This window comes from Bos mutus, chromosome X (genome assembly GCF_027580195.1).
Source record: "Bos mutus isolate GX-2022 chromosome X, NWIPB_WYAK_1.1, whole genome shotgun sequence".
Lineage (NCBI taxonomy): Eukaryota > Metazoa > Chordata > Mammalia > Artiodactyla > Bovidae > Bos > Bos mutus.
The window spans coordinates 70714863-70969083 of record NC_091646.1 but is presented as its reverse complement, the minus strand read 5'-3'; the positions used below and the strand labels follow the sequence as shown (position 1 = coordinate 70969083).

The 254221-nt window shown below is 37.8% G+C and overlaps 2 protein-coding genes and 4 non-coding genes across 6 annotated transcripts; 3 read left to right on the top strand and 3 right to left on the bottom strand.

The window, feature by feature from the left end:
* Positions 1–15072: 15072 nt before the first annotated feature.
* On the bottom strand, positions 15073–218937 carry TEX11 (testis expressed 11). Its single transcript, XM_070365322.1, has 30 exons — positions 218823–218937; positions 217645–217702; positions 201060–201181; positions 193869–193953; positions 189048–189127; positions 170269–170349; positions 170068–170187; positions 161814–161894; positions 147014–147099; positions 136646–136700; positions 132736–132831; positions 128221–128302; positions 125261–125339; positions 116792–116943; positions 113871–113956; positions 112149–112286; positions 99935–100037; positions 88800–88924; positions 82938–83023; positions 80162–80218; positions 77591–77631; positions 75845–75931; positions 74430–74500; positions 72000–72116; positions 66070–66142; positions 47651–47800; positions 45921–46029; positions 44847–44967; positions 16340–16504; positions 15073–15301 (listed from the first exon to the last, which is right to left on the bottom strand). The coding sequence occupies exons 2-30, from the start codon at positions 217679–217681 to the stop codon at positions 15230–15232; spliced, it is 2757 nt and encodes a 918-aa protein (XP_070221423.1). The 5' UTR covers positions 217682–217702; positions 218823–218937; the 3' UTR covers positions 15073–15229.
* On the top strand, positions 46466–46545 carry LOC138986560 (small nucleolar RNA U2-19). The gene has a single exon (XR_011463373.1). It is a non-coding gene; the product is annotated as a small nucleolar RNA U2-19 (small nucleolar RNA).
* On the top strand, positions 46688–46757 carry LOC138986559 (small nucleolar RNA U2-30). The gene has a single exon (XR_011463372.1). It is a non-coding gene; the product is annotated as a small nucleolar RNA U2-30 (small nucleolar RNA).
* Positions 72597–72727, top strand: LOC138986569 (small nucleolar RNA SNORA11). Its single transcript, XR_011463382.1, has one exon. It is a non-coding gene; the product is annotated as a small nucleolar RNA SNORA11 (small nucleolar RNA).
* TRNAC-ACA (transfer RNA cysteine (anticodon ACA)) lies at positions 182877–182948 on the bottom strand. The gene has a single exon. It is a non-coding gene; the product is annotated as a tRNA-Cys (tRNA).
* Positions 218938–228391: 9454 nt separating the features above from the next.
* SLC7A3 (solute carrier family 7 member 3) lies at positions 228392–233808 on the bottom strand. Its single transcript, XM_005900835.2, is given in 14 exon segments — positions 228392–228734; positions 228867–228975; positions 229306–229472; positions 229612–229778; positions 230018–230120; positions 230212–230351; positions 230779–231001; positions 231127–231191; positions 231193–231237; positions 231433–231610; positions 231793–231849; positions 231852–231950; positions 232285–232688; positions 233698–233808. Coding segments are annotated over 13 exon segments (1854 nt in total). The 5' UTR covers positions 232655–232688; positions 233698–233808; the 3' UTR covers positions 228392–228603.
* Positions 233809–254221: the final 20413 nt, after the last annotated feature.

Sequence of the window (254221 nt, the reverse complement as noted above, 5' to 3'; positions counted from 1 at the left end):
CACGTCCTTTGGGGCAAAATGCCAAAGGTACACAAGACAGGAGGTGTCTACTGCAGCACAGATATTTGTTAGAGAAAGCAGGAGCCAAGGGAGCAGCAGAAATCTGAGTAATAAATATGGTAAGCAAACCCAGCTACCAGAAAGTGTTACTGTGCAGGGGAACCAAGGGTGAGATGGGACCAGGTTGCAGAGCAGGGTGTCAGTCATTCTGGCAGCCCTCTGCTGAGAGGAGGAGCACTTGGAGCAGGTGTCTGTGACTTGGCTGATGTCCCTGCAGCTCGCGTGCAGAAGCCTGAGGTCGTCCTGCTATGATTCAAGTCTAGAGCGATGACTGAGTGTGTGGGGGCTGAACTGCAGTGGGGATGACTCCGTAGCTGTTTGGGGCACGTGGCAGTTTGCAGGGTGCTTCTTTTCACACATTCTCTCATTCACCAGAAGGCAGCCTGACAAAAAGAAGTCCCCAAAGCACTCTGTGGGGTTTTAAGGAAATCTGGCTCCTAAGTGCAAAGGGTACAGAGAGCTGGCCTCTGATCCTGCTGTGCTGAGACTCTGGCTCCACAGCTGCTGTCCCTCCTGGAGGCGGTGCGGCAGGAGAGAATGCAGCCCCGGCAGGAAGATGCTGAGCAAGTTGAAAAGAGCAGAGGTGGACACCCTGACCCTGATCTCTACCACCACCATCTCCACAGGGAGGCAACACTGCCTTCTCTCCCAGGCTTTGCTGCTGACAACACAGCCAGTCACACCCTGGCTTCTTCGTTTAACAGACCTTAAAACATTCCTAGGATGATCTCATGATTACATAAATTACAGATACAAATGACCAACTTTATCTTAAGGTGAAAGTGGTTCAAGAAATTAGCTAATGAAAGCAAAATCTTTACCCAAAACAAGTGTGGAAGTTAATGCTCAAAGATGAAGCTAATACGTCAGATACAGAGGAAGGTGGGGGCTGAGCTGCAGGACTGGGCAGAGACTAGAGGGAGTGTATCCTGAGTGGGTCAAAGTCAAGCAAAAAAGGAGGGGACTGAAAAGGGACACTGGGCTCCTTGAGCACAAATGCTAAAGGACAATGGAGCCCTCTCCACAGGGACAGTGCTTGCCTGGTGCCAGCCACTGGAGGTCCATGGTGTCAGACTGGCTGCTGAGAGAGCCTAGGCTTTCTCAAGGTAACCCCAGGAGCAAGTGCCCATAGGAGATGCTCGCCTGGGTGCCTGGTGCGCTTGCCTCAGTTGCTCCCTTGTTTTGTCCTTTATCTGTGTTCCCACCTAGGATTTTGTGACCTCGATGCCACTAATCCTCTTATTCAATCAGTTCTGTGGCACCTCTACGACTTCTATTCCAGGTAACACCGTGAAGCTAAAATTCTAATTTCCTCAAAAAGTCTCTCATCTTCATCACTTCCCAGAAATAGCAGAACTGATGTGCCCCCTCCCCATCCCCCCACCCCACGTGTCTTGATTCTTGTGGAACCATTGTGGTCTTGATAGCAAGAGTTGTCACAGAAGATACTCTGTTCAGCAGTGAAGCCCTCACTAGATTTTTATCTGCAGCATTGGGTTGATACCCACTGGTTTTTTACATGTTAGACCTAATGGAGTCCCTCTGCGTCCTGTCCATCCTGGCACTCTCAGAAGCATCTTGTAGTACATGTCAGAGGACTGGAAAGTGGGTGGTTTGAGAAGAAAGATTCAGACCTGCCTGCTGGTAGTGAAGAGCAAGTGCAAGAGGATGCTCTCCTGGGACTGGCCTTCCTGTTGCCACAACCATCCTCCCTTCAAGCTTGGAGGGAAGAGATTTGATGAGGTCCAAACCTGTGGTGAATGCTGTTTTCTGTTTTGTGGAGAACTTCCGTTCTGGAGTCCCTGCTACTTCTCTGATCTTGCTCTGTCAATTAGGACTCCTTTTCATTGCCAACTGCTTCCTCTTCTTGAGCTCCCTTTCTTTTCACTCTGCTGTCTTCTCACCAGGAACTGAACAATCTCCAATTCTGCTCCCTCTTACCATTCATTGGTTCAGTGCAAGTTTATCAGGTAACCAAAAACTCTCAGGTTCAGCTAGGACCTCCCAAAAATGATTTTCAAAGACTCCTGTCTCAGCATCACAGAAAGATAAACATCTTTCTGTGCACCCCCTATTCCATTCCTCCCTGGAGCATTTTGGCTTCCAGTAAGACTCCTTTACTCTTCTCCCCCATCCTAAATGCCAGCATTTTCCTAGTCACCTAGGCTCAAAATCTAATTTCTCTCCTTTGGTTATCATATCCAATCTCCTACTGAAAATTGATTTTTTTTAAGGTGTCCATTCAATTTAGTGCTTTGTTTTCATTATCACTGCCACTACCCTCACAATAAGAAGAGCGATGACCAGCGAGCTCCTCATGAGAGGCCTTGTGCTTGGTGCTGGAAATACAATGGCAAATCAAAGGAAGACAGTCCCTGCCCTCAAGGGGCTTCTAGTCTAGTGGGGAGAGGGCAACAAACAAGTAACTAAGTATATAATTACATGTTATACTAAATGCTGTGAAAGAACTAAATAGGATGTGGCAATAGAGAGGAGACGATGTCCAGGGAAGGCTTCTCTGAGAAGGTGACATTCAGGTTAGAGCTATAAGTTCAGCAGGGCCAGCTTGGTGACAGGAGTCTGGGTTGTGGGGGAGGAATATACTGAACACCTTCCGCAGGCCCTGATCTGCTTTTCCATATTACTTTATGTTTCTCTATAAACCAGTCTAGACTTACCTTTTAACCTGTGAGCAAAGCCTCTGTCTGGAATGTTTCCAGTCCTGGTCTCTATGGAACCCTTCAACTTGCAGCTTCAGTGGCATTTTTCATGGTAATGCCACTGGTCTTTACAGAAGACCTTCCCCCTCCCTTCCTTTGCACCACTTTAGCAGTTTATACGAACATGTTCTTCCTTGTCCATAATGTACTTCTTCAACTAGACAGAAAGGTGCTAGAAAGCTGGGATTGCATCTGATGTATCTTTGTATCCCTCACAGCAGCTAATACATGCTAGATGCTCAATAAATGTTTGGTGAATGAACTCCCCCCTTTCTGGGCCTCACTGTCTTAACCTAAAACAGGAGGAAGTTGCACCAATGAGCTCTACAGCCACTCCCAGCTCTAAGGTCATTGACGATGATAAAGTAGAATTCTATGCAGAATCCCTCACAAAAAGACAGTTCATGCCTTTTGTGGATTTGCAGTTGGAAAAAACCAATGAACAGTGATGCAGATGATGTGAGAGGCTTAAATACAGCTGCCAAAGAACACAGCCCAAGAGCACATTAGGTTTATACATGATCAAACATAACATGCTTTTTGCCTGCTGGAAAGGAGGGAGGAAAAGGATCCATAGGCGTGTGGACTAGGATGTGGGAAATTTCCTTTTTCCAGCTGGGTAGAAGTGTAGGATCCCAGGACAGCTTGAAAAATAGAAAACTGATAGAAGAAGGTGCCGATTCTGATTACTTACCCTCAAAGAAATTGTGCTAGGAAAATACGGAAATAGAGGTGTCAAACATGCCACTAGACGCCCTCCTAAGGAGAGTGTAGGTGCCACATGGTGACAAATAGTAGCTCCTGGTGGTGTTTCTCTAGAGTGAGGGCTGTCAGCTATGAGACTCCAACCAGGAAGTGCTTCCTGGTTCTGAGGCCCTGCAGGCAGTGATGCCCCAGGTTGGGCTTTTAGAGCAGTTGCTGGCTTTGTGTTTGTTAAATGCGTGCTTTTCAACTTTCAGCTCTTGAAGCATTAAAAAGATTCCCACACCAAAAAAGGTTCCCTTACCTTTGACCTATCAGAGAGGTTGAAGTTTCTTAGGCCAAATGAGGGGAAAACTCCAAGTAAATAAACTCAAAATATAAAGGTAAAAAAGATCCTAAAAAAGTCAAGGGGGAACCCACCCCCTTGCTGTTAAGTAGAGGAGACAAAAAAGGCCCTCCCTCTCTGGGGTCTACTAGAGTTCACCCCACCATTTTCAGAGAATAACAGACTATAATAGAGAAGGTAAAGGGGAATAAAAAACACAGTCAAGACTCTAATGAGCGGAAGATTGCGAAACAACAGAAAAGAAGGTAAAAACCCCACCTCACTCTGGCTGCTGTATTAAAGATAGGAAGCCTTTCCTGGAGCTGGGAAATTCAGATCTTGTGGAGAAATAGAATGACAAGAGGGTGTCAAGAGTTAGTGGGTGCAGGGAAACACGTGACCCTGCTAGAGAGCAAGAGCCAAATAATTACAAACCTTCAGAAGGACTTATTGTAATAGGTGTCAGGCATTGCTCTACCAGCTTTGCATGTATTTACTTATTTACAACAACTCTATAAACTGTTGTTATGGAAGCTTTATAAGCAAGAAACAGGTCCAAAGTGAGGTTAAGCACCTCACCCAAAGTCGTACAGCTAGTGAGTGGGAGAGCAAGGATTTTAACTTGGGTGGTTTGGTTCTGTGTTTTGCTGCTTTGCTGTGCTGCCTCATCTATTTCTTACTACTTCCCACCTTGGTATTATTCTTTGCAGTCTGGCTTTTGCCCTCACTACTCCACTGAAACTGCTCTCACAAGTCATGAATTCCAAACCAACAGATTTTATACTTTTACAGAGGTATACAAAGCGCTCTACCATATTTCACAATGTTGAAACATTCTCCCCACCAAGACCTGAAATCTTTGCATCATGTCTATGTCTAATAGTCCTCACATCCACCATCATTGTTTTTACTGCTATTATCCCAATTCGATTCTTCATTATTTCATCCCTTCAACAAACACAATTCCCTGTGTCAGGCCCTGGGGATACAACAGTGAGCAAAACAGATAAGTCTGCCCTTATAGAGCTCACTGTGGAGGAGACAGGCATCAGTCATAGAAATAGATATTTACAAACATAAGTGCTATTCATGAAGAGTGTGGGGCCTTATAAAAGGGTGAAATAGAGACGTTATAATGATTTACAAATTAGGCTTCCTCTAGCCATCTAGTCAAGGCTACGGTTTTCCTATAGTCATGTATGGATGTGAGAGTTGGACTATAAAGAAAGCTGAGCGCCGAAGAATGGATGCTTTTGAACTGTGGTGTTGGAGAAGACTCTTGAGAGTCCCTTGGACTGCAAGGAGATCCAACCAGTCCATTCTAAAGGAGATCAATCCTGGGATTTCTTTGGAAGGACTGATGCTGAAGCGAAGCGCCAATATTTTCGCCACCTGACGCAAATAACTGACTCACTGGAAAAGACCCTGATGCTGGGAAAGATGGAGGGTAGGAGGAGAAGGGGACGGACGACAGAGGATGAGATGGTTGGATGGCATCACCAACTCGATGGACATGAGTTTGGGTAAACGGGAGTTGGTGATGGACAGGGAGGCCTGGCGTGCTGCAGTCCATGGGGTCGCAAAGAGTCAGATATGACTGAGCGACTGAACTGAACTGAGACTCTCCCTTCCAATCCACTTCATGCACTGTTGCCCTGATGTTCCCACAGTCTGTCTCTGACCATACAACTCCCCAGCTCAAATTCTTCCATGGCTTAGAGAATCAAGTTCAAATGCCTTAGTCAGGTGTTGGAGATCCTCCACAATCTGCTTCCAACCTATATTTCCAAGTTTTCCCCCAATATTTACCTTAAGCACTCTATACTGCACATAAAAGGACCCACCATTTCTACTACCGGAAGACTATGCCTTTGCCATGCTGGGGTTTTGTTGTTGTTGTTTTGTTTTGCCTGAAATACTCTTCCCCTTGTCCCTTATGTCCAAATCCAGTTCAACCTTCACAAAATATTTCCTGATCCCCTCCTTTGGTAATCTCAACACACTTCCCCTACTTTTATATTAGTCACATTCTAGCTTTAATATTATAATCATTATAATACATTAATTGTAAGCCTAACCAGTTCACTGAGGGTGGATCTGGGTCTAAACCACAATTACTCAGTGATGGACAGATGAATGAATGGTTGATGGTTTCTGGGTTGACAATGTGGAGGGGGCCAGAAGTATGCTGACATAGTATGAATATTTTCTCTGATCATGTATTTTCATTGCAGTTTAGCAGAGAGCCATGGTAAAGCTATCAAACAAATGCCCATTTCCACCTTCTTTCACCTCTTAACAGGTGGACATCTGATAGAAATGAACGGCCCCACCAAAGGAGACATAGAAACCATCCCCAATGACTATTGTGACCGGAAAATTCAATGACATGATCAATCAAGTGTTTTTTCCCTTACAAAAGAAAACTGATACTTTAGAAAAGAAAATATGAATGGTGAAATAGCTGCCTATAGAGATGGAATTGCAGAATAGGATTTCTTTGTCTGGACTACAGTTTAAAATATTGGATTGCTGGGCTCTTGGCTAGGGACAGAGTTCTCTATGATAACTGGGAAAAATGTGTTTACCCAAAGCCTTGCTGATCTGATAAAGAGAACTTTAAATTGAAAATGGAGGGGAAAGGAGGAAAATGACCTGATAATATAAAATCAATTACTATGATATCAGTTATGACAACAAGAACAGCAATGGAAGAGCTGCCTGTTCAGTCTTGGGAGAATACATCTGGGAAAAGTCGTAAGCAGAATTTATTGCTTAAGCTGTTTGTGTATCAATGCACAGCACATACACTGGGCTGAACCACATGAAATTGCCAATATTCTACTGCTTTGACTTACAAAAATGGCAACTTCATATGGCTCAACCTAGTATTACGAGGTAATATTGAAATTTTACCTCAAGGCAATAAATACCAACTAAAAGATGTCATTAAGACTTGGTGGAATGAAACACAACTAGAATTTGGTATCAGGAGCACACTGTAAAGAAAGACTCCCTTGAGAATGGGAGATGGCATTGTGCTGTGTGCTTCAGTTCAGTTCAGTTCAGTTCAGTTGCTCAGTCCTATCTGACTCTTTGCGACCCCATGAACCGTAGCACACCAGGCATAGACATCCACAAACGTGGGGACAGAGTCCTCTACAGAGTTTTGGTGAAGTTGAAAGGAGAAAGGAGCTGGAGTAATAGTGTAAGCATGTCACACAGCACTTTACAAAATGGGAGAAATGGCTGATGTATTCCTGACACAGATCACAAACATGGCATTGGGCAAGATTTAGCAGCAATGAGGTACTTTGTCCAGGACTTCTATTGTTTCATTTGCTTCAAAGCAGAACATTTTGAAATATTTTACTTGTCTTGCTGACAATATTTCTCCTCAGAAAGTAAATCCACAAGCAAACTGTTTGCTCTCCATGACCTAATTCTGACCAATAACAAACAACTGATTAGTGAAGTGGAAACGAAGAGTAACCATAATAGCTCTGGATTTTTGACAGCATAAGGCTGGACATAGTAAGGTATTTTGCTCTCGAATTTAAGAAGGCAGACTTCAGATGGTTCAGAGAAAAGGCAGCATGAAGGCAAAGAAAGAGCAAGGGTCCAACACATCTAGTTTTCAATCATGGCTTTGCCATTTCCCTGCTGTGTGACCTTGATTAAGTGACTTAAACTCTCTGAGCCTGTTGCCCACAGAATGACAGGGAATGACAGGGAAGGAGGGAGAAAGAAAGGAAAGAAGGAAGGAACAGCAACAATAGAATGGCACCACCTCCTTCCCAGGGGTGACAACAATTAGATGGGATGGCACACATGAAGGGCTCCGTGCTTAGTAGGGATATATTCACTGTTAGTTTTCCTGCACTTTCTACTCAAATGCCCTTCCAAAAGGGTTTTAAAGCTCTTAGAAGCTAAATTCTGACCTTATAATTGTGTAGTATTTTAATGAAGTAAAAATAAAAGTATGGAAAGAAAATGATGTAAATGAAGGAGTTCTTTGATGATGAAACATTTAAAAGGTGGAGAGAGGGCATCTGACCAAAGATGAATATAAAATAGTAACATGGAGCTGTCAAAATTATATCAGGGAGGCCTGACCCCAAATGAGCTAATGCTAGGAGTAAGATAAAGAGGCTTGTTTTCAGTTTGTTTGCATCAAGAAGCAAATCAAGGAGGATATGAAGGCTGCAAGTTGGGGCAGAATGGTATGTTTTAATTAGTTTTTAAAATTTTAAATGTAATATAAACACGTGTAAAAAGAATTCCAGTAGTACCACAGGGTAAAAAATGAAATGGTGTAATGTTGACAGACAGCCTCTTTAACTTCTCCTTTGCTCTAGTCTTCTCCACCATACAAACTCTGTCCATTAGACTGGAAAGGGTCAAGCAGACATTGGTAAAGAGGGAACTGAGGATCATAGTAAATAAGAAAATTGTAGGAAAGCATGAGTGCTTTAAATGATTTTGAGTCTCCTGGCTGAGACAGGTTGTATTTCAGGATGTTGAAAGAACCTGTAGATGAGATCATTGCACTGCTGTTTGTAACCATGGAGAACAAGAAAAATGTTGGCAGCCTCAGTTAAGTTCAGTTGCTCAGTCGTGTCCGACTCTTTGCGACCCCATGAATCGCAGCACGCCAGGCCTCCCTGTCCATCACCATCTCCCAGAGTTCACTCAAACTCATGTCCATCGAGTCAGTGATGCCATACAACCATCTAATCCTCTGTCGTCCCCTTTTCCTCCTGCCCCTAATCCCTCCCAGCATCAGGGTCTTTTCAAATGAGTCAACTCTTCACATGAGGTGGCCAAAGTATTGGAGTTTCAGCCTCAGCATCAGTCCTTCCAATGAACACCCAGGACTGTCTCCTTGAGGATGGACTGGTTGGATCTCCTTGCAGTCCAAGGGACTCTCAAGAGTCTTCTCCAACACCACAGTTCAAAAGCATCAATTCTTCGGCACTCAGCTTTCTTCACAGTCCAACTCTCACATCCATACATGACTACTGGAAAAACCATAGCCTTGACTAGATGGACCTTTGTTGACAAAGTAATGTCTCTGCTTCTCAATATGCTATCTAGGTTGGTCATAACTTTCCTTCCAAGAAGTAAGCATTTTTTAATTTCATGGCTGCAATCACCATCTGCAGAAGCCCCATTTTGGAGCCCAGAAAAATAAACTCAGCCACTGTTTCCCCATCTATTTCCCATGAAGTGATAGGACCAGATGCCATGATCTTAGTTTTCTGAATGTTGAGCTTTAAGCCAACTTTTTCACTCTCCTCTTTCACTTTCATCAAGAGGCTTTTTAGTTCCTCTTCACTTTCTGCCATAAGGGTGGTGTCATCTGCATATCTGAGGTTATTGATATTTCTCCTGGGAATCTTAGAGAAGGACAAATACTCCTTTTTATTTTATTTTTTATTTTAATTATAAGTTTACTTTAATTGGAGGCAGATTCATGTTGATTTATGGCAAAACCAATACAATATTGTAAAGTAATTAGCCTCCAAATACTCCTTTTTAAAGGGAGGATGGTAGGTTTCATAAGCTTTAGATAGGCAAATTTCATCTTAATCCCAGGCAAGTTTCTATGTTATGGGAAAGGATGGTTTGCATGAGACCTGGAAGGGAAGTAGTGACCACAAAGGGTTTATAAAACTCTACCTAAGAAGAGTACAAGACAAAGCTCATTTTCTTTTCTGAAACAAGGTGAGCATCTATAAATGGGTAAAGCTGGGGAATATTGTAGACATAGTGTATCTAGATCCAGCAAGGCACTGACAGCCACTCATGTGTGACTTTTTCCTTATGAAAAAGTTGGGAAAATGTATATAGTACAATTATGGAATGAGTGATCATCCCAAAGTCTGCTAGTTAATGGATCAAAGTTTAGTTTATTTATATACTAATTTATCTGTCACCTCCACTTGGATGTAAGCTCCTCAAAGGAGAGACCTTGTCCTCTAATTTATTCATGACTTCATCCCCAGTACCTATAACCATGTCCAATACATAGTAGAAAGTGTTCAGAAAGTGTTTGTTGCATGAATGAACAAACTTGTGGGTAGGACTGCAAGGCCTGCCACCAAGCTTTGTCTCAGCCCTTCCTTATTAAGTACATCTTTTCACCTACTTGGATGACGACATAAGGTGGTATACTGATGAAATGTGCAGATAATGTGGGTCTGAGAGGGATAACACTGTAACAAAGATAGAAATTTTAAAAAGAACAACTGGTGAGAGCAGTTTAATAGTGATAAATGCACTTAGACTGAAAGTACAAGCTGCTGCTGCTGCTAAGTTGCTTCAGTCATGTCCAACTCTGTGTGACCCCAGAGACAGCAGCCCATCAGGCTCCCCTGTCCCTGGGATTCTCCAGGCAAGAACACTAGAGTGGGTTGCCATTTCCACCTCCAATGCATGAAAGTGAAAAGTGAAAGTGAAGTTGCTCTGTTGTGTCCGACTCTTAGCGACCCCATGGACTGCAGCCCACCAGGCTCCTCCGTTCATGGGATTTTCCAGCAAGAGTACTGGAGTGGGGTGCCATTGCCTTCTCCAAGTACAAGCTGAGACATCAATTAACAGCAGGATATATGAAAAAAAAAAAGACTTAGTTTTCATTCATTAACAAATATACTTATTGAAAGTGCCAGGCACTGTGCTAGACACTGGGATATACACACTGTCTGCCCTTCTGCAGCTTAAAGACTATTGAGGGAGACAGATGTTAATCAAATTAGTCCACAAGGAAATATGTTATCTACAAACTATGAAGAATAAAACAGAGCACTAAGACAGCATATGACAAGAGAACCTGACCTGGTTGAGAAAGGTTTCTTTGAGGAACTGACACTTGAGCTGACTTCTCGAAAACTAAATAGGAAAAAAACCAAGGTGAACACTGGAGAGAGTAAACAAGAAGTCTCGTGAGTCAACGCTATGAAACGCCTGCTTAAATGTGCTTCCTTGCCCTTCCCTTTGGTGGGGGGCTCGGCAAGGGACTCCTTCCCTGGGCCGGGAGCTTGGCTGATGGCTAGCGTTTGCCAGGGCTTTTTGGCTGAAGGGGCGGCCCTCATGGTCAGTATGGTGGCATTAGGACTGAGGCCTGACTGGGAGATTGTTCTCAAACAGGGAGACTGAGCAAATAAGTGAATAGTTGATGTTAATAGGAGTCAGGTTTCTCAATGTTGGCAGAGATAGCTGCAAATATGGAAAAGTAGGAAGGCTAGAATAAACCGTCTGGTGTTGGATTGAAAATGCAAGTATCAGTATGAACTCAGTATCAGTATGAAGTTTTATATATACATATATTCACCAGGTGGCGCTAGTGGTAAAGAACCCACCTGCCAATGCAGGCAACATAAGAGACTCAGGTTAGATCCCTGGTTCAGGAAGATCCCCTGGAGGAGGGTACAGAAACCCACTCCAGTATTCTTGCCTGGGGAATCCCATGGACAGAGGAGCCTGGTGGGCTACGGTCCATAAGGTTGCAAAGAGTTGGACACAACTGAAGAGACTTAGCAAAACACACATTTATCTGTAGGTATGTATTCACCACACATTTATTTCCTAATTCTGTCCACTGAGAGGCTGTAGAAACAATTGCACCCTAGTACACCTAGCACTCAGATCTTGGATAATAACTATCATTCTCCATTAAAAGGAATACGGGATCCTTGGAGAAATAACTGATTCCAGTGCAGGAGCAGGGAAAGTACAAGACGAGCCTGAAACATCTTATTTTGTCACAGAGTAAGAAATTGTTTAGTCAATGATGGGGACATGTCAAAAGGACATAGGAGGCAGTTTTGAGTAGCAAAATAGTGGTAATAGTGTATTATAACATTGAATAAGATAGGAATCCATTCACTTCAGTCCAGTTCAGTTGCTGAGTCGTGTCCGACTCTTCGTGACCCCATGAATCACAGCATGCCAGGCCTCCCTGTCCATCACCAACTCCCAGAGTTCACCCAAACCCATGTCCATAGAGTCGGTGATGCCATCCAGCCATCTTATCCTCTGTCATCCCCTTCTCCTCCTGCCCCCAATCTTTCCCAGCATCAGGGTCTTTTCAAATGAGTCAGCTCTTCGCATCAGGTGGCCAAAGTTTAGTCTATACTAAAATATATTTTAAAAATATGAATAAATAAGGGGAAAATACTCTTCTTTACACATGCCAACTAATAAATGAAGAGGGAATAATAGAAATTTTTAAAAAATCAACATTTAGTAACCATCACCGTAAAAATGGATTTAGGCAAGAGTCATCAGTGGATGCTAAAACTAGTGAGAGTTTAATGAGGAACGGGATATTTGATCTTAAAGTATCTTCCACAAGATAATTACTTATGAATTATTAATATGGTAGACATTGTCTTAACTATACCCATCAATGAAACAAACTGACATTGTGTGTCTGTTTGTATGATGCACCAAGAACACATCACTTCTGTGGTGTGCTTACAAAAATGTATAAATTAATCATTAGGAAACATCAGCTACACTGAAGTGGAGGTTCATGTTACAAAGTAATTAGCCTACATTCTTCAAAAGTGTCAAGGTCATGAAAGATCAGGAAAGACTGAGAAACTTTGGTTTGCAGATGAGAGACATGACATCTAAAAGCAACTTATGATCCTGAACTTATAAAGGACTTTATTAAGACAATCAATGCAACTTGAAAGGAGTCTGTGGATTAGGTGGTAGAATTGTATCATTATGAATTTTCTAATATTGATTGTTGTACCATGGTCATTTGGGAGAATAGTATTCTTGTTTTTAGGAAATATGCAATGTGGCAAAGGGGTAATGGAGTGAGAAGTCTGCAAATCTTGAATGATTCAGAAAGAAAAGCAGAGAATGGTAAGGCAATGTGCTAAAATATTAACAAATGGGGACTTGGGTAAAGGGTATGTAGTAACTTGCACGTTTTCTGAGTATGAAACTATTTCAAAATCATACAAACCAACTGGGGAAAAAAGTCAGTGTCATCTCACACGCTAGTAAAGTCATGCTCAAAATTCTCCAAGCCAGACTTCAACAATACGTGAACCGTGAACTTCCAGATGTTCAAGCTGCTTTTAGAAAAGGCAGAGGAACCAGAAATCAAATTGCCAACATCCACTGGATCATCAAAAAAGCAAGATTTCCAGAAAAACATCTATTTCTGCTTTATTGACTATGCCAAAGCTTTTGACAGTGTGGATCACAATAAACTGTGGAACATTCTTCAAGAGATGGGAATACCAGACCACCTGACCTGCCTCTTGAGAAACCTATATGCAGGTCAGGAAGCAACAGTTAGAACTGGACATGGAACAGACCGGTTCCAAATAGGAAAAAGAGTAGGTCAAGGCTGTATATTGTCACCCTGCTTATTTAACTTATATGCAGAGTACATCATGAGAAGCGCTGGGCTGAAAGAAGCACCAGCTGGAATCAAGATTGCCAGGAGAAATATCAATAACCTCAGATATGCAGATGACACCGCCCTTATGGCAGAAAGTGAGAAAGTGAAGTCGCTCAATTGTGTCCGACTCTTTGTGACCCCGTGGACAGAAGCCTACCAGGCTCCGCGGTCCATGGGATTTTCTAGGCAAGAATACTGGAGTGGGCTGCCATTTCCTTCTCCAGGGGATCTTCCCAACCCAGGGATCGAACCCAGCTCTCCTGCATTGCAGACAGACGCTTTACTGTCTGAGCCACTAGAAAAGCCCGTGGCAGAAAGTGAAGAGGAACTAAAAAGCCTGTTGATGAAAGTGAAAGAGAGTGAAAAAGTTGGCTTAAAGCTCAACATTCAGAAAACTAAGATCATGGCATCTGGTCCCATCACTTCATGGGAAATAGATGGGGGAACAGTGGCTGACTTTTTCTGGGCTCCAAAATGGGGCTTCTGCAGATGGTGATGGAGCCATGAAATTAAAAGATGCTTACTTCTTGGAAGGAAAGTTATGACCAACCTAGATAGCATATTGAAAAGCAGAGATATTACTTTGCCAACAAAGGTCCGTCTAGTCAAGGCTATGGTTTTCCAGTGGTCATGTATGGATGAGAGAGTTGGACTGTGAAGAAAGCCGAGTGCTGAAGAATTGATGCTTTTGAACTGTGGTGTTGGAGACGACTTTTGAGAGTCCCTTGGACTGCAAGGAGATCCAACCAGTCCATTCTCAAGGAGACCAGTCCTGGGTGTTCATTGGAAGGACTGATGCTGAGGCTGAAACTCCAGTACTTTGGCCACCTCATGCGAAGCGCTGACTCATTGGAAAAGACCCTGATGCTGGGAGGGATTGGGGGCAGGAGAAGGGGCGACAGAGGATGAGATAGCTGGATGGCATCACCGACTCGATGGACATGAGTTTGAGTGAACTCCGGGAGTTGGTGATGGACAGGGAGGCCTGGAGTGCTGCGATTCATGGGGTTGCAGAGAGTCGGACATGACTGAGTGACTGAACTGAACTGAACTGAACGCAACTCTAGCCAGAATGAGGTTGCTGAACTCTGTGTGGGTCAGACCTCACTGGAACGTGGGCTTTGACTCTGGGAAAGGTGAGGTAACTACATCATATGAGAACAAGTGAGGGAGTCTGAGGATATATAACCAGAAGAAAAAAGCCAGGATGATGGAGAGAGGGAGCAAACTTGGTATGAGACAAATTTCTGTTCAGTATGAGGAAGTGTAGTTTACCAATTAGCAAAAAAAAAAAAAGGTGGACTGCATTGTCTCAAGATTGTGTCAGGATATGTTCTGATAGAGCCTGGACAACCAAGTCTCAAGAATGTCATAGATTTCATGAAATCTGATCAATGCTGGGCCCACAGACCACTAAGGTCCATCTGATGAAGAGTCTATGGTTCTGTTATGTTCAGGTATTGGGAATTAGAGCACTTCTCGAATAAAATGCAATCTGTACATGGGGCATGAATCATCTTGCTCTCACATGGGCTATTTGAATAATTGCTCCATTGTGTCTGACTCTTTGCAACCCCATGGACTATAGCCCTCCAGGCTCCTCTGTCTATGGAATTCTCCAGGCAAGAATACTGGAGTGGGTTACCATTTCCTCCTCCAGGGGATCTTCTCAGCCCAGGGACTGAACCTGGGTCTCCTGCATTGCAGGCAGATTCTTTACGGTCTGAGCCACCAGGAAAGCCCAATATATTATGTATATATGTTTCTTAGCACTTTGGAAAAATCATTTGTCCCTCAGAAATGAGCTGGTCACAATAGTAAAAGTCAAAATGCTTTTATTTTTGGAAATTTCACTTAACAAGAAAACAGGGCAGGGGAAAACAGAAGCACAACAGCAAGCCTGGTAAGAATTTAAGCATTCAACATCTTAGAACCGTGTACACATCTTCAAGTTGCTGTCAGCTTGCCAGTGTATATATCTTGTTTCAGCAGTTCTCACTCTTCATTAAAAGCTGAGCGCTTGTTTTTTTCTAATGCTTCCACAAGCTCACCGTACAGAATATTCACCTGGGAAAGAGAACAGCAAATAGATTTCTTGAGAGAAAGGGAAATGTGGGAAAGCTTCCCAGACCCATGTTGATGGCATGAGAATCTAACCTTTACCTTCTGAGACCTGAAGCACCACTCTGGGGAGAACATACAGTGCTCTCTTGGGGAAAAGGGATCCTGTGACACTAGGTTTAATTTTACTAGCAGCTATTGAGAGTCCCTTGGACTGCAAGGAGATCCAACCAGTCCATTCTGAAGGAGATCAGCCCTGGGATTTCTTTGGAAGGGATGATGCTAAAGCTGAAACTCCAGTACTTTGGCCACCTCATGCGAAGAGTTGACTCATTGGAAAAGACTCTGATGCTGGGAGGGATTGGGGGCAGGAGGAGAAGGGGACGACAAAGGATGAGATGGCTGGATGGCATCACTGACTCGATGGACGTTGAGTCTCAGTGAACTCCGGGAGTTGGTGATGGACAGGGAGGCCTGGCGTGCTGCAATTCATGGGGTCGCAAAGAGTCGGACACGACTGACTGACTGATCTGATCTGATTATAAAAGATAAGGTACTTAAAACATAAAATATCCTTTGCTCTTATTTGATACAAAAACTTTCTCTCCATCAAGCCTCTCCTGGTGAGGTAGGGGCCCAGAAATAATTCTGCTCAAAATAATTCCTGCAGAAAATGTCTTTTTAAATATTCACTGTTTGCAGAGAGGTCTTCCCTATGTGCACTGGCACTGACAGTGATACATCTTTCCTGAGCTCACTCCTGGCATTTTTCTTAGATTCCACTTGCTATTCCTAAATTTGCCTTGTTTGCCATTCTTCCTAGTTTTCACTAATTAAGAATTTCACTAATTACTGGCTTTCAGTAATTAAGAAATTACTGTTTATAGTCCCATAACTCTTACAGTTCATGGAACTACCAAGAGGAACAATGGTCAAGATCCTTTCCTAGTCAACAAAGGTAGGGTTGTGTCTTTACTGAGAGCTAGATAGAACCTCTCTATCCCCTGAGTCATGCCATCCACCCCTAACCTTCTCCTTCCTCACCTGAGTTTCATAGGTGCTCTTGAGGGAGCCAAGGTAGTCAAGGAGACGCAGTGCCAGGCCGCACCATTTTTCAGTAGATACATACATGCGTTCACTGTAAAGAAATATGCCAATATTCCAGGACTTGATCATCAGACAGAGAACCTCCATTTCTGGGTAGCCTTCCTAAAATCCAAGAACAAGAAGTTTACAGGTATTACTGTCACAATCACTGTAGCACTGATTCTATCAGAGCTGCATCCCATTATTATTAAACAATGGGTGCTCTGCCAACACTGAAGAAGAAACCCACAGCTTCTGTGAGCAATCCTGTGCTCCGGAAGAGGAGGAGAAGAGCACCTTTAAGTTCTGTCAGCTGTAGCATGTTCCATAGCAAGACCTCATGAAGTGACATATAAACTAAAAAAGCAGTGAAGCCCTCTGTCTCTGAGTGCAGCAGTGTCTCTCAGTGCAGCCCTCTGCACTGAGTTCTGTTTTTTCTGAAGCAGGAGAAAAACCTGTATCCTGTTTGGAGCTTCCCTTGTTGCTGTCCTCAGTCAATTATCTCCCTAATACCTATCTCTAATTTTCAGAGAAGCTTGTCAACAGTTTTACTGAGTCTGCAGTTTTATTGAATCTCTTAATTTTCTTGACCTGCATCAGTCCTGTGTTTGAAACAGAGCTTGTATTAATCTTTATTTTTTTGTATATATCGATAGAGATTTATTTTAAGGAACTGCCTCACACAATATAGGGTTTGGCAAGTTTGAAATCTGTAGAGCAGGCTAGCAGGCTATAAATTCATGTAGTTGTGATCTTGAGTCTGAAATCTGTATAAATTCATCATGTATAAATCAACATCATGTATAAATTCATGATGTTGTGATCTTGAGTCTGAAACCTGTAGGGCAGGCCAGTAGGCTTGAAACCCAGGCAGAATTTCTGTTACAATCTTGAGGCAGAAATCCTTCTCCAGGAAACCTCAGTTTTCGATTTGAAGGTAAAAACTGATTACGGAGGGTAATCTGTTTTACTTGAAGTCAACTTATTGTAATTTAAAAATACTAATCTTTGTGTTGACAGTATCTACCTAGCTATGAATGCAGGACACATTTCTTTTTAAATTTTTTCTTTCATTTTATTTTTTAAATTAAATACGTGTGTATGATAGATAATGCATGTATAGGAGACTTGGAAAATACAGAACAAAGTTACATAGAGTTCTACTATATATTACACTTATTAAGTAGATAAATTCAGATTTTTAGTTGGAGTTTCAATATCAAACTCTCAAAAATTAATAGAACGAATAGACAGAAAAGTAGAAGGATGCAGCAGACTCGAAAAGCACTATGAACCAACTCAACATAATTAAGATTTACACAATTTTCAAAAAACAGTAGGATGCAAATTCTATTCAAGTTCCCAAAGACTATAAAACAGGAGACAGTAGGACATATCCAGGGACATAAAACAAGGTGCAAAAATTTCACGGTCGAAAGGTTTTGAAATCATACACAGTCTTTAACCACCATGGAATTATGTTAGAAATCAGTATCAAAAGACATTTGAAAATAACCCACATATGCAATGTGACATGTACCAAGAGAGACCTTTGAACCTAGCCACTGAAAGCCTCAATAAAGTTAAAAGAGTGAAAAAACACAGGGTGACTTCAGAGAAGAAAATATTTAAATAAGAAATTAATATCAAATGAGAGATTAATATCAAAGATACTTAAAAAAACCCATATATTTGGGAATTAAATGTCCACTTTTAAATGATGGATGTATCTAAGAAGCTGTAACAAGGAAAATTAGAAAGTATCTGCAACAGAATAAAAATGAAAAGAGAATTTATCAGAATTTATTGAATGCAGCTGAAGTTGCTCAATGTAAGTAACTAAATACAATGTGGAATCTTGAATAATTTATGAGAACAAAAAATGGACACTAGCATAAAATTTTGTGAAATTTGAACAAAATCTGTAATTTAGTTAATAATATTGCAGCACATGTTAAATTTTCCATTTTTTAAAACATAGTATTTCTTTATATTCTCAGAATTGGATTATTTTAATAGAAGTTTCAAGCCTCATTCAAATTTTTTAAATCACTAAGATAATAAGCTTTCTAGATTTTTAGCAGTAATAGTATATGCCAGAATAAATGGAATTGTATTTAAGTTTTGAGTGAATATAAATTAGAAATCTAGCATTCTACTCATACTTAGTCAAACAAGTGGAATCAAAATGTCAAATTTCTTAGCTAGGAAAAATTCATAATTTTTCTAAAATATATACATATCATAAATTATAAATATGCATATACATATATACACAAAACCTTTTCTACTACACTTGATAAAGGCTTGAGAAAGAACAACAAAAAGAAATTGGAAAATATAAACTAAATGAAATAGAAAAAGTGAAACAAACTACATAAAAATAAAAGATCATCATATAGTTCAGTTGTTTTTAAACAAGGCTGCTCATCAGAATCACATCTGGAGCTTTGGAGGAAAAAACAGTATCTGTATTTTTCAAAAAATCCCAAGAGAATTCTAATGTGCATCTGGATTTAAAAAGTAATTACATAAACTGATACAGCCACTATGGAAGACAGTATAGAGAATGCTTAAAAAACTAGGACTAAAACTACTACTATATGACCCAACAATCCCACTATTGGGCATATACCCTGAGAAAACCATAAATGAAAAAGATACATGTGCCCCAATGTTTACCGTAGCACTATTTACAATAGCTAGGACATGGAAGCAACCTAGATGCCTGTTGACAGATGAACGGATAAAGAAGCTGTGGTACATGTACAAAATGGGGTATTACTCAGCTATAAAAAGGAATGCATTTGAGGTGGATGAACCTAGAGTGTGAAGAACCTAGTGAGTGAAGTTAAGTCAAAAAGAAAAACAAATATCATATATTAATGTATACATATGGAATCTAGAAAGATGGTACTGATGAACCTATTTGGAGCAGCAATAGAGATGCAGACATAGAGAACAGGCTTATGGACACCAGGGGTGGGGAAGGAGAGGGTGGGACGAATGGAGAGAGTAGCATAGAAACATATACACTACCATATGTAAAATAGATAGCCAGTGGGAATTTGCTGTATGACTCAGGGAGCTCAAACTGTGGCTCTGTAACAACCTAGAGGGATGGGATGGGGTGGGAGGTGAGAGGGAGGTTCAAGAGGGAGGGGACACACATATACCTATGGCTGATTCATGTTGATGTATGGCAGAAACCAACATAATATTGTAAAGCAATTATCATTCAATTAAAAATAAATGAAAAAAATTTAAAAAGTGATTACAGGTTTTTCTATTAAGTGGTAGTTTTAGCGATATAGAATTCTGTTATTTTCTGTCGACCAATCGTGATACAAAGGTATTAAATAAGTAATAGTTACATAATCACAATAGTAAAAGATGTTTATCTGTTTTCACAATCCGTAGCCAGACAAAAAATAAAATATAATTATAATCACAAGCCATAATGGAAACAAGATTAACCTAACAATACAAAATAATTACATACAATTTAGGGGGTTAAAAGCAGACTGAGGTGGTAAGTGGAGGTGTGTACAAGCACATGGTTTCATCTAGCCAGCAACTCTATGTCTTTGGGTTGGTGCATTTAATCCATTTATATTTAAGGTAATTATCAATATGTATGATCCTAGTACCATTTTCTTAATTGTTTTGGGTTTATTTTTTGTAGATCTTTTCTCCTTATCTTGGGTTTTCTGGTGCTGAATTCTCTTTTAACTTTTGCTTGTCTGGAAAGCTTTTGATTTCTCCATAAAATATGAATGAGAGTCTCACTGGGTAGAGTATTCTTGGTTGTAGGTTCCTCTCTTTCATCACTTTAAATACATCATGCCATTCTCTTCTGGCTTGTAGAATTTCTGTTGAGAAATCAGCTGATAATCTTATGGGAGTTCCTTTGTATGCTAGTAGTCATTTTCCCTTTTTGCTTTTAATATCTTATCTTTGTCTTTAACTTTTGTCAGTTTGATTACTATGTGTCTCGGTGCGTTCTGCCTTGGGTTTATTCTGTCTGGGACACTCTATGATTCCTGGACTTAGCTGACTATTTCCTTTTCCATGTTAGGGAATTTTTCAGCTATTTCTTTTCAAATATTTTCTCAGGTCCTTTCTCTCTCTCTTCTCCTTCCGGGACACCTGTAATGCAAATATTGGTGTGTTTAATGTTGTCCCAGAGATCTCTGAGGCTATCTTCATTTCTATTCATTCTTTTTTCTATATTCTGCTTTGTGGCAGTGAGTGAATTCCACCATTCTGTCTTCCACGTCACTTATCCATTCTGCTGCCTCAGCTGTTCTGCTATTGATTCCTTCTAGTGTATTGTCCATCTCTGTTTATTTGTTCTTTAGTTCTTGTAGGTCTTTGGTAAATATTTCTTGCACCTTCTCAATTCTTTTTCGGAGATTCTGGATCATCTTCACTGTCATTATTCTGAATTCTTTTTCAGGAAGGTTGTCTATATCCACTTCATTGAGTTGTTTTATCTTGTCCCTTCATCTGGGACATAACTTTCTGCTTTTTCATCATTACTTTCTGTAATGTGGTTTTTGTTGTAGGCTCTGTGGGACTCTCCTCCTTTCTTCTGTCTGTCTTCTGATGGAGAAGGCTAAGAGGCTTGTGCAAGCTTCCTGATGGGAGGGAGTGGTGGTGGGAAAAACTGAGTCTTGCTCTGGTGGGCAGGATCATGTTCAGTTCAGTTGCTCAGTCACGTCCAATTCTTTTTGACCCCATGGACTGCAGTACGCCAGGCTTCCCTGTCCATCACCAACTCATGGAGTTTACTCAAACTCATGTCCATGGAGTCAGTGATGCCATCCAACCATCTCATCCTCTGCTGTCCCCTTCTCCTCCTGCCTTCAATCTTTCCCAGCATCAGGGTCTTTTCCAATGAGTTGGCTCTTCACATCAGGTGGCCAAAGTACTGAAGTTTCAGCTTCAGCATCAGTCCTCCCAATGAATATTCAGGACTGATTTCCTTTAGAATGAACTGGTTGGATCTCCTTGCAATCCAAAGGACTCTCAAGAGTCTTCTCCAACACCACAGTTCAAAAGCATCAATTCTTCAGCGCTCAGCTTTCTTTATAGTCCAACTCTCACATCCATACATGACCACTGGAAAAACCAAAGCTTTGACTAGACGGACTTCTGTTGGCAAAGTAATGTCTCTGCTTTTTAATAAGCTGTCTAGGTTGGTCATAACTTTCCTTCCATGGAGCAAGCGTCTTTTAATTTCCTGGCTGCAGTCACCATCTGCAGTGATTTTGGAGCCCAAGAAAAGAAGTCTGTCATGGTTTCCATTATTTCTCCATCTATTTGCTATGAAGTGATGGGACCAGATGCCACGATCTTTGTTTCTTGAATGTTGAGTCTTAACATTCACTTTAACTTTTTTACTCTCTTCTTTCACTTTCACCAAGAGGCTCTTTAGTTCCTCTTCGCTTTCTGCCATAAGGGTGGTTTCATCTGTGTATCTTTCACTTTTATCAAGAAGCTCTATGTTATTATTGTTCTCCAGTTTGTGGATCACTTACCTGGCAGGTATGGGATTTGATTTTACTGTGATTGTGCCCTTCCTACTGTCTCGTTGCAGCTTCTCCTTTGTCTTTGGATGTGGGGTATATTTTTTGGTAGGTTCCAGGGTCCTACTGTTGATGGTTGCTCAACACCTAGTTGAAATTTTGGTGCTCTTGTAGGAGGAGATGAACACATGTCCTTCTCCTCTGCCATCTTTAACCAATTTCCCCTTTGTCTCTTAACATGGTTGATCACAGATTTTGCAATAGCAAAAAGGATTAGTCTAAGGAGCTACTTTCACAATTCTCGTATAGGAGATGGACCACAAAGGGACCACTTGTGTGCTCATTTCATATTAAAACTGTTCATCTACACAAGAAGTTTTGAGCCCTTGAAAGGGGACATATGATAGAAGACCTGAGCAGCAGTTTCTTGAGAGTGTCAATGACATTATCTAAGCTGTACTTTCACTCGTGTGGATTTATAAAAAATTACTATGCATAAAACACTATGAGAATGAGGGTGCTAAGAGGGAGAAGACAAAGCTTTTATCCTGAAGACACATAATCCCTCCAGGGAGACACTGTATAAAGTTATCCATGTATACAGAGGATCACACCAGTTACATGATTAAGGAGTAGTCAGAATGACACAGGCATGAGATGCTTCAGCTCAGTCAAAGGAACGAGCATTGGGCTGCCAGTCAGAGGTCTAATTTTTCTGCTTGAAATGCCACCACTCCCACCCAGTCCTTATCCACCTGATAAAGTTCTACTTTTTCTTCCAATTAACAAGCAAAGTTATTCCTTTCTCTGTTCCCACAGCAAGCTTTACATTCCTCTAATACAACTTATATCACATTGTTTTTAAACTGTGCATTATGTATCTCCTCTACCAGGTTGAGCTCCTTGAGTATAGGAACTTTTCTTGTTCATCTTTGTATCCTCAGGGTCCAACACTGTGCCAGGCACATAATAAGGGCACAATACATATTTGCTAAGTGAATGAATGAACAAATCAATCAACATCCAGTCAAATGCTACCTCCTCTTAGGCTTTCCCTAAGACTCTCCACAATGAATACATATGCACCACTTTGTTTCTATGACACTTTGTTCACAGCACTACAGCAGCACTTACAAGCTGTACTGTCTGTCTTCTCCACTAGGCTGTGCTGTGTGCTTTGTTTAGTCACTCAGTCATGGCCAACTCTTTGCGACCCCATGGACTGTAGCCCACTATGCTCCTCTGTCCATGGGGATTCTCCAGGCAAAAATACTGGAGTGGGTTGCCATGCCCTCCTCTCAGGGGATCTTCCAAACCCACTAGGCTGGGAGTTCCTTAAAGACAGAATGTCATCTACCTTTGAATATTTACAACCTGACACATGACCATGTTGTGATTTTTAACTGATTAACTGAACAATGACTAAACAAATAGACATGATCTTAGGGTAGATGCACAGGTGATCTAGCTATAGAGAGGTTATATGAAATGTCCAGAATAGGCAAATCCAGAGAGACAGCAGATTGGTAGCTGCCAGGGGCTGAGGGAGGGGGGAATTGGGAGTGACTGCTAATAGTTATGGGATTTCTTTTCAGGGTGATGAAAGATGTTCTGGATTTAGATACTAATGATATTTGCAGGATTTTGTGTATATACTAAAAACCACTGAATTGCAGACTTTAAAATTGTGAATTTTATGATAAATGAATTGTATCTCAACTTAAAAAAATATATACAGAGAAAGAGATGGGCATTTCATGTGGGCAGAACTGAGTCAATAGACTCAGACTGTGTTTGAGTCTGAGGGGGACTAATGGTCATTTGGCCCAAGCAGACAATTGATGTAGGGTAATTAGTAGGAAATAGGACTGGAAATGTAGGATGGGGCTACCTAAGCACTTCCTAGATGCTTTTCCTTAAAACATTAGTGTCATGAAAAATGTTAACAGATGGTGTATAAAAATAGAGTTCTTTAGTCAAATACATTTTGGAAGTACTACATTCTATATATAACCTCTTGGAGCGTTATAATGAACATTAGTTCGTTAAAAGTTTTAGGAAGTTTTACAGTAATGAAGAAACTATGTTAACTTTGTTTAATCCAGAGTATGTACATCATTTACTAACATATTGTGGAAGTTAGTTTGTACAACATTGGGCTGGAGTGTTAAAGGTTTTTCATAACAGGCTACAGATTTTGAAATTTATTCTGCTGGCAATGAAAAGTCACTGAAACCTTCTGAGAAGGAAAGTTACATGATAAAAGTGGAGTTTTAATAAGACTGAAATGATAACGGTATTTAGAACAGACCTGAGTGTGAGAAAACAAATACAGTGAGACTAAATGGACTTGTAAGAGACAAAGTATGACGTGATGAGGGTCAGAACTAGAATAGTGACAATGGAAATGGAAAAATGTAAGAAAAGTTCTAAAGGAAGAATCAGTATAACTTGGATTGATATGGGGAATGGAAGACAGGTCAATTAAAAATGGCTTAAAGTATATAGTTTGAGTGGCTGAGAGAATGCTGATACCACTAAAAGAAGAAATTGGAATAAAATGTTTCTGGGGATAAGGCATCAAGATAATGTTAAGTTCTAATTTAATCATGTTGAGACTGAGGCAACTTTGGAGATACTCAGGCTGTTGCAGATATGGACTGGAACTCAGGTTGGAGAATATCAACCCATTTAAACGACAGATTATAGAATATGGAGAAGGAAAGAGTAGAGAATATTAGAAATGTTCATAGTTGGGTGGTAAGAGGAAAAAGATAACACAGAAGAGCGATGAGAAAATAAAGGACAGAAGAAAAGACAATTTCAGTAAGGGAGGCAGTGGTTTATGAAGGCCAGGGTAAAGAAAAAGGTCTTCAAATTTGTCTAGGGAGATAGCAACTGGTGGCCTTGTATAGTGTGGTTAGCAGTACAGACAGTGATGGAAAGAGTGACTCAAGATGAGGACAGACAGGTAGGCAGGCCCTTGTAGGTCATGTTCAGGATTTTGGTTTTTAAGAGCAATGGGAAATTACTGAAGGAGATTAAGCAAGGTCATATGTATTTGAAAATTTAAAAGATCACTCTGGTTGCTAGATGGAGAGATGAAGAAAGCAAGAGATGCTAGGAGACCAGCTAAAAGTTTCCTGTAGTAGCCGAGTAAGAGATGATAACCTGAACTAGGTTGGTGATGGTGGAAGATGAGAAAAAATGAATGGACACGATATTTAGGAGGTAGAATTGACAGGACTTAGTAATAGAAACGGGAGTGAGGGAGGAGTTGAGGATAACTCCTAGATGTCTAGCTTGGATAACTACAAGAATGACAGTGCCATTCAACGAGTTAGGGAACTCAAAGAGTTTTATTTTCATTTGCACTAACTACCCTCCTGTTCAGCACTGCTCAGGTGAACCATTAATCTTCAACAAAGAAATGCATCTATGCAGCTACTCACCCCGATGCAACACAGGCTTGCCTATGGTAATATACAAACCAACTCCAGCAAATAGAGGTGTTTGCACTTACGACTTTCTCGCGCTCATATCTGAAGCCAGTTTTCTCTGTCCTTAAGATCTTAATAAATATAGCGATCATACATATCTCTAACAAAATTGCAGATGTTCTGGAACACAAATGCCATCTTTTCAAGTTCTCTTCAGGGGTCCTGAAGTATATCAGCTTTACTGAGATACAATTCACATACCATACCATTTACCTATTTTGAAGTGTACAATTCAATAGCTCTCAGTATACTCACAGAATTCTGCCACCACTACCACAATCAATTTTAGAATATTTTCATCCCCCTAAAAGGAAACAACCGTGCCCATTAGCAGTCAATACCCATCTCCCCCCCAGTCCCTGGGTAACCACTAATCTAATTTCTGTCTTTTATAAATTGGACCATTCTGGACATTTCAGATAAATGTCCTAAGTCATCTTTCATTTAGCACAATGTTTTCAAGGTCCATGTTGTAGCATGTATCAACACTTCATTTTTTTAATGGCCATATGACATTTTGTTTATCCATTCATCAGTTGGTAGACATTTAGGTTGCTCCCATTTTTGGCTATTATGAATAATGCTGCTATGAACATTTCTATATATGTCTTTGTTTAGCATTTGTTTTAATTTTTTATGGGTATATACCTTGAACTGAAATTACTGGGTTATGTGGTAACTCCATGTTTAACCTTCTAAAGAACTTAGCCAGACTGTTTTCCAAAGCAGCTGCACTACTGTAGAGTAACACAGTGTATGAGATCACCAATTTCTCCACATCCTTGTCAATACTTATTATTATATGTCTTTTTGATTATACCCATCTTAGTGGGTTATCAAGTGGTAGATCACTTTTTTTTTGATCACTGTGTTCTGATGTGCCTATCTCTGATGACTAATGATGTCAAGAATCTTTTGTATGCTTACTGGTCATGTGAATATGTTCTTTGGAGAACTGTCTATACACATCCTTTGTCCATTAAAAAATTTGTTTTTATATTATCAAGTTGTAAGAGCTCTTTCTATATTCTAAGCACAAGTCCTTTAACAAATGTATCATTTCCCAACATTTACTGCCCTTCTGTGGGTTGCCTTTTCACTTCCTTGATGGTCCTTTGCAGAAAAATTTTAATTTTGCTATTATCTAATTTATTGATTTTTAAAATTTTATTGCTTGTGCTCTTGGTGTCAAGCAATAAAACTGGACATGGAACAACAGACTGGTTCCAAATTGAGAAAGGAGTATCTCAAGGCTGTATATTGTCACCCTGCTTATTTAACTTATATGCAGAGTACATCACGTGAAATGCCGGGCTGGATGAAGCACAAGCTGGAATCAAGATTGCAGGGAGAAATATCAATAACCTCAGATATGCAGATGACACCACCCTTATGGCAGAAGTGAAGAAGAACTAAAGAGCCTCTTGATGAAAGTGAAAGAGGAGAGTGAAACAGCTGGCTTAAAACTCAGCATTCAAAAACTAAGATCATGGCATCCAGTCCCATCACTTCGTGGCAAATAGATGGGAAAACAACAGAAACAGTGAGAGACTTTATTTTCTTGGGCTCCAAAATCAGTGTAGATGGTGATTGAAGCCATGAAATTAAAAGATGCTTGCTCATTGGAAGAAAAGCTATGACTAACCTAGACAGCATATTAAAATGCAGAGACATTACTTTGCCAACAAAGGTCCATATAGTCAAAGCCATGGTTTTTCCAGTATTCATGTATGGATGTAAGAGCTGGACCATAAAGAAGGCTGAATACTGAAGAATACTTTTGAACTGTGGTGTTGGAGAAGACTCTTGAAAGTCCCCTGGACTGCAAGAAGATCACATCAGTCAATCTTAAATATTCATTGGAAGGACTGATGCTGAAGCTGAAGCTCCAATATTTTGGCCACCTGATGTGAAGAGCCAACTCATTGGGAAAGACCCTGATGCTGAGAAAGACTGAAGGCAGGAGGAGAAGGGGACGACAGAGGATGAGACATGAGTTTGTGCAAGCTCCAGGAGATGGTAAAGCACATGCTACCATGTGGACTGGCATGCTACAGTCCATGAGTTCACAAAGAGTCAGATATGACTGAGCGACTGAACAACAATAATGACAAAGGAGGCATAATATATAATGGAGAAAAGGAGTCTTTAGCAAGTGGTGTTGGAAAAGCTGGACAGCTACATGTAAATCAATAAAATTAGAACACTCCCTCATACTATATACAAAAATAAACTCAACATGGTTTAAAGACCTAAATATAAGACCTGACACCAAAAAACTCCTAGAAGTTAACATACGCAAAACATTACCTGACATAAATCACAGCAATGTTTTCTTTGGTCAGTCTTCCAAGGCAAACAAAATAAAAACAAATTATAAGGAAAACATCAATAAAACAAAAAGACAACCTACAGAATGACAGAAATTATTTGCAAATAATTCAACAAACAATGGTTTAATATCTGAAATATAAAAAGTTTATATAATTCAGTATCAAAAAGCTCAATAGAAATTGTCAGAAACCTTAAATAGACACATCTCCAAAGAAGATGTACAGACAGCCAATAGGCACATGAAAAGATGCTCGAGATCATTAATTACTAGAGAAATGCAAATCGAAACCACAATGAGTTATCATCAGTCAGAATGGCCATCATCAAGAAATCTACAAATAATAAATTCTGGAAAGGGTGTGGAGAAAAGGAGACCTTCCTACACTGTTGATGAGGATGTAAACTGGTGGCACCACTATGGAAAACAGTATGGAGTTTCCTTAAAAAACTAAAAAGAGAGTTATCATATGATCCAGCAATATCACTCCTAGGCATATATCTGGAAAAGATGAAAACTCTATTTTGAAAAGATACATACACCCCAATGTTCATAAACAACATTATTTACAATAGTCAAAACAAGGAAACAACTCAAGTGCCCATCAATATACAACTGGCTTAAGAAGATGTGGAATATATACATCCAAAGGAATATTAGCTATAAAAAAATGAAATAATGCAATTTGCTGCAACATGGATGGACCTAGTGAATATCATACTAAGCGAAGTAAGTAAGAGAGAGAAATACAAATATTATATGTGGAAGGTAAAAAATAAAACAAATGAATCTACATACAAAACAGAAACAAACTCATAGAGAAAACAAACTTGGGGTTACCACAGAGGGAGGAAAGGAGGGATAGATAAATTAGGAGTACTGGATTAATGGATACAGACTACTATAGGTAAAATAAATAAGTACCAAGGTGCTACTGTATAGTGCAGGGAACAATATTCAATATCTTATAATATCTGAAATTAACACAATATTTTAAGTCAACTAAACTTTAATGTAAAAAAAAGAGACTGAAGGGAGAGGTTCAAAAAGGAAAACCATGAACACAATTCTTCTTATGAACACAACAAATTTACAGCTATATTTGGAATGATTTTCCTTTGAAAAAGACCTGAAAACTAGATGGACAGCACCTTCCCAAACAAAAGATAAAGGAGACACTTTGAAACAGGTAGGAGAGGCAGAGACATGGTCTTGCCTGGGATTCCACTCTAGGAGCAGTGTACCCACAGTTGTGAGGGATACCAAAATATGGAATTTTCCCTTGAGGAGTGAAGAGATTGAACCCCAGAACAGGCACCCCAACCCCTGGATCCAGCAACAGAAAGACAAGATCCCAAAATGTCTGGTTTTAAAAATCAATGGGGATTAAGAGTTCCAGGAGAATTGAAGAACTATAGGGAATGAAGAACCTGCATTTAAATGGTTCATAGACAATCCCATTCACACTGAGATCCAGAGGAAAAGCAACAGTTTGAAAAGCACCTAAAGTAAGGGAGACCTACTTACTGATCTTACAGCAGCTACTGGGGAGGCAGAAACTTCCTAGACTTTCTCTAGGGACAGAAGCATATCCTAAACTGCTGGTGACTAAGCTGGTAGATGACATTTTTTGTGTCCACTCTCTAGCCTGGTTACACAATTGTACATGCTCTGCACACCCTACACAACAACCTGGCTGGGTGAGCACCCTGAGCACTTGCCTACCTCACACAACAGCTGTACTATACATGGACTGGGTGAGAACACCGCCCCCCACCCTCCTGAGTGAAGCAGCTGCAATGCAATGAGATCAGGCAGTTATCCTGTGCTTTCCACCTGCACAGCAATCTTACCACAGCTGGGCCAGGGGAGCACCCTGAGCCCAGCCCTGATATAACAACTGTTCTTCAACCAGGTCAGCATGCACCCCATCTTCAACCTTCCACGCAACAGCTGTGCTACAACTGAGGGCATAAGCACACACACTTTGCCTCACTCTCCCCATTAGCAGCTGTGGCCCCACAAAAACCCACATAAGGGACATCTCTTTAGTGCTTGGCTCTGAGTCCAGGGAAGAATGTGTTTCCAGGCTCCATAGATCATCTATTACACATGAACTCTCATTCAAGACCAGGAGAGGTCGCTATTTTGCCTAATATATGTAGATAAGCATAGCATCTTGCCTGGAAAATCCCACAGATGGGGAAGCCTGGTAGGCTACAGTCCATAGGGTTGCAAAGAGTCAGACACGACTGAGCAATTTCACTTCATTTCACTTCACTTAAAGCACAGAGTCAGACAAAATGAGGATATAAAAGAAAATGTTCCAAGCCAAAGACCAAATCCCCAGAAAAAGATTTTAATGAAAAGTACATAAACAATCTACCTTATAAAGTGTTTAAAATAATGGTTAAAAAGATGCTCACCAAACTCAGGAGAATAATAGAGAAGAAAATATTACTATAAGAAAGAACCAAACAGAAGTTATAACTGAGCTAAAAATGCATTTCAGGGATTTAACAGCAAATTAGTGAGCTGGAAAATAAAGTAATGGAAATCACTTAGAGCAACAAAATGAAAAAAGAATTTAAAAAGTGAATTTTAAAAAAAGTAAAGATATTTTAAGGGACCTCTTGGATAAACATCAAGAATATTATTAGTCACATTAAAGGGGTCCCAGAAGGAGAAGAGAGAGAAGAAGGGCCAGAAAAATTACTTGAAGAAATAATGGTTGAAAACAACCCCCATCTAGGAGAGGAAACAGACATCTAGGTCCAGAAAACCCAGAGAGTTACAAATAAGATGAACCCAAAGAAAACCACACCAAGATACAGTATAATTAAAATGGTAAAAGTTAAGGATAAAGAGAGAATCTTATAAGCAGCAAGAGAAAAAACAACTTATTACATTCAAGGGAAACCACATAAGACTATTAGCAGATATTTCAGCAGATAATTTGCAAGTCAGAAGGGAGTGGCAAGACATATTGAAAGTGCTGAAAGGAAAAAATTTTCAACCATGAATTTTCTACCCAGTAAGGTTATCACTCAGAATTGAGGGAGTGATTAAGAGATTTCCAGATAAGCAAAAGCTTCAACTCTTTTAGGAATTCATCACTAAGCATGCCTCACAAGACATGTTAAAGGAATTTCTCTAAGCTAAAAAAGGCAGTAACTGATAAAAAGGAAACATATAAAAGTAATACTCTCACTGGAAAAAGGTAAATGTATAGTAAAAGTAGTAGATCAATCACTTATGAAGAAAATATGAAGGTTAAAAGACAAAAGCAGTAAAATTAACTATAATTACAATATTAGTTAAGGGATACATAAAATGAAAATACATAAATGGTGCCATCAAAAATATAAAACTTGTAAAGGATGGAGCAAAAATGTAAGCTTTGGAATGAGTTTAATGTTAATTTACTAACAACTTATAAGAAACCGGTATATACACAGACTGTTATATGTGAACCTCATGGTAACCACAAAGAAAAAAATTATAGGAAACACTCAAAAGAAACATTAAAGAAAGCCACTAAAGCACAAGGGAAGAGAGAAAGAGAAGAAAAAGGGACAGAAAGAAACTACAAAAAGAAATAGGAAATAATTAACAAAATAGCAGTAAATACATACCTATCAATAATTACTTTAAAGGTAAGTATGAAACACTCATAATCAAAAGACACAGAGTGGCTGAATGGATTGAAAAACAGGAACTATACATGCTATCTACAAGCGATTTACTTCAGAACTAAGGACAGACCCAGGCAGTGTGAAGGGATGGAAAAAGATATTCCATGCAAAAGAAACCAAAGAAAGGTGGTGTAGCTATACTCAAATGAGACAAAACAAACTTCAAAATAAAAACTATAATAAAAGAAAAAGAAGGGCACTACATAATGATAAAGAGGTCAGTTCAGAAAGATACAAAGCACCTTATAAGTATATGTGCACCTAAAATATGTAAATCAAATATTAATGAACCTAAAGGGAGAAACTGAAAACAACCCAATAATAGTAGGGGATTTTAACACCTCACTTACAGCAAGGGATGGATCATCCAGACAGAGAAGCAATGAGAAAATATTGGCCTTAATGACACATTAGTCCAATGGACTTAACAGACATATACAGAACACTCCATCCAAAAGCAGCAGAATAGTCTTCTCGTGCACATGCAACATTCTCCAGGATAGATCACATATTAGGCCATAAAACAAGTCTCAATAAATTTAAGAAGACTGTAATCATATCAAGTAGTCTATTCTGACCATGTTGCTGCCGCTGGTGCTGTTAAGTCACTTCAGTCATGTCTGACTGTGCGACCGAATAGATGGCAGCCCACTGGGCTCCTCTGTCCCTGGGATTTTCAAGGCAAGAATACTGGAGTGGGTTGCCATTTCCTTCTCCAATGCATGCATGCACGCTAAGTCGCTTCAATCGTGTCTGACTCTGTGTGACCACATGGACAGCAGCCCGCCAGGCTCTACTGTCCATGGAATTCTCTAGGCAAGAACAGTGGAATGGGTTGCCATTTCCTTCTCCATTCTGACCATAAGACCATAAAAAACTCAAGATCAATTACAAGAAGAAAACCAGAAAAACCACACAGATGTGGATATAAAACAACATGCTACTGAAAACCAACTGGCCTTAGAAGAAATCAAAAGAGAACTCAAAATATACCCCAAAAAATAAAAATAAAACATAAATATTATGTACCAAAATCTATGGGATAGAGCAAAAGTTGTTCCATAAACAAACTAAATTTACATGTAAAGAAACCAGAGAAGAAAGAACAAATGAAACCCAAAATTAGTGGAAGGAAGAAAATAATAAAGATCAGAGCAGAAATAAATGAAGTAAACACTAAAAAGATTATAGAAAAGATCAACACAGCCAAGAGCTGGTTCTTTGAGAAGACAAACAAACTTGAGGAGCCTTTAGTTTAGACTAACCAAGAAAAAAGAGAGGACTCAAATAGATAAAATCAGAAATGAAAGAGTAAATGTTATAATTGATACTACATAAATACAAAGGATCATAAGAGAATAATATGAACAATTATAAGTCAACAAATTGGGCAACCCAGAAGTAATGGGCCAATTCTAGAAGCATACAACCTACCAAGATTGAATCATGAATAAATAGAAAACTGAATAGATCAATTACTAGTAAAGGAGATTAGATCAGTAATAAAACACCTCCCAACAAACAAAAGTTCAGGATGGAATGGCTTCCCTGGTAAATGCTTCCAAAAATTAAAGATTTACTACCCATCCTTCTAAAACTCTTCCAAAAAATTAAAGAAGAGGGAACATTTTCTAACACATTTTATGAGGCCAGCATTACCCTGATACTGAAAGCAAACAAGAATACCACAAGCAAAGAAAATTACAAGCCAATATTGTTGATCAACACAGATGCAAAAATTCTCAATGAAACAGTAGCAAACCCAAGTTAACAATTCATTAAAAGAATCATACACCATGGTTCAGTGGGATTTATTCCAGGGATGCAAAGATGGTTCAACATCTGCAAATCAATCAATATGATATACCATATAACAAAATGAAGGAATAAAAATTACATCATCTCAGTAGACACAAAAAAAGCATTTGATCAAATTCAACATCCACTTATGATGAAAGCTCAAAAAAGTGGGTAGCAAGGGAATGTGCCTCAACATAATAAAAGCTGTATATGACAAAACCATGATCTTAGTTTTCTGAATACTGAATTTTAAGCCAACTTTTTCACTCTCCTCTTTCACTTTCATCAAGAGGCTCTTTAGTTCTTCTTCACTTTCTGCCATAAGGGTGGTGTCATCTGCATCTCTGAGGTTATTGATATTTCTCCCAGCAATTTTGATTCCAGCTTGTGCTTCATCCAGCCCAGCATTTCTCATGATGTACTTTCCATATAAGTTAAATAAGCAGGGTGACAATATCCAGCCTTGACATACTCCTTTCCTTATTTGGAGCCAGTGTGTTGTTCCATGTCCAGTTCTAACTGTTGCTTCTTGACCTGCATACAGAATTTCTCAGGAGGCAGGTCGGGTGGTCTGCTATTCCCATCTCTTGAAGAATCTTCCACAGTTTATTGTGATCCACACAGTCAAAGGCTTTGGCATAATCAATAAAGCCAAAATAGATGTTTTTCTGGAACTTTTTTGCTTTTCCGATGATCCAGCGGATGTTGATTTGATCTCTGGTTCCTCTGCCTTTTCTAAAACCAGCTTGAACATCTGGAAGTTCACGGTTCACGTATTGTTGAAGCCTGGCTTGGAGAATTTTGAGCATTACTTTGCTAGCGTGTGAGATGAGTGCAATTGTGTGGTAGTTTCAGCATTCTTTGGCATTGCTTTTCTTAGGGACTGGAATGAAACTGACCTTTTCCAGTCCTGTGGCCACTGCTGAGTTTTTCAAATTTGCTGACATATTGAGTGCAGCACTTTCACAGCATCATCTTTTAGGATTTGAAATAGCTCAACTGGAATTCTATCACCTCCACTAGCTTTGTTCGTAGTGATGCTTCCTAAGGCCCACTTGACTTTACATTCTAGGATGTCTGGCTCTAGGTGAGTGATCACACCATTGTGATTATCTAGGTCGTGAAGATCTTTTTTGTACAGTTCTTCTGTGTATTCTTGCCACCTCTTCTTACTATCCTCTGCTTCTGTTAGGTCCATACCACTTCTGTCCTTTATTGAGCCCATTAAAATCACTGAAAATGGTGATTTGCAGCCATGAAATTAAAAGACACTTACTCTTTGGAAGGAAAGTTATGACCAACCTAGATAGCATATTAAAAACCAGAGACATTACCTTGTCAACAAAGGTCCGTCTAGTCAAGGCTATGGTTTTTCCAGTAGTCATGTATGGATGTGAGAGTTGGACCTTAAAGAAAGCTGAGCACCAAAGAATTGATGCTTTTGAACTGTGGTGTTGGAGTCCCCTGGACTACAAGGAGATCTAACCAGTCCATCCTAAAGGAGATCAGTACTGGGTGTTCACTGGAAGGACTGATGCTAAAGCTGAAACTCCAATACTTTGGCCACCTGATGAGAAGAGCTGACTCATTTGAAAAGACCCTGATGCTGGGAAAGATTGAAGGTAGGAGGAGAAGGGGATGACAGAGGATGAGATGGTTGGATGGTATCACCGACTCAATGGACATGAGTTTGAGTAAGCTCCTGGAGTTGGTGATGGACAGGGAGGCCTGGTGTGCTGCAGTCCATGGGGTCGCAAAGAGTCAGACACGACTGAGCATCTGAACTGAACTGATGACAAAACCACAGCTAACATCATACTCAATAGCAAAAAGCTAAAAGCTTTTCCTTTAAGATCAGAAACAAGACAAGGATGTCCACTCTCACCTCTTTGATACAACATAGTTTTGGATGTCTTATTCAGAGCAACTAAGCAAGAAAAAGAAATAAAATTCATCCAAATCAGAAAGAAAAAAGTAAAACCCATGATTTGCAGATGACATGACACTGTACATATAGAAAACCCTAAAGATTGCATCAAAAAACTGTTGGAACTAATAAATGAAATCAGTAAAGTTACAGGATAAAAAATTAATATATAGAAATCTGTGGTATTTCTATACACTAATAATAAACTATCAGAAAGAGAAATTAAGAAAAAAATCCTATATACAATTGCATTAAAAAGAGTAAGATACCTAAAAATAAATTTAACCAAGAAGTGAAAGAACTGTACCCTGAAAAGTATAAGATCCTGATGAAAGAAACTGAAGATAAGCAAATCCATGCTCATAGATTGGAAGAATTAATATTGTTAAAATATCCATAGCACCCAAGCAATCTTAAGATTCAATGCAGTCCCTATCAAAATTCTAATGGCATATTTCACACAACTGGAAAAAATTTTAAAATTTGTTTGGAACCACAAAACAATCCTGAATAGCCAAAACAATCTTGAGAAAGAAGAACAAAGCTGGAGGTATATCACTTCCTGATTTCAAAGTATACAATAAAGTGATAATAATTAAATAGTATGGTCCTGGAACAAAAAGACACACAGATCAATGCAACAGATTTGACAGCCCAGTAATAATTCACTCATATAGATAATTTGGGCTTCCCTCACAGTTCAGTCGGTAAAGAATCTGAGAGAGTCATTTCCTAGGCAGGTTGTGAAGAAATGTAGGGGTCCCCAACGAGAGAGGGGTCTGGAATTCTCAAGGAGGAAGAAAGGACAAACTTTTCTTTCTTCTACATTCCTTAGGATTATGTATCCTGCCTGAGGACACTCTCTGGATTAAACCTGGCTAATCCTGTTATTTTAAAATGTAAATTATGGGAGTAGGCCTGGTCTTTACAAGGATTATATAACAGTAATGTATCCTGCCTGAGGACAGTCTCTGGATTAAACCTTCTGGCTAATTCTGTTATCTTAAAATGTAAATTATGGGAGGAGGTCTGGTGAGGCCTTTACCACCTTCAGACATTCTTTGGATTCATTGGAGAGTATATAACTCCATTGCTAACACTAAGCAAGCAGGTACTCTTTCTCCCCCCTTCTGATGTCTATGTCAGAAGCTTTCTCTATCTCCTTTATACTTTAATAAAACTTTATTACACAAAAGCTCTGAGCGATCAAGTCTCGTCTCTGGCCCCAGACTGAATTCTCCTCCTCCGGAGGCCAAGAATCCCAGCGTCTTTGTGTGGTTCAACAACTTTTCAAATCTACCTGCAATGCAGGAGACCCGGGTTCGATTCCTGGGTTGCGAAGATCCCTTGGAGAAGGAAATGGCAATCCACTCCAGCATTCTTGCCTGGAAAATCCCATGGACAGAGGAGCTTGGCAGGTTACAGTCCATGGGGTCGCAAGAGTCAGACACGACTTAGTGACTAAACCACCAAACCACCATAGACAATTAATTTACAACAAAGGAGCAAAGAATGGAGAAAGGGCAGTCTTTTAAATAAGTGGCGTTGAGAATACTGGACAGCCACATGCAACAGAGTGAAACTATGATACCACCCTATGGCAGAAAGTGAAGAGGAGCTAAAGAGCCTCTTGATGAAAGTGAAAGAGGAAAGTGAAAAGGTTGGCTTAAAGCTCAACATCCAGAAAACTAAGATCACGGCATCTGGTCCCATCACTTCATGGGAAGTAGATGGGGAAACAGTGGAAACACTGTCAGACTTTATTTTTTTGGACTCCAAAATGACTGCAAATGGTGATTGCAACCATGAAATTAAAAGACGCTTACTCCTTGGAAGGAAAGTTATGACCAATGTAAATAGCATATTGAAAAGCAGAGACATTACTTTGCCAACAAAGGTCCGTCTAGTCAAGGCTATGGTTTTTCCAGTAGTCATGTATGGATGTGAGAGTTGGACTGTGAAGAAAGCTGAGTGCTGAAGAATTGATGCTTTTGAACTGTGGCATTGGAGAAGACTCTTGAGAGTCCCTTGGACTGCAAGGAGATCCAACCAGTCCATCCTAAAGGAGACCAGTCCTGGGTGTTCATTGGAAGGACTGATGCTGAAGCTGAAACTCCAATAGTTTGGCCACCTCATGCGAAGAGCTGACTCGTTGGAAAAGACTCTGATGCTGGGAGGGATTGGGGGCAGAAGGAGAAGGGGACGACAGAGGATGAGATGGTTGGATGGCATCACCGACTCAATGGACATGAGTTTGAGTAAACTCCGGGAGTTGGTGAGGGAGGCCTGGCATGTTGTGATTCATGGGGTCTCAAAGAGTCGGACACGACTGAGTGGACTGAACTGAACTGAGACACTATCTTACACCATACACAAAAATGAACTCAAAATGGATTAAAGACTTGAATGTAAGACCTGAAACCATAAAAGTCCTAGAAGAAAGCATAGGCATTAAACTCACTGGTCTTAGTGATGTTTTTGTGGATCAGTCTTCAAAGACAAGGAAAACAAAAGACAAACAAATGGGACTACATCAACCTAAAAAGCTTCTTCACAGTAAAGGAAATCATCATCAAAACACAAAAGCAACCTACTGAATTGGGGAAGATATTTATAAATCATATACCTGATAAAGGGTTAATATCCAAACTATATAAACAACTCATACACCTCAAAAAACACACAACAACAATTGATTTAAAAATGGGCAGAGGAAACGAAACAAAACAGAAAAATGGGCAGAGGACCTGAGTAGACATTTTTCTAAAGGATACATACAGATGCCCAAGAGGCACAGAAAATGATGCTCAACATCATCATTAGAGAAGTGAAAGTCAAAATCACAATGAGATACTACCTCATATCTATTAAAATGGCTATTATCAAAAAGACAACAAGTGTTGGAGGGCACATGGAGAAAAGACAATCTTTGGGCACTGTTGGCTGGAATGTGCAGTTATTATGGAAAACAGTGTGGAGATTATTTTAAAACTTTAGAATAGGTCTACCATGTTATCCAACTATTCCACTTTGGGAATTTATCCCAAGAATATGAAACAATAATTAAAAATGATATTAATATATGTGCCCCATGTTCATTGCAGCATTTATTATTTTTTATGGCTGAGTAGCATTCCACATGTAGACACAATGTAATGCTATTCAGCCATAAAAAATAATACATCTTGCCATTTGTGATAATATGCATTGAGAATATTATGTTAAATGAGTCTTAAGGAAAAAATATGCTATGATTTCACTCATATGTAGAATCTAAAAAATAAAAACAAAACAAATTCATAGATATAGAGATTATACTGGTGGTTATTCACTCATATGTAGAATCTAAAAAATAAAAACAAAACAAATTCATAGATATAGGGATTATACTGGTGGTTACCAGAGGGGAAGAGCACTGGGAATTGGGCAAAAGGAGTCAATTGTATGGTGATAAATGGTAACTATGCTTTTTGGGGTAAACACTTTGTAGTATATGCCAATGTTGAATTATAATGTTGTATACCTGAAACTTTTAATAAAAAAGGGAACATTAAAAAAGAGAGATTGGCAAAGTAGATGAAAGAAACAAGTTGTTTATATGCTATCTACAAAAAATTTACTTCAAATAGGAAGGCTGAAAGTAAAAGGATGGAAATAGGTATATTATGTAAACATTAATCAAAGGATAGAAAGAGCTGCAATATTAATATTAGTCATTATAGATTTCAGAGAAAAGAAAATTACTCATGATATAGAGGGACATTATACAATGATAAAAGGTGAAATCCACAAAGAAGACATAGCAATAATAAATGTGTATGAATCCAATAACAGAGTCACAAAATACATGAAGCAAAAACCAGTAAGCATGAGAAGAGCTAGGCAACTTCACACTTTAAGTCAAATATTTCAACATGTCTACTCAACAAATAATAGAACAATTAGCCAGAAAATAAGGAAACATATACAAGAACTTGGTGACACCATTAACCAGAGAGATCTAATCAACATTTATAGAATACTCTTCCCAACAACAGCAGAATACGCATTCTTTTCAAGTGCCCATGGAACATTTGGTAAGTTAGATCATATCCAGGGCCATAAAAAAATCTCAAACATTTTAAATAACTGAAATTATACAAGTTGTGTTCTCTGACCACAGTGGAACAAAACTAGAATTTAATAACAGAAAGATAATAGGAAAATCTGTAAACACTTAGAAACTAAACAATACATTTCAAAGTAATCTATGGATTAAAGAGGAAGTCTCAAGGGAAATTAAAAAAATACACTGAGTTAAATGAAAATGAAAATACAACATAGCAAAATTTGTGGGCTACAGCTAAAGTAGTACAGTAAGGGAAATTTACAGCACTAAAAGCATATATTAGAAAAGAAGAAAAATCTCAAATTAATTTATGTTCCCATCTCAAGAAGCTAGAAAAGAAGCGCAAACTAAATGCAAAGCAAGTAGAAGGAAATAAATAATAAAGATAAGAGCATAAATTAATGAGACTGAAAACACAAAGTAGAGAAAAATCATTGGAGGAGATGGTGCTTTGATAAGGTGAATAAAATTTACTAACTCTAGGCAAGAATGACAGAGAAAAAAGGGAAGATTTAAATTATAAACATCAGAAACAAAACAGTAGATACCACTACAGACACTGCACGCATCAAAATAATAATAAAGGAATAATAATGCAAAGAAGTCTATACACCTAAATTTGACAACTTAGAAGAAACAGGTCACTTCACTGAAAAATATAAATTACCATAAATCATCCAATATAAAATAGATAATGTGAACAGCTCTATAATTATTAAGGAAATGGAATTTGTAGTTTTAAAACTCTTGGAAAGATCTCTAGCTAAACTGCAGAGTTCTACCAAACATTTAGAAAAGACTGACACAGATTCTACACAATCTTTTCCAAAAATATTAAATTTTATGAATCTAGTATTATTCTGATATCAAAACCAAAGACTGTACAGGTAAAAACTACCAAACAATATCCCTCATGAATATAGGGAAAAAAAAACTTAACAATATGCTGGCAAACAGAATTTAGTAATATATAAAAAGAATTTACACTATGACCATGTGGGGTTTATTCCAACAATGCAAGGCTGGTTTAATATTTGAAATCAGTCAATATAACCCCTCATATTAACAGTTTAAAGAAGAAAAATCACATGCTCATATCAATTGGTAAATGAAAAGCATGTGACAAAATTCTGTACTCATTCATGAAACTCAGAAAAAAAGGAATAAGGGAGAACTTTCTTAACTTGATCAAGAGCCTCTACAAAAATCCTATGGCTAACATTATACTTAATGATGAATATCCACTTTCATCACTCTTACTAACATGGTGCTGAAAGTTCTAGTCTGTGCAATAAGGCAAGAAAGGGAAAGAGAAGGCATATTGATCGGAAAGTAAGAAATAAAACCATCCCTATCTGAAGATTAGATGGTTGTTTACACAGAAAATCCTGAAGAATCTTCAAATAAATTGTATTTCTTCATACTAGAAATTAATACATGGACACCATTTACAATCACTCAAAAAAAAAAAAAAAAAAAACAAAAAACCAACACACAACCCCCACAACACTTAGATGTAAATCTAACAACACATATATGGGATTTGTATGTTGAAAATTATATAATGCTGATGAAAGAAATAAAGAATCTAAATAAATGAAGAGACATATCCTGTTCATGGGTTGGAAGATTCAATATAATAAAGGCATCAACTCTTTTTAAAAACTGACATATAATTTAAGATGTCAATTCTTGATATATAGTGTACCAGGTTGGATGTAGCTCCCCCTCCAAATTCATATCCTTCCTGGTACCTCCATCATATGATCATATTTGGAAATAGGGTCACTACAGATGTAATTAAGTTGAGATCATACTGAAGTAGAGTGAACCCTTAATCCAGTAATGGATGTGCACTTATGAGAAAAAGAGAAAGACAGACAGATGGGGAGAATGCCATGTGGTGACAGAGACTGGAGTGATAAATCTATAAGCTAAGGAATGCCAAGGTTTGACAGCAACCACCAAAAGACAGGAAGAAGCAAAGAAGGATCCTCCCCATAGAGCCTATGGAGAGAGTACACCCTGCTAACACCTTGATTTTCAGATTTCTAGCCTCCAGAACTGTGAGAGAATAAATTTCTCCTATTATAAGTTACCCAGTTTGTGGCAATTTGTTACAGCAGTCCTAGGAATCAAATACAGTTTAATGCAATTCCTATCAAAATCCCAGGAGGAATTTTTGTTGATTTAGAGACGATTACTCTAAAATGAATATAGAAAGTCAATGGAACCAGACAGCTTATAACAATTATGCAATAGAACAATAAAGTTGGTGCAATCACTCTACTTGCTTTTAAGACATTATAGTAATCAGGACTGTATGGTACTGGCAGAAGGATTAACACATAGAGAAAATGAAGAACCCAGTAACAGACTCACATAAGTATATCCAACCGATTTTTGTCAAAAGTACAAAAGCAATTTAATGGAGGAAAGACAGCCTTGTCAACAAACGGTGCTAAGACAACTGGATATCGTAAGCGAAAATGAACCTCAACCTAAATCTCACAACTCACACAAAAATTAACTTGAAATGTATTATGAACTTAAATGTAAAACATAAAGCTTAAAAAAAGAGGAGAAAATCTTTAGGATATAGGGCTAGGCACAAAGTATACTAAATACCAACTTGAACTGAAATTCCTAGCAAGAGCAAATAAATAAATAAGATGTGTTCTGATGGAAAGAGTTCTGAAATTGAGGTCAGACAGTTCTAATTCTTTCATTCACTAGTCGTACAAACTTAGGCAAATTGGTAACTTGACATTTTTGAATCTTAAAAATTCTCTCATTTGTAAATCAAGGATAATACGTATTGCCTGCTTCATAGAATTACTGAGGGTGGGGTGGTCAAATGAAATAATGGATGTAAGAATGCACTGTAAAATGTAAAACATGATACTGTGGGCCTGAGGTTTTATGTTTGTGCAACAGCCATTTTGCCACTGTATGGACATACTTGATAAAGGTTATCTGCTTAATAAATAATGAATGAGTGACTGGTCGTCAGAAAAGTCAAACAAGGGCAAATTTTTTTCCTAAGCATTTAAAACAAAAGGGGTGCACACCACATTCAATCAAACAGTAAAAACCAACATATACTATATAAGGAGATAGAGGGTTATTAAATATATGCATAAAAAGCTAACTATTCCATCACGTTTTAGAGAATTAACAATTATGGTGGGAGACTGGTCAAAAAAGTACAAAAATATTAACCTAACAGGCAATTCAAGAGTCAGAGAGATGGAACAGTAATACATTAGACAGAATAAAAGTGGCAAAAACAAAATGCTCAGAGCAGTTCTGACCTTATATAGAGACTATGGAAATTGATCAATTTGAATTTATAGTAAATTTAATTTTAGTTTGTATTCGTTACTATGGCAAACACATCTGAAGGTCCAGATGAGGCTCATGGCTTAGAAATTAAATTATTTCTTCTTCCAAAAGGAAGTTAAGATGAGGAAAAAAAAAAGATGTATGTATCTCCAAAATGTTCAATGCTGAAGTTTTTTTTTAAACTTAAATTCACACTGGCCATAATTACATAGTTCCAAAATTCTGGGTTTCTGCAAGACGATGCTAGTTTGTACCAGGTTGTCACCCTGCTATATTATTCCACCATCTGTTGTGGTTTGCAGACATTTGTATATGAAGAAGCAGTTGGGCAAGTCAGGATCCTTGGATATTAACATGGACTCAAATAATGACTTTTTGTGTGACTTTAAGCAGGCCATTTAACCTTCTTAATATTTTATAGCTCCCTTACAATACCAATACTACCTTACATGTATATGAGCTGCTAAAGTTCACAACACATATTATTATTTCAGTTGATCCTTAGAACCTCAGTGTAGGAGTAAGAGAAAGTATTATTTCCATTTTACATGAGAAAACTAAAGTCAAACAGCAGAGGAAGAATAACCTTGTGCAAAAACAAACAAATAAGAAACCATTTAGACCCTTACCTCATACACCATAAACAAAAATTAACTCAAAATGAATCACAGACCAACATGTATGAAATAAGGGTATAAAAGCTACAAGAAAAAAATAGAAGAAAATCTTTGTAATTTTGGAATAGGCAAAGACTTCTTATCATGACTAAAAACATGACCCATAAAAGAAAAGATGACAAATTGGGCTTCATCAAAATTCAGAACATTTGCTTTTTAAATAATGCCACTAAAAAAAATGAAAAGACAAGCCAGAGACTGGGAGATAATATTTGATAAAGGATTTGTATCTAGAATACATAAAGAACTCTTAAAACTCACTGAGAATCCAATTTTAAAAATGGGAAAATAATTGAATAGGTATCTTTCCAAAGAACAAATGGTCAATAAGCACATGAAAAAAAGATCAACAGTGTTAGCTACCAAGGAAGTTCAAATAAAAACCACAATGCGCTACCATTACATACCCAGTAGGATGGCTATAATAAAAGAATATGGACAATAAGAAGCACTGATAAGGATGTAAAGAAATTAGAACTCTCATACACTGCTGATAGGAACATAAAATTGATCAACAACTTTGGGAAACAGATTGCAATTCCTCAAAAAGTTAAATACAGAGCATTACCATATAACCCATTAATTCACATACTCTAGAGAATTGAAAACCCTTGAAAACAAAGACTTATCCACAAATGTTCATAGTAGCATTATTTATTATAGCCATAAAGTGGAAACAAAGTATTTATCAACTAGTGAACAAAATGTGGCATACTGATTCAACAGAATAGTATTCTATTTATTCAGCAATAAAAAGGCCATTCCTTTACATTACTGATACATGCTACAGCATGGGTGAACCTCAAAAACAGTAAGCTAAATTGAAAGAAGCCAGACACAAGAGGTCACAAGTATGATTTCATTTATATGAAGTATCTAAAAAGAGAAAATCTATAGAGATAAAAAGTAGATCAGTGGTTCCTTGGATCTGAAAATGGAAGCAGGGATTAACTGCAAACAGGCAATGGGAAACTTTGTGGGTAATGGAAATACTCTTAAAACTGGAGTATGGTGACAGCTGCATAACCATAAATTTACTAAAAATCACGGAATTATACACAAACAATGAGTGAATTTTATGGTATGTAAATTACATCTTAATAAAGCTAATTTGAAAATTACTGAATTAAACCTGCACTGAAGAGAAAATCAGCAGAGGAGGGACTAAAATACAGGTCGTCTTCAGTGTTCCTTCCACTCTATTACCTATCTCAGAAGTGGCAGAGTAACAACAAACTTTTCCAAAGAGTTAGTATGATCACAAGGAAATAACAATTCTACCAGATTTGAAAATGCAAAATAATTAAAAATGCCAGATGGTACACTTTGACTTATTCCATAGTACACTTGTATTAGAAATTTTCTACTTTTAACTATTAATATTTACTTTTCACAAACCCAGGGAAATTTTATAGTTATGTAACCACATTTTAAAGTGAATTTATTCACCATAAAACTCATATCAAAAAGCATTATTCTATGTAATTTCTAACACACAAGAAAACTCAATTCTTTAAAATTAGCTTAAAGTTTAATATTGTTTGACTTACGGTTTGGCTAATAAAGATCAGAGCATCTTCAAAATTGCCCCAAATTTCTTCCATGGGACAGAGTTCTGTATTCGGCACCCCATCTGGCACTAAGAGGTTAACCAAGCTGTGCATACATTGGCTGAAAATCAAAAAGAGAAAACTCATCCCATAAGGAAAGAAATCATTGACTTCATGGCTGAGACAAGTAAAATCTGGACCTCATCCCAGACCAAGAGCTTCAAAACACGTCTGTTCTTCCTTCAATTTTATCTGGCCTCCAAGCTCAATGACAGATTTTTGAAGATATAAAAGGGGCTGACCAATCCTTCATTTTATTATGCCTATGGCTGTCTTTCAGTTTTTTTTTTAGTTTCCTGAACTAAGGAGTTGTGTCTGTTTACTATATTTTATGAGCTGGTTTAATCTACATGCACTTTAAAGCATCTCATTACATTCTCAAATGGGGAAAGGGAATTGGATTTAAACTGGGAATAATTCCAGGAGAACTGTCTCTCATGTCTCAGAAAAGGAAGACTGTTATGAAGTTTTCCAGAGAAAAATCACACAATATCTATTTTCCCCGCATATTGGGAATAGAGAACATAAAATCTCCAATAAATATTATTTTATATTATGTACAGCACTTATTGGTCCTTAAAAGAAAGGTGCTTAGAAAAAAATATGAGGCAAATGTGCCAAAATGTTAGTGTCCGTTAAATTTGAGCAGTGGATACATTGGTGCTTGTTATATTAATCTTTGTACTTTTCTGTACAATCGGCATATTTAGTACTAAAAGAAAGGTACCAACACTTAATCAATAATTTTATTATATATAAAGACTCACAAAAGTAACTTTCTCCTTCTTTTTCTCCTTTGGGACAACCAGATTCCTTCACCTTTGCCTCAGTCTGTAACACAACTCTAAATGTGGAGCTGTTCTGCGGGCTGAGGACTTTTTAGTCCAGGAGTTACAAGAGTACCCCAATCATCTTTTGCACCAGTTGAGTATGATTGATAACAAATGGGACACTAATTATAGCACTTTTGGCTATCAAAAAGCTAGGATTCCATGTTGAATTATATTTACCAACCTGTATCTCACAACATCAATTGATTCCTTCCTTTTGTAGAAAAACAAAGCCTTTTTCAAGGCCTTCAGAGCAATAGAAGGATAGCATGCAGGCATTTCCATGGCCAATGCTATAAGAAGGAAAGCAAAAAGATTGTGAACATCATAATTTCATCCACTGAGTTTTCATCCTAGGTTACAACTTGTTTTCTCTAATGAAACTAACCGGAAACAAATACAAAAACAAACATGAAATTCCAAAAATGAATTTCATAATATGATGAACCCGTGGTGGCTTTCAGAGATAGTTTCTACTTTCTGGGCAGAGTAACATGGTAGGATCACTAGGTTATATATATATATATGTATTTCCCCCCCGCCCCCCAGTAAACATCAACAGAGAACCTACTGTTTCTGTGACTCAGCACACAGTTATATAGGCGAAATAATAATCTTATGAACCAAAGTGAAGGAGGGGCACATGAAGAAAAAACAGAAAGCAGATCAGTAAAAAGGTACTAATCAAAAACACATTTATATTCTCCACGATCTGCTTTTACTGAAGTGGATCAATAATGAAAGTAGTCAAATCTGAACATCAGAAAACCTCTTAGTTTACCAGATGCATGGTCTTTATAGTTCCAAAAAGCAAAAGAAAAATGTTTTTAAAACATTAAGGTGGGCATGTGTGTGTGCATCTGTAAAGGTGACAGTGGATAATTGAGAACTTACTGGTGGGTGAATGAGAGTGGACTGAGGGTGTGTATATATGAAATGCTGATCCGTTCTGAGCAATGATGAAAAGGTTTTACTATAGACCTTTATAACTATGAAAATTTCTACACTTGATCTGAGCTCAGAATTAATGGAAAAAAAAAACACCTAGATTTTTACTACAATATACTGTTTCTATCTAATATTAAAAACAGGAAACCCTTGGCATAAGAATACATATCAAAGATAAAACTCTCAAAACTTCTAGATGCATTTACCAGGCTTCTAGAATTGGAGTTCCATTATACAAGGAGCAGTGGTCACCATCACATAGCTATAAGGTATACACCACCAGCTCCATGCTCCTAGAAATTCTGTCTTGGCAAGACAAGGAAAGGCAAATGTGACTCTTGTACATTTGGGGCTATCCAATACCTTTACTAGCCATATACAGGCTCCTGAGGAGGGTGAAAGATATAAAGGGAAGATAATTAGGCCATGTCTTGCAGTATATCCCCACAGAGGCTGAGTCCCCAAATACCACTTATAGCCCAACGAAAAATTTGAGGTTGGCAATTATGTTAAAAATACCACCAATATTTCTCTGTACACTTTAATAAATAAGATTATATCACCTTTGATTAGTGAAGCAGGTGATTATCTATTTCTAGCTAGCTGAGCAAAACTTTCTTAAGTTTGAGCTACTATCCCTATTGTGTAGTTACATTATTTGATTCTACACAAAATAAATATAAGTACCCATTATGAGCAATGCACATGGTTAGGGTTTATAAGTACAACAAATGTAAGTAATTATTATTCATGATTCTAAGGAGCTTATAATTTCATATAAAGAATAAGATAAACACAAATAATTGTAATACAGAATAGTTCAAGAATGCTATTAGAGAAGGAGAACAAAGTTCTATGGGGGTACATTGCTTCCCACCTGGATGAAAGAGAGGAGAGAGAGAAGAAAGAAAAATGTAGTATGATTTAAATGGGTACCAGCCTTCCAAAAACAAATTTAGCTCTTACCTGCAATTGTTTCAAATGCTTTACTTTCCAAAGTAGGTAGTTCCCACACTGGTTCCAGGAAGTGGTCCAGTAATGGGTCATTCAGTTTGGCTCTCACTTCAAACTCATACAGAATAAGCAACGTCTCGCATGGATCTCTTGAGAAGTCCCCTAAGAAAGAGGCAAAAACACAACATTCTCTGTGATTACATTTCATTATTCTCTGCTATTCTACTCTCTTCTGGGGAGATTTTCCTATTGAGGAAAATTAATTCTACTTACAATTTGAGGTTACCTCAGCTCCTTTAGATATATCTTTTACATTTGTAAATCTATAAACTTACCAATACTTTCACACCCTGAAATGCATTCGCTAAAGTTGTCTACATTTCCTGAAATTATTGCCATGATATTTCTAAATAGCCTGGAAAACTCCTGCTGCTATCTAATTCAAATATAATGTTTGCCTGCCTTACTTTAATGACTGAGTTAACCAGAAGGTCCAGTGAAATATAAAACAACTGTAGTTTTATTTTCAACTAAGTAAGGGAAAGTTTCCAAACTGTTTCACTTAGTCAGTCAGTAATATTTATTTCTTGGTTATTACCATGGGCAGAATCTTGTATCAGGTGGCATATATCATACTATGTAAGTTGGTTTCCAATCACCCTTATTAGACTGAACATTTTCAAAAGTTTTGAGGTATAGCATATATACAATAAACAAGTATATTAATCTTAAAAGTGTGAATTTTAAATCTTAAAACAGTGAATTTTTATGTCTGTTAAAACCCATATAACCACTACCCAAATCACGATAAAGAACACTTCCAACACTCGTGCTCCTTTCCAGTTAATACCACCTTGCAGAGTTAACAACTATTTTGACTTCTATCACTACTGATTGTTATTTTTATTACTGAACATCAGTGACAGCATGTAGAACTATAACCATCTTTTGAATATTGACCTGTATCCTGTGACTTGCTTAATTCAATACTAGTTCCTATAACTCTTTTGGTAGATTCTTTGGACTTTCTATAAAGAGAATTATGTGTCCTCTGCAAATACATACAGTTTTATTTTATCTTTTTCACTCTACACATCTTTTCTCACTCTTTTGCTTGCCTTATTGCGTTGGTTAGAACCACCAGGATGATGATGACCAGGAGTAGTGAGACTAGATATTCTTGACTTGTTTACGTCCTTCAGTTCAATCGCTCGGTCGTGTCCGGCTCTTTGCGACCCCATGAATCGCAGCGCCAGGCCTCCCTGTCCATCACCAACTCCCGGAGTTCACTCAGACTCACGTCCATCAAGTCAGTGATGCCATCCAGCCATCTCATCCTCTGTTGTCCCCTTCTCCTCCTGCCCCCAATCCCTCCCAGCATCAGTCTTTTCCAATGACTCAACTCTTCGCATGAGGTGGCCAAAGTACTGGAGTTTCAGCTTTGGCATCATTCCTTCCAAAGCAATCCCAGGGCTGATCTCCTTCAGAATGGACTGGTTGGATCTCCTTGCAGTCCAGGGACTCTCAAGAGTCTTCTCCAACACCACACTTCAAAAGCATCAATTCTTCGGCACTCAGCTTTCTTCACAGTCCAACTCTCACATCCATACATGACCACTGGAAAAACCATCGCCTTGACTAGACGGACCTTTGTTGGCAAAGTAACGTCTCTGCTTTTCAATATGCTATCTAGGTTGGTCATAACATTCCTTCCAAGAAGTAAGTGTCTTTTAATTTCATGGCCGCAGTCACCATCTGCAGTCATTTTGGAGCCCAAAAAAATAAAGTCTGACACTGCTTCCACCGTTCCCCCATCTACTTCCCATGAAGTGATGGGACTGGATGCCATGATCTTCGTTTTCTGAATGTTGAATTTCTGAACATTTTCTGAATGTTTACGTCATTAGAGGGAAAGTATTCAGTCTTTCATCATTAAAATGACATTAGCTGTAGGTTTTATTTTTTATGGATGGCTTTTATCAGGTTAAGGAACTTCCCTACTATTCCTGTTTAGTTGAGAGTTTCTATAATAAATGGATATTGAATCTTATCACTTAATCTGTTGATATGGTGAATTAACTGAGTTTATAATGTTGAAACCAGGACAAATCTCACTTGGTTAAAATCTGTTAGACTTTGAATTCAATGGGTTATCTGTTTCTTCTTGTGGGAGTTTTGGTAGTTTGACTTTCAAAGGAATTTGTGAGTCTCATCTAACCCTTCAAATTAATGGGCATAAATTTGTTCAGAATATCCCCTTGTTATCTTTTTGTAATGTCTGTAGGATCTGCAGTGATGTCTACACTATCATTCTTGGCATTGTTAATTTGTGTCTTGATCTGCCTGGTTAGAGGTTTCTCAATTGCATTGACAAACAGCAACAACAAAACAGCTTTTGTTTTCATCAATTTTATCAATTGTTTCCGGTTTTAAATCTTATTGACGTCTGCTCATATTATTCCTTTCATTCTGCTTAATTTGGTTCAATTTGATCATTTTTCCCTGGTTTTTTAAGGTGAAGGCTTAGATTATTTAAGATCTTTTTCTAATTGAGGCATTTAATTTTACAAACTTTTGTCTAAACACTACTTTAGCTGTACCTCCAAATTTTTATATGCTGTGTTTTCATTTACTTCCTTTCAAACTATTTCTAACTTCCTCTATGAATTTATCTTTGATCCATTTGATTATTTAAAAGGACATTAAAAAAAACCTGAAGAAACAGAATCACAGACTTAGAGAATAAACTTATGATTGCCAGGGGGAAGGATGGGGGGAAGGGATAGGGGGTTTGTAATGGCCAGGTACACACTGTTATATATTATATGAGTGAAGTAAGAAAAAGAAAGACAAATATCATATAGTAATGTATACACATGGAATCTAGAAAGATGGTACTGATGAACCTATCATCAAGGCAGCAATGGAGACACAGACAGAGAGAACAGATCTGTGGATATGGGGGTGGGGTGGGGAAATGGAATGAATTGAGAGAGTAGCCCCTGGAAATTTACTGTATGATGCAGGGAGCTCAAATCAGGTGCTCTGTAATAACCTAGAGGGGTGGGATGGAGACTTAAGTGGGAGGGGACATATGGCTACCTATGGCTGATTCATATTGATGTTTGGCAGAAACCAACACAATACTGCAAAGCATTGATCCTCCAATTAAAATTAAATAATTTTTTTAAAAAGAAAAAACTGAAAAAATAAAATGGATAACCAACAAGGACCTACTGTATAGCACAGGGAACTCTGCTCAATGTTATGTAGAAGCCTGGATGGAAGAGAGTTTGCGGGAGAATGGATATATATATATGCATGGCTGAGTCCCTTTGCTACCCACCTGAAACTATCACAACACTGTTAATTGGCTATATTCCAATACAAAATAAAAAGTTTAATAAAAAAGATATAAAAGTGAAGCATAGTTGATTTACAATATTGTTAGTTTTAGGTGTACAACAGAGTGATTCAGTATTTTTACAGGCTACATTCAATTTTAAGTTATTACAAAACAATGGCTATATTTCACTGTGCTGTACAATACATCCTTGCTGCTTGTCTGTTTTATTATTATTTTTTTTACTTTACAATATTGTATTGGTTTTGCCTTACATCAACATGCATCCACCAGTAGTTTGTACATGTTAATTCCATACTCCTGTATTGCCCCCTCCCCCTTCACTTTCCCTATGGGTAACCATTAGTTTGTTCTCTATATCTGTGAGTCCATTTCTGTTGTTATGTACATTGGTTTGTTTACTTTTTTTAGATTCCACATATAAGGGATAACAGAGTATTTGTCTTCTTCTGTCTGACTTATTTCACTAGTGTAATATTCTCTAGGTCCATCCACGTTACAAATGCAGATTTCATTCTTTTTAATGGCTGAATAATATTCCATTGTGGGCTCAGTGGTGAAGAATCCACCTGCCAATGCAGGAGACATAGGTTTGATCCCTGGTTTGGGAAGATCCCCTGAAGAGGGAAATGGCAACCCACTCCAGTATTCTTGCCTGGGAAATCCAATGGACAGAGGAGCCTGGCGGGCTATAGTCCACGTGGGTCACAAAAGATTCAGACATGACTTAGTAACTAAACAATAGCAACATTCCATTGTGTGTATATATACACACATACACACACATTTATGCACACCACATCTTCTTTATCCATTCATCTGTTCACAGGTTGCTTCCCTACCTTGGTTATTCTAAATAATCCTGTTATGAACGTTGGGGTGCATGTATCTTTTTGAATTTTTTTTTTCCAGATACATACACAGGAAGGAATTACATGGTAGTATGGTAGTTCTATTTTTAGTTTTTTGAGGAATTTCAATTTACATTCCCACCAACAGTGTACAAGGGTTCCCTTTTCTCCACATCTTCACCAATGTTTGTTATTTGAGGTCTTTTTGAGGCCAGCCATTCTGACAGGTATCAGATGGTATCTCACTGTGGTCTTGATTTGCATTTCTCCAATGATTAGTGGTATTAAGCATCTTTTCATGTGCCTGTTAGACATCTGTATGTCTTCTTTGGAAAAATGTCTGTTTAGGACTTCTGCCCATTTTTAATTGAGATTTTTTTTTTATACTGAGTGTATGAGCTGTGTATATATTTTAGATATTAACATCTTATTGATCATATCCTTTGCAAGTATTTTCTCCCATTTCATAGTTTGTCTCTTCGTTTTGTCAATGGTTTCCTTTGCAGTGCAAAAGTTTTTATGATTAACTACACCCCATTTATTTGTTTTTGCCTTTATTTCTTTTGCCTTAGGAGACAGATTTGAAAAATATTTCTATAATTTATGTCACAGAGTGTTCTGCCTATGTTCTCTTCTAGGAGTTTTATGGTTTTAGGTCTTACATTTAGGCCTTTAATCCATTTTTAGTTTATTTTTGTATTTGGTGTGCAGAAATGTTCTAATCTCATTGTTTTACATGTGGCTGTACAGTTTTCCCAGCATCACTTATTGAAGAGACTGTCTTTTCTCCATTGTATATTCTTAACTCCTTTGTCATAGATGAACTGACCAGAGGTGTATGGGTTACCTTCTGGGTTCTCTATTCTGTTCCATTGATCTGTGTGTCCGTTGTTTTGGCAGTGCCATATTGTTTAGATTACTGTAGCTTTGAGCATAGTCTGAAGTCAGGGAGCATGATACCCCCCGTTTTGTCCTTTTTTCTCAAGATTGCTTTGGCAGTTCAGGGTCTCTTGTGGTTCCATATAAATTTTAGGATTATTTATTCAAGTTCTGTGAAAAATGTCATGAGTATTTTGATAAGAATTGCCTCAAATCTGTAGATCACTTTGGGTGTATGGACATTTGAACAATATTAATTATCCCAATCCAAGAACAGGAAAAAATCTTTCCATTTCTTTGTATAATTTTAAAATTGCTTCATCAATGTTTTATAGTTTTCAGAGTAACCTAGGTATTTTATTCTTTTCATGTGATTTTATTCAGGATTGTTTTCTTGCTTTATCTTTCTGATAGTTCATAATTAGTGTATAGAAAAGTAACAGATTTCCGTATATTAGTTTTATATCCTGCAACTTTACTGAAGTCATTTATCAGTCCTAACAGTTTTTTTGGTGAAGAATTTAGGGTTTCTTCTATACAGTATAATCTCATCTGCAAGTAGTGAGTTTTACTTCTTCCCTTCTAATTTGGATGTTTTTTTTTTCTCTTTTTCTGGTCTGATCGCAGTGGCTAGAACTTCCAATGCTACATTAAACAGAAGTAGTGAGAAAGGGCATCCTTGTCTTGTACCTGGTCTTACAAAAAAGACTTCCATTATTTCCTTGTTGAGTATGAGTGAGTTTATCATAAATGGCCTTAATTATGTTGATACATGTTCCCTTTATATCATAATACCATAATGAAGAGCCTGCGTATCACAGTGAAAGATCCTGCATGCCATAATGAAGATCCTGTGTTCTACAACTAATACTGGAGGCAGTCAAATAAATAAATATTAAAAAATAAAGTATCTTATCTGATATTAATACAGGCATTCCAGTTTTCTTTTGATTAATGTTTGCATAGTGTTTGCATAGAAGTATGTTATTTCATTTCCAAATATATATTTGGAAATAAAAATATAAACCATACATATATTTTATATTATAGATTTATCATTTAATTCCATTATGGTAAGAGAAAATACTTTTTATATTTTAATATTTTTAACCCTTTTCTGGTTTGTTTAGGTTTAGAATGTGGTATATGTTCAATGATCCACATGCATCTGAAAATAAATGTGTATTCTGGTGTAGAGCATTCTATGTCAATTAGATCAAGTTGACTGATAGTATTACTTATGTCTTCTACACCCTTGTTGAGTATCTATTGACTTATTATACTGATTACTGATTATACTGGAGTCTCCAACCACAGGGTGGATTTCTCTAGTCTTCCTTTCAGTTCTATCAGCTTTTGCTTCATGTATTTTCAAGTTCTGTCATTAGGTAAATTACACATTTAGGATAGTTATGTTGTCATGCTTAATTGATCACTTTTTCATTATATCCCTCCTTATCCCTAGTGATATTCCTTGTTTTAAAGCATCTTTTCTGGGGATTTCCCTGATGGTCCAGTGGTTAAGAATCTGCCTTCCAATGCAGGGGATGCAGGTTCAATCCCTGGTCAGGGAACTAACAGCCCACATGTAGTAGGGCAACTAAGTCCATGTGGCACAACTACTGAGCCAGTGCACAACCAGAGAAGCCTGCATGCCATAATGAAGAGCCTGCGTATCACAATGAAAGATTCTGCGTGCCATAATGAAGATCCTGTGTTCTGCAACTAATACTGGAGGCAGTCAAACAAATAAATATTAAAAAAAAAAGTGTCTTATATGATATTAATATAGGCATTCCAGTTTCCTTTTGATTAATGTTTGCATAGTGTATCATTTTCAGTTCCTTTTATTTTTAACTTATCTATATATTCATATTTAAGTGAGTTTCTTATAGACAGCATGCAGTTGATGTTGATTTTTTAGCCAATCTTATATTCTTTTTTTCTTTTCTTGATCTTTTAATTGGTGTATTTAGATCACAAGTGATCAAACTACAGTCTGTGGGCTGGCCATTTGTTTGGCAATAAAGTTTTATGGGAATAGAGTCATGTCCATTTGTTTAAATATTATCTGTGTCTATTTTCCTGCCTGTAATGGCAGAGTTGAGTAGCTGTGTCTGAGACCCTATGGCCTGCTGGCCTAAAATATTTATTAATATTATTGGCCCTTTAAGAAAAGTGCCTTGACCTCTGATTTATACTATTTATATTTAATGCAATTATTGACATAGTTGGATATTCTTGAACTTCATTAAAATTAATTTTTTTGTTGTTGTGTTAGTTTTCAGTTGTGTCTGACTTTGCAACCCCATGGACTATAGCCTGCCAGGCTCCTCTGTCCATGGAATTCTCCAGGCAAGAATACTGGGGTGGGTTGTCATGCCCTCCACCAGGGGATCTTACCAACATCTTACCTACGTCTCCTACATTGCAGGTAGATTCTTTATCAACTGAGCCACCAGGGAAGCCCAAAATTAATTATACTTAGAACAGTTAGAAAATCAAGAAAAATACTATAAACTTCAAGATATTTAGTTCACTTAAAATGTTAAACTGATATTACATTGAGTTAATAAATGGATAATAGATACCAAGATAACTTTTCAGTAAAACCAAATACTTTCATTACTAAGCATAGTTTTAAGTTTATATACTATTGTTTCTTATTTTTAATATGCTATAGAGAGGCAATATCTTTGGGTTAAAGAATGTGTTCATTTTTCCTCTTTAAAAGGGATGAAGGTAGTCAGAGAAAGTTGTGCTGTGTGTTCATGAACTCTGCTAGTCTGCTACACTACTAGTGAGTGAGAGATGGGTCTCAATTACACCTAAGTTTTCTCTTTGAAATAAAAATTATTTTGGTTAAAAGTACAATTAAAACAAGTGGTTGAGATTATATTATGAGCAATAGCGTCAAATGGATATATGCCTTTGTTTTTAAAGGAAAATGCAGTTTACTCCCAAATCAGTGGTTCTCAAACTTTCTGTTCTCAGGACCCCCATGTACTCTGAAAAACTTATCAAAGAGATTTTTCATATGCAGGTTATAACTATTGATATTTACCATTTTAGAAATTAAAACAAAATTTAAATATATTTCCTGATTGAATTAATTTGAGATGAAGTCACTGTGTGTTAATGTCAATTAAAAAGTAATTGTATTTTGAAAGTGAATGAGAAGAGGGAGGTGGGAGGGACGTTCAAGTGGGAGGGGACATGGGTAAACCTATGGCTGATTCATGTTGATGTTTGGTAGAAACCAACATAATACTGTAAAGCAATTATCCATAAACAAAATTTTAAAAAATGAATGAGAAGATTGTTTCACAGTTTTGAAAAGCTCCTTAATGCCTGACTTAACAGAAATAGCTAGATTCTGTATTTTCTTCTGCATCCAATCTTATTACAGTATCACACATCATGTAGCCTCTGAAAAACTGTCTTAGTCTTTTCATAAAGCTAGTTTTGACAGGCAGATCCCCTAAAAGGTTGTCAGTTTGTTCAAGAATATAAAAGAGCATAATGAAGGACAAATCTGGAAAGTAAATTTCATTTGCCCTAGTTTAAACCTGAGTCTAAAATAAAGCTCTGTAATGTATTAAAATGGAGCAAAGTTATCTTGATTTTTTTTGATGGGCTTGCTTCCTTAGTTTACTAAATGATGGTTTCACTTATACTACAAAAGTCTATTCTTTGCCTTGTACGTAATCTACCTAGATAGCAGATTTTGTGTTTTACCAGAATAATTTTTTGATCTTTATTATCTTTGTGATGTCGTTATTTTTGATCATTTAATGACAAAAAGATTAAGAAAAAAGTTTTCTAATTTATTGAAGAGCTAAAGTTCTTTAGAATTGTGTTATTTTCTACACTTATTTGTAAATGTGTTATTGTCATTTTGCTTAGATGGGTAACCAAGTACTGTTTCTCAGGCACCCACAATTGTATTTTAATCAAGTGCCCAACTGCCTCTAACAACTCTTAGTTCTGCCCTGAAAAGTCACATCCCAAATATAGAAAATATAAAACAATGTTTTCAGGATATCTTCTAAACTAAAATTATCTTTGAGATTCCCAAAAGGGCCCCTGGAAAACTGCAAAAATTCATCCTTTCTCCTCATAAAGAGAGGAAATGTAAGAAGTAATTAGGTTTGTTTGATGGGTTACTATTGCTAAGAGTTGCATGAGAAGAGTTTCAAAATCAGAAGAGATGCTTAGCCTTCTCTACGTTAAATTTTTATAGGTAAAATATTAATATAAAAATTTCAGAAATTTTACTCTTTATGGGCAGTTCCTGGAGATTTCTGACTGTCTTCTCTGTTCCTAGTATATTTTTACCTTCAGATAAACATAAATCATACATTTTATGAATAATTTTCAAAAATGGATAGAATATGTAGATAGGGGATCAACAAGGAAATAAGAGGATGCCAACAACACTATAAACCAATTAGAACTAACAGACGTTATATATAATACTCTATCCGACAACAGAAGAAAACACTTTATGCTCAAGTGCTAATGGAATATTCTCCAGTAGAGACCATATATCTGGCTACAAAATAAGTCTCAATAAATTTAATAAGACTAAAATCCCATAGAGTATATTCTCTGACCATAATGGAATGAAGCTAGAAATCCATAACAGAAAGAAAACTGGAAAAGTCACAAGTATGTGGAAATTAAACAACAAGCATTGGGCCAAAAGAAAAAACAATCACAAGAGAACTTAGAAAAATACCTAGAGATGGTTGGTAACAAAAACAAAACATAATGAAATTTATGGGATGTAGTAAAAACAGTACTGAAAGGAAGACTTGTAACTATAAACATCCATAAAGGAAGAAAAATTTTAAAGCAATACCACAACTTTAAACCATGAGGAAGTAGAAAAAAGAGCAAAACAAATTCAAAGCTACTAGAGAAGTGAAATAATAAAGAGCAGAGAAAAATGAATTGGAGGATAGAAAAATAGAGAAAATCAATGAAACCAACAATTTGAAGAGATTTTAAAAATTGACAAAATTTTAGCTACACTGACAATAAGAGAAGTTCATTATTATAATCACATCCTAGTAATTCAAAGAGAGGCTTCAAAAAAGAGGGGACATTATAACTGACTTTACAGAAATAAAAAGGATTACAAGAGATTACTATGAACTATTGTATGCCAACAAATTATAGATTTCCTAGATGAAACAACAAATTCTTTTCTTTAATTTTTCCCTTAGTTTTAACCTAATGTCCTTTTTCTTTTTAAAAAATTTATTTTTAACTGGAGGATAACTGCTTTACAATTTACAATGTGTCCGTTTCTGCCATACAACAACATGAATCAGCCAAAAGTATACCTATATTCCCTCCCTCTTGAACCTCCTTCCCACCCCTCACCCCATCCCACCCCTCTAGGTTGTCACAGAGCACCAGGCTAAGCTCCCTGTGTTATACAGCAACTTTCCACTAGCTATCTTTTTTATATACAGTAATGTATATGTTCCAATGATACTCTCTCAATTCGTCCAAAGCGCTATATTTTCCCCACTGTGTCCACAAGTCTGTTCTCTATGTCGGCATCTCTATCCCTGCCTTGCAAATAGGTTCATCAGTACCATTTTGCTAAATTTCATATACATGCATTAATGTATGATATTTTTCTCTGACTTATCTTGTATAACAGGCACTAGGTTCACCCACCTCACCAGAACTGACTCAAATTCGTTCCTTTTTATGGCTGACTAATATAAAGAAGGGTGAGTGCTGAAGAATTGACGCTTTTGAACTGTGGTGTTGGAGAAGACTCTTGAGAGAGTCCCTTGGAGATTCCAACCAGTCCATCTTAAAGGAGATCAGTCCTGGGTGTTCATTGGAGGAACTGATGTTGAAGCTGAAACTCCAATACTTTGGCTACCTGATGAGAAGAGTTGACTCATTTGAAAAGACCCAAATGCTGGGAAAGATTGAGGGCAGGAGGAGAAGGGGACAACAGAGGATGAGATGGTTGGATGGCATCACTGAATCGATGGACACGGGTTTGGGTGGACTCCGGGTGTTAGTGATGGACAGGGAGGCCTGGCGTGCTGTGGGTCATGGGGTCGCAAAGAGTCGGACATGACAGAGCAACTGAATTGAACTGAATATTCCTTGTCCCCTTCATGGATCACAGCCCCGTCATGGTGAAAGAGCTTGTGTAACTCAATGAAGCTATGAGCCATTCCCTGCAGGACTACCCAAGATAGATGGGTCATAGTGAAGAGTTCTGATAAAACATGGTCTACTGGAGGAGGAAATAACAACCCACTCCAGTGTTCTTGCCTAGAGAACCCCATGAACAGTATGAAAAGGCAAAAGGATATGACACTGGAAGATGAGCTGCCCAGGTCAGAAGGTGTCCAATGAGGTACTGGGGAAGAGTGGAGGGAAATTACTAATAGCTCCAGAAAGAATGAAGTGGCTGGGCCAAAGCACAAACAATGTTCAGTGTCCGGTGTCTGGTGGTGAAGGTAAAGTCTGATGCTGTAAAGCACAATATTGTATAGGAACCTGGAATGTTCGGTTCATGAATCAAGGTAAATTGGACATGGTCAAGCAGGAGATGGCAAGATTGAACATCAACATCTTAGGAATCAGTGAACTAAAATGGATGAGAATGGGAGAATTTAATTCAGATGATCATTATATCTACACTGTAGGCAAGAATCCCTCAGAAGAAATGGAGTAGCCCTCATAGTCAACAAAAGAGTCCAAAATGCAGTACTGGGTGCAATCTCAAAAATGACAGAATGATCTTTATTCGTTTCCAAGGCAAACCATTCAATATCACAGTAATCCAAGTCTATGCCTCAAACACTAATGCTGAAGAAGCTGAGTAGTTCTATGATGACCTTCTAGAACTAATGCCAAAAAAAGATGTCCTTTTCATCATAGGGGATTAGAATGCAAAAGGAGGAAATAAAGAGATACCTGGAATAACAGGCAAGTTTGGCCTTGAAGTACAAAATGAAGCAGGGCAAAGGCTAACAGAGTTTTGCTGAGAGAACACACTAGTCACAGCAAACACCCTCTTCCAACAACACAAGAGATGACTCTACATATGGACATCACCAGATGGTCAATACCGAAATGAGATTGATTATGTTCTTCGTAAGTCAAAGATGGAGAAGCTCTATACAGTCAGCAAAAATAAGACCTGGAGCTGACTATGGCTCAGATTATGAACTCTTTATTGCAAAATTCAGGCTAAATTGAAGAAAGTAAGGGAAACCACTAGGCTGTTCAGATATGACCTAAATCAAATCCTTAATGATTATACAATGGGGATGATGAATAGATTCAAGGGATTAGATCTGGTAGGCAGAGTGCCTGCAGAACTATAGATGGAGGTTCAAAAACATTGTACAGGTGGCAGTGACCAAAAACATTCCAAAGAAAAAGAAATGCAACTAGGCAAAGTAGCTTTCTGAGAAGGCTTTACAAATAGCTGAGGAAAGAAGAGAAGAGAAAGGCAAGGGGAGCCAGACATCCTGGAGTATGAAGTCAAGTGGGCCTTAGGAAGCATCACTATGAAAAAAGCTAGTGGAAGTTATGGAATTCCAGCTATTTCAAATCCTAAAAGATGATGTTGTTAAGTGATGCACTCAATATGCCAGCAAATTTGGAAAACTCAGCAGTGGCCACAGGACTGGAAAAGGTTGGTTTTCATTCCAATCCCAAAGAAGGGCAATGCCAAAGAATGTTCACACTACTGTACAATTGCACTCATTTCACATGCTAGCAATGTTATGCTCAAAATCCTTCAAGCTAGGCTTCAACAGTATGTGAAGAGAGAACTTACAGATGTATATACAAGCTGGGTTTCAAAGAGGCAGAGGAACCAGAGATCAAATTGCCAATGTTCATTAGATCATGGAGAAGGCACGGGAATTCCAGAAAAACATCTACTTCTGCTTCATTGACTATGCTAAAGCCTTTGACTGTGTGAATCACAACAAATTGTGGAGAATTCTAAAAGACATGGGAATACCAGACTACCTTACCTGTCTCCTGAGAAACCTGTATGTGGGTCAAGAAGCAACAGTTAGAACCGGACATGGAACAACTGATTGGTTCAAAATTGTTAAAGGAGTATGACAAGGCTGTATATTGTCACCTTGCTTATTTAACTTCTATGCAGAGTACATCATGCAAAATGCCAGGCTGGATGAATCACAAGCTGGAATTAAGACTGCTGGAGGAAATATCAACAACCTCAGATATGCAGATGATACTATTCTAATAGCAGAAAGTGTAAAGCAACTGAAGAGCCTTTTGATGAAGGTGAAAGTGAGTCAAAAAGCTGGCTTAAAACTCAACATTCAAAAAACTAAGATCATGACATCTGGTCCCATCTCTTCATGGCAAATAGAAGGAGAAAAAGTCTAAGCAGTGACAAATTTTATTTTCTTGGGCTCTAAAATCACTGTGGATGGTGACTGTAACCATGAAATTAAAAGACATTTGTTCTTTGGAAGGAGAGCTATGACAAACCTAGATAGTATATTAAAAAGTAGTGACATCACTTTGCCAACAAAGGTCCGTATAGTCAAAGCTAGGGTTTTTCCAGTAGTCATGTATGGATGTGAAAGCTGGACCATAAAAAGGGCTGGGTGCAGAAGAACTGATGCTTTTGAATTGTGGTGCTGAAGAATACTCTTGAGAGCCCACTGGACTGTAAGGAGATCAAACCACTCAATTCTAAAGTGAACCTGAATATTCATTATAAGGTCTGTTGCTGAAGCTGAAGCTCCAATTCCCTGGTTACCTAATCGAAGAGCCGACTCACTGGAAAAGACCCCCAGGAAAGACTGAAGGTGAAAGAAGAAGGAGGCAACAGAAGATGAGATGATTAGATGGCATCACTGACTCATTGACATGAATTTGATCAAACTCCAGGAGACAATGAAGGACAGGGGAGCCTGGTGTGCTGTATGCTGTGGTCCATGGGGATGCAGAGTAGAACACTACTGAACAACTGAACAACCACAACAAATAATCCATCATCCTTGGAGCTATACCTAGTGGTCTTTGGCATATAATTCTTTTCATATATTGCTGGATTTTTTCCAGCTTCATTGAGATGTATTTGACATATAACATTATGTATATTTAAGGTGTACAATGACATGGTTTTATACATGTATATACTGTGAAATGATTACCAAAATAAGGCTAGTTAACATATCCATTACTTCATATAGTTGCCATTTGTGTTTGTGTGTGTGAGGGGTGAGAACATTTAAGATTTACTCTCTTGCCAACTTTCAAGTATACAATTCAGTATTGTTAACTACAGTCACGATGGTGTACATTAGGTCTCTCAAAACTTATTCATTCTATATCTAGAAGTTTGTACCCTGTGACCACCATCACATGTTCCCCCATGCCCCTGGCTCCTGGCAACCAACAATCTACTCTCTGTTTCTATGAGATTTTTTTTTTCTAAGATTCCACATATAAGTTAGGTCTAACAGTATTTGTGTTTTTCTGTCTTATTTCACTCAGCATAATGTCCTCCAGGTATTCATCCATGTTGTTACAAATGGCAGGATTTCTTTCTTTTATAAGGCCAAATAGTTAATTGTGTGTGTGTGCATACATATACATATATATACATATATACATACATATATATGTATGTCATATTTTCTTCATTCATTCATCCTTCAATTAATACTTAGACTATTTCCATGTCTTGACTATTGTGAGACATGAACACGGGGATGCAGATACCTCTCTGCAATAGTGATTTCATTTCCTTTAGATATATACTCAGTACTGAGGTTTTTGAAGATGGTTGCTCTATTTTTGCTTTTTTGAGGAACGTGTACATTGTTTTCCATAGTGGCTGTACCAATTTACATTCCCATCAACAGTGCAAAAGAATTCCCTTTTCTCCACATCTCCCTTGTCTTTTCAATAATAGCTATTCTTTTAAATAGTTTTAGGTTCACAGCAAAATTGAGTGGAAAGTATAGAGCATTCCCATATATACCCTATCCCCCACTGCACACAACTTCCTCCACTATTAACATCCTGCACCATAGTGGTACATTTGTTACAATCAGTGAATCTACATTGACACATCACTTTTACCCAAATTCCATGTTACATTAGGATTCACTCTTGGCATTGTACATTCTATGGATTTTGACAAATGTATAACAACATGTATATACCACTGTAGTATCATACAGAATAGTTTCACTGCCCTAAAAGTTTATTGTGTTTTATCTATTTATTCCTCCCTCCTCAATTCATGCTGACAACCAAAGATCTTTTTATTGTCTTCATAGTTTTGTCTTTTTTGTAATGTCATATAGTTGGAATCATATAGTATGTGGCCTTTACAGATTGGCTTCTTTCACTTAGTAATATGCATTTAAGTTACCTTCATGTCTTTTCATAGTTTAATAGCTCGTTTCTTCTTAGTTCTGGACAATATTTTATTGTTTGGACATTCCACAGTTTATTTGACTATTCACCTACTGAATGGTATCTTGGTCGCTTCCAAGTTTTAGCAATTGTGACTAAAGTTGCTATAAACATCCATGTGCAGGTCTTTTCATGGACATAAGTTTTCAATTTATTTGCATAAATAACAGGGAGCACCGCTGCTGGATTGTATAGCAAGAGTATGTTTAGTTTTGTAAGACACTGCCAAGCTGTTCTTCAAAGTGGCTATACCATGTTGCATTCCTGTCAGCAATGAATGAGAATTCCTATTCTTTCACATATTCACCAGCATTTGGTGTTGTCAGTGTTTTGAATTTTTGTCATTCTAATAAGTGGGTAGTGGTATCTCATTGTTTACATTTGTAAGTCTCTAAAGACATAGATAGATATAGCTATATAAAGAGAATCTAGCTGTGTTCCTAGAATGAAGAAACTGATTTTCAGTAGACAGCTAGCATTCTGACATACTTTTTAAATAAAAGGCACTAAAGGTATAAATTTCACTCTGAGCACTACTTTAGTAATTTAGATTCTGTTATGAGGTATTCTAAGCATCATTTTCTAGATATTTCATATTGCTGCTGCTGTTGTTTAGTCGCTAAGCCAAGTCCAACTCTTTTGCAACTCAGTGGACTGTAGCCTGCCAGGCTCCTCTATCCATGGAATTTTCCAGGCAAGAATACTGGAGTGGGGCTGCCATTTCCTTCTCCAGGGGATCTTCCTGATACAGGGATCAAATCCAAGTCTCCTGCATTGGCAGGCAGAGTCTTTACCACTGAGCCAGCAGGGAAGCCCAGATATTCCATAGTTACTTTTGTTTTTTAAAATGTCCAAGTGGTAAAGCATTCTGTTTCCTAATTCCATTATTAACTTCTAGTTTTACTGCATTGTGAAGCATTGTGGTCAGATAATGCTATTTGTTTTATTTTTAGAATTTATTCAGGTTTTTTTTTTTTTCATTCAGGTTTTTCTTGTGATCAATTCTATCAATGTTCAAAGGGCACATGAAAAGAAAATGAGTTTTCTATTATCAGGCTGCTGCTGCTGCTGCCAAGTCGCTTCAGTCGTGTCCGACTCTGTGCGACTCCACAGACGGCAGCCAACCAGGCTCTGCCGTTCCTGGGATTCTCCAGGCAAGAACACTGGAGTGGGTTGCCATTTCCTTCTCCAATGCATGAAAGTGAAAAATGAAAGTGAAGTCGCTCAGTCGTGTCTGACTCTTAGCGACCCCATAGACTGTAGCCTACCAGGCTCCTCCATCCATGGGATTTTCCAGGCAAGAGTACTGGAGTATAAAGTATTTTTTCAGGCTATCTGGTATATTTCTATTAAATCTTCCATACTGAGTATGTTATTTAGGTATTTTCTCTCCTTTCTTTTTATTGTTTTTATTCTTCTAAATGCCTGCCATAGATTGAGATAGGTGAATTAAATTTTATATGTTTATGTTCTTTCTTATAATTCCTATAGTTTGATATAAACATTCATCAAAGGTATCATGAATATACACATAAAATGACAGCCCAATAATTTTTAAATATAAGGAAACCAAATTCACCATTTTTTAAAATAATACACAATGACCAAATGGATTATTCCAGAAATCCAATGATGACTTAATTTTAGGAAATGTATTATTATAATTTAATATATTAATACTTCAAAAGAGAAAAACCATGTAATGATCTCTAGAGAAGCTTAAAAGACACGTAATTTGGGACTTCCCCGGTGGCACAGTGGATTAGAATCCACCTGCCTATGTAGAGCACACAAGTTCAGTACCTGGTCCAGGAAGATTCGAAATGCCACAGAGCAGTTAAGCCTGTGCCTCACAACTACTGAGCCTGAGCTCTAGAGCCCATGGACACCAACTATTAAGCCTGAGTGCTGAAGCCCATGCACCCTAAAGCCTGCATACTACAATTACTGAGCCTATGTGTTGGTTACAACAACTGAAACCTGCACACCTACAGCCTGTGCTCCGCATCAAGAGAAGCCACTGAAACAAGAGCCTGTGTACTGTAACAAAGAGTAGCCTCCGCTCATCACAACTAGAGAAAGCCCGTGCAAAGCAATAAAGAGCCAGCATAGCCAAAGTAAATAAATAAATTAATAAAAAATAAAAGGCATGAAATTCAATTCAGTATGTATATATTTTTAAAAAATTCTAACTAAAACAGGAATAGATGGATACAATATAATAAAGTCTATATAATAATACCATCCTTAATTAGGATACCATAGCAAGCTACTATATAGCTTCTAATGGTTTACTACTACACAGGTTATTTCATTACAAAATGTTAACAGTATCTGATATTATCATTGTGGTTTGGAAGATTCTGTATCCTACATTTAGTCAAAGTCAAAATTTGTTTAAATTAGATATCAAGTCCAGTGACTTAAGAGCAATAAAGTCATATTGAACAATGATGGTACTATTTTTATACTCAACACTACAATGAAAATCAAGATAAAATATATTCTTGGGACTTCCCCTGGTAGTCCAGTGGCTAAAACTCTTTGCTCCCAACGCGGGGGCCCAGGTTTGATCTCTTGTCAGGGAACTAGATCCCACATGCCACAACTGAAGATCCTGCATGCTGCAACTAATACTCAACACAGCCAAGTAAATAAATATTTTAAAAAATATTCTTACTCTAAGTAGTGTGTCAAAGATTTAAAATACAAAATACAAACATAGAGTGGGGAAAAGCTAGTTCTTAAAGGATCATTTGGCTGGTTATCAAGTATTTCAGTGGCACAAATTTCTGTTGATAAAAGACTAGGTTATTCAGATCCGAAACCCCCTTTATAACCATGTTACCATACTCCCAGTCCCACTGTACCTGTTGTTTTCAGGACATTCCAGATGTCTCTGCATTTACGGATCAGATCAAGTGCACGATTTAGGAAGCAGTTCTGTTTGGTAAGAAAGTAATGAGAAAATTAGTCTCAACCAAACAAAACTTTAAGCAAATAAAAATCATATCATTAACAGCAGTAAAAAATTAAACTAGAAAAATCGAAGTATAAACTGAATATTTTTGGATTTATATATAAATATTAGCCTCTATTTTTTTTCTCTTTCCTTTTCTCCCCCTAGTTTTATTGAGGTACAATTGATATAACAGCACTGTTTAAGATGCATAGCATAATCACTTAACTTATAGGAAATTGAGGATTAAACAGAAAATCTTGAGTAGTATCAATTTTAATAATCTAGGACAGAAGAAAATTGCTTCCAGAATGGTGATATGAGGAGATCTATGGATCTTCTCCCCAGCAAAACTACTATAACTGGTGAAAATGATAAAACATAATCATGTAAAGTCTCAGAAAATTGCCCTAAGGGCATATATTAATAGCCAATGGGGAAACATCTATTCCAGGAAATCTTCTAAAGTCTCAGTAAGAACAGTGAGTACCTGTAGCTGTTGAGCCATGATCTGGCCAACACCCCTCCCCAGTTCAGTATGATGTAAATGTACTTTAGGTGGGTATAACCAAGAGGATAGGGCTCACTATACCCTCAGCTTCCAGGCTAGGGATGACCTTAAGGGGCATGTTGCCAGGACTTCTCATTCCCCTCCCCAAGACCTGTATTGCATGAATATGTGCTGTGCTTAGTTGCTCAGTCATGTGTGACTCTTTGAGACCCTATGGACTGTAGCCTGCCAGGCTCCTCTGTTATGGGGACTCTCCAGGCAAGAATACTAGAATGAGTAGCCTATCCCTTCTCCAGGGGAACTTTCTGACCCCGGAATTGAACCAGGGTCTCCTACATTGCAGTTGGATTCTTTACCAGCTGAGCTACCAGGGAAGCCCGAGTTCTATTATAAACAAGCACAATTAAGAAGCCTGGCACTCTTTTCTTCTACCCAGTCCCTCCAAGCACTGCAGTTGAAAATACTGGGTCACAATGGCCCTCACCTCAGCTTCCTTATAAGAGAGTTTCCATGCTCATAGAGGCAAGTTAAGAATGTTAGGGACTATGACTTTTGCTAGATCCTGATTTACAGAGCTGTATTGTCATTCTGATACAAATGGGTCATGGTCCCTGCCTCTAGCTCCAAAGCAGTGTATAGAGTTTCTGCTCAGGAGGAGAGGAAGGTCATCAGAAGAGTGAGCTCTGCAGTCACCCTAAAGAGACTGACTTTTATTGAAATAGAGCTTGGGGAAGTTCAAGGCTAAAGACACTATAAAAAAAAAAAAGTGAAGATTTTGGTGTGGGCAGTTAAGAGGAAGCTGGTAACTCAGTGATAATGACAAGCCAAACAGTAGAATACAAGTTTACAGAGAGAACTAAGGGGAAGAGAAAGCTAAGATTCACCCCTTCAAAGGGGCCTTACATTAATTGGATCAGACTGTGGAGCAATTTATACCAGAGTATTTTCAAACGTGCATGCGTGCATGCACACATGCACGTACATGTGCGCATGCACACATGCACGTACATGTGCGTGCGTGCACACACACACACACACACACACACACCAGTCACCTAGTAATTCATCAAGCCTTACACCTGTGTATGATACCAACAGAAGACCACTCAGAAGCTTAACGGAGAAGGCAGTGGCACCCCACTCTAGTACTCTTGCCTGGAAAATCCCATGGACGCAGGAGCCTGGTAGGCTGCAGTCCATGGGGTCGCTAAGAGTCAGGCACAACTGAGCCACTTCACTTTCACTCTTCACTTTCATGCACTGGAGAAGGAAATGGCAACCCACTCCATTGTTCTTGCCTTGAGAATCCCAGGGACAGGGGAGCCTGGTGGGCTGCTGTCTATGGGGTCGCACAGAGTTGGACACGACTGAAGCAACTTAGCAGCAGCAGCAGCAGCAGCAGAAGCTTAACAGGGTGATCATGGAAAGAGATACTCAAAAATAACCCTGCTAAAACTACTTTCATTCCTTTCCAGAGGAGGGGTCATGGTGACTGCAAAGGCAAAGACTGCGATCTCTGAGGAATAACATTAGATGCTCTATACTATTATACAGCTACAGAAATAAGACTGCACTGAACTAGCCCAGACAAGTCACTAATCAAACAAACAAGCACATATTAACAAGTCCCAGAGAGGGGGAATCAGTACCCAAAGATGTTCCAAAATATTATGCAAAATGTTCAGTTTTCAACAAAGAATTATAAAATATGCAAAGAAACAAGAAAGTATGACCCATACACAGGAATAAAGTAGGCAACAGGAACTGACTTTTGAAAGGTCCAATATTGGAAATTAGCAGACACAGGTTTCAAAGCAGCTGTTTCAAATATGTTAAAACAATTAAAGGAAACCACACTTAAAAAAGGAAGGCAAGATGACAATGTCAGGAAATGTAGAATATTGATTAAAAAGGCAGTGGGATAATATATTCAATGTGATGAAAGAAAACAGGCAACCAAGAATCTAATACCCAGCAAAATTATCTCTCAGAACTGAAAGAAAAATAAAGAAATTCCCAGATTAAAAAAAGTTGCATCTTTTTGCTAGCAGAACCATTTATAAAAATGCTAAGAGAAGTTCTTCAGGCTGAGAGCATGTGACATCAATAGCAATTTGAATACAAATGAAAAAACAAAGTGCACTGATAATATATTTTTCTTATTTTAAAATACTGTGTAAAACTATGTATAGTTTATTTTTATACCTAAAAGATATACACAGACCATTTCATCAACCCAAGAACAAATTAGATTCTTTCTCAAGCACACATGGCACTTTATCCAGGACAGACCATATGTTAGACCACAACACAAACTTCAAATACATTTAAAATAACTTGAAGTCAGACAAAGTATGTACTCTGTCTACAGTGGAACAAGATTAGTTCTTCTACAGGAATTAAGGCCTCTATCCAGGTGGAGGATGATAACCTTAGGCTGAGGACAAGCATGTGGACCCCAGACTGGTTGGAACCAGAAGGCTAATATCAAACTGAGACGATGACCATTCTATTACCTCACCACCAGCCAATCAGAGAAGAGCTACATACTCTGCAGTGCCACTTCCCCAAATGTTGCCTAAAAAAACTTCCCTGAAACCCACTGGGGAGTTCAGGTCTTCTGAGCACGAGCCACTCATTCTTCTTGCATGGCCTTGTAATAAGCCTTTCTCTGCTCCAAACCCTGACATTTCAGTTTGTTTGGAATGAATTTCAGTTTGACAACACCCTTACTTATAAAGAAGCCAAAACGATTGTTTTGGTTTTGCTCTGAGGCTTGTAGATTTTTTTCCATCTTCTTTTACTATGGAAAAGTTTCTAAAAAGAGGTCCCTTTACTACTCAGAACAAGGGCTTTATATCCTTTATCTCTAGTAACTAGCAGAGTACTTGGTACTCACATGTTTTTTTGAGTTGAACTCAACAATGGAAAAGAAAGGAAAGAAAATATGTTGACAGAGATCTATTGATAGCTTGTTTCAGATGTGAAGAATCACATAAAAGAACATATTAACAGAAGGAACAGAATTAAGCAGCAAGAAGGATTTTGGACCAATTGGAAAGAAAAGAAGCTGGCAAGTATGGAAAATTAGGAAGTTTTCTTTGGCTAGGTAAGAGAAAAAAACCAGAGAGATCCAGAAGTTAAAATCATACAAACATGCTAGAAGTCCAATTTGGTGACAAATTTCCTAGCTTGAAAGAAGGAAGGAAAGAACTAAAGACAAATGAGTGAATACTCTGGTATACGGGAAAGTGAGATACTGATGTTGCTATCTCCTTAAAAGGTGTAAAGTTTAAGCTGAGAGTGGGATTCAGGCAAAAGTAGGTATTTTGTTTTCTTGTTGTTAAAACTGAGTTAATGTGGATCACAATAAGCTGTGGAAAATTCTGAAAGAGATGGGAATACCAGACCACCTGACCTGCCTCTTGAGAAACCTGTATGCAGGTCAGGAAGCAACAGTTAGAACTGGACATGGAACAACAGACTGGTTCCAAATAGGAAAAGGAGTACGTCAAGGCTGTATATTGTCACCCTGCTTGCTGGGAACCCTGGCATGCTGCAGTCCATGGGGTCACAAAGAGTGACTGAACTGAACTGAATGATAAAATATTCAAGAATGTGGGTCAAAGAAAGCAAATGCAATTGAGTGACAATAAATAGTTCAGTTCAGTTAGTCATGTCCGACTCTTTGTGACCCCATGGACTGCAGCATGCCAAGCTTCCCTGTCCATCACCAACTCCCTGAGCTTGCCCAAACCCATGTCCACCGAGTTGGTGATGCCATCCAACCATCTCATCCTCTGTCGTCCTCTTCTCCTGCTTTCAATCTTTCTCAGCATCAGGGTTAGAGTTTCAGCTTCAGCATCAGTCCTTCCAATGGATATTCAGCACTGATTTCCTGTAGGATTGACTGGTGGGATCCCCTTGCTCTCCAAGGGACTCTCAAAAGAGTTTTCTCCAACACCACAGTTCAAAAGCATCAATTCTTTGGTGCTCAGCTTTCTTTACAGTCCAACTCTCACATCCATACATGACTACTGGAAAATCCATAGCTTGGACTAGATGGACCTTTGTTGGCAAAGTAATGTCTCTGCTTTTTAAAATGCTATCTAGGTTGATCATAGCTTTTCTTCCAAGGAGCAAGCATCTTTTAATTTCATGACCGCAGTCACCATCTGCAGTGATTTTGGAGCCCAAGAAAATAAAGTCTGTCACTGTTTCCATTGTTTCCCTATCTACCTGTCATGAAGTGATGGGACTGGATGCCATGATCTTAGTTTTTTGAATGTTGAGTTTTAAGCCAACTTTTTCACTCTCTTTTTTCACTTTCATCAAGAGGCTGTTTAGTTCTTCACTTTCTGCCATAAGGGTGGTGTCATCTGTGTATCTGAAGTTAAGTTGCCTCAGTCGTGTGTGACTCTTTGCAATCCCATGGACTGTAGCCTACCAGGCTCTTCTGCCCATGGAATTTTCCAGGCAAGAGTACTGGAGTGGGTTGACATTTCCTTCTCCAGGGGATCTTCCCAACGCAGGGATCGAACCCAGATCTCCCTCACTGCAGGCAGCTGAGGTTACTGATACCTCTCCCTGCAATCTTGATTCTAGCTTGTGCTTCATCCAGCCCAGCATTTCGCATGATGTACTCTGTATATAAATGAAATATCAGGGTGACAATATACAGCTTGATGTACTCCTTTCCCAATTTGGAACCAGTCTGTGACAATAAACAAGTCAGCTAAATAATTCCAGATGGCTAACAAAACTGTGGAAGTGGAACTTCCCTGGTGGTCCAGTGGTTAAGAATTTGCCCTGCAATGCAGGGGGTGTGGTTTGATCCCTCCTTGGGGAACTGAGTTCCCAAATGCTGAAGAGCAACTAAGTCCGTGTGCCATAACTACTGAAGTGCATGCCACACCTAGAGAGTCCATGCACCTCAACGAAAGATCCTGTATGTTGCAGCTAAGACCCAACACAGCCAAATGGGAAAAAAAATGCTGTGGAAGTAAATGTGTTTCCTTAGAGAATGTGTGAAAGGAAACAGAAGTAGAACAACCTATGGACCACTTGTGATCACAGTGAGATGATGAAGATAAAGAATATTTAAAAGCAGATTCACAAAGAGCGGTCCATGGCAAGGGACATTTTAAAAGAAGAGGCTAAGCCAAATATTACCTTTCCTTAGAAAGGAATTACAAATCTTTGAAATCAAGATATCGCCAGAATGGAGGAAAAAATTCTAAAAAGAGAATCAAAAAGAATTGCATGAAGGAAGGCAAACATACCAAACAGCACACTGAATGCTTGCATTTTCTTTGAAGGTTGCACGTTACCTGTTCAAAAGCTGTTGAAGCTTTTCTCCCTTGCTGTAGATCAATTGCAGCTGCCATGAGTAGACATGTTTTCTGTGCAATCAGAATTACTTGATCAGAAGGACAAAACAGGGACATCTGATAAGAAATAACCAGAACATCAATGAATAGGGAGAATTCTGCCAGGTGAACACAAACAATCAGAATGAAAATCAGCAACATCCTGTCTGAATGACAAAATTCAGCTGGAAAACCACATCTCACCTTAACGATGATATCGGCTATAACACTGATTTATGGTTTTAATTTTATATTACTTTCTATTTTTAGCACTTTTTGAGAGATTAAAAAGCTTCATTTCTTCAGAATTTTCCTCTTTCCCAGTGACAAGTACTGTCATTTGGCCCTGTATCTTTATCTAGTGATTTACTTCTTGGCTTATGTTGTAATTTCTAAGTGATTTTTCCCCTGGCAAATAGATTTTCCCTTTGCATTGAATAGAGCTGAAATTAGTACCTATATTGTTCATGGCTGAAAGAGACAATGTCAAATCTTGACAGGCATTAGGATAACTTCATCATTAAACCTTGTACTCTAGCTTTAGAAAAAAACTCCCATGGGGTGTGCTTAGAGTAGGGGGCCTGAAGAAATGAGTCCTCTGTTTATAACACACCCAACAGGAATCTGGGTTCATTGTGACAAGGGGCACAAAACTTGTGGCCTTTCTATGAACAAATACCCAAACACATGTCTCTCTGTAGCTCCACATGGTTGCTGGTAGGACCAGTGGGGCTCAATACTGGAAGAAAACCTACAGTATTTAATAGAGAAGTTTGCCACCTAGAGCTGGTGAGGTACACACATGAGTGGACCATGGGTGATCTTATAAAGACTTTGAACCTCTCTTTCCAAGGAAAGAAAAAGAAAAAATAGATTGCAACAGCATGCCATTCTGGAAAACATAAAACTATGGAGACCATAAAAAGATCAACAGTTGCCAGGAGTTTGGGGGGAGAGGGGAGATGAATACACAGGGTACAGAAGTTTTATGAGCAGTGAAATACTGTGTATCACATTATAATGATGGATATATGTCATTGTACTTTTGTCTAAACCCACAGAATATGCAACACTACTCTCACTTATTAAAGCAAACCCTATGGTGAACTGTGGACTTTGGTAATTATGATGTGTCAATGCATTTCGTTCTTGGTTTTTTTAAAAAAGGTACCACTTAGTTAATAATGGCTATGCATGTGTGGGAAGGGGATATATGGGAAATTTCTGTACCTGTCAATTTTGTTGTAAACCTAAAACTGGTCTAAAAAGTCAAAAAAAAAAAAAAGAATTAACACTCAGGGTAGACATTTTTGGCAAAACTTTTGTTTCCCTTTCATGTGTGTATACATATTACACACAAGATTAACAAAGTTTGTAGGCCACTCTAGCCAAGTTATGCTGGCAAATAAAAGCACAAATTAACCTCAAAAAATAACCTCCCAGCATTGTACTACAATAAAATTCTAGGCTACTTAGGATTCTAACATGGAATTCTACTAGTGCTATCATAAATGTCAAAACTAAAACTGATTTACCTCATTAAAATGGCAATTATACTTAAATTTTCAAACATTATTTCTTATGCTCCCCAAATATTTAGTGATCATAATCATCACCATCACTTAACTAAATAGCATTTCAAGATACTCAATCTCTACATCTCAGGTAACTCATATATAAGGTGAAGGAGTTGTGCTAGATTACCTATATAGTCTTTTCCAGTTCTAAAACAACTGATCTATGTCAACATAACAGATTTCATACTCCTGAATGTGTATGAGGGATATTCTTTACCACCTCCCCTTTCATCCTCTCATCAATGCTTGTTCCTTTGCCTGTCATTTAACCTCTACCTTGCAGGCTAATGACTATTTTTAAGTGCTTATAATTGCAAAACAAACTCAAATCCTTATACATAGAGCTTGCTCTCAGAAAAGTTATAAAGCAGATCTAAACTTCTTAGCATCCTTTTAACCTCCTGTTGTCCCCAAATACCTATTCTATATTCCTACAGACTTATATCCAGAACCGTTCCTAATGTTTTGGTAATTTACAACTTCTTAGAGTATTTCCTTCTAAAAATAGTTAGATTTTTATATAGGACTTTGAGAGACTGAAATTCCTTCAAAGATAAAAGAGTAAGTCTCTTATGGTAGAACTTTACACTCCAGGATGGTTGTTTGTGATACTGTGGTATGGGGAGATCTACCTCATGTTCTCATATTATATCCTCTAGGGAGCAAATTCTCCTTAGGTCATTCCTGCTTAAACGTATATTAAGAGTTCCTAGATTAAAAGCCAATCTCACTCTATACTTAGTCCTTGACTATAGCCATAGGGTCATATCCTTGTTGTGGTTCATACATGAGATACCTGTTAGAAGAGACTTACCTTGTAAGAAAGTACAAAAAATTCTCTCATTGACAGTGGATCTTTCTCACATTGCACGGCCAAGTTCCAAGCTGAACATTAACATAAAATAACATAATTATGAAAATTCACTGTTTATTCTGTACCATTATAATCTCCACAGATTTATAATCTCCACATCCTTAATATTAACATACTAATGTGGGGTTTCTCAAGGGTTAAAAAAAGCTAACTTTAGGTTTTTAGAGAAATTTTTTCCAGGTAAACTTAGAGACTTCTATTACTTCCAATCTTTAATTCTAGGACAATGACTAATGGCAATAGTGTTGAATTTTTTTTTAAATCAGGGATATACAATAAATTCTTAGTTGACACGAATCCATCTAAAAAATGAGTATCACATTGAAAGAAAGTTAAAATTAAGCAAAGATCAGGTATATTAGACTCAACGTTCAGGAAAACTGATGGAAAGATTCACATCTTTCATAGACCTGTGGACATCCCCATTAGGCAACATTCAGCATGATCTTTATCTTGAAAAATCAAAATTAAAATTCAGTGAAACAGGTATTGAGAAATAACTTTTTGAACTTCTAAAACATCAAAGTCATTAAATCTTTCTGTAATTTAAATGTTTTCTATTTTCCATTATACACATAAGTTTCCCAGAAACCAGATTGTTGTATTTATTCCCTTTTCTCCTAGAGACCCAGTAAACCCCATAAAGCAGAAAAAGGTTCATGAAGAACCAGTTAACCTTATAACACTGATGCTTAATTGCTCTTGCTTACTTATCACTGGAGTGTAAATTTTATAAATAGAATCTGCATAAAGTAAATTGCATAACTCATAACCGTATAATGTGATGAATTTTCATAAAGTATATAATATCCATGTAACCAATCCAGATCAAAGATCTTTATCATTACCAGAAACCCAGAAGCAATCCCACCTACCCTCTTCAAGTACTACTCCCTTCAAGGGTAACCACTATCCTGAGTTCTAAGACTGTAAATTAGTTTGCTGGCTTTTTGTTTCTTACTATATATAAATGGATCCATGCAGTATATACATAACATCTGGCTTCTTTTGCTCAACATTCATTTTGTTGTGATTCATTCATATTGTTGCATATAGTTTATTTTTCAGGATTCACATTTAGAGATAAATTGGGCATTCTAGAACAAGTTTAGGAACATAACCTTGGAGACCTGCAGTTCTAATTCATTATTTTATTCTTAGATTCATTTCAATAGAAAATGAAGAAAACTAACAGTGAGTGCATGGTATGTCCCAGGTTCCCCATTTTTTATAGTAAAACTGAGATTAAGCAAGTTATCCTTTTACCCATAGCTATAAATTTAAGAGCTAGAATTTGAATCTGTCTGATTCTATCACCCCACAATGTTTCGCTTAGCCACACAATTTCCTTTTACCTGTTTTTCGAAACCAATGAGCTTCGTTAATCTTAGAGGCTAAAGTCCAGGTTTCTCCTTCAAATAACTGAGTAAGGTTCAGGAGTGCTGCATCAAACAAGAAAATCTGATATTGAGGTCTTTTACTTTATACTCTAACAAAGTTGTTAATCCTGCTTTAAAAACAGTCAGACATGAGCCTGGATTTAGAAAGTCCTTTTTCAGTGTGTGTGCATGAGTGCATACCAAAATAATTAAAATGACAAAAAGCATTACCAAGCTCTTATAAACTGTTAATTCAAACTCTGGAGAACAAACACATCTTTGGAGAGATTTTTAATTAGAGCAATCATTCACTACCTGAGGTAGAAAGATATGATTTATGTGTAAGGAAAAAAATAGAAATAATCATTTAAAATACTGAAATGGAGATTGAGGATTGGAAAGATACTGATAGGTTAGCATAATATTTATTTACTGAACTCCTAAGCAAGCAAAGTACAGAACCAAAATCTGTTGTGATCATCAGAAAACATTTATTACATACTCTTGTGCCCTTCTGAGAGAGAATGCCAACAGTAAACATTCCTCTTTTGAAAAGCTGTGGTTTCTAAACTGCTTTGTTACATTTAACAACCTGTTGACAGATATTTGAGGTGTAGAAGTGAACTACTGCAATAAATGGGATAGAATTCCTAGGATATGGAGTTTTTGGTGTATTTTAGACTTAAGAAAATTGGTACATTGTTGTTATTTAGTCGCTAAGTCATACCCAACTCTTTTGTGACCCCATGGACCGTAGCCCACCAGGCTCCTCTGTCCATGGGATTTCCTAGCCAAGAATACTGGAGTGGGTTGCCATTTCCTTCTCTGAGGGATATTCCTGACCCAGGGATTGAACCCACATCTCCTGCACTGCAGGCAGATTCTTTACCACTGAGCCACCAGGCATGGGCAGTAGAAATCAGAAGACCTATTAGGCAAAAGCAACACCAAGAAAGAAAGCATGGAGTTGGAAAAAGGAATTCAATGGAGCTAGGAAGTTAGCTGAATGAAGTGGGCAGGCAGGAATTATTGGTATACAGAGGAGATGACATAGACTTGGATAGATGGATAGTGACTATAGTGAAGTCGCTCAGTCGTGTCCGACTCTTTGTGACCCTGTGGACTATAGCCTACCAGGCTCCTCTGTCCATGGGATTTTCCAGGCAATAGTCCTGGAGTGGATTGCCATTTCCTTCTCCAGGGGATCTTCCTGACCCAGGGATTGAACCCGGGTCTACCGCATTGTAGACAGACGCTTTACCGTCTGAGCCACCAGGGAAGTCCAGATAGATCGATGGACAGCCTCAAAATAACAGAGTAAGCAATCTGAATTTGATGCAGAGATCATGAAAATTAGTGGGGTTCAGAGTGTTTTTGTTTTGATCCTTTTTTACCTGTTCATTTTCTAGGTTAGAATCAAGTGGAAACAGAGATGGAAGGCAGGTAGGGAGGGAGGAAGGAAAAAACAGAAATGTCTTTTTAAAAACTGTAATAAAAACAGAGCTGAAATCACATTTGGAGATGAATGCTAGTGACAGCAAACTTTTCTCTGCTTGTGAATAAAGAAACTAGATATACTGCTGTGACAAATGTTAGTAAAAACATGAAGCTTAACTCAAACATGAAGCCTGAGGCAGTGTGCTCAATATACTTGGAGAATTTATATATTGATAGAGGATAGAGGCAAGATGAATGAGTGAAAATAATCAAGGAGATATTTACCTGTATTGAAGTAAGCCAAAATTCTATCCATTTCTTGCCTTCTAAAAAGTAAAGAAAAGAGTATTTTCCTGCTGTTCCAAAGCTTTACTTCAGAAAAGTATCAAAAAGAGACTCTATTTGTACCTGAGAGCTTCTCAAAGAAAATGCAAAATTGTGAAGTTTGTTGCTCAAGGTGCAAATCTATCATTTTACACTGTTTTTCCCCATTATAGGATACTGTTCCTCAGCCCCAATGTCCTCGTATTTTTTTCTCTCTTCCCCCTCTACACCTAAGCAAAGGATTTCAATGACTGATAAAGTTTTATATTACAGGGTCGTAGAATTTGAGAGCAGGTACTGATCTCTGTGATTTTCAACTTTTTTTTTTGAAGAGGGGAAACCAGAACCTGTGTTTCAGATAAAATTTTATAAAACTCTAATATACAAGAAGAGAGAGAAGTGTAGCTGCTCTGGTTGAACCATTCGTGGGCTAGTAGATGTTCTTTATTTTTTTGGATGTTCTTTATTACTGTATTTACATGAAAACAATAAAGGCATATTTAAAAAATATTCTGTAATTTAAGTTTGTCCTTAATTCAAACAAGATGCCTTTCTTTTTCCCTATCTTCAAATTAGTTTTAATGAGTGGGATTTGACTGCATTGCAATTACATGGAGTATGAAGCACCCTTTAAGTCCAATATAAGATCTTCTTATAAAGAACTGATATTTAATCATTTAAACAAATTGAGTGACTATTACATATCTGATACTGTCCTAGGTTTCAGAGATACAAAGATCAATATAAATAGCCCTTTTTAGCCTTCAAGAAGCTTTTATGTTCTATTAGCTATCAAGGTTTAGTCTCTGAGTTTCCTATTTTATTCTTTAACTTTTCATTGTTGAAAATTTCAAAGAAGTTTACATGTGTTAACAGATGAATGAACCCCCAGGTATCCATGGCTTAGCTTCAATAATTATTAATTCATCATCAATCTTATTTCAATGATACTTCCACCTAGCTATATTATTTTGAAGCAAATTCCAGACATCACATAATTTCATCCATAAATATTTTAGGGTGTGTCTATAAGATAAAAGGATTCTTTAAAAATCATAACTATATTACCATTATATGCTTTAAAGATAATACTTTAAAATTTTTTTTTAAATTATTTATTTGGCTGTGCTGGGTCTTAGTTGTAGCATGTGGGATCTTTTAGTTGTGGCATGTAGGATTTAGTTTCCTGACCAGTGATCAAACCAGGACCCCTGCATTAGAAGTGTGGAGTCTTAGCCAAGTACCACCAGGGAAGTTCCAATAATTTCTTAATATCATCAAATATTTGATCATTATTCAAATTCCAATTATCTCAATACTTTTTTTTTTTTTAGTTTAAGTGCCCTTCAAATGGATTCATAGAACCTGTAAAGAAGAGGCAAAACTTAACCATACATGTATGGGTAGAATTTGTATTATAAAAAAAGTTATGTCATCAATATAATATTACCTCAGTTATAGACGGTTCCCAATGAATTTAGCTGAAAAAATACTATACCTCCAGGTACAAACATACAAAGCAAAAATGAAGTAGTGGTACACTATTATAGACTTTTTGTTCAAGCAGAGACAATAGAGATGAGTGATATTTCTCTGAAAGTCATCCCTACTCAAGATCTTGAATAGTTTTCTTTTAAATTATTAGGAGTAAATGAATTTTGTGAATGAAAAATGGCTGACCTAATTCTTCCACAAATTGTTAAGTTCTTGATATCATATGCCACAGAAACTGTGAGCAGAAAGATATTTGAATACTCCCAGCTGAGGTGATAGAAAATCGGAATCAACAAAAATCAGGTTATTTATGTTTCTGTGGGAAAGTAAGAGATACATCTATATGTAAGTCTCCTGTTAAAAAAGGGAAAAACAGACTTCCCTGATGGTCCATGGTTAAGAATCTGCCTGCCAAAGCAGGGGACATAAGTTTGATCCTTGGTCTGGTGAGATTCCACATGCCACAGGAGCAACTAGACCCACGTGCCACAACTACTGAGCCTGTGCTCTAGAGCCCATGAGACACAACTACTGAAGCTTATAATATAGAGTCTGTACTCTACAACAAGAGAAGCCACCGCAATGAGAAGCCCTCGCACCACAATTAGAGAGTAGCCCCCACTCACTGCAACTGGAGAAAGCCTGCATGTAGCAACGAGGACCCAGCACAGCCATAAATAAATAAATGGGAAAAACAGATGCAATATCATAATGAAATCATAGCTAATGTTACTGAGGGCATGGTAAGGGTCTGGCAATATTCTAAGTGTTTTACACTTATTTATTCATCAAGTCATCACAGTAACCTCATAGGGTAGGTACTATTATTACACCCATTCTACAGATGAGCAAACAGAGGCCCAGGCTACATATCTAATAAGTGGCAGAGCCAAAATATAAATCCAGGAAGACTAGCCCCAGAGTCTATACTGCCCTTACCCATTATACTATATATTTCTCAATATTACATTTCTAGTGGAAGTTTTTCTATTTTTTTTCTAATGGTGAATACATCATTTCTGTTGAATTATAACTTACTTGTTTTCAGATTCTGGCATTTGAGAAATTCTTGGAAGACAAAGACGAAACAAACACCTGTATGATAAAGTAATAAAAAAAAATGATGCTTAGAAAGAAATCAAGTTAGTAATCTTGATTACCCCAGGGGGTGGAAGTAAGAAAAGAGAGAGGAAAAGGAGATTAATTATTTTATTTGTAAGTCTTTGTATGTCTTAATGGTTGCAATGAAAACATACCAACTTAGTAATTTTGGAAGAGTACTTTAGTAAAATAATTTTAAAACAAAAGCATTGCTTATTAGATATTCTTAAATAGTTCCACAGTTTATATCATTGCCCCAAATCACCTGTTGGAACATTAGGCATAATGTACAAGTCTTTTATATTTTTCTTTCTATAAAGGAACCTGGAACTGGCCTTTGGGTTCCATATAAACTAGGATGAGTACTTTTTGAAGGGATCTGGCAGCATGATGACAAATGGACAAAATAAGGTATTTTGTTAAGTTTCAAACCTTAAAAATCTTTAAAAATAAAAAACACTATCAATCATCCTGGATGATTTTAGATATTTATCTGACTAAACATATGCAAGTATCTCAAGACTCCTTCTGATATTATTATATCTGTGATTCCATTTCCCTTCAGAAGAGTGGACTCAAGTACAGTTGGCCAACAGGATAATCACTACAGAACCCTTCTGGTTTCCAGTTTTTCCACTGGCATATTCTCTACCATTACCTCAGCCTCCTCTGCCTGATTATTGTATGTAAAAGTTCCCTTTTGATAAATCATTTTCCTTCATAGAAAGAGATAAAGAAAAGATCAGGTTTAACTGATATGTTCTTTTTTTTGTTTGTTTTTTTACTTTAAGCATTCTTACCAAATTTCCAATAGCATTTTTCACAGAAATAAAAGAAAAAAATCCTGAAATTCGTATGGAACCACAAAAGACCCTGAACAACCAAAGCAAGCTTGAAAAAGAAGAAGAAAGTTAGAGCCATCACATTTGTTTTCAAACTATACTACAAAGCTATAGTTATTAAAACAGCATGGTACTGGCATAAGAATAGTCACATAGACCAATGGAATAGAATAGAGAGCCCAGAAATAAACTCACCTATATATCATCAACCAATATTTGACAAGGGAGACATGAATACTTAATAGAGGAAATAAAATCTTTGTCAATAAGTGGTACTGAGAAAATTGATATCCACACACAAAAGAATGAAACTGGACCTTTATCTCTCACTACACAGAAGACATAGATCAAAATGGATTAAAGACTTAAATACAAGACTTAAAACCAATTAAAAAACAAATAAATTTTTAAAAAAGAAAAAAAAAACAACAAAAAACAAAAAAACGTAGAAGCATAAAACTCCTGGAAGAAAACACAGGGAAAAATTCCTTGATAATGACTTTTTGGATATGATACCCAAAGCACAAGCAACAAAAGCAAAAATGAATTAAAATGAGTAAGTGGGGCTAAATCACAGTAAAAATTTTGTGCATGGCAAAGGAAACTATCAAAAAAATGAAAAGGCAACTAATAGAATGGAAGAAAATATCTTCAAATAATATATATGATAAGTGGTTAATATCTAAAATATATAAGGAACTCCTACAGCTCAACTGCAAAATACAATCTTATTTTAACATGGGAAGAAGCCCTGTATAGATATTTTTCCAAAGAAGACATCCAAATGGCCAACAGGTACATGAAAAGATGCTCAACATTATAATCATCAGGGAAATGCAAGTCAAAACCACAGTGAAATATCACCTCACACCTGTTAGAATGGCTATTATCCAAAAAAAAGAGATAAGTTTTTTTATAGAAAAAAGGAAACCCTTGTGCATTGTTGACGGGAATGCCACTGTGGAAAAAGAGCATGGAGGTTCCTCAGAAATTAAAAATAAAACTGCTATACAATTCACCAACCCAACTTTGGGTTATGTATCTGAAAGAAAGGAAATCAGTGTCTTGAAGAAATATCTGCACCCCCATGTTCACTATAGCATTATTTGCAATAGCTAAGACATGGAGACAGCCTTAAGTGTCCATCAATGGAGGAATAAAAAAATGTAGTATGTGTACTTGCACACACACACACAGGAATATTATTTAACTAGATAAAAGAAAAGTCCTGTCTTTTGTGACAACATGGACAGACTTTGAAGGCATCATACTAAGTGAAATAAGTCAGACAAAGAAAGACAAGTACTGGATTATCTCCCTTATATGTGGAATCTCTAAAAAAAAAAAAGAAAGCAAGCAAGAAATAACAAAAAAAGGAAGAAATCCAAATACACAGAAACAGAGTAGAATGATGTTTGTTAGGGCCTGTGGGTGGACAAAATGGAGAGATGCTGGTCAAAGGGTATAAACTTCCAGTTACAAATTGAATACAGCCCAGAGATCTAATGTACAGCATGGTGACTGTAGTTAACCACACTGTATTATATACATGAAGGTTGCTAAGAGAGTAAATCTTAAAATGTTCTCACCACATACAGTGTAGTATTTTGTGAGGTGATGGATGTAATCTTCTTGTGCTAACCATTTCATAATATGAATGTGTATTAAATCACCAAGTTACATACCTTAAACTTACAAAATACCACCATTTGTCAGTTATATCTCAATAAAGCTGGGGGAAAAAACCCCACTTGGTATTGTAGGCATTGTTTCAGCCTGAAGCCATCAGTACTATTACGGCAAAATTTATAGACCAAGAGTAACATGTATAGAGGAAATGCTTTTACATCCACAGGATGTGGATTACTTACTTTAAAGCTGTAAGAACTTGTGGCGGCTCTTCTGAATATTTAGCTAAATTTTCCAAAGCTTTTACTGCTACGACTTGTTGGCCATTCTAAAAAGGATAAATATGATATGTTAAATTACATTTCAAAATGATACTTACAAAATACTGTCTATATTCCTGCCCATTAAGGACAAGAAAAAAAAATCTAAACTTGTCTGTTTGCATTCTCAAACTAAGAGTTGCTGCAAGATGGTAGAAGGATTACTCACTGAAAAACTTTTTACTAAACAGGTTCATATTGTCCCCAGAAAGCCACTCCTCTCTATCCACAAACACTCATAGCCTTGCCAACACTGCCTTGACTCCACTAGGACTAATCTTACTGTGCTCTTTATTCCTGTTTATCAGCAGCAACCAAAAGAACCCCAGACTCTGAGATCACCCTCATTTCCAGCACCCTAATCCACATAAGGATTTCCCAAATGGCTCAGTGGTAAAAAAAATCCACCTGCCAACGCAGGAGACACAGGATTGATCCCTGGGTCAGGATGATCCCACTCCAGTATTCTTGCCTGGGAAGTTCCATGGTGAGAGGAACCTGGTGGGCTACAGTCCATGGGGTGGCAAGAGTTGGATACAACTCTTTTTTGACTATAAACAACAAACCTTTCTAATTCACTCCTTTTATCACTCCAGCAATTCTTCCACTGCATTAAGATCACCAATACATTGACACTACTAACATTTCACCATTCCTAATCTCTTTGAAGTCCTCCTCTGTATCTAGTTTAAATTCCATGGGGATTCATTATAACCATTTCCTTCTTTCTTGATTTTCCCGCCCCTCTTTTGCTTCGTTGTGTTCATCTGGCAAAAGTATGTTGTTGTTGTTCAGTCACTAAGTCATGTCAGCAAACCCAAGCCTGGTTAAATTCAACTTTCTAGTCACTTTTGTGCCTGTATCCATGCAGCTGAAACTAGCCAGATAAAAACCTATACAACTATTTATTTTAAAATTTCATCAAATGGACCTTACTGCTACAAGGCAAGCATACCACATACCCTTGCCATTCACTTTTCTGATTTTCTGGATGATTAGTGGACATCTTGTCCTCTTTTCTCAAGTCTCCAACACCTCCTCTCCTATTCTTACTCTCGGGTGATGACCTTGTTTACCACTTCATTGAGAAAAGTGAAGCATACATGACTACTGGAAAAACCACAGCTTTGACTATATAGACCTTCATTGGAAAAGTGATGTCTCTGCTTTTTAATACACAATCTAGGTTTGTCGTAGCTTTTCTTCCAAAGAGAAAGTGTCTTTTAATTTCATGGCTGCAGTTAGCGTCCACAGTTTCTTTGGAGCCCAAGAAAATAAAATCTGTCACTATTTCTACATTTTCCCCTTCTATCCATCATGAAGTGATGGGACTGGATGCCATAATCTTATTTTTTTTGAATGCTGAGTTTTAAGCCAGCTTTTCTTCCTAGAGCCAATCCCCAAAATTACACACTTGTGTCCATTACTGTTTAATGACATTAGTCTAACAACTTTCATTTTTGTAACATTGCCAACTTTTGTTCTCTAACTGGGTCATTCCTATCAGTATATAAGCATTCTCATTCATCCCATTTCAAGCAAATAAACAAACCTCTTTATCCTACTTCTCTCACCAACTACTACCCAACTTCTTTTATTTTTCTTGCCCAACTTCCTTTCTTCCCTTTGTAGTAAACGTTTCTACAGAATTGACTATACTTATTGCATACAATTTCTTTCCTTCAATTCTCTCTTGAGCCTACTGTAATCAGGCATTTGTCCTACCTCGACCCAAACTGCTCGTCAAACTCACCAACGACCAACATATTATAAATTCCAATGGTCAATTCTCAGTCCTCATGGTATTTGACATATCAGCAACAATCAACATAATCACTCTTTCCTCCTTGAAACACAGCTGCCTTCTAAGACACCACACCATCCTTGTTTTCTCCTACCTCATAGGTTGTTCTCTTTCATTAATTACCCTTTTATTGGTTCCTCTCAGTTCAGTTCAGTCACTCAGTAGTGTCCAACTCTTTGTGACCCCATGGACTGTAGCACGCCAGGCCTCCCTGTCCATCACCAACTCCTGGAGTTTACCCAAACTCATGTCCATTGAGTCAGTGATGCCATCCAACCATCTCATCCTCTGTCATCCCCTTCTCCTCCTGCCTTCAATCTTTCTCAGCATCAGAGTCTTTTCAAATTAGTCAGTTCTTCGCATCAGGTGGCCAAAGTACTGGAGCTTCAGCTTCAACATCAGTCCTTCCAATGAATATTCAAGACTGACTTCCTTTAGGATGGACTGGTTGGATCTACCTGCAGTCCAAGGGACTCTCAAGAATCTTCTCTAATACCACAGTTCCTCTGAACAGTTACTGGTTCCTCTGCTTTTCTCCAAACCATTAATATTTGAGAGCTCCAGGCTCAGTCTCTGGTCATCTTCTCTATTTCATTTATACTCCCTTCCTTGGTGATGGTATCCCAGTCTAATAGCTTTATATATCATCTATATATTCGGAGAAGGCAATGGCACCCCACTCCAGTACTCTTGCCTGGAAAATCCCATGGATGTAGGAGCCTGCTAGGCTGCAGTCCATGCTAAGGGTCAGACACGACTGAGCAACTTTACTTTCACTTTTCACTTTCATGCATTGGAGAAGGAAATGGCAACCCACTCCAGTGTTCTTGCCTGGAGAATCCCAGGGATGGGGGAGCCTGGTGGGCTGCCATCTATGGGGTTGCACAGTCGGACATGACTGAAGTGACTTAGCAGCGGCAGCAGTAAACCTTTCTCTTCAGCCCCGACCTCTTTCAGAACTCCAGAGCTGTATCAACTGACTACTCGGATCTCCATTTGGATAGTCTAACAGACATCTCAAATGCATCATGTCCAAATTGCACTCCTAACTGTCCTCCCAACTCTGCTCTATTTGCAGCTTCTCCTAGTTCAGTTGATGGCAACTCTTTTTGATGACCCAGTCTCTTTCTCTTATACCCTTCATCTGTCAGCAAATTCTCTTATCATTTACCTCCACTGTTATCTCCCTTATCTGAGTCACCTTAATCTTTTCTCTAGATTACTTTAAAAATTTCCTATTAGGTATCCTTGCTTCCACCTTGGCTCTTCTTTTCTGGCCTAGTCTCAGTATAACACCCAAGAGTATTTCTGTTAAATAAAAGTCAAATCATGTCACGACACTCCAATGTCATTCAGAGTAAAAGTCAAAGTACTTTCACTAGTCTATAAGGATCTATATAATCCAGACTCTATTACCTCTCTGACTTGATCTCTCATTAATCCCACCCTTTATTCACTCTAGCCATACTGGCTTCCTTGCTACTCCTGGTTCCTACCTTACAGACTTTGAATTGGTGTTACCTCTGCCTGGAATACTGCTCCTCTTCACTTCCCCATCTACAGGGCTAACTCCCTGACCAATTTCAAGTCTTCGTACAATGTCATCTTCTTGATGAGACCTATCCTCATCACTCTATTTGAAAAAAATAACTCACACCCATTTCAGCCCATTCCCATCCCTGATCTGCTCTATTAAGACTGCTCTATTTTTTCTATATTGCTATCAACTTCTAACATATTATGTCATTTCTTATTTATTATGCTTATTAGTATTTTCTTTCCTCCTGCTTGAATGTTAGCTCCAAGAAGGCATATCAATGTTTTGTTTACTTATTTATACCAAGAGCCCAGAACAATGGTAGGCACATAGTAGCTACTCAATAAATATCTGCTGAATGAACGACAGTCTCATTAGCACTTGAAATGCCTTTTGCAAAGCGATTACACTAAGTGAAGACTGGATTCCATCCTTGTTCTTTTGTAGAAATATATTCAATTTCCTGGGCTTGGCTCATCCATACTTCCTTCCATCTTCTAATTCAAACTACTTTGGGTTTCTTCCCCCCGATTCTTTCTCTTCTATTACAATTATTTGCTTTTCAGAAATATAGTTCCATAATTCTTCCACCACCTTTCTTCTGCTTTCCATCAGATATAACTGTATAAACCTTCCTTTAAAAATATATTTGTTTTTGGGTTCCCCATTACAGATTTTTTTCTCATTTTCTGCACAAACACATCCTGTATCCACATCTGCCAAATATTTTTCCTCTTCCAGGAGTTTTATTATCCTATTCATTAACATCAAAACACATATCATTCAAAACTATATTCAGCTATTACTTTGAGCAAGATACTGGACTGGGTACCAGAAATACAGTCCTCAAGTGTCAGGAAGCATTTAACAGGAGGCTTCCTGTGTGCTGTTTTGGATCTGTCATGAATACTCTGTTCCTTATTAATTCCCAAATATTCAGGAATTAAGAGGGGTGGCAAACCGCTCCCAGGGCTGAGGAATGCATGCATTTCCTTCGTTAGTTTTTCCATACAATAATAAATAACTATTTACGACCCTCTTCCTTTTTATGAACCATAAGGTAAAAGTGATTATTTACAACCCTCTCTCTTTGATATAGATTGCCTTATGTTTCCTTCATAGTTTGTAAGTCTAGACTTTTGATCTTTATCTTTGCTGAACAAAGCTACCTTGTAAGACACTATATATACCCACACTATGTTGAATAAAACACCTTTGCTCCATCAGAGCTTGGGTCCCCGTGTCTTTCTCTCTCTCTCTGGCTAATTCTCTGGAGCACAGAAACTCTCATGCTCACTCTCCTGCCCAGGCTTCTAAGACCCTCTCAAGAAGGCGCACTGTGCCTTCACCCCCTGGAGAGGGCGCCCAGTGCCTTCGTGAGCAACACAAGCCCTGTGTCAAGGACTTCACTGGTTTTCTGCGTAAACCAGGGAATATCAGCCTCTCTCTCTCTTTTACTTTCTTATCATCAACTCCAGACCACCAGGTTCTGGTCCATTAAAGGATCTCAAAACTCAAGGATCTTGTAAGTCAAGTTGGACAGACAATCCATGCATTAGCAATATAAGGCAGTATATAAAATATAGACCAAATAAGCAGTATACACATTAAAAATGACTGCAATTCAGAGTAGGAGGAGAGCACTGAGAACTAGAATTGATTTGGGAAGTCTGTACAGTGGAAAAAAATCTTAAGGTAACATTTAAATAAGAACATTTCTTAAAAAATAGAATGGTGTCAATAAGACAGGGAAAAAGGAATGTGATTGGCCTGTTTGAGAAACACTGAATGTGCTTGGAGTTATAGAAGTCTTATGTGTCTGCTATTCTAGACCCTGTGCCTAAGGTAATAGTGGCTTATATCACTATGATGATGATACAGGGGAGTAATATGAGATAAAGTAGAAGAGACAACTGTGGCCAGATTGTATATTGTTGATAATATACTTGACAGTTGTTAAAATGCTTTTCCTAATCCTATGTATTACTAAGACCAGAATTTTGCCAATAAAAAAAGGAGGTACAAGTTATTATTGCTTCCAAACTAAAGTTGTTTTTTGGTTATCAACTAGAAAGGTCCATTAAGGTTCAAACTTTTTTTTTGCAAACCAAGGAGATAGACACGTCTCCAAATAAATATTTTTTTTTGCATAGTAGAGCATTTTAAATCTCAAGTTTCTATTAAAAGTTAATGTTTTGCTATGTGTATTTTCCTATTGTTTTAAGAACAAATATCTAACTTCACTTTGTTTTATTTACTTTAAATTATAAAAAGATGAAGAGAAATAAAACAATTCTACAACCAAATTTGGTGTGAAAATAATGAGGCAAAATAGATGGTAAAGAAAAACCTCTCCTGTGCCTAACTGATGATGATTCCATCATAATAGTCTCTGAAAATGGAAAAGAGGTAAAAATCTCATAAGTGGCTACATAAGAATTACCTCTAAAGCAAACTGGGCAGCCAAACAGAAAAGCATGACACCTGAAGTTCTCTTTGTAGATACATTATTCTCATTTTGCTCTTCAGTCGTTAATAAATACTCCAAACTGAAAATTGCCTGCAAAGCTGAAAAACAAGGAGACAATTAAACATGAGATACTCTTATCAAAGATAATAGCTATCTATGGTTATTATACCACAATGACTTTGGAATTCATTTTAAGAGCACTAATATCTTATTAATTTTCAAAAGTCACCTAAATAGCTAAACTGTTAAGGAAGACTTGAAAGTCAGAAAAATGCCCAACTGAGCAGTTCACCTCTTTGAATTTATTCCATGGATATACCTGCAAAAGTGAATAAAAACATACAAATATATTCACACAACAATTTTTTATAAGAGTAAAATATCCTAAATTTAATCAATAATGAATGGGATAAATATAATTTGGTACATATAATACAGAACAGAGTAAAAAAAATTATATTACATTTCATTATATGCCTTAAAGGTAGACCATGGTAAGTTAAATATATGTACTATAGACCTTAAGTAACAACTAAAATAACAAAAGAAAAAGTTATAGCTAATAAGCCAAAGAATGAGATAAACATAATGATAAAACATTGAATTAACCCAAAAGAAAGCAGAAAAAAAAAGCAGAAAAAAGAAAAATGGCAACAAAGACCAGAAAAGACAAACAGAAGACAAATAACAAGATGTTAAATTTAAACCTAGCCATATCAACAATCACGTTAAAATATAAATGGTCTAGAGGATCCATTTAAAAGACAGAGACAGACTGAATTAAAGAAAGCAACTTTTAGCTATACGCAACTAACAAAAAACATACTTTAAAAATAAAGCCAAAACTGGTTAAAAGACAATGATAGGATAATATACACTCTGGCAGAGGTTATCAAAAGAAAACCGGAGTGGTTATATTAATATCACACAAAACAGGTAAACATAAATTCAAAAGTTCTCAACAAAGTACTAGCAAACCAAATGTGACAACACACTATAAGGATCATACACCACGATCAAGTGGGATTTATCCCTGGGAGGCAAGGATTCTTAAATATATGCAAATCAATCAATGTGATACACCATATTAACAAACTGAAGAATAAAAACCATATGATCACCACAATAGATGAAGAAAAAGCTTTCATCAAAATTCAATACCAATTTATGATAAAAATTCTCCAGAAAGTGGGCATAGAGGGAACCTACCACAACATAATAAAGGGTATATACAACAAACCCACAGCAAACATTATTCTCAATAGTGAAAAACTAAAAAGATTTCCTCTAAGATCAGGAACAAGACAAAGGTGTACAATCTCACCACTATTATTCAACATAGTCACGGAAGTCCTAGATACAGCAATCAGAGAACAAACAAATAAAAGAAGTACAAACTGGAACAGAAGTAAAACGTTCACTCTTTGCAGATGACCTGATACTATACACACAAAACCCTAAATATACCACCAGAAAACTACTAGCGCAAATCAATGAATTTAGTAAAGCTGCATGATACAAAATTAACACAGAGAAATCTCTTGCATTCCTAAACACTAACAATGAAAGATCAGAAAGAGAAATTAAGGAAACAATCCCATTTACCATTGCAACAAAAAGAATAAAATAACCTAACAATAAATCTACCTAAGGAAGCAAAAGACCTGTACACAGAAAACTGTAAGATATTGCTGAAAGAAATCAAAGATGATACAAACAGATAAAAGAGATATATCATGTTCTTTGATCAGAAGAATCAATATTGTGAAAATGACTATACTACCCAAAGCAATCTACAGATTCAATGCAATCGCTATCAAATTACAACATTTTCCACAGGACTAGGTAGGAAAATTTTACAGTTTGTATGGAAACAGAAAAGACCCTGAATATCCAACGCAATCTTGAGAATGAAAACTGAAGCTGGAGAGATCAGATTCCCTGATGTCAGATTATGTTACAAAGCTACAGTCATCAAGACAGTATGGTACTGTCACAAAACAGAAATGTACAGCAATGGAACAAGACAGAAAGTCCAGAGATAAATCCATGCACTTATGGTCACCTAATCTGTGATAAAGGAAGCAAGAATATACAGTGGAGAAAAGACAGCCTCTTCAATAAGTGGTGCTGGGAAAACTGGACAGCTATGTGTAAAAGAATGAAATAGAATACTTCCTAATACCATGCACAGAAATAAACTAAAAATGGATTAAAGACCTAAATGTAAGACTAGACACTATAAACCTCTTAGAGGAAAACATAAGCAGAACACTCATTGACATAATTCACAGTAGGGTCTTTTTTGAACCACTTCCTAGAATTAAAAAAAAAAAGAACAAATAGGACCTAATTAAACTTAAAAGAACAGAACTGCACTCATCTCACTCGCTAGCAAAGTAATGCTCAAAATTCTCCAAGTCAGGCTTCCATAATATGTTAACCGTGAACTTCCAGATGTTCAAGCTGGATTTAGAAAAGGCAGAGGAACCAGAGATCAAATTGCCAACATCCACTGGATCATCAAAAAAGCAAGAGAATTCCAGAAAAATATCTATTTCTGCTTTATTGACTATGCCAAAGCCTTTGACTGTGTGGATCACAATAAACTGTGGAAAATTCTGAAAGAGATGGGAATACCAGACCACCCAACCTGCCTCTTGAGAAAGGGGAATCCTCTTGCATTGCTGGTAGGAATGCAAATTGACACAGCCACTATGGAGAACAGTATGGAGGTTCCTTAAAAAACTAAAAACTATCATATGACCCAGCAATTCCACTACTGGGCACATACCCAGAGAAAACCATAATTCAAAAGGATACATGCACCCCTGCAGCACAATTTACAACAGTCAGGACACGGAAGCAACCTAAATGTCCATCAACAGAGGAATGGATAAAGAGATTTGGTATATACAGACTATCAAATATTAGTCAGCCATAAAAAAGAATGAAATTGGGTCATTTGTAGAGATGTGGATGGACCTAGAGACTGTCATATTAGTGAAGTAATTCAGAAAAACAATTGTATATTACTGAATATATGTGGAATCTAGAAAAATTATATAGATGATCTTATTTGCAAAACAGAAGTAGAGACAGAGATGCAGAGAACAAAAAAATAAACACCAAGGTAGCAAAGTGGGGGGTTGTATGAAGTGAGAAATTGGGATTGACAGTTCAGTTCAGTCGCTCCGTCATGTCTGACTCTTTGTGACACCATGGACTACAGCACTCCAGGCCTTCCTGTCCATCACCAACTCCCAGAGTTTACTCAAACTCATGTCCATTAAGTTGGTGATGCCATCCAACTATCTCATCCTCTGTCGTCCCCTTCTCCTCCCGCCTTCACTCTTTCTCAGCAACAGGGTCTTTTCAAATGAGTCAGTTCTTTGTATCAGGTGGTCAAAGTATTGGAGTTTCAGCTTCATCATCAGTCCTTCCAATGAATATTCAAGACTGATTTACTTTAGGATGGACTGGTTGGATCTCCTTGCAGTCCAAGGGACTCTAAAGAGTCTTCTCCAACACCACAGATCAAAAGCATCGATTCTTCGGCACTCAGCTTTCTTTAAAGTCCAACTCTCACATCCATACATGACCATAGCCTTGACTAGATGGACCTTTGTTGGCAAAGTAATGTCTCTGCTTTTTAATATTCTATCTAGGTTGGTCATAACTTTTCTTCCTAGGAGCAAGCGTCTTTTACTTTCATGGCTGCAGTCAACATCTGCGGTGATTTTGGAGCCCCCCAAAATAAAGTCTGTCACTGTTTCCACTGTTTCCCCATCTATTTGCCATTAATTGATGGGACCAGATGCCATGATCTTAGTTTTCTGAATGCTGAGTTTTAAGCCAACTTTTTCACTCTCTTCTTTCACTTTCATCAAGAGGCTCTTCAGTTCTTCTTTGCTTTCTGCCATAAGGGTGGTGTCATCTACATATCTGAGGTTATTGATATTTCTCCCAGCAATCTTGCTTCCAGCTTGTGCTTCATCCAGCCCAGTGTTTCTCAAGATGTACTCTGCATAAGTTAAATAAGCAGGGTGACAATATCCAGCCTTGACATACTCCTTTCCCTATCTGGAGCCAGTCTGTTGTTCCATGTCCAGTTCTAACTGTTGCTTCCTGACCTGCATACAGATTTCTCAGGAGGCAGGTAATGTGGTCTGGTATTCCTATCTCTTTCAGAATTTTCCAGAGTTTGTTGTGGTCCACACAGTCAAAGGCTTTGGCATAGTCAATAAAGCAGAAGTAGATGTTTTTCTGTAGCTCTTTTGCTTTTTCAATGATCTAACTTGGGATTGACATACATACACTATTGATACTATGTATACAATAGATAAGCAATGAGACGCTATTGTATAGCTCAGGGAACTCTACTCAGTGCTCTGTGGTGACCTAAATGCAAAGGAAATACAAAAAGGAGGGGATATGTGTATATGTATAGCTGATTCACTTTGCAGTACAGTAGAAACTAACACAGTACTTTAAAACAACTATACTCCAATAAAAACTAATTTAAAAAATAATGGACAAAACAGATTTCAGAGCAAAGACTTAGTGCCAGAAGGTTATTTCATGATGATAAAGGAATCAATTTATTATGATGACATAACAATCCTGAATGTTTATGCACCTAGTACCAGAAGGAAAAACTTACAGAACTGCAAGGAGAAATGAACAAATCCATAATTATAGTCAAAGTTTTCAATGAAGGCTCTCAAATAATTGACAGGACAGGTAGACAGAAAATATTTATATTTAGGATATTTAGAATATTTAGAATATTTATAAATAGGATATTTAACAGTATTAATCTATCTGACCTGATTGACATTTATAGAACACTTGACCTTACATCAGCAAAATACACATTCCACTCAGGTATACAGGGAACATTTATCAAGAAAGACAATACTCTAGTCCATACAACAAGCCTTAGCATATTTAAAAGGATTCATACAAACTTATGATCATAGACTGAAACAGAAATTAAATTAATAAAAAAGTTATCTGAAAAAAATTCTCTGGAAATCTACAAACGTTTGTAAAATAAATAGCATACTTCTAAACAATCCATGGGTTTTCACTGGAGTCAAGTCACATTGAAAAATATAACTGAATTAAAATGAAAACACAATATATAAAAATTTGTGGATTGTCACTAAGGCAGCACTTAGAAGGTAATTTATAGCATTAACTGTTTATATTAGACCAGAATAAAGGTCTAAATCAATAACCTCAGCTTTCAACCTTTGGAAACTAGAAAAGAAATAGCCAATGAAACTCAAAGTAAGTAGAAGAATGGAAGTGATAAAGATCAGAAAATTAATAAATGAAACAGAAAACAGAAAAAATAGAGAAAAATTAATGAAACCAAAAGCTAGTTCTTTTAGGTCAATAAAACTGATCAGCTTACAGCCACTGACAGGAAAAGAGAGAAGATGTTAATTACAGATATCAAGAATGAGAAATATGACATCATTTTAGAATTTACAGATGTTAAAAGGATAATATGAATGACATAATGAATGATTTTAGGCCAATAATTGCAACAACTTAGATGAAACACAATTTCTTCAAAGACATAAACTACCAAAGCTCAGGAAATAATAGATAACCTGAAGAATTCTATTATCTATTAAAGAAATTGAGTTTATAATTAAAAGCCTTCTCATAAAAAAAATTCCAGCCCCAGATGACTTCACTGGTGAACTCTACCAAACATTTAACAAAAAAATAACACCAACTGAGCAACAAAAACTCTACTAGAAGATGTAAAAAGGAAGTGTATTTTCCAATTCATTCTATGCAATAAGCATTACCCTAACAGGAAAAGAAAACCAGAGGCCAATATCTGTGACCATGGACACAGCCACAAATATTCTTAAACAAACTATTAGCAAATCCAATCTAACATTATATTTAAAAAGAACACATCAAGACCAAGTGGAGCTTATTCCAGGAAGGCAGCATTGGTTCAACAGTTGGAAAATCAATATAACTGACCATACAAAAAACGTCAAAAAACTGATCATTTTGTTTGCAAATATTTTCTTCCATTCTGAGGGTTGACTTTTCATTTTGGTTATGGTTTCCTTTACTGTGCAAAAGCTTTTACGTTTGATTCGGTCCCATTTGTTAATTTTTGCTTTTATTTTCATTACTCAAGGATGTAGATTGAGAAAGATCTTGCTGTGATTTGCGTCACGGAGTGTCCTGCTTACATTTTCCTCTAATAGTTTTATAGTATCTGGCCTCATACATTTAGGTCTTTAATCCATTTTGAGTTTAGTTTTGCAGATGGTGTTAGGGAGTGTTCTAATTTCATTCTTTTATATGGAGCTGCCCAGTTTTCTCAGCATCACTTATTTAAGAGACTGTCTTTTCTCCATTGTATATTCTTGCCTCCTTTGCAACAGATTAGGTGTGTGGGTTTATCTCTGAAATTTCTATCCTGTTCCATTGATCTGTATTTGTTTTTGTGCCAGTATGGATTAATCTTTCCAAAAATACACAAACAGCTCATGAAGCTCAACGTCAAAAAACAACCCAATCAAAGAGGAGACGAAGATCTAAACAGATATTTCTTCAAAGAAGACATACAGATGGCCAAAAAGCATATGAAAAGATGCTCAACATCATTAATTATTAAAGAAATGCATATCAAAACTACAATGAGATAGCACCTCATACCAGTTAGAAGGGCCATCATCAAAAAATTTATAAACAATAAATGTTGAGAGGCTGTGGAGAAAAGGGAATCTTCCTGCAGTGTTGGTGGGAATGTAAACTAGTATAGACACTATGGAGAACAGTATGGAGGCTCCTTAAAAAATTAAAAACAGAGCTACAATATAATCCAGCAATCCCACTCCTGGGTATCTCTCCAGAGAAAACCGTAATTCAAAAAGATACATGACCATTCACTGCACCATTATTTACAATACTCAGGACATGGAAGTGACCTAAATGCCCATCTACAGAGTAATGGATAAAGAAGATGTGGTATAAATATATGACGGAATATTACTCAGCCACTAAAAAGAGTGAAATAATGCCACTTGCAGCAACACGGATGGACCTAGGGATTGTCATACTGAGTGAAGAAAGCCAGACAGGGAAAGACAAATATGATAACACCTATATATGGAATCTAAAAAAAGGGTACAAAAAATTTAAAAAGGGTACAGGTGAACTTATCTGCAAAATAACAGAGTTACAGATGTAGAAAAGAAACTTATGACTACTAGGGTGTAAGGGGAAGGAGAGACAAAAGATTGGTACTGACATATACACACTACTGTATATAAAAGCAATAACTAATAGAGACCTACTGTATAGAACAGGAAACTCTACTCAATAGTCTGAAATGGCCTATATTGGTAAAGAATCTAAGAAAGAGTCAACATATGTATATGTATAACAGACTATCTTGGTTGTACACCTGAAACTAATACAATATTGCATTAATACTTTAGTTTAATTACTATTAAAGTATACTCCAATAAAATTTTTTAACTTGATAATTTCAATAGATGTAAAAAAAATCATGACCAAATTCAACATCCATTTCTGATTAAAAACATCTAGGAAACTGGAAACAGAAGGGAACTTCCTCAATCTGATGAAAAGTATCTATGAAAAACCTATAGCTAACATCATACTTAATGATTGAAAATTGGATGGTTTCCCTCTAAAATCAGGAAAAAGTCAAGGATATCTGCTCTTTACCAATTTTACTCAACACTGTGCTAGCGATTCTAACAAGTACAATAACACATGAAAAAAACTGCACCCAGATTGGGCAGAAAGTAGTAAAATTGTCTTTATTTGTAGATAACATTACATCTACAAGGAAGCTACTGAAAGCAATAAGTGAATTTAGAAATCTTTAGGATACAAGATCAATATACAAAAATCATTTGTATTTCTACATACTAGCAATGAACAATCAAACTCCAAGATTTTTAAAAAATGCCATTTGAAATAGCATAAAATATACAGTATACTTAAGGATAAATCTGACAAAAGATGAGTAAGACTGATATGATAAAAGATAGAAAAGATCTCTGAGAGAAATTAAAGAGCTAAACAAATGGAGGTATATAACTCCATTTCACAGATTGGAAGATGTTGATTCTCTCCATACTGATGTATATCTACATTCAATGGAATCTCAATCAATATTTACTTTTGTAGAAATTGAAAAAACTGATTCTAAAATTCACAGAGATGTACAAAGACTTAACCCAAACAATTTGAATGAGAAGAATAAAGTTGGAGGACCAATACCACCTGATTTCAAATTTACTATATAGTTACATTAATCAAGACAGTGTGGGAATGGTGTAAAGATAAATAGATCGGTGGAACACAATGAAGAGTCGAGAAAGGGACCCATACACAGCTGATTTTCATTAAAGGTGCAAAGGAAATTCAGTTGGGAAAGGACAGAACTTATAAATAAATAAAATTGGAATAATTAGGTAGCCATGTGCCAATAAAGGAACTTCAATCCATACCTTAAGTCAAAAAAATGCAAAATGGATCACAGAACTAACCATAAACTTTAAACCTAAAACCACAAAATTTCTTGAAGAAAACATAGGGAAAACTTTTTGTGATTATGGATTAAGTAAAGATTTCTTAGTTACAATACCAAAAAGATCCATAAAAGAAGAAAAAATATAAATTAGACTTCATCAAACTTGTCATGAAATACACTAAGAAAATAAAAAGAAAAAATGTATAAAACACATATCTGATAAATAACTTGTATTTAAAATATATAAAGAACTCTCAAAATTCAGTAAGAATATAAAAGCTCCTTATATAAAACTGGGCAAAAGATTTGTACAAACACTCCATCAAACAAGATGTATGGATGTCAAATATTAGATATTGTGGAAATACTAATTATAACCTTATCATGATATCTCAACCTGCTAATTAGAATGACTAAATTTTCCAGTGGACAATTCCAAGTGCTTATAAGGATGCAGATCAACTGGAACTTTAACATATAGCTAGTTAGAGCATAAAACTGTAGAGCCATTTTAGAAAACAGCTTGGCAAGTTTCTAACAAACATATACTTATCACATGACCCAGCAAACATATCCCTCAATATTTACCCTAGAGAAGTGAAATCTTGTCATTGCACAAAATCTGTAAATAGATGTTTATCCCACCTTTATTCATAATCATCAACACTGGAAAATATTTGAATATCCTTCAACTGATAAATGTATAAATTGCAAATGTATAATGTATAAAATTCATTCATACTTATGAAATACTACATGAATAAAAAAAGAACAAACTATATCAGTATGAATGAGTTTCAAAGGCACACACAACAGTATGAATGAGTTTCAAATGCATTATACTAAGTGAAAGAAAAAAAGCTTCATATTATATGAATTCATTTATATGATATTCTGGAAAAGGTACAATTATAGAGAGAAATGAGATTAGTAGGAATGGCTAGAAGTAGTGGGAAGGAGAGACAACAAAGGGGCATGAAGTTAATTTTTTCTTCTATATCGTGATTATGGTGCTGGTTACATGAGTGTATGCAATTGTCAATTTGTCATGTCATACACTCATGTCGGTTACTAATATAAATAAATCTCATAAAATCCTACACTAGGCAATAATAAATTTTATTGTATGTATCTTCAGTAAGTATGTATGACTAAAAATGATCACAGATAAATGGGGAAGAAATAAAAAGACTGAGCTTATGTTATGCTTAAAAAGTAAAATAATTTTAATAGAATGTTAAAAGAAAAAGTTTAACTGGAAATCTGGTTTTGTGGGGTTATTTTTTTGCTACTTCTGCTGACAAAAGTTTCAAGTGCTTCTATACTTCAGCATAATATATCAAGAAAAATAAATGCCCAGAAGTCTCTAATAAAAACCTTAATAACAGACATTGAAAGCAATATTAACCTTGATAAAGAGCTGATTGCAATTTGTTATTCCTTAATTAATATACAGGTATACTTTACTACCCTAGAACACTTCTTTTTCAAAGAAAAAATATCTTTTTCTTAGAGTGAATAATGAAGTCCACTGCAAGTCTCCCCTGTCCCTGGGATTCTCAAGGCAAGAACACTGGAGTGGGTTGCCATTTCCTTCTCCAATGCATGAAAGTGAAAAGTGAAAGGGAAGTCGCTCAGTCGTGTCTGACTCTTCGCGACCCCATGGACTGCAGCCTACCAGGCTCCTCCATCCATGGGATTCTCCAGGCAAGAGTACTGGAGTGGGCTGCCATCACCTTCTCCAGCACATACAGTAGTATTCATAAATGGCTGCTTAACTGGATTAGTATAAATTCTGTTTGAACCCATTAACTCAAGTTTCTCAGTTTCTCTCCTTGTACCCTTAACAAAGGGCAACCAGTCTGGAGTTCACATTGCTCCAGGATTTGCTCAGTCATCCAGAGTTGAGCAGGAATAATATCACAGCATATGGAAACCGATAACCAAGTCAAGATACCCATGTGTGCAGACACCTAGCAAGGAAACTATGCTTAACTTAATAGAAAGGACAAAGCACTAATGGGATAAGGTTCATGTTAGCAATTTTAACACTGTCAACTTTGTGGAGAGAAATTCCATTTTCAGGGCCAAATATCTCACTGATAACCTCCCAGGCTAAGTGAAAACAATTAAAAGGTATCCTGGAGACTAAAGACAAATTCTTAACTGACTGAATTATAATTTCTCCCTGCCCCCAGCTTTTTAAGGTTAATTTTTAATAGGCTGTTTCAAATGACAAAGTATAAAAAAGTCTACAGTGACAAGACTTCCCCCTAATTCTTATCCGACATCTGCCTAGTTCCTATTCCTTCAGTAGGTAGACCTTTTGCTTTTATTTTTATGCAACCTTCCATAGTTTCTTGTTGTATGGTTGTATCATCTTTACATAGGGAAGCTACCATATATATATATATATACACACATATATATACATATATACACACATACACATATACATACATACATATACCCAACTCCATTGTCTTAAAGACTACTTTTTTCTTTTATGGTCAAAGATGATTATTCTTTGTGTTAATAGACAATATAACATTTATACCTCTGCCAGAGTTGCCTTCCACGATTGAAATCTTGAATATATAAAACTGAGTGAAAATGTTTCTAGGATCACGTTGTGCAGCTTTGATAACCGCATCTTTAGCCTGAAAAAAAAAAAAAAGGAATATTAGTGTGTTTTCATAAAACATATAAGGAAGATCTTACCATACTAATACTATCAATATAGTCACACTGGCTGAGGGACACTCATAATGAAAAGTCATGAACATAAGAAAAATCTTTAAAGAACTGTTCTGTCACAATGCAATAGAAATCAAGAATTCTGCTCCTGAAAACAGGGCATATTATATATGTCAAACCAACAAAACACATTTTATATGTCAAACCTACTTAAAACAAGCAAAAACATTGCATGACATTTTTTTTTAATTCCAAAAGCAACTGACTAGTAAAGCAATTACCAAGAAATATCTAAGGAAAAGTGAGGTCCCAAAGAAGTAAATGGAGATTTAAAGCCATTGAAAAAATTTATTTATTCATCTATTGGCCATGCTGTGCAGCATGCGGGATCTTAGTTCGCCAACTAGGGATCAAACCCGCATCCCTGCATTGGAAAAATGGAGTCTTAACCACTGGACCATGAGAGAAGTCCAGCGTCTTTCTTTTTCGGGTGGGCATTTGTAAACCTAGGCAAATGCTAACTTTAATTTAGCAAAACTAGCTCAGGAAAATAGACATCAAAACTCAAGGGACCATACTCTTAGGCTAAAGGTAAATCAGAAGTAAACTCACTTTTATCCACATTCTCAGGAGACTACAAAAAAAGTTACCTTGGTTCTGAGAAGAATGAAACAAAACAGGGTAGGGAGAACCAATCCCTAAGGTATAATATGAAGAGACTCTTTCATGTATCTACAGCCCCAAATCATATTATATGGGAGGCCAAAAGATATCAAGCTACGAATTTATCTTTCATTGATATCAAACAGGGAGCTGACTGTGGCACAGACCATGAATTCCTTACTGCCAAATTCAGATGTAAATTGAAGAAAGTAGGGAAAACCACTAGACAATTCAGGTATGACCTAAATCAAATCCCTTATGATTATACAGTGGAAGTGACGAATAGATTCAAAAGATTAGATGTGATAGACAGAGTGCCTGAAGAACCATGGATGGAGGTTTGTGACCATCCCCAAGGAAAACAAATGCCAAAAGGCAAAACGATTGTCTGAGGAAGCCTTACAAATAGCTGTGAATAGAAGAGAAGTGAAAGGCAAAGAAGGAAAGCTATACCCATTTGAATGCAGAGTTCCAAAGAATAGTAAGGAGAGATAAGAAAGCCTTCCTCAGGGATCAGTGCAAAGAAACAGAGGAAAACAATAGAATGGGAAAGACTAGAGATCTCTTCAAGAAAATCAGAGATACCAAGGGAACATTTCATGCAAAGATGGGCTCAATAAAGGACAGAAATGGTAGGGACCTAACAGAAGCAGAAGATATTAAGAAGAGGTGGCAAGAATACACAGAAGAACTGTACAAAAAAGATCTTCATGACCCAGATAATCATGATGTTGTGATCACCCATCTAGAGCCAGACACCCATCTAGGCCCACCTAGATGCGAAATCAAGTGGGCCTTAGGAAGCATCACTGTGAACAAAGCTAGTGGAGGTGATGTAATTCCAGTTAAGCAACTTCAAATTCTAAAAGATGATGCAAAATTCCAGTTAAGCTACTTCAAATTCTAAAAGATGTTGCTGTAAAGTGCTGCACTCAATATGCCAGCAAATATGGAAAACTCAGCAGTGCCCACAGGACTGGAAAAGGTCAGTTTTCATTCCAATCCCAAAGAAAAGCAATGCCAAAGAATGCTCAAACTACTGCACAATTGCACTCATCTCACACGCTAGTAAAGTAATGCTCAAAATTCTCCAAGCCAGGCTTCAACAGTATGTGAACCGTGAACTTCCAGATGCTCAAGCTGGTTTTAGAAAAGGCAGAGGAACCAGTGATCAAATTGCCAACATCCGTTGGATCATCAAAAAAGCAAGAGAATTACAGAAAAACATCCACTTCTGCTTTGTTGACTATGCCAAAGCCTTTGACTGTGTGGACCACAACAAACTCTGGAAAATTCTGAAAGAGATAGGAATACCAGACCACGTTACCTGCCTCCTGAGAAATCTGTATGCAGGTCAGGAAGCAACAGTTAGAACTGGACATTGAACAACAGACTGGCTCCAGATAGGGAAAGGAGTATGTCAAGGCTGGATACTGTCATCCTGCTTATTTAACTTCTATGCAGAGTACATCATGAGAAATGCTGGGCTGAAGGAAGCACAAGCTGGAATCAAGATTGCCGGGAGAAACATCAAATAACCTCAGAGATGCAGATGACACCACCCTTATGGCAGAAAGTGAAAGAACTAAAGAGCCTCTTGATGAAGGTGAAGGAGGAGAGTGAAAAAGTTGGCTTAAAACTCAGCATTCAGAAAACTAAGATCATGGCATCTGGTCCCATCAGTTAATGGCAAATAGATGGGGAAACAGTGGAAACAGTGACAGACTTTATTTTGGGGGGCTCCAAAATCACCGCAGATGTTGACTGCAGCCATGAAAGTAAAAGACGCTTGCTCCTTGGAAGAAAAGTTATGACCAACCAAGACAGAATATTAAAAAGCAGAGATATTACTTTATCAACAAATGTCTGTCTAGTCAAAGCTATGGTTTTTCCAGTAGTCATGTATGGATGTGAGAGCTGGACTGTGAAGAAAGCTGAGCACCAAAGAATTGATGCTTTTGAACTGTGGTGTTGGAGAAGACTCTTTAGAGTCCCTTGGACTGCAAGGAGATCCAACCATCCCATCCTAAAGGAGATCAGTCCTGGGTGTTCATTGGAAGCACTGATGTTGAAGCTGAAACTCCAATACTTTGGCTACCTGATGCGAAGAGCTGACTCATTTGAAAAGACCCTGATGCTGGGGAAAATTGAGGGCAGGAGGAGAAGGGGATGACAGAGGATGAGATAGTTGGATGGCATCACGGACTCAATGGACATGAGTTTTGAGCAAGTTCCAGGAAATGGTGAAGTACAGGGTAGTTTTTTGAACATTGAGTTTTCAGACTGCTTTTTCATTCTCCTCTTTCAACCTCATCAAGAGGCTCTTTAGTTCCTCTTCACTTTCGGCCATTAGGGTGGTGTAATCAGCATATCTGAGATTATTACATTTCTCCCATCAATCTTGATCCCAGCTTGAGCTTCATCCAGCCTAGCATTTCACATGAGGTACTCTGCATATAAGTTAAATAAACAGGGTGACAATACACAGCCTTGACATACTCCACTCCCAATTTTGAATGAGTCTGTTGTTTCATGTTCAGTTCTAACAGTTGCTTCTTGATCTGCATATGGGTTTCTCCAGAGGCAGGTAAGGTAGTCTGGTATTCTCATCTCTCTAAGAATTTTCCAGTTTATTGTGATCCACACAGTCAAAGGCTTTAGTGTAGTTAATGAAGGAGAAGTCCATGTTTTCCTGGAATTCCCTTGCTTTTTCTATGATCCAATGGATGTTGGCAATTTGATCTCTGATTCCTCTGCCTTTTGTAAATCCAGTTTGTACATCTTGAAGATCTCCATTCCCATACTATTGAAACCTAGCTTGAAGGATGTTGAGCATAACCTTGCTAGCATGTGAAATGAGTGCAACTATGCAGTACTTGAACATTCTTTGTACGAGGCAATACAGATTGTGTGTGTGTGTGTGCGCGCGCACGCACACGCGTGCGCACTCAGTCAATCACTCAGTAGTGTCTGACTCTTTGAGACCCTATGTACTGTAGCCCACCAGGTTCCTCGTTCATGGGACTATCCAGGCATGAATACTGGAGTGGGTTGCCACTGCCTACTCCAGGGGATCTTCCGAATTCTGGGACTGAACTTGGGTCTCTTGCATCTCCTGCATTGCAGGTAAATTCTTTACCACTGTGTCACCTGGGAAGCCTATCAGGCATAGATTAGATTTCAATAAATATTTGTTGACTTAAAACCTAAATTATAGTGTTTTTACATTATGGCTGTACCAAGAATGAGTAAACATTAATCTTTACCTCAGGGTTACTTAAGTGCTAACTTTCTTTTACATCCATACAGAAACGTTTGTGGGGAAAGCTATACCTGCTAAAGAATCACAAAATTGCTTCAAAATCACTGATAAGTTATTATTGTACAGAGGCCACAGTGCCATCTAGTGAATGTTATTCGTTTACTTCTGCTGATTACAAGCTCATTTTCACTCCTATAATGGAAAGGCATGATTTTTGGTATTTCATATAGCAAACAGAAGCAATATAAAACCAACACATGAGACATGGTTGGTTGCATTTTAGGTCTTATAAATATTCTATAAAGAGTCTCATCTTGGGGCTGTTGTAAGTCTTATGACCATACTGCGCTTTGAGATTATGCTTTAGTTTTATCAATCTATAGTGATACAATGACATTCATGTATCTAAACTGCAGATACAAGCTGAGGATGGAATTTTAGTACTGAGTTAAAGAGTACTCAATTGTGTATGACTATTAACTTATAAACTATCACCAAAAGAATCCATTATCCCTCTCTTAACAAATATTAAAGTTTTATTATGATTTGCAGTAAATTCCATTATATCAAGTTGCAATAAATTACTCCTATACTTGTAACCCCAGCTCATTTCTCCCATATAAAGTCTGTCCATTCAAGTCTATGACTTTCACAAGCCAAACACTTTAACACCTTCGAAAATAAAAAAAAATTAGGGTATTGGGCTTAAGGTGCTACAAATTTCCCAAAGACAGATTTGATGTCTATGAAACTACAGAGTTTAATATTGCCTCACAAAATGTACTGGAGATACTGAATAGATAATGGTGATTAAAAATTTACATTTCTACAAGTTAGAAAAATAAACTAAAGAAACTACCTATATTTAGCATTGTTATCTCAGAGTGATGTCACCAAATACATGAACTGATGAATCTGTAACATAACCTACTAAGAGTTCAGAAAATAGATTCTCCAACCTCTTTAACCCATTCAAATTGATTTATGATCTATGACTCAATGTTTCATGTCAAAAGAAAGGAACTGAGCTAGAGAAAGGAATAATGGGATGATTTTTAAAATAACATAACCTCATTCACTTCTGATAATCCAAGACATTCACATATTTGGTTACTTTTAATTTCCAATTATCCACAGTAGGAAGGACACAAATAGCATGAACAAATAGAATTCCTATATCAGGGAAACTGACAAGCATTTATGGAGTCTCTATGACTATTTTTTTAATATAATGAGTGTTTACTATGCAATAGGCTCTATGCTAGATATCAGACAAAATAAAGACATAGCCCTATCTTAGAGGAGGTATCAATTTAATAGGGAGCTAAGATAGGTATAGGGCTTCCCTGTGCTTCAGGGTAAAGAATCTGTCTGTAATGCAGGAGACGTGGGTTTGATCCCTGGGTCAGGAATATTTCCTGGAGGAAGAGATGGCAACCCACTCCAGTATTCTTGCCTGGGAAATTCCATGGACAGAGGAGCCTGGAAGGCTACAGTCCATGGAGTTGCAAAGAGTCAGACATGACTGAGCACACACACAAAACAGGTATACAAATAACTAGAATAGAAGACATAACATAAGTACCTAGGTAAAAACAGATGTGTAACAAAATCTTAGAGGAAGACCAAGACTCAGAAATTTCCTTAGGAAGCTAAGACTGTCATTGTAATCCAGGCTTTGAAAAAGTTATTTCAAAAGGTAGGGATATACAGAAGAGGTAATTTGCAATACAGAAGCATGGGAAAAGTTACAGAGGCAGAAAAACATGTAGTATGGTTAGGAAGCAGCAGGTACTTCAGTTGGGGACAAACACAGTACATGTGTACAGGAAATAAAATAGGATTATTTTATTTAAAGATTACGGAGGACCTTAAGTTTAAGGAATTTGGTCTTTATTTATAGTGAGCCAGTGAAAATTTTTAGCAAGATATAATAATCATTTATAAGATTATTCCAATTGTCTTAGAGGTAACGAAGGCTTGGACTAGGATAGTAAGGTAAAGATGGAAGACGAGACAGTTGGCAAAAGTAATGCAGAGGTAAAAGTGACCAGATGTGGAACATGACTAAATATAGAGGGAGAAGAAAGAGTCCATGAATGTGATATTTCAGTCTTAGATAGATGTATATACCCAAGGACAGTAAAAAGGTAGAAGTGGGCTGTGAGAAAGATCAAGGTTAGAGATATAGATGTGGGAATGGAGAGCTGAAGCTAAGAAAGCAGCTGAGGGATTACTGAGGGCATAGTGTACAACTGAAATAAAAGAATAAATTCAACAAATGTTTACTGAAAACTTATAAAACACCAAGAAAATAAATTTTAAAATGTTTACTGAAAACTTATCATGTACCCAGAATGTTCATGCAGTGTTAAGGATAAAATGGACAATGAGATAAACATAGAACCTGCCCTCATCCAACATTTGGGAAGAGACTGCTGGTAACATAAATAGAAAAGGAAGAGTCAGAGCACAGGATTAAGAGAGTATATCACACAGAGAAAACAAACTTACGGTTACCAAAGAGGAAAGAGGGTAGAGGAAGGATAGAATAGAAGTTTGGGATTAGCAAACACAAAATACTATATATAAAACAAACAACAAGGCCCTACCGTACAGTACAGGGAACTATATTCAGTATCTTATAATAAACAATAATGGAAAAGAATATGAAAATACATATGTGTGTATATATATATATCTGAATAACTTTGCTGTAAATCAGAAACTAACAACATTGTAAATCAATTATACTTCAATGAAAAAGAGTATGTTATAGAAGCCAAGGAGAAAGTTTCTAGAAGGGAAAAAGTAGTTGACAGTATTATATTCTTTTGTGCTAGAAAGACCAGAAAACAAGAAGGACTGAGAAAAAATCATTATACTTTATCATTAAAAGGTCATTAGTGGGACTTCCCTGGCAGTCCAGTGGTTAAGACTGTGCTTCCAATGCAGGGGATGCAGGTTTGATCCCTGGTCAGGGAACCAAAATCCCACATGCCACACGGTATGGTAAAAAAGTTTTTTAAAAGGTCACTAGTGATATTCAAAAGAGCAATTTATAGAATCATGGACATAAAAATCATGAAGAGGGGAGTAGATGATGAGGCCAAAAACTTGTCTTTCCCTCTACTATCCTGGTGGCTCAGATGGTAAAGCGTCTGCCTTCAATGTGGGAGACCTGGGTTTGATCCCTGGGTTGGGAAGATCCTCTGGAGAAGGAAATGTCAACCCACTCCAGTACTCTTGCCTGGAAAATCCCATGGATGGAGAAGTGTGGTAGGCTACAGTCCATGGGGCTGCAAAAAGTCGGACATGACTGAGCAACTTCACTTTCACTTTCTACTATCCTATATGTGGTGTGTCAGAGAATTCTCTCACCTCCACTTTCATATTCTATCTAGAATCTGACCACTTCTCCCCATTCACACTTCCTCCATACTGGTTCATGCCACCATAATCTCTTGCCTAGATAATTTCAGCAACATCCTACCTCTTCCCCCTGCTTCTACTCTTACACCCAGCTCAATCTGTTCAACACAGTGAGTGAGTGATTTTATTAAAATGCGAGTCAGATATTATCACTCCTCTGCCTCAAACTCCCTCACTGGTTCTCCATCTCAAGAGTTAATGACATAAATCTTTACAATAAAATACAATGTCTTTCTTACAAATCTGTTTCCCTGCTACTTCCTTGATCATATCTCCTACTTTCCCTAATATTCCCTTAGCTCCAGACACACTAATCTCTCTGCTGTTCGTCAAACACCACCCATATGCTCCTACTCCCACATCCCCCACAGCCTTTGCACTTGCTACTCCTCTGTCTGGAATGCTCTTGTTTAAGATTTTTATAGCTAGATCCCCCATTTCCTCAGGTTTCTACTCAAAAACTACCTTTTCACTGAGGCCTTCTGTAAAATTACAACCCTTCATTCCTCCTCTAAAACATTTACTAACCTTTCCTACTTAGTTTTCTCTAGCACTTATCACTGTCTAATATAACAGGGATCAGCAACCTACGGCCTTTGGGCTACATCCAGTTTACCATCTATCAAGCTAAGCTTTACTTTTTTTAAAGGTTGAAAAAATCGAAAGAAGAATACTTTATGACACAAAAAGTTATATGAAATTCAAATTTTAATGTTCCTAAATATAAAGTTTTATTAGCACAAAGTCATGTCAGTTTGTTTACATTTGGTCTACAGATGTTTTCATGGTACAACTGCAAAGTTGAGTACTTGCAAGAAAGACTGTGGCCTAGAAAACCTGAAATATTTACCATCTGGTTCTGTACAGAAAATATGTTGACCTTTTTAATATACCATAACATTTATTTTTTCATTGTCTGTGTCTCCAGTAGAATATAAACTCTGTAGGGGTAGACAGTTTTGTCTACTTTGGTCACTACTATATCCCCAGTGCCTAGAATAGTATTTAACATGTAGTAGACAGTTAATAAATATTTTTTGAATGAATGAATACTAAAAAAATATAGGCAGTAATTTTAGGTTATAAACTTTGGTAATGAAAAGAAGGACAAACTATAATTTGGGGAGGATGACAGGTTGAAGGAAAGCTTTCGGATAGAGAAGGCATAAAAATAATTGTAGTGACAGGGAAAGAAACAGTAGAGAGAAAAAGATTAAAAAACTAGCATTGAAATTTGTAGAGAAGGTCCCATGGGAAAGTTACTTCTTTCTCCGAGATAAGCGAGAAGAAAGAATGGATAAAGAGGAGAGGAGCTGATGTCAGTGGCTACAAACCCAGAAAATTAATTTTTGTTTTTTTTTTTTTTTTTTGGCTAAAACAAAGGATAAAGCTTTGGGCTTAGGGATAAAAAACATTTCACAATTACCAAGGGTTGGTGGAGAGTAAGACAGAAAGTCAACAAGAGTCCGTTTTAGTTAGTGCTTATGTGAAAACTGTGGGTTTCCCTAGTGGCTCAGATGGTAAAGAATCTGTCTGCAAAGCAAACCTGGGTTTGATCCCTTGGTTGGGAAGATCCCCTGGAGAAGGGAATGGTTACCTACTCTAGTATTCTTGCCTGGATAATTCCAGGGACCGAGGAGCCTGGTGGGCTACAGTTCATTGGGTTGCAAAGAATCAGACACGATTGAGCGACTAACACTTGGGCTTCCCAGGTGGCAGGAGTGGTAAAGAACCTGCCTGACAATGCAGGAGACATAAGAGATGTGGGTTCGATCCCTAGGCTGGGAAGATCCCCTGGAGGAGGGCATGTCAACCCACTCCAGTATTCTTGCCTGGAAAACCCCATAGACAGAGGAGCTTGGTGGGCTACAGTCAATAAGGTTGCAAAGAGTAGAACACAACTGAAGCAACTTAGCATGTGAAAACTAAGAAATTTTATCAGATTCAATAAACATGAATAAAAAAATTTCTGAACAATGCTCAAATAGATCAAGGGAAGGAGTGAAAAAATCACAAAATAAAATTAACCAGGCTAGGTGGGAATAGCAAAATAGTAAAATATGATGAACTGTGTGATTTTTTTCACCTTTCTATCTGTCTTAGTGCACAGTAGACTATTCTTATATGGAGGGTATCAAATCGGTATCTGGTAAGTTTAAGACAAGAAAAATAAAATGGAGAAATAAACTAATAGTAATCAAGTAGGCAATCTAGCCTTAAATGATATAATCACAAACCGAGTATACATATTAGAACCCACCTGGTTTCCTGCTGCCTTATTCTTCCCTTCCTCACTACTAATACCATTTGAACTCCCAATTATAGGCTCAGTCCTACACTAGGCTCTAGAACCAAAGCTAACACAAAGGAAATTTAAGAAGCATTGCTTCAAGTCTTAGAAAACTCTAATGCAAACTAGTACAGCCACTATGGAGAACAGTGTGGAGATTCCTTAAAAAACTGGAAATAGAACTGCCTTATGATCCAGCAATCCCACTGCTGGGCATACACACTGAGGAAACCAGAAGGGAAAGAGACATGTGTACCCCAATGTTCATCGCAGCACTGTTTATAATAGCCAGGACATGGAAGCAACCTAGATGTCCACCAGCAGATGAATGGATAAGAAAGCTCTGGTACATATACACAATGGAGTATTACTCAGCCATTAAAAAGAATACATTTGAATCAGTTCTAATGAGGTGGATGAAACTGGAGCCTAGTATACAGAGTGAAGTAAGCCAGAAGGAAAAACATAAATACAGTATACTAACGCATATATATGGAATTTAGAAAGATGGTAACAATAACCCTGTGTACGAGACAGCAAAAGAGACACTGATGTACAGAACAGTCTTATGGACTCTGTGGGAGAGGGAGAGGGTGGGAAGATTTGGGAGAATGACAATTGAAACATGTAAAATATCATGTAAGAAACGAGTTGCCAGTCCAGGTTCAATGCAAGATACTGGATGCTTGGGGCTAGTGCACTGGGATGACCCAGAGGGATGGTGTGGGGAGGGAGGGGGGAGGAGGGTTCAGGATGGGGAACACATGTATACCTATGGCGGATTCATTTTGATATTTGGCAAAACTAATACAATTATGTAAAGTTTAAAAATAAAATAAAATTTAAAAAAAAAAAAAAGAAAGAAAACTCTATTATCTATTCACTTTGTATTCTCTTTTAGGTAACTGCAGTCTGGCTCCCCATGCTTGAGCTCCTCTTTAGAGCCAGTCACTTTAGGTTTGGAGCTCGACCTTGCTTTTTTTAGTCTATGTACACATACGCCCAGTGATATAAAGATTTTAGTCCTGCATCTGAGTCCAAATCTCAATGATTGAAGACCTGTTCCCTGATTGATGAGCTTATGTGATACCAACTACCTATGTGCCTGACTTATGGAATCTTTCCAACTTAAACTTTCCCCACTGCCATAATCTTCTGATTTGCTCATTAGGATACCCTGATGCCAACTGCTTTACTGAGCTGAAGGCAACTTGTTCATCTTTGTAACTTCAGAGACTATTACAGTATCTCATACAATATTCTTTCCATCTTGATGAGCTGATGAGATATCCCTCCTTGGCCTGCAGATGCATCCATCTCCCAGCTCTAGGTCTCAGTACTTCTCAATCTTCCAGATTAACACAAATCATAGAAGTCACAAAAGCTTTGTGATTCTCTTCTTTATACGTCTTTAAGTAAGCAGTGGGAAATTAACTTTCTGAAATAGTTAATGGTATTCTGAGCAGAAATATAATTAATTAGGTAACAAAATCTATGTGACATCTTTTCAGGTCTTTAAATAAATAGTAGTCAACTATCTTTCTGCAACAATTAAATGTTAGCCTGTGTAGAAATACGATGAAGTAAATAAACTTTCAACTTCTCTTTCAGGACTGAATTTATACAAACTAAATGGTAAATACTCTTGTGAAAGAAAATCTGAAGTATTCATTCAGACAAATAATCCTTCAAAGTGAACAAATCTTCAAAGAAAATGTCTATAATTACATCCTTTAATCACATATTTTCCCCTAAATTTGTCATCAAAACTTAAAAAGCAACCAAAAGCTTCATACTGGGTCCATACTTGTCCATCCCGTTTCTTTGTCCTACAACAAGGCAATATAATATACTCCCTTCCCATCATGTGCATACTATTATGTAAGCAAAGGAAGAAATGTCCCAATTGCTTTGGGAAGTAGGAATGGCTCTATCCTCAAACAAGTTTTATCTATTTTACCTTCTAGAATTTTGTCCTGATAAGAAACCAATTGCTGAACTTTTTAAATAGTGGTAGAAAGGCAAGAGCTAACCCATAAAGTAAAAGAATGATATTTCATCCAAGTATTTGTTCTAACTGAGTGCCTGACCAAAAAAAGTGTTTACCTTAAAATTTATTCTGCTTCAAAGGACAATACTGCAGATGGTTAGTAGCAGATAACTCTGTTCATGAATTCCAATGATACACTACCTTTCAGAACAGAGTTAAAAATAAATAGTAAGCAATGGAATTAAGAGTCTATAAATTCTTTCTCCTATTGGGAAGTTCTACTAGTGTGTGAGTCAGGAAACTATCAATTTGACTTTGTCCTGTATGAAGGAACTCTCAGATATCCTAACCTAATAGTCAAGATATCACATTGTAATTATCTCTCTGCCACCGCCTATAACATATGCTATCTTTGAAAAAGAGATAAATTAAATGACCTTATCAAATTGTCCCAAATGCAGGTAACAAGAAGCCATGTTCCTCTGTAGCTTGGCCAAGTCCAGATCAGATTGATCAGCTGCATAAAATCTCAGAGAATAACAGTACCAGTGCAGGGCATCATCAAAATTGTGTACCTAAAATTTAATAAGAAATAACAAAATTACAGAGATATCTCTACATTTGACCCTAATTGGTCCAAGTCATCTCTAGAAACAAAAAATGGTAATGCTGAAATTTTTAGTCAACCAAAACACATCTTTAGTTGGATGCTAAGTGCATTTTATTACCAGCCTTGATGAATATAAGTCATAGTGGCAATCAATATTCTCTCTTCTTCCCTCACATCAACAAAATTAAAAGGCAACCTATGAAATTAGAGACAATACCTGCAAACTACATATTCAATCAGAATATGACCCATCAGAACAAGACCCAGTTTACCTCACAGTTAGTATCTCCCATCAGGAAGCTTCCATAAGCCTCTTATCCTTATCCCTTGGACTGCAAGGAGATCCAACCAGTCCATTCTGAAGGAGATCAGCCCTGGGATTTCTTTGGAAGGAATGATGCTAAAGCTGAAAAACTCCAGTACTTTGGCCACCTCATGCGAAGAGCTGACTCATTGGAAAAGACTCTGATGCTAGAAGGGATTGGGGGCAGGAGGAGAAGGGGACGACAGAGGATGAGATGGCTGGATGGCATCACCGACTCGATGGATGTAAGTCTGAGTGAACTCCGGGAGTTGGTGATAGAGAGGGAGGAACTAAAGAATCTCTTGACAAGGGTAAAAGAGGAGAGTGAAAAAGCTGGCTTAAAATTCAGCATTCAAAAAACTAAGATCATGGCATCTGGTCCCATCACTTCATGGCAAATAAAAGGGGAAAAAGTGGAAACATTGACAGATTTTCTTTTATTGGGCTCCAAAATCACTGTGGACAGTAATTGTAGCCATGAAATTAAAAGATGCTTGCTCCTTGGAAGAAAAAGTATGACAAATTTGGACAGCGTATTAAAAAGCAGAGACATTACTTGGCCGACAAAGGTCCATATGAGTCAAAGCTATGGTTTTTCCCGTAGTCGTGTATGGATGTGAGAGTTGGACCATAAAGAAAGCTGAGCATCAAAGAATTGATGCTTTTGAATTGTGATGCTGAAGAAGACTCTTTAGAGTCCCTTGGACTACAAGGAGATCAAACCAGTCAATCCTGAAGGAAATCAACCCTTAACAGTCATTGGAAAGACTGATGCTGAAGCTGAAGTTCCAATTTTTTGGCCCCCTGATGTAAAGAGCGGACTTATTGGAAAAGACACTGATGCTGGGAAAGATTGAAGGCAAAAGAGAAGAGCATGGCAGAGGATGAGATGGTTAGATAGCATCACCAACTGACTCAATGGACTTGAATTTGAACAAACTCTGGGAGATAGTGAAGGACAGGGAAGCCTAGTGTGCTGTAGTTCACGGGGTTGCAAGGGGTCAGACACTGACTTAAGAGACTGAACAGCAACAAACTCCCAGTGGGGATGAATCACATCTTAGCATTTTTAAATAAATTCTTGTCCACTGCCCATTAATGTTCTGTATTACATTTAATAAATAGTATATAAGCAGAAAGAGATTATTAAGTATTTGATGCTCTATGATCTTTATAGTGAACACACTGTTTTATTTGTTAGTGTGAAGAAAGAATATAAAGAATAAAAATAGATTATTCCCAAACCTCAAAACTTCTGGCAGCTTGTTTCCAAATAATGTTGTGGAAATAGCCTATTAATTCTGATGCCAGTGGTTTTCCTGTTTGGTGACCTGAAAAAAAAAAAAAAACAAGCTCTAAAAACAAGAATCAAGATCTATTACATTAAATAAAGAGCAATAACTGTATTCAGAACCTATAACCTTTACGTAATGGACAAACACAACCACATTCAGACAGGTTTTCATCATCAATTTTAGATTTTTCTAGCAAAATTGACTATATAATACAATCAGAGTTTGCTAGAATCACTGTAATTTTCCCATCAATCTGTAATAGTTTTCCAGCCCAGTTTCTTTTTAATGTGTTTTCTATGTTCCAAATTTGATCATCATCTGGTGCCTTAATGTTATTATCAGTGAACAGACAGCAATGCTAGAAATCATGAATAAGAAGTGTTTATACTATTATATACTAACTAGATCAGTTCAAGTTCACAAGAAAGGCCAATTATATCTTAAAGCCTTTGTAAAATACTTTAAGACCATGTTTACACATAAACTCTATTACTTTAAATTGTAATATGTCTGATTGTTTCTGGTCTAGACGTTTACAGGGCTCAAATACATTAGCACACACTAAAGTAAAGTTTAATCTATAGTAGAATTGTATACCTCTTCCAATTCCACCCCTTTGTCACAATCAATTTCCACAAAAGTCTTGATTAGAAAACAGAATCTCTCAGCAAAAGACACACAGATGTATAGAACAGTCTTTTGGACTCTGTGGGAGAGGGCGAGGGTGGAATGATTTGGGAGAATGGCATTGAAAAGGCATTTATATTATCATATGTGAAACGAATCGCCAGTCCAGGTTTCATGCATGAAACAGGGTGCTCGGGGGTGGTGCACTGGGATGACCCAGAGGGATGGGATGGGGAGGGAGGGAGGTTCAGGATGGGGAGCACATGTACACCCGTGGCAGATTCATGTCAATGTATGGCAAAACCACTACAATATTGTAAAGTAATTAGCCTCCAATTAAAATAAATAATTTTATATTAAAAAAAAAGTCTCTGACCCTCAACCAAGTCAGCAAAGTTTGTTCCACGATTTAGTCAAAAATAGTCACATGAAAGTAAAAAGCCCTGTAAAGTACATACCTAAAATATTATAATATGTTGAAAGTATAACTGTATAATTGGATACCATAATACAACTTTGGCTAACTGTAATCATGGAAAAGTAGTTATTCTAGATAATAAAGTTTTCTAATTACCTGGCAGTTTACTTTCATCAAACAAAATATTTTTAAGAAGTCTAAATCACTTAAGGTTCTTAAATTTTTCTAAAAATCATGTTTTAAGAATTATGTTTTTCTTTTTTAAATATATTTTTAAATGAATCATGTTTTAAAAGAAACAAAGAGAAAGAAAAATGCCCAGGAAATGAACCAATAAGAAAATCCGTTTTACCATCTGGATCTCTGATACAATGAGAGAAACCAACATGAAACACTTTCATCTCAGCCAGATGCTCCCAGAGTGGCTTCTCCAGCCTTCAGTGCTGGAAAGCTATTATCCATGAATATATCTAGTCTTTTTTAAAAAATTTATTTATTTTAAACATACTTTCTAGTTTATGAAGCATAACTATTTTTAGACTAATCAAGGTCAACAATTACAGCCATTGTATTTTATTATACTGTTAGTATACCATAATGATGACTTCAGGGATTATTGTATAGTAAAGAAATGGCAACCCACTCCAGTATTCTTGCCCGGAAAATCCCATGGATGGAAGAGCCTGGGAGGCTACAGTCCATGGGGTCACAAAGAGTCAGACATGACTTAGCAACTTCACATATTATTATACTTTTAAAAGTATTTAAAATGTTTTTATACAATTTATAAGGTTTTTCCCTCCCTTGTAATCAGGATATCTTTATATTTCCTTGTAGGTCATCCTTTCTCCCTTCATAATATACTACCATTAAAATGCTGAGGGTTGGAAAATCACATAACCAAGCTTATCAACACTGGGTCTAAAAATAATTAGATTCTTAGTGAGGATACGGAGGAAAGGTGTCATCAGTAAAATACACTTCATAGAATCTAGAGTTCAAAAGACTCAGAGATTATCTAGTCAAAAGATTTCCTTTAAAAATCAATGCCTTTGTTTTTATAAAATATGATTCATACTTATAAAATTCAAGCAATCTGGTAAACAACAGAAAAGCAACAAATCACCAAAACTTCCACCACTCAGAATAAATCCCAGTGTTAACATTAGTGACTATCGTTCCAGTAATATCTCTATATGTATAGAGTTGAAAGAACAGATTAGGGTAAGAATTTTCTAAGAAAGAGTTCACACTATCTGTGTTCTTCAGAGTATAAGGTTCTACAGAGAGGTGGGGGATTAATGGAATGCTGAGATTTGGCTCTACATCTTTGCTTTAACTACAACAACTCTAATCTGTTTTATGTGGGGCAGGGTTCACATAACATTGCATCACAAAAGGATGCTACTGCTGCTGAAAAGAAATAAAAAATTAGGACTGTAGTTCACAACCTTCATTATATAGTTGGAAAAAACCAAGACCCAGAGATATTACTGACTTGCCTGAAGGTACACAAACTAATCTGAGATCAAACTGAAACATGAAATTAGGCTTCCCATCTCACAATTTTCCACTACAGATGAGTTTTAAGCTGAGTCTATTTTTGTTGATATTTTGTTATTTTTGTTTAGTTTTCATCCTGGCTTACCACATAGGTGGAATCTGGTTAGGTGAATTGTTATAGTTAAATGATATTAGGGAGGAAAAATAGTGAGAAAAAGAAAAAAAATCTGTTGATCTGAGGATTTTCCTACTGTTCTGATATCCATCTCTGAAGGACATGCATATGAACACTTTTCTAAAACATCTGCAAAAATCCTACTGACCTATAATGATTTCTTCAACCTTCTCCTTTGCAAACAAGTCTTCCTTCCTTTGTAAAAGCATGTCAATGTGGAGTAGTTGAGCTTTACTAGTATCTTCTGATGACTGAAAATGTTCACAGATAATCTTCAGGAAATAAAATCCAACAGAGTCTCTGTTCAAGAAAACACAATTTTAAGTGGTGTGAATAAAATACCTTTTTTAAAAATTTGTTTGAGCATGACCCAAACAGGCAAGATAAAACTATATCTGAGCTTAAGTAATACCATTAAATATCTCAACAAAACTATTTGTCAATAACAGATAATTTAATTCACTTCCTATTTATCAAGCCACAAGCATTTTCTTCTTATAAATAAATACATACAGTCAGATAATCATCTCTCTACTAATATTTAATTATTCTTTTTCTCCAAAATGGATGCCAATTTATAAATAAATACTGTAACATGAGATATATCAAGTGAAGATACACGAACAGACATTAGAAATTTACTAGTCCCTTGTCATGAGAACTTTTATGATCTACTCTAGAATCAACTTTCAAATATACCATACAGCACTGTTTACTACAGTCAACATGTACATTACATTCTCAATATTCATTCATTTTATAACTGGAACTTTGTACCTTTTGATTATCTTCTCAAGTCATTATGCTATACAGCTTAAACTTACATAGTGCTGAATGTCAATTATATCTTAATAAAACTGAAAGAATGAAAAGAAATTTCCCAATTCCCTCGGTCAACAACTCCTTTAAAAAGTATGCTTCATTACACAAATAATGTAACAGTAGATAATGACTATGTTAAATGCAAAGAGTTCATGGATTGGAAGACTTAGTATCATTAAGATGGTAACACACCCAAACTGATCTGCAGATGTAATGCAATCCCTATGAACATCCCAAAGATATTTTTTGCAGAAATGGAAAACTCCATCCTAAACTCATACAGAGTATCAAGGTACCCAGAAGAGCCAAAACAATCCTGAAACAGAAGAACAAACCTGATGGACTCATACTTCATGATTCAAATTTTACTACAAAGATACAGTAATCAAAATAGTGTGGTACTGGCATAAAGATACACATACACCAATGGAATAAAACGAAGAGTTTCGAAAGAAAATCTCACATACATGGTCAAATGATTTTCAACAAGGGTGCCAAGACCATTCCATGAAGGAAAAAAAATCATTTTTTCAATAAACAGTGCTGGGACAATTCGATATCCATAAGCAAAAGAATGAAATTCTTTCTTTTCATTCTTTGATGAAATCACCTTACATCATATAAAAAAACAAACTCAAAATGGATCAAAAACCTAAACGGAAGAACTAAAATGTAAAACTTATAGAAGAAAATATAGGGGAAAACCTTTATAACACTGGATTTGACAATGATTTCTTTGATATGACACTAAAAGCACAAATAACAAAATTAAAAACAGATAAACAGGACTATGTCAAAATTTTTACATTTTGTATATCAAGGAATACAATCAAAAGGGTGAAAAGGCAACCTATGAAATGGGAGAAAATATTTGCAAAATGTACATCCGATACACTGTTAATATCCAGATATATAAACTCAACAACAACAACAAAAAAAAAAGCAACTGACTTAAAAATGGGCAAAGAGGTTGATTAGATATTTTCCCAAAGAAGGATTTCCCTGGTGGCTCAGTTGGTAAAGAGTCTGCCTGCAATATGGGAGACGATTCGAACCCTGGGTTCGATCCCTGGGTTGGGAAGATCCCCTGGAGAAGGCAATGGCAACCCACTCCAGTATTCTTGCCTGGAGAATTCCATGGACAGAGGAGCATGGTGGGCTACAGTCCATGGGGTCACAAAGAATCAGACATGACTGAGTGACTAACTTTCACTTTCAAAACAATAAAAAATCAACTGACTTTTAAAATGGGCAAAGAGGTTGAATAGACATTCTTCCCAAAAAAGATATACAAATGGAAAAAATCACATGAAAAGATACTCAATATTACTAATCCATTAGTGAAATGCAATCAAAAGCACAATGAAAAAAAAAAAAAGCACAATGATACCACCTCATACCCATTAAAATAGTTACTGTCAGAAAAACAAACAAAAAAAAATGTTGGCCAGAATATGGAAAACTTGGAAAGCTTGTGCATTGTTGGTGAGAATGTAAAATTGTATAGCTGCTATGCAAACCAGTATGGTGATTCCTCTAAAAAATTAAAAATAATTTCCATATTATCTACTAATTCTACTTTGTATAAACCCAAATAACAAAAAATAAGGTCTCAAAGAGATATTTTTACACCCAAGGGCATAGCAGTATTGTTCACAACAGCCAAAAGGTGCAAGTATTACAAGTCTCCATCAATGGATGAATGAATAAACAAAATGCAGTACATAACAGTGGAATATTATTTAGCCTTTGAAGAGCAGGAAATTCAGACACATGCTACAACACAGATGAAACTTGAGGATACTATGCTAAGTGAAATACAATAAATGGGAAAAGCACAAATAGTGTATAATTTCACTAATATGAGGTACCTACAGTAGTCAAATTCATAGAAAGTAGAATGGTGTATGCCACAGACGGCAAAGTGGAGAACAGAGACTTGTTATTTAATGGGTACAAAGCTGTAATTCTGCAAGATGAAAAGAGCTCAAGAGTTTTCTTAATGTACTTTAAACACTATGAATGTTCATTGTAACACACATAACAATTTAAGTGTACTTAACACTGATGAATTGTATACTTAAAAATAGTTAAGATGGTATGTTTTATATATTTTACCACAAAAAAGGTTTAATTTCTTTAAAAAATTAATTAAACATTTGAAATATAATGGGTTTTGAACTTTGTCTAAACCTTTCTCTGCATCTATTGAGAATATCATATGGGATTTATTTTTAAATTTAATGTCAATGTATCACATTGATTTACTTGCATATATCAAAAAATCCATGCATCCCTGGGATAAATCACACTTGATCACAGTGTATGATCCTTTCTATGTGTTTTTGTATGTAGTTTGACAGTATTTTGTTGAGGGTTTTTATGTTTATGTTCATCAGCGATACTGGCCTATAATTTTCTTTCTTGAGGATATCTTTGTCTGGTTTTGATATCAGGGTGATGGTAGCTTTGCATAGAGTAAGCTTGGGAGTGTTCCTTTCTCTACAATTTTTTGGAAAAATTTCAGATGGGTAGGTATTAACGACCCATCTGAAGGGAATGGCACCCACTTCAGTATTTTCACCTTGAGAACTCCATGAACATTATGAAAAGGCAAAGAGATAGGACACTGAAAGAGGAACTCCCCAGGTCAGTAGATGCCAATATGCTACTGGAGATCAGTGGAGAAATAACTCCAGAAAGAATGAAGGGATGGAGTTAAAGCACAAACACCACCCAGTTGTGGATGGGACTGGTGATGGAAGCAAAGTCTGATGCTGTAAAGAGCAATATTGCATAGGAACCTGGAATGTTAGGTCCATGAATCAAGGCAAAGTGGAACTGAACAAACAGGAGATGGCAACAGTGAACATCGGCATTCTAGGAATCAGCAAACTAAGATGGACTGGAATGGGTGAATTAAATTCAGATGACCATTATATCTATATAGTAGATATATCTATATATCTATATCTATATAGTAGATATAATGGTCATCTGAATTTAATTTACCCATTCCATTCTATGGGCAAGAATCCCTTCGAAGAAATGGAGTAGCCATCATAGTCAACAAAAGAGCCCAAAATGCAGTACTTGGATGCAATCTAAAAAATGACAAAATAATCCCTGTTCATTTCCAAGACAAACCATTCAATATCAAGGTAATCCAAGTCTATACCCCAACCAGTAACGCTGAAGAAGTGGAAGTTGAACGGTTCTATGAAGACCTACAAGACCTTCTAGAACATGCAAAAAATATGTCCTTTTCATTATAGGCCAGCAAAAACAAAACCAGGAGCTGACTGTGGCTCAGATCACAAACTCCTTATTGCCAAACTGGAGCAAGCAGGGAAAACCACTAGACCATTCAGGCATGACCTATATCAAATCCCTTATGACTATACAGTGGAAGTGAGAAATAGATTTAAGGGACTAGATCTGATAGACAGAGTACCTGATGAACTATGGATGGAGGTTTGTGACATTGTACAGAGGCAGGGATCAAGACCATCCCCATGGAAAAGAAATGCAAAAAAGCAAAATGGCTGTGTGAGGAGGCCCTACAAATAGCTGTGAAAAGAAGAGAAGTGAAAAGCAAAGAAGAAAAAGAAGGATATTCCCATTTGAATGCATAGTTCCAAAGAATAGCAAGGAGAGATAAGAAAGCCTTCCTCAGCAATCAATGCAAAGAAATAGAGGAAAACAACAGAATGGGAAAGACTAGAGATCTCATCAAGAAAATTAGAGATGCCAAGGTAACATTTCATACAAAGATGGGCTCGATAAAGGACAGAAATGGTACAGACCTAACAGAAGAAAGAGATATTAAGAAGAGGTGGCAGGAATACACAGAAGAACTGTACAAAAAAGATCTTCATGACCCAGATAATCACAATGGTGTGATCACTCACCTAGAGCCAGATATCATGGAATGTGAAGTCAAGTGGGCTTAGAAAGCATCACTATGAACAAAGGTAGTGGAGGTGATGGAATTCCAGCTGAGCTATTTCAAATCCTGAAAGATGATGCCATGAAAGTGCTACACTCAATATGCCAGCAAATTTGGAAAACTCAGCAGTGGCCACAGGACTGGAAAAGGTCAGCTTTCATTCCAATACCAAAGAAAGGCAATGCCAAAGAATGCTCAAACTACTGCACAATTGCACTCATCTCACATGCTAGTAAAGTAATGCTCAAAATTCTCCAAGCCAGGCTTCAGCAATATGTGAACCGTGAAATTCCAGATGTTCAAGCTGGTTTTAGAAAAGGCAGAGAAACCAGAGATCAAATTGCCAACATCCACTGGATCATGGAAAAAGGAAGAGAGTTCCAGAAAAATATCTATTTCTGCTTTATTGACTATGCCAAAGCCTTTGACTGTGTGGATCACAATGAACTGTGGAAAAATCTTGAAAGAGATGGGAATACCAGGCCACCTGACCTGCCTCTTGAGAAACCTATATGCAGGTCAGGAAGCAACAGTTAGAACTGGATATGGAACAACAGGCTGGTTCCAAATAGGAAAAGGAGTATGTCAAGGCTGTATACTGTCACCCTGCTTATTTAACTTATATCCAGAGTACATCATGAGAAATGCTGAGCTGGAGGAAGCGTAAGCTGGAATCAAGATTGCCAGAAGTATCAATAACCTCAGATATGCAGATGACACCACCCTTATGGCAGAAAGTGAAGAGGAACTAAAAAGCCTCTTGATGAAAGTGAAAAAGGAGGGTGAAAAAGTTGGCTTAAAGCTCAACATTAAGAAAACTAAGATCATGGCATCTGGTCCCATCACTTCATGGCTAACGCTGAAACTCCAATACTTTGGCCACCTCATGCGAAGAGTTGACTCATTGGAAAAGACTCTGATGCTGGGAGGGATTGGGGGCAGGAGAAGGGGACAACAGAGGATGAGATGGCTGGATGGCATCACCGACTCGATGCACATGAGTTTGGGTGAACTCCAGGAGTTGGTTATGGACAGGAAGGCCTGGAGTGCTGCGATTGATGGGGTTGCAAAGAGTCGGACATGACTGAGCGACTGAACTGAACTTTACTGAATTCCTTTATTGGGTCTAATAGTTTTTAGTGAAGTCCTAATAAGTTTCTGTTTAAGATCATATCATTTTAAATATGAATAATTTTGCTTCTTCTATTCTGATTTAGATGCCTTTTATTTCTTTTTCCCATCTAACTGCTCTAACTAGGACTTTCCAATTCTACACTGAAGACAGGAATAAGAGTGGGCAACCTTGTCTTGTTCCTGATCTTAGAGGAAAGGTTTTCAATCTCTCACCATTGAATATGATGTTAACAGTGGGATTGTCATATGTTTTTATGTTAAGGTATGTTCCTTCTATACACAATTTGTTGAGCATTTTCTCATGAAAGGATGTTACATTCTGTCAAATACTTTTTTATCCTACATCCATTGAGAGCATCATATCATTTTTATGTTTCATTCTATTAACGTATTTTATCACATTTATTGATATGCCTATGTTGAACCATCCTTGTATCCCAGGGGTAAATTCCAGATGGTCATGTCATTTAACCAGTTTAATATTCTATTGAATTGACTTGCTAATACTTTGTTGAGAATGTTTGCATCTATATCCATCAGGAATATTGTTCTTCAGCTTCTTTGTTTGTAGTGTCCACATCTGGTTTGGTATCAGGACTGCCTTTGTAAAATGAGTTTGTGAGTATTCCCTTCTCTTCAACTTTTTGGAAGGGTCTGAGAAGAACTGGTAATTATTCTTTAAATGTTTGGTAGAATTCACAAGTTAAACTATCTATTCCTGGGCTTTTCTGTGTCTGGAAGTTTTGATTATTGATTTAATCTTTTTGCTATTAGTTTGATCAGATTTTCGATTTCTTCTTCATTCAGTTTTGGTAGGTTGTACATTTCTAGGAATTTATCCTCTAGGATAGCCAATTTGTTGGCATATAATCCCTCAAAATAGCCTCTTATTCCCCTATGTATTATGTAGTACCAGTTGTATCCTCTTTCATTTCTGACTTTTCTTCTTTAATCTAGCAGTAAGTTTGTCAATTTAGCTTATCTTTTAAAAAAACCACTCCTTAGTTTTGTTGATTTTTTCTATTTTATTTCTGGCCTCTATTTCATTTATCTCTGCTCTGATCTTTGTTATTTCCTTCATTCTATCACCTTCTGAGTTTAGTTTATCCTTCTTTTTCTAGTTCCTTGAGATGTAAAGTTAAGTTGCTTATTTGCAACCTATTTTTCCAAGATATGCATTATTGGTATAAACTTCCCTCTGAGAAATGCTCTTGCAGCATCCTATATGTTTGGGGTATTGTGTTTGCATTTTCATTTTTTTGAGATTTTTTAAATTTCCCTTTTTTATTTCTTCTTTGACCCACTGGTTGAGGAGTGGTGTTAATTTCCACATATTTGCATATTTTTCTGCTTTCCTCTTACTGTTGATTCCTAGTTTCACACACTGTGGCTAGACAAGATATATGGTTTCAATCTTAAATTTGCTAAGATGTGTTTTGTGTACTTTCACATGGTTAATCCTAGAGAACATTCCATGTGCACTTGAGACGAATGTGGGTTCTGCTGCTGTTGAATGGAATGTTCTATAAATGTCTATTAGGTCTACTGACCTACTGTATGGCTGATGTCAAATATTTCCTTGTTGATTTTTGTGTGGATGATCTACTGCTACATGTGGGGTACTGAAGTCCCCAATTCTTATTTTTCATAGTCTCTTTCACTTTCATCTCTTTCTTCTCTTTCCTATATTAGAAGTCTCTGATAGCAAGATTCCTTATTTGTATAGTTTATGGCTTTAATGTGAACATGTTGAAAAATGATAGGTCTTGAAGATACTGTGGGGCTGGTAAATTAGTTATCAATATGGTTGAATAAAAGCAAGAGCAGCAAGAGTACACTAACTCAAAATGATACAATGCTAATGCCAAATATATAGGCAAGAATAATTTTATCTTTATAAATCATCCACTCATAAGCCCCTCTTTGGTAATACCAAAATAACTGTTACTATATTTATTTCATAATTTTGAACTACTCTTCCCCATTAGGCAGTGATCTTCTTGAGACTAGAGACTGCATATTATTTAATTTCTATATCTTCAGTGCCCAGCAATAACTGATACACTGTAGGAACTCAGATGTTAAACAATTAATTGCCACTAATTGTCAATTTCATTGCCACTAATTGCACATAAGGCGTGCTGAGTGCCAAAGAATTGATGCTTTGAACTGTGGTGTTGGAGAAGACTCTTGAGAGTCCCTTGGACTGCAAGGAGATCCAACCAGTCCATCCTAAAGGAGACCAGTCCTGGGTGTTCATTGGAAGCACTGATATTGAAGCTGAAACTCCAATATTTTGGCCACCTGATGCAAAGAGCTGACTCATTTGAAAAGACCCTGATGTTGGGAAAGATTGAAGGCAAGAGGAGAAGGGGACAACAGAGGATGAGACGGTCAGATGGCATCACCGACTCAATGGACATGAGTTTGGGTAAACTCCGGGAGATGGTGATGGACAGGGAGGCCTGGCGTGCTGTGGTTCATGGGGTCGCAAAGAGTCGGACACAACTGAGCGACTGAATTGAACTGAACTTATTGTTTAAATCAGTAAGCAAGCAGTTCCATCTTCTAATTTGATTAACACAATGCCAAATATTGTGCTTTGTGAATATGGGTATAGATAGATACAGATATAAACAGATATAATTCAACTTATGTTGAAACCTTAGAAAAATGTTAGTCTTTAAAAAAAGAAAATCAATTCTTCTATACCTTTCATGATCCATCAGCAGTTTAACAATATTCAGACAGAAGTTCATAGTCATGCCCAAATGTAGAATTTCCATAACATCTAACAAAAAGAAAAAATGAAATAATCACATCAGTTTCATTTTTGAGGAAGCTTAGCTATTTTCAATAATTTTCCTTTGTTCAAAATCTACTTTCTAAATGTTTGCCATATATCATGTATTGCCTAACAATTTATCAAAGCCTTTTTATATGCCAGTAATATCCAATGCTGCAGAGAATGCAGTGAAACAGGCAAAGTAACCTTTTGAAAAGCAATTTGAGTACTATATGCTAAAAACCCAGTGATTAAGAGCTTGGGATATGAAGTCAGTCAGATAGATCCATATTCGAAATCACTTGCCACTTTTATGGCGATAGTCAATTTAGTTAATTTTTCTGACTTTAGTTTTGCCATCTGTAAAGTGGGGAACAAATCACCAATCTCTCAGGGTTGTTGAGAGATTTACGTGAGATAATACATGTAAATTACATAGCAAAAGAGCTAGCACTTAGTAAGCATTCAATAAACGACAGCTGCTCTTATGATTCTATTTCAGAAATTGTACTTCTGAAAAGTCACCTGAAATAAATGTGGGGAAATGTAACGAACAAAGATACTATTAATAAAAGCAACACAGATTATAATGACAATAAAAATGATGCATACTGAGTCTCCACTATACGACAGTGACAAATTACTATGCAACCATTAAAATTGTTAAATATAAAACTGTGTTTTCCACTTAAAAAATGAATATGCACCAATATGAATTATAAGATTGGTAAAACAAAATTGGAAAACAAAGGCTATCTATAAATTCTGTAAAAGAGCAAATTAAAATAGAAAAATACTGAAAATAAACCATCAAATTTCTAAAAGTGATTATGTTTAGATTATTTATTCAACAAATAGCTAACAAGCGTATTCTCTGTGCCAGGGAGCTGTGCTGGGAATCCAGCAGTAGACAAAGCACACAAAAATCTCTGCTGCCACAGAGCTAATATTCCAGTGCATGGTGGACAATAAGTATTTTTAGTATATTCCAAAAACTTCTTCAATGGGTATGTACTACTTTTTCATAATAAAAAACATTAAATATTTTTAAAATGTCTACTTTCTCTACTATAAAAAATACCAGTGAAGTTCCAATGACAGTAGTTAGGTTGATGATTCTTAAAAGTACTTTCATTAGCAAGGAAATGAACATATAAAAATGTGAGTTTCATATATACCAAAACTTTTAATATAACAAAATGAAAGATAATTGTATTATTTTAAACTATACAAAACTTAAACTCATGGAAGTTTCCTAGTTTATAATCTGATGTTGCAATTTCATTACTCTATCATGAGTATCTAGACCAAGTTAAGTAAAAACAATCTGGAAATAAAGAATAATTTCATTTTAAATTGTTTCTTTTCTACATTTTGATTTTAAAAAATTTAATAGGAATTAACTTCAAACTAGGTAACTCCAATAATCTCTCTGATCTTCCCACACTATATTAGTTTGAGTAAGACTATTCCTCTACTTGCTTAGTCGGTTTGTTTATTCCCATACTGCAAAAAAAGAATGAAGTTGTCTTTCTGGCTCCAAAAAGATTTCAGCCTGTGCATATCTGAGCTGATACTATTACCTAGAGATGCAGAATCCTCTATGTATTTTAGATCCTGTGATCTCCTGATGATTGGCTAATATTCTAGAAATCACAGAAAGTTTCAGTAGTACTAAATAGGCACTAAACTTACAGCAACTTCCAAATCTGATTACTGTCCTACTTATTATAAATTGCTATTATTTATTGGATAATCAGTTATACTAACATGTAATTTTATATACCAAAAATAATACAGTTCTATGATTATATTTTATACAGTACAAAATAAAGCATGTACACATCAAAAATTTTAAATTAGTTTTATGACTAAACATAATTGAAATACTGTTAGGTCAGTGTGCACAGAGAGATATTTTTCCTCACTTAATTCCTCTATATAGTAGTAATAACAGTTAATAGTAGTAATCATAATAACTAAATGATAGGTAATATTTATTGCACACTAACTATGTACCAAGCATGGAACTAAATGCTTTACATACTTTTTTCATAGAATTCTCAAAACAACACAATGAGATAGACATTAATATTATGTATTTTTTAAAGCTGAAGAAACTGAAGCACAGAAAATTTAAGTGACTTGCCAAATGACTCAGAGCTCCATAACAGTTTATGCTGACATATGCACACTCTAGTTCCTTGAGAATTTTGAAAAACAAATAGCAATGTTTATACAAGTATTTGGGCTTCCTTGATAGCTCAGTTGGGTAAAGAATCCACCCACAATGCAGGACACCCCAGTTCGATTCCTGGGTCAAGAAGATCTACTGGAGAAGGGATAGGCTACCCACTCCAGTTTTCTTGGGCTTCCGTTGTGGCTCAGTTGGTAAAGAATCCGCCTGCAATGCGGGAGACCTGGGATCAATCCCTGGGTTGGGAAGATCCCCTGGAGAAGGGAAAGGCTACCCACTCCAGTATTCTGGCCTACAGAATCCCATGGACTACAGTCCGTGGGGTTGCAAATAGTCGGACACAACTGAGCGACTTTCACATTCACTTCACAGACAAGTAATTATAAAAGGCACAGCATTGCAAAGGCTTTTTCTATCAATAGGTATCTTTTTTCATGATGGGCAGGTTGGGCAGCTGCAATTTTCTGCTAGACTAAAGGAAAATTGATAGCTTTTACTATGCTCTTTTTTTATTACTTGCTAAATTTGCTACTGTGTTCTCTTCCTTCTCCTTTGCTTCCTGACAATTTTATGTACTCAGTTTCTTTCTCAGTCACCATCAAATTATACCTATGCTAATACATAATATCTTACAGTCAACAAATTGGTATTAATATTTCTGTACTTTTCACACACAGAGATGTTACTTACTTTGAAAAAGTTCTTCATTACCTATTTCACCCTTCAAGAGGATTTTCACCTTTAAGAAAAGCCCAACTGGATCTAACTGTTCCTATTTTAAACAAAGAAATCACAATGATATTAACTGTAGAATGTAAAAGACAATTTTCAAGTAATTGCCTATTTCACTAAACCACACCAAGATGACTCATGATCAAAGGAAATCGAAATTATAAAAGATAAAATCATAATATCCAGTCTATCCATGAGGCTATTTTCTGATATTTTATTCAATCTAAATTGAACAGTACATGGAAAAGAACATGTAAACACGTCTATTGAGTGGCAAGCATTTAATGGCAAGGTCAATATTTAAACTGTGAGAATATAAGACCATATTCTTATATTGGTAAGCAAAACCCTACACATCAATTAGATCTGCTTTCTTTTGAAATCTTAATAACAACTATAGTCCTTTGCAAATAATGGTTGAATGAAATAAACATACTATAATATGCCTGTCACATTTACTATTAATAACAATATACTCAGAATGGTTTTTCCAAGTCCTTGCTACTTGGACTTGGTTCTACTTCTGCCTGACAGTGTACATTTTGAAACAGCTGTCTACAATTAAAAGTGCAGTCTAGGCTCACAGAACAGAATTTTTCTTTCTACAACATTAATCAACCTCTACATGGACACTATATTCATTAGTTCCATGCTCTGTAAATTCATACGTGAGATGCCTGAGGAATGGAAAGTTAGGGAAAGCAACCACAGGTATTATAACCAATTGCAAATAATGATGATATCAATACAAGAATAAACTAAGAATGCATTAGTTTCTTACATTACCATCTTTCCTAATGGGCATATTCAAATATGTCTTGAGCTCAAAACATGTTTTATACACTAGCAATGAACAATCCAAAAGTGAAGGTAAGAAAATAATTCCATTTATAATAGCAACAAAAAAGAATAAAATACATAGGAATGAATTTTAAAAATAAGGGCAAGACTTCTACACTGAAACTTATAAAACACTATTGAAAGAAATTGAAGAAGACCTAAATAAATGAAAACACATCTCATATTCCTGGATTGGAAAACTTATAACTGTTTAGATAGAAGTAATTTCCCAATTGATATAGATTCAATGCAATCAAATTCCCAGCTGGCATCTTTGTAGAAATTGATAGGCTGATCAATTTGGGAACCAATTCCCAAATTCATATGAAAGTGCAAGGAATGTCAAAACAACCTGGAAACAGAACAAAGCAGGATGACTCATACTTGCAATTCCAAAGAGGTATACCACTTTACACTGACATCGGTTGTGGATAAGAATTTCCAGTGTTCCATATCCTTGTTAACACTTGGAATTACTGGACTTCTAAGTTTTTGCCCATGTAGTGGGTATTATACCCACTTTAAGGTGTTCCTCTTATCTTCCTAGCACCTTACTGTGAGGCTTTCAGCTTCTATAAAACTAAATACTCCTTTTCCTACACTCTCTTTAAGCAATCTTACACATTTTCCAGACTTCAAATATAGTTGCTTAAGTTAAAAAAAAAATCTGCTGAAGCAAAAGGTAAAACAGAAAAGGAAAGACATACCTATCTGAATGCAGAGTTCCAAAAAATAGCAAGGAGAGATAAGAAAGCCTTCCTCAGAGATCAATGCAAAGAAATAGAGGAAAACAATAGAATGAGAAAGACTAGAGATCTCTTCAAGAAAATCAGAGATACCAAGGGAACATTTCATGCAAAGATGGGCAAAGATGGGCACAATAAAGCACAGAAACGGTATGGACCTAACAGAAGCAGAAGATAGTAAGAAAAGGTGGCAAGAATACACAGAAGAACTATACAAAAAAGATCTTAATGATCCAGATAACCACGATGGTGTGATCACTCACCTAGAGCCAGACATCCTGGAGTGTGAGGTCAGGTGGGCCTTAGGAAGCATCACTACAAACAAAGCTAGAGGTGATGGAATTCCAGTTAAGCCACTTCAATTCCTAAAAGATGATGCTGTAAACTGCAGCACCCAATATGCCAGCAAATTTGGAATACTCAACAGTGGCCACAGGACTGGAAAAGGTTAGGTTTCATTCTAAACTCAAAGAAAGGCAATGACAAAGAATGCTCAAACTACCGCACAATTGCACTCATCTCACACGCTAGCAAAGTAATGCTCAAAATTCTCCAACAGTACATGAACCAAGAACTTCCAGATGTTCAAGTGGGTTTTAGGAAAGGCAGAGGAACCAGAGATCAAATTGCCAACATCCGTTGGATCATCGAAAAAGCAAGAGAATTTCAGAAAAATATCTACTTCTGCTTTGTTGACTACACCAAAGCCTTTGACTGTGTGGATCATGACAAATTTTGGAAAATTCTTAAAGAGGTGGGAATACCAAACCACCTTACTTACCTCGTGAAAAATCTGCATGCAGCTCAAGAAGAAACAGTTAGAACTGGACATGGAACAACAAACTGGTTCCAAATTGGAAAAGAAGTACATCAAGACTGTATACTATCACCCTGTTTATTTAACTTATATGCAGATTACATCACGAGAAAGGCTGGGCTGGATGAAGCACAAGCTAGAATCAAGATTGTGGCAGACATATCCATAATCTCAGATATGCAGATGACACCACCCTTAAGGCAGAAAGTGAAGAGGAAATAAAGAGCCTCTTGATGAAAGTGAAAGAAGAGAGTGAAAAAGTTGGCTTAAAACCCAACATTCAAGAAATGAAGACTGTGGCATCCTGTCCCATTACTTCATGGCAATAGAGGGGAAATAATGGAAACAGTGACAGACTTCATTTTCTTGGGCTCCAGCCACGAACTTAAAAGACGCATGCTCCTTGGAAGAAAAGCTATGACCAACCTAGACAGCATATTGAAATCAGAGACATTACCTTGTCAACAAAAGTCCATCTACTCAAAGCGATGGTTTTTCCATTAGTCATGTATGGATGTGAGAGTTGGACCATAAAGAAAGCTGAGCGCCAAAGAATTGATGCCTTTGAACTGTGGTGTTGGAGAAGACTCTTGAGAGTCCCTTGGATTGCAAGGAGACCCAACCAGTCCATCCTCAAGGAAATCAGTCCTGAATATTCATTGGAAGGACTGATGCTGAAGCTGAAACTCTAATACTTTGGCCACCTGATGTGAAGAACTGACTCATTTGAAAACTCTAATACTTTGGCCACCTGATGTGAAGAACTGACTCATTTGAAAAGACCCTGATGCTGGGAAAGATTGAAGGCAGGAGGAGATGGGGACAACAGAAGATGAGATGGTTGGATGGCATCACCAACTCAATGGACATGAGTTTGAACAAGCTCCTGGAGTTGGTGATGGACAGGGAAGCCTAGTGTGCTCAGTCCATGGGGAAGCAAAGAGTCGGACTCGACTGAGCAACTAAACTGAACTGAATAATATAGAGAAATAGAATGCACAGTAACAGGTGATGCACAATAACAGGTGATGCTAGGTATATAGGCAAGTATTCTTCACACTATTATTCTTTCAGTCTTTCTCTAGGTTTGAAATTGTTTACAAATAAAACTCTTTTATACATATACTGCCACTGAAATCCTAACACACCTAGTTTATTGATATCCATGATCAATAATTAGCCTATTAAATGTATTATGTCAGGACTAAGGCAGATGAACAATTATTGTTATAAAAACTGTAGCTTCTACATCTAGTGAACAAAAACACATGCTGAAAAGAAGCCATGTAGCCAGTACGCAACCACCTGAATTGTCTTGGATTATGTTTTTTATTTAGACTTCCATCTCAGCAAATGCAAAACAAAACAGGATGCAACTTTTGAAAATGTTCGTGTATATTAATGTTTTTAAATTTAAAAATTTAATATAAAAGAAGCTTTTCAGCATTAAATAACCCCATCCATGTGACATAAATTTCAAGAAAATATAGTTCAAATAAATGGTCTCTCAATTTAATATCGTGATTAAACTATCCCTTTCATGCATCCCATTTTGTTGAAAAAAAAAACAACCTTTAAAAATATATTAGTATATTTAATTGCCTTACAGAATAAGACACATTGATCCTAACTGAATCTCTTTTATTTAAACAGTTATCAGTCTATCAGTGTTCCTTGTTCGGGAGTATAAAGTATGTACACGTGTATATATGTGTGTATGTGTGTGTGCATGTTTGTATGTATGAGTATGAGCTAATGTGAAACACTGATGTTGTTTTTTAAACTAAATCCCATTATCTATTTTCTCATCATTTATTTTTTATCCTAAAGTTTACTCACAGTAGACAACACTTTCTGTTCTGTACAAAAGAAAATTTTTTCAAAAATATCTGTTGTCATAGAAGTATATTTTATTCTTCCTTTCTGCACTGCAGAAGAAACTGTCACAATATGTTATTTAAAAAAAAAAAAAAGGAATACTGGAGCAAATGTCTAAACTGGATTTCAAAATGCGAATCAATGCTTTCAGAATTGCATTAAGATAATATTCAAAGTAAAAACTTCTTATACCTTGTTTGCTAGGTTTATAATGTTGAGAGCCTTATCACGATATTCGCTGCCGTCCCAATCCAAATACGCTGTGGCTAGTAACCGCAGAACTTTAGCCTATAATTGAAAACAGAAAACACACACACACATAGTTGAGGGTTAAACTGCAATACAATAGCTGACTATGACTTACACAGTGATAGGCATTTCTCAAACCTCAGTCATAATTATGAAATATCATTTCCTTAAGCAACAACATAGTCTTAGGATATATCTCATCATCACGTTACCCACACCAAACACCGTCTGAGAATTTTATAGTAATAGTTTATTTAAATTTAATATAATTCTGTTAATATAATTATTTTCTTAACAGTTTTCTAGTGCTAAAGTACTTTTTCATTCCCACTTTAAAAATAAGGAAGTTAAAGCACAGCAATATTTAATGTAATCATCTTATCACCTACTGTTTTGGTAGCATTATATTAGGCATCCATCAAAAGCAATAAATAGAAAGACATAATTCTTCTCTCAAAGTCTTTATAGCCTAGTTGAGATTAACCAACTGCAGCACTGTTTCAGTAGGAACAGATACTCTTTCCTGTAGAGAAGATTTCTCCCAACTCAGCCAAGTTTTAAAATTAATAAAGTATTTCTTAATTAAGTCAGTTTCTCCAGGCAGGTCTACATTGATAAGGAGAGTAAGTCTAGTCAGCACACATTTGTTTAACTACAGATTCACATTTTGAAAGAAGAAGGCCTATTTCCATGAATATTCTACCTTTAAGTATAGTGAGGAAAGTAGGACCAGACAAAGGTGGTCTTCTAACTTAAAAAAAAAAAATGTTAAGCACATTATGGCTCTGTGAATCTTTGAGAAAGGACATTTAGGGTGTCACATCTGTGAGTTTTTTAATTCAAGAATTAAGATGGATATAATGTACTTAATATCATTATTATTATCATGGAACAACTTTCAACTTATAAACTCCTCCAGAGGACTTTGATGGAGTAATTATGGCATCTCTGAAAAAGACTGCAGTTATTCTGTAACAGTAAAAGGGTCAAATAATCAGAAAGGTAACACAAAATGGATGAATCTCAAAACTATTATGTTAAGCAAAAGAAGCCAGAAATAAAACAGTACATACTGTATGATTCATTTATACAAAGTTCAAGAAAAGCCAAAAATAATCTACAGCAATAAAAATCAGAATACTGGTTTTATCAGGAGGGTAGGAATAGCTGTTAACTCGAAAGGGGCCAAGGTAACTTTTAAGGGTGATGGAAATGTCTGTATCTTTATCTGTGTGGTTGTTATAAGACTATATAGATAAACTGAAATTCATCATGCTGTATACTCTTAACATTTGTACAGTTCAGTTCAGTCGCTCAGTCGTGTCCAACTCTTTGTGACCCCATGAATTGCAGCATGCCAGGCCTCCCTGTCCATCACCAACTCCCAGAGTTCACCCAAACCCATGTCCATTGAGTCGGTGATGCCATCCAGCCATCTCATCCTGTCTTCCCCTTCTCCTCCTGCCCTCAATCTTTCCCAACATCAGGGTCTTCTCAAATGAGTCAGCTCTTCGCATCAGGTGGCCAAAGTATTGGAGTTTCAGCTACAACATCAGTCCTTCCAATGAACACCCAGGACTGATCTCCTTAGAGTCTTCTCCAACATCACAGTTCAAAAGCATCAATTCTTTGGCGCTCAGTTTTCTTTATAGTCCAACTCTGACATCCATATATGACCACTGGAAAAACCATAGCCTTGACTAGACGGTAGACGGACCCTTGTTGACAAAGTAATGTCTCTGCTTTTAAATATGCTGTCTAGGTTGGTCATAACTTTATTATATATATATAAGTTATACCCCAATAAAGTATTGCTAGCATGAAAGAAAAACTATTTCATAATCTTACTTCTCCATACCTCACAATATGAATATTAGGTATCAATCACACTTAATTCCTATCTTCCATCTTCATTTCCTCCTTCAGATGTCTTCTCAACTAGATCATGCCTCGAATTCCCTTTTCCCTCCCTTTTAACTATACGAACTCCATCTGCTTTTCAGGTCTATCTCCTACCAGAAGGTTTCCTTTTTTTTATTCTTTTGTTTATTTGTTATGCTGGGTCTTCAGTGCTGCACGGGCTTTTCTTTGATTGCGTCAGGCAGCAGCTACTTTCTGGTTATGGTATGCAGGCTTCTCATTGTGGTGGCTTCTCTTGCTGTGAAGCAAAAGCTTTAGGATGCAAGGGTTTCAGCAGCTGTGGCTCGAGGGCTCAGTAGTTGCAATTCCCGGGCTCTAGTGCACAGGCTCAATAGTTGTGGTGCACAGGCTTAGTTGCTCCTTAGCATGTGGGATCTTCCTGGACTAGGGATAGAACCCATTTCTCCTGCACTGGCAGGTAGATTCTTTACCACTGAGCCACCAGGGGTCATCAGAAGACTTCCTCAAATATTCTAGTCAATACTAATATTCCCCTATTTTGTATACCCTTCTGCATACTTTAGCTTAGTACCACACAGTCTGTGACTTATTTTTCTCAAATTGTTTCACTTGTACTCTTTTTAATCTTCTTTTGACATTTAATTGAAGTAAAAAATCCATACAGAAAAAGTTCAAAAATCTCAATGGTACAACTCAGAATTTTCTCAAAGTGAACAAACATATATTAACAACACAGAAATCAAGAAACAGAACATTAGTCTCATCTCATACCTCTTTTCAGACACTATTCAAAACAAGGGTAACCAATTATCTGACTTTTAACACCATGTATTAGCTCTACCTGCTTTTGGCATTCATATTTATGTAAATATACAGTATATACTACCTTGTATTTTGCTCTGTTCAACATTATATGTGAGGACATCCACATAGTTACAATTATTGTAATCTATTCTCATTGCTGTATAAAATTCTAATATATGACACTATCATAATATAATCTTATTATTTTTAATTGTGGCAAAATACACATAACAAAAAATTGATCATTTTAACCATTTTTAAGTGCATGGTTCAGTAATATTAAGTATATTCACACTGTTGTTCAACCATCACCATCATACATCTCCAGAACTCTTTTAATCTCACAAAATTTAAACTCTATACTCATTAAACAATAGTTCACCATGTTCTCCTCTCTCCAAACCTCTGCAACTACCATTTTATTTTGTCTCTATGAATTTGACAAACCAAGATACCTCATTGAAATCGAATCATACAGTATGTCTTTTTGTGAATGGCTTACTTCACTTAGCATAATGTCCTCAAGGTTCATTTATGTTGTAGCATGTATCAGAAATTCTTTCCTTTTCATGGCTGAATAATATTCCATTGTATTCACTTATACTAGTTTCATCTTTTAAACATAAGCTTCTTAAGGATAGAGGCCATGTTTTATGTTTCTCTTTTATTCTCTATCTACCACAATGCTAGATGTATATAAGTATTGAGTTACATTTCGATTGATATATTGTAATAATGGTAAGAAGCAGAAATGGGTATTCAAAAAAATTCCATTCTGTTATGGCATTTATTAAATTAGCTTTATATCAGATCTATTACATAATCACATTTTATTTGATTAAACAGTAAAATTAAACTTCCATACCAGGCGTGTACTATCTGAGTGGTTATAGGAAACCTAAAATTTTTGAGCATTTAAATAAAAGCTAAAACGTATATATCCAAACATTGTCCTAAGCACTTTACATGTATTAACTCATGAGTATAAGAATCTACGTGGATGGTAGATTCTATAAGTTTATCAACTTTATAAAAACTAACACTGAGATATTAAGTGATGTGCCCAATGAACACTCACAAATAGAGGGATAGATTACTATAAATTTATTAAAATAACATAAACTGTATTTCTTCCACCTATTTCTGCAATATTTAACATGATTCTTACCAGCATTCCTGGCTCAACAGAATTCCCATCCGTCTTCCCAATATCAAAGCTTTGGCTGTAATTTAAAAGGAAAAAGAACATATATATACACATTTATTTCAAATAATACTTTTTTTCAACATTACGTATTACCAAGAAGACATGTGATAATTATACTTAATTGCAACTTTTTTATTTTGTACTACAACAGATTATTAGCCTATTAATAAATAAAAATCAATTGTATAAAGCAATATTTTCTAACTTTAGAAAACCACAATTTCCTGAGGATGTATATTCAATAAATCAACACCATAATTACAGTATTGCTCTCCTCCATTTGGCTATATATACTATATAAAACTGTTTTACATATGTGTACAAGCCCTTGCTTTATGAGCACATTTTAAACTGTAAGAAATATATTTTTATAATAAAACAAATACATGAGTTTTCATGAAAACAAATGTTTCAGCAATACTTATTACGCTTCACAACACCCTTGTGATGCACAATATTAGTTCCATTTTGCAGCTGAATGAATCAGTTTAGCAGTTAAGTGATTTCTAATATTTCCTAGATTAATACTGAAAATGAGACCAAGGGGTTGGGGAGAAAAGAAATTTGACTTTCAGTTATCTGCTTTAATTACCATACTATATTATCTATGGGACATTCTGATAACCACAAATAATGTATGAATATGAGCCTCAGGTTTTCAAAACACCTAAAAGCAAAACAAAGATCACTCACCATAAAACTGGTATTCCAAGGATGGAAGTCAATAAAATTTTGGTGAACTGTACTAAATTGAAGCCATTGTTTTGAAGAATTTCTTTTTAAAAACTCTAAGACCCAGAGCTACCAAACTGAGTTTTCAGCTTGCTAACGAAGGTATAAAGCTGGCCTATATTATAATAGCCTCATTGAAAGCCCTGTTTCATAGAGGTCTCTGTTGGTACATTAAACCTTCTACTTCCAGATTTTAAAATCATCAATGAAAACAGAACTTCTGCAACCGTGGTATTAAGAAGTTCTTGGACTCTCTCTCCCCAGTGAAACAACCATCTGCCTGGATAAATCATTAAAACAACCATTTAAGGTCTCTGGAAAGTGTCCTAAGGGCATACAGCAATCGAAAAATATTTATTAAACAAAAACCAACAGAATTTCAGTAAAAACAGTGAGTCTCTGGCATTTGAGCCATGACCTGCTCCTATCCACACCACTTCCATGTGATGGAAGCTACTCCAGATGAGTGCTGTCAAGAAAGGAATTAGGCAGTGGGGTGGGGAGATGAGTGAACTATGTGACAGAAATCAAGAGGCACAAGCTTCCAGTTTTAAAATAAATAAGTCATGGAGACATAATGTACAGTATAGGGAATACAGGCAACTAAACTTGTGGTGATCATTTTGTAAGGTACAAAAATATCAAGTCACTATGTTGTACACCTGAAACTGATATAATGTTGAAAGTCAATTATACTCCAATTTAAAACAAAAAGTAAGTGGGAATTCTCTCTTCCTCCAAGTCCTAGACTCAGGCTGCTAGCCTCTCTTATCTTCCCCAGATCTGTGATGCAGAAGTACTATCATGGGCAGGCACAATGAAAGGACTGGGTCTTCCTTTTCCGAACTCAGTTCTCACTCGTAGGCTAAGGGCTCTACCCCTGGTGTTAACAGCTGATCACCTTCACCGAGGCTGGCTCTTGGGGCAGAAGCTCCAGGAATGGAGGGCATACTAAGAAGATTAGGGGCTACCATCTCCACAACGTCTACTGCAGGAGGAGCTACCACACTCCTGCCACCAACTACAGCACTGTGGCACAGTTTCTGCCCAAGGAAAGAAGAAGGCAATAAAGAGGAAGAGCTCAGCATTTCTGCTAAGGGAAATGACTTGAAAACCAAGCAAGGAGAGATTCCTGCCTAAGAGTATAGTCAAAAACAATGGAGATCTTAGCTATTCTTGATTAAGGAGGAGGATATGCATGTGGCGGGGAAGGGGGTATGTGGGAAATCTCTGTACCTTCCTCTCAATGTTGCTATAAACTTAAAACTGTCCTAAAAAAATTCTGTCTTAAAAAAATGAAATCACATTCATTTCTGGGGGGTGAGGGGTGGCGAGTAGTGTTGGAGATTGTGCACATGCCCAAGATTACTCACTCAGGCATGACCAGAGAGAAAGCATATTGGCTACTAGCCCCTGGCTGAATACAGGGCAAAATAATGAATTCACTGAACTGTGAAGACAGTCTTTAAGCCAAACACATAATCCAAAGGAAAGGGTGAAAATCAAACTGGCTAAGTGGGCTTAAAACAACCTTTGACCAACATGAGGTTTATGTTTCCAGATGCAGGGGTGAACCCCAGAGAGCTATGAAAAGACAACAGGAGAAAAACCTCTCAGCAGGGACATTAGAGGTCATATACGGTAAGAAAAACAGACCTCACAGAATTAGTCCAGTCAGGTGAACTAACAAATAGATGACTAAACAATAAAAGAAAAGTAACTACCAGAAAAGAGGGGGATAGGTATTCAAACTTGCCACAATATATTATCCAAAATGTCTAGTTTTCAACAAAATATTATATGACATACAATAGAACAGTGACTCATACAGAGGAATAGGAGAAAGCAATACAAACTGCCTTTGAGAAGTCCTAAACATTATTACACTTATTAGAAAAATACTTCAAAGAAGCTATTGGAGATATGCTCAAAAAGCTTTAGGAAACCATGTTTAAATAATTAAAGGAAGGTATGGTAACAGTGATTCATCATTTAAGAATATATTGATTAAATGATCAAAATAATTTTAAAAAGTACAAATTCTCAAGCTGAAAAGTACAATAATTGAAATGAAAAATTCACTAGAAGAGGCTCAAAGTAGATCTGAGCAGGCAAAAAGAGAATAAACAAACGTGAAGATAGATTGATAGTGATTATAGAAATCTAAATAAAACATAGATGAGAAAAAAAAGAACAATGCCTCAGAGAAATGTGGGACATCATTCAGTTCAGTTCAGTTGCTCAGTTGTGTCCGACTCTTTGCGACTCCATGAATCACAGCACGCCAGGCCTCCCTGTCCATGAGCAACTCCCGGAGTTCACTCAGACTCACGTCCATTGAGTCCGTGATGCCATCCAGCCATCTCATCCTCTGTCGTCCCCTTCTCCTCCTGCCCACAATCCCTCCCAGGATCAGTCTTTTCCAATAAGCACACCAACATAAGCACAATCAGAGTAACAAAATGAGGGAGGCAAGATAAAGGGATAGGAAACATATTCAAAGAAACAATGGCTGAAAATGTCCCAAATTTGATGGAAAAAAAAAAATCTACTTGGTAAAGCATCTGACTTGGAGAAGGAAATGGCAACCCACTCCAGTGTTCTTGTCTGGAGAATCACAGGGACGGGTGGGCTGCCGTCTCTGTGGTCGCACAGAGTCGGACACGACTGAAGTGACTTAGCAGCAAAGCATCTGACTGCAATGCATAAGACCCCCGTTCAATACATAGGTCAGGAAGATCTGCTGGAGAAGGGATAGGCTACCCACTCCAGTATTCTTGGGCTTCCCTTGTGGTTCAGTTGGTAAAGAATCCGTCTGCAATGTGGGAGACTCGGGTTCAATCCCTGGGTTGGGAAGATCCCCTGGAGAAGGGAAAGGCTACCCACTCCAGTATTCTGGCCTGGGGAATTCCATGTACTGTATAGTCCATGGGGTCACAAACAGTCGGTGACGACTGAGTGACTTTCACTTTCACTGTTTTTCACACATTAAGAAGCTTAATAGGCTCCACATAGGATAACACAAAGAAATCCATACTCAGACACATTATGGTCAAATTATTCAAAGAGAAAATACTGAAAACAATACGAGAAAAATGTTTCATCATGTAAAAGGGAATGATACATGTAAAAAGTCAGATTAACAGCTGACTCTTCATCACAAACGATGGGGGCAATGGCAGGGATGACTAATTAAAAAATTATCAACTAAGAACCCTATATTATATATCTAGCTCTTCTGGTAGACCCCAAGGACACCACAGAATATAGCTTCTTAATTATTGAACTAGATGATCTGTAAGAGTTCTCACAGTGATAAAGTGTTATGTGTAATAAATTATCTTATTAAAATTGCTACTATATAATTTGTTGTATTTCCACAAGATGGCGCTAATATATTTCCATTTTCCATCAAAACATGTCTTCTATATGATCATTTCTATAGTTAATAATTTAATCATAGTCTATTATTACATACCCTTAACTTTTCAAAGTACTGTTGTATTATTTATGCTATCTTTATTGCAAGTCATCTACACAAATAATGCTGAACTAATATTTCAGATGGGTAAATCAAAGCACATAGCAGTTACATAAGTGATCCAAGGTCACACATTTCATTAGTAATAGATTTTCTAATGTTAGTTCTATGATCTTTCCCTAGATTGCACTGCCTGATTACAGATAATGGTGTCAAATTCTCAAGGTCTCAGGCTGAGAACAGAAGCAAAATTAAAGCAACGAATATTAAATAGCATTAAAACTGATACAAACTTCCCTTGGGCTCATATACTGAACCATTAATATTTCTGAACACAAGTACATTTATGCATATTTCCTTTGCTGTTTCCCTTACTTCTTATTAGACGACCTTGGCATTATATACTCCTATACAACCATACTAAAAGCTCAATATTGATAAATTAACACTGTCCTTATTGTAAACATAATAACTATATTTTAAAATGATCACAGAAGGACTTCACTGGAAGTCCAATGGTTTAGACTCCATGCTTCCAATGCAGGGGGTGTGGGTTTGATCCCTGGTCAGGGAACTAAGATCCAAAAACGTGCTGCATGGGCAAAAAAAAATTTTTTAACTCAAATGAAAGTCTATTTTTCAAAAAACCATCACAGAACTCTCACGACCCCATGAATCGCAGCACACCAGGCCTCCCTGTCCATCACCAACTCCCGGAGTTCACTCAAACTCATGTGCATAGAGTCAGTGATGCCATGCAGCCATCTCATCCTCTGTCGTCCCCTTCCCCTCCTGCCCCCAATCCCTCCCAGCATCAGTCTTTTCCAGTGAGTCAACTCTTCACATGAGGTGGCCAAAGTACTGGAGTTTCAGCTTCAGCATCATTCCTTCCAAAGAACACCTAGGACTGATCTCCTTTAGGAACACCTAGGACTGGTTGGATCTCCTTGCAGTCTAAGGGACTTGCAAGAGTCTTCTCCAACATCGCAGTTCAAAAGCATCAATTCTTCGGCGCTCAGCCTTCTTCACAGTCCAACTCTCACATCCATACATGACCACTGGAAAAACCATACCCTTGACTAGATGGACCTTTATTGGCAAAGTAATATCTCTGCTTTTCAATATGCTATCTAGGTTGGTCATAACTTTCCTTCCAAGGAGTAAGAGTCTTAATTTAATGGCTGCAATCACCATCTGCAGTGATTTTGGAGCCCAAAAAAATAAAGTCAAACACTGTTTCCCCATCTATTTCCCATGAAGTGGTGGGACCAGATGCCATGATCTTAGTTTTCTGGATGTTGAGCTTTAAGCCAACTTTTTCACTCTCCTCTTCCACTTTCATCAAGAGACTTTTTAGTTCCTTTTCACTTTCTGCCTTAAGGGTGGTATCATCTGCATATCTGAGATTATTGATATTTCTCCCAGCAATCTTGATTGCAGCTTGTGCTTCTTCCAGCCCAGCGTTTCTCATAATGTACTCTGCATATAAGTGAAATAAGCAGGGTGATGATATATAGCCTTGACGTACTCCTTTTCCTATTTGGAACCAGTCTGTTGTTCCATGTCTAGTTCTAACTGTTGCTTCCTGACCTGCATATAGGTTTCTCAAGAGGCAGGTCAGGTGGTCTGGTATTCCCATCTCTTTCAGGATTTTCCAGTTTATTGTGATCCACACAGTCAAAGGCTTTGGCATAGTCAATAAAGCAGAAGTAGATATTTTTCTGGAACTCTTGCTTTTTCGATGATCCAGCAGATGTTGGCAATTTGATCTCTGGTTCCTCTGCCTTTTCTAAAACCAGCTTGAACATCTGGAAGTTCACGGTTCACGTATTGCTGAAGCCTGGCTAGGAGAATTTTGAGCATTACTTTACTAGCGTATGAGATGAGTGCAATTGTGTGGTAGTTTGAACATTCTTTGGCATTGCCTTTCTTTGGGATTGGAATGAAAACTGACCTTTTCCAGTCCTGTGACCACTGCTGAGTTTTCCAAATTTGCTGGCATATTGAGTGCAGCACTTTCACAGCATCATCTTTCAGGATTTGAAATAGCTCAACTGGAATTCCATCACCTCCACTAGCTTTGTTCATAGTGATGCTTTCTAAGGCCCACTTGACTTCACATTCCAGGATGTCTGGCTCTAGGTCAGTGATCACACCATCGTGATTATCTGGGTCATGAAGATCTTTTCTGTACAGTTCTTCTGTGTATTCTTGCCACCTCTTCTTAATATCTTCTGCTCCTAGCTTAAGGATTCCCAATTTCATTCATAATTACAGCAGCCTGTTTTAATCTGTGACATCTCTAATCAGGAGATATAATCCAAAAAGTGTGGAAGAATTCAAGGAAAGCAGCAGCTATTTATGAAGTTTTTTACCAAAAGAAAAGGCTTGGGGGAGACAAAAACTAACAAGGTCCTAAACTGAGATCTGTTAACAAGAACTGAGGGAATGAAAAGGGCTTTATAAACAATACCCACTACCACCCTTTATGTCCTAGGCTTTTACTTCAACAGAATTCTAATACACTATAGCAATTTTGATCTCTTATCCTTTGTGTAAAGATGAGGGGTTTTCCTTTTAGACTGAAGACGTACTTTCAATTTGTACATAACTTCTAGCTTCAGATATTCACTATTTGCAAAAAAGTTAAGACTATAGAAAGTACGCTCACTTTCCATGCCCTCCTTCTACAACAAAATTCACAGAGAAGGGTGCTTAATTAGCAGCTATTTATTCCTGCTTGTATCACCGACTGCTCCCAACTGGTCCCAACATACAGATAATTAAAGTCCAAAGAAAAACTGACCCAAAGACTGGCATTATATGATAAAAGATGTGTTTGTCTCTGTAATATTTTTACCTGGGGAGTCAAGATGTAATCTGCATTTTATTTCATTTTGATAAATTTTGGAATAAACTAGTGTAGTGGCCATATTAGTGCCCGTTATCACCTAGTAATATCAAAAGCTACTGCCATTTATTGAGCAGTTTTTATTTCCAAAGCATGTTACTAAACACTCTACTATATATGCATCATCATAATCAAAAAGTTGGTATCTAAAAATATGTATAACAATGTTGATAACTATATTTGCCTGTTTTTAAACTCATTAAAATACAGTCTTTTTCAAGGCATTTGATAATACCTCACTAAGTTATTTTTATATCCCAAAAAGATGTGGGAAAAAAACTGGAAGATTAAAATAATATATAATAACTAGGCCAAGAATTCAAGCCCTTCCTGTTTTCCTCAATCTCATTCTAGTGACAAGAATACAAAAGAGTCAAAAGATAGTGGTGCTCTACAAAATTTGTTATTATGTAGTTTTGGATGAAAATATGACTGTGGGTCAAATAATGTTCTTAATAATTGTGTGTGTGTGTTTGTATGTGTGTGTGTAAGTCGCTCAGTCATGTCTGACTCTTTGTGACCCCATGGACTATGGAATTCTCTAGGGCTAATAATACAGCCACTAAACATACACTGAAAAACTGATGCTTTTGAAATGTGGTATTGGAAGACTCTTGAGAGTCCCTTGGACTGCAAGGAGATCCAACCAGTCCATCTTCAAGGAAATCAGTCCTGAATATTCATTGGAAGGATTGATGCTGAAGCTGAAACTCCAATACTTTGGCGACCTGATGCGAAGAACTGACCTGACACTGGGAAAGACTGAAGGTGGGAAGAGAAGGGGATGACAGAGGATGACAGAGGATGAGATGGTTGGATGGCATCACCGACTAGATGGACATGAGTTTGAGTAAGCCCCAGGAGTTCGTGATGGACAGGGAAGCCTGGCATGATGCAGTCTATGGGGTCACAAAGAGTCGGACACAACTGAGAGACTGAACTGAACTGAACTGAACTGAAACATATAGTAAAAATCTGATACAGTTAGTTTATGATAGAAATATCAGTCATGTTCTATCACCATCATAGTTTCCTTCTATAAGGTTTTCTTAAAAAGATGATGACAGGTAAGAGGTCAACAATCCATGGCATATATGATAATAACCTACATGTTATGCCACTTCAGCCTAAGTCTACTCTTATAAACCACTTCCTAGAGAATATTCATGTTCATATTTATTCCTGGCATAAACTACAGGCTCACCTCCATAGTGTTAATCTTCCAGAAGCCATCCATGGCACCATAACATCCTTTTTTCTTATTTTGTCCCTCCCATTTCTGTCCCTTTGGCATACTAATCTTTGATAGGTTGATGCCATCTTTCTGAGTGCTCCTCCTTAAAATATTGCCAAATCTTGGAGTAGAACTTACTCTTTATCCACTTTATAAAAAGACTGCTCATTTAAAGGAAACCTGCGGTGTGGAGATTCCTTAAAAAACTGGAAATAGAACTGCCATACGACCCAGCTGGGCATACACACTGAGGAAACCAGAAATGAAAGAGACATGTGTATCCCAATGTTCATCAAGCACTGTTTACAAGAGCCAGGACATGGAAGCAACCTAGATGCCCATCGCCAGACGAATGGATAAGAAAGCTGTGGTACATATACCCAATGGAGTATTACTCAGCCATTAAAAAGAATGCATTTAAATCGGTTCTAATGAGGTGGATGAAACTGGGGCCTATTATACAGAGTGAAGTAAGGCAGAAAGAAAAACACCAATACAGTATATTAATGCACATATATAGAATTTAGAAAGATGGTAACAATGACTCTATATACGAGACAGCAAAAGAGACACAGATGTAAAGAACAGACTTTTGGACTCTGTGGGAAAAGGTGAGGGTGGGATGATCTGAGAGAATAGCACTGAAACATGTATATTACCATATGTGAAATAGATCGCCAGTCCAGGTTCGATGCATGAGACAGGGTGCTCAGGGCTGGTGTACTGGGACAACCCTGAGGGATGGGATGGGGAGGGAGGTGGGAGGGGGGGTTCAGGATAAGGGACACATGTACACCCATGGCTGATTCATGTGAATGTATGGCAAAAACCACTATAATATTGTAAAATAATTAGCCTCCAATTAAAATAAATTAATTTAACCAAATAAGTAAATAAATAAAGGAAACCTGTGGTAAACCTACATTAAACTAGTTAGTTCCTTTGGTATACTTTTAGTAATTCAGTTTATAAAGTGTGATTTATAATAAAAATTGCAGGTATATCCCACTTGTGTGAAGCAGTCTACATTGAGACAAGTATATCTCTTATAACTGCATAAGCCTGTTCTGTCATAGTTCTTTATAGAGTTTAATCAATCTGTGGGCCCAAAAAAGTCTTTTATACAAACTATTTGAATAAATATTTTATTAGAAATATATATGCCTGTGAGGACTATAATCTTAATGATATTTCTATTTATTTCATTAATGGCAAATGTAATTTTCACTAGTTAAACTAACAGGAGGCTATCTCCAAATAACTATAATTAACTCGATACTCAGAGAAGGGAAACATTTAGTGAATTAATTTAATATATTTTACCCCATAATCCCCTGATATTCAAAGCACTTTATGTAACATCTACAGAAAAATGTTTTTCACAAAAATTCATTTAACCAGCAATTACTGAGTATCTACCATGTGTCAGAACCTGTACTGGGCATAGGTATTAAGTGAAACACAGGATTCTTGCATATGAGTGCTACATTTTTTCACTATTCCTTTTATATTTCCAGATTCAACACAATAGTACAAATCTTAGTATAGTAATAAGCATATAATAAGTGCTTAATATATATTTACTTGAATATTGTTAAAATACCAAAATTCATTTAAGAATAATAATTTTAGCTGATCTTCCTATTTACCCACCTGCCCTTATACTCTTGGGTAGCAGACACCAATATATACACCAAAGCAAAAAATAAAGTTTTCCATATTCTTGTTGGAAATACAAAGGAGGAATGGACACAGAAGATGCTCTTTATGTTAGTATTAAGAATAGAATATACTTTTCTATCAACTGGAAACATACAAGAATAAACAATACATGTTAAAAGAGTAAATAAATTTAGCATGTTGGCTTTTGAAATCAGAAAATATTTAAACTTCCAAAGTACCCCATGCTAAGTATTAACTGAACTCTATGATAATAATCCTGAATTTACATTCATTATTTTTTTATATTACCTAAGCCAGAAACAACTTTCTTCATATTTATTCTCCCTGTAGGTTTGTAGTCCAAAGTTGTAACAGACAGTATGAAGATAACAAACCTGCAATATAAAAAACAAATAAACAAGATATGTCAGATTTGTGATTCTTTTAACATTAAAAAATTTATGGCATTTCAGAGTCTTTAAGACATAGTAAGTATTCTGTACATCAAAATAACCAATAACCCACTCATCCTTGGGCTTCCCTGATAGCTCAGTTGGTAAAGAATCTGCCTGCAATGCAGGAGACCCCGGTTCAATTCGTGGGTCGGGCAGATCCAATGGAGAAGGGATAGGCTATCCACTCCAGTACTCTTGGGCTTCCCTTGTGGGTCAGCTGGTAAAGAATCTGGCTGCAATGCGGGAGACCTGGGTTCGATCCCTGGGTTGGGAAGATCCCCTGGAGAAGGGAAAGGCTACCCACTCCAGTATTCTGGCTTGGAGAATTACATGGACTGTATATAGTCCATGGGGTCACAAAGAGTCGGACACGACTGAGCAACTTTCACCTTCACTCATCCTTAACAAAACTTCTCAATTTATATAAAGAGGAGCTAAAAGTATTCAGGGTGTGGCATGAGTTACATATGGAAAAGTAATAATTACTAGTTGAACTTGAAAGGTTCTTTGTAACAGAAAATGGGGAAACCAATCATTGCCCAGCAAAAGAACAGGCCTCTGTAGGCTGCCAGATTTTTTAAAAAGCATTAGAAAAGAGTATATGCAAAGAAAACAAAATCACTACTGAAGGGGGAAAAAATGAATATCTTTCAAAATTAAGACAATTAAAAATAATTCTACAGTTCAAAGCACTATCTAGTCATAAGACTTATCTAGAAATAATTAATTTGGGGCTTCCCAAGTGGCTCATTGGTGAAGAATCTGCCTGCCAATGTAGGAGACACATGTTTGATTCCTGATTCAGGAAGGCTCATGTGCCTCGGAGCAACTAAGCCGTTGTGCCACAACTCTAGAGCCCAGGAGCCACATCTACTGAGTCCACATGCCACAACTACTGAAGCCTGCGCACCCTAGAACCCGTGCTCTGAAACAAGAGAAGCTCCCACATTGAGAAGCCCATGCACCACAGCTAGACAGTAGCCCCCACTTGCTGCAATGAGATAAAAGCCCACACAGCAATGAAGACCCAGAACAGCCAAAATAAATAAAATTATTTTTTTAAAGAATTAATGTGTCTCTTAATAACAACAAAAATTTTCTTTACCTAAATTACAACTGAGATAAAAGTAGAAACAATATGTGAATGATGCCATAGGAAAATACTCTTACAGATTATTAACCAGCATCTCAGTCCTTGTATCAACAATGTCATATCTTATAGAATTTGGTGGCAGATTCATTTTGATATTTGGCAAAACTAATACAATTATGTAAAGTTTAAAAATAAAATTAAAAATACTGGGAAATGGCATAAAAGAAAAAATTTAATTCTAATAATTTATCCAAATATTCCCCCAGTATTTATAGAAATCATCTATCCAGAATCTGTCATACCCATATAAAGGAATCTTTTGTATAAGTTTTACCTGAGTAAGACTACAGAGGCAGATCCTGAGGCAAGTTATTCATAAGGAATATGTAAACAGCTGTCTTGCTTCAAATATGTTTCCCTTTGAAATTTTGTACAGTACATTAAGAAAGCAGAAGTTCAATATGCGTGCCTGAGTACATCAGACCTACTGTATATTTAAATCCAAACTAAAGAATAGTCTTGGTAATGTGGGCCTGGCAAGAAACCAGAAGTATTTAAATGCATTCTCAACATTTTAACAGAAAAAGCTTAACTCATTACATGCCCCAGATCCCATAGGTGCACACAGGGCCACACCAATTATACAGCTATACTGGAATAATGCAGCTTGTACCCACTTGCTGCAGAAAGGCTTGCAACTAACTTATACAGAGAAAAATGGAAAGTAAAACTTTTGATGAACATTAAATATACTGAGTCTTTATCCAATTTCCTCAGTGTTTTCTTTTTTTCTGCCCTCACAATTCTTTCAAGTGTACTTACATTAAATGCTACTTTCTAGGGGAGAAAAGAATACCAAATAATAACAAATTTATAAGACCAAACCTTGTTGTTTTTGTTGTGGTTTGGTCACTAAGTCATGTCCAACTGTTTTGTGACCACATGGACCATAGCCTGCCAAGCTCCTCTGTCCATGGGATTTTCCAGGCAAAAATACTGGAGTGGGTTGCAATTTCCTTCTCCAGGGGATTGTCCCAACCCAAGAATCAAACTCACAGCTCAGATTCTTTACCACTGAGCTACCTGTGAAGCTCAAGACCAAACCTACAAAATACTAAAATATCTAACATTTTAAATACACTAATTTAGTATAATAAATATACTAAGAGATCTGTAACATATTTCACTGTAATGATCAAAAAATCTTTTAATTATCAATAATGTTCCCTTCACTCATTCATTTATATAATAAACAATATTATAAATAAAATAAAAATATTTATGAATAATAAATATTTACTAAACATGTTCTATCTATAATGTGAGGGTGTTAGTCGCTCAACTGTGTCCAACTCTTTGTGACCCCATGGACTGGGGTCTGCCAGGCTCCTCTATCCATGGGATTTTCCAAGCAAGAATACTGGAGTGGGTTGCCATTCCCTTATCCAGGGGATCTTCCTGACCCAGGGATCGAACCCAGGTCTCCCACATTTCAGGCAGACTCTTTACCATCTGAGCCACTAGGGAATTTCTATGAAAGTGAAAGTGAAGTCACTCAGTTGTGTCCGACTCTTTGCAACCCCGTGGACTGTAGCCCACCAGGCTCCTCCGTCCATGGGATTCTACAGGCAAAAATACTGGAGTGGGTTGCCATTTCCTTCTCCAGGGGATCTTCCTGACCCAGGGATCGAACCCAGGTCTCGAACCCAGGGAATATCTATAATATTAGGCAATATTAAAGATACATCAATGAACAAAACAGACAAAGATCCCTATCCTCATGAAATATTTATAATGGGGTATTAAATACTAAGATCTATACAAATATCTCTTTTAAAAATACTTTCCTAGCCTTCCATGCAGTGGTAACATCTCACTTTGCAAGTAATATACAATTGCAAGTAATACAAAGATGGTAGATCTGTAAGTCTATTGTATATTGGTCATATAGAAATGGACTTATGAGACTAGAACTATGGAATCTCTAGAACCTCTAGCCACTGTTACATCTCTGGCCCAGAAATGACAGATCCAACCAAATACCTACTTTACAATGCCAAGATTAGACTATACAGATGATTTTTAAAACTCACTTAGATACTGCTGCTAAAAATGACTTTGATCACTAACTTTTGAGTTCAATACAAGACTTTTTATTTTTAATTAACCAGATAATTTCATTTCTGTATATTACTTTGTAAATTAGATTCTTAAAATAGAGAAAAAGCAGACCTATTATTTTCATTCCAAGCTATTTTCCTTTGTGATTTTGTTGTCTTTTAAACATTTATAGATCATGCATTTTTACATTTTGTTAAAGTATAATAGTGTAGCAATAATTAAATGATAATTGCTTGACTGCCGGGGTCCAGCCCCGGCTGATCCAGAGTATTTGAAGGGGAGACGGCGTCGGCAACTATTTAAATATTCATCAAAGATATAGAGAGTAATAGAATGAGGATAGCTCAGCAGGAAAATTCAGTGGAGAAAAGAGGCAGAGTAGCTTGGTTTATGCAGAAAATCAATATAACCTGTGACACCAGGTTATCTCTGACCACGGAGGCCACAGGCGCCCTCTCAAATAGCGGAAGGTGCCACACCTTAGACACCTTCTCGAGTGGGTCTTAGAAGCGCAGGCAAATAAATGGTCGCAGAGGACCTCTGAGCTCCAGATGGAGACTCAGCTGGAAATTGAGGAGAAGAATGACATGGGGAGACCAAGCTTTGGTGAGCAAAGCCCATAGCTTTATTTTCAACAGGGGTTTTTATACCCTAAGTTACACATAGAGGATAATAGGGGATGTGAAATCATGCAAAGTCAGCAGTCTTTGATCCTTATCAAAAACTAGGGTTTCTTTCCTACAAACTTATCGTATACAAATGGTTTAGGTGATTTACATCATCTTCTGGCCAGAAGGCCTATTAACATTTTATGACTCTTGACAAAGGTTTGTCAACCTTAAGACTTATTTTCTCTAAGAGTAATTATTTTAAGGTTTGGCGCCATCTTCTGAAGGTGTTAGATAAAACTGCATTCCTATAGGGCAGAAGTGCAATGGGTTTACAACAAAGGAAAGAATTTATTACCTTAAGGGTCTAAAGTTGTTAACACCAAGGCCACTACTTATTTTTTCTACATACCAAGTATATTAATTAATACACATTCAAGGATACAATACAAGGGATGTGGAAACTTGGCAGCAAGCACTGGCTCATCAATGAAATCTTTTACTAGTTTTATTCTGACAGTTTCTAACTCTCTGAGAGGCTCTAAGCTATTTGAATATCTTAAGCTTCCCGTGGCTCTCTCGAGGCTGGGAGACTGTAAACAATCATATGCATAGCTGTAGGAGTCTGGGTAAACTTGTCAGGAGAGTTAGAGAGCTATCTGAGGGGTTTAGATTTAAACACTCCTAATGCCCAGGAACTTTATTAATTGGAGCTGTAAGTTAACTCTTTGTCAGAGAGAGTGAGATGGTGGTGGGGGACAGCCCCCAGTAAAGTCAGAGGGGAGAGCACAAAGCAATAAAGTAGGCAGACTCTGGTTTTTTGGGGGTAGATGCTCGAGAATATCCAGGGGGACTCCTGAGGCTCGATCCCGCCTTTGCGTATGCCGAGCCTCCTTCCTCATAACCTCTGTCACGAGTGGAGTGCCTCTCGCCAGCTCCCGGCACCTGACTTTCTTCCTTAATGGCTTTAGGACATGTATCTTCCAATCCCTCCCTTACTCAGCTTTCTCTAACCCTCAGATATCTCAGTAATAATAAACTCATTAGTCATTAGTTACTTCTCTTGGTGCTCTAAGAAAAAATTTTCCAAACACTTTATTTCTTTGCCTCTAAACAACAATACAGCAGTACCTTCTGCCATTATGTCAACATCTTAGATAATTCTTAATCTAGTTTTGGGATACAGGAAGGATGTATCAGAAAACAAGAAAGGTGGCTTATATAATTCATTAACTCCTTTTAAGTGACTAACACTACAGTTAGCTCCTCTCCAACCTTTATCTGGTCATTTCCTCTCGCAAGACTTCTTGCCCTAGATTTTCAAGTCTCATCTAAATCTTAAGTTCATCAAAAGCACACAAAACAATTTCATTGACCTTTAGAATGAAAATATTTCTAACAGTATAGCTTTATCAATCATCTTCTAAATATAAACTCTTAACTATGAACTTCAAGGTCTTTTACTGGTAGCCCCATTCTGACAAAGGCATAGTTAATTACTTTTCTGTTACATATCCTCGAAACCTCTAATTCAGTCTATCCCCTGCCCTCTACATTTGCTTTTCTCTTTATCAACTCTAACTCTGAGCAAGATACCACAAGTTTCCTTTCCCTAACCACTACCTGAGTCTCCTTTCATATTTTTCAATATCCAGTTCACTGTCCATTTACTCTACAAAGCATGTTAAAGAGAAGTCTCTATCCTCTACTAATTTATAACGTCAAATAGATAGCAACAAAGATAATGACAAAAGAAGCAGATAGTAAAAAACATGCAAATGCAAACAATCCAAGAAATTTTACAGATAAAATTATCAGAATTCACAAGATTTCAGAGAAGTTGTTGATATTAAACAAACATTTAAAAGCATCTGCAATGACAACCAACTCAACAATGTAAACTTTAAGATATCACTATCCCTGGTGGCTCAGATGGTAAAGAATCTGCCTGCAATGTGGGAGAGCTGGGTTTGATCCTTGAATCAGGAAGATCCCCTGGAGAAAGCAATGGCTACCCACTCCAGTATTCTTGCCTGGGGAATTCCATGGATAGAAGAGGCTACAGTCCATGGGATCCCAAAGAGTCAGAAATGACTGAGCAACACACACACACACACACACATGACAACAGTTTATTGTCAAATATCTTTATGAAGAAAATTGACTCTATAAGGAATATGGAAGAATAAAAGGCCCAGAACAGCTAAAACAATGCTGAAGAAGAATAAAGTTAAAGAACTTATGCTATCAAGACTACTGAATTGAATAACGCCCGCCTCCCAAAATTCAGGTCCATCTGGAACCAGTGAATGTCTTTATTTGGAAATAGGGTCTTTGTAGTGTCATCAAGGAAAACTGGATTAGGGTGTATCCTAAATCCAACAGGACTGTCTTTATAATGGCAGCACTCAAAAATAATACGGATAAAATGCAATTTTAAAAATGTTCATTTAACCCACAGGAAGGTGGGAAAATTAAACATGAAATAAAAAACAGAGAAAACAAAAAAGCCAGCATTACATTCCTGTTAAAAATGTCAGACTGAGCACACACAATTACCTCTGCTCCCTCCTAACACCCCAGTAAAATGACAATAAAAGAAAACTTACTAGCTGTGGTAAAAAGCACATAACAAAATGTACCATCTCTATCATTTTTAAGTGTACTATTTGGTAGTGTTATAGACTATACTCATATTGCTGTGTAACAGATCTCCAGAATTATTTCATCTTCCAAAACTGAAACTCTTTACCCACTGATTAATAACCCTTCATTTGCCCCTGCCAAAACCACTGGCAATCACAATTCTATTTTCTCTTCCTGTGAGTTTGACTACTTTAGATATTTCATATAAGGGAAATCATAAAGTACTTGGATTTTGTGACTGTTATTTCACTTAGTATAGCATCCTCAAGGCTCATCCATGTTGTAGTAGTTTATCAGAGCTCTTTCCTTTTTAAGAGTAAATAATATTTCACTGTGTTTTTTGCAATCTACTCATTTGTCAATTAACACTTGTGTTGCTTCTACCTCTTGTGAATAATGATGCAAGGAACATGGGTGTGCAAGTATTTCTTCAAAAACCTGCTTTCAGTTCTATTGGACATATACCCAGAATGGGATTGCTGGCTTATACAGTGATTCTATTTTTTGAAGAACTGTCATACTGTTTTCTATAGAATCTACATCAGTTTACAATCTCCACATCCAATTTCTCCACATCCTTATCAACATCTGTTATTTTGTTGTTTTGACTGTCCTGTAGTGTGAGGCAATATCTCATTGTGATTTTGATTTCCTTTTCCCCAATGATTAGTGATAGTCGCATCTTTTCATATGCTTGTTGGCCATGTATATCTTTGGAGAAATATCTGTTCTGGTTCTTTGTTTTTTGTTGTTGTGGAAATTCTTTGTGTATTTTGGATATTAACCACTTATCAGAAATATATGACTTGCAAATATTTTCCCATTTCATAGGTTGGCTTTTCACCCTGTTGATTGTTTCCTTTGATGTACATAAGTTTTAAACTTAATGTTGTCACTTTTGTTCATTTTTGCTTTTGCTGCCCATGCTTCTGGTGCATATCTAAGAAATCACTGCCAAATCCAATGTCATAAGGTTTTTCTCCTATGTTTTCTTCTAGGAATTTTATAGTTTTAACTCTTACATTTAGATTCTTCAATCTACTTTGAGTTAACTTTTGTATATGGTGTAAGCTATGGCTCCAACTTCATTCTCTGCATTTATATATTTATATAGTTTTCCCACAGCCATTTGTTGGAGAGACTGCTGTTTCCCCACTGAGTGGCCTTGGCATACCTATTGAAGATCATTTGACTATATACACAAGAGTTTATTTCTAGGCTCTCTACTCTGTTTTATTAGCCTCCATGTCTATCTTTATGTCAGTACCACAGTGTTTAGATTGTTTTCGCCTTACAATATGCTTTGAAATCAAGACGTATGAGGCCTCCAAATTTACTCTTCATTTTCAAGATTGTTTTACCTATTCAAGTTCCCTTGAAATTCCGTACAAATTTTAGGATGGTTTTTCTATTTCTGCAAAACATGTCATTGAGATTATGATAGGGATGACATTGAGGTTGTAGATAGTTTTGAGCAGTATGGATATTGTAACAATAGTAAGCCTTCTAAGTCATAAACATGCGATGTTTTTCCATGTATTTGTGTCTGCTTTAATTTCTTCCATCAGTTTTTTAAAAAGTTTTCAGTGTACAAGTCTTTCACCTCCTTGGGTAAATTTATTCTTCACTATTCCATTCTTCTGATGCTATTAAGTTAAAAAAAATACAAATAGACTAGGATAAAGACAATATGATGGCAGACCAAGACCAATGTAATTTTGGAAGCTAGAAAAGAGATGGTAAATTAGTAAATGACCTAATAGACATGAGAAAGCAGAATGCTATGCTAGCAATAGGGAAATCTGAAAATCCAGTTTATATTTCTAAATCCTCCTCCAAAATTTAGCAGTTAGCACCCCAGGTACATTACAAAAGTGGAGCTAAAAATAGGAGGATTGGTTAAAAGTCTCTTTAAAAAGGAGTTAGACCTCAAGTCTCTTTCCTCACTCCATCAGACAAGCAATTATCCTTCCATGATCCTACCAACAGACTACAGGGGGCAAAACTGAAGGCCTCTGAACTTGGAAAGATGAGGCACAGTTGAGAATAAGGGTGCTATAGTGAAAAGAGGATGCTCAAGTAAAAATTTACACATTGACTATCAAGACCCAAGTCTGTTTCCTCCTCCTTGACTCCAGAACCCAGGAGGCCAGGTATTGATTCACTAAGGAGTAGTCTGGAAGAGGAATTTGACCAACCCAAGAGAAAAGAAACAAGGACACTGAAATCAGCAAAGAGGTCATCTTGCAAATCAGCTCATCCAGAACATCTTACAGAGAGAACCCAGAGCTTCCAATGAGATCTTTAGTGTTTTGTTATTATTATAAATGTAAGCATCCAGTGATAATCAAAGGCAGAGACAAAACACATGCATACATACATACAGGAAAAAAAATCACCTTGGAGAAAACAGATGCAGAGAAAAAAACAGGGGAGATGAATCTATCAATATCTTCTGAGAGAGAATAAAATATTGCAACCCTGAAGTAAGAACAAGATGCTATGAAAACAGAATATTCATAAAAATAAAAGGAGCTTTTGGAAGTTAAAAGCATGATATCAAAATGAAAAATTCATGAGAACACTTAGAAAATAAAACTGAGAAAATCACCTAAATAGTAAAATAAAATGAAAAGGACATGGAAAACAGGTAAGAAAATATAGAACATTAAGAAACTAATCTAGGAAATCTAACATCTTAAAACAAGCACTCTTGAAACAGAAAATAGAGAAGAGTACATCAACAAAATGAGTAACTAAGAAAACAGAATTACTACATTGAAATGGATTTTTCAAGTGCCCATAAAAATTAATACAAAAAGATACACACCAAGACACTTCATGAAATTTTAAAACACTGGATACAAGACGACTCATTTCTAATTAAGAGAGAAAAAGCACAGTGGTTAAGAGCAAGGACACTGGAGTATCACTAAATTTGAATCCAGTTTTCAGCACTTACTGCATATCCTTGGTCAAGCTCCTAAAACCCTTTAAAAAATTACCTCAGTCATCATCTGTATGATGGGGAAAATAATATTCATTCTACAAGGTTGTCACAAGGTTACTGTGAAGGTTAAATGAATTCATATTTACAAAATGCTGAGAATCATGCCTGGCACATAGTAATGGTACATCAGTGTTGGTTATCCTCATTATGCAAATTTCCAAAGCAAAAAATCATGTTTTATACAAAAGATGAAGAATCAGAAGAGTGAGTGACATCAGAGAAAATGACACAGTAGGGAACTCCAAGGATCTGGCCTTCGAAAGAAACACTAACAAAAGTAATTTTTTAACTGCCAGAAAAGAAGCGTTGCTGCTGCTGCTGCTAAGTCACTTCAGTAGTGTCCGACTCTGTGAGACCCCATAGACAGCAGCCCACCAGGTTCCCCCATCCCTGGGATTCTCCAGGCAAGAACACTGGAGTGGCTTGCCATTTCCTTCTCCAATGCATGAAAGTGAAAAGTGAAAGTGAAATCACTCAGTCGTGTCTGACTCTTAGCGACCCCATGGACTGTAGCCTACCAGGATCCTCTGTCCATGGGATTCTCCAGGCAAGAATACTGGAGTGGGTTGCCATTTCCTTCTCCAAAGATCACAGCATCCAGTCCCATTACTTCATGGCAAATAAGTGAGGAAACAATGGAAATAGTGGCATATTTTATTTTCCTGGGCTCCAAAATCACTGCAGACAGTGACTGCAGCCATGAAATTAAAAGATGTTTCCTTATTGGGAAAAAAGCTATGATAACCCTAGACAGCATATTAAAAAGCAGAGATACCACTTTGCCAACAAAGGTCCACATAGTCAAAGCTATGGTTTTTCCAGCAGCCATGTATGGATGTAAGAGTTGAACCATAAAAAAGGCTGAAGGTAAAAGTGAAAGTCAGTCATGTTCAACTCTTTCATTCTTAGGTCAGAATACTGGAGTGGGTAGCCTTCCCTTCTCCAGGCCATCTTTCCCACCCAGGGAACAAACCCAGGTCTCCCACATTGCAGGCAGATTCTTTACCAGCTGAGCCACAAGGGAAGCCCAAGAATACTAGAGTGGGTAGCCTATCCCTTCTCAAGCAAATGTTCCTGACCCAGGAATCAAACCAGGATCTCTTGCATTGCAGGCAGATTCTTTACCAACTGAGCTATCAGGGAAGCCCCAAAGAAGGATGAGCACCAAAGAATTTATGCTTTTGAATTGTGGTGTTGAAGAAGACTCTTGAGAGTCCCTTAGACAGCAAAGAGATCAAACCAGTCAATCCTAAAGAAATCAACCCTGAATATTCATTGGAAGGACTTGCTGAAGCTGAAGCTCCAATACTTTGGCCACCTGCTGCAAAGAGCTGACTCACTGGAAAAAACCCTGATGCTGGGAAAGACAGATGGCAGGAAGAGAGGCGGGTGACAGAGGATGAGATGGTTATGTATACACACACACACACTCTTTCCCCTTACAGGTTATTACAGAGTATGGAATATAGTTTTCTGTGCTATACAGTAGGTCCTTGTTGGTTATCTATTTTATATAAACAGTAGTAGATGCATGTTAATCCCAACCACCTAATTTATCCCTCCCAGCCTTTTCCCTTTGGTAACCATAAGTTTGTTTTTGATCTAAGTCTGTTTCTGTCTTAAATAAGCTCATTAGTATCTTTTTCAGATTTCACATATAAGCAATATTATACGATACATGTCTTTGTCTGGCTTACTTCACTTAGCATGTTAATCTCTAGGTCCATCCATGTTGCTGCAAATGGCATTTATTTCATTATTTCTTATGGCTGAGTAATATTCCATTGTGTATATATACCACATCATCATCCATTCATCTGTTGATGGACACTTAGGTTGCTTCCATGTCTTGGCTATTTATAAATAGTGTTGCAATGAACACTTGAGTGCATGTATCTTTTTCTATTACAGTTTCCTCAGGGTATATGCCCAGTAGTGGGATTGTTGGGTCACATGGTAGTTTTATTCCTAGTTTTTTAAGCAATCTCCATACTGTTCTCCACAGTAGCTGTACCAATTTACATTCCCAACAACACTGTAGGAGGGTTCCTTTTTCTCCACATCCTCTCCAGCATTTATTATTTGTAGACTTTTCAATGATGGTCATTTTGACCAGAATGAGGTGATACTTCACTGTAGGAAAAACAACCCAACTTTGTTTTTATTTAAACAGCAGGAAATAATTTCTTACAGTTCTGAAGGTTACAAAAGTCCAAAATTAAAAGTTTAACCATCACTTTTCTATGGTAAAGGCTCTCTTCCCAGAGCTGCCTTCATGCATGATAGGGTAGAGGATATGAGAAAAGCAAGTTCTCTGGTGCCCTTCTTATAAGGGTACTAACTCCATCATGAAGGCCCTTCCTCATCTAAGCTTAATTACCTCCCCAAAACCCTACCACCATACACATGGAGAGTTAAGGCTTCAGCAGATAAGTTTGGGTCAAGAGGGGACACACTTTAGTTCATAGCATTTTGTAAAAACTGGCACCAGTAGAAATGCTAAATATTTTCATGTTCAGCAACTTGTAACACTATTTATAACAGTATTTAAAATCATATTAATATAGTTGTAATCTTAAAAATCCCCATTTTAAAAGATCCAAGGACTTTAATACATAGGTCCCAAGGAAGCTATAAAAATAATTGGTAAGCACATGAAAAGATGCTTAGTGTCATTACTTAGTAGGGAAATGCAAGCCAAAGGCACAATGAGAAACCACTTCACACCTACTAAGATGGCTATGATAGTAATTTTTTTTAAAGCCAAGACAATAACAAGTGTTGCTAAGGGTATGGAGAAACTGGAACCCCAATTCAAATGCTGGTGGGAATGTAAAATGGTACAGCCAGTATTAAAAAGAGTTTGGTGGTTCATCGAAAAGTTAAACATAAAATTACCATATTACCAACCATTCAAGTCTTAGATTAAAACAGCTAAAAGCAGGGATTCCAATACCTGTACACCAATGTTCATTACAGCATTATTCACAGTAACCAAAAGGTGGAAACAACTCAAGTATCTATCAATTGATGAACAGATAAAATTAGGTATATACATACAATGAAATATTATTCAGTCATAGAAAGGAACCCAGTTCTGATACATGCCATGATATGCACCTTGAAAATATTAATGCTAAATGAAATAAGTCAGACACAAAAGGATAAATATTATATGATTCCATTTATATAAAATATCTAGAACAAGCAAGTTCACAGAGACAGAAAGTAAATTAGAGGTTACCAGGGGAGGCAGTAATGAGGAGTATTTGTGTAATGAGTACAGAGTTTCTATCAGTACAGAGTGGTGATGGTTATACAACACTGTGAATGTACTTAGTGCCACTGAATTGCATGCTTAAAAATTGTTAAAATGGCAAATTTTATGTTATATATATTTTAGCTCAATAAAAAATTATACTAGAATGTCACCTAATAAATATAGAAAGGATAGAATTAGAAAAATAGCCACGTGTCAACCATCACAGTACCAATTCAGGCAGGAAATCTCAACAGATAGTGAAAGTTGGATGAGAAACTGGATTTTACAAAGTCTCAGAGCATCATTTCACAAAACACTTAGGAATAACAAAGGGAAAAAATACATAAGTTTGAAACCTGTAAGAAACCATTTTAACCAAGAGATCAAAGTTAGCACCACCACCAATAGAATAAATCAAACTTGTATGTCATTCAACAGAATCATTTCTGTGATTTTCTGGCCCCAAATTCATAACCTAGTCTAATCATAAGGAATCTTTGAACAAACCCTAATTTGGTTAGAGAGAGGTAATTGCAGAGACGTCGTTTAAGGGTTTAAACTTGCAGCTAGTAGATAATTTCTGGAAATCTAATGTACAACATAGTGATTTTAGTCAACAATACTGTGCTTTAAATTTTTAAATTGCTAAGGAACTAGATCTTGACTCTTCTCAACACAAAAAAATGACATTTATGTGACATTATAAAGGTGTTAGCTAACACTACTCCAGTAACCATACTGCAAATTAAAAGTGTATCAAATCAACATGTGAAATATCTCAAATTTATACAGTGTTATATGTCAAATATACCTCAATAAAATTTCTTTTTAATTTTTGAAAAATAAATTAAGTCACATTCTACAAAATGGCTGTTCTGGAATCTTCAAAATTGTCAAGGTCATGAAAGTCAAGGCAAAAGTGAGGAAGTTTTCCAGTGAAAGAGACTAGAGACTAAGTGAATCCTAGAAAGAATCCATTTTGTGTAAAGATCAGTATTGAAAAACTTGAACTAGGTCTCAGGGCAAAGGATATATAGGAATTCTTTGTATGATTCTTGTTACAGTTTTGTAACTGTGAAATTGTTTTTAATTTTTTTAAAGACTAGAAGAGTACCTCTTTATTAATATTAGCAATTTTATTAGCAATTTTATTAGCAATATTTATTAATTTTATATTTATTTATATTAATATTTATTAATTAAATTAATTAAATTAAATTAATTAAATAAATTAAATTAAATTAATATTTATTAATATTAGCAATATATAAATAGTTACTGAATTAAGTTCTGCATTATAACATAGAATTTGAGAGAAAAGTACAACCAGTTTCACACGAAGGTACAAGTGATGGAGCCCTGAGACCATCCTGATACCAAATTTATCTTTGGTATCAGTCTCCTCTGTAACAGTAAAGACTGAAGTAAGCATAGGCCTGAAATAGGGGAGAAAGAATGGAAAAGGGAGATAAAGTGGAAAAATTAAAAATTATCTACTCTGGAATACTGATGAACTCCAGTCTGAGAAACAGGTTTTATTTATCCTATCAAACTGCTCACACCTCCAAATCCCAATATAGAAAAATACTATGGCAATGATAATGAATAGCTGCTATCAACCTTGTCAGTAGGGCAATAAACTCATTTTTTCTTTCTTTCATCATATACCATGACATATGGAGGAAATATTACCAAAGTATTTTGACAATAAAAGGGAAAGCAAAGAAATGTTAAGTAACCTGTATCACTTTTTAGAACACCTGTTCTATTAAAGAGCAAAAGAAGCAAAATATTTCAAACCTTGGCTAAGTAAGTAAATCTTATACAAAATATAAACTCTATAGGAGCACATGAAGTAGTAATGAGTCTTCCTAGAATGTGATACAGGAGAATGAAGGCAGAGATTTCACTCACCATTTGGGGAAGCCTCACCAACATATCTTTACAGCGTAGTATACAACGAGATGCTTTTTGAAAATCCCCTCCAGCAACTGCCTGGGAAAGCAAAAAACAAAATGTCAGTAACTGGTTAAAATGAATAACAAGCTATATGTCTAAAAGTCAATTCTGACATGTGAACTGCTGTTAAAAAGTCTTGATTTGTTTACTTCTTCTTTTCCAATGTGGATTCCTACTATTTTTCTTCTCTGATTGCTATGGCTAGGACTACGAAAATTATGTTGAATAATAGAGGTGAGAGTGGGCACTGTTATCGTGTTCCTGACTTTAGAGGAAATGCTTTCAGCTTTTCACCATTTAGGATGCTTACTGTGGGTTGGCTGCATATGGCCTTTATTATGTTAAGGTATGCCTACTTTCTGAAGAGTTTTTAATCATAAATTATGATTTAATCATAAATCATAATTTTCTCAAAGGCTTTCTATGCATCTATTGAGATGATCAATTTGTTAATATGGTGTATCTTCTTCAGCTCCATAGTTCAAAAGACTAAATTCTTTGATGCACAAGCCTTCTTTATGGTCCAACTCTCACATCCATATATTTGTGGTTGTTCAGTTGCTTGGTCATGTCTGACTATCTGCGACCCCATGGACTGCAGCACACCAGGCTTCCCTGTCCTTCACCATACCCCGGAACTTGCTCAAATTCACGTCCAGTGAGTCAGTGATGCCATTCAACCATCTTATCCTCTGTCGTCCCCTTCTCCTCCAGCCTTCAACCTTTCCCAGCATCAGGGTCTATTCTAATGAGTCAGCTCTTCACATCAGGTGGCCAAAGTATTGAGCTTTAGCATCAGTCCTTCCAATGAATATTCAGGACTGATTTCCCTCAGGATTAACTGCTTTCATCTCCTTGCAGTCCAGGGGACGTTCAAGGGTCTTCTCCAACACCACAGTTCAAAACCATCAATTCTTTGGCAGTAAGCCTTCTTTATGGAGCAACTCTCACATCCATACATAACTACCAGAAAAACCATAGCTTTGACTATATGGACCTTTGTTGGGAAAGTAATGTCTCTGCTTTTTAATATGCTGTCTAGGTTTGTCATAGTATTTCTTCCAAGGAGCAAGTGTCTTTTAATTTCACAGATACAGTCACTATCCATGGTGATTCTGGAGCCTAAGAAAAAAATAGTCTGTTACTGTTCCCATTGTTTCCCCATCTACTGGCATGAACTGATGGGACCGGATGCCATGATCCATCTTTTGAATGCTGTGATTTAAGCCAGTATTTTCACTCTCCTCTTTCACCTTGATCAAGATACTCTTTAGTTCTTTTTTGCTTTCTGCCATAAGGGTGGTATCTGGAAAACTCAGCAGTGGCCACAGGACTGGAAAAGGTCAGTTTTCATTCCAATCCCAAAGAAGGCAATGCCAAAGAACATTCAAACTACCGCACGATTGCACTCATCTCACACGCTAGCAAAGTAACACTCAAAATTCTCCAAGCCAGGCTTCAACAGTACGTGAACTGTGAACTTCCAGATGTTCATGTTGGATTTAGAAAAGGCAGAGGAAGCAGAGATCAAATTGCCAACATCCGTTGGATCAGTGGAAAAGTGAGAGAGTTCCAGAAAAACATCTACTTCTGCTTTATTGACTATGCCAAAGCCTTTTGACTTTGTGGATCACAACAAACTGTGGAAAATTCTTAAAGAAATGGGAATACCAGACCACCTGACCTGTTTCCTGAGAAATCTGTATGCAAGTCAAGAAGCAACTATTAGAAATGGACATGGAACAACAGACTGGCTACAAGTCAGAGAAGGAGTACATCAAGGCTGTATATTGTCACCCTGCTTATTTAACTTATATGCAGAGTACATCATGAGAAACACTGGGCTGGATGAAGCACAAGATGGAATCAAGATTGCAGGGAGAAATATCAATAACCTCAGATATGCAGATAACACCACTCTCATGGCAGAAAGCAAAGAAGAACTAGAGAGCCTCTTGATGAAAGTAAAGAGGAGAATGAAAAAGCTGGTTTAAAACTAAACATTCAGAAAACTAAGATCATGGCATCTGGGCCCATCACCTCATGGCAAATAGATGGGAAAACAATGAAAACAGTGAGAGACTTTATTTTGGGGGGGGGCCTCCAAAATCACTGCAGATGGTGATTGCAGCCATGAAATTAAGACACTTGCTCCTTGGAAGAAAAGCTATGACCAACCTAGACAGCATATTAAAAAGCAGAGACCTTATTTTGCCAACAAAGGTCTGTTTTGTCAAAGCTATTGTTTTTCCAGGAGTCATGTATGGATGTGAGAATTGGACTATAAAGAAAGCTTGCTGCTGCTGCTGCTAAGTCACTTCAGTTGGGTCCGACTCTGTGTGACCCCATAGATGGCAGCCCATCAGGCTCCGCCGTCCCTGGGATTCTCCAGGCAAGAACACTGGAGTGGGTTGCCATTTCCTTCTCCAATGCATGAAAGTGAAAAGTGAAAGTAAAGTCGCTGCTCAGCCATAAAAAAATAAAATTTTGCCATTTGCAACAACATAGATGGACTTGGGAGGGCACTATGCTAAAAAGTGAAATGAGCCAGATAGAGAAAGAAAAATGCTGTATGATATCACTTGTATGTGGAATCTAACAACTGCACCAAACTAGTGAATAAAACAAACAAACAAACAAACAAAAAGACTCACAGATCCAAAGAACAAACTTGCAGTTACCAATGAGGAGAGGGAAGGGGGGTAAGGGCTATATAGGGGTAGGGGATTAAGAGGTATAAACTATTATGAATAAAATAAGCTATAAGAATATACTGTATAATATGGGAATATTTTATAATAACTATAAATGGAGTATAACCTTTAAAACTGTCAATCACTATATTGTACATGTGTAACATATAACACTGTACATCAACTATACATCAACAAAACAGTAAATAAAATAAACCATATAGGTCTTTTTCACATGAACTACTATCAAGTCAAATGCATCCCTGACACAGTATATAATATAGAGTTGTGATCTCTTAAATATTAGATTTTTATAGGCCTGAGGAGGTTAAGTAACACCCCAAAGTCATAGAGAGAGTTGGTAGAAGAGTTAAGATATAAGACCAAGACCTGCTGGACTTTTTATCAATTTTTTAGTAGTTGCATTAAAGTAACTGACAAAGGATATTAACATTTAAAAGCAAACAAAATTACCACAAAGGGTTCTCTTTTTTTACAGCAACCTAATTTGAGTGAACTCCAAGAGACAATGGGGGACAGAGGAGCCTAGTGTGCTGTAGTACATGGGGGGTCACAAAAGAGTTGGACATGTCTTAGTGACTGAACAACAACAAAGTTGTGGGTAGGGAGTGTTAGACTAAAAGTCAGAGAATCATGGTTCTAGTCTTAGATCTTCAATTAACTCACATCATCTCTCTGAACCTCAGTTTCATCATTTAAAAAAATGAGAAGGAATTAAAACCTAACTAAATGGGTAATATCTCATATCCATGGATCAAAACACTTAACATTATTAAGATAGCAATACTCCTCAAACTGATCCACAGATTCAGTGGTTTTCTTATGAAAATTCCAACTGGCTTTGTTGCAAAAATTAACAAGCTTTTTCTAAAATTCATATGGAAATGCAAGAGACCCAGAAGAGTCAAATAATCCTGAAAAATAACAAAGCTGGAAAATTCACCCTTCCTTATATCAAAACTGACTACACAGCTACTGTACTCAAGACACCATAGCACTGGTATAAGGACAAACATATAGATCAATGGGAACAGAATCAACAGTTCAGAAATAAATCCTCACATTTCTGATCAATTAATTTTTGACAAGGGTGATAAAACCATTCAATGGGGAAAGAACAGTCTTCAACAAATGGTGCTAGGACAACTGGAGAGTTACATGCAAAAGAATGCAAATAGACTCTCATCTCATACCATACATGAAAATTAACTTGAAATGCGTCAAGTCCTAAATGTAAATTCTAAATCTATAAAATTCCTAGATATGAAGAAATTAGAGCCCTCAGAGACTAGTGGCAAAAGTGTAAAATGGTACAAAGCCACTGTGGAAAATAGTCCAGCAGTTTCAACAAAAGGTTAAACAGAGTTATCATGTTTTTGAGCAATTATATTTCTAGGTATGTATCCAAGAGAAATAAAAACATGTACATGCAAAAATCTGTACATGAATGTTCACAGTAGAATTATTTACAATAGCTCCAAATTGAAAACATTCCATATGTTCATCAATAACTGAATGGATAAACAAAATGTGGTATATCCATATAGTACAATAATATTTGGTAATAAAAATACTGATAGATGCTACAACATAGTTTGGGCTTCCCTGGTGGCTCGGTTGGTAAAGAATCTGCCTGCAATGCAGGACACCTGGGTTCGATCCCTGGGTTGGGAAGATCCCCTGGAGAAGGGAAAGGCTACCCACTCTAGTATTCTGGCCTGGAGATTGTATAGTCCACAGGGTTGCAAACAATTGGACATGACTGAACGACCTTCACTTTCACAACATAGATTAAAGATTAAATTTGAAAACATGCTAAGTAAAAGAAGCTAAGGACAAAAGATTGTTATATGATCTCGTTTATATGAAATGTCCAGAACAGATAAATCTATAAAAACAGAAAGTAGATTAGTGGTTGCTAGCGGTCAGGAAGGCAATGGCACCCCACTCCAATACTGTTGCCTGGAAAATCCCATGGATGGAGGAGCCTGGTAGGCTACAGTCCATGGGGTCGCTAAGAGTCAGACACGACTGAGCGACTTCACTTTCACTTTCCACTTTCATGCATTGGAGAAGGAAATGGCAACCCACTCCAGTGTTCTTGCCTGGAGAATCCCGTGGGTGGAGAAGCCTGGTGGGCTGCAGTCCATGGGGTCGCACAGAGTCGGACACGACTGAAGCGACTTAGCAGCAGCGGTCAGGAGGAATAGGGAATGACTGCAATGTATAGGGGATTTCTTTTGGGGTAATGAAAATGTTTTAAACTTAAGATTGTGCTAAAAGTTCTCAATTGTATGAATATACTGAAACCATTGAATTGTATTTTTAAATGTGTGAATTTTACAGTATATGAATTATATTTCTGTGAAGATGTTAAAAAATAAGATTAGATAATTTTTAAGTTCTCTTTCATTTCCAGAATTACATAATTTCAGAGAGTAAACTCATTCCAGCTTATATTTTGTCAACTTAAAATGCACACCGAACAGCATGGTGACAAAAGAAGGAAACCTATAAGCCAAACTGAGGAAAAGTACAACTCTGAACACTGACATCAACCATTCAATATCACAGTAATCCAAGTATATGCCCCAACCAGTAATGCTGAAGAAGCTGAAGTTGAACAGTTCTATGAAGACCTATAAGACCTTTTAGAACTAACACCCAAAAAAAGATGTCCTTTTCATTATAGGGGACTGGAATGCAAAAGTAGGAAGTCAAGAAATACCTGGAGTAACAGGCAAATTTGGCCTTGGAATACAGAATGAAGCAGGGCAAAGACTAATAGAGTTTTGCCAAGAAAATGCACTGGTCATAACAAACACCCTCTTCCAACAACACAAGAGAAGACTCTATACATGGACATCACCAGATGGTCAACACCAAAATCAGATTGATTATAGTATTTGCAGCCAAAGATGGAGAAGCTCTATATAATCAGCAAAAACAAGACCAGGAGCTGACTGTGGCTCAGACCATGAACTCCTTATTGCCAAATTCAGACTTAAATTGAAGAAAGTAGGGAAAACCAATAGACCGTTCAGGTATGACCTAAATCAAATCCCTTATGATTATACAGTGCAAGTGAGAAATAGACTTAAGGGCCTAGATCTGATAGATAAGAGTGCCTGATGAACTATGGAATGAGGTTTGTGACATTGTACAGGAGACAGGGATCAAGACCATTCCCATAGAAAAGAAATGCAAAAAAGCAAAATGGCTGTCTGGGGAGGCCTTACAAATAGCTGTGAAAAGAAGAGAAGCGAAAAGCAAAGGAAAAAAGGAAAGACATGCATATCTGAATGCAGAGTTCCAAAGAATAGCAAGAAGAGATAAGAAAGCCTTCTTCAGCGATAAATGCAAAGAAATAGAGGAAAACAACAGAATGGGAAAGACTAGGGATCTCTTCAAGAAAATCAGAGATACAAAAGCAACATTTCATGCAAAGATGAGCTCGATAAAGGACAGAAATGGTATGGACCTAACAGAAGCAGAAGATATTAAGAAGAGATGGCAAGAATACACAAACTGTACAAAAGATCTTCATGACCCAGATAATCACGATGGTATGATCACTGACTTAGAGCCAGACATCCTGGAATGTGAAGTCAAGTGGGCCTTAGAAAGCATCACTACAAACAAAGCTAGTGGAGGTGATGGAATTCCAGTTGAGCTATTTCAAATCCTGAAAGATGATGCTGTGAAAGTGCTGCACTCAATATGCCAGCAAATTTGGAAAACTCAGCAGTGGCCACAGGACTGGAAAGGTCAGTTTTCATTCCAATCCCAAGAAAGGCAATGCCAAAGAATGCTCAAACTACCACACAATTGCACTCATCTCACACACTAGTAAAGTAATGCTCAAAATTCTCAAGCCAGGCTTCAGCAATATGTGAACCGTGAACTTCCTGATGTTCAAGCTGGTTTAGAAAGGCAGAGGAACCAGAGATCAAATTGCCAACATCTGCTGGATCATGGAAAAAGCAAGAGAGTTCAGAAAAACAGACTGTGAAAAATTCTATGCAGAACAAATCTGCCTTTGACTGTGTGGATGGAACACAATAAACTGTTTATTTAATTTATATGCAGAGTACATCATGAGAAACGCTGGACTGGAAGAAACACAAGCTGGAATTAAGATTGCCGGGAGAAATATCACTAACCTCAGATATGCAGATGACACCACCCTTATGGCAGAAAGTGAAGAGAACTCAAAAGCCTCTTGATGAAAGTGAAAGAGGAGAGTGAAAAACTTGGCTTAAAGCTCAACATTCAGAAAATGAAGATCATGGCATCTGGTCCCACCACTTCATGGGAAATAGATGGGGAAACAGTGGAAACAGTGTCAGACTTTATTTTTCTGGGCTCCAAAATCACTACAGATTGTGACTGCAGCCATGAAATTAAAAGACGCTTACTCCTTGGAAGAAAAGTCATGACCAACCTAGATAGCATATTCAAAAGCAGAGACATTACTTTGCCAACAAAGGTTCGTCTAGTCAAGGCTATGGTTTTTCCTGTGGTCATGTATGGATGTGAGAGTTGGGACTGTGAGGAAGTCTGAGCACCGAAGAATTGATGCCTTTGAACTGTGGTGTTGGAGAAGACTCTTGAGAATCCCTTGGACTGCAAGGAGATCCAACCAGTCCATTCTGAAGGAGATCAGCCCTGGGATTTCTTTGGAAGGAATGATGCTAAAGCTGAAACTCCAGTACTTTGGCCACCTCATGTGAAGAGTTGACTCATTGGAAAAGACTCTGATGCTGGGAGGGATTGGGGGCAGGAGGAGAAGGGGATGACAGAGGATGAGATGGCTGGATGGCATCACTGACTTGATGGACGTGAGTCTGAGTGAACTCCGGGAGTTGGTGATGGACAGGGAGGCCTGGCGTGCTGCGATTCATGGGGTCGCAAAGAGTCGGACACGACTGAGTGACTGATCTGATCTGATCTGAACACTGACATCAGCACACTTTTAGAAAATATTAGCAAACAACTCAGAATAATTTCAAATGTGAAGGCTCTTTTGGGGCAGTACTTTGGGTATTGGAGAAGGAAATGGCAAACCACTCCAGTTCTTGCCTGGAGAATTCCATGAACATCAGAGCCTGGTAGGCTACAGTTCACAGGGTCACAAAGAATCAGAAATGACTGAACGATCAACACACTTTAGCCATACTGTAAACATAAGAGAGTCACAGAGATAGGTGTTTCAAATAGAAACCACTGCCACAAATAATGATAGATATTACATGCAGTGGTTGAAAATAAGGATTAGTTATCTAAGTCTTTTCAATTTCATCTACCCCAATAAATACCAATTACAATTAGTAATGTCACCTTCAGCTATAAAACAGAGATTAAAAAGGTTAAATATAATATGCAATAAAAGACCAATGACACCTGACTTTCTTCTAATAGGTTATATCTCATCACTTTTGCATTTACATATAGAAAATGCCCCACTGTAAACCTCTGGTGACTATGATACTTACTGCCTCTGCTTGGTAAGAAAGCACTTTCAGAAGGTCCCTCTCCACAGTATTCTTCTGCACCATCACATGTTCCTCAGTGGGGCTCCTCTGAGTTATTTTGGAATATAACTTCTCCAGACTCTGGAAAATAAACCACATTACAATGTAATGATGAAAATAACCACAACTGCTACTAACAGTTAAAAATCAACAGTAACTTACAGTTATGGCAGATTGAAAAAAATCATCAGCAAGTACCACATTTCCAACATTCACCCATCCTTTTCCTGTTTTCGTATTCATCTGGAAGAAAGAAGGTACAAAATAATTGTTAAAAATTCACACCTCAAGGACGTTCAAGATGGCAGAGGAGTAAGATGGGGAGATTACCCTCCCCACCCATCAAATACATCAAAAATTCATCTGAATATGGAACAACTTCTACAGAATGCCTGCTGAACACCAGACTTCCAAAAAGGCAAGCCAACCTCCCCACAACAACATACAGCAAAAGATAAAGATAAGAAAACAGACAAGATTTCAGGACAGGGACTTGTGCCCCTGGGAAGGAATCCCAAAGGAGGAAAAGTTTCCACACACTCAGAAACCCCCTCAGAGGAGGGGTCAGGGGGGAGCTTTGGAACCTCCGAAGGAAACACAGCAACAGGTGCTTAGAAGGCCAAACGGAGAGAATTCACCTGAGTTCGTTGTCAAACAGCACTTTTCAGCAGAGAAGCAGCTTACATGCCCTTCACGACAATTGGGGCTAGATGCTCAGGCTCAGGCTTCAGGGGTCAGACCCCAGGGAGAGGATCAGGGTTGGCTGCCATCAAGATACTCTGAGGGGACTAGTACAACACAGCTGAGGGAGTCCAGGGAAAATCATGGGCCAGCCAGAGAGGCAAGAGATCACTGTGGTGGGAACGCTCTAACTACGCACACTCCCAGAATGCAGGACCTCACCTTTGCCAGTGCCATAGGTGGGATGAGTCAGCTGTGGTCTATGAAGGTAGAAAAGACATTGCGAGAGCTAGAGGCAGAGGATAGGAGACCACTACAATCTCAACCCCAGGGGTTGCAAGTGCCGCCAAGCTGTGAGCAGGCACAGGTCACTGCCCACACCTTCCTGGGAGACTGAGCAGTTTGACTCTGCTGAGGGACCCACAACTCAGGGCCAGCTCCTATGGGGAAATACATGAGCCACCTGAGACTGTGGCAACTTACCACAGGTCTTGGCTCCAGCAGGCACTCCCCACACACCCCAACTGAGCATGTGAGTCCTAATAGGCTGCCTTGTGTCTGGGTTGGGAACAGACACCAGAGAGCAGCCCACAAACAGAGGGAGGGCCAAAACCAAAGTGGAACACCAGAGGATGTGTGAGCAAAGGAGAGAAGGGGGCAGTACTCCTACAGCAGGTGCAGTGGATTAAATCCCCACAATTAGCCTGAGACTGTGGGCTTAGGAGCAACTGTGGACTTTAGGAGCAAGTACAAGCTGGAGAAAGGCAAGATATGAGTCTCAGACATACTGCACAGAACAGCTCCACAGATCTTCCTAGAAATATTGGAGGAATTTCTGAATAGGCAGATTGAGTACAGCACACAGTATGGAAAGGTCAATGGAGGAATTACAAGAATATTCTTCATATTACCATTCAATATATACTTTGCTATTTTTTCCCTTTTTTTATCATACTGTTCTAATGTTGTTTTTTCTCCATTATTCTTTTAATTTTTATTTTTTATAACCTACTTATTATTCCTTTTTTAAAAACATCTTATTTTTAAATAAATTCATTTTATTTTCCTATTTTTACAGTATTTACATTTCCCCCATGTTTCTTATTTTGTATTTTTGCTAGTCTAGTTTTTAGTATTCATTTTCACTTCTGGGTTTGTCTATTGGCTTGACTGTTCTCTTCTGACTCCTGCTTTTATCTTAATTTTATTTCTTTTCTCTTTTTTTCTCTTCTGTTTGTAAGTGTGTAAGTTTCTTTGGGTGTTCTGGGCTGTTCAGTGAGCTTTCACCATTAGTCTTCTCTGCTGTGAGACCTGTGAAGTCTTGGTCCTACAGTAAGGGGTCAGGCCTGAACTCCAAAAGTGGAAGACCCAAGTTCAGGACTTTGGATCCCAGAGAACTCGCAACCCCATGGAACATTAATTGATGAGAATTCTCCCAAAGGCCTTCATTTCAACACTGAGACCAAGCCCCAAGCAAAGGCCAGCAAGCTACAGTGTGGACGCCTCACACCAAAACTTCTGCCAACAGGAACACAACCTTGCTCATTAGCAGAGAGGCTGCCCAAAGCCATATCAACCCATACACACCCCAAAACACACTATTGGACCCAACACTGTCCTTCAGAGAGACAAGATCTAGCTCCATCCACCAGAACACAGGCACAAATCTGCCAAACCAGGAAACCTTCACAAGGCATTGGTCCAACCCCACCTAGGCGAAGGAGACTCCACAGTTAAAAGGAACTACAACCTTCCCGCCTGTAGAAAGGAGACCCCAAACACAGTAAATTAAATAAAAGGAAAAGACAGAGAAACATCCAGCAGATAAAAGAACATGGTAAAAACTCACAAGACCAAACAAACGAAGAGAAAATAGTCTACCTCAAAAACAAATCAAGAGTAACAATAGTAAAGATGATCCAAAGACTAAGAAATAAAATGGAAGCACAGATAAATAGACTTGAGGCACAGATCAAGAAGATACAAAAATGTTTAACAAGGACCTAGCAGAAATAAAGAAGAGACAATCAGCAATGAACAACACAATAACTGAGATTAAAAATACACTAGTGGGAATCAACAGCAGAATAACTGAGGCAGAAGAATGAATAAGTGAGCTGAAGACAAAATTGTGGAAATAACTGAAGCCAAGCAGAATAAAGAAAAAAGGACAGTCTCAGAGACCTCTGGGATAACATTATGCATACCCAACCTTTGAATTATATGGGTCCCAGAAGAAGAAAAGAAAAAAAAAAGGGTAGGAAAAATACTGGAGGAGATTATAATCAAAAACTTCCCTAACATGGGAAGGGAAATAGCCACCCAAATCCAGGAAACCCAGAGAGTCCCATACAGGAGAAACCCAAGGAGAAACACACCAAGACAAATACTAATCAAACTAATGAAAATTAAACACAAAGAACAAACATTAAAAGCACCAAGGGAAAAGCAACAAATAATATTCAAGGGGATCCCCACAACAACTGATCTTTCAACAGAAACTGCAGGCCAGGAGGGAGTGGCAGGATATACTTAAAGTGATGAAAGTGAAAAGCCTGCAACCAAGATTACTCTATCCAGCAAGGATTTCATTCATATTCAAAGGAAAAATCAAAAGCTTTCCAGACAAGGAAAAGTTAAGAGAATTCAGTACCACCAAACCAGCTTTACAACAAATGCTAAAGGAACTTTTGTAAGCAGGAAGCATAAGACGAAAGAAAAGGACTAAAAAAAACAAACCACAAACAATAAAGTAAATGGTAATAGGATCATACATATCAATAATTACCTTAAGTATAAATGGATTAAATGTTCTAACCAAAAGACACAGATTGGCTGATTGGATGTAAAACAAGATGGCTATATGGGCTGTCTACAAGAAATCCACTTCCGACCTAGAGACACATACAGAATGAAAGCGAGGGGCTTGGAAAAGATATTCCATGCAAATGGAAATCAAAAGAAAGCTCGAGCAGCAATACTCATATCAGATAAAATAGAATTTAAAATAAAGACTGTTACAAGAGACAAAGAAGGGCACTACATAATGATGAAGGGATCAATCCAAGAAGATATAACAATTATATGTGTACCCAACACAGGAGCACCTCAATACAGAAGGCAAATGTTACCAAATATTAAAGGGGAAATCAACAGTAACAAAGTAATAGTGAGGGCCTTTAACACCCAACTCACACCAATGGACAGATCATCCAGACAGAAAATTAATAAAGAAACAAAAGCTTTAAATGATACATTGGACCAATGGGACCTAACTGATATCTTGATACATAAAGGGCATTTCATCCAAAAACAGTAGACTGTACTTTTTCTCAAGTGCACATGGAACGTTCTCCAGGATAGATCACATCTGAGTCACAAATCAAGCCTTGGTAAATTTTAAAGAACAGATATCATTTCAAGCATCTTTTCTGACCATAATGCTATAAGATTAGATATCAACTACAGGGGAAAAAATATAAAAACACAAACACATAGAGGATAAATAATACACTTATGAATCACCAAGAGGTCACCAAAGAATTTAAAGAGGAGCTCAGAAAATACCTAGAAGCAAATGACAATGAAAAACAACAACTCAAAACCAATGCGATGCAGTAAAGGCAGTGCTATGAGGAAGTCTATGGCAACACAATCCTACCTCAAGACACCAGAGAAACATCAAATAAATGACTTAACCCTAAACCTGAAGTAACTAGAAAAAGAACAAAAATAATCCAAAGTCAGTAGAAAGAAAGAAATGATAAAGATCAGAGCAGAAATAAAAGAAATGAAGGAGACAGTAGCAAAGACTGATAAATCTAAAAGCTGGTTTGAGACAGCACAAGAGACACAGATGTATAGAACAGCCTGTTGGACTCTGTGGGAGAGGGAGAGGGTGGAATGATTTGGGGGAATGGCACTGAAACATGTATAATATCATATATGAAACGAATCACCAGTCCAGGTTCGATGCAGGATACAGGATGCTTGGGGCTGGTGCACTGGGATGACCCAGAGGGATGGTATGGGGAGGGAGGTGGGAGAGGGGTTCAGGATGGGGAACATGTGTACACTCGTGATGGATTCATGTTGATGTATGGCAAAACCAATACAATATTGTAAAGTAATTAACCTCCAATTAAAATAAGTAAATTTATATTAAAAAAGCTGGTTCTTTGAAAAGATAAACAAAATTGATAAACCATTAGATAAACTCATGAAGAAAAAAGGAGAAGACTCAGATCAATAAAATTAGAAATGAAAAACAAATTACAACAGACAATGCAGATATACAAAGGATCACAAGAGACTACTACAAGCAACTCTATGCCAATAAAACACACAACCTCTAAGAAATGGACAAATTCTTAGAAAAATATAACCTTGCAAAACTGAATCGGGAAGAAATAGAAAAAATGAAGTGACCAACTAGAAGCATGGAAATCAAAACTGTAATAAAAAAATCTCCCCACAAAAAGCCAAGAATCATATGGTTTCACAGGTAAATTCTACCAAAAGTTTAGAGAAGAGCTAATACCTATTGTCCTCAAACTCTTCCAGAAAATTACACAGGAAGGAAAACTCCCAAACTCATTCTACAAAGCCCCCATCATACTGATACCAAAACCAGACAAGGGACAAAGTTGCCACAAAGAAAGAAAATCACAGGCCAATATCAATGATGAACATATATGAAAAAATCCTCAACACAATTCTAGCAAATAGAATCCAACAACACATTAAAAGGACCATACATCATGATCAAGTGGGCTTTATCCCTGTGATGCAAGGATTCTTCAGTATATGCAAATCAATCAATGCTATATACCATATTAACAAACTGAGAGATAAAAAACAATCATCTAGAGAAAGCTATTCCACAAAATTCAACACTCATTTATAATAAAAACTCTCGAGAAAGTAGGCATAGAAGGAACATACCTCAACATATTAAAGGCCACATATGACAAACCCATAGCAAACATTATTTTCAATGGTGCAAAAATGAAAGCATTTCCTCTAAAATTAGAAACAAGAAAAGGGTGCCCACTCTTGCCACTATTATTCAACACAGTTTTGGAAGTCCTAGCCACAGCAGTCGGAGAAGAAAAAGAAAGAAAAGGAATGCATATTGGAATAAAAGATACACAGACATCCCTTGCATTCCTATACACTAACAATGAAAAATCAGAAAGAGAAATTAAGGAAACAATCCCATTCACTACTTCAAAAAAAAAAAAAAAGAATAAAATATCTAGGAATAAACTTATGTAAAGAGACAAAAGACCTGTATGCAGAAATCTGTAAGACACTGATGAAAGAAATCAAAGATGACACAGAGATATATCATGTTCTTAGATTGGGATTGGAAGAATCAACATTGTGAAAACGACTAAACTACTCAAAGCAATCTACAGATTCAGTGCAATCCCTAACAAACTACCAATGGTATTTTTCACAGAACTAGAACAAGAAATTTCATAATTTGCATGGAAACAGAAAAGACCTCGAATAGCCAAAGCAATCTTAAGAAAGAAAAACTGAGCTGGAGGAATCAACCTTCCTGACTTCAGACTTTATACAAAGCTACAGTCATCAAGACAATATGGTACTGGCACAAAAACAGAAATACAGATCAATGGAACAAGACATAAAGCCCAGAGATAAACCCACGCACATATGGGCACCTTATGTTTGACCAAGGATGCAAGGATATACAATGGAGAAAAGACAGCCTATTCAACAGTGGTGCTGGAAAAGCCGAACAGCTATATGTAAAAGAATGAATCTAGAACACCTCCTAACACCACACACAAAAATAAACTCAAAATGGATTAAAGACTTAAATGTAAGGCCAGAAACTATAAAGCTCCTAACAGGAAAACATAGACAGTACACTCCTTGACATAAATCACAGCAAATTCTCTATGATTCACATCCTAGAGTAATGGAAATAAAAATGAAAATAAACAAATGGGACCTAATTAAACTTAAAAGCTTTTGCACAACAAAGGAAACTACAAATGAGGTGAAAAGACAAACCTCAGAATGGGAGAAAATAATTACAAATGAGATATCTGACAAAGCATTCATCTCTAAAATATACAAGGAGCTCATGAAGTTCAATACCAGAAAAACAAACAACTCAAACAAAAAGTGGGCAGAAGATCTAAACAGACATTTCTCCAAAGAAGACATACTGATGGCTAATAAATACACGAAAAGATGCTCAACACTGCTCATTATTAGAGAAATGCAAATCAAAACTGCAATGAGGTGTCACCTCACACCAATCAGAATGATCATCATCAAAAAAATCTATAAACAATAAATGCTGGAGAAGATGTAGAGAAAAGGGAACTCTCTTGTATTGTTGGTGAGAATGTAAATTGATACAGCGACTATGGAGAACAGTATGGATATTCCTTAAAGTACTAGGAATAAAACTACCATATAACCCAACAATCTCAATACTGGGCATATACCCTGAGGAAACCATAACAGAAAAAGACACAAGCACCCAAATATTCACTGCAGTACTATCTACAATAGCTAAGACAATGGACATAGATATCCACTGATTGATGAATGGATAAAGAAGTTTGGGTATCTATATATAATGGAATATTTCTCAGCCACAAAAAGGAAAACATTTGAGTCAGTCCTAATGAGGTGGATGAACTTAGAGCCTATTATACAGAGTGAAGTAACTCAAAAAGAGAAAGATAAATACAGTATATTAATGCATATATATGGAATCTAGGGCTTCCCTGGTGGCTTGAATAGTAAAGAATCTGCCTGCAGGGGACCTGGGTTCAGTCACTGGGTCGAGAAGATCCCCTGGAGAAGGGAAAGGCAACCCACTCCAGTATTCTTGCCTGAAGAATTAATTCCATGGACAGAGGAGCCTGAAGGGCTACAGTCCATGGGGTCACAAAGAGTCAGACATGACTAAGTAACTAACACTTTCACTTTCACATGGAATCTAGAAAGACGGCATTGATGAACCCACTTGCAGGGCAGCAGTGGAGATGCAGACATAGAGAACAGACTTGTAGACACAGTGGGGGAAAAGAGAGTGGGATGAATTGAGAGAATAGCACTGAAACATATATTACCATATGTAAAACAGATAACCAATGGGAATTTGCTGTATAATTCAGGAAGCTCAAATTCAGTGCTCTGTAACAATGTAGAAGGGTTGGATGGGGTGGGAGGGAGGTTCAAGAGGGTGGAGAAATACATATGCCTATGGTTGATTCATGCTGATGTTAGAAACCAACACAATATTGTAAATTAAGTATCTTCCAATTAAAAATTAATAAATTTTTAAAATTCACACCTCTTCTAAATTGGCTGATGATTATACTGGGTAAAATATTTAATCCTCTGTCCAGATTCAGTAGTGTAATCCACAGAAAACAAAAAAGTAACAGCATTTATTAGAATCCTATGTTCTCCATGGAACTCCATAATTAAAGAAAAATGGTCTTAAAAGCAATAATAAAAAATTAATAGACTTGAAAATACATCTTCTAAGAAATATGAAAAGAAAACTTTGGGATAATTTAAACAAGAAGAGAAAGTTCTAAAAATTAATGCCTCACATACCTGAAGAAATTTTTCTATGATAAACACTAGATTATAAGTCAACATACCTGGGATCTGGTATTTAATTATATCTCTAATAAAAATTTTCTTAGTTCAGCAAATGCTTATTATATATCCATTACACGCCAGGCACCCCAAAGAAGCTCACACTATTATAACTGAAAGACATCTAAATAAATAGTTGATGAGTAATACATACAAATACTGTGGAAGCAAACAAGAACTGAATCAAGATGGAGGATTGAGTATACACTATAGCCACACCCTCTATTACAAATCCCTAGAAATGATATGTATATATACTATATACTATGATATACTAGAAACAATATATAATATCATATATATATATATATTATGATACAGATCATATATATCATATAATTTCTAGGAATTTACATATTTTTATAGAAATAATATTAATATATGCATATTTTTATATTAATAATAGTCCTGAAAAAAAGAGTATTTTTAGTTGATTGGAAATTATGAAGAACCTCTGAAAAATAGCAAATTGACTGAGGCAAAAACCTACATGCTAAAATGCACAAAAATGCAAAATATGGAAATATTCTAGATGTGAACAGGAGGAGTATCAGGCAGTAGGCTTCACTCCCAAAAGACTTTCCCCTCCTCCTCAGAAAGGAACAGTGAGTATGATCACTTAGACTAGAAAAAAGTAGAGTTCCAAATGGCTGACAACACAAGTCAATGCAAAATCTCTGCTCCTAATTCTCGATCAGTTATTGGACTCGGGTTACAGTAAATAGTGTGACACGCTATTCACAGAAAACTATCAAGGACTCTCAAACCAAATATAAGCAAGAATCACCAAATTTTTGAGGGAAACCAGTAATATGAAAGGACAACCCACTACTCAACAAACAGAATACCTGAGGAAATAGAATTAGGACAGCTAACAGATGGAAACAAAGAGATACATCATTATTATCCACAGAATTAAATAGCAGTCACAATCAATAAAATGCTTTTAGTTATCATTCTTTAAAATCAATAAAGCCAAAAATGCAAACATTAGATGTAACTGAAGTTGGAAGGTTAATGATGAGGAAACGGAGAGAGAATGATAAAGGTACTAATATCCTCACAGAGTTGAACGTAAAGATATACTCTCTGGGACTTCCCTGGTGGTCCAGTGGTTGGGCATCTGCCTGCCAATGAAGGGTACGCAGGTTTGGTCCCTGGCCTGAGAAGATCCCACATGCCATGGGGCAACTGGGCCAGGCACCATAACGACTGAGCCCGCTTGCCCAGAGCCTGTGCTCCACATAAGAGAAGCCACAGCAATGAGAAGCCCATGCCCAGCAAAGAGGAGTAGCACCCCCACTCACCAGAACTAGATAAAGCCTGCATGTAGCATTAAAGACCCAGCACAGTCCAAAAATATAATTAACTTAAAAAACATATACTCTCCAAAACTGATGGAGTAAGAAATAAATACTTAAATATATAAAAATAAATAAATTTGAATTTAAATAATAATCATTAACATAAATAAAAAAGAGTATAATATAACTAATAAAAACTGAAAGGCAGAGTCAGGGAGGCAATATGTAATATGAGATAAATCTTCACATATCTGTGAAACATGGTATATGTAGTATTTCTGTATAAGAAACAGACAATATATGAAGCTGATGAATCAAGAATTAATTATTGTACGCTGAGCTGTATCGCCCCCCTCCCCATCCAAAAATTTATTTGAAGCCCTAGGTCCCGGTACCTCAGAATGTGACTGTATTTGAAGGTAGGTCCTATAACAAAATAAATTTAAAATGAAACCATTAAGGTGTGCCCTAATCCAATCTGACTGGTATCCTTATAAGAAATCTGGATACACAAAGGGACACCAGGGATGTGCACACACAGAGGGCACAGCCAAAAAGCAGCCATCTGCAATCCAAAAAGAGGCCTCAGAAGAAAACAAACTTTCCAACACCCTGATCTTAAACTTTTTAAGATTTTAGATTTTAGATCGTGATTTTTGACAGAACTGTGAGAAAATAAATTCCCACTGTTTAGACCACCCACTCCATAGTATTTTCTAACGGCATCCTAGCAAACTAATACAGTGATACAAGCATATGATTAAGATATATGGATGTAAACATGACAAATAAAAACAAAAATGGTTATGAGTAACAGCCTTAAAAACAGGAAAAGATACACGCACAAGGCATTTCATTGCAGCACTCAAATGTCCATCAAAGAGGGCAGGTTGAATATAAAGTACATGCACCAATTGAATAATACCATGTAGCTAAAAAAATAAAGAATATGTCTGTATACTGCTATGGAGTGATCTCTAGGATATAATGTTAAGTTGGGTAAAAAAAAAAAAAAGGAAGGACCTACCCTACAGTACATGGAAATCTGCTCAATGTTATGTGGCAGCCTGGATGGGAGGGGAGTTTGGGGGAAAATGGACATGTATATGTATGGCTGGAAAAAAGTTAAATAAATAAAAAATACACCTAAAGCCAGACATCCTGGAGTGAGAAGTCCAAGTGTGCCTTAGGAAGCATTACTATGAACAAAGCTAGTGGAATTCCAGCTGAGCTATTTCAAATCCTAAAAGATGATGTTGTGAAAGTGCTGCACTCAATGTGCCAGCAAATTTGGAAAATTCAGCAGTGGTCACAGGACTGGAAAAGGTCAGTTTTCATTCTAATCCCAAATCAGGGCAATGTAAAAGAATGTTCAAACTACTGTACAATTGCACGCATTTCACATGCTAGCAAGGAAATGCTCAAAATACTTAAAAGTTAGGATTCAACAGTATGTGAACTGAGAACTTCCAGATGGTAGAAGCTGGATTTAGAAAAGGCAGAGGAACCAGAGATCAAATTGCCAACACCCACTGGATCGCAGTAAAAAGCAAGAGAATTTCAGAAAAACTTCTGCTTCATCGACTATGCTAAAGCCTTTGACTGTGTGGATCACAACAAACTGTGGAAAATTCTTCAAGAAATGGAAATACCAGACTCCCTTACCTGCCTCCTGAGAAACCTGTATGCAGGTCAAGAAGTAACAGAACTGGACATGGAACAATGGACTGGTACAAAATTGGGAAAGGAATACATCAAGGCTATATACTGTCACCCTGCTTATTTAACTTATATTCAGAGTCCATCATGTGAAATGCTGGGCTGGATGAAGCTCAAGTCAGAATCAAGATTTCTGGGAGAAATATCAATAAGTTCAGATATGCAGATGACACCACCCCTATGGCAAAAAATGAAGAGGAACTCTTGAAGAGCCTCTTGATGAAGGTGAAAGAGCAGAGTGAAAAAGCTAGCTTAAAACTCAACATTAAAAAACTAACATCATGGCATCCAGTCCCATCACTTCATGGCAAATAGATGGGAAAACAATGGAAACAGAGACAGACTTTATTTTCTTGGGCTCCAAAACCTGCAGATGGTGATTGCAGCCATGAAATTCGACGACATGTGCTCCTTGGAAGAAAAGCTATGACCAACCTAGACAGCTTATTAACAAGCAGAGACATTACTTTGCTGACAAAGGTCCATATAGTCAAAGCTATAGTTTTTCCAGTAGTCATGCAGAGGTATCAGAGTTGGACCATAAAGAAGGCTGAGCACCAAAAAACTGATGCTTTCAAACTGTGGTGTTGGAGAAGACTCTTGAGAGTCCCTTGGACTGCAAGGAGATCCAACCAGTCAATCCTAAAGGAAATCAGTCCTGAATAATCATTGGAAGGACTGATGCTAAAGCTGGAGCTCCAATACTTTGGCCATCTAGTGAGAAGAGCTCACTCACTGGAGAAGACCCTGATGCAGGAGAAGGGGATGACAGAGGATGAGATGGCTGGATGGCATCACTGACTTAATGGACATGAGTTTGAGTAAATTCCGGGAGACAGTTAAGGACAGGGAAGCCTGGCATGCTGCAGTCCATGGGGTCTCAAAGAGTCGGTCATGACTGAGCGATTAAACAACAACAAATCATAAGCATGCACACTCAGTCATGTCCAACTCTGTGTGATCCTACAGACTACAACCCACCAAGTTCTTCTGTCCATGGGATTCTCCAGGCAAGAATACAGTAATCAAAGTTAACTGTAGTGACCTCAGAATAAAGTGAACTATTATTTTCCAAAAAATGGTGGAGAAAAGTATACATACGGAATGTTACCAACTATCTAAGAGCCTTGGGGCAGGTTCCTAGATAAACAGGTATTCTCAGATAAATAGGTAAGAATAATCTTATAAGTATTCTTAGATAAACAGTTAAGATATTCTTAGATAAATAGATATGAATACCTATTTGCTTATATGTTAAAACAAGAAGAAAGAAAGTGGAAGTGAAGTTGCTCAGTTGTGTCCAACTCTTTGCGACCCCATGGACTGTAGCCTACAACACTCCTCCATCCATGGGATTTTCCAGGCAAGAGTACTGGAGTGGGTTGCCATTTCCTTCTCCAAAGGATCTTCCCAACCCAGGGATCGAACCTGGGTCTCCCGCATTGTAGGCAGATGCTTTACCATCTGAGCCACCAGGGAAGACTTTAAAACCAAAAGGAAAGACAAATATTCTATGCTATCACTTACACGAAAAAATCTAAAAGATAAAACAAAGAAATACATATAACAAAACAGAAACAAGCTCACAGATACAGAGAAGAAACTAGTGGTTACCAGCGGTGAACGGGAAGAAGGGACAAGAAAGGGGTTGGGGATAAAGAGATACAAACTACTGTGTATAAAATAAATAAGCAACACAGATATATTGTACAGCAAAGGGCCATATAGCCATTACTTTATAATAACTTTAAATGGAGTATGCTGCTGCTGTCGCTTCAGTCGTGTCCGACTCTGTGCGACCCAATAGACGTAAGCCCACCAGGCTCCCCCATCCCTGGGATTCTCCAGGCAAGAACACTGGAGTGGGTTGCCATTTCCTACTCCAAGGCATGAAAGTGGAAAGTGAAAAGTGAGAGTGAAATCGCTCAGTCGTTTCCAAGCGACCCCATGGACTGCAGCCCACCAGGCTCCTCCGTCCATGGGATTTTCCAGGCAAGAGTACTGGAGTGGGGTGCCATTGCCTTCTCCAAAATGGAGTATAATCTATAAAAATACTGAATCACTATGCTGTACACATGAAACTAATACTATAAATAATGCTTCAGTAAAATACATGTGTACATACAGGCATACATACATGTGTTTATGAAAAATGTTTGTATACATATTTATATACATATACACATACATACATACATGTCTATCAAAGGATTTGTTAGATACCATCACCAACTCAATGGACATGACATGAATCTGAGCAAACTCAGATCCATATGAAGGACAGGGAAGCCTAGTGTGCTGCAGTCCATGAGTCACAAGGAGATGACTTAGCAACTTAACAACTACAATCAAAAGGATAAACAATAAATAAACAAAATAGTTATCTACAGGGGAAGGGAGGGAATAGCGTGTAAAAGAGAGAGATAGAAGCTAGACTTATCCGAAGATAGTTCCTTTAGTAGATCTGACTTAACTTCAGAACCATGTCAATATTTTACATAATTATAAAACATTAAATCAAAATGAGTAAGAGGGAAGCAATCACAAAAATCAAAAGCAAATAGAAGCAAATAAATCTAACTGTATCAAGTTGACAGCATAATCATAGAGAAAGGAATTTTTGACATAATTTTAAAATAATATTTTAATAATACTGAAACAATATTTTGACTGTACATTCCTAGTGGGATATACCTTTAAGAACAAAACTGCAAAAAAATTCCTAACCATTTTTAGAAATCATTCTTTGTAATAATATTGATATTGGTATATTCTGAAACTGTTATAAAAATAATTTTAGGATAAAAGAGGTTATTCATTATATTAATGTTTAGCACCAAGATTTTTAGAACCAAGAGACACAAATATAAAATCCAGAAACTAAGTTTAAAAAAAAAAAGAAGCTAAGTAAAATACTATAATCCTAAATAGCAACTGGAAATATCAGTATGAACTCATTATGTACTTTCTTTTTAAAAAAATGTACTTCATAGCTCTGTCAACTTAAAAGGTCTAGAAACAATGCCAATGCAATAGCAATGAGCACCTGTAACATCCAGACTCTTATTTCTAAATAACACTCTCCACTAAAAGGAAACAGGGCTCCTTAGAGGAATGGCTGATTCCAGGTCTAGAGCAAGAACTATACAAGACAAACCTGGATAACTTGTCATATCAGAAACCAAATAAAACTATTAAAAACTGCTGAGTTCATGCCAAAAGACTCAGAACCACTTAAAGAAGCTCCTACTAGCCAAAAGTAGGACACTGTGCTTCAGTAATAATAATAACTACAAAGGATTGACAGTCACTAAGTATGTTAAAACCCATGAATTCACAATGTTAAAAAAAAATACTTAGCCATTATTAAAGGATGTTAGAGAACCAACTCATTATTCTGAAAACTGTTAAATAAAGGGGAAGAGTCATGACTTTCTCAGACAAAGTATACTTCAGAGTGACCAAATCATTTATGAAAGCTTCTCTCTATTCCAGTTAATAAACAAAGAAGGAATACAGAGGTAGAATATGCAAATCTCCACAGAAATAATGGATCTAGGGATAACAATCATCAAAGGGCACTACACAACAGAAGAGAAACAACAAACATTACTAACTCCTGACGGAAGCACACCATGCCGCTGATGAATTCTTCCTGACAAAAATGAACCTGAATCAGATCAAGCTTCTAAATCTAACTACTAGTTTTCTGGAAAAACAGAGGACAAAGTACTAATATTAAACAATACACTAACAATGTAGTTATCAGAATGCAGAATTTAGAATATATTAACAAAGTACAAGGTGCAAATTTAATGCTGATTCTAAAAACCAACTGGAAAGAAGCAGGATGGATGAGAATAAGTGTGAGTAGTTGCAGGGAGGGAAGACTGGATATTTTATGATTTTAGAAAAATCCTTATTAAATTTAATTGGGTATAATAATAGGTAGGGGTTTTTTTGGAATAAAAATCTTGTCTTTAAGAAACATGTACTGAAATATTTATGGGCAAAATAATATTTTTTTGGATATGTTTCAAAATAATCCATGGGATTGCTTAGGAGAGATATAGAACAAACAAGAGTGGTGGTGAGTTGATGATTACTCTAGCTGAGTGATGAGTAAATAGGGGAATCATACTGTATCTTCTACTTTGTGTGTACATTTGAGCTTTTCAATAAAATACTGTTTTAAAATACTGGGAAAAATATTTTCCATTAAAAACATACTTGCTCATAGGGAGCAAGACAGAGGTAGAAAGGGATGGAGTAGAAAACTATTACTTTTGACTACTTTCATTACTTTTCATAAATCCTAAATTATAAGTTCAACATTTAGTCCACTGAATCACTGTACTAACAACTACAGTACTACTGAGACCTCTAATGGTAACAGATATAATTATTATGAAAGTAACATTGATAGCATGAAAAGACAAAAACATACGACACTGGAAGATGAGACTCCCAGGTCAGCAGGTGTCCAATACACTACTGGGGAAGAGCAGAGAAATAGCTCCAGAAAAGAATGAAGAGGCTGGGCCAAAGCAGAAATGATGCTCAGTTGTGGATGTGTCTGGTGCTGAAAGTAGGGTTCGATGCTATGGAGAACAATATTGCACAGGAACCTGGAATGTTAGATCCACGAATCAAGGTAAATTGGACATGGTCAAGCAGGAGATGGCAACAGTTAGCACTGTCATTTTAGGAATCAGTGAACTAAAATGGATGGGAATGGGAGAATTTAATTCAGATGACTGTTATACCTACTACTGTGGGCAAGAATCCCTTAGAACGAATGGAGTAGCCCTCATAGTCAACAAAAGAGCCCAAAACGCAGTGCTTGGGGAGCAATCTCAAAAACGACAGAATGATCTCTGTTTGTTTCCAAGGCAAATCATTCAGTATCACAAAAATCCAAGTCTATGCCCAAATCACTAAATGCCAAAGAAGCTGAAGTTGAATGGTTCTATGAAGACCTACAACACCTTCTAGAATACCCAAAAAGATGTCCTTTTCATCATAGGGGACTGGAAGGCAAAGTAAGAAGTCAAGAGATAACTGGAGTAACAGGAAAGTATGTCCTTGGAGTACAAAATGAAGCAGAGCAAAGGACAACAGAGTTTTGCCAAGAGAATGCACTGGTTATAGCAAACACCCTCTTCCAACAACACAAGAGAAGACTCTACACATGGACATCACCAGATGTCAATACCGAAATCAGACTGATTATATTCTTTTCAGCCAAAGATGGAGAAGCTCTATACAGTCAGCAAAAACAAGACCGGGAGCTGACTATGGCACAGATCATGAACTCATCATTGCCAAATTCAGACTTAAATTGAAGAAAGTAGGGAAAACCACTAGGCCATTCAGGTATGACCTAAATCAAATCCCTTACAATTATACAGTGGAAGTGAGAAATAGATTCAAGGGATTAGATCTGACAGACAGAGTGCCTGAAGAATTGTGGACGGAGGTCTGTTAACACTGTACAAGAGGTGGTGACCAAAATCATCCCCAAGAAAAAGAAATGCAAGAAGGCAAAGTGGTTGTGTGAGGGGGCCTTACAAATAGCTGAGAAGAGAAGGGAAAGGCAAAGGAGAAAGGGAAAGATATACCTAACTGAATGCAGAGTTCCAGAGAACAGCAAGGAGAGAAAAGAAAGCCTTCTTGAGTGAACAAGCCAAAGAAGAAGAGGAAAACTAGAAATCTCTTCAAAAAAATTAGATACCAAGGGAACATTTCATGCAAAGATAAACACAATAAAAGAGGGAAATGGTAAGGACCTAGCAGAAGTAGAAGAGATTAAGAAGAGGTGTAAAGAATTAACAGAAAAACTACACAAAAAAGGTCTTATTGACCTGGATAAGCACAATGGTGTGTGTGGCCACTGACCTAGAGGCCAGACATCTTGGAGTGTGAAATCAAGTGGGCCTTAGGAAGCATTACTATGAAGAAAGCTAGTGGACGTGATGGAATTCCAGCTGAGCTATTTCAAACCTAAAAGATGATGCTGCACTCAGTATGTCAGAAAATTTGGAAAACTCAGCAGAGGCCACAGGACTGAAAAAGGTCAGTTTTCGTTCCAATCCCAAAGAAAGGTAATACCAAAGAATGTTCAAACTACCATACAATTGTCCTCATTTCACATGGTAGCAAGGTAATACTCAAAATCCTTCAAGCTAGGCTTCAGCAGTACATGAACCAAAAAATTCCAGATGTTCAAGCTGGATTTAGAAAAGGCAGAGGAACCAGAGATCAAATTGCCAACATCTGCTTGATCATACAGAAAGCAAGGGAATTCCAGAAAAACACCTACTTCTGCTTCACTTACTACACTAAAGCTTTTGACTGTGTGGATCACAAGCAGCTATGGAAAATTCTTAAAGAGATGGGAATACCAGATCACCTTACCTGTCTCATGAGAAACCTGTATGCAGGTCAAGAAGCAACAGTCAGAACTGGACATGGAACAAAGGACTGGTTGAAAATTAGGAAAGGAGTACATCAAGGCTGTATATTGTCACCCAGCTTATTTAACTTATATGCAGAGTACAACATGTGAAATGCTGGGCTGTATGAATCACAAACTGGAATCAAGACTGCTGGGAGAAATACCAACAATCTCAGATATGCAGATAATACCACTATAATGGCAGAAAGCAAAGAGGAACTGAAGAGGCCCTTGATGAAGGTGAAAGAGGAGAGTGAAAAGTCTGGCTTAAAGCTCAGCATCAAAAGCTAAGATCATCGCATCCAGTCCCATCACTTTATGGCAATCAAATGGGGGAAAAGTAGAAATGGTGGCAGATTTTTTTTTTCTTGGGTTAAACGATCACTGTGGAAGGTGATTGCAGCCATGAAATTAAGATGGTTGCTCCTTTGGAGAAAAGCTATGACAAACCTAGACAGCGTATTTAAAAGTAGAGACATCTCTCTGCCAACAAAGGTCCATCTGTATAGTCAAAGCAACAAAGGTCCATCTGTATAGTCAAAGCTATGGTTTTTCCAGTAGTCATGTACAGATGTGAGGGATGGACCATAAAGAAGGCTGAGCACTGAAGAACTGATGCTTTTCAAGTGTGATGCTAGAGAATACTCTTAAGAATCCCTTAGACAGCAAGGAAATCAAACCAGTCAATCCTAAAGGAAATCAACCCTGAATATTCACTGGAATGACTGATGCTGAAGCTGAAGCTCCAATATTTTGGCCACCTGATGCAAAGAACCAACTCACTGGAAAAGCCCTGATGTTGGGAAAGACAGAGGGCAGGAGAAGAACGGGGCAAGAGAGGATGAAATGCTTGGATGGCATTACTGACAATGAACAGTTTGAGAAAACTCCAGGAGATGGTAAGGCACAGGGAAGCCTGGTTTGCTGCAGTCCATGGTGTCACAACGAGTCAAACACAACTTAGAGGCTGAATAACAACAACATTGACAGAATTAAAGGATATAACACCCCTTCCACGTTTACACTAAATTCAACCATCTTCACAGGAAAATTCAACCATTTTCATAGGAGTAATGACTATCTCACTGCATGTGCCCTCTCCTGATTTAATTAGGACTTACCAGAATTTGTCTATGAATAGCTTCTTCTGAAGCATCTGGGTGTTCACACATGCGAATCAACTTACAAGCAACATGCCGCACTGCAAAACAGTAATTCAGTAATTAAGACACCCATAAACACAAAACATTCATTCTCCTTTTATATATACCTATAAAGAGAAAAGAGGAGTGAAGTAAAATCATATTTGTTGTTAAAAATAGGACTTTTAAAGGCCTTTTTAAAAAATCAATTACCGAAAGTAGATGACCTGAAAATTACCAAATGAATAATTTGCTTAAGTCAAACAGATATTTTCAAATTTTAATTTCTACAGGTCTTAAATCCCAAAGACTCATATGATGCTCTTGTATGCACCATGCCAGCAGGAAAATTCTAAGTAGAATTGGAATCTAAAGCTATTCAACATCTGACAAAATTTCTGAATATCAGAATATTTTAAGATTATTCTCCTAAAATGCGAAACTTCCTAAATACATTATTTTCTTCAGATGAGGTAAAGTTCTTGAAGCATAACTTAGAAAATACAGATATCTTCGTTGTACAGTTAATTTACCCTGAAAATAGAAAAGCTTGAATAACTGTAACCTTTTTGTGTGGTTTCTTTCATCATAAAACATACCCAGATTTTTAAAGATAACTCCACATATAACTGAACTAATTGCCTTGATATTTTCAAAACTCTGCAGCCATTCTATGTTAATATCATTTTAATTAATATTCCAATAAAAAGTGATTTGCCCAGCTTAAATTACAGGGTAATTGAAGTAATCAAATTTTTATTAACCATCACAAAAAGGAAAATTTATTCATTCCCTCAACAAATTTAATTTGTTTCTGGAAAAAAACTTACAGTAAAATAATTTCTAAACATATATTTACTTTGTCTTGCATTTCCAGTTTTGAAAATGTTTTTTTTTCCAAAGTTTACTAATTTTTCAGTATTCTCAATGACCCTGATCTCTCTATTCCTTCCCCACTACCTTCAAATATATCTATTTCCCTTCTTTGAAAAAATTCAACTAACCCCACTGTGCTTCAAGCTTCCATCCCATTTCACCTCTTCCTCTCATTGCCCAACTTTTTTTTTTAATTATTTGGCTGCATCAGGTCTTAATTGCAGCACTTAGGGTCTTCTGGTTAAGGCATGTGGTCTCTCTAGTTGTGGTGCAGGCTTGTGGGATCTTAGTTCCCAGATCAGGGATCAAACCCGTGTCCCCTGCATTGCAAGGTAGTTCTTAACAAGGACCACCAGGAAAAGTCTCAAAATTTCATGATCTGAATGACCCACTATCTCAATTTTATTACTGCTCCCTCTTTTCCCTAATGTCCTGCCATCTGTTAGGCTTCATTATCATTTTACTAAAGCTGCACTCACAAAGATCAGCTTCCCTGACTTCACAGCAACATTTCCCAATGATCATAACCTTTTTGAAAAATACCACTTCCTTCACCTCACTCTATCCTAGTTCAGCATGAAGCAGTGTCCCTCTGTGGGAACTGTCTTAGTCTAAGAACTTTGCTCCAGGCCTACGTTCTTGATCCAGGTGTGTATAACTATCACCATTAAGCCTTATGACCAAAGGCAGCTGAGGCTAAGACAGAACACTATTTCAGTATAAAGATGTTTTCTTTGATGTTGTTGTTCTATCCTCATCTTTTCATCAGCCTGTTCTTGGCCCTCTATACTATAAATATCCTGGTTAGGTGCTTGTTGACAGACTTTACACAAAACAAAGATTTTTTCTCACATCTCTAACTTTACACAAAACATAGATTTGCATCTGCTGGCACTTGTGAATTCTTTATTTGTCCTGTTTATTTAGCTTTAATCCATTCCTTTCTAAATCTTCAAGAATAATGTGCCTTGTATTTTCATTCTGGAGTCTTACCTTGTCCCTTTTACCTACTGCCTGCCATAACATGGTTTGACAACCCTATAAAGGAGTATGTACTCAATAAGTGGGTGTGCTTATTTAACTTTTATGCAGAGTCCATCATGTGAAATGCTGGGCTGGATGAAGCACAAGCTGGAATCAAGACTGCTGAGAGAAATATCAATAACCTCAGATATGCAGATGACACCACCCTTATGGCAGAAAGTGAAGAGGAACTAAAGAGCCTCTTGATGAAAGTGAAAGAGGAGAGTGAAAAAGCTCGCTTAAAACTCAACATTCAAAAAACTAAGATCATGGCATCCAGTCCCATCACTCCATGGCAAACAGATGGAGAAACAATGGAAACAGGGACAGACTTTATTTTCTTGGGCTCCAAAATCACTGCAGATGGTGACTGCAGCCATGAAATCAAAAGACACTTGCTCCTTGGAAAAAAACCTATGACAAACCTAGACAGCGTATTAAAAGGCAGAGGTATTATTTTGCTGACAAATGTCCATCTAGTCAAAGCTATAGTTTTTCCAGGAGTCATGTATGGATGTGAGTGTTGGACTATAAAGAAAGCTAAGCACCAAAGAATCAATGCTTTTGAACTGCGGTGTTGGAGAAGACTCTTGAGAGTCCCTTGGACTGCAAGGAGATCAAAACAGTCAGTCTTAAAGGAAATCAGTCCTGAATATTCATTGGAAGGACTGATGCTAAAGCTGGAGCTCCAATACTTTGGCCACCTGATGTGAAGAATTGACTCATTGGAAAAGACCATGATGCTGGGCAAGACTGAAGGTGGGAGGAGAAGAGGACAACAGAGGATGAGATGGTTGGATGGCATCATTGACTTAATGAATATGAGTATGAGTGAGTCCTGGGAGTTGATGATGGACAGGGAAGCCTGGTATGCTCAGTCCATGGGGTCGCAAAGAGTCAGACACAACTGAGTGACTGAACTGAAGTGGATAGTGAGTCTCCTCTAGAATATTTTGACTATTCCTTTTATGTCTCCTATCCTTGCTCTTTTACTTCTTTTACTTAACTGGAAGAATTAAGGTTAAAATCTCACTACTCTATTCTCTCAACACCATTGGTTCTTAAAATTTGCTGTGCATGAAAATTCCTAAGAATTTTTTTCAAATTATAGACATGCCCAGAATTCCTCCTAAACCCCAAAATCAAAACCTCCAATGATGGGGCCTCGGCATCTGTATTTGAAAAAGGCTCCACAAAGGACTCTCATTTATACAAATATTTAAGAACCACTGTTCTTTCTTTTCTCCCTCTGAGAATTCAACAACTTGTGTGGCTTCAATAATCACCTCCATGTGAATAACTATCAAATCTATAGGCAGCCCAACCTTTCACACAAGCTCCAGTCTCACATCTCTAACTTTACTGTCACCTCAAATACAACAGGTCTAAAACTAAAGTTTACAAGTCATTCCTCTACTTCTCGCTTTCCCATTTCTGTCCATTGTTCCATAATCCTTCCCAAGAATACAAAATTATAGTGCATAAATCTTGAATGACTTTTTTGATCACATAACATAATCCAGGCACATTGAATTTGTTTTTGAGACAAAATATCTTCCAACCAATCAATGTATTTTGGAAATAAAATTTTTTTAAACCAGATGCTTCCTGCACTACATCCTGTATTCCACTGTATCTTAAAAATACTGTACACATAACAAGCACCCAAATATCTAAGAACTGCAGAGTCAGTACATTAGGAAAGGTCCTAGGGCTACAGCTCCCATTTCATCTACCAAATCCCCACTACTGGGCAAGAAGTGAAAAACAGCCAGAGCAGTGTCCCTTGATACGCAGAATGGGAGGAGTTTAGAATTAACCCATTTTAACATCACACAATTCATCTATGCAGTAGGTTTCTCCCACAGATGAATTTCCAACTCTTCCCTCCTCACAACTCCAGGATCTAAGCCCTCTAGGAGCAATGATATCAACATTTATCTGAGAGTTAAAGAGATAGAACTGTTCTCTAAACATTTTAATAGAAGAGTAGGCTAATAAGTAAGTATATTATTGACTATACTAACCACTAAGTACCCAATACGTACACTGAGGTTGTATACAGTTTGGTTTATATTCATACAGATAAATATTTAGTATTAAATTCTATTTGTTGCATACAGACAAAATTCATTTCTCTGCAAGGCAAAGCACTCCAGAGATTCACCTTTTGACAGGTTGCCTCAACATAATCTTTATAATGAAGCAATATACTTTCCATAAATGCATTAACTGTCACTATCCTTGTTGGAAATCAGTAACTGTCAGCACACTAGATCCTGCCCATTTAGCTAAAGTGCTCATACTCTGCCAGACAGTGGATCACATTTAATACACCAAAGCAGATGAATATGGTTTGGGGTTTTTTTTTAGTTGTTGTTATTCTTGTTTGCTTTATAATTTTCCTCAGTAACTCAGTCCAATGTTTATCAACTCACCTCATAAAGAAACTATTCTTTACAGATTTTTTATTCAATCTAAATTCCTCACACAGCAACATTTTTCATTATTTTCTTAATGGAGAAGAGAACCTACTATTTGATGGTTCTTCAGAATCCAGATGATTCTAATCATCTCTTCTCCAGAGAAACAAACCACGTCCTTTGACACTTCTTCAAGTTCTCATTTTCCCCACCTCATTTTTAATCATCTTTTTTGTTCACCACCAGACTATTTCTTCAGTGAAGCTTTTAAATTACAATGAAAAAGAGCTAACCTCTGAAAAATGATAAAACCAAGGCAGGGTTTGCTCGAGAAACTACAGTCTAAGGATTGTTTTGTTTAATTTTCTTTCAACAAATATGCATTTAAGAACTGATAAAAATATTTAAATTACAGGAACACAATCTGATGTACAATAAGAATATTCCTCATAGTATGAGTTACTAAATATATACGTACCTTTAGCTTTCTGTTCTTCATTTATCACCAAACCTATATTATTGGTAATTATCCAGTTCCACAGGTTTACTGCCATTTCTTCAATCTGTGCAACAGAAACATTTTCTTAGTTAAAACACTGTCTGCCTCCTATGATATTTTATTTCTTGCATGTTTCACATTTATGTGACTATTGTGGGTTATTTACACATCTGTTGGGAGCAGCATTAGGCATTACTGACAAAATGGAGGCATGGCCCCAACCCCCTCTCCTCATCCCGCAGGCACAGTCCTGGGATGAAGGAGTTAGGTCTTGTGATTCTGACTTGTTCTTTCCTTTCTTCAGTTGGCTGGTAAGAATGTTAAGGTGCTTACTGTTTTTGAGAGAAGCATGAGAAAGCACAAAGACTTCTGCAGTTGTGCCCAGAAAATAATCTATAAAGTAACCACTGACATTTGTTCAAGGATCTTTACAAAGAATGTTCCAGGATGAGCACATAGGCGGCAGCTTGAGGCCATGGGAAGGATTGTTATCTGAGACCTGTTTGTGAGGGAAATATTTATGGCAAAAGAAGTTTGCTGGGTTTAGGAGTAATTAAGAATAGTTAAAAGCTAAAAGTTTAAGGAATGTTGTAGTGTTAGCATATTTTACTATAGCTTACAGAGATTAGGAATTTTAAAGATATAAATAGCTAGAAGCCTTTTTAGGAGATGGTGATCTTAAGATGCTAGAGGCAAACAGGATTTAGAAAGATAAGAAATAAACTGAGGAATGTAGCATGAGTTACAACATAATCACAAGTTAAGTATAGGACACATAAGAGGAAGTAGATAATAGTAAAGCCATTCTGAGAGAATTGCTGAAGCAGGAACTCTGTTTGTAGGGCAACAATGATTTCTGGAGACAATAAATCTGGGTGTGGTGGGGGGACTAAAAATGTCAAACCTCTGACCTAATGCTTTTGTCAAAGTATAAAAGAAAACCTGAAGCTTAAAATAAACATGTAGCCCCGCACCTTGAGTCAGAGGCTACATCATTGTCCACCGACACCGCTCACCCCTTCAGGCTGATTCCCTGGCTGCTGGAGCTGGACTCCGGCACATGTCCTCCATAACCTAGTCTTTTTACTTTTTCTCCCAAAAACTTAACATCAGAGTAATTATATCACTGTCCTATCAACACAACTTGTTCATTCCTATCTGTGTACCTTTATTCATACAAACCAGTCAGTCCTAAAGGAAATCAACCCTGAATATTCACTGGAAGGACTGTTGCTGACATGGAAGCTCCAATACTTGGGCCACCTGGTGTGAAGAGCCAACTCATTGGAAAAGACCCTGATGCTGGGAAAGATTGAGGGCAGGAGGAGAAGGGGGCAACAAAGGACAAGATGGTTAGATGGCACCACTGACTCATTGGACATGAGTTTGAGCAACCTTCAGGAGATAGTGAAGGACAGGGGAGCCTGGCATGCTGCAGTCCATGGGGCTGCAAAGAGGACACAACTTAGTGACTAAACAACAAGAAATTCATAGTTGGCTTCACCAGATATACCTCCTCCCCTTATCTTTATGTAATTCAAATTCAAATTCAACCTCACCAAGAACATACATGCAATTTTCAACAACTACTACATTCTTCATTATCTTTCTCTTCTTTGAATTCCTGTATTCACTAAGTTTCACATAATTGAACAATTAATTATGCTACTTTGTATTATTTATCTTTTGTTTTTGTTGTTACTCTTATTTCCCAACTAGGCTTCTTGATATCAAAGATCATACCTTACTCAATTTATGTAGCACTCACATTACCTACCAAAGTGCTAAGTAAAGAATACATATTCAAATAATAAGATTTATTTTACTATGTCCTGTTCTAGGAACAAGGGGAGCAAAGATTTTGGCAGCTTCTTTTGGGGTTTATCTTTCTATCAGGTCAACCAGATGAAAAAATGAATCAATCTCATAGCATCAAAAGAATAAAATTTGCAATAAGTTGGCTTCTGGCAAGAGATCTCTAGAGGCAATAGTTGATCCTGGGTGGTACTACTGCCTGAGACCAATATACCATAGCTCTGGCCTAAATCTCCCAGTGTGCTATAGCGACGACAATACAAGTTATATACCTACCATTCTTATCATAAACATATTGATAGCAAATGACTAAAAGGAATAATAACTGGAAAAAAAATTTAAACTCAGTTTGTGTACAATAATGGTACACAATTGTATTTTAGTTTATTCGTTTATTTTCTCCAGTGCCACTTTTTCCCCCTATGGTTTCAAATTTCCCTGACGAGCTCTGCTTTAAACAGATTATTTATTTGGCATGGCCATCATTTCACTAACTATTCTGCAGCTAATTGTCATGCTTACCTCCATCTCTCTCACATAGTATCCCCATCCCACAACTGACCTAATGATGACTTTCGCATGAAGTATTATTTGATATGTTTCATCAAAAGCACATGGAGTTAATATTTGACTCAAAATTTCCCAGAAAAACAAATGGTATTTAGAGGGAAATATTAACATCCAGAATAAAGCAACTTAAAGAAGTTGCCTTTTTTGATATTTTAGAAAGCAATTTAACAATATGTAAAAAGAGCCAAAAATGTTCTTATCTTTTGACACAGTTAATTGTTTTACTGAAATAATCTAAAATATGGAGGGGATAATCTCTGCACTTAATAGTGTTCCTCATATCATTATTTACAATAGTGAAAAATTAAGAACAATATAAGCACTCAGTAATAAAGAAATATATAGATAAATTACAATAAATCTACTAGATGGAATGTTATTCAGTCATTTAAGACAGTGATCATGGACCTCCCTGGTGGCCCAGTGGTTAAGACTCCACCTGCCAACACAGGGGACATAGGTTCAATTCTTGGTCCAGGAAGATTCTACATTTCTCAGGACAACTAAGCCTGCATGCCACAACTACTAAAGTCCACACGCCCTAGAGTCACAAAACAATAAATACTGTTATGATTCCACTTATATGAGGTACCAAGAGTAGTCAAACTTATGGAGATAGAAAGCAGAATGGTGGTTGACAGAGTCTGGGGAAAAGGAAAATGAAGTAGTTGTTTAACAGGTATAGAATTTCAGTTTTTCAAGATGAAAAGAGTTCAGGAGTTGGTTGCACAATGATGTGAATGTACTTGATACTACTGAATTTTACATTTTAAAATAGTTAAGATGGTAAATTTTATGTTATGTATACTTTACCACAATTAAAAATAAAACAAGCACAGTGAGATACTACTTTACATTCACTAGGATGGCTATAATCAAAAAGACAGATAACAATAAATTTTGCTCCTGATATGGAAAAATTGGGTCACTCATACACTGCTGTTGGGAATGTAAAATGGTACAGTCACTTTGGAAAACAATCCAGCAGTTCCTCAAAAACAAAAGAGTTACTATATGACCAGCAAATTCACTCTTAGGTATATACCTGGAAGAAATGACAGAAACCAACAAAATTTCTGTAAAGCAATTATCCTTCAATTAAAAGATAAATGTTTTAAAATATGTAAAACCTGTACATGAATGCTCATAGCAGCATTATTTTTAAGACATTCATTCTCCTCAGATTTATATATAGATTTAATATAATCCTTATTAAAATATCAAGAGCTTTTTTTCACTTGGATTAATACTTTTTTAATTAGAGAATATTACTTAACAATATTGTGATGGTTTTTGCCATACATCAACATGAACTGGCCATAGGTATATATATGTCCCCTCCCTCTAGAACCCTCCTCCCACCTCCCTCCCCATCCCACCCCTCTAAGGTATCACAGAGCACCAGCTTTGGGTTCTCTGTGTAATACATCCAACTCCCACTGGCTATCTATTTTACATATACTAGCATATATGTTGGAGAAGGCAATGGCAACCCACTCCAGTACTCTTGCCTGGAAAATCCCATGGATGGAGGAGCCTGGTGGGCTGCAGTCCATGGGGTCGCTGGGAGTTGGACACGACTGAGCGACTTCACTTTCACTTTTCACTTTCATGCATTGGAGAAGGAAATGGCAACCCACTCCAGTGTTCTTGCCTGGAGAATCCCAGGGACGGGACAGCCTGGTGGGCTGCCATCTCTGGGGTCGCACAGAGTCGGACACGACTGAAGCGACTTAGCAGCAGGAGCAGCAGCAGCGTATATGCTTCAAGGCTATTCTCTCAAATCATTCCACCCTGTCCTTCCCTCACTGTGTCCAGAAGTCTATTCTGTAGACACAGACAGCAAAGTGTATCTCCTTTGCTGCCCTGCAAATAGGATCATCAATACTATCTTTCTAGACTCCATATATACGCATTAATATATGATATTTGTCTTTCTCTTTCTGACTTACTTCACTCTGTATAATACGCTCTAGGTTGATCTACCTCATTAGCACTGACTCAAATGCATTCCTTTTTATAGCTGAATAATATTCCATTACTGATGGACCCTGATGCTGGGAAAGACTGAAAGCAAAAGAGGGTGGCAGAGGATGAGACAGTTGGATAGCATCACCAATTCAATGGACATGAACTTGGGCAAACTCTAGGAGATAGTGAGGAACAGAGAGTGGTGGTGTGCTACAGTCCATGGAGTTGCAAAGAGTTAGAAATGACCTAGTGACTGAACAACAACAATATTCCTTTGTGAATATGTACCACAACTTCCTTATCCATTCATCTGTCAGTGGACATCTAGGTTGCTTCCATGTCCTAGATATTGTTAATAGTGCCATAGCAACATTATTTATAGCAGCCAAAAGGTATAAACAGCCCAAATGTTCATCAACAGATGAATGGATATACAAAATGTGACGTACCCAAAGAATGAAATGCTATTCAGCCATAAAAGGTAATGAGTTACAGATACATGCTACAACATGAAAGAACTTTGAAAACATTATGCTAAGGGAAGATCCCCTGGAGAAAGTAGAGGTTACCCACTCCAGTATTCTGGCCTGGGGGTCGCAAAGAGTTGGACACAACTGAGCGACTTGGACTTTCACTTTCAAGTGAAAGCAGTCAGTCCCAAAAGACCACATACTGTATAATTCCATTTATATAATATGTCCAGAATAGGCAAATCCATAGGGACAGAAAGTAGATTAGAAGCTGTCTAGAGCTGGAGAAGAAAGAAGGAAATAGAGCATGTTTCTCTCCGGGGTGATGAAAATGTTCTGAAGTTCACTTTGGTGATGAGTATACAACTCTGTGAAATACTAAAAATCATTGACTTGTACACTTGGGTAAATTATATGGCATATGAATCATATATAAAGCTACATATGTGTGTGTGTGTGGGTATTAGTCACTCAGTCGTGTCCGACTCTTTGTGACCCCATGGACTGTAGCCCACCAGGTTCCTCTGCCCATGGGATTCTCCAGGCAAGAATACTGGAGTGGGTTGCTGTGCCCTTCATATGAAAGATATTTACAATAAACTTTCTTCTCACCTTTCCATTTGTACAGTCACCTAAATGGAAGGATCTGCCCAAGGTAAACATTATCAAAACGTTTCAGAACCTCAAGGCAATTTCAAAATTAAGTGACAGACTTCCAATTAAACACTAGAAAAAAAATACCCTCCCCTCAAAAAAAGCACTACCTCCGAAGGCTTATATTCAACTGAGTTCCCCACTACTAGGTAGTTTCTTATTCTACTGCAAAAGGAAGGAAAAGAGAATTGCTATTAAGTGACTAACTACTATGTATAAGATGGGTTTAGAAAAAGCAGAGGAACCAGAGATCAAATTGCCAACAACCGTTGGATCATACAGAAAGCAAGGGAATTCCAGAAAAACATCTTCTGCTTCATTGACTACGCTAAAGCCTTTGACTGTGTTAATCACAACTATGGAAAATTATTAAAGAGACAGGAATACCAGATCATCTTATCTGTCTCATGAGAAACTTGTATGCAGGTAAGAAGTAACAATTACAACTGGACATGGAACAACTGATTGGTTCAAAACTGAGAAAGGAGTATGACAAGGCTGTATATTGTCACCCTGTTAATTACATGCAGAGTACATTATGCAAAATGCAGGGCTGAATTAATCACAAGATGGAATTAAGATTGCCAGGAGAAATATCAAAAATCTCAGATAAGCAGATGACACCACCCCAATGGCAGAAAGGGAAGAACTTAAGAGCCTCTTGATTAGGGTGAAAGAGGAAAGTGAAAAAGCTGGCTTAATTAAAAAAACTAAGATCATGGCATCTGATCCCATCACTTCATGGCACATAGAAGGGGCTCCAAAATCACTGCGGATGGTGAGCACAGCCATGAAATTAGAAGATGCTTGCTCCTTGGAATAAAAGCTATATAACAAATCTCGACAGCATATTAAAAGCAGAGACATCACTTTGCCAACAAAGGTCTGTATAGTCAAAGCTATGGTTTTTCCAGTAATCATATACAGATGTGATAGCTGGACCATAAAGAACGCTGAGCACTGAAGAACTGATGCTTTCAAACTGTGGTGCTGGAGAAGACTCTTGAGAGTCCCTTTGCCTGCAAGGAGATCAAACCAGTCAATCCTAAAGGAAACCAACCCTGAATGGAATGATGCTGAAGCCGAAGCTCTAGTACTTTGGCCACCTGATTCAAAGAGCCAACTCATTAGAAAAGGCCCTGAAAGACTAAAAGCTAAAGGAGAAGGGGGCAGGAGAGAATGAGACGGTTAGACAGCATCACTAACTCAGAGGACATGAATCTGAGCAAACTCCAGGAGATAGTGAAGGACAGGGGAGCCTCGTGTGGTACAGTCCGTGAGTCATAAAGTCAGACACGACTTAGCAACTGAACAACAACAACCCAGGACCTAAAATATGTTATTTTGTTCACTATTCATAACAACATTGGGAGGTGGGTTTTATTATTCTCCTTTTAACATATGAGAAGAGTGAAGCCTAGAGAGGTTAAATAGTACATAGTAATTTGAGACATATTTTTCCATTGGTTTCTAAAACACTATCTTCCCTAAATGTGCCATTAGGCTTGATTTCTATGTATTTAGATTTCATGTTAATCATGAAGATTGTTTTTTTATTTATACATTAATTAAAACAGTGAATCATAAAAACTTATCATAAAATTATTTTTTAAATTTTATCTTATTTTTAAACTTTACAATATTGTATTAGTTTTGCCAAATATCGAAATGAAATTATTTTTATACCAACCTGAGAATCCTGTATTTCAGCCATAGACTCTCTGTTGATATCTCCTATATCCATGAAGAGTCTATCAATTGCCGCAGGTGTGGTAGGTGAAATGTCTGTCGCAATTAGGTTTTCAATAGTTTCTGAAATAACAAATGATAAAAGTGACATGAACTATCAACATTGGCTGAAACTAGCAAATCATTCTGAAATCTGTTCCTACAGCATGAAGAAACTTCAATGATCCTTAGGGTAAAACTGAACTGGAGATAAAGTTTATTTTAGCTAAAGGAAGAGTACAATTTTCAAATACATTTTCTATTTCCTAGGACTCACTTGTTTATAACTTAATTATCATTACTCATTCTCAAAGTAAAATGCATTGACTTCACAAATAGTATTGTTATTAATAGGTCATTTTAAAACTATAAAATAGAAATTAACAATGTCTTCAAAACTACAAAATGTAGAAATTCTGAAGGGAGACTTAAGATATATGCCCTGTAAAACTGAGATACTTATTAATACATTCAAACATTAGGCAGACATACTCTGAAGTCTTGACCCTACTTTCTGAGAAAAAAAAATGACATGCTCAGTTAGCAACAACATTAACCAGTTACTGAATACTATACAAATAATTTCACCATTTTCTAAAAGACTTGAGCTTCAGAATCCATATGGCTGAACCTGATTAAGCCATAGAATTCCTTAAAATTAAAACATGATGTATAACCATAATTGATGCTTTTCACATTACCAAAATTGAAGTTTTTACAAACTCATGTAACAGAGGTCTCCATAACCTACGTCTCTAATTTCTTGCACTGCTTCTGAGCATTAACTAGCTTTAACGATACTAATAAGAACACCTTCTGGAATATTTTTAATCTGCTACAATAAACAGATTTTTAACCTGTTAAAATAAATAATACATCTTCTAAATTAAATTCTTTGTTAAATATCAGAAAATAGATTCACATAGCCACTTCACAAAGCAAATTATTTTCAAATATACTCAAATATTTTTTAAAGCTCATAGAATCTTTAGAACCCTTCATGATCAGATTTTAGGGAAAACATATCATATATATTTCAGAGGCCTCAAGTAATGATACATATGAAAATAAAAACCTCTAGCTTCCTTACTCCCATAAAGCAGTTAATAGGCTAATATTAAATTTTTTTATTCTTCTAAGATTAGGTAACCATTATTCCTTGCTCAAAATACTGATAACAGATTTAGAAAAGTTTAGAATGGAAGAAAATATTTGCAAATCATATATCTGATAAGGGCTTAATATCCAAAACATATAAAGAAATCAGACAACTTAATGGTAAAAACTCAAACTTAAGAAACATACTGAAGACCACTAGGTACACGAAGAAAAGAAGCTCAACATCATTTATCATCAAAGAAATGCAAATCAAAACCACAATGAGATATCACTTCACACCTGTTAGAATGGCCATCATAAAAAAAGACAAGCAATAAGAAGTGTTGGCAGTAATCTGGAGAAAAGGGATGCCTCAGCACTGTCAGCGGAAATGTAAATTGGTGCAGCCACTATGGAAAACAGTAAAGTTCCTCAAAAAATTAAAAACAAAACTACCATATGATTCTACTTCTAGGTATTTATCTGAAGAAAATTTAAAAACTAATTGAAAAGATATGTGCAAACTCATGTTCACTGCAGGACTATTTACAATAGCTAAGATGTGGAAGAGAAGACTACACATGGACATCACCAAATGGTCAACACCAAAATTAGACTGATTATATCCTTTGCAGCCAAAGATGGAGAAGCTCTATACAGTCAGCAAAAACAAGACCAGTAGTGGACTGTGGCTCAGATCATGAACTGCTTATTGCCAAATTCAGACTTAAACTGAAGAAAGTGGAGGAAACCACTGACCATTCAGTTCAGTTCAGTTCAGTCGCTCAGTCGTGTCCAACTCTTTGCGACCCCATGAATTGCAGTACGCCAGGCCTCCCTGTCCATCACCAACTTCCAGAGTTCACCCAAACTCATGTCCATCGAATTGGTGATGCCATCCAGCCATCTCATCCTCTGTCGTCCCCTTCTCCTCCTGCCCCCAATCCCTCCCAGCATAAGAGTCTATTCAGGTATGACCTAAATCAAATCCCTTATGATTATACAGTGGAAGTGAGAAATAGATTTAAGGGACTAGATCTGATACACAGAGTGCCTGATGAACTATGGATGGAGGTTCGTGGCATTGTACAGGGAGCAAGACCATCCCCCAAGAAAAAGAAATGCAAAAAAGCAAAATGGCTGTCTGAGGAGGTCTTACAAATAGCTGTGAAAAGGAGAGAAGAGAAAAGCAAAGGAGAAAAGGAAAGATATAAGCATCTGAATGCAGAGTTCCAAAGAATAGCAAGGAGAGGTAAGAAAGCCTTCCACAGTGATCAATGTAAAAAAATAGAGGAAAACAAGAGAATGGGGAAGACTAGAGATTTCTTAAAGAAAATTAGAGATACCAAGGGAACATTTCATGCAAAGATGGTCTCAATAAAGGACAGAAATGGTATGGACCTAACAGAAGCCGAAGATATTAAGAAGTGGCAAGAATACACCAAAGAACTGTACAAAAAAGATCTTCAGAACCCAGATAATCACGATGGGTTGATCACTCACACTCACCTAGAGCCAGACACCCTGGAATGTGAAGTCAGGTGGGCCTTAGGACGCATCACTATGAACAAAGTTAGTGGAGGTGATGGAATTCCAGTTGAGCTATTTCAAATCCTAAAAGATGATGCTGTGAAAGTGCTGCACTCAATATGTCAGCAAATTTGGAAAACTCAGCAGTGGCCACAGGACTGGAAAAGGTCAGTTTTCATTTCAATCCCAAAGATAGGTAATGCCAAAGAATGCTCAAACTACCACACAATTGCACTCATCTCACATGCTAGTAATGCTCAAAATTCTCCAAGCCAGGCTTCAGCAATATGTGAACCATGAAATTCCAAATGTTCAAGCTGGTTTTAGAAAAGGCAGAGGAACCAGAGATCAAATTGCCAACATCCGCTGGATCATCGAAAAAGCAAGAGAGTTCCAGAAAAACACCTATTTCTGCTAAAGCCTTTGACTGTGTGGATCACAATAAACTGTGGAAAATCCTGAAAGAGATGGGAATACCAGACCACTTGACCTGCCTCTTTGAGAAACCGTATGCAGGTCAAGAAGCAACAGTTAGAACTGGACATGGAACAACAGACTGGTTCCAAATAGGAAGAGGAGTACATCAAGGCTGTATATTGTCACCCTGCTTATTTCACTTATATGCAGAGTACATCATGAGAAACGCTGGGCTGGAGGAAGCATAAGCTGGAATCAAGATTGCTGGGAGAAATATCAATAACCTCAGAGATGCAGATGACACCACCCTTATGGCAGAAAGTGAAGAAGAACTAAAGAGCCTCTTGATGACAGTGAAAGAGGAGAGTGAAAAAGTTGGCTTAAAGCTCAACATTCAGAAAACTAAGATCACGGCATCCGCTCCCATCACTTCATGGCAAATAGATGGGGAAACAGTGGCAACAGTGGCTGACTTTATTTTTCTGGGCTCCAAAATCACTGCAGATGGTGATTGCAGCCATGAAATTAAAAGATGCTTACTCCTTGGAAGGAAAGTTATGACCAACCTAGACAGCATATTAAAGAACAGAGACATTACTTTGTCAACAAAGGTCCATCTAGTCAAAGCTATGTTTTTTCCAGTAGTCATGTATGGATGTGAGACTTGGACTGTGAAGAAAGCTGAGCACTGAAGAATTGATGCTTTTGAACTGTGCTGTTGGAGAAGACTCTTCAGAGTCCCTTCGCCTGCAAGGAGATCCAACCAGTCCATCCTAAAGAAGATCAGTCCTGGGTGTTCACCGGAGGGACTAATGTTGAAGCTGAAACTCCAATACTTTGGCCACCTGATGCAGAGAGCTGACTCATTTGAAAAGACCCTGATGCTGGGAAAGATTGAGGCAGGAGGAGAAGCGGACGACAGAGGATGAGATGATTGGATGGCATCACCGCCACAATGGACATGGGTTTGGGTGGACTCCGGGAGTTGGTGATAGACAGGGAGGCCTGGCGTGCTGCAGTTCATGGGGTCGCAAAGAGTCGGACACAACTGTGACTGAACTGAAGACGTGGAAAGAACCTAAGTGCCCATCAATGGATGAATGAATAAAGAAAATGTGGTAAATATATACAAAAGAATATTATTCAGCCATAAAAGAATGAAATCTTGCCATCTGCAACATGGATGGACTTTAAAGGTGTTATGCTAAGTGAAACAAGTCGGAGAAAGACAAATACTATATGATCTCACTGACACATAGAGACATTAAAAAGAGAAAGCCCATAGATACAGGAAATAGATTGGTGGTTGTCAGAAGCAGGAGGCAGAGTGGGCCAAATGGGTAAAGGAAATCAAAAGATACACTTTCAGTTATAAAATACATAGGTCATAGGAATGTGATGTATAGCATGACAACTATTATATATTTTTAAATTGCTAAGAGTAAAAAACTGCTAAGACTAAATCTTAAAATTTATCAACACAAGAAAAATTTCTAACTATGTATAGTGATGGATGTTAAATTAGATTTATTATGCTGATCATTTTGTAATATACATAAATATTGAATCATTATGTTGCACACTTGAAACCAACATGATGTTGTATGTCAATTATACCACAATTTTTAAAAAATTAGGAAAAATTTTTAAGTGTTTTAAAAAAATCCAAGTATCATTTAGAAAGATTTCTTAAAACGTTTTCGAAAAGAAAAAAACCATTAGTGTGGGGTGTCTGGCACTGAAGCTTGCTGCCTCTTGGGTGGAGTGTGGTCTCAGTGTAGGTATGTCATAGGGAACAATATTCCTTGGGGTCAGGAATTCTATGATAGTCCAAAGTTCTGGAGTTGAGCCTCCTGCTTCTGGGTTTCAATCCCAACCTCTGACAGTAGCATCAAGACTTCTCTGTCCACACAACTCAGAAGACAAAACCCTTAGGTCAATGGTGAAACAACTCCCCACAGCCAGGAACACCCAAAGAGATTCACAGAGTTATATAGAGAAGAGGGAGGAAGGAGATAGAGGTGATCAGGAGGAGAAAAGGGGGAGTAGTCAAAAGAGAAGAAGGCAATCAAGCCAGTAATCAAATTCCTAAGTGAAAATGGGTATTAGAAATTAAACGCTTAAAGGTACAAAATTAATAACAAAAGATCAAAAAGCAAAAATTAAAAACATAGAAAAATTGGACTCTTAAAAGTACAATATAAAAAAAAAGTAAATTGAACATAAAGAACCATATTAGGATAGTATGAGGAAAATGAGGATGGGGAAGAAAGTTTAAAAACAGGAAAAAATAAGAATAAAAAATAAAAAGAAATAATAAACTTTTAAAAATAATAATTATATAGAAAAATATATCTAGGAATTTCTCTGGAGCTGTTGTAAGCAGTGTGGGGTCATTTCAGTGTCAGATAATCCCTTGTTCCAGCTTGTACTTGTTCTCAAAGTCAACAGTTGCCCCTCAAATGCAGTCTCAGCTTAACTGCAGGATTTTAATCTGTTGCACCTGCCACTTCTGGGGCAGTTCCCCTTTCTTTTCTTTGCTTAGGTTGGCCTCCTCTGCTTGCAAGTCTCTTCAGTGTCTCATTTCTGCGCTGACATGAGGGGACAAAAGTGGCCACTTACTCAGGCTCACTTGCTCAGTTGTGCAGTGGCAAGGGAGGGATAACAAACACCACTGAGATGTGTGGGTTGGATGTGCTCACAATGGATGGACCACATGGGAGTCGCCACAGCCCAAGGTGGCATGCACTTCCCAGGTCCAAGCCACTGGAGCTAATCAGTGAATATGGTAAAATCACAGGATATAATATTAATACACAAAAATCCCTAGTATTCCTGTATGCTAACAATGAAAAAAATTAGAAAGAAAAATTAAGGAAATAATACCATCCACCACTGCAATGAAAAGAATAAAATATTTAGGAATAAACTTCCCTAAAGAAACAAAAGACCTGTATACAGAAAACTATAAAACACTGATGAAAGAAATGAAAGATGACACAACAGATGGAGAAATATGTCATGTTCTTGGATTCAAAGAAATCAATATAGTGAAAATAAGTATACTACCCAAAGCAATCCACAGATTCAATGCAATCCCTATCAAACTACCAACAGTATTTTTCACAGAACTAGAACAAATAATTTCACAATTTGTATGGAAACACAAAAGTCCCCAAATAGCCAAAGCAATCTTGAGAAGAAAGAATGGAACTGGAGGAATCAACCTGCCTGACTTCAGACTATACTACAAAGCCAGAGTCATCAAGAAAGTATGATATTGGCACAAAGACAGAAATATAAATCAATGGACCAAAACAGAAAGTCCAGAGATAAATCCACACACCTATGCACACCTTATCATTGACAAAGGAGGCAAAAATATACAATGGAGAAAAGACAGTCTCTTCAACAAGTGGTGCTGGGAAAACTGGGCAACTACGTGTAAAAGAATGAAAGAACACTTTCTAACATCATACACAAAAATAAACTCAAAATGGATTAAAGACCTAAATGTAAGACCAGAAACTATAAACCTCTTAGAGGAAAACATAGGCAGAACATTCTCCAACATAAATCACAGCAAGATCCTCTATGACTCACCTGCCAGAGCAATGGAAATAAAAACAAAAATAAACAAATGGGATCTAATTAAACTTAAAAGCTTGAAGGAAACTATAAGCAGTGTGAAAAGACAGCCCTCAGAATGGGAGAAAATAGCAAAGGAAACAAATGACAAAGAATTATTCTCCAGAATATATAAGCAGCTCATGCAGCTCAGTATCAGAAAAAAGAACACCCCAATCAAAAAGTGGGCAAAAGACCTAAACAGACATTTCTCCAAAGAAGACATACAGATGGCTATTAAACACATGAAAAGATGTTCAACAATACTCAATTCAGAGAAATGCAAACCAAAACCAGAATAATTATCATCTCACACCAGTCAGAATGACCATCATCAAAAAGTCCACAACCAATAAATGCTGGAGAGGGTGTGGAGAAAAGGGAACCCTCTTACACTGTTGGTGGGAATGCAAACTGGTACAGCCACTATGGAGAACAGTATGGAGATTCCTTAAAACACTGGTACTAGAACTTGCCATATGACCCAGTAATCCCACTGCTGGGCATATGGAGGAAACCAGAATTCAAAGAGACACATGTACCCCAATATTCATTGCAGCACTATTTACAATAGCTAGGACATGGAAGCAACCTTGATTCCATCGGCAGATGAATGGATAAAGAAGTTGTATAGAACAGTCTTTTGGACTCTGTGGGAGAGGGAGAGGGTGGGATGATTTGGCAGAATGGCACTGAAATATGTATAATATCATATATGAAACAAGTCGCCAGTCCAGGTTCGATGCACGATACTGGATGCTTGGAGCTGGTGCACTGGGACGACCCAGAGGGATGGTATAGGGAGGGAGGAGGAAGGAGGGTTCAGGATGGGGAACACATGTATACCTGTGGCAGATTCATTTCGATATATGGCAAAACCAATACCATATTGTAAAGTTAAATAAAATAAAATAATAAAAAAAGAAGTTGTGGTACATATACTCAATGGAATATTACTCAGCTATAAAAAAGAAACACATTTGAGTCAGTTCTAATGAGGTGGATGAACCTGGAGCCTATCATATAGAGTGAAGTAAGTCAGAAAGAGAAAGATAAATACAGTATATTAACACATATATATGGAATTTAGAAAGATGGCACCAACGATCCAACATGCAGGGCAGCAAAGGAGACACAGACATAAAGGACAGACTTTGGACTCAGTGGGAGAATGCGAGGGTGGGATGATTTGAGAGAATAGCACTGTAATATGTACATTACCATATTTAAAACAGATGACCAGTGAAAGTTCAATGCATGAAGCAGGGTACCCAAAGCCAGTGCTCTGGGACAACCAAGAGAGATACAGTGGGGAGGGAAGAGGGAAGGAGTTTCAGGAGGAGGACACATGTATACCTGTAAGTACTTATCCTCCAATTAAAATAAATAAACTAATTTAAAACTAAGTTTTAAAAAAGAAAAAAACCAATATAAAACTTTTAAATTTGACTTCATTTTTTTTAATCCAGATATTTTATTAGAATATCAATTATAACTCCTAGTTACATAGTATATGAGACTGTGATTCTGACTTGTGAATGTTCTCTTAATGTTTTATATAATTCATTCTTTGTCAAAATAACCTGATCCTTTCAAAACATATTTTCAGTGTCATTCAGTTGAGCAACTTGACTGACACCAGCTGAGGTAATGACAGCACTGGAGTTCTTTAGGATAAAATGCAGTCAGCAAAGCTGAGTAAGTAAGAGAGATCACATAGCTGAATGGTTGAGAGTTACACTATGAAGGAGAGACTTTCTTCTGGGAGAAGTTCAGAAAAAAGCTTCTATAAATACAGGCTATTCCTGAGATGTGAAGACAACATCCTGTATTAAGGTTATATCAAGCAAGATTGTACATTTTGAAAGAAAATGATTAAATTATCTTCCTGGCTACTGAAATAAACTATGATTTACAATATGATTTCAGTTAATTTAAATGAGATTCATCCTGGTTAAAACTGGGGAGTCACTCTATTGAGGCAGCCATGTTAATCTGTACCAATTAATTCTAATTAGGTAGACAGCATTTTAGGTACAGTATAGGGAAAATTTCTCTGTCCTTGAGGACAGGAGATTCTGTTACAACATGGAAAAAAAAATCTATCAACAGTCCTGCCAAGTCTCTCCCCATGACCTCCATCAACTCAAGCAGTCATTCAAAAGCCAAAGCAGTTCAAAGACTTTCCAGGGGCAAGATTTTACTCCAAATCACAATAATTATCTGCAAATTCTTCAGTGAGAAAAGGATGAAAAATGACAATAAAGTTAACATTTGCCTAGTGCTTTATATAGTCTCTTAGCTTTTTCATATGCATTTTCATTTAATCATCAATGTACTCTGTAAGGGAGATTATTTATTTAAAGAACTTTCTTCTTTTTTAATATTTATTTATTTGGCTGGGTCTTAGTTGCAGCACACAGACTCTCTAGTTGTGGTATATCGATTCTCTAGTTGCAGCATGCAGGCTTAGTTGTCCCTTGGCATGTGGGATCTTAGTTCCTTATCCAGGGATCAAACCCACATCCCCTGCACTGCAAAGTGGATTTTTAACCACTGAACCACCAGGGTCCTGGAATATATTTTTATTTTATGAGATGCAGGCACTGAGATTTAACAAAGCATAGTAACTTCTTAAAACTGACAGAAAGAGGAAGTAGTAAACTAGGACTTGAACTGAGGCTTTCTAATATGAAATCCTATACTTTCCACTATATTAGGCCTATTGAGAAAGGCCTGGAAGAACTGACTTGCCAGGACTCTGAGACAACTAAAAAATAGTAAAGAGAGAATAAATGAGCCAACACTATTCAGAGTGCTACACTATAATTCTGTTGTGGGCTAAGAAAATCTCCCAACAGAGGCTGGTTTTAATGAGGACAGTCAAAATGTCCAAAACAGTGTCAAGGGGGCATGGGAAAAAAAATTGGACAAACAGGTTAGTGATGGACAAAATCACACTGCAAATCATACTGCCTATCTTATGGTCAGAGAGACAATCATTTTTCTTATGCAATGTTCCAGGAGGACCCAACTGACGAACTGGGTATGGCACAACAGAATCCAATCAGTGAATCATAATGCCTAAGTCACATGAAACTGCATGCACCATAGTTTAAGAGAATTATTCACAGCAATGTATTGTAGTTCTGAGCAGAACCTTCATCCTTGAGAGCAACTAGGAAAGGATACAGGGCAGGGCTAACTCCATGAAAACCATGACAGTTAGAAATGATAAAGCTCAACAGGTGCCCAAAGTATACCCATAGCATGTTAAATATCAAATCTGATGGCCACTATGACTTCATTCCAAAACAACCTCTTCCCTACTTCATAATACTGTTATTCTTTCTTGCTCCAGACAGAATTGGCTCAGGGACTGGAGCAAACTTAAGTCTGGGTTCATCAGGAGATAAAGGTACGTCAAATTTTAGAGGGCAACTGGCTGGGCAGCAGGGAGCGTAAAAAGGCAAGAGATGACTAGATCATGCTAATCAAAAAAGGAATTTCCAACTTGATTCTGGTGAGGAAATACATCTAGTCTCATCCAGGGCACTAAACTTTAGAGACTAAAGGGTAGAATTATACTTACTCTGAACAAACTATAGCAGTAGGAGGAATATCTCAAAAAGCTACAACTCAGTCCTCTCAATCAAATGCACATTGTATAAATGTTTCAGTGAATTTGGTATTTCCTTCACACGCCTATAAAATGGAAGGTCAAAAACCAAACTCAACTTGCCAATTCATCCAATCCTACCCCTAAGTATCTGTATAGATTTACAAAGTCTCTGTATAAGTTTTACTCTCATTACATCCTCTTACCCACCGTAGCTGAGCCCTGCTGCTCTTGACTGAGTCTTTTATTCAGCTGAGATCTGGTTTGTTTTAGTTACCACCATACCAAAGGCTATTTTTATCTAAGTACTTAATTAACTTCTGTTTACACAGCGTTAACACATTAAAAACCAGAGACATTACTTTGCCAACAAACGTCCGTCTAGTCAAGGCTATGGTTTTTCCAGTGGTCATGTATGGATGTGAGACTTGGACCCATTTCCCTCATCCTTCTCCCCAAAATTGTAACTATGTGAGGTGATAGATGCCTTAAACAACATTACTGTGGTAATCACTTTGCTATACATACATATATAAAAATCATTAGGCTGTACATCTTAAACTTACACAATATTATATGTCAATTTTATCTCAATAAAGCTGAGGAGAAAGGTGAATAGGAATTGGTAACAGAAGTTCATATACAGAGAGCCTCAAGAGGCCTTCAAAGAGATGAACCAAAATTCTAAATCTAGAGTTAAAGCCAAGTACAGAATAAGACAGTGGCCAGGCTTTGGAAACAACAGAAAATCAGGCAGGTTGAATAAGCATACTCAAGAGTACTTGAGCTCATCAATGAATTTGGTAAAGTTGCAAGATACAAAATGAATATACAGAAATCTCTTACATTCCTGTACACTAACAACAAAAGATCAGAAAGAGAAATTAAGGAAACACTTTCATTTATTATCACATCAAAAGAAAAAATACTTTGGAATTAACCTATCTACGGAGGCAACAGACCTCTACTCAGAAAACTGTAAGATACTGATGAAATCAAAGATAACACAAAAAGATCGAAAGATTTACCATGTTTTTTGGATTGGAAAAATCAGTATTGTGAAAATGACTATATTACCCAAAGTAATCTACAGATTCAATATAATCCCAATCAAATTACCAATGCCAGTTTTTCACAGAACTAGAACCAAAAAAATTTACATTTTGTATGGAAACACTAAAGACCCAGAATACCCAAAGCAATCCTGAGAAAGAAAAACAGAGCAGGAGGAATCAGGTTTCCTGACTTCAGACTTATCCTACAAAGTTTATAGTAATAAAAACAATGTGGTACTAGCATAAAAACAAATATAGATCAACAGAAAAGGATAGAAAGTCCAGAGATAAACCCACACACCTACGATCACCTAATCTATGACAAGGGAGGCAAGAAGATATAATGGAAAAAAAAGAACCTCATCAATAAGTATTGCTGGGAAAACTGGACAGCTACATAAAAAAATGAAATCAGAACACTCTCTAATACCATACATAAAAATAAACTCAAAATAGATTAAAGACCTAAATGCAAGACCAGATACTATAAACCTCTTAGAAGAAAAGAAAAGTAGAACACTCTCTAACATAAACCACAGAATGATTTTTTTTGATCCATTTCCTAGAGTAATGAAAATAAGAACAAAAATAAACAAATGGGACCTAATTAAACTTAAAAGCTTTTGTGCAGCAAGGACTTCCCTGGCAGTCCAGTGGTTAAGACTCTGTGCTTTCAATGCAGGGAGTGTGGGTTCGATCCCTAGTCAGAGGAGGAAAGATCCCACATGCTGTGGAGCAGCCAAAAAAAAGGAATCCATAAACAAAATAAAAAGACAACACATTGAATGGGAGAAAATATTTGCAAACAAAGTGACCAATAAGGATTACTCTCTAAAATATACAAACAGCTCATGTAGCTTGATATCAAAGAAACAAACAACCTAGTCAAAAACTGGACAGAAGACCTAAATAGACATTTCTCCAAATACAGAGGCCAAGAGGCACATGAAAAGATGCTCAACATCACTGATTATTAGAGAAATGCAAATCAAAACTACAATGAGGTATCATTTCACACAAGTCAGAATGGCCATCATCAAAAAATCTACAAACATTAAATGTTGGACAGGGTATGGTGGGAATGTAAATTGGTACAGTCACTATGGAAAACAGTATAGAGATTCCTTAAAAAGGCAAATATAGAGCTACCATATGACCCAACAATCCCACTCATGGACATATATCTGGAGAAAACCTTAATTTGAAAAGATACATGTGCCCCAATGTTCACTACAGCACTATTTACAATACCCAGGTCATGGAAGCAACCTAAATGTCCATCAAAGGAGGAATGTGGTTATATATATACACACACATACACACATACAGAGGAATATTACTCATCCAAAAAAAAAGAACAAAATAATTTCATCTGCAGCAAAACGGATGGACCTAGAGATTGTCACACTGAGTGAAGTCAGACAGAAAAAGATAAATATCATATGATATTGCTCATATGTCGAATCTAAAAAAAATGGTACAAATGAACCTATTTACAAAACAGCAATAGAGTCACAGATGTAGAAAACAGAATTTTAGTTACCAAGGGGGAAAGGGGGGAGGGATAAACTGGGAGACTGGGATTGACAGATACACACTACTTTATATAAAACAGATAACTAAAGAATCTACTATATAGCACAGGAAATGCTACTCAGTACTCTGTAGTGACCTATATGGGAACAGAATCTAAAAAAGAGTGGATACAATATGCATGTATAACTGATTCACTTTGCTATAAGCAGAAACTAGCACAACATTGTAAATCAACTATACTCTAATAAAAATTAATTCAAAAAAATAAATACTTTTTTAAAAAGCATACTCAGAGCTTGCTGCCTAATGAATTAATGTCAGTCTTAAGTTTTTAATAACATAATATTCCGCCCTTGGCTCTACCCTATTTAACAATTTTATCAATGATTTGCATGAAGAAGTTGAGAGAGAGACAAGAAATAAGAGACAAGATATAATCAGGAACAAAAATTAAATCCCCAATTACAGAATGACATTAACGTAAGAAACAAAAAGTCCTGCATTTAAGTCTCTGAAACTAACTCTACCAATATGACAGTCAAGATGTAGCTTAATATAAGCATGTATTAAAAAAAGACTGAGGGTCTTCTGGGACCAAAAGCTCAAAATGAGTCATTAGTATGGTGTGATTGCCAGCTTCCAAAAAAAAGAAAAAAAAATTCAATCTTAGCTATAACAGTATCTAAAGACAGCAATGATCATTTCTAAATCTAAAGCAAAAGATTACTTTGAGCTTATCATACTGAACCGAGAGAACTGTGTTCTGTTCTGTGTACCATACTTTAAGGAATAACATGAAAAGAATAGAGCATGTTCAGAGGACAGCACACAAAATGATGAGAGGACTAGAATCCATGTAATATGAGGAATGACTAAAAGAACTAAAAATGTTGAATCTGAAGAAGAGACTTTCCAGGGACAGAAGTATTTTAAAATAGTTGAAAAGCTGACATGCAGAAAAGGAGTTACAATGATTTAGACACAATGAGTATAATTTAGACCAATTTCTGTTCCTTTTTGACCTTGAAACTGACTGTAATTGTTGATTCAAAAAGACAGATGTTATGTCAATTCTCCCTGAGAAGAAAATAAGCTATCACATGGCCTTTTGTGATCCATTTTTACAAAACTTGACTAAAAAGGTTATGTACACAGAAGATAAACCTCAAATGGAAAATAAATCTATGAAAATATACCCAACTTCACTACTTAACAGATATGCAAATTAAAACATCCATGTAATACATTAGAGCAAATGGAACTGGCTGAGGAGTATCTAAGAACTCTCTATATTCTCTCTGTAAATATAAAACTGTCCTAAAATAAAATGTTACTTAAAAACAATAACACCCTTCAATCATGCAAAATTTTTTAAGTCTGACAAAAGCAAATATTAGAATAATAAGGAAAGAGAAAGGAAGAGGCAGTACAAATTGTTCAAACTACTTTTGACAATGATTTGGCAATATTTGTTAAGTTAAAGATGCTTATAGCATTTCACCCAGCAGTTCAAATTCTTAATTACAATCCAGAGTAGCACTGCCACTATAGGGTAGCCACTAGCCATATGAGACTATTGAACACTTGAAATGTGGCAAGTCCAAAATGAGACATGCTTTAAGTATAAAATACATACTAGACTTCAATGATTTTGACTAGAAAAGAAAAAGAATATAAACTATTTCATTAATAATTTTTATATTGATTACATGTTGAAATGATAGCATTTTGGATATACTGAGCTAAATATTTGTATCATTAAAATTAATTTCATCTGTTTAAGCTTTTTTAATGTGGTACAAAAAATACAAAATTCTTTACGTTTGCACTGTTTCAGTTGTTCAGCACTGCCCTAGAGCTTCATCCACTAGTGTTCAAGAAATGAATTAATTTAATGAGTCATAACCAACATTTACATTTTTAAAAGAAAAAGCATAGAATAGAAAATATTACATACACATGCACTGTATGTAATAAGGGTAAAATGATTTCATTAAACTTTTGATACAGTGTGTATATACCAAGATGTGATGGAAAATATATTTCCTTTCCATTGGTGTTGGTGGTAGTCAAAAATGTTTGAAAGCTCCTGATAAACTCTTCAAAACACAATGTTGTAATGCTGTTGAGATTAGATAAATAAATTGTGGTACACTTATAGTCAGTGTAATATTACTAATAAGCAGTATAAATAAATGAACTAGAGCTAAAATATCTGTATGGGTAAATATCCAAAACATAATACAGAGCAAAAAAAAAATACAACTTGCAGGAAAATATCATACAAAATGATAACAATTTATGTAATATTTCAAAGATGAAAAAAAGGCACCTTAATCTTTTAGAGAGCATCCCTGGGGGCTCAGATGGTAAAGAATCCACCTGCAAGGCAGGAGACCTGGGTTCAATCCCTAGGTCGGGAAGATCCCCTAGAGGAGGGTATCGCAACCCACTCCAATATTCTTGCCCAGAGAATTCCCACGGACAGAGGAGCCTGGCAAGCTACAGTCCATGGGGTCGTAAAGAGTCAGACAAAACTGAGCGACTAAGCACAATCTTTTAGAAGCATGTAGCAAAATGTGAAGATTCAACAAAACTTTGTGGTAGTTTTACAGGTCTTCATTACATTCCTAAACTTTTCTGTGTGCTTCAAATATTTATGTAAATACCAGGTCTCAAATACAATATATTTAAAAGTAATAATCCCTACTCAATGTTTTTAATCCTTAAAATGAAAGTGAAAGTCACTCAGTTGTGTCCAACTCTTTGTGACCCCATGGACTATACAGTCCATGGAATTCTCCAGGCCAGAACACTGGAGTGGGTAGCCGTTCCTGTCACCAGGGGATCTTCCCAACCCAGGGATTGAACCAAGGTTTCCCAAGTTGCCGGCGGATTCTTTACCAGCTAAGCCACAAGCGAAGCCCTAAAATAGCATATCCTAAATTAAAACTTAAGGTTAAGTGGTAGTGGGCTTTGTTGTTGTTGTAAAATGATAAGCATTAACAAAATACTGACCTAAACTTTTTAAAATCACAGGTTTCTAGCCAATCTGGTTATGACGTATTTCATTATTATATGAACGTGAATGCAAATATACCATAGGTCTAATCATGTCCCTCCAAAAAAGAAGTACAGTAAACTCTCCCATACCTGGCATGGTTGCGGAATCTGGTTTTCTAGTCAATTGAACTGCTTTTTAAACTAAGAATTCCCACAAATATCATCCATTGAGTACCAATTTTCAAAAGAATTAAGATATAATAAAATGCACTTAAACCTAATGCTACACAAGATATAATTTATTTTTCACTGATGATTATGGACAGGCACTTCAGGATCTAGCAGTAATTTTTTTAATGTCCTTTTAACACAGATTTTTATTTCAGATTAAACCAGAGTCACTATGCATGCACAACAATCCCGAGAAAACAAGCTAAAAATTGTGAATTCTATTTCCTTATGCTAGTTTTTAAAAGGATTCCAGTGTCTTAAACATTAACATTGTTTTCCAATACGTAAATGAGAAAACTTGGAGCTATGGATACTCCGAAGAGACAAAATTAGGAAATAAAATACATTCAGATGATCTGAATAAGATAAGGCAGCAAATAGTTAAACATTTTCTTTACTATTTTTACATTTTCTAGTGTAAAGCTAGATACCTTTAAAGTCCATGACACGAAAATGAATGTCGTCCATTTTGGAATCTCCGGCTCAGGCCTACGAAATAAAATATTTTAATATTCTGTCCTTTATTCTCTAGCTTAGCAATAAATTTCTTTTCAAATTTTTCCTGTCAGTTCTGTTCCAAAAGAAAAAATGCTGAGGAGATTTTTAAACCCAGAAAAAGCAGTTACCGAACGCCAGGATCAAGCTCCTCCGACGTGAACTCGGCTTCGAGAAAATTTTCATCTGCCCCGCAACACAAAAACCGCCCCCTGGGCCCGGGTTACCCTGTGATTGGTCTGTCTTCTTGCTGCCTCCTCTAATTGGTTCAAAATTTCCCTTGCCGCTCATACGTTCAAAACATCCAATCACTGACCGTCTTTTTTCCCGCTCTCTGCAGACCCAACTAGCGACCGTCTTTTTTCCCGCTCTCTGCAGACCCAACTAGCGCGCCTCAGCTCCCTTCCCCCAACGGTAACTAACCATGAAGCTCCGCGCCCCCAACGGTCACTAACCATGAAGCTCCCCACCCCCAACAGTCACTAACCATGAAGCTCCCCGCCCCCAACGGTCACTAACCATGAAGCTCCCCGCCCCCAACGGTCACTAACCATGAAGCTCCCCGCCCCCAACGGTCACTAACCATGAAGCTCCCCGGCCCCAACGGTCACTAACCATGAAGCTCCCCGCCCCCAACGGTCACTAACCATGAAGCTCCCCGCCCCCAACGGTCACTAACCATGAAGCTCCGCGCCCCCAACGGTCACTAACCATGAAGCTCCGCGCCCCCAACGGTCACTAACCATGAAGCTTCAACCGAATTTTAAGTCCGTCACATCCAAACTACAATAAATATCTCCCACTTTTGGTGGCCCCACACCACTGTCCATACTTCATCCATGTCCCCAAACCCTGCCTTTTGCCCACCTTCCTTCACCCAAGAGTCAGTTCCATAGTTCAAATCACTGCCTCAGAACCATTTTAAAAAGTATTTGCCTATGGCCGATTCATGTTAATGTCTGGCAGAGGCCATCACAATACTGTAAAGTAATTATCCTCTGATTAAAATAAATAAATATATATATATTTTTTTAAGTGGTAACCTAATGGCAGCATCTCCTCGCTAATTAGAAACCACCCAACTAACCTGTACCTGACCAAAAAAATCACTCACAGCAGCCGGCAGAGCCGACGCCACCGCGCTCCTCCGCAAACCCAGTCCACAGAGCGAGTCGTCGAAGAAGAGGAGAACGCCAGACGCCGGACGCTAGGAAAGCTCCTCCCCCAAAGTGACGTAAATCAAAGGACGTAAATCGCAGAGCGGTCGCAGAGCGGATGTAGAGCCTGAGCTTCCGGGCACAGTCTGTACATGAAGTTCTGGGGACGCAGTTCAGAGGGCTGGGTGAGAATCACTGACAGTGAGGGAGTATAGTGTAATACTAAAACATACTGCAGTTACTACGGGAAGAGTGCAGATGGTAAGGGTTACAGAAAAGAGGAGAGCAGGTCTTCGAAAGAAAAAAAAAGAGAGCAAAGAAGGAAAGAAAAGTAAAATAAACAATGTTGCGCACTGATATTCAAGATATGTTTCTGCTGCCCTGCCCTTGTCAAGTCTTAAGAAAAATACCCAATGACTCCCCTGCAGGTTCACAGCAAGGGCAAGGGACCTACCCATCTCCAAACAAATGATTTCATTGATGGTGTGTAATATATATATATATGAATATGTTAGATTCCAGCTAAATATATGGGTGATGCTTGCAAGGAAGGAGTTGGCCTCTGCCGAAATCTCCACTCAGAGACAGCAGTGTTAAGACATCGCATATCAAAACATTAACAAGCCTCCCACCTCTTGCCTCACATACCCCTCTTTTAAGCCCTGTGCACCTCAGTCAAGCCAGATGCGGAGCTGGCTAACAAGATGAAGAGAAGAGATTATGGCCTCAAATCTGGGAACACTAACATAGCTTCCTCGCAACCCTGAGAGTCTCAGATTCAGTCATTATTTACTATGGAAAAGATGAGATTTCTAAAAATAATTTCTTTGCCCTCTTCAAAATTTTGTGCATCTAAATCACATAGTATCATGAAGAAAAGGGGGTAAAACAGGAAGTACTGCTGTTAAATACTTTTCTTTTGGATCCTCCTCTATTAAACCCTGGTATATAATTCACAATCCTTTTCACTTTCACTTTTTACTTTCATGCCTTGGAGAAGGAAATGGCAACCTACTCCAGTGTTCTTGCCTGGAGAATCTCAGGGACGGGGGAGCCTGGTGGGCTGCTGTCTATGGGGTCGCAGAGTCGGACACGACTGAAGTGACTTAGCAGCAGCAGCAGCAGCAGATTGCTAAATTAGGGGAAGAAATATGGTAGAAAAGGGCAATGTGGGTGTGTGTGTGTGTGTGTGTGTTGAGTTGCTTAGTTGCATCCAACTCTTTGTGACCCCATAGACGGTAGCCTATCAAGCTCTTCTGTCCATGGGATTTTCCAAACAAGAATACTAGAATGGTATTTCCTCCTCCAGGGGATTTTCCTGACCGAGGGATCGAACCTGCATCTCTTGCATTGGCAGGTGTATTCTTCACCACCTGGAAAGCCCAAAGGCAGTAGAGTATCCCATAATTGACTGAATCTTTATGCACTACATACTGTGTGACCTGGAGCTAGCTACTTAGAATCTCAGTACATCAATTTCCCCATCTGTAAGATGGGAATAAAAGTCATTCTAGGCTTCTGGTTCAATGGAATAGTGTACGTATTAACATCTAAAACAGTGGCTGGCATATGGTAGGTACTTATCAAATGTAAATTCCCATTGTAATTCCCTATTTCCTGGTTGGCAGTTAAGAGCTCCTAACTTCCATCATCCCGCCCAAGCTCCTGGCTGTAGCATAACTCCTTTGTTCATGGATGAACTAATGAACAAACAGGACGATAATTAGACCTCAGTTCTCAAGCCTATAGTGGTCCTTTGAGAGCTCTTAGTTTCTAATCATGTCTGTAGTAGAATAGCTATTATCCAAGATTATATAAGGCATCCAGGAATCAAGTGACTCAATTGATCAATACTGACTGCAAATATGACTCCAAAGTCAGGTCTACTTATTGAGCTGACACCACTGCATTGAAAGGGCCAGTGAAAAAAGGAAAATATGCAGAAAGGTGAAAAACCCTTATGTTGTTTTGGTATCTCCAATTTTTTTTTTTTTTTTTGGTCTCGATAGCCTCTTTAGATGTTACAAGTAAGTAAGATTAAGAGACAGAAAAAAAAGTAAAAGAGAGAGAGTAGAGGAAAGGAAATAAAAGAAGCTGGTGCATGTTGAGAAGGACATGCAACAGTGAGCAGTGAAATACCATTAAGTAGCACTCAACCGGCTGTAAATTATCTTCCCTTTCCCCTAGCATAAACTATAAATTTTCCACTCCAACCCTTTAACAAATTAGTGCAGAAATGGTGAGATAAGTACATAAGGCAGGTGAACAGCTTGGACTCTAATGAGAGCTTATTAAGACTCTCATTAATAGAGTGGATTAAAAGAGAATAAGCAACTGAGAATACAAATTAGTTAATAAGCATTACATCTTGTCAAAAGAAGAAGACCTCTAGAATAAATATAAGTATAGGCTGGAAAATTCCAAAAACAAATTAATAATGAAGCAAGGAATGGGCTTATTCTATTAGATATTAAAAGTACCATAAATAAAATTGTGTGGTAATAGTGCATACAGAGAAATGGAACAAAATAGAGTCCAGAAACAGGTCCAGGTATATATAGAAAGGATTCAAATCAGTGGAGAAAAGAGCTAGTCAGGAAAAAGTACTGAAGTGCGATAGCCATTTTAAAAATATAATAAAACCAAATCCCTGACTTACTTCATATACCAAAATGAATTCTGAATTAATCAAGTACTAAATTGAATCATAAAACTTCTAAAGGAAGTTTGAGTGAATATTTTATAAACACAACAAGATTTAAACATGATCTAAAACCAGAATCAAAATGGAAAAATAATAAGTTTTACCACATAAAAATTAAAATCTTCCTAATGGTACTGTAAGCAAGGTTGAAAGACAAACCACAGATTAGAAAAAGGTACTTTCAACATATGTAATAGATAAACAGTTAACATATCTAACATAAGAGCTCTTAAAGTTAAAAAAACAAATCTTCTAGCACATAAATCAGCAAAGAATGTGATCAGACAATTTGCACAGGAAGAAATATAAATAACCAATAAACACATGAAGAGATATTCAGCCTCACCAGTAATCAAAGCAATGCAAATAAAGCAAGTGAGTTTTTTTTCATTTATCAGATTGGCAAAGGTTAAAAAGATTAACAAAACTTCAAATTGATAAGATGTACAAAAGACCCACTCTTGTGTACTCTTCGTAGGAGTACAAATGGGTATCAAAATCTTAAAAGTGGGGGTTTCCCTGGTGGTCCAGTGGCTGAGACTCTCATGTTCCCAATTCCAGGGGTCTCAGGTCCAATCTCTAATTGGAGAACTAAGACCCCATATGCCACAACTAAAACCCAGCACAGCCAAATAAATAAATGAATATATCTTTAAATCTTAGAATGTATATACCCTGTTCCACAACAATTCCTCTTCTAGGAATTTTCCTAAAGAAGAAATTGGAAAATTCTGCAAAGATAGATTAACAGAAATGTTCACTGACACATTGTAAATCTCTTAATTGTTCACCTAGTTGAATCTAGACTATTTATACAGCCTAGTGTACATTAATACCATATAGTGGAATACTTATACAGCCTTTAAAGACACTGCTGAGAAAACAACCTAAATGTGTAAGACGGGAAATGCCTGTATCCTACCACTGAATTTTAAAAAGAAAGAAGTTACTAACTGCTCAAAAAGGTGTAATTTTATAGATTTGAATAACTACAAAAACTTATACAGGGAGTTCCCTGGTGGTCCAGTAGTTAGGACTCAGCACTTTCATTGCAGTGGCCCCAGGTTCTATCGCTAGTCGGAGAACTAAGATCCCACAAGCCATGTGGTGTGGCCAAAAAAAAAAAAAAGACTATACATACAATAGATATGCAACAAAGATTTACTGTATAGCACAGGGAATTATACCCAATGTCTTGCAATAACCTATAAATGGAAAAGAATCTGTAACAAAGCTGAATCACTATGCTGGACACCTGAAACTAACACAATTGTAAATCAAGTATATGTGTTTGTAGCTGATAAATCGTGTCCAACTTTTTGTGACCCCGTGGACTGTAGCCCGCCAGGCTCCTCTGTCCATGGGATTCTCCAGGCAAGAATACTAGAATGGGTTGCTGTGCCCTCCTCCAGGGAATCTTCCCAACCCAGGGATCGAACCCAGGTCTTGGGCATCTCCTACATTGGCAGGTGGGTTCTTTACCAGCTGAGCCACAAGCGAAGCCTTCAATAAAAATAAATAAATATAAAAAATAATAAATAAACTGTTGGGATGGTTTCTGTCTGAGTATGAATGGGAAGCGACATACATGGCTACAGGGACCAACCAATCCCACTAATACGTAAATTGAAAAAAGAAAACAGCTCACAGAAAGATAAACACTCATGTATGCATATTTTAACAAAAATGTGTGGAAGAATATTTACCAAAATGTTAATGTTTATCTTTGAGTGTTGGGATTTGGGATTCTTTATATCTTTCAGTTGTTCAGTGTCCTACAATGAACACATTTTTATCATCAGGGGACAAAAAGAAAAGCTATTTCCATTTTTAAAAACCCACAGGAAGATGAGGAAGTTTTTATCTGATGGGCATGTGTTTTTGCAATAAAGTATGAGACAAAGTCAACAGCAGAGAGTAGGAGGGAGAGATCTGAAGAACGTGACTAAGGTAAGAAATAGTTGTTTCAGAGAGCAGGGCAATCATAGAGAAAAAGAGGATTTCCAGCACATTTGAGGGCCTGGTCAAGCTTGATCGTTAACCCACCCACCTGTGTGATTGCCACCAACAATCTTGAACTACAGAGGTGAAAGTATGAAAAAGATGTTTGGATTCCTCTGGGTGGGGCAGAGAGTACTCTGGAGTATTGCCTAGTGAGATAAAGATATTCACAAGAATGATAATGGTAATAAATTCAGAAATGTAAGTGGAAAAGAGAACAAGCAAAGATTGGAGGAAACTGATAAAAAGAGAGAAAGTATATCTGGAGAGTTGCGGAGTAGCAAATTGGAGGATTCATGAAGTCAGAATTGTGGCAGTGGGATTACTTGGGCAAATGAGCTATAACTTGAGAAGATGTACACAGAAAATTTGATGTAAGTATCTGAGGTGTATGTAATTCACTGAAACAAATCACAGACCCACTCTCACCTTCGCTTATTATAATACTAATCCACACACTTCCTGTCCTTTAGTTGCAGGCCCTGGAATTAACTGAGTTCAAGAGTGACTGGAATCTGCCTCTCCTTCTTTCTTTATCCACTTCAGTACTTCAAAATCCTAGGCTCTGGGGAAACAGAATTATAAACTTTCCCATCTTCTTGCCTTTAGCACAACGTTCCCTCCTCCTGAAATGCTCTCCCATCATATCTGGGAGATACATATTTTACCCATCCTTTAAATCAGTTTAAAAGCTTCAACCTCCAGGAAGATTTCACAGAACTCCCTCATGTGACTGGTACTTCATGCATACCTCTCTTATGATACTTATTATTTCCCACTTTGTGTCTATAATTATTTGGGGCAATTTTATCTCTGACTCTTTGAAGAGATTGATTACACCATGCTTAAAGAAATTTTCTACTCCAGCTTCAAGCATAGCATCCTACAGAGATTATTCACTTTGTTAACTGTTTCCAAAATATGGTGTAGGCCATTATTTTAGGTGATGCACAGCCAAGCATTTTTTAATAGTTGGATATTTTAATTTATATTAGAAAAATTCTATTTTCCACTTATAATAATGGCAAAATGTTTTCTTTTTTGATTAATTAATTTATTTTTTGGCCATCCTGGGTCTTGTTGCTGCACACAGGCTTTCTCTAGTTTCAGCAAGTGGGGGCTACTCTCTAGCTCCAGTGGGTGGGCTTCTAACTGTGGTAGCTTCTCTTGTTGCAGCGCACAGGCTCAGTAGTTGTGGTGCACAGGCTTAGTTGCCCCATAGCATGTGGGATCTTCCCGGATCAGGGATTGAACCCATGTTCCCTGCATTGGCAGATGGATTCTTAACCACTGGATCACCAGGGAAGTCCCCAAATAGTTTTTTTAAAGAAGTATATTTAATCTAAAAATGGTGTTTTTTATAAATAGTATAGTACTTACACAGAGAAAAATTCATGAAGGTTATACTTATCTGTCTGAGATCTGGAAACACTGCACTGAAAGAAAAAAGACGTAGAGAACCGAATCAAAGAACTACTCCTTCCTTCACAAATGATTTGTTTAAACAGTAGTGCCAGGATGTATTGTGCTCTCTCCATTGACAATCTCTTTTAAGCATATAAATACAAGAATTGCCCATCTTAAAAAAAAAAAAAGGAAATCTCTCCTTCAACTCCCTCCAGCTGTGCCTTGAAATGCTCACCTATAGCACACATCCTCGTCACCTTCCATTCACAATCCACTGCAATCCCCCCTCCCCAACATCTGACAGACCCTGCTCTTAAAATGATCAATTACCTACTAACTGACAAAACCAATGAAACATTTCTGTTGTCATCTTATTTAACTTGACTCTCTAGGCAGTATTTGGCATTGTTGACTGCCCTTGAGCTTCTTCCTCCCTAGACTGCCACATCACTCTCCTGTCTCCTCAATCATTCCTTCTCCATCTCCTCCTGCACCGCGTCCTCCTCCTCCTCCATCCCTTCAATGTTAGTACCTCCAATTTTTTACTATGATTATAAAAGGAATTTTAAAAGTAATGTTTGTAGCTAGTAAAAAACTGAAAAAGTACATAAGAGAAATCAGAGGTTTCTGGCTAATTTTTCCACACACACAAAAAAAATATGTATAGATGCATTCTCTTTTGTTCTTTCATATAAATATTTTGCACCTTGGGGGTCTTTGTTCCATTTTGTTCTGTCTCTGCTTAAAACTTGTCTTGGATCTCTGTCCATCTATATCATCTCTTGGCACATATAATTCTATCTCATCTTTTTTTAAGTAAATACCATGCTGTTTCATTTTATTTAGATTTATAAGCTTCATATTCAGAAAAGCAAGATATTCTACCATGCTATCTCATCATTCTAATGGCTGTATTAAGTATTCCATGGAATTAATGTAACTTAACTAGTTCCTGGCTGGTGCACATTAGGTGGTTTCCAACTTTGACACTATGATGAAAACTGTCACTGTTAATATCCTTATATATGTAAAATTTTAATTCCTATCAATGAAATTATCAGATTAAAAAGGAAGTGTTTTTAATTCTGGTATCATCAAATTACCCTCCACAAGTCACAAGAATGTATATCCCTATCATGCATAAGATTGCCTTTTTACCCTCACTTTTGCCAGTGCCTTGTCATTGAAATTTGTTTTGCCAGTCTGTAAGAACTGAATTTTTATGATTGTTTTCATTTGCATTTCTTTGATAAGTGAGGTTGAGTATCTTTTTTATATTTGTTTGCATTTTATATTCTTTTTCTGAAAACTATATCCTTTGTATCAGGTTATTCATCTCTTATTGACTTTTTATGAGTTCTTTGTATATAAAGGAAATTATATAATTTGTGCTTCAGTTTTTTTGTTTATTTCACCCCAAAGCAATCTTTAGCCCCACACAGCTTCCATTACATACTCATCTGCTCTCTGAGTTCAGTTCAGTTCAGTTCAGTCACTCAGTCGGTTGATGACTTCTAAATCTGTAACTCTAGCTTAAGACCTCTAGCCTAGCTCCAAGTTCCAATTGGTGATTATGTATCTTCACCTATATGAAGCTAAACTCCTGTACATGTTTATAAACTCAGCATATATGGAACTGGATTTGAAAAGTGAAAGTTAGTCACTTAGTCATATCTAACTCTTTGTGACCCCATGGACTGTACCCCACCAGGCTCCTCTGTCCATGGAATTCTCCAGGCAAGAATACTGGAGTGGGTTGTCATTTCCTTCTCCAGGAACTGAATTTATCTTTCCCCAAATATGCTCTTCTTCTTATGCTCTCCATCTTGGCTAATAATTTGATCATTCACCCAGAAATCTAAATCAGCCACTTTTTTCTTACCTTATACATCCACATGAACAAAATTCTTGAAATATTTTGCCCAAATGACTATGATGCTCTTCTAGTCACTGCTAGCAATGTCACACAGTGGTTAAAGAGTATACACTGCAGAGTCAGAACTGAGTTTGTATCCTGGCCCTGATCATTCCAAGTTATGTGACCTATAGCATATTCCTTACCCCAAACCTGTTCCCTTATCTGTAAAAAATAATTATCATAACATGTACTTCACTGGGTTATTGCAAGAACTAAGAGATTTATTCACACTATCTGGCCTATAATAAATACTTAAAAAATGGCAGCTATTATCACACTGCTTTAACTTCCCCCACCCTCTTCCAAGCTATCCTCCTTGCTGCTGCCAGACTAATAAATCCAACCACCTCTTTTGCTTGGAATCATTCAGTGACAACACCCCCTCCTCTCCATACACACACACAATTTTAAGATAACATCTGAATTCCTAGGTAGGGTACACAAGGCCATCCACATGTTCTGTTATCTTTTACCACAACCCCATACTGCTGCCCTTCAGCCACATTAAACTATATGTCATACTCCCAATACAGTACGCCTTTTCATACTCCCACAGCCTTGTGCACACTGTTCACTGGCAGACAAGCCCTCCCCTCAGTCCACTTCATGAACACCTACTCAGGGGAATTCCCTGGCAGTCCAGTGGTTAGGACTCTGAGCTTTCCCTGCAGAGGCCTCGGGTTAATCCCCCATGAGGCACACTCAAGTCAAATGCATCCTTTTCCATGCTTCTGCAGCACTCAGCACTTACCTCTACCCTGGGACAAATCACCCTGTTTCCTGCTGACCTGCTTGTCTCCACCACTAAATGATGAGTTCCTTGAGAGCAAGGACTATGTCTTATTCATGTTTGTATCCTCAGCACCCAGCACAGGGCCTAGCATTTTATAGGAGCTCCTCATATGGTTGTTGAGTAAATGGATGAATGAATAGTTCTTGGTCTGAGCAGCTCTAACCTGTTTCCTTACAACAAGTATCTATAACATATACATAGTCCTTTACCCACTCTCTCCTGCTGTCCCCTCTTCTTCCCAGAAGTACCAAACACCCCAGCCAAAATTTCTGTTGTCCAGGCAGTCACAGGAGTCTGGGACTGGTCCAACTAGAAGGAGTGGAACAGAAGACAATGGTCTCAGTGTTGGCCTTGACCAATGCCAATGTTGCGATGAGAGTCCACCCCCAAATCCCAGAGATGAGTGTTGTTGCCTACTTATTTACAAACTAACCTTTAGTGTAGCAAGGGGAAAGTATATCTCAAGTTTGTTCCCTGAAGTGTGATTAGACTTGATGCTACTTACACCATCCTACTCAAACCCCAAGCCAATAAGAAGCACACACAGGCATAGCAGATACTTTTGTGCTGACAGAGCAAACAAAAGACTTATCTGAAGTTCTCCACACTGAAAGTCAGGCTCCACATCACCTCTAGCAAACAAAGAACAAAACATAGATTCTTTTTCTAGTTTCTTTTAATAATAATTTTTTAAAAGCTGGTTAAGCAACTACAGATACAATTAAAAAGTAAACGAATGAAAAAAAAAAAAAAAAGAGATGAGAAACAGCAAAGACACATCCTTGACTCCACAATAAATACAGAGCTCTGTCTGTGTTCCCCCACCAACATCCCATGGGAAGCCTAGCTCAGTGTGGTCAGGAGTACACTCCATTATTGTGCAGGGAGACCAGACAGCATTCAGGTGTGATGATGTCAAATCGAATGCACACAGGCACTGCTGAGGTCCAAATCTACAGTTCTGGCCCTAGACTTGAGTGAGGGTTGGCCACTCTTAACCTCTTCCAGGCTGTGCCGCATCCCATAGCCGAAGTAGATAGCAAATCCTAGTGGGAAAAGGTAGCTGTGAGGTAGAGACATAGTGATCTGCAAAGGCTTAATATGACTCCTACTTGAGACCAAGAAAGAAAGGAGGTGGGATAGGACCCAAGAGGCCTACTCTTCCCAAGAATACCTACCAATCAGCATCCAGACCCCAAATCGGGCCCAGGTGCCAGCTGTCATCTGCATCATAAGGTAAATATTCACAAAGATGCTCATTAGTGGAAGAAAGGGCAAAGCAGGTACCTGGGAACAAAGCAAAATCTTTGTACAGACCACGAGGTAAGATAGACGAGATTCCTAACCTTTTTTAACCAGGAAAGGGAGAGTCTGACTCCTACTCATGCTATGTGTTTCAGTGCCTGCTCATGTAGTGTACCTCATATGGGACTCAAGAATATGCAGAGTCTGGGGGAATGGAACAGGAAAGAAATAAGCATCAGATAAGATGTTTCGGCCTAGGTATCTCCTATATCTTTCCCTTCTTGTCCAGTGAAAGAATATGTGAGACTGTGAGGTTTCTAGAACCTATTCTTCCAACATGGGTTAGTTGCGGGGAAAGAAGAGGTCATTTACCTTAAAGTGAAGTTCAGCAGAGCTCTGTGGCTGTCTCCAGATGACTCCAGTGATCCCAGCAATGAGCATCAGGAGCAGCACAACCACTGCAATCCACACTGGGTCTCCAGAAAGCAGTGGAATGGACCACTGGGCCAGTACTAGGCAAAGGACACTCAGCAGCAGAGCTTCAAGAGTCAAGTTGAAAAGCATCAAAACCAGTTCTTGAGAGCAATATGTTAAAACATTAGGCACCCCATTCCAAGGAGAGCCACCCTCTCTCCAGTTCACGTCATGCTGACTCAAGAGAAAAATTCCAATGCTCACCAAGCAGTGAGGAACAAACATAGACAACTTGGCCAGAGACTGGAGTGGGGATGGAGTTGAATGGACAAAATAGTCCCTGTAGGGTCAGTTTCTCTGCTTCAGGGATCTTCTCCTCCTGCAACTCCACTTCATCTTCCTCATTCCTCATCTCCCGGTCAGGCTGATACCTGAGGCAAGAGGAAGATGGGAGTATTAAAAACAACCCTTGACCATCTTCTCCCAGGCAGGTTAACCTTCCTCATCACCACTAAGGGTAGTCGCATTTTTTGGCAGGGAGGGATAGCCATACTCCTCGAGGAGAGTCAGAATGATGAAGGCAGAGAGGGGGGAAGAGAAGCAGATCCCTATCACTCCTCATCTAAGAATTAAAACCCAAACGACAGTATGCAGAGGAAAGGAGCCTCACCTGAGGATAAGAACACAAATAGCCACCAGGGAATAAGCAAGCAGGGTCCCAATTGACATGAGGTCCACCAGATCAGTGAGTTCAAAGAGGAATGCCATGAATGCTGAAATTGATGGGCAGAAAACATGAGCTAAGGCAAGAGCAAAGTGAAGGGAGTTGGTGAAATAACAAAGGGAATGGCAAAGAGTTTTCACCTGCAATAATGCCAGAGACCACAGTGGCCACGATGGGAGTGTGTGTGCTGGTGTGGATCCGGGCAAGGCCACGAAACAGGAGGCCATCCTCCGCCATCGCATAGATCACTCGAGGCATGGGGAACATAGAGCCCAAGAGGCTGGAGAGAAGAATGCCCAGAGCAGTGTTGACCGGGTATCTCTTTCCTCCAAAATGTGAGCTTAAGGAGCCTCCGCTTTCTGCTCACAGGCCTTTTAAGGGCTTCTAAAGGGCCTTTTAGGGCTTCCCAGGTGGTGCTAGTGGTAAAGAACCCACCTGCCAATGTAGGAGACGCAAGTTTGATCCCTGGGTTGGGAAGATACCCTACAGGAGGGCATGGCAACCCACTCCAGCATTCTTGCCTGGGACATCTCATGGACAAAGGAGCCTGGCAGGCTACAGTCCATAGGGTCACAGACAGTTGGACACGACTGAAGCAAATTCTCATGCAGGCAGGCATGCAAGGGCCTTTTTAGGGGTAGTCTCTGGTATGGAACACTATCACCTGAGACTCTGGCAGCAGAGGAGAACAAACATTTGACACTGACCTGGTAGAGAGAGCACAGAGGGATCCAATGGCTACAACATAGCGGGCTGGGGCCCACCCAGTATAGAGAAAGGCCTCAGGCAAGGGACTCTTGGGTTGAAGCTGGTAGTAAGGCATCATGAGCGTGAGCGCCGAAGAGATCCCAAAATAGGCCAAAAAACAGACGAAGAGTGAAATCACAATGCCTGTGGGGATGGAACGCTGAGGATTCTGGGCCTCTTCCCCTGCAGGAAGGGGCACAAGGTCTGAATCAGAGAAGCAGGCTTGGTTCTCTACCCTTCCCCCAACCCACAACACCACCTGAGCACAACAAGGTGCACAAGCCCCAATGGAATGGAATGACTATTACCAGTGGTAGCAATACAGTCAAAACCAACGAATGCGTAGAAACAGGTCGCTGCTCCACGGAGAATCCTCGAAGCCAAAAGGCACAAACCCTCCAGAGCCCAGAGGGCCCAAGCTAAAGTGAAAGAAGAGACAGAAAAGGTAAGGGCATGTTCAGCCAACTGTTCTTTTTCTCTGAAGCCCAGCTACTCAGCTGGGTCTTCAAGGCCTAGGTTCCCATCCCCACCCCCAGCCCCACCCCCACCAGAAACCCTCAGTGCAGATCCCCTGCTCTCCACCATGCTCCCAGCTTTGTATCTCCTCTCCTAACCTAGAAGTGTCATTGAGTCCGGCCACGGCCAGTTTGTAGTCCTCTTCTGTGAGCTTCCAATTGTGCAGATCTCCCTTAACGAAGCCAGAGATGATGACAAAACCAAGAACTAAAAGATTCACCACCGTGAACACCTTGGTAACTAGGGCTGACTCACTAGCCCCCAGAGCCAGCAATCCTGTGGGAAAGAGGCATTCAGGACTTTAAGAAAGGCCTCAGTCCCAGCTCTGTTTCCCTGCCTCTAGATGCAGACCTTTACTCCCCAGTTTCTCTTCTTTCTCACAGCTACCACCTCCACAAGCTCCCAAGCCTAGTCCCCACTAGCCCCACCCTGGTCACTGTCCCTGTCCCTTGTCTCACCAGTGAGCAACAACACAAGGCCCATAGCAAAAAAATCTGGATATTCTGCGAGGACACGGGAACATGCAGTGAGATGCTCCCCTGCAGGGTCTGAGAGATGTGGTTCCCAATCAGGTTGTCAAAAGCTGAGCTCCAGGCCCGGGCCACACTGGCTGTACCTAATGGAGCAGAGGGAGAAATACGGGGTCAACCTTCCTCTCTCATCTCCTTTCCTCCCTCTCCCAGACCAGTGTCATAAGAACCCTGCTATTTTCACCTATTCTTACCTTTTAAGAACCAAAACCAGCCAATTAAGGAAGCCAGGACAGAGGTAGGTAGAACGAACAATTTCTCCATACCTTCAACCCACCCAGCCCCCCCAACAAATACACGCATTTATGAATATTTAATTCCTGTGAATGATGAATATCTCGCTTCACCATTCCACCCAGATTTCCTGACTCCAAGCCCCTTCACTGGCTGCGTAAGTGCCCCCCTGCCCCACCATCTCACCGATGACATAGGAGAGGATGAGGTTCCAGCCAGTGGTGAAGGCCCAGAGTTCACCCACAGTGACATAGCTGTAGAGATATGCAGAACCAGAACGGGGCACCCGAGCACCAAACTCCGCATAGCACAGCCCAGCCAACATAGAAGATAGGGCGGCCACCAAAAAGCAGATCACAATGGATGGTCCTGCTTTATCTTTGGCCACCTCACCAGCCAAGACATACACGCCTGCACCCAAAGTGCTGCCCACACCTAGGGCCACTAAATCCAGAGTGCTCAGGCATCTGGCAAGGCGAGTCTCAGCCATGCCTGGCTCCAGCGTACGTCTGCGTACCAGCTTTTGACCAAATCTGCAAAGCGCCTGCCACAGCATTCTAGCTGGAATTGAAGAGGATGCTAGGAAGGATCTGGTGAAAAACAAGACAAAAGACCTTCAATAGGGCTCATTATCCCTAAGCTCTGAGAGTGAATTACAATACCCATGCCACCAAGTAAAAGAATTGTGGGGGGAGGGGAGGAGGATGTTGAGGGGACAAAGGCAAGTCACTCTTCCTCTAACCTCAGTTTCTTCATTTGCAAGTAGGAATAACAATACCTCACAGGTTTGTGAAAGGACAATTTCAGAAAAGGCACGTGAAATTCCCCATCCTTCAGTGGTCTGGCACCTTGTAGGTGCTCAATCAATATCAGTCTCTTCTTTCTTTGGCGGGGAAACTATAGAGCTTATCCTAGACCCCAACCCAGGAGCTAGGGAAGCTCATTTGCCTCCGCCCCCTGGCCTGTGGCTCTTTAGGAATTAAACAGAACTCAACCCAGGAGGGGCCAGCAACTCTGGGGAGAACCTCCTTCTAGCACCCAATATCCACATTCCTTTCCGGGGCTCACCCCCAGGGCTTCAAATAAGCATGGTTCCTAGATCCCCCGGAGAGAGGGGAGACCAATCTCGGCCACAGATCAAAAGTGAGCACCGACTCAGTTCCATCCCTCATATCCAAGCCCACACTGTAACTGGCACTGCCGTCGCCCAGGGGAGTAAGCAAATGCTTCCCCACTTCCTCCCGCCCCGCAAGGCTGACCAGCAAGCATCAACAGTGAGGCGGGGCTTCGACATCTGAAGATAAGGAGATACCCACCCCCCGCGAGAGGGGCCCCTGAGCAGCCCGAAATTGCTAGCACCCGAGAAGAGGGGTTCCGCCTTATGCCCCCCGACTCAGCTCCCAGTTTCTTATGCTCTCATCTAGAAAAGGTCTGGGGCTGAGATGCAAATGGGAGCCTTGGCTCCCAGGACTGGGGTCTCTCCTGCAACAGGTCACGGCCGCGTTGATGCAACTGCATGCCATGGTTGCCAGAGAATCCTAGGTATGCCCAGACCCTCGCTCGTCCCCTCCGACACACGTGTCGGCCTTCAAGGCTTACCCAGGAGCTGTTGCAAGCCCAGGGCGCGGAAAATCTCGGTTAGGATTCCGCGAGGCTGAGTTCAGCCGAGTTGGGTTGGGGCTACCGAGTTCGGCTGCTCAGGCTTCAAAGCTGCTGCTTGGGGTCGTTGCGCGCCAAGCGCCCCTTATATATACCGGGAGGCGGAGCCGCTAACGTCATGGAATCCCACCCCCAATCCTCTTCGCTACACACCACACACACAAACACACACCCCCACACACACACACACACCACACACGACACACACGACACACACACACACACACACACACACACACACACACATACACACACACCTCTCTCTCTCTCTCTCTCTCCCGCTTTGCAAAAGGGATTGCGTGGGGCCTGACATTGCTTTCCACTTGCAAAAGCAAGACCGGTGGGCAGGGAGCGAGAAAGGGGGGAGGGTAGCCTTTTCCTATTCTTCTCTAGGCATCAGAGCTGGACAGTAAGAGGCCTCCTGGCCTGAGACCCCCAGGGGATTTTCTACCTTTGTGCTAGATAGTCAGGATCGGTGATTGACAGGAGTGGGGGAGGGGTGAGAGTTGGAGGGGAAAACAGCACAGAGGGGTCTCCAACTCAACTCTCTCCTTCCCAAGCTTTCCTACATGAGGTTACCTGAATTTAACTGAAATTAACCTGAAATTCTACGTGAGCTTTCACCCCTGAAATCTTTCCCAAGGACCCTACCAGATTGTGGATAGCCAGCTGACTCCAACCCCTCAGTTCTCACCCTCAACTGTGGTGTTTTCCTAATGCAGTCAGCAGGAGAATGGAAGATGATTTCAAGAGTTAATTAATCCCATCTAGATGTATAGGCCCCAGTCTCTCCATAGTGTACCTCCAGCTACCCATTAATTAATAAACTAAATATTAACTATGGCTCTTTGGGAATTAAACAGAACTCAACCCAGGAGGGGCCAGCAACTCTGGGGAGAACCTCCTTCTAGCACCCAATATCCACATATTAAACTAAATATTAACTATGAAATTATGACAATATTGAAATATTAGAGGAGGGGGCTTATTTAATTCCATTTTACTGATGAGTAAACTGAGGCTCAGAGGCATAACTTGGCTGACGTAACTCCATAATTATTTGTTGACCACTTTACTGATAAAACCTGGCATGTTGGACCTGCCTCTATAGGTGCCGTGGTGGTTTGTGGTGGTTTAGTCACTAAGTAGTGTCGGACATTTGCAACCCCTTGGACTATAGTCCCCATGGACTACAGCCTGCCAGGCTCCTCTGTCCATTGGATTCTCCACACAAGAATACTGGAGTGGGTTGCCATTTCCCATTTCCCACACAAGAAAAGGAGTGGTGTAAGAAAGCAATTTAACTTGCTTATTTAACTTATATGCAGAGTATATCATGAGAAACGCTGGGCTGGAAGAAGCACAAGCTGGAATCAAGATTGCCAGGAGAAATATCAATAACCTCAGATATGCAGATGACACTATGCTTATGGCAGAAAGTGAAGAGGAACTAAAAAGCCTCTTGTTGAAAGTGAAAGAGGAGTGAAAAAGTTGGCTTAAAGCTCAACATTCAGAAAATGAAGATCATGGCATCTGGTCCCACCACTTCATGGGAAATAGATGGGGAAACAGTGGAAACAGTGTCAGACTTTGTTTTGGGGGGCTCTAAAATCACTGGAGATGGTGATTGCAGCCATGAAATTAAAAGATGCTTACTCCTTGGAAGGAAAGTTATGACCAACCTAGATAGTATATTGAAAAGCAGAGATACTACTTTGCCAACAAAGGTCCGTCTAATCAAGGCTATGGTTTTTCCAGTGGTCATGTATGGATGTGAGAGTTGGACTGTGAAGAAAGCTGAGCGCCGAAGAATTGATGCTTTTGAACTGTGGTGTTGGAGAAGACTCTTGAGGGTCCCTTGGACTGCAAGAAGATCCAACCAGTGCATCCTAAAGGAGATCAGTCCTGGGTGTTCATTGGAAGGAATGATGCTGAAGCTGAAACTCCAATACTTTGGCCGCCTCATGCGAAGAGTTGACTCATTGGAAAAGACCCTGATGCTGGGAGGGATTGGGGGCAGGAGGAGAAGGGGACGACAGATGATGAGATGGCTAGATGGCATCACTGGCTCTATGGACATGAGTTTGGGTGAACTCCGGGAGTTGGTGATGGACAGGGAGGCCTGGCATGCTGTGATTCATGGGGTCACAAAGAGTCGGACACAACTGAGCGACTGAACTGAAGCAAGCAAAGCCAGACCAGGAGAAGCACTAGTGTGGAGATGGGCCCTTTTAGGCTAGGAGTTTCTAGAAAACAGAAGAGAACCAGAAGAATCAAAGAAGGATCACACCCTAATCCCATTCAGCCTAATCAGTTCTTAGTCAGAAAGAAGCAATCAGCTTTGTGAAGGTGTAGTTCTCTTCCATACACATCTCAGGGATTAAGGAAGGACCTAAATATCCTTGTTTCCTTTAAGTAATCCATTCTGAATAGATTACCAGTGAATCCATCTAATATATAAATCCATTTTGAAGTAACTGGTAGTTTCAGCTAGCTACAGCTATTGGCTTTAAGTACCCATTGAGGACTATGTGTATAGCAGTTAGCATACACAAAGCAAAGGAAAAAGAAAATAAAATCCTTGCCCTCATAGTCTTAAAAATCTAGTTAGGGAAAGAAAACATATACAATACAATTGAAACTGTATTATTAATACCTAGTGGTTAGGAGGGCAGTCTTTGGAATTAGACCTATGTTAAATTTCCAGCTCAGACACTTGGTCTTGAGCAAATTATCTAACATCCCTGAGCCTCAGTTTTTGGATACATGTTTCAAGGGGGCTTCCCGGGTGGCTCAGTGGTAAAGAATCCACTTGCAGAGCAGGAGTCAGGGGTTTGATCCCTGGGTCGGAAAGATCTCCTGGAAGAGGAAATGGCAACCCACTCTAGTGTGGTTGCCTAGGAAATCCCATGAACAGAGGAGCCTAGTGGGCCACAGTCCATGGGTTGGCCAAGAGTTGGACATGACTTAGCAACTAAGTAGCAACAGCATACAGGTTTCACAGGGTTGTTGAGATGCTTAGATGTGCTTATGAAGTCAATTCTTCCTGCCTGGCACATAGGAAGTATTCAACAAAAACTTAATACATATTCAGAATAATATTCGTGTGTCTGATAATTATTAGGTTGCTTAGATTAGGTGATTGATTCAATTATGAGACTGACAAATTGCTATTGTAAATAATTCAGGGAAAGAAGTCATTGGTACAGACTGGAATATATTGATATATATTAGTTCGTAAGGGGTAGAGGCATGAAGTAAATTCAGGAGCCCCTGTAGAGACCAGTCTAGCATGTGTAGATTAACAGTGGATTTAATAGACCTTCAACTGAAGGTGGTCCCCCAGGTGGCTCAGATGGTAAAGAATCCGCCTGCAGTGCAGGTAGACCTGGGTTCGATCCCTGAGTCAGGAAGATCTCCTGGAGAAGGAAATGGCAACCCACACCAGTGTTTTTGCCTGGAGAATTCCATGGACAGAGGAGCCTGGCAAGCTACAGTCCATGGGGTGGCAAAGAATCAGACATGACTGAGTGATTACACTTTCACTTTCACCTTATTCAATACAAACTTGATCAATTAATTAGAAGCATCAGGAGGTACTCTCCAATTCTAGCATTTCAAGATTTTATGCAGCTCTTCTCATTCACTTACCTATCCCTTTTATGAGTGTGTAAGTTCAACCCTATTTCCTTCCTCAGCTTTTATTTTTCCAAAAGTTCCACGGTATCCTCCATCATTATGGACTTTCTCCAACTTCATTATCTCTTTCTTGTGGTATAATGGCCAGGGGCAAAACAATGAATTTTGTGTGTTTTTATTATAAAACAACTTAATACTAATGAAAACTGTCCCCCAAACCACCGAATATTATCATATAATTTTGCCTATTTCTTTTTTCATGATCAAATATTTTTCAAATTACTTCTAATACTCAAAATTATCATTGCTAGTGGTTGCATAATATTCCATAGTACTGATACACTATTTTTTATGTAACCATTTAAACTTTTATTCAGGTTGTTTCCAGTTTTCCTTCATTCTAAGAAACACTTTCATTAATACAATGTCTATATTTAGTTGAATTACTTTCTTAGGTTTCATTCCCAGGATTGGGATTATTGATAATCAATATCAAAGATAAGAAACATATTTATAAACTTTGATACTTGTTACAGTGCTTTCCCAAAGGATTTTTATCAATTTACAGTGCTATTAGCCATGTTAGAGTAAACCAACCTTATCACAATCTCAACAGCATGTCTACAATTTAAATAAGTCATTTGCTAATAAAAGTAGAAGGAAGTACATTCTGTTTAGAATTAATATTTCTTTTGGAAATTGCTTATTCCTATCTTTTCTTTCCCCCAAACTTGGTTATTTGGGTCCTCATGCTTTCCTTATAAATTAGAATGTGAGATCCAACCAGTCCATTCTAAAGGAGATCAGTCCTGGGTGTTCTTTGGAAGGAATGATGCTAAAGCTGAAACTCCAGTACTTTGGCCACCTCATGCGAAGAGTTGACTCATTGGAAAAGACTCTGATGCTGGGAGGGATTGGGGGCAGGAGGAAGAGGGGACGACAGAGGATGAGATGGCTGGATGGCATCACTGACTCGCTGGACGTGGACGTGAGTTTGAGTGAACTCCGGGAGTTGGTGATGGACAGGGAGGCCTCACCTGTTGCAATTCTTGGGGTCGCAAAGAGTCAGACGCGACTGAGTGACTGAACTAACTGAGTGAATATATAGATATTAAACTTTCTTCTATAATACTTGATTCATATATTTTCCAATGTTTGTTGCTTTTATTTACAAAGTTTAAGCTTTTTAAACTTTTTATTGAGATATGATATACACAGAGAAATGTGCACACTGGTATCATTAAGCGTACAGCTCAATGAATGTTCAGAAAATGAACACACTCATATAACAGCACCTACATCAAGAAACAAAACATTATCAGTACCCCAGAAATTCCTTTCATGCTTCCTTCTAGTAACTACTTTCCCTTCCCACAAGGGCAACCTCTGTCCCAACTTCTAACAGCCTAGATATTTTTGTTTGTTTTTCTTTATATAAATGAAAGCATATAGTATTATTATTTTGATAATTGAGATAAAATTCACACGCCATAGAATTCAACCTTTTGAAATGTACAATTCACTAGTTTTTAGTATAACTACAGAGTTGTACCTCTATTACTACAATCAATTTTATATATATTCGCTATCCCCAAAAGAAACCCTGTTCCCATTTCCAGTCATTCCCTGTTTCCTCCCAACCCCCTCACTCCAGCTCCAGGCAACCACAATTCTACTTTTGGTCTCCATAAATTTGCATATTCTAAACATTCCCCTAAACGGAAGCCTGCAGTATGTGGTCTTTTGTGAACCTGCTCCTTTCATTTAGCATAATGTTTTCAAGGTTCATCAACTTTGTACCATGTATAAGTATGTACTTCATTCCTTTTTTTATTGCCAAATAATGTTCTATTGTACGGAAAAAAACACATTTTATTTATCCATTAATCAGCCAGCAAACATTTGGGTTGTCTCTTTTCTTTCCTTCTTTTTTGGCTATTATGAATAATGCTGCTATGACCATTAGTATACATGTTTTCCTGTGGACATATGTGTTAAATTCTTTTGAGTACATACTTAGGAATAGAATTGCTGAGTCATGTGGTAACTATTTTTAACCTTTTGAGAAACTACCACTGTTTTCCGTGAAAGCTGCACCACTTTATACGCCCACCAACAGTATTATGAGGCTTCCATTTATTCCACCTTTTTACCAACACTTGTTATAATTCATCTTTTTTTTTAATCCTAGCCATCCTAAGTGTGAATTGGTATCTTATCATGGTTTTAAATTGCATTTCCCTAATGATTAATGACGTTGAATATCTTCTCATGTGCTTATTAGCCATTTGGCTGTCTTCTTTCAAGAAAAATCTATTCAAATCCTTTGTCCATTTTTAATTGATTGTCTTTATATTGTTGAGTCTTAAGAGTTCTTTATATTGTCTAAACACTAGACTTCTATAAGATAAAAGATTTGCTAATAGCAATGGCACCCCACTCCAGTACTCTTGCCAGGAAAATCCCATGGACGGAGGAGCCTGGTAGGCTGCAGTCCACGGGGTCACGAAGAGTCCGACACGACTGAGCAACTTCACTTTCACTTTTCACTTTCATGCATTGGAGAAGGAAATGGCAACCCACTCCAGTGTTCTTGCCTGGAGAATCCCAGGGACGGGGGAGCCTGGTGGGCTGCCATCTATGGGGTCGCACAGAGTCGGACACGACTGAAGCGACTTAGCAGCAGCAGCAGTCCATTTTATGGGCTGTCTTTTCGCTTTGTTCATAGTGTCTTTATTTTTTTTAAGATGTATGCTTTTTTTAATCTTGCATTTATTTATTCTTTTGGCTCCACTGCATGGCATTTGGGATCTTAGTTCCCTGACGAGGAATCAAACCCATGCCGCCTGCAGTGGAAGCTGAGTCTTAACCACTGGACCATCTTGGAAGTCTCCTTCGTAGTGTCTTTTGATACATAAAAGTTTTTAATTTTGATGAAGTCCAATTTATCTATTTTTTCTTTTATTGCTTCTGATTTAAGTGTCATATGTAATAAACCATTGCCTAATTCATGGTCACAAAGATTTATACCTACGTTTCCCACTAGTTTTATGGTTTTACTTCATGTTTAGGTCTTTGGTCCATTTTTGAGTTAATTTCTGTGCAAGGTGTGAGGTAGGAGTCCATATCCATTCCTTTGTATATGGATATAAAGTGTCCCAATACCATTTGTTGAAAAGACTATTCCTCCCCCAATGAATTGTCTTGGCACCTCACCAAAAATCAACTGACTGAAAATGTGAGGGTTTACTTTTGAACTCTCAGTTCTATTCCACTGAGTTATATGTCTGTCCTTACACCAGTCCCACACTTTTTTGTTTTAATATCTATTTATTTGGATGTGCTGGGTCTTAGTTTTGGCATGTGGGATCTAGTTCCCTGACCAGAGATCCAACCCAGATCCTCTGCTTTGGGAATACATAGTGTTAGCCAATGGACCACAGGGAAGTCCCCCACACTGTCTTGATTACTGTAGCTTTGTAGTAAGTTTTGAAATTGGAAACGTGAGTCCTTTAACTTTGTTCTTCTCTTTGAAGATTTTTGACTATTCCAGGATCCCTTGAATTTCCATGTGAAATTTAGGATCTGCTTGCCAATTTCTACAAAGACAGCTGGAATTTTGAGGGGTATGGCCATATATCCATACATTAATTTGGAAAGTATTACCATCTTAACAGTATCAAGTCTTCTGAACTGTGAACATGGATGTCTTTCCATTTTTTTAAGGTCTTCTTTCAATTTGTCAACAATATTCTATAGTTTTCAGAGAGTAAGTTTTATACTTCTTTAGATAAATATATTCTCAAGTATATTATTCTTTTTGATATTATTATAAAAAAAAAGTTTCCCTCTTTTTCTTCTATAGAAATATAATTGATATCTGTATATTGTTCCTGTACCTTGCAACCTGGCTGAGCTCACTTATAAGTTCTAATAGTGTTTTAACGGATTCCTTGTAACTTTCTATATACAAGATAATGTCATCTACAGAGATGGTTTCACTTCTTCATTTCCAATCTGAATGCCCTTTCTTTCTTTTCCTTACCTAATTGCTCTGTTTAAACTTTCAGTACGATATTGAGTAGAAGTGGTGAGAGTAGACAACCTTGCCTTGTTTCTGATCATAGGGGGAAAGTATTCAGGTTTTCACCATTAACTATGTTGCTAGCTGTTGGTTTTTTGTATATACCCTTTACTAGACTGAGGAAGTTCATTCAACATTAACTTTTTGAAAAAAAAAAAACATTAACTTTTTGAGATTCATCCATATTGTTGTGTGTCATTGTAGATCATTCATTCTTAGCTGTACAGTATTCCTTTGTGGGACTAGATCACAATTTATTCCTTCTACCTTATTGATCACTTTTTGGTTATTTTCCAGTTTAACTACTGCAAATAGTACTGCTTTGAACATTCTAATACATATTATTTGCTGAAAACATGTACATTACTATTGGTTATAAATCTATCAGCATGGGCTTCCCTGGTAGTCCAGTGGTTAAGAATCTGTCTTGCAGTGTGGGGGACACGGGTTTGATCCCTGATCCAGGAAGATCCCACATGCCACAGAGCAGCTAAACCCGTCTGCCACAACTACTGAGTCTGCACCCTAGAGCTCATGCTCCACAACAAGAGAAGCCACTGCAATGAGAAGCCTGTGCACTGCAACTAGGGAGTAGCTCCGCAACTAGAGAAAGCCCATGTGCAGCAACAAAAGCCCAGTGCAGCCAAAAATAATTAAATAAATATTTTTAAAAAATTACCAGTGGACTTGCTGAATAATAGAATGTGGATATATTTGACTTTTGAAATTTTATATTTGAAGCTGTCAAACTTAGTTTCAAAAGATATTGAAGTATTTTTTGATATTTATTCGATGCAAGTAAAAGTGTTAGTCCTTCAGTCATGTCCAACTCTTTGTGACCCCATGGACTGTAGCCTACCAGTCTCCTCTGTCCATGGGATTTTCGAAGCAAGAATACTGGAGTGCGTTGCCATTTCCTTACAGAGAAAATGCATAATTTCATAGTGATGCTTTAAAAGGGCATGGGGAAGCTCTTCTTTATAGAAAAACACCAGCTAACAGAGACTTCCCCAGTGGTCCAGTGGCTAAAACTCCATGCTTCCAATGCAAGGGGCCCAGGTTCTATCCCTGTTCAAGGAAATAGATCCCACATGCTACAACTAAAGATCCTGCATGCTGCAACTAAAAAAAGGTCACACATGAAGATCGTTCATGCTGCAACTAAGACCTGGTGCAGCCAAATAAATAAATAATTATATTTTTTTAAAAAAGAACACCAGCTACTAAATCTATAAGAAATGCTAGAATTTAAAAAAAAAAAAAGAAATGCTAGAATTCAAAACTCACCATTTTTTACTCACCAAAGAAATAACTGATTCAGACAAAGATAATCAATAGATGATCCTTGTAGCACCCCACAGTTTACATATTAATTACAAAAGGAAACATACCTATATTAGTTTTCTATTTCTGCAGTAAAAAATTACCACAAATTTATCAGCTTAAAACAACACAAATTTATTATTTCACACTTTATAAAGGTCAGAAGTCCAGCGCTGCATGGCTGGATTATTTGCTCAGGGTCTCACAGGGGTAAAATCAAAGTATCTGCATTCCTATTTAGAAGCTCTGGGGAAGAATTCACTTCCAAGTTCAGTCACATTGTTGGTAGAATTTAGTTCCATGCAATTGTAGGACTGAAGTCCCATTTCCTTAACATATAATCTTCTCCATTTCTAAGCTCCAATGCATCAAATCCATCTGCTTTGAATCTTTCTGACCTCCCCTCTTCTACTATTAAGGGCTTCTGTGATTACACTGGGCCCACTAAGGTAATCTAAGACAACCTTCCTGTTTTTGGATTGGTAACCTTAATTTGGATTGAAAACTCAGCATTCAAAAAACTAAGATCATGGCATCCAGTCCCATCACTTCATGGCAAATAGATGGGGAAACAATGGAAACAGTGACAGATTTTCTTTCCCTGGGCTCCAAAATCACTGCAGATGGTGACCAAAGGCAGATGGTGCAGATATACCAAATACAGACTCAGAACCAGGCAAATCAAAATGATTTGCCAAAGGAAACCCAGAAGAAATGCCCCATATGAGTGACTCAAACTACCACAAAGGCACGACTCTCTCTCTCAGTCCACCCATGTGTCTATCCACACATACTGTACTCTTTTCCTCCTAGAAACACTTGGTTCATTACTTCCTGTCTTTGTGGGAATTCTCTTCTGAAAAGCTGAAGGGCCAGGACCTTGTCACTGACCACTGGTCTAGTGGCTGGGATTCAGCACTCTCACTGCTGAGACCTGACCTCAATCTCTGGCAGAGAACTGTAACCCTGCTTCAAGGTGCTGCAGGCCAAGGCCACCTGGAGATCATATTTGGTTCTGAAACTTGAGAATTCAAGGTAAACCACGGACTTCACAGGCCCTGACTCAAGTCAGCTTGAGCCCCCTTTTCAAGACTCACAAGGCATAACCTCTGTCTGCCCACAGCACTATGGCTCCCCCCAACATTGGGAATGGCAGGGGGATTCCTTGAGCCTTGCAGATTCCAAATAATGCTTGGGTAACAGCTGATGCTGGGACATGGTGGAAACACAATTTCCAACCATGCAGGAGCCCAAGGGATCTCTCTCACTCTCCTCTCACGGTCCCATATGGAACCCTCCACTATGCTTTTCTTTCCCACCTTACTCACACAACAAAGTCTCCTTCTCACTTCTTATCTCTGCATTCATTTAGGGAAGGATTTCCTGGACTTCGTTCCTAAACTGCGTCCATGCCACTGCCAAACTTGGTGCTGTGTCAGACAGAATCATCAGACGATTCCCAATTCTATCTTAGCTGCCAGACAGATAGGGCAAGGGATTTGGGGTTCTTCTGCTGTCCAGTCTCTCACCTCACTCAATGCCCAAAAAATTTACTATGAGAATTTCTTCACCTTCCAGCCCTTGAGTCTTGAATCTGTGCCATCTTCCATAGTGCCCAACTCCAATTTCTCCAAGGGTCCCTCTTTGCATTTATCAGACCCCTTCACTCCAGTCCTTGGCAGCCTCCACAGTGCTACCGACAATCTATCAGGCTGCTTGCGACCCAGAAGCCCAAATTATAAACTTTGTTGATGCTCAGTTGTGAGGAATAGGCAGACCCCAGCACAGGAAAACTCATTACAGGAGATAAGCTCTATAGACAAGGGATGTCTCCAAAGGAAAGTCTGGCAACTGGTCTGCACTGGTTCAAATGTCCTCCCCTGGCCATGTGGGGGGACACCTTGTGTTATTGATGTTCAGTCACTAAGTCATGCCCAACTTCATGATCCATGGACTGCAGTACACCAGGCTCCCCTGTCCTTCACTACCTCCCTGAGTTCACTCAAATTCATGTCCATTAAGTCTGTGATGCTATCAAACCATCTCATCCTCTGCCGCCCCCTTTTCCTTTTGCCTTCAATCTTTCCCAGCATCCATGTGGAACCAAGGAAGACTAGAGGCATTTGGTCAGGAATCAGTGGGAGAGTAGAGGACACTTGAGACTGCATCAGGTTTAAAGGGAATTTAGAGGGCATCCTGAACCCCTTCAAGCTAAAGCCTCCAGGTAAATATTTCCGGGACACCAGATTTCATTTCTAGGAGCACTCTCTTGTTCTCTGTTGCAAGTTACCCAACATGGGAGGGCTCCCATCCCCACCCCACCCCACCCCCACAAACCAGAAGCAGCACCTCTGGAGTGTATCCTTAAGAACTGGAAGTTGTTTAAAATAAAAGGACTGAGAAAGGAAAAACTTAAGTTCTACCGTAATGGTGCCTGACCTTTGTATAAGTTGGAGAATAGAGAAAAATGGCCTGAAAATGGGTCTCTAAGTTATAATACCATTCTGCAATTGGATCTTTATTGCCCCTTTCTTGTTGTGCCTCAGTATCCTACCCTTTTCCTTGGGAGGGACCTTCTGAGCTCCCTTGGGGCCACCTTCCAGTTAGGAGGCCCTAAGTAGCCCCTTATTTTGACTCTGCTAAGACAGACCAGCCAGAAGAGCAAGATTCTATTCCCAGCCATATTCTACAAACAATATACTCTTCCGTATAGGACAAAGGAATCCCTGGAAGGGCCACAAACACCCAACCTGTAAGAATTACCCTTGGGCCAGAAACTGCCTATCCTAACAAGAGACAATATCCTATAAAGTCGGAAGTAAAGAAGGGCTTAAAACCCCTCATAGATAAATTCTTAAGGCAAGGCCTCTTGGTTCCCTGCAGTCTCTGTGCAATACTCTTATTCTCCCAGTTGTTAAGCCAAATTGGGAATATAGGATGGTACAACACCTTAGAGCAGTCGGGCACGACTGACCAAACTGACCTGAACTGAACAGGATCTTACATATCGATAAGTACCTTAAATATAAATGGATTAAATGCACCAACCAAACGACAGACTCGCTGGGTGGATGGAAACATGTGCGTGTATGCACTTCCACTTACCACATCACTCTGCTTGATCGCCCCAAATTGTATGTAATTATTTTATATTGATAAGTTAATCAAGTTCTCATTATGGCTTGCAATTGTAATTATCTTTAATTTTTGTCTGGCTATTGATTGTGAAAACTGATAAATATATTTTACTATTATGATTATGTAACTATTACTTAATACCATTGTATCTTGATTGTTCAACAGAAAAATAATAGAACTGTATATCACCAAAACTAGGATCTGATAGAAAAACCTGTAATCACTTTTTAAGGTCAGATGCATATCAGAATTATCTTGAATTTTTTGAAAAGTGCAAATGCTCAGGTATTGCTTTTTTTCTCCAGAGCTCCAAATATGTTTCTAATGAGCAGTCGTGTTTGAAAACAACTGGACTATATGATGATCTATTACTTTTATCCAGTTTGTTTCACTTTTTCTATTTCATATTCAGTGCTCCCATTTCATTTAGTTGTGTTCTGCAATTTCTCCATCTCTTTTTTTTTATGCTCTTTCTCAAGCCTTTATTAAGTGTAGTAGCAAAGCTTTTGTATACATATATATGCAGAGTACATCATGAGAAACGCTGGGCTGGAGGAAGCACAAGCTGGAATAAAAGTTGCTGGGAGAAATATCAAAAACCTCAGATATGCAGATGACACCACCCTTATGACAGAAAGTGAAGAAGAACTAAAGAGCCTCTTGATGAAAGTGAAAGAGGAGAGTGAAAAAGTTGGCTTAAAGCTCAACATTCAAAAAACTAAGATCATGGCATCTGGTCCCATCACTTCATGGCAAATAGATGGGGAAACAGTGGCTGACTTTATTTTTCTGGGCTCCAAAATCACTGCAGATGGTGATTGCAGCCATGAAATTAAAAGATGCTTACTCCTTGGAAGGAAAGTTATGACCAACCTGGACAGCATATTAAAAAGCAGAGACATTACTTTGTCAACAAAGCTCCATCTAGTCAAAGCTATGGTTTTTCCAGTAGTCATGTATGGATGTGAGACTTGGACTGTGAAGAAAGCTGAGCGCTGAAGAATTGATGCTTTTGAACTGTGGTGTTGGAGAAGACTCTTGAGAGTCCCTTGGACTGCAAGGAGACCCAACCAGTGCATCCTAAAGGAGATCAGTCCTGGGTGTTCATTGGAGGGACTGATGTTGAAGCTGAAACTCCAATACTTTGGCCACCTGATGCGGAGACTGACTCATTTGAAAAGACCCTGATGCTGGGAAAGATTGAGGGCAGGAGGAGAAGGGGATAACAGAGGATGAGATGGTTGGATGGCATCACCACCACAATGGACATGGGTTTGGGTGAACTCTGGGAGTTGGTGATGGACAGGGAGGCCTGGCGTGCTGCGGTTCATGGGGTCGCAAAGAGTCAGACATGACTGAGCAACTGAACTGATATGTATAATATATATATTTTAGAAAACTTAAAAAAAAAAACACCCCAGCACCTTATAATGGCCCCCCTAAGTCAGAATTCCAGCTACCTACTTGTGCTCAAACCTTAACTTGCCCCTGATGGAAGAAGGATCCACACAGGAGAAGCAGATAGCAGGATGAACATGGATGGAACAGGTTGGGTTTGCAGCTGGAGAACATTTCCATAGCTGCAGAATTGGATGGCTAGTTTTTATTTTTGTCCAAACTAGAATTCTATATTTGGTGAAAATGTCCTTCATATGTTACGGCAAATAAAGCTATTTTAAAACAGAGAAAGAAGAGAGAGATAAATTATGTCTAGTGACGTGCACTTTAAGAAATGTTAAAGGCTATTCTTCAGGTGGAAGGAAAACATTACCATCAGTTCAGTTCAGTTCAGTCACTCAGTCATGTCTGACTCTTTGCGACCCCATGAACCACAGCACGCCAGGCCTCCCTGTCCATCACCAACTCCCAGAGTTCACCCAAACCCATGTCCATTGTGGTGGTGATGCCATCCAGCCATCTCATCCTCTGTTATCCCCTTCTCCTCTTGCCCCCAATCCCTCCCAGTATCAGGGTCTTTTCAAATGAGTCAGCTCTTCGCATGAGGTGGCCAAAGTATTGGAGTTTTAGCCTCAGCATCAGTCCTTCCAATGAACACCCAGGGCTGGTTGGATCTCCTTGCAGTCCAAGGGATTCACAAGAATCCTCTCCAACACCACAGTTCAAAAGCATCAATTCTTCGGTGCTCAGCTTGCTTCACAGTCCAACTCTCACATCCATACATGAACACTGGAAAAACCATAGCCTTGACTAGATGGATTTTTGTTGGCAAAGTAATATCTCTGCTTTTTAATTGCTATCTAGGTTGGTCATAACTTTCCTTCCAAGAAGTAAGCATCTTTTAATTTCATGGCTGCAATCACTATCTGCAGTGATTTTGGAGCCCAGAAAAATAAAGTCTGACTCTGTTTCCACTGTTTCCCCATCTATTTGCCATGAAGTGATGTGGCTGGATGCCATGATCTTAGTTTTCTGAATGTTGAGCTTTAAGCCAACTTTTTCACTCTCCTCTTTCATTCTCATCAAGAGGCTTTTTAGTTCCTCTTCAGTTTCTGCCATAAGGGTGGTGTCATCTGCATATCTGAGGTTATTGATATTTCTCTCGGCAATCTTGGTTCCAGCTTGTGCTTCCTCCAGCCCAGCGTTTCTCATGATGTACCCTGCATATAAGTTAAATAAGCAGGGTGACAATATACAACCTTGACGCACTCCTTTCCTATCTGGAACCAGTCTGTTGTTCCATATCCAGTTCCAACTGTTGCTTCCTGACCTGCATATACAAAATCTTAAATATTTAATGAGAAAGAGTATCAGAAAGAGTAAATACTTCAGTTCAGTTCAGTGGCTCAGTTGTGTCCAACTTTTTGTGAGCCCATGGACTGCAGCACGCCAGGTTTCCCTGTCCATCACCAACTCCTGGAGCCTACTCAAACTCACGTCCATCGAGTCGGTGATGGAATAGCTAGTTTTTAAAACCTTGAATGAGTTAGTCTATTGCGCCTAACCAGAATACATTTTCATATGTCAGGTAGATAAAAAACCATGGGCCACAAATAATCTATGCAACAAGTCCACACACACACAATGTATGCTGGGAACCTTCTTTCTCAATCTACTCCTTCAATGAACCCAAGTACTGGGCTAGTTCATTAAAACTGTTTACTCAATCAAGTCAAGATTTACCTGGTGGCTCCCAGATGGAAATGCCTATTTCTTTGGGTACACCCTGTTAAAATGGTGTAGTTGAAATGGGGAGTAGTTGCCTACCAACATGTCCTTTGAAACATATTCTTACTGCCATAGCTAACCATACTGCTAACTCTCTTGCTAATTTACAGAAGTTTCTAGATTTGCTGGCCAAGGTGGTATTTGACAACCCTCAGGCTCTGGATTATCTGTTGGCAGAACAAGGAGGGGTATATGCAGTTGCCAATACTTCTTTTTGCACATACATTAACACCTCTTCCCAGGTAGAGACTGATACTGAGAAAATTCAACAACAAGCCACCTGGCTTCAACAGACAATTAACCACCAATCCTCACTGATCAGTATGGGTGGGGAAATTGAAAACTGCTTCTCTAACTTGTTCTCCTGGATCCCACAAAACTACTAAAATCTTTCTGATGGGAGGTTTCCCTTTTCTTACAACCTTCCTCATCTCAGCCATACTGATTTATATTATATTTCGTGTAGTGCTTTGTTGTCTTCCATATTGTTGCAAACTTGCAACTAAGACCTTTCAGTTCAAGAAGGAGGCCTGGGACCAACAGGTTCAGACCTTCCATTTTAGAAACAGAGAAATATCCAAAAATTTTAAGCCTGAGATTAACAAAAAATATGCTGACCTGTCTAACCAGATTCCTACCCTTGTCTGAGTTTCTGATTATAATAGTCTTTTACTTCTGTTTAAGTGGTTAGCTTCTGCTTCTCTAATTATTTAGTTTGTTTTCTCTAGGGCATCACAGGACAATGGTAATACAGGACTCCAGCTGCTCCCCACAGCAGATCCTGCCAAAATAATAACAGAAGAAACTCTGGGGTCCCTTAATGAGACAGGGCAAGAGCTCCATGACCCCAGCTAGGTAGGGTTTATGAGCCCCTTGCCAGCCTGAAGAAACTGCAGAAGACAGACCTTCCCCTTCATCTTTCCAATAAAGATTTCTTGGGGTCTATATCCCTCAGGGAAGATTTGAGGCAGGAGGTAAATGGGCCCCCTCTGTTAGAGCAATTTGAGTTCATTCCCCATGGACAGAAACTCCAAAATAACAATAGCAGGACCATCAGGAGAGGAGACTGGACCCTGTCCAGATATTAATAAAAGATGAGATACCACATATTTCTCATTCTTGAAGTCAGGGTGTCTGTGTGCTCAGTCATGTTCGACCCTTGGTGACTCCATGGACTATAGCCCTCTAGGCTTCTCTATCCATGGGATTTTTCAGGCAAGAAATACTGGAGTGGGTTGCCATTTCCTCCTCCAGGAGATCTTCCTGACCCAGGGATTGAACCCATGTCTCAGGTGTCTCCTGCCTTGGCAGGTGGATTTTTTTTACCACTACACCACCTGGGAAGCCCTCTTAAAGTCAAGGAAACCTTCCCAACTGGAAAGCTCCTTGGAGGTCAAAAAAGGAGGAAGTGCCACTCCGTAGTAAGTGATGTCAACTACCCATAGGCCTCTTTGATGGAAACCATCTTGGCTGAGAGATGTGCATACACACATGGAGGATCCTGAGATATACCAAATTCAGACTCAGAATCAGGTAAATCAAAATGATAGGCCAAAGGAAACCCAGCAGAAATGCCTCATTGGAGTGATTCAGACTACCACAAGGGCATGTCTCTCTTAGTCTACCTGTTTGTCTATCCACACATACTGTACTCTTTTTCTCCTAGTAAATACTTTACTTGTTTCATTAGTTTCTGTATTTGTGGGAATTCCTTTCTGAAAAGCTGAAGGGCCAGGGCCTTGTCACTGACCACTGGTCTAGTGGCTGGGATTCAGCACTCTAACTGCTGCAACCTGATCTCAATCTCTGGCCAGGAACCAAAACACTGCTTCAAGGTGCTGCAGGCCAAGGCCACCGGAGATCAAAGCCTGGCTCTTGTGTACTCAGGGGTGAAGTGGAACTCTTCTGTACGGTCCCAAGAAAACTGTATGTGACAGAAAAGGGCAGGTCTCCACAGGTCAGAGCAATAGATGGCTGCTGATAGTGAGTGAACCTCTTTTCTCTTTCTGCTTTCTCATTACTCCTCTCCAGAAAGAAAATTGACTAACTTGACTTATGATTTTGAGAGAAGGTACTGGGTATGTATGGCTCAGCTCTTCCTGAGTTCTCACTTTTGAAGCCATTCTGCCCATAGTAAGGGTGCATTCTGATTGGCTCTGTGTGGGTGGCCTAGGTTGCCCAACCAGATGAGTAAGTCTCTCTAATTCAGAGCAGAGAATGAGAGAGAAGTAACAGGCTCACCTGGCTGCAGCTCTAAAGTCATGTCCACTCAACAGTTTCATCAGTAAAAATGCTGACATTTTAATCTCCATTTACTTGTCTCCTATGCCTGATTTCTCAATTGGTTAGAAATTATTATCAAGGGGGAAAAGGAAGCTTCATATATTGACTCATTGAGAACCTTAACATCCACCACTCAGGCAGTGTTAATCTCTTTTGCTTCTGGGTTTTATGTTGGTGGTGTTTTAAAAAAAAATTAGGAGGACTTTAATATCCAAGTCCTTTTTTTAGAAAGAAAAATTAATGCAATGTTAATGAGAACACTTTTGGGCTTCCCTGGTGGCTCAGTGGTAAAGAACCCTCCTGCCAATGCAGGAGATGCAGGTTCAATCTCTGGGTCAGGAAGATTCCTAGAGGAGGAAATGGCAACCCACTCTAGTATTCTTGCCTAGGAAATCCCACGGACAGAGGTGCCTGGCAGGCTACAGTCCACAGGCTCACAGAAAGAGTCGGACGTGACTTAGTGACTAAACAACAACATTTAACTAGTAAAATTAACAACAAACCAATTTTGTTACCTAAATTAACCTATTTACTATAGGCTAGCAATGATTCAAATGGTGGTGCTTCTATTGGTCATTCAATTCCGTCTTCTGATGGCAGACTTATTGTGATGGTGAAAGTGGTGTTGTAGGTCCAAGCACCACCAGCTACCATTTTCATGCACAAGCCACAGCACCAAATGCCCATAGCTCGTCTCTTCATCTTGGTTTTGCCACCAAAGGAGCGAGTATACTTGGCATGGTGGCTGATTTCAAAATTTTTCACCATTTTCCTGAGGGAAGCACCATAATGGGTCACATATTTATCCATGATTCCGACCTTCTTGGTGCATTTCGCCATGTCACCACCAACCTAGGTCCAATCCCAGAGTTTGTTCTTCTGTTTACATATATAACATAGTATTTCTTCTATAAAAATTGTGTTCAAAAAATAAAAATTGTGTTCATATTTTTTGTATCTCCCACTAGACAGGCCTTCTCAAATGTAGAGATCATTTTATTCTTCTTCTTACTCCAGCACCTGGTATCTTTCTAAGTTGCTGGTCTTTATGAGGGGGAAAAGGGATGTTTCCCTTTTAATTACCTTTGAAATAAAAGCTTCTCAAAAAAGATTTTCAAAGTTTAATTAGATTCCATCCACTAGTTGCTCATCTATATGCCTACTTATTAGGCATATAATAAACTTTTAATATTAGAAATGCTAACTCTAGTGAAAACCATGTTGGCCTGCATCTAGATTATGTCTCCTTAATTATAGGTCCTACAAGTTTGCCTCATGGAGGAGAGCCAGCATGATTCAATGACCTTTGAACTAGATAAGAGAAAATGCACCCAAAGATGGATAGTAGAGTTGTATGACCCAGCTCTTGATGAACAGGTAAAAGTATGCAAGTTTCAGAGCTAAGAGCAGTATAGGAAGAAAGAACCCAGAAAAAAAGCACTAAAAAAGCAAAAATATACTAAAGTGTAAAAGTGGAGGTGATATGAAGGTATCTGATGGGGACTACCCTGGGGGTCCCATGGTTAAGAATTCTCCTGCCAATGCTGGAGGCATGGGTTTGATGCCTGGTCTGGGAAGATTCCACACACCATGGGGCAACTAAGCCCATGCACCACAACTACTGAAGCCCCACACTCTATAGCCCATGAGCCACAACTACTGAAGCCCACCGCCCTAGAGCCAGTGCTCCGAAATAAGAGAATTCCATGCACTACAACTAGAGAAAGCCCATACACAACCACAAAGACCCAGGAAAGCCAGAAATGAATAAATAAACAAAATTTTAAAGGTATCTGGGAACAGGTGCTTGGAAACTGTGTGCTCATATGTCAAGACATAATATCATAGTTGGGTGAACCTGGAAGACCACAGCAATACAAGAGTTCCTTCTTTGATGTCTCTTATAGTCTGGTTCCAAAGAAAGAGAAAAATAGTAGTCTAAAGTACATGATTTGGATGCTTTGATTTAAATATCTTCTCAGGTTGAGGATTCATAGTTAGATGTCAAAGAAGGGACCAGATGAAAGGTTCCACAAAGATTTCATTGTAGTGTAGTGGATGGTGCTCTTATTGCAGTCCAAAAATGAATCCCCAGGTTTTCAGATTGAAAAAACAAGTTTAAAAACATTTTTAATTGAGGTACAATTGACATAACATTTTATTAGTTTCAAGTGTATGATGTAATGATACAACATTTGTATGTATTGCAAAATGATCACCACAATAAGACCAATTAACATACGTCACCATACATAATTGTATGGTTCCAAATAGGAAAAGGACTGGTTCCAAATAGGAAAAGACTGGTTCCAAATAGGAAAAGGAGTATGTCAAGGCTGTATATTGTCACCCTGCTTATTTAACTTATATGCAGAGTACATCATGAGAAATGCTGGGCTGGAAGAAGCACAAGCTGGAATCAAAATTGCCAGGAGAAATATCGATAACCTCAGATATGCAGATGACACCACCGTTATGGCAAAAAGTGAAGAAGAACTAAAGAGCCTCTTGATGAAAGTGAAAGAGGAGAGTGAAAAAGTTGACTTAAAGCTCAACATTCAGAAAACTAAGATCATGGCATCCAGCCACATCACTTCATGGCAAATAGATGGGCAAACAGTGGAAACAGTGTCAGACTTTATTCTTCTGGGCTCCAAAATCACTGCAGATGGTGACTGTAGCCATGAAATTAAAAAATGCTTATTCCTTGGAAGGAAAGTTATGACCAACCTAGACAGCATATTCAAAAGCAAAGATATTACTTTGCCAACAAAGGCCCATCTAGTCAAGGCTGTGGTTTTTCCAGTAGTC

Excerpts from the sequence above, each read along its gene's own strand:
- TEX11 (XM_070365322.1), bottom strand. The coding sequence starts at position 217,681 with ATGGACGACATTCATTTTCGTGTCATGGACTTTAAAG. Across the intron at positions 125,340-128,220 it reads TAATGAAGAACTTTTTCAAA|ATGTTATGGAAATTCTACAT; the intron begins GTAAGTAACATC and ends TCTTTTTGTTAG. Across the intron at positions 72,117-74,429 it reads TTTTTGTACTTTCTTACAAG|ATGTCCCTGTTTTGTCCTTC; the intron begins GTAAGTCTCTTC and ends ATTTCTTATCAG.